This window comes from Rhinolophus ferrumequinum, chromosome 23, assembly GCF_004115265.2.
Source record: "Rhinolophus ferrumequinum isolate MPI-CBG mRhiFer1 chromosome 23, mRhiFer1_v1.p, whole genome shotgun sequence".
Lineage (NCBI taxonomy): Eukaryota > Metazoa > Chordata > Mammalia > Chiroptera > Rhinolophidae > Rhinolophus > Rhinolophus ferrumequinum.
The window spans coordinates 27,077,235-27,365,592 of record NC_046306.1 but is presented as its reverse complement, the minus strand read 5'-3'; the positions used below and the strand labels follow the sequence as shown (position 1 = coordinate 27,365,592).

General features: G+C 40.7%; 7 protein-coding genes across 20 annotated transcripts; 3 read left to right on the top strand and 4 right to left on the bottom strand.

Annotated features, from left to right (window-relative positions):
- The first annotated feature begins 17,087 nt into the window (after window positions 1-17,087).
- Window positions 17,088-57,434, top strand: FERMT1 (FERM domain containing kindlin 1). Of its 2 annotated transcripts, none has more exons than XM_033095438.1 (15): window positions 17,088-17,351; window positions 20,331-20,499; window positions 22,936-23,169; window positions 29,115-29,261; window positions 30,328-30,541; window positions 32,208-32,310; window positions 40,472-40,579; window positions 40,994-41,125; window positions 42,753-42,802; window positions 49,613-49,737; window positions 50,497-50,603; window positions 51,779-52,000; window positions 52,565-52,689; window positions 53,441-53,582; window positions 55,061-57,434. In XM_033095438.1, exons 2-15 carry the CDS (start codon window positions 20,352-20,354, stop codon window positions 55,232-55,234), a joined length of 2,031 nt encoding a protein of 676 aa, XP_032951329.1. In that variant the 5' UTR covers window positions 17,088-17,351; window positions 20,331-20,351; the 3' UTR covers window positions 55,235-57,434. The 2 variants fall into 2 exon arrangements, with proteins under 2 accessions (XP_032951329.1, XP_032951330.1); XM_033095439.1 differs by having other exon boundaries at window positions 20,334-20,499; window positions 55,061-55,234.
- Window positions 57,435-82,299: 24,865 nt separating this feature from the next.
- LRRN4 (leucine rich repeat neuronal 4) lies at window positions 82,300-92,704 on the top strand. The gene is made up of 5 exons (XM_033095052.1): window positions 82,300-82,385; window positions 83,430-84,087; window positions 85,232-85,436; window positions 90,066-90,203; window positions 91,213-92,704. The coding sequence occupies exons 2-5, from the start codon at window positions 83,439-83,441 to the stop codon at window positions 92,414-92,416; spliced, it is 2,196 nt and encodes a 731-aa protein (XP_032950943.1). The 5' UTR covers window positions 82,300-82,385; window positions 83,430-83,438; the 3' UTR covers window positions 92,417-92,704.
- Window positions 92,705-96,401: 3,697 nt separating this feature from the next.
- CRLS1 (cardiolipin synthase 1) lies at window positions 96,402-119,620 on the bottom strand. Its single transcript, XM_033095223.1, has 7 exons — window positions 119,304-119,620; window positions 116,556-116,693; window positions 111,444-111,573; window positions 101,888-101,973; window positions 100,974-101,042; window positions 99,299-99,390; window positions 96,402-97,387 (listed from the first exon to the last, which is right to left on the bottom strand). Exons 1-7 carry the CDS (start codon window positions 119,607-119,609, stop codon window positions 97,300-97,302), a joined length of 909 nt encoding a protein of 302 aa, XP_032951114.1. The 5' UTR covers window positions 119,610-119,620; the 3' UTR covers window positions 96,402-97,299.
- A 5,340-nt stretch (window positions 119,621-124,960) lies between these two features.
- On the bottom strand, window positions 124,961-160,772 carry MCM8 (minichromosome maintenance 8 homologous recombination repair factor). 2 transcript variants are annotated; one of them, XM_033095429.1, is made up of 20 exons: window positions 160,461-160,772; window positions 160,187-160,325; window positions 158,254-158,406; window positions 157,889-157,972; window positions 156,067-156,149; window positions 155,501-155,650; window positions 153,633-153,736; window positions 152,809-153,007; window positions 149,355-149,440; window positions 147,313-147,464; window positions 146,870-147,065; window positions 143,592-143,622; window positions 142,895-143,035; window positions 140,132-140,273; window positions 135,237-135,432; window positions 133,410-133,629; window positions 132,898-133,107; window positions 131,986-132,062; window positions 126,257-126,446; window positions 124,961-125,312 (listed from the first exon to the last, which is right to left on the bottom strand). In XM_033095429.1, the coding sequence occupies exons 3-20, from the start codon at window positions 158,399-158,401 to the stop codon at window positions 125,220-125,222; spliced, it is 2,502 nt and encodes an 833-aa protein (XP_032951320.1). In that variant the 5' UTR covers window positions 158,402-158,406; window positions 160,187-160,325; window positions 160,461-160,772; the 3' UTR covers window positions 124,961-125,219. The 2 variants fall into 2 exon arrangements, with proteins under 2 accessions (XP_032951320.1, XP_032951319.1); XM_033095428.1 differs by lacking the exon at window positions 160,187-160,325.
- Window positions 160,773-160,899: 127 nt separating this feature from the next.
- Window positions 160,900-173,891, top strand: TRMT6 (tRNA methyltransferase 6 non-catalytic subunit). 2 transcript variants are annotated; one of them, XM_033095570.1, is made up of 11 exons: window positions 160,930-161,204; window positions 164,639-164,766; window positions 167,043-167,152; window positions 167,705-167,796; window positions 167,924-168,007; window positions 168,275-168,399; window positions 169,126-169,484; window positions 169,876-169,961; window positions 170,594-170,696; window positions 170,799-170,885; window positions 172,229-173,126. In XM_033095570.1, the coding sequence occupies exons 1-11, from the start codon at window positions 161,077-161,079 to the stop codon at window positions 172,418-172,420; spliced, it is 1,494 nt and encodes a 497-aa protein (XP_032951461.1). In that variant the 5' UTR covers window positions 160,930-161,076; the 3' UTR covers window positions 172,421-173,126. The 2 variants fall into 2 exon arrangements, with proteins under 2 accessions (XP_032951462.1, XP_032951461.1); XM_033095571.1 differs by lacking the exon at window positions 167,043-167,152 and having other exon boundaries at window positions 160,900-161,204; window positions 172,229-173,891.
- Window positions 173,892-182,663: 8,772 nt separating this feature from the next.
- On the bottom strand, window positions 182,664-196,565 carry CHGB (chromogranin B). The gene is made up of 5 exons (XM_033094892.1): window positions 196,244-196,565; window positions 191,913-191,959; window positions 191,332-191,425; window positions 186,072-187,792; window positions 182,664-185,207 (listed from the first exon to the last, which is right to left on the bottom strand). Exons 1-5 carry the CDS (start codon window positions 196,290-196,292, stop codon window positions 185,124-185,126), a joined length of 1,995 nt encoding a protein of 664 aa, XP_032950783.1. The 5' UTR covers window positions 196,293-196,565; the 3' UTR covers window positions 182,664-185,123.
- Window positions 196,566-225,003: 28,438 nt separating this feature from the next.
- SHLD1 (shieldin complex subunit 1) lies at window positions 225,004-286,862 on the bottom strand. 11 transcript variants are annotated; one of them, XM_033095265.1, is made up of 4 exons: window positions 286,557-286,862; window positions 284,369-284,550; window positions 246,662-246,710; window positions 227,622-227,764 (listed from the first exon to the last, which is right to left on the bottom strand). In XM_033095265.1, exons 1-4 carry the CDS (start codon window positions 286,685-286,687, stop codon window positions 227,755-227,757), a joined length of 372 nt encoding a protein of 123 aa, XP_032951156.1. In that variant the 5' UTR covers window positions 286,688-286,862; the 3' UTR covers window positions 227,622-227,754. The 11 variants fall into 11 exon arrangements, 9 of the variants coding, with proteins under 9 accessions (XP_032951153.1, XP_032951154.1, XP_032951156.1 ...); XR_004421837.1 differs by lacking the exon at window positions 246,662-246,710 and adding an exon at window positions 278,859-278,986 and having other exon boundaries at window positions 227,668-227,764; XR_004421836.1 differs by lacking the exons at window positions 227,622-227,764; window positions 246,662-246,710 and adding exons at window positions 277,078-278,424; window positions 278,859-278,986.
- Window positions 286,863-288,358: the final 1,496 nt, after the last annotated feature.

The following is a 288,358-nucleotide window of genomic DNA, read 5'->3' as shown; positions in this document are numbered from 1 at the left end:
TTTCTGTAAACCTGTCTGCTTGCTGGTTACAGGGGAACTTGAACTTCCACTCAATGTCATGTTCTTTCACCTGGTCTTTCATAGCATGACTTTTGAAATGTGATCTCTGACTACAGTCCTTTTGATAAGGGTATTCATACATGGTACTCAGCTTCTCGAATCCCCTAATGGTGGCAGCCTGGTTCGCATGGCAACAGGGTTAAACCAAATATTAAATTAATCTAATACATTTCTAAATACAAAAAAAAAAAAGTCTCCTTACTCATAAAAAATAAGATCTGAAAATATATAAGCTTTATTGAAAGCTTTCTCAAGACAGCTTGATAAAACTATATATACTCCTCCACTTGTAAAACAAATTAAGCATTAAGATCACGTTTGTCTGATAAAAAATCTTTTGTTTGTCTCTTTATGTGCACTTTATTAAGTTTATTATGTTATTGTGAGAAAGTAGGTTCTTTCTGTAATTAATTTATTTTCAAGGAAGACTTCATGTAATTAAAATCTCATCTTTTTTGAAGTATATTAGGCTTAAACATAAAACCTCTGCATTTTATCTCGCTTTTTACTTCTAAGCTGCTTAAAGTGGTTTAGAATGGTGCAACTGTGATCTCTGCAGCTATTGTAGCTTGCAGTATATTATATTTTATAGACCTTCTTAATAGGCCAAAGTTGTCTCCCAGGGTTTTGCAAATTTATGTCAGAAGTTTAAAACTAAAAATCCATTTGTGTTTGAGACTCCTCCCTGCCATATCATCAATCCACTGAGGCTGTATTTGTCAGGATAAGCTAAGGGCTGTAACAAATAACCCCTAAATATCAGGGCCTTACCACAATATAAGTTTATTTCTCCTTTATGCAAATTCTAAAACAAGTGTTTCCTATCATTAAGTATCTCTCCTCCAAGCAATGATTCAGGGACAGAGGATAGGAGGTCAGCCACTTCCATCACGGCCAGCTTCAACTTCTAGCCTCTAAAAGTTCCTCAGGTTTTATCTCCAGTCCAGCCAGCCCTCTAAGCGGGAAAAAGAACATGGTGATACATGGGAGGTTTTACAGGCCTGGGAGTAGCACACAGCACTTCTATTCAACTTCCATTGATTAAAAATCAGTCACATGAACAACCCAACTGCAAGGGACGCTGGGAATTATAGTCCAGCCACATGCTCAGGAGAGGAGAAGAAAAGTTCAGGACACAGCTATGCTGTCACTACCACATTAACATGTATTTCCACTTCATTCACTCTTTACTCATTTGTGTACGATTCTATTACAATCTTCCTTTTTGGCTTCTTATAAATTATCATTCTAAATGCCTCTGTAGTGGATTACATAGTGTTCCCCAAGAATTTGTGTTCATCCAGAACCTCAGCTAAATACGACCTTACTTGCAATAGGGTGTCTGTAGATATAATTAGTAAGGATCTCAGACGAAATCATATGGATTTAAGGTGGTCCCTAAATCCAATAACTAGTGTCCTCATCAGAAGAGGAAAGGGCAAAGAGATGCAGGGGAATAAAAGCCATGTGGCTATGGAAGCAGAGACTGGAGTTATGCTACCACTAGCCAAAGAACTCCTGGCTACTCACCCCCTCACACAGAGCTGCTTGCCTTTTCCAAAGCTCCCAGGCGGCTTCATACTGCCACGCCACTGATCACACTGCCCCTCTTCCTGGACACCTTCTTCCCATTTCTTGGGCCCTTCCCTTACTGAACCCCTCCCCCGCCATTCTTCAAGATTTGTTTTATGTCACTTCAGCAGGAGGTCTTAGAATCATTCGCAGGCACTTATGGGGACCCTGTACTTACCATGTTGTATAGGAAGTATCTTTTTCTGGGTCAGATTACCTCACAAAACCCTGAATTCAATACCAATAGCAATAGCTGTCCTCTATTAGCTAATGTGCCAAATATTATCCAAAGTGTTTTGCATATATGAATTCGTTTAATATTACAACATTCCTATGATGTATCATCATTCCCATTTTACAGATAAGGAAACTGAGGTGAAGAAGTAATTTGACTAGGGATCCTCAGCTAGTTAAGTGACGCAGGCAAGATTCCAATCCAAATCCATCTCCAGAGTTTTTGTTCTCTCATCCACACCTACTTGATTTTGCTGCCAGAGACACATAGAAAAACCTACTCTAAAAGTGTCCTGCTCAGAGAAAAAAAAAGGCATTAGGTGAAAACTAAAGAAATCTAAAATAAGTGTAGACTTTAGTTAATAATAGTGTATCAATATTAGTTTATTAGTTGTGACAAATGTACCTTAGTAATGTAAAATGTTAGCAATAGGGGAAACTGGTTGCAGGGTGCATGAGATCTCTGTACAATCTTGGCAACTTCTGTAATTCTAAAATTCCAAAATAAAAAGTTTATTTTAAAAAAACATACTATCCCAGGCCAAGATGGTCATGACAGAATTTCTACAAGGAAGGACTTCATTTTTTGGCTGAAGACTTCAACTACAAATTTGATTAAATTAAGGCTTTAATGAATTAGATAAATTAAATTAAACTGAGATTTTCTATATATACTCTTCTTGTCAGTCATTTACACTCCATCCAAATGTTCTTGGCGTCAGCTCTTCGTATGGATTTGTTCATGAGAATTTTTTAAAGGAACAAAGAGACAGAGAAATAGTATGGTAGTTTAGAATATGTCCAAAGATTATTTGATAATCTGTGGAGCACAATTCCTCTCCACTTCTAGGAATAGAATATGATTGATGTGATGGTGTGACTTCAGAGACTAGGTCATAAAAAGCATGTGGCTTTTTCTTTCTCTTAGATCACCTGTCATGCAGGGTGTCAGGCAGGGTCTCTGGTCCCACTCCCCACATAAGAACAAAGGACAGGGTGAGGCCAAAAAGGAACACTCACGGAGCCATAGATAGGGGAGTCATACCACTATAGTTTCACTGGAGGCTGGGTTGGAGATACAGGAAGAAGGAGCCACACGATCTGCAACCTGCCATCCGCTTTTCTGCCAACCAACCAACCCCTCTTGCTAGCTGCAATCTGCCGTGCTAACTGCAATCCGCACTTGCTAGCTCAGCCACAATCTTCTTGCTAGCCCCCATTTGCTGCTAGCGTAGCCACAGCAGTTATATTAGTGACCATTGGCTCACTGGTCACAGCTGACGGCCAACTAGCCACAGCTGATGGCCATCCAATCACAGTTGATGGCCATTTACTACCCAAGTGAGCACCTTTCCATGTGAGGCCGAGAGCCTGGAAACTGCCCTCCTGGCTCTGACCCCACATCACCCATCCTCACAGAAGCCAGCCACCACACTGTGAGAACACTCAAGCAGCCCTGGAAGAGGTCCTGTGGCAAGAAACCGAGTTGTCCAGCCAACAGCAATGTGAATGCACCATCTTAGAAGCAGATCCCCTGTGGGGACAGAGCCAGGAGTGCAGTTTCCAGGCTCTCGGCCTCATGTGAAAAGGTGCTGGCTCAGGCAGTAAATGGCCATCAACTGTGATTGGATGGCCATCAGCTGTGGCTAGTTGGCTGTCAGCTGTAGCCAGTGAGCCACTGGCCACTAATACAACTACCTTGGCTAAACTAGCAGAAAATGGGGGCTAGCAAGAAGATGGTGGCTGAGCTAGCAAGTGCGGATTGCAGTTAGCAGGGCAGGTTGCAGATTGTGTGGATCCTGCTTCCTCTGTCTCCGGACCAGCTGCCAGCAAGAATATAGTAGTATGACTCCCTTATCTATGGCTCTGTGAGTGTTCCTTTTTGGCCTCACCATGTCCTGCGTTCTTATGTGGGGAGCAGGAACAGAGACCCCACATGGCACCCTGCATGACACCCCCAGACTAGCCTGACTATAGACTCATGAGAGATGCACAGCCTAAACCACACAGCTAGGTCAAACCCAAATTCCTGACCCACAGAAACTATAAGATAATAAATGTTCACTGATTAAACTGCTAAAGTTTGGGTAATTTCTTATCAGTAACAGACAACTCCTTAATTCACCACAACCACCCACCTGCACACAGATGGAACTGTCCATAACTGATAATTAGTATAGATACAAGGGCTCCTAATATTTTTTTGTGCCACAGACCTGTCAGTGTATTACTTTCCTATGGCTGCTGCAACAAATCACCACAAAGTTAGTGGCTTAAAACAACACAAATTTATTCTCTTACAGTTCTGGAGGCCAGAAGGTCGAATGAATCTTATGGGTCTAAGACCAAGGTGTCAGCAGGGTTGTTTCCTTCTGCAGCCTCTGAGAGGGTCTGTTTCTTGACTTTTCCAGTTTCTAAAGGTTTTCCACATTCCTCAGCTTGTAGACTTCACCCATCTTCAAAGCAACAAGCACATCACACCAACCTCTTTCGGTTATCACTTCTCCCACTCTCACTCTGACGCCAACTCTCCTGCCTCCCTCTTTCGCTTATGAAGACTCTTGTGATTAGATTGGGGCCACCTGGATTCTCCAAAATCTCCCCATTTTAAACTCAGCAGATTAGCCACCTGAGTTCTATCTGCATCCTTAATTGCCCCTTTGCCATGTAACATAACATTTCACAGGTTCTGGGGATCACGACGTGGACATCTTTAGGAAGCCATTATTCTACCTACCATGGCCATTCTGGTGAAAGCTACCGACCTTCTCTCAGGATAATGCTTTTAAATGCATTAAATACTATGCCTATGACTGCAAAAGAAACTAATTACACTGAAAAAAATTATCAATACTTTTTTTAAAAATATGATGTAGTAATATCTGTGCTTCTCTTTCGATACATTATAAGCTCCAAGAATGAATTTAGTCATGACCTTAATTTCAAAGTGGAGACACGTGTATATTTCAAAATGATCTTCCATAACGTGATATAAGAAATTGCGATTTCTATGGGTGACATAGTCCCAGGTATTTCTACTTCTGTGGTTTGTTGCCTATAGTTACAATCAAAGAAAGTTTTACTTTTCTGTTAGAGGTTAGTGATTTTTTTTTTCCCTTTTCAAGTTCACCCTGAATTTGGCTTCAGATCTAGTAAAGAACCCTGGTAGAATCAAGGCATTTACTTAATTTTTAAAAAGCAAATAGGATTGTAGTAAGTTAAAGTAGAAGGACACTACCCCTCTCAAATCCCTAGAAACTTACCCTTTTCAATTAAATTACAATTTTATTAAGCACCTGCTACACACAGGAAGTTTCATCTACCCAATATGAGCAAGGAAAACAATAAAAGTAATGGGAGTCAGTGACAACAGGGAAATAAAGCAAGGATTCTGATAGTTTACAGAGGACAATCTTCCCTCTTACTTGAAAAGGGACATATTTAAGTTATAAATCTAATGAAATCAAACCAAAGTGGGGAAAGGGTGGGATATAGGATTGGCAAACATGACAACAGTGACATCTAGTGAGAATCCTACGGTAAAGCAGCTCAAGTACCTACCAGGAAATGCTGCAGATAGAAGCAAGTACGAAGAGCCACGTTCCTTAAACATTTTTGAGCACCTATTATAGATTAATATCTCATTAGGCCCAGCAGGCAGCTCACTCGTGTTATTTTCCCTCCCCTGGTTCCACCCCACACCATAACGGCCTCATGTGTACACACCCCAGCCAAGTCCCAGATGAAGAATAGGTAAAGGAAATGAATTGGGCTACTTCTATCTTTCTAAAATAGACTGACTGGAGATTCAGTGCAAAAGTAAAAAGTCATGCAGGTAGGAGATCACCAAATCTAGGCAAGGGATGTTGTCCATTGGGTGTAGGGAGGGAAACACGTGCACTGCAGTACCTTATGATATTGGAGACCTGGGGATTGTTTCCTTCAATCCTTCACAAACTACTTCCCTGTTCTCTCCCACTCCTTTTCCTTCCTCCACCACCCCCAAAGTGCCTTAGAGGTAGTGCAAGCAAGGTCCATAAGAGGAGAAGGAAGGGGAAGAAATACGAGGGACAGTGTCTGGAGGAAAGTGAGATCCCGTGGCCACCCCTCAGACCTAAAGGTGCACAAACTTGTCGCGAATCCACTCTGCAAAGGAAGGGCTGTTCTCTGTCCTGAGGGCCTACACCTCAGGTCAGGTGGGAAATCCACTGAAACCTGGATGGTCAGATTCCAGCGATTGGAGAAGAGGCCCATGCAGGCCCCAGAAACATGCGTGGGACCATTTGTGTAGGGAATTCCTAAGTCTCAGGTATCCAAAGTCAGGTGTAGAAGTATGGTGACTCCATGTGGGTATCCCTCTTAGCCCCATGGACTCCCCGCCAGTGGGATGGAGCTGGCCAGAAGAGTGCCATGGTCATGACTGCAGCAACTGTTTAAACATTCCTGGACCACACTTGGAGCAGCAGAGATATAGCAGAGAATTTTTGTCTGCTCGGCACCCTTATTTTTTTATTTTTTATTTTTTTGGAGAACACTTTCCACTTCCCTTCCATAGGAATCCTCCTCCATCCATGTGATTCACCTGAGGCTGGTTCCACCCTCCCAAGAGTGGGCAAGTGCCATGGGGCACATGCCCTTGGCGAGGCTGGTGGAAAGCCTTCCCAGAACATTGTCAGAACTATTTAGCATTTCCAATGGTGCAGTCAGAATGAGCACGGTGAAGGTCATCCTTTTCACCATGTTGAGTCAGCCTGAAAATGACGTCATCGCAGAGGAAAACAGAGCCACGAGACGGTGAGACAGAGGCAGGGCTCTGGTGAAACCCCAGATCCAGCCATGCCTCTAGACATCTCACTTATGACCAATAAACTCCTTTTCTCCCTGAGCTAGTTTGAGATGGGTCTCTTCACTTTCAGTGAACGTTCTTCCTGATGTTATTCTTGATGTTAATGTAAGATACAGACAACAGATGATTCCCAAGTGGCGACGTTATTTCAAAGCTCCTATTTCAAAGATTCACCTCTCCCAGGAGCCTTTCTCAGCCCCTCTGATAAGCCTCCTGCATTGAAGCCCACCGCTCTCGCTCCCTGGGTCTCTCATTTGAACTTTCACTTACAGCAACATTTACGACACCTTCTATAAAGCATTTTCCAATTGCAAAGACCCAATAAGGACAGATTAGATCTCCTGCCAGCACAAGGGGAGGAGGAAAGGAGGCATGGGAGAGGGAATGATGAAAAATATCTTTGACAGAGTATTCATTTTGAATTTGTTGACAAAACTTGTGCTTGATGAAAAGCAACAGTTCCACGCCCTGCTCCTTGCCATCCAGCGTCCTACTCTCCAGAAGCAACCATTTCTAATTCTTTCAGCCCTTTCTTCTGGGTGTTAAATCCATCTCTATACTGTCAAGCCTCGTGACTTGCAGATTCCTGTTTGTGAATTTGCCTACTAGCTAAAATTTATTTGTAAATCCAAAATCCACACTCATGGCACTTTTGCGGTGGGCACAGCAAAGAGTTTGAGTCACCTCTAACGTGCTCATGGCCAGCTCACGAGGTGGAACAACATGGCCTTCTCATACGGAGATGACCAGAGGATAGAAGCCAATGGGCAGTGCAGTGTACAACAAGCTTTAGCTCTGGAGTCCGATGGATGGGAGTCTGAATCCCAACTCTGGCACCTATTCATGGGGTGGCCCCAGGTCAGTCACTTAACACTTCTGAACCTCAGAAAAATTTTAACAATAGAATCTACCAAGATGTGCTGTTTTTAGATTTAAGATTATAATCTATGTGAGATATGTATGTGTATGTGTACATATTTTCCTTAGGAGAAATGGTTCAGTGTTCACTAATTCAGTGTTCATGGCAACTTTACGGAACATAACTCCCATAAAAAATGAGAATCAACTATATGTAATATGTCTTTACTGCTAATTCTTAATTTAGCAATCTTAGACATCATCTAAGGACGTCCAGCTATAATAGATGAGTATTCAGTTATCTGACACAACTTCCATCTCCCAATATAGGGATATCTAGATCCGTTTTTATTTTAGTTCTTGTCTTGGTTATTTGTGTTACTTCAAGTAGTGTACTGACACCTTGAATACTTGTTTGTCAACCATATCTTTTGGCATTATGTATTGTAATATGAGTCTCTTAGCACCCCTAACATTTGCCTTCATCTTTTCCCCCTTTCTTTCACCCCAGCTTCTGTCACTATACCTTTATTTTTGCATTGTTGAAGTTAACTAAAGGGTTTTTTTCTCCAACCAATTCGCTGATTCTCTGACACCAACTGGATGTCCTTTAATTCAATTCAGTACTGACCCTAACAACCTAGACAGCATCAGTGTCAGACCCCACAGGTTTAAGAGCTCAGTCCCATAAGACTGCCCTCACTTCATATGCCAGTTGCAAGAATTAGGTCCCCAGGTTACCCAAACTTCTATCCTACTTGGTTATAAAGTCAGGAGTTCCCAAAACCACCACCTTCCTCAAGGCCCAATAATTTTCTCAACTCAAGAAAATTCTACACTTAACTATATCACTTAATTATAAAGGATACATATAAACAGGCAAATGATGAGGTACGTAGGGTTAGGTTCAGAATGGTCCCAAGTACAGGAGCCTTTGTCTCCATGGAGATGGGGTATGTCATCCTCCTGGCATATGCATGTGTTCACCAAGTCAGAAGGTCTCCAAAACCCATTGTTTAAGGGTTTTCATGGAGGTTTCATTACGTAGGCATGATTGTGGCAGTTAGTGACTAACTCAGTCTCCAGCCTCTCTGACCTCCCTGGAGAATAGGGGGTGGTGCTAAAAGTTCCAAGATTTTAATCAAGGCCCAGCCTTTCTGGCAACCAGCCCCCATCCTGAAGCTATCTAGGGGCCCTCCAAGAGTCACCGCATTAGAACAAAAGACGTTCTTGTCACCCTAATACTTAGAAAATTCCAAAGGTATTAGGAGCTCTGTGTCAGGAACCAGACCAAATATTATACCATGTTCACAATGTTTGAATTCTGTATGACTAATTCATAACCATAATTAGTCTTATTTTCTTTGTTTACAGATTAATTTTTGAAAGTGAAAAAGCTATTTATTTTTTTTTCCGCCATTTGTTTGCCAGAATTTTCTGACTTTATTTTTCCTTTCATTATTTTCCTTTACCATATCCCAAATCTCTTTCCAAACTTCTCATAACATTAGATATTCTATGAGGTCTCCTTTTGCCAGGACCCTCAATTTTTTCTGTTTACTTTTCTGGACTGGATCTACTGTTTCCTGCATCACAGTTTTTCCTCTTTCTTGATTCACTGTCTTGTTTTGTAGAGTTCATCTTAGAGAATATTTCTAAGACAGAATCTGTGAGAATTAAATTTCTGAGTCCTATCATGTCTGAAAATATCTTGATTGATAGTCTGGCTGGGTATGAAATGTTGATTTTGGTTTCCTTTGTAGTAACCTGTTTGTTCTTATTAAAAGCTCTTGCAAGCTGGCCCTGTGGTTCAGGCGGTTAGAGCTCCATGCTCCTAATTCCGAAGGCTGTGGGTTCGATTCCCACATGGGCCAGTGGGCTCTCAACCACAGGGTTGCAGGTTCAATTCCTCGAGACCCGCAAGGGATGGTGGGCTCTGTCCCCTGCAACTAAGATTGAACACGATACCTTGAGCTGAGCTGCCTCCCGGATGGCTCAGTTAGTTGGAGCGCGGGCTCTCAACCACAAGGTTGCCAGTTCAATTCCTCAACTCCCGCAAGGGATGGTGGGCTGTGCCCCCTGCAACTAGCAACGGCAACTGGACCTGGAGCTGAGCTGCGCCCTCCACAACTAAGACTGAAAGGACAACAACTTGAAGCTGAATGGCACCCTCCACAACAAAGATTGAAAGGACAACAACTTTATTTGGAAAAAAGTCCTGGAAGTACACACTGTTCCCCAGTAAAGTCCTGTTCCCCTTCCCCAATAAAATCTTTAAAAAAAAAAAGCAAGCTCTTGGGTTTGTTATTTTTCTATAGTGTCTTATATTTCACACTGCTGTACTTCAGTGTGGCTATTTCTTATTCATTTGATGGATATATTGTAGATTCTTTAAACTGAAGTATCATGTTCCTCATCTCTGGGTGGTTTTCTCATATTATTCTGTGATAATTTATTCTGTTTTTGCTCTTCCCTTGTATTGCTCCTCTAGGTTTCTTATCTTTTTACTCATTTTTTTCTGTTAAATTTTGTCATGTCAATTGTATCTCAATTAAACTGGAAAAAGTTACATTAAAATTTTCTTTTAATTTTGTCTCTCTCTCATAGTGGAGGATTTCTTCAAATATTTGATAATGTTTGAGAATGAGAAGGCTTTTTTCAAATCTGTTTGGGAGCCCAGTGTCCAAGGTTTCACTGGTAAGCTTTGCTTTAGTGTAATTGGGAGTTGGCCTTTGGTTTAAAGGCCAACTCCTACCTTTCCAAAGGAGACATTTAACTTCTATAGAGTAGAGCCCTCTGGATTTTAGCCATCTCGGTGGAGATCTGGCAGCCACACACTCACCCTAAATGTGATAGTCAGGGGACTGACTGTAGAGACTATTCATTCCCTTGTTTTTGACAACATGCCTCGCTTCCACTGTCTGTCTTACTGGCATTTCCAAGTCCTGAGTTTCTCTGAGAATATTCTGGGAAGCCTTAGTTACATCCCCATTTTCACATACTCCTAAACTGAATTTCACTGCCCTGCTTCATTACTGACTACTCCTTGTTCAATTTTCCATCTTCTAGGAAATTCTTGAAATCTCTTATTGGCTGGTAGCCGTTCTCCTGTGACCTTTGTCATTGTATGTTTATACCCTTTTGTTCCAAACTATTATTTTATCATGGACTCAAGAGGGAGAAGAGATAAATATGAGTAGTTAGTCAACCATCTTTAACCAAAAATCAATAGACTATGTTAGATCTAGAAAAATAAATAAATATGACCATTTGCTCACACTCAGCATTCTGGATTTTTCAAAATCATACCCACTGTGACAATAATAATAGTGTTTATTGAATTTCTATTACTAGAAAGAAGTAGAGAAATCATCATAATGTTTCTCAGCACCCTATACCTGCATAGGGGTTTGGAAAAAACTCACTGTGACAAGTTCCCTATTCCTACTAACCTGGGTATAGACAGTCACATATTTCTCTGTGGTGCAGTCTGAGAAAGTTAATAAATTTCTATAGCTAACCTAAGTGACAATTTTTCCCTTCTTTGACCCCTTACCTGTGAGCTAGAAAGGAGGAGAGGTGAGCACAATCCTACCTCCCCCGGGGTGAAATGCAACATCCTGCGAGTCTCCAATTCCTCCTCTTTCCAAGAGAACACCCCCACTCTTTTTTATGTATTTATTACTCTAGCATTTATTGAACATTTACTTGGTTTCAGGCTCTTTGCTCAGCACTTTACAAATGTTGTCTCATTTCACAGACATTTGACTCCCACTTTCCAGAAGCAGAAACTGAGGCTCACAGAACCAAACTGAAACATGCCCAAGCCCTCTGACCTATTGGCAGCAGTAACAGCAGGTGAACACAGACTCATCAGTCTCCAAAACTTGAAACACCATGTTATAAAGTCACTGCCAGTGGTTAGAATACTGGACCTGGTGCCCAAACCCCTCCCCCATTTGAAAACTCTGGGTTACAAGAACAATAATCTGTACATGGTCTTCCCTCTGTTTGCTCGCTGGAAGGTCAGGACTCACTGCAGAACCCCCAACGCTCCTTACCTTATGGTGAGTTGCTTCAGGGTCAAGAAATCCTCCTGTCCCCACCCCTCCTCTCCTCTTCTTCTTCCTCCTGCTCACCTTTATTTTAAATAACTTTAGACTTTCATAAACGTCGCAGAAATAGTACACAGAGAAACTTCACCCATCTTCCTCTTGTTAACAGTATACATAGCCACAATACGATTATGAAAAACAGGAGATTATTCTTGCTACAATACTATTAACTAACCTATTGACCTATTCAAATTTCACAGGCCTTTTCACTGATATCCTTCCTCTGTTCCAGGATTTAACCCAGGATCTCACATGGCATTTAGTTGTCATGTCTCTTTAGTCTCGTCTGATCTGAGACGGTTCCTTAGTTTTTCTATCTCCCATGACCTTCACACTTTCGAAGACTAATAGAGATTTATTTTGTAGACTGTCCTCCAGCTCGGGTTTTTCTGACATTTTCTCATGATTAAATTGAGGTTATACACTTTTGGACAAGAACACAATGAGGTGATGCTATGCCTTCTCAGTGCATCACATCCGTATATGTATGAGGTCAATATGCATTATTTACAGATGATGTTCATTTTGAGCACTTAATTAAGGTGATATTTGCCATTTTTCTCCATTCTAATGTTACTATCTTTCCCTGTATAATTGACACATATTTTGCAGGAAGATGCTATGAGACTACAAATATCCTGTTCCTTATCATATTTTTACTGACTAATTCCAAAATCCGTCAACGATTCTTGCCTACAATTAAATAGAAATTCCAAGTATTTCCTGTCTCCACATCTCACTCACTTCCAAATTAAAGTTGTGCCTGAGTGCATCTGAGTGACTGAGTCTAGGACAAAGGCCTATGCCCTAGCTGCAAGGGAGCTTGGGAACTCGAGTTTTGATTTCTAGAGGGGGATAATAACATAAGGATCTCTACAAATACAAAGAGGACTTTCCAAGGATGATAGGCAGCCATGAATATGACTGATGTCTGCTACAATCACCAAGGTATTTTAAAGTAAAAACAGAAAAATACAGAACAATAGGTATAGACTACTATCACCTGCATAAAAAACAAAATAGTTGGTCTATACCGAGGTCTGACAATTAAGTTCGCAAACTCATCCTAGAAACAGTGTTACATACCTCATTGGTGAATATCACTACAGTCAACTTCGAAGTGCTCCCCTTGGGAAGCTATGCACCGATGCCAGCGCCTAGTCCACCCTTCAAAGCAATTCTGGAACTCTTTTACTGAAATGGCCATCAGAACTGTCGTCATATTACCCTTGATATCTTGAATGTCATCAAAATGTCTTCCTTTCAATATTTCCTTTATCTTTGGGGAAAGAAAGAAGTCATTGGGGGTCAGATCAGTAAGTAGGGAGGGTGTTCCAATATAGTTATGTGTTTACTGGCTAAAAACTCCCTCACAGACAGTGCCATGTGAGCTGGTGCGTTGTCCTGATACGGGAGCCATGAATTGTTGGCAAAAAATTCAGGTCATCTAACTTTTTCACGCAGCCTTTTGAGCACTTCCAAATAGTAAACTCGGTTAACTGTTTGTCCAGTTGGTACAAATTCGTAATGAATAATCCCTCTGATATCAAAAAAGGTTAGCAACAGCGTTGCAACAAGTTTGCGAATTTGTCAGACCATGTAAGCATAAACTATCTCCAGAAGTTTCCAGAGAAAACTGGTAACAGTTTTCTCCAGGCAGGACAACTTTATAATCAGGAGAGGTAGAAGACTTAACTATCAGTGTATATCCTTAATCAAGTATAATCCTTTGTACCCTTCGATTGAGATAGATGCAAAGGAAGGAAGGATGCAAAAGAGAAGGAGGGGGGAGGAGGGAGAGACAGAAAAGGAGGGAGACACCATCTTTCTTGCTCCTCTCATGCTCAACAGTGACTCCAGTTCTGTGGCCTCTAGCAAGGCCTTCCTATTCTTCTTCGCTCTTCCTCACCCTTCTTCATCTACTGCTGCTGCATACATCAGGACACACCCTCTCCACCCTTGCAAGGAGAAAATTATAGAACTTGCCTGGGCATAGAAAGTGCTCGTTATCCATCCAGCTGGAAAGGAGGGTGTAGCTATAATAAGCACATTCTGTTTCATTGCACTTAGCAGAACATGTTCTCCATAAACACAAATGTTGCCATTTCTTAGTTGCCAGACTTTTAGCATGTTTATAAGCTGAATATGCAATAAAGAAACTTACATTGGATAACACAATTTTGTCAAATAAAACTATCAATCAAGAAAAAACTCCACCTCTTTTCTCCTCCCAGCAGCTTTCTCATTCTCTCTCAATCAATACAGAATTATTTTTTTAATCTTGAGAGCTCAGCCAGTGGAAGTGGGAAGGTTCTAGAGGAAGAAAGTCACTTGTGTTTAATAAGTTAAAGTCACCAGGACTTTCGAAGGCCCTCTACTTCTCTTGTTTCCCCGAAAATAAGACCTAGCCAGACTATCAGCTCTAATGCGTCTTTTGGAGCAAAAATTAACATAAGACCCGGTATTATATTAATATTATATTATACCTGGTCTTATATTAAAATAAGACCGGTCTTATATTAATTTTTGCTCCAAAAGACGCATTAGAGCTGATGGTCCGGTTAGGTCTTATTTTCAGGGAAACACGGTATTTCCCTTTTCTGTTCCATGAATACAAACATGGCCCCATCTCTTATCTAGCACAATCTACTCATATCTCATGTGATAATACAGACATAATTAACTTATCTTTTGAAGATACTAATTATCGTGTCAGTTTTTCAGTATATAAATATTTGATAATAGTTATTGTTGCAGTAGTTGCACCTTGAGCATGTAAAATTTGAGGTCAGGAAATATAGCTCCTCTTTATTCTCCATTCCTAATGAAGCGTAATAATTATCTGCTAACCAAAAAATACCTTAAAACAGTTTTTTGGAGACTACAGGTTATTATTATAGGCAACTATCAAGCTCTCAGTCAATGCTTCAAATTCCATCTCAAAAAAATCACCTTCTTTCTGAAGGCTTTTCTCATACTCCCCACAACTTCACATACCTGGCAGAAGTAGACAGCCTCTTCTGAATTCCTTTGCATCAAAGTCACAACCTGAAGCTACAACCTGTGTTGAGTTAATCTGAGTATATTCAGCACCTATGACAGTGTCTAGTTCAGTTATACGTACAGTAGCTAAATGAATAAGTAAGCTAATTCATTGCTTGATTAATATGCGTAGATTAATTAAGTAACGGACTCCAAGTATTGATTCTCCTTGTTTTTTAAGAGGGAAAAAGGGTGAGTATTGCTTGTTTATGTAGGTATGAAATTTTGAAGTCCAGAATACATTTTTTAATCTATTTCTAAACCAGGACTTTAGGGAGGGATGGGTTGGACCTGTGTCACAAGAATGATACCCAGGTAGTAAGCAAAACAAACAAACAAAAAACCCTAGGACACAGTATGGATGAAATTCAAAAATGTAATGTTGAACAAAAGAAACCAGATACGAAATAGTACATATAGTCCAATTGCATTTATATAAGGCACAAAGATCAGCAAAACCCTTCCAGGGAGTTAGAAGTCTGAATAGTGGTTACTCTTAATGGGGGGTGGTAGTAACTGGAAGGGAAAGTAGGAGACTCCTGGGGACTGATAATGTCCTATTCCTTGATGTAGACACTCATTATACAGATGTGCCCAGTATGTGAAAATTCATCAACTGTATATTCATGATTTGTGCTCTTGCACATAAATATAAGTATGTTATATTCCAATTAAAAGCTTAAAAATAACCTAGGCCAAGCAAAAGGTTAAAACCAGCTAAATACTTTAGTACAGTCCAGACAGTTTCAACTAAAATGAGAAACCAATTTGGTGTAGATGAAGCCATCGGTACTTTAAGATCACACGCAAGACTTTGAAAATAGTGTATGTTCTAACCAGCCCTGAGCAGTAACCAGAAACCCAGCCTTTAGACACTCTCTGCACAAGATAAGAGCATGTTTGTTCAGTCGGTGTTGGGCAAGTAGGGGAAGTAGGACCATATGACAGTTCCCATAGTTGATAAACTTTACCAAATTAGGAAATTGAGTTTCAGGATTTTAATTATTTTGTTTTAATTATAAAATTCCATTATTTCCTTACAGTTGTTCAACTGACCTTTAAAAATACTTTCAAACCCATAATAATGACTGAATATGGTAATGTTCAAACAAAAAAACAAAGGTTCCTATTCTAAATTTCATAACATTTTAAATTTGTATTTAAGTTATTGCAACCTTTATGAACTTGATGTAAATCGCTAAAGTCTGTATTATACTGCATGAAATTCTTCCGCGGGCTGAATGAAATTCTGCCATGGAGTGGTGGTGGGTATTCCATCCCTCTACCCATTTAACAAATGAAGAAACTATAATTTCCATGTCTGTTCTATAACCGGTGTGTCCTCTGAGCTCAGCTCAAGGCCTGGTGCATAATAAACACTCAACAAATATGTGTAATATGAAGAAAGGAGGCGTGGAGTGGTTGTGTAAATTGCCCAAAGTCACCCACCCTTCCGGTTTTCTTTGGAAGTGAATCCAACAGCAAGGCGACCTATGGGGCTAGGTGGTGATTCTGGAGTGAGCCACCCCAGACTTCCGCATGGGGCGTGCCCTTGGGTTGCCCCGGGGTCTTCCACCGTGCATACTTAGGGAGCCTCACCCTCCTCAGGGGTTTACCTCACCCTCTTACTCTGTGAACCGCTTTTGTTTCTCTCACCAGGCGATCACAGATCCTCCAGGCTCTTTAAAGGGAAGGCGGTCGTTCTAGCCTGGAGCGGGGAGTCTCCGGGCCTGGACGCACCCCGCGTATAAGTGACGGGTGTACCTGGAGGGCAGGGAAAGTAGCAGGACTTCAATCACTTAGGCTCTTCCCCAATGGGCCTGGGAAGCCGGAAAACTGGAGGCGGTCTAAGGGTCTGGAGGTGGAGGGGGAAAGGGGACACAGGAGGGGGGAGGGGGTGCTGAGAGTTTTGGAGGGTTGGAGGGGCAGTGCTTGCGTCCCAGCCCCCTACCCCAGTCTGGCTGCCTAGTCGCCCTTCAAGCGGGGGCTACTGGTGGAAGAAGCTGAATAATACTGAATGTCAACTATAATTTAACATATACTCACAGAATGTGGAGTACAGCGTAAGCGATATAGAGTCAATAGAATTGTAACAGCTATATAGGATGTCAGAGGGGCAGTAGGTGGGGGAGGGGTTATCACTATGTGAGGGGTGTAAATGTCGATTGCATGGTTTTGTACACCTGAAACTAATAAAAATATATATATAAATAAATAAATGCTTTGTGAAATTTAAAAAAAAAAAAAAAAAAAAACAGCCTCCTCTCCCGGGAATGAGACCCAGCAGGCCCGAGGCTCGGCGTGCCCTCGCCTGTGGGGCCGCCGCTGGACTCCGCCTCTGTCTCGGCAGCGCAGGGCGGGCTGTGCGCTTGGTTCACCTGGTCGGGCTGGGGGCGGGCGCCAGGTCTCGGCGGGAGGTCCCGAGTCAGCCTCTCCTGGGCGTCGGCGGGTAGCCCTTGCCAGCGCTTGCCAGCCGCAGCCCAGAGGAGTCGCCGCTGCTGCCACCGTGCGCCCCCAGCGATCGCCCCCGGCTCGGCCGGAGTAACCTCTGCCCCGGTCTCTAGGCCCGCAGCCCTCCACGTGCGGGTCTGCTAAGCCGCACACCACCGGCTCCAGGAAAGGAGGTGGGTGCTAAGGGGCTAGGGCTGGGGGGGGGGGGGGGGAAGCCCGGCGGGGAAGGGAGGCTGTGGTGGGCACCGCTGATTCCGGAGACCCCTGCCCGCTAACTTTCTGCAGCCCCTTGCACTTAAATGGCTGTTGGATTTTTAAAAAAATAATGTCCTCGGCGTGTCACCACTTTCTCCGACCCTGCACATCTCGCCGCGCAAAATAAACTGGCAAGCCATGGGGTGCTGCCTTCATGGGGGTAAAGGGCAGATTTCCACCCCCCACCCCCCCCCACCGTACTCCCAGTGTGCCCCCGGACCCTTCAAAGCTGGCAAAAGACAGGCCTTCAGACACGCGCACTCTCAGATCCAACAGGGGAAGCATCTGAGGCTATTTTCCCCATCCATCCATACATCCATCTGTCTGTCTGTCTCTTCCTGTCTTCCTACCTACCTAAGTCCCTTCCTTCCTTTCTTCCTTTCTTTGTTTCTGCCTGCCTGCCTCTCGGTCTTGCTGTCTGACTTTCTTTCTTGCCTTTTCACAAAGGACAGGAGGAAGTGGGCAGCTGGGCTTCACCCAGGGAAGGCAGGTGTGCTGGTGCTCTTTGCTTCTTGTTCTGGTCTCTAAGATGAGCTTTCCGGGTTGAAGTTTGCTGCTCTGCTCAGCAAGTAACAGCTTGCTGCGGATGAGAAGTTCACTCAAAAATGAAGGCACAGAAAGATAGGACAGGAATGTGGGGAAACCAGATTGTCTAATTTTAGCCTGGATTTGGTAGTAAGGGAATCACCATCTGTTACCTAAATGAGAAGTGATTGCCTGTGTTAGGAAAAGAAACGACCTTATGCCTGATTGCTCATGAAACCACCTTAAAAGACAGATTATGTTATGTACAAAATATTTTAAATAACTAAACCTCAAATCATAGCATTTTAAAAACTGTAAAGATCTTACAGTCAAACAGTTCAATGTCATGTTATGAGTTTGACTTTGAAGGTAGTATATTTATTGTCTCCTCACTGGGAAAGATTATGTTAGTAGAAATGCTTAGTGAAGGCTGCTCAAAGTTTAGCTCATGTGGTTTGAAGTTTTCTTTCATATTGGCATTGCAACATTATAAATGATGTGTTCCAGTGTGGTGGTTGAGAGTTCAGAGTTAAAAAGACCTGGATTTCTGTCTGTGCTCTACCATCTAACTTGCTGTGTGACTTCCAATAATTTGCCTAGCCTCTCTGAGCCTGAGTTTCCTCATGTCTAAATGGGATTGCTGAGAGGATGGAGCTAACACAAGGATAGTAGTTAACACAGAATACATCACCTGGTAAGTACATAATAAATGATAGCTGAGGCCGATGATGACAGTGAGGCAAGCAGTTAGGTCCAATATAATCCACTGTCGGTACCTGAGGTCTCCAGGTGCGCCTATGTGCATTGCAAGGTACAAGCGTTACTTCACTGGGGTCGTTCTGGTCATAAAAACATAAGGAGCTACTTCGGAACTGATTTGCAGTGTTTATCTATTTTGTGTATTTTGAGATTCTCCGAGGCTTACTTACTTACATGTAAACAGTTTCAAATGAACCCGATACTGGTGGTTTAATTATGTTTATTATTAAAAATAGTGTCCCTCAGATGTCACCCTATAATGTCCCCTGGCTTAATCTTGATTTGGGTAGTTGGAAGGAAAGAACTGAGCCCTGGAGCTAATTTTTTACTCAAAAGTGTGAGCCACAGACCAGCATCACCTGAAGCTTGTTATGATCGCAGTGTCTCCACCAGCTCCACTGAGACCTGCTGATAAAACCTGCATGTTACTCAGGTCTGCAGGGACCGTGTGTGCACTTTGTTAGATCAGCCCTTTCTTAGGAATCTGTGTGCACGGATGTTTCTTAAAAATAGATCTGAACGCGTAAATATAGCTTTCTCATAAGCTATCTTTACCTAGTGACGTGAAAAAGATTTGTTATCACTTAAATGACTGATTTGTATTTCAAATCTTAAAACAGTTAGGAGAGGGTAGTGTCATTTGCTTTCTGTTTGAAAGTAAGAGAGCTGACATTGTAAGTTCTGCCAGTTTTGGATTCGTGCTCTATTACGCCCCTGAAACATTCCCATTTTGATACTGCTTAGCTTCTTTCATTTTAGTTCCTCCAAGGAGGGAAAAACTATGGGTTCGAAGTCCTCACCCGTCTGTACTTTGAAAAGTGGGCTTTGTAGATCTGACACTCCTGTTTTAAATCTTTTGCCAAAGGTGTGTCTCAAAACTTAATTGATCCACTTATCAACTTTTATATGATATAAAATAATAACTCAAGTAAATCAAATACATGACAATAATTATTAATGACCTGTATCTTTATATGCATTTAAGGTAAAACTACATATTATGTAACTGAAATAGAAACTATTTTGCTATATTTTCATTTTTGAATTTTCATACCAGATGTCATTTAAACTTATAGAAGGAATATAATAATACATATATATGTTAGAGGAAGATTTTAATGACGTCCTTTTTTAAAATCAACATTATCAAAGTATAATTTGCATACAATAAAATGCATCCATGTACATTTAAAACCTGTTTGTTTTAGTTATGCAAATTACACTTCAATAAAGTTGTTTTTTTAACAGATATCATGAAGGATTGCCATGATTTGTTGCCTATTGCTAGAATAGTTCAGAGAAGGTCAAGAAAAGTCATTAGAGAAGGAAAATGAAGATGGATGCATTGGGCTGACACAGAAAATAAATAGCCAAGTCTTGGGGGAGTGGTAAGATAAAATACATAAATTTAGAAAGCTTGAGACCATTTCCATTAGACGTTTTGTCTTTAAGATGCTGCATTTAATATCTAGAGTACTGGGAACCCCACAGATTTTTTTCAAGAAGAGGCTACAATTAAAATTTTTTTAAAAAAATAAGTTTTGCTCTGCAGTTTTTCTGGCAAGCTCCAGTTTCCTTCTCATATTTGGATCTATGTCTGCCTTTTTATGCAGCAGACACCTGCATTTGCCACAATGCTCTCATCCAGTGACTTTGCATCTGCTTCTTGGGATCTCATGGTCCGAGTTGACCATCTAAATGAAGAGCAGAAAGAAGTCCAACTGAGTGTGTCTGGAGACCTGCATATTGGGGGAGTAATGCTCAAGTTGGTAGAACACATCAGTAAGTTACTATTTCTTTATGGTTTCTCTATATTTGGAACCCTCTGTTTCGTCACCATGCAATGGCTGATCTAGGTTTTCTGATCATCCTTCTTGTAATGGCCCAGAGAGCAAAGCCCCTCCCCACAGGAGGAAGAGAATCAGAGGGCCCTGTAGTGGCCTCAAACTGAACCTGACCACCCTTGTAAAAACTTGAGTCTGTGGTGACAAACCAAAGCTCCTCAGGAGGTAGAATGCCATATTTCCATAAGTATGGGGCCCATTCCACTGATGACACTTAGGGTGACCTGAGACTATTTCTAGGGCGTTAGACTACTGTGTCGACTCTCTGTTAATACTTGACTGCTCAGTGATAAAGTCAGCTCGGTGCTGATATGTCGTTTAACACTTATCCACTGTTTGCCACTCTCCCTGTTGAACAAAAGAAAGAGAAGCCTTCAAGGTCAGAATCTTCCCATCAAAAGTCAACATGATCAACCTAGAGTTTAATAATGTTCTATTTTCTTTGTATTTTTTTTAATCTTCTAAGGCCATGGATGTTGCCTTCTCATTTACACTATGGGATAAAGCTTTTTTTGAAACAAGTCTTCATTGAAGTATAATATACATAACAGAAAAGTATACTTATCGTTAAGTGTACAATTCATGGAATTTTCAAAGTCACGTACCACCACCCAGATCAAGAAATAGAACAGTACCTGTCCCCCCACCCAAATCCTCCATCTGACCCCTCCTAGTCGCTGTTCCACCAAGGGTAACCACTGTCCTGAATTCTATCACCATAGGAATAATTTTACTTGTTTTGGAACTGTATAAAAGTGGAATTATACAAGATATGCTCTTATCTGCTTTCTTTCACTCAACATATGTCTGTGAAATTTATCCACATTGTTACATATAGTTTTGGTTCATTTATTCTCATTGCTGTATAATATTCCATTGTATGATTATGCCACAGTTTATCCATTTACCTGTTGATGGACATGTGAGTTGTTTCCATTTGGGGGCTGTCACAGGTAAGGCTTGTATAGTACATGTCTTTTGATGAGTATACATAGGCATATGTACATAGGCGATTCCTCGGAGAGGAATTGATAAATAATAGGACTTTCAAAAATAGTTATAGCATTTATACTTCTACTAACAGCATTGCAAGAAAGGATTTTAATTTAAAAAGAGAGGGAAAAAAGATAAACCATTTTTTTAAGGAAATAAAAATACTGGTAGCTCTTAATTTAGCAAAATAAAAGATTGTTGACTCCAACATTGACAAAGGGAACAGATTCACCTTTCGTGCCAACATTGAAAGAGGGGGAAGTTTCCACGTTGATGAGAAAACATTCAGCTCTAATTTCAGTATACACACTTGGGAAACTGGGAATATGGCAGCACTGATAAAAGAGTTGGATGTTACCGAGAAGAGTGAAATGTCCGCTTTATAGTATTTCTACGAGGTCTGACAATTAAGTTTGCAAATTCATCCTAGAAAAAGTGCTACATACCTCATTGCCGAATATCACTATGATCACCTTCGAAGTACTCCCCTTGGGAAGTTATGTACCGACACCAGCACCTAGTCCACCCTTCAAAGCAATTTTGGAACTCTTTTTCTGGAATGGCCATCAGAGCTGTCATTGTATTACCCTTGATGTCCTGAATGTCATCAAAATGTCTTCCTTTCAATATCTCCTTTACCTTCGGGTAAACAAAAAAGTCATCGGGGGCCAGATCAGGTGAGTAGGGAGGGTGTTCCAATACAGTTATTTGTTTACTGGCTAAAAACTCCCTCACAGACAGTGCCGTGTGAGCTGGTGCATTGTCGTGATGCAAGTGCCATGAATTGTTGGCGAAAAGTTCAGGTCGTCTCACTTTTTCACACAGCCTTTTGAGCACTTCCAAATAGTAAACTCGGTTAACTGTTTGTCCAGTTGGTACAAATTCATAATGAATAATCCCTCTGATATCAAAAAAGGTTAGCAACATCATTGCAACAAGTTCGCGAACTTAATTATCAGACCTTGTATGTGGACTCTGATTGGGGGCAGCTAGTGACATTCCCATGTGACCCAGTGATGTAAGGATACATTTCTAATAGAGAAATAATCTTGATTAAACAAAGCCAAATGCTCCTGGCCTTCCATAAAGTACTGTGTCACTAACGGATTTAAGCATGAGAACTTTCACATTTTATCAGGAACACAATCAGTATGTTTCTGTTTCTTCCACAGAATTTAAATATCAATGATGGTAACGTTCAGTCTGTTTTTCACCTGCCCCACCTTAGAGACTTTGAAGAGAAGCCAAGGATTGTTGCGCCTTGGGTTGTAAAAGAAGATAGAGAGCTGAAGAACAGTTGTTTGTTTCAGTTTCTGCACACAAAGGAATTGACTGGGGTGCTCCCTCTCATTTTACTCCATTGTGTTTTCCATTTTTGCAGATATAGCCCGAGACTGGTCAGACTTTGCCCTTTGGTGGGAACAAAAGCATTGCTGGCTTCTGAAAACACACTGGACTCTGGACAAATGTGGAGTCCAGGCAGATGCAAAGCTTCTCTTCACTCCTCAGCATAAAATGCTCCGCCTCCGCCTACCAAACATGAAGACAGTGAGATTGCGTGTCAGCTTCTCAGCTGTGGTTTTTAAAGCTGTCAGTGATATCTGCAAAACCTTGAGTGAGTACCCTGCTGGATCCTTAGCAAAGGAGGGCAGGAAAATGATTTGTGCTTTCTAAAGCCTACCTTGAGTGGTTTTACATAATACTGCCCTTATTACACTTTTCAAGCCCAGTTATGGGGACTTGAGCCATTTAAGTGGAATTAAACCAAATGGAATATTATTGAAATAAATCAGAATCATTTCCACAAAGCTTAAAACTATTTCAAAAGAAATATGTAAACAGAAGAGACAAACCCATTATGACTTCCTCAAAAAAATTCATTTCTCTAAGCCATAGTAAAATCATCATTATATTTAAGACAAACAAAAAGGAGTTCCTTTAAACCATTATGTGTCTTTATTGTTTTTGAGATAATGGTGTCGCAATGTCCTAACTGCTTCACTAACACTTGGCTCCAGTATATAGCGCTGTCCATTAGAATCCTTTGTGGAGTTTATTTTACGCAAAAGTACACTGAATTATGGACTGAAAACTAATTCTTATGGGATGGTGTTCTATGAGTTTAACAGCCGTTAGGGACAACTGCCCAAACCTGGGACTTCCATAAGAGGAGCAAACCCTGTGTTGTGAAGGTATTCTTACTTTATATTTCTGAAAGTGTTTAGGTCTAATCTTTGATTCCAAAGCTAAGATACAGCATTTTGACACAGTATATTATATATACATATGGGGGTGCCAAACAATGTATGCATATGACTTGTATTCGTTTTTTATTATTGGTATATATTGAGTATTACAATTTTAATACAGTTTTTCCTTTCTTAAAATATATATACAGTTTTTTGGCCATATACACATATATGTATATGTACATATATATATCTGTATATTTTGATCTGTCTCCCCATTGAACTATAAACTGATCACTCATTCCTTCAGCAAATATATATTGATTAGACAAGCATTGTAGTGAATGCTAGGGATATGTTAGTGATAAAAATAGCCCACAACCCCTCCCCTCTTGGAGCTTACATTCTAGCATACAGAGACAGAAAATAAATAATAAATGTAAAAAATAAGACGTTAAAAGGAGATAGTAGAAAAGACAACCAAGATGGCACAATAGGTAAAGGCTGTGTTTACCTTCTCTCACAACCACATCAAAATTACAACTAATCTACAAAACAACCATTATTGAAAATCACCTAATCAAGCTGAACTGAAGCCCTACAACTAAGGACGTGCAGAAGAAGCCACCTCTACACTGGTAGGAGAGGCAGCGATACTGAACCGGCTGGTCCCACACCTGCGTGTGACTATTAAAGATCAGGAGGGATATTTCAGCTGTGGGGGTACCCCCCATCCTCAGAGGAGCAAGACACCCCAGCCCCATCCCAGCCCAGGATTCCAGTGCCAGGGAGGGAAGTCCCCATAATTTCTGGCTGTGAAAACCAGCGGACATTGTGACTAAGTGAGACTGAGTGAGGCTGCACTCCCAGGTGCTTCTCCTAAAGGGACTACCCATGGACTACCCACCAACGGAATCACTTGCTCTGAACTCCAGCGCTGGGGCAGCAGCTGGAAAGGCGGCAGGAACATATGGTGGGGAATTGAGTTATCTAGCTTGGGACCGGGGCTGGAGAGGCAGCTTTCTCCTGGACAGTGGAGGTGGTAGAGGCCATTGTTTCTTTGTTGAGCTCTCCCCATTCCCCACATGCGAACGCAGGCAGCCGTCATACCTGTCTCTGCCCTATGTTCGCCACACCCTGGTGATTTGAGACCTGGCCCCACCCAACTTTCTGGCACACGCAGGCTGCTTTCAGTGGCTTTGTCGTGCAGACCGCCTGCTTTGGCTCAAGCTACAGTCTTTCCTAGGGTCTCTCAAACGTTTGCGGAACCCAGACAAGCAGCATCTGTCTTGAGCATATCCTGTACCTCTGGCTGAATAGCCCTAAGTGCGGCACTAGCAGCAGCCAGCCTTGGTTCACAGCTTGGCCTCTCAAGGTGCTTCCAAGCACAGCACAGGCAGCAGCCATCTGCAGATTTCTTTGTGGCTCCTGCCAGGTGGCCCCGGGTGAGGGAAGGGCTGTGGTTTAACTTGACCTACAGAGGATCCCCTCCAAGGTGGTCCTGGGGCTGGCGCCCCCGGTGGCCAGCTTCAAAACAAGCTGGAGCTTCACCCAGCCAACTCCAAGTACAACACACCCACAGGTAGATTGGGCAGGCACCAGAGTCCTGCTGAGGCTTATCCCGCTCTGTAGGATCAGGCCCTGCACAACAACTCTTCCACTGTAGTCAAGGCCAGTCCTCACAACCAATGAGCCCAAGGGTCAGGCCCTCACATTGATGTGCAGTTATCAACCAAGGCTCAACTACAAGAGGAGGGCACATACAACCCACACGAGGGATACACCTGGAGTGCATGGCTCAGGTGACCAGAAAGACTGTGCCACTAAACCCCACAGCACACCTACTACATAAGGCCACTCTACTAAGACTAGAAGACGTAGCAGCCCTACCTCATACATAGAAACGAACACAGGGAGGCAGCCAAAATGGGGAGACAAAGAAACATGTCCCAAATAAAAGAACAACAAAGCTCCAGAAAAAGAACTAAGTGAAACAGAGATAAGCAATCTATCAGACACAGAGCTCCAAACACTGGTTAGAAGGATGCTCACTGATATCAGCGAGAATTTCAACAGAGAGATAGGAAGCATGAAAATGGAGATGGAAACCATGAAAAAGAACCAGTCAGAATAAAAAGATAAAATAACAGAAACGAAGAATATATTACAGGGAATCAAAGGTAGATTAGATGAAGCAGAGGGTCCAACCAGCGATGTAGACGATAAGATAGCAGAGAACACCCAACCAGAACAGTAAAAAGAAAAAAGAATCCAAAAAATTGAGGAGAGTTCAAGGGGCCTCCGGGACAATATCAAGCATACCAATATTTGCATTATAGGGGTACCAGAAGGGGAAGAGAAAGAGCAAGGAATTGAAAACCTATTTGAAGAAATAATGACAGAAAACTTTCCTAACCTGGTGAAGGAAATAGACGTACAAACCCTGGAAACACAGAGAGTCCCAAACAAGATAAACCCAAAGAGGCCAACACCAAGACACATCACGATTAAAATGCCAAAAGTTAAAGACAAAGAGAGAATCTTAAAAGCAGCAAGAGAAAAGCAGTTAGTTACCTACAAGGGAGCCCCCATAAGACTGGCAGCTGATTTCTCAGCAGAAACTTTGCAGGCAAGAAGGGAGTGGCAGGAAATATTCCAAGAGATGAAAAGCAAGGACATACAACCAAGATTGCTCTACCCAGCAAAGCTGTCATTTAGAATTGAAGGACAGAAAAGGAGCTTCCCAGATAAGAAAAAAAGTGAAGGAGTTCATCACCACCAAACCAATATTACAAGGCATCTTAGAGCGACTTCTTTAAGATGGGAGGGAGACTAAGGACGGGTGAAAGGGGAAGGGATTTAGAAGTACAAATTGGTTGTTACACAGCAGTCATGGGGATGTAGGGTATAGCATAAGGAATATAGTCAATAATATTGTAATAACAGGTATGGTGCCAGATAGGTACTAGATCTATGAGGGTGATAGAAGGGAATAGGGTTGGGGGCAGGGTGAAAAAGGTGAAGGCATTAAGAAATACAAATTGGCAGTTAATACAGTATGGGGAATATAATCAACAATATTATAAAGATCATGTAAGGTGCCAGATGGGCACTGGACTTATCAGGCGGATCACGTCATAGACTGTGTAGATGCCTGACCGATGTGCTATACACCTGAAGCTGAAGTAGAATGATACTGAATGTCAACTATAACTATATAGGTATGTATAGTCACAGGATGTGGAGTACAACATAGGGAAGATAGTCAATGGTACTGTAACAGCTGTATAAGATGTCAGAGGGGTAGTAGCTTAGGGGGTGGGTTATCACTTTATGAGGGGTTTATTATTAATATATTACATTGCTTTATACACGTGAAACTAATTTTTAAAAAACTGGGGGAGTGGAGAGGGGAAGGAGATAGTAGGAAAAAAAGAGGAAAGTGTAACAGTGTACCTAGGCTTGGAAATGCCAGTGGTGGACATTGGAGGCTGGTATGGGATTAAATAGGGTGAAGACAGAAACCGTTTCCTGAGTATGCCCAGCACGATGCATGCCTGGCACACTTTAGCTGTTCAGTAACTGTTGAGTGACAAATGAACGGGAACTTCCATTATAAAATATAAGTTCCATAGTGACTCTGATGCTTGCTGAGTATATGATAAGCACTAGGACATTTCAATAATATTCTAATGAAGATTTAAAAACAAAAGAAATGATTAAATAACACATACCGGAAGTGGACCGGAAGCACACATCAGAGCTGGGACCAAAAACTTGAGGTTTTGAAATAAACAGGAGCCATCAGATGTTCTTCTGTGTTCTAGATTATATCTTCATGGCAGTTCTAAAAGGCTCAACCTGGTATTTCTAATAACCACTTGTATATCTGATCCACTGAAGCTAAATCAAATTTAGCAATCTGATGGTTTTGCCCTCAAGGAAAAGGAAAGACAAATCTTGGGCTTGGAGATAATAGGTTTTTGTTGTTGTAGTTGTTTTCTTTTGTTTCTAATGCTTCCAATGGACATTTTAATTCATCTCCAAGTTTTGTGTATAAATTTTGCATTTGGAATGGTCACAGGTGCGTGTTGCAACCTGATAATCAGACATCCTTGGTTACCGAGGAGAGGATCAAGCTCAAAGGCCAGTCCGTCTCAAGCACCAAACAGAGTCTGCACTGAGAAGTGGGAGGACCTATGGTATCAGTGCATTTACCTCCAGGAAATCTGCCCAAAGACTCCAACATCCACATTCCTTGGCTGTTAACTGGGATCACAGCAGCTCATTGTGGTGAATGGTTATCAGGAGTTCTGTTGGCAATAATAAATATATTTGATTACTGGAGAGAAATGGGGCTTATCTTCTTAGTTTGAGTTTTCCAGAAGCAGACCTGAGATAAGGATTCAAGTACAAATATGTATTTACTTGTGAGGTGATAGCAGGGAACACTGGTTGAGGGTGAGGATGTGAGTCTAGGAAGAGAAGGCCACCAGTAAGAGAGTGTCACCAATCAGGTCACACTGGGAACCTCTGGGGGCCAGTGTAGACATACCTCAGAGCTGTCTCATCACAGGGGTGAGAGAGCTGGTTTGTTCATATACCCTTCTCGTCAGTCATTGAGGGCCGCTCTTGGGGAGTGTTAATTCTCTGAACTTGTGTGGTCTCTTGCATCTGTATCCGGGCAGTGTAAACTCTGGCGTCCAGAGCAAGCCCTCGGACTGAGAGATGTATATCCTCGCTGCCACTGGAAGTCAAATGAAATGATGAGGACCAAGAAAAGATAGGCAGGGTGCCAGTAATGTCTGGATGAAATTAGCTACTGGGCATCATGTAAGAAAAAGGCTCTCAGGACCTGTGGTCCATAAAGAAAAAAGGTGAGGTCCTTGGTTGTTGTTTAAAAAATTAAAAAAAAAGAAAAGAGAGGGAGGGAGAGAGGGAGGAAGAAAAGGAGGAAAGCTAGAAGGGAGGGAAGAAAAAAAGGAGGGAGGGAAAAATTGATTGTAAATAGATGACACAAGAACAGTAAAATGCTGGTAGTGGTTGAGGCTGGGTCATGAGCCCGTGAAGAGGCCATTATATTATTCCCTTTACTTCGGATATGTTGGAAATATTTTCACAATGAATTAAAAACCAAGCTAGAAATTTTACTAGACTGAATCTCCCTCCAGTAGTTGAACCACATACACCCTATTTGAGGAGTCTCTGTTCCCCTTCTGTTTCTTCAAACAGCAGTGCAATTTAGTTCCATTTACTTCTCAGGAATCTCTGGAGAAATGGTTTCAAACGCCCAGTGTGACATTGAGTCTTAGAAGGAATTTTTTTTTTTTTACTTTTTGATTTTCTTTTCTTTTTTCTATTTATTTATTAGATATTAGAAGATCAGAAGAACTTTCCTTGTTAAAGCCTTCTGATGACTATTTTAAAAAGAAGAAGAAGAAAGACAAAAATAACAAGGAGCCTGTAACTGAAGATATTTTAAACCTGGAGAGTTCTCCAACAACTTCAGGCCCACCAGGTAACATTCGTGACAGGCGTTCTGTATTTTTAATTCATTCATAAGTCAAAGAATGTCCTAAATTCTTAAATATCAAGGACTCTCCTTTCCTCTGGTCTGCCTTTCCTCTTCTTCCCTCCCATCTCCTCTCTCCCGGGACAAAGAAGGAGGACTACAATTGCAGGACTCCTGTGAGAAGAAAGGATATCCAACTGATTTTACAACTAACAGAATTTCCAAAATCCAGTTAGTTCTAAACTCCAACGGATTTTAGAACTAACAGAATTTTTTTGACGAGGTCTGTATATAGCTCATTGTTTTAATTGTATGTATCATTATGTTGCTGATGAATTTAAAAAAACCTTAGTACAACTGGCCATGAACTTGAGGGGGAAAAAAGGTTATTTGAATCACTCAAATATACTTCTGTTTTCCTAAGTCTATTTTCATGTGCCTCTTTTCTGAATTCAATTTGAAGTTTGCATTGGGCATGTTAACAGAGAACAGGTAGAACTTTTAGAAAGGCATTGTACTTTTCTTTTTATATAAAAATAAATACATTTCTAGGTAGCTTGCAACATTTGAGGGTTTCCTCACACGTTCCAGTGCAAAGAATAACGGATTATTTGTACTTGTCTTATGCAAATTAAAGCCAGGTGATTTATAAACCACCAATCAGCTGGATTCTTAATATTGGCAAGTACTGCTATTGTTTAAAGGATTAGCCCAGAATATATTATGTACATGCATTCTGTGAGATCTCCAGTTCTCTAATAGTGCCAAAACGTACTGCTCACATAGAAGAATTTTGAATTGAGAAGGAGATAAGCCCCAACATTTGTCGGGTTGATATGGGAAGCTTTGACAACCGATGAGTTCCCAAGCTTTCAGGAGCTCAATACTCAGGCAAGAGCTTTCCCTGTGTATAACTTCACTCCCCACCAGTCGTGATTCATCTGATTATTTTCAATGGTACAAATATTTAAATTCAAAACCACTGTAAGATCAGCAGTGTTGGTACTTATGTTTCTGAAGACTCCTGACCCCCGTATCCCATGTCAGAGTACGTGTTCCCCTTGCTTTGCAGTAGGTCCCGGCTTATACAGTAAGACCATGATGCCCATGTATGACCCTGTCAACGGAACGCCAGCGTCATCCACCATGACTTGGTTCAGTGACAGCCCTTTGACTGAACAAAACTGCAGCATCCTGGCCTTCAGCCAGCCCCCCCAGTCCGCAGAGGCGCTGGCTGATATGTACCAGTGTCGGTCTCTGGTCGATAAAGCCAAGCTCAACGCAGGGTAAGGACGTGGCTCTGTTTTGCTTCTCTGTGAACTGATGTTGACATAGTAATAGAGATTCTGTGGAAAAGGTGGAGGGGAATGCTGCATCTTTAAGGTAGCATGCCTGGGGATCTTACACTATAGGTCAAAGTCCGTACTGATTTTAGCAACAAAAGGGGAAAATGCAACCTTTGGTCATGTCAATACATTTAAAGTGTGACACCATTTATGTGTTTGGGTAACTCAATGGTTTACCACATGTAGCTACTAATTCTTTGCCCCTACAGGTGTAGAAAGTGTGTTATATGTGATGTACGGCAGTTGATAAGTGGGTTGGACCCCATGGGTCGTCAGGGAGACAAGGTGGCCCACCTGTCCCACACTGTCTAGTAGAACAGCACTTCTCTCTTTAGGCTTCCTAATGAGCAAGTCCAACTTTGCTTCAAGGGCGCTCAGAAAATACACTCAGACTTTTTCTCAAACCACCAGGTCTTTTCACTCCCCATTGTTCACCAAATAAAGTCAAATTTGTTAACAGGATTCCACTCCCTCCGACATCTGGCCCCAGGAGATCTCTCTCTGTCGTACTGTGCTCTCAGGTACCCCAACCCCCATGGTGCTCACTGACTCTTTTTGTCACTTCTTCACCTCCAGATTTAGCTCTGTTCCAGGACTCTTCTCCTTTTTTCTTCCTCTTCTGGTCAGTCCCTCCTTGTCCTTTAAGGCCTAGCCACATACTCTCCTTCTCAGATGTCACCACTGAAAAGCAGTCACGTCCCTGCAGTTCTGTTCTAATACTTTTCTTGCTCCAATGTCACCTTGTTCCTTTATTATGATGCCTGGTCTCTCCCACTGGACTGCCAAGTCCTTTAGGATGGAGAATGCATCTTGGGGGTTAATATCATAGAAGTTCCAGCCATTTTCATCCAGTGGTACTGGATGACATTCATCCCTACCTAGTTTTGTTGTTAACCCTTAATCTCTACCCTTCCACCCCTCACCATTACCGTTTTTATTTTCAACTCTGGAACTATACTATCTAGTGCTAGAGCCACTAGCTCCATGTGGATATTTACATCTAAATTTGAATTTCATTAAAATTAAAATATGGCACTAGCCACATTTAAAATTTCAGTAGCCACATGTGGCCAGTGGCTACTCTATTGGACAGGGCCATATAGAACATTGCTGTCATTACAGAAAGTTCTAGACAACAAGATGGAGTCAGCTTTGGGTCGAACCACCCAGTGTAGAGGAAAGGCTGTGCGGGCAGTCAGCAAGTGTAGGTTCTCATTCCAGCTCCACCACGAAACACGTGCCCGTAAACATATCACTGATGTCACTGAGACTCAGTTTCATCATCAGTAAAACTGAGAAACTAAAAACTGCCCTGGCTCCTTCACTGGCTTACTTTAAAGTGTCAATGGAAAAAAAAAAAAAAAGTATGTAGATAAAAATCACTGGGAAAGCTATAAGATAAAATGCACGTATAAGCTATTATCAAGTCCTCTCCCTTACTGCTTTTTGGTTATAATAACTTACGCGGACTTGGTTCAAGGAGATGTGTGTATGTGTATAATATAAATATAAATGTATTATATGTCACATATGTAATATAAACATATATCATAATACATATGTATGAAATTAATTGACTTTTAAAACTCGTCCTGTTGTTTTCTAGTTGGCTAGATTCCTCGCGTTCCCTTATGGAACAAGGCATCCAGGAGGATGAGCAGCTGCTGTTACGATTTAAATACTACACTTTCTTTGACTTGAATCCCAAAGTAAGATGCTCTTTCTCTATTCTCACTCTCTCGCTCTCTTTTAATGTGAATGCATTGAAGTGTAATATTGAGTCATGTGGGAATCAAAGTCAGGATTTATTTGTGTAATTTTCTGTTTAGCCCTGCAGGGTTAGACCAATAAATGTATACTGGTCTCTGGATTTTCATCTCCTGGGTTCTTGCGAGCATGGTCAGCTTCCCCTGAGTGAGCGGGACTGGCCAGGAGTCTTCATACCCAGTTTGGGGCACACTGCCCATCTCCGTTCACGGGAATGAAGGAACGTGCAGAGAGCAGCTCATGGAGCTGGAGTCCTTAGTGCTTAGGAAGGAAGATGCTGTGAGGACCCAGGTTGAGGGCAGGTTTTCATGAATAAGCCAGGACCCCATGATGGCACACACCAGAATCCCCGCTGTGTGCTGCAAGTTTTTGGTGATTTTAAAAAAAAAAAGATGGGTTGGGGGATGGGAGATGAGGGTAAGGGGGATCAAAATATATGGTGATGGAAGGAGAACTGACTCTGGGTGGTGAACACACAATGTAATTTATAGATGATGTGATACAGAATTGTACACCTGAAATCTATATAATTTTACTAACAATTGTCACCCCAATAAATTAAAAATAAATAAATAAATAAATAAATAAAATAAAAAGAATGATTTTAGACTGAAAAAAAAAAAAAGACGGGATCATCTATTAAAACAAAGACCCAGCGGATCGCCAACTCCCATTGTAAGCGCACATCTCCCACCTGAAGTTTCCTGGGACAGCGGAGTGATGAAATCCATCCTCTGAATGTTGGCCTCTCCCTTGCCCTTATTCAGCCTTCGGTAGAGTTGTGAGTCAGTAGTTAAATGGCCAAATGTAGAAAATATAAACTGAGTCACCAGTTCTCTGAGTGCACTGGATGAGTTCATTGTTCTGATCCACTATGTGCTTGTTGCTGCTCGTTTCCATTTAAGGCTCCGCACTTGTTTGAGGTCCTGGCTGCCGGCCACCTACTCTGTGCAGACCCTTTTCTCACCCACAGCAGTGTTACTGCCTCTTGTGTTTTCTCCTGGGTCCTGATTTTAAGTGTGGTCTTCAAAGGTCCATCTCAGCTCCCACTTCTTCCCTAACAGTCGTTGTCTTGAAAATAAGCCTTCCTCCCTGTCATTTCTTTGGAGCTCCTGCTCAGTCTTTCGTTTAGATCCAACTTAATGCCCATGGGCCTAACTTGTGCCTGGTGTGCATAACTTCCAGTGAATCACAGCAAAAAAGCAAATTTGGGCTCTTTGATAAAAACTTCAGGAGAAATTGCTGTACTGCTTCTTTTAAATAATTGTTGTTGTTGTTTTTTAAGAACACTGTGAATTATATAACTGTCCAGGTTTTCCTTGTTTGCATTGCCTGCTAGAACCAAATTTATACATTTTCTGCAATTTCATTTTTCTTAAGTCTCATTCCTGCCTCAACTTTATTCTTTCTTTACTTAATTCTTAGTCAATTTAAGCTATCTTGTTGTATGCTATCTATTCTAATAAACTACCTTAATTTTTTTTCTGATAATGCGTAAGTAAAACATACTCATGGATTTTCTAATTGCTAAGTAGTTATTTGGCCCAATGTTAACTATCCAAACTGCTTATTTATTCATTTATTTATTGAGCAAATACTATGTGCCAAGAATTAAGCTAGCAGCTGAGAACCGCAAATTGCTGGATGTTAGAATAAGGTTTCAAATTAATGAAAAAAAAACACATGGGATTACAAAATGAAACAGTTATATTAAACTTTGGTAACCAAAATCTTTTTCAAAATGAAAATTGTCTGCCTGGCAAAAAAAAAAAAAAAAAAAAAAAAAAAAAAAAAACAAGCAAAAACCATAAACAAAGTGAAAAAGTCCTTATAACACATACTACAAACAAAAGGCTAATTTCTCCTACTACATAAAGAGCTCCTACAAATCAATAATAAAAAGACCAACAACCCAGTAGACTAATGAGCAAAGGATATGAACACATAGTTAACAGAAAAGAAATTACAGTGGCTCTTAGCTTTGTGTTGGCAAAGATCAAAAAGTTTCAGACACTATCGTAGCAAGTGTGTGGAAAAGCAGGTTCTCTCATAGATGGCTTGTAGGTCAAAGTACAAATTAATCTAACCTCTGTGGAAGGCAACTTGGCAATATCTATCAAAATTACAATTCTACATAGCTCTGAGCCAGGAAAACTACCCTTTGGTATTTATACCACAGATATACTCACATATGTGAACTGATATGTCTGTACACAAGAACACTTATTACTACATTATTTGTTTTAGGAAAAGATTGGAAACCACCTAAACATCCATCCGTAGGGAACTAGTTAAATACATTATGGTACACCCATATAGTGGTGTTAAGAAGAATAAATCTGCTTCCTTTTGATGTAGAATATAGTCAAAGTATATTATTGACTAAAAAAAGATCAAAGTACAAAAAAATCCATAGAGAAACTACCATTTGTGGGGAACAAAGAAAGGAGTCTTTTTATTGTAGGATACTAACATTTTGTCCCTTCAGAATTCATTCAAAATAAATTCCTTCATTATATAATCTTTTGTCCCATTTAAATGCAGTCAAAATGTGAATTTAAAAATTTTATAACTCCAATATTTCATAGTATTTTTTAAATGTTCAGTGTAGAAAAGGCACATCAATTTTAATAAGAGAACACTGAAACCTGCTACCCAGCGAATAGGGAGTCTTAAGTGATTAGATTTAAATAATAGCCCCTTGAGAGCATGAAAACTATGGAAGGGAGACCTTGCTATTTGGTGGGTGGAAGGGCTGGAGGGGTTGACTGAATTGACGAGATGGAGAAAAACAGGAATTCAAGGAGTGGGGGTGGTAGAAGCCATGTGCTTCTAGGGTGGGGTTTCTATTTTCACTTAGCCAGAAGACAAAGGAAATCTAGGACCAAAAAGAGGGCAGTGGCAGCCAATTTTCACCAAGAGAAAAGTTTGCTTCTAAGTCACTGAAACCACTGCAAAGTTCTCTGAGAGAAAAAGACCTATTAGGTTGCCTGTTAATGACTGACCTGTGGAAGGAAGACCCAGGACCTCGTAATGTCACTGGGCCTCAGTGGGAATGTGAACAAGTCTCCAAAGAGGAAATCTAGAGTTCTACTGGATGCAACAGAGAAATCCAGAGTTCCTTATGCACCAGGGCTTATCCTGAATGTGGTTATGACATCTTGTTCTAGATCCTGTCCTCCTAATGTCAGTGTACAAATGTAGGTAACGTTTGTTTAACCAGTGTTCTTTCAAAGAACGGTTTTATTTGCCTGGCGGTGGAGGGAATTAAGTATGTTTAGGTGTGGGAGTTTTTATGTTTAAGTCATTAGTGACTGCATTTGAGAGAAAAGTTTTATTTGATGACTTAAGTTACTCTCACTAAAACCCCTGCAGCATTAGGATATAGCACTGTATCTGATTGGCAGAGAGAGAGAGGCAGATGGATAGATGGATTGATGCATGGGTGGATAAATGGATGAGTGTGTGGTTGGATGCATAGATGATAGATAGAGATAGATAGATAGATAGATAGATAGATGGATAGATAGATATAGATAGATTAGATAGATGGTAGAACAGTTAGCCCAATTCAAATTTCAGCAGCTACACATAACATTTAGATTTTGTCTTTCAACTGAGTTAAAGCAAGGGTTGGTTTTATTTGGTGGGGTGGGGGGTGTTGGTGTGCATTGTGTGTGTGGTTTTTTTAGTTGTCATGTCTTTTGATTGCAGTATAATTTACATGACAAATTCACCCACTGTAAGTGCACAAAATAATGATTTGTAGTAAATTTATATTGTTGTGCAACCAGCACCACAATCCAGTGTTAAAACACTGGATTTTCCTCATACCCATTGTGGTCATACCCACTGGTCTACTTTCTGACTCAAGTTGTGCTTTTTCTAGAAATTTCATATAGATGGAATCATACAGTGTGTAATTTTTTGTGTCTAAATTCTTTTACTTGGCATAATGTTTCTGAGGTTCATCTGTGTTGTTGCGTGTATCAATATTGCATTCCTTTGTACTGCTGAGTGGTGTCCCACTGTGGATGGACCACATTTTGTTTGTCTATTCGCGAGATGAGAGACGTTGGTTTGTTTCCAATCGGGCTATTATGAATAATGCTGCTGCTGTGAATGTTTTGATGTGTTTGTGTGTGTTGTGTTTTGATGTGTTTGGGGAGGATTCTGGGGTTAACTCCTGAGGTGTTCCATGACACCTGGCAACACTCACGAAACAAAGACAGACTTTCTTAAGATTCTTATTATTCTAGCCTCCTGGATACCACACACTTGGATTTGCATTGTCTCCCTGTCCCAGCAGCTGTAGAAATGCTGAGAATGAGCATGTCTGTCCAACAGGTCCCGTTACCCACTTACCTGATAGCAACACTGTTTTCTGGTTTGGGCTTACTTCAGATTTTTCATTCCCTGTCACATTTTTTCTTAGTATGCATAAGGTTCGTGCAAAAGGAAAAAAATAAACCAATGCTAATCAACCTATGATAAATCTTTGGGAACTCTATCTTTCTATTCCTCCTCCATGTTTTCTTCAACATTTTTATTTTTTTAAGGATATAATAAAATGTACACTCAGTGTCAAAAAAAAGAAAGAAAGAAAAAGGAAAGAAAACCAAACATAGGAGTTATTGTTTAAAGATACAGAGTTTCATTTTTGCAAGATGAAAAGAGTTCTGTAGAATGCCACTGAACGGCACACTTTAAAATGGTTAACATGGTCAATTTTATATGTATTTTACCACAATTTTTAAAAATGTTTTAATCAAATATACAAAGAAAGTATTTAGAGTAAAAATGGAAAATAGTCCTTTACCGTGACCTTTCTGCCAAGAGGCAGCCAAAGTTAACAGCTTAATGAGTAACAATACTTGCAGACTTTTTCACAGTTGTAAAATTTTTTAACAGATTTTCAGGATCTTTTTCCCCCTACATAAACAGGATCATGTGTTTGCCTTGTTGCTTACGTCTTTGTACTTCACAATATACGCATATGTCTGACTCGCTTTTTTTTTTTTAACCACTACAAAATAATCAAAGGAAAGGCTAAACCGTAGTTCATCATGACCCTGGGTTCCTTGCAATTTTTGCTCTTTCATAAAATGTGGTGCACATTCTTATACCAGTATCTTTGATGAGTGCTTGCATTTTTTTAGAATAGTAACCGTAGATGTGCAAAAGACAAAAAGACATGAAAAGATACCACCCAATTGTCTCCATGCAAACCTCATATGTGAAAGTACCAATTGCACCACATCCATACCAACACCAGACATTATCAGTTCTCACTATGTGGGTAAATCTGATAGGAAAATAGGAACTCTGTCAGCTTTTTCTTTAACCTGAAGTCTCTGGTTGTTAGTGGGGTTGAGCATCTTTTCCAATGTTTATATGGCCATTTTGGTTTCTTCTGTGAGTTGCCTATTTCTATATTTGCCCCATTTTCGACTGAATTATTTATATTTTTCATATTGATTTATAGGAGCACTTTGTGGGTGTTGCCTTCTATATTTATTGCAAATATTCTCTTCCACCTTGTGTTTGGTCTTATAAAAGTACAGTCTTCTTTAGGCCATTTTTTACCATTAAAAATGTTTAACTTTCAATTGTTAAGTCAGTCTGATGCATCATTGTCATGCAGGGTGTCAGGCGGGGTCTCTGGTCCCGCTCCCCATATAAGAACTCAGGACATAGTGAGGCCAAAAAGGAACACCCACAGAGCCATAGATAGGGGAGTCATACCACTATAGTCTCACTGGCAGCTGGGTTGGAAACACAGGAAGCAGGAGCCACACGATCCGCAATCTGCCGTGCTAACTGCAATCTGCCTCTGCAATCCTCAATCCACTCTCCGCCCTCCGCCCTGCTAACTGCAATCCGCTCTTGCTCGCTCAGCCACCATCTTCTTGCTAGCCCCCATTTGCTGCTAGCGTAGCCACGGCAGTTATATTAGTGGCCAATGGCTCACTGGTTACAGCTGACGGCCAACTAGCCACAGCTGATGGCCATCCGATCACAGTTGATGCCCGTTTACTACCTGAGTGAGCACCTTTCCACGTGAGGGCGAGAGCCTGGAAACTGCACTCCTGGCTCTGTCCCCACAATCATAATTTTTAGGCTTCCTGTCTTGCTTAGAAAAGCTTTCATATTCAAAGATTACAAAAAGTTTTCTCTCATGTTTCCTTCCAATACTTTTGGTTGCTGTGTTTAGATTTTCTATGACAGTTTCTTGAGATATAATTCATATACCATACATTTTATCCATTTAATATGTACAAGTGAATGGTTTTTAGTATATTCACAGACTTGTGCAACTATCACCACCGTCTATTTTCAGAACGTTTTCATTATCCTAATAAGAAACCCATTAGGATTCACTCCTGATTTACCTCTAATACCACCCCCCAACGCTAGGCAACCATCAGTCTACTTTCTGTCTGTATGGACTTGCCTATCCTGGACACTTCATATAAATTGAGTTATACAATATGTAGTACTCTGTGACTAGTTTCTTTCACTTCGCATAATATTTTCAATATCCATCTATATTGTAGCATGCATCAGTATTTCATTTCTTTTTATTGCCAAATAATATTCCATTTTATGTATCCATTCATCGGTTGATGGACATTTAGATTGTGTCCACTTTTTAGCTATTATGAATAATGCTGGTGTGAACATTCAGGCACAAGTTTGGGGGTTTTTTTCTTTTGTTGTAAAATATGCACAACAGCGGGCTGGCTGGATGGCTCAGTTGGTTAGAGCGCGAGCTCTGGACAACAGAGTCACCGGTTCGATTCCCACATGGGCCAGTAAGCTGCGCCCTCCACAACTAGATTGAAGGACAATGACTTGGAGCTGGTGGGCCCTGGAGAAACTCACTGTTCCCCAATAAAAAAAAAAAATTAAAAAATAAATAAATAAATAAATAAAATAAAATAAAATATGCACAACATAACATCTGCCATTTTAACTATTCTTAGGTTCACAATTCAATGGCAATCAGTCATTCACAATATTATGCAACTATCACTGCTATCCATTTCCAGAACTTTTTCATCATCCTATACAGAAACTCTGTACCCATTAAACAATAACTCCCCATTTAAACCCCTTCCCCAGCCACTGTTAACCTCTATTCTACTTCCTGTCTCTATGAATTTGCCTATTCTAGGTACTTCTTATAAGTACAATATTTGTCCTTTTGTGTTTGGCTTATTTCACTTCATATAATGTCTTCAAGGTTCATATATGTTGTAGCACATATCAGAATTTCATTCCTTTTTTATGGCTGAATAATATTCTATTGTATGTGAACACTGTATTTTGTTCATTCATCTGTTGGTGGTCATTTGGGTTGTTTCTACCTTTTGGCTATTGTGAATAATACTGCTATGAACATTGGTGTACAGTATCGATTTGAATCCCTCTTTTCCATATTTTTCAGTATATACTTACAAGTGGAATTGCTGGATCATATTCTTTTGTTTAACTTTTTGAGGAACTGCCAAATTGTTTTTCCATAGAGGCTGCATTATTTTACATTTCTCCACATCCTCACCAACATTTGTTATTATCTGTCTTTAGAGTAGAGCCATTGTAGTAAATGTGAAGTGGTATCTCACTGTGGTTTTGTATATTTAGATCCTTTAATCTACCTGTAATTTATATTTTTGGGATGATGTAAGATTGTCTTTTGATTTTGGATTTTTGTTTTCCAAATAGTTAGGCATTTTTAACACTGTTTACAGTGTTGAATTCTTTCTTCTCCTACTGATATTCCATTTCTTTTTTCTATTAAGTTTATATACATATGAGTAGGTCTACTTCTAGATACTGCATTATTGACATTTTGTCTATCACTATATCAATCTAAGACGGGTAAGTCTTAGAAAACTTAGAAAAACTCTGGAAAATATTTCGAGAAAGTTCTAAATTTAGAAGTAACAAGAGCTGAGGTGGTAGAAAGGTAGAGAGGTGTTTTCTTCCGTTACCTTAACTGAAGTTTATTGTATCTGATTAACAAGGAAAGGGGGTCATTCTGGAATTTTTGTATTATAGAATATAAATACACACATGTACACCCGTTTCTTTCTCTAGTACGATGCTGTCCGAATAAACCAGCTCTATGAACAAGCCAGGTGGGCCATTGTCTTAGAAGAAATTGACTGCACAGAGGAAGAAATGTTGATCTTTGCAGCACTGCAGGTATTAGAACTTCTGTACCTATTCTCTAGAAAGAGACAAAGGAAGTTTGTTCTGCTTCAAGTTTCATTTTCTTCCTACTGTTTTTTTTTCTTTGAAGAAAGCACTGGAAATAAGGGGAGCAAATTCAAATTTCAAATGCTCCTCATAACCCACACACGTGTACATCTTATGTAAAGCATTCGTCTTGCAACTCTTATCTCTTCCCCACTACAAGCTCAACAACTGATGGAGAAAAACCGAATTTGAAGATGACTCACCCTAAATGATTCAGATTAAAATGTCATTTCCCTACATAGGAGGGAGCTCTCCTTCCAGGAGATGTTTGGTATTACAGGGAAGTTGCCGCCAAAGAAAAGAACAGCTAATGGATTCATTTGTGCTTATAACATTTCTAAAACCTCTATTTCTTTGTAGTATCACATTAGCAAACTGTCGTCGTCAGCTGAAACACAGGATTTTACAAATGAGTCTGAGGTCGATGAAGTAGAAGCAGCACTTTCTAATTTGGAAGTGACCCTAGAAGGTGGAAAAACAGACAACACGTTGGTATGAACTTTTCTGATAACTTAGAATTGTGGTTTTATTCTGATTGACAAATGTATAGATGAACTTTTTATTATTAGAAATAAGAGAATATTTTGTCTGATTTTGAGAAAAGAAAACATGCTTGTCATTTGACAAGCTTAAACGTAGCAAGAATTGACGAGCTTTTCTCAGGTCAGCTCTGTAAGCTACTATAAGATATTTTCATTATTACTAATGACTATACTTCTGTATCCTATTTCTTCTTCTGGATAAGTTGGCCTAGTGTGTGGGAAAGATTGATGAGGGCTCCACTTCACTAGCATGGAACGTGGAATTGGTCCCTGAAGTCTAGAAAAAAACCCTCAGTTTATTGCTAGCTGTGAGAATAGAGAAAATGCTCTGCAGGTAACAAAGCCTTATTATCTATTTACCTAGTATGCATTTCCACTGGGCCAGGTTGACAGAAGTGACCGTGTTTTTCTTGAAACATTATAAAAATTTCCTGAACCCTTTTGACTTGAGGAAATAAACATCCCCCCCCGCACCCCAATAAAACATAAAGAAATAATACTGGTTTCTCATCTCTTGCTCCTTATGAAATGTGACTAAATGTCAGCTTTATCATTGGAATGTCCCTCCTCTTTGACTTGTTTTGGGGTGCCACTCTTTTGTTTGACGTAACTTACTCATGGGAGTAATTATTAGTTTAATCACACTGAATGAGAGAAGTGGATCCATTGTAATTGGGTAAAAAGAGTAATAGATAAAAATGAGTCACTATATTCTTATGTATTTAATACGTGTTCTCTTGTGATTAAATTCCTTAAAATAGGAAATTGGCATCATGCGAAAACAAATACCTCAAACAAACCAAATGCCAAGATTCTATAGAGATTCAGAGCCCTTTCTCACATTTATAGGACGTGCAACTCCCTTGAAATTGGAGTTCTCTTTTGTCTATTTCCATTGCTAAATACATACAACAGGACAGTGTACCTTCTTAGAACAGACGAAAAATTTCCCCCTCCCTCCCGCAATATTTTTTATGCCAAGCCTTTGTGATATCAAACAATAGGCTTTTCAGTTTGAAAATACGCACCAACCTACACTGCAGAATGAACTTTGAACCAGGTTCCTTTTAAACTCTTACTGAGAGTTTAATCAGTGAACCAGATGTACCTAGAGTTACTCTGAGGTACAAGTTGTAAAATAATTTTGTTCGTGCATAAAAGTATTATTTCTAACCCATGTTTAACTTGAATGGTAGGTACAGGGAGTGCTTGGTCAAATTTTTAATCTCTTTCTCATTTGTGTGATATAAGATACATATAGAAAAGTGAGGGGGGAAGCAAAAATGTACAGCTTAACAAATCAGTGTTAATTTATCACCCAAGTCACCACCGAAATCCAGAAACAAAACTTTGCCAGCCACCACAGAAGCCCTGCACATGCCCCAGCCCACTCCCAACCCTCCCCCACCCCATCCCCAATCCCAAAAGGAACTGCGTTTTTTTATTTTATGTAATTGTAATTCAAATTTACATAGCGACATGTGGCGAGTGGACACAGTATTTGGACAGTACAGGTATAGAGTATCAGCACTACCCGTCTAATTACTGCTTGTGAAATATTATCTGTTTTTCCTTAGGAGGACATTACTGATATCCCTACACTTGCAGATAATCTCAAATTATTTAGGTAAGTCACCCTTAAAGGGAAAAGGGATTACTTTTAACAAAGCCTTGTCGGTAGAGTCCAGGAGTTTAAATTAAACATTCATTGGGAAGATTCATGGTTCAAAGATGAGAGCACGAGCGTTAACATCAGACAGAAAATGGGTCCAATCTTAGCTCCACAACACATAGTAGCAGCGTGACCTTGGGCATTGTCCTTACATTTCTGAGCCTCAGTTCCCTGATCTATAAAATGGGCATATACATACCTCCTCTTGGGTTTGTTGGGAGGATTAAATGAAATAATGCGGATGAAGCATTGAGCATGGTGCCTGGCTTATTGTACACGCTCCATAACTGGTGGAGTAAACATGGCCGGTGTCAGCAAGAATGAACATGTATGCCAGTCTAGAGTGTTCCAGTCCACCTGGGAGGCACAGGACTCTAACGCCATTCCAAGGCTCTTTTCACGGTTTAAAAATCAATGGTCACTAGATCTTGGATCCTGAGCATACAGAGAGATAACTATCTTCCTTTTCTTAGTAAAGTATTTCTGATCAACTCCCTAGACACCTCAGGTCAATCTGAAACTGTTAAAAAGGCAGAGTTTTTTTTAATTTCATGGGATAAAAAGGATTGTCACATTTGTGATGGTGCCAAGGTGTGCTAGGATAAAAGGAATAAGGTCCCTTTGAGGTTCTGTCAGTTACTTATCACTTTATGGTTTGTTGACTTAACAAACCAACACTTTGCTGGGTAAGTGGCTTAAAAAGAAACACAGGTTGCTTTTGATAACACATGATGCAAAGCAAGACTTGGAAAGAATGAACAATTAGTCAGGTATAAATGAGAAACAGGAGTCCAAAGGTAACAATATTTGTCACTGGGTTTCTACAGGTTTGTTTTTTTAATGTGATCTTAGGATACGGTCTCAAACAACAGGGTCATTAATTTAATTTCTGTGGCATAAATAGTTGTAACCACGCATATTGCTATAATCAGAGCCACAGAAGAGAACTTGAATCCACAAATACATCTTCATAAATTATTCATAATTGTTCTACAGAGAAAGTAGGTTGCCATATTCTCCGTATAGAGCAAATCTCGCTATTTACAAACCAAATGGTGACAGTTCCCTTTTGATGAAGGAGATGATATTCTGGAGTTAAGCACCACATCCAGTCACTTAAGTGGGGTTGGTATGTTCAGATTCACAAAATCGTCCTCATATTTGGCCAGTGGACATTTTATTCACCAAAGTTCTCAAGACGCTAAATTTAAATACATAATATAATTCATGGAAGAAAGAAGTGAAGGAGGAAGGGAAGGAGGGGGGAAGCGAAGAAAAAAGGAGAAGGGAAGGAAGGAAGGTATTGGGGAGTGGAGCTCTGTTCCTAGTGCGGGTGTGACTTTGAACAGGCCCTTCATGTCCCTAGGCCTCCTTTCCTTTTCAGTAAAAGAGCGTTGAACTAACCATTTGACTTTTAATGCTTTTTTCTTTAACAGTAAAGCATTTTATGTCTAAAAAAACTCATTTTTTTTTAATTAAAGTTTATTGAGGTGACAATGGTTAGTAAAGTTACATAGGTTTCAGGTGTAGAATTCTGTAATACATCATCTGTATCTTACATTGTGTGCTCACCACCCAGAGTCAGTTCTCCTTCCATCACCATATGTTTGATCCCGTTTATCCTCATCTACCACCCCCCACCCGCTTAACCCTCTGGTAACCACTAAACTATTGTGTGTGTCTCTGAGATTTTGTTTCTTTGTCTTGTTCCTTTGTTGCTTTCAGTTTTATATCCCACATATCAGTGAAATTGAATGGTTTTTGATTTTTTTCTGTCTGACTTATTTCACTTAGCATAATAATCTCAAGATCCATCAAATGTTGTCGCAAATGGCACTATTTCATTTTTCTTATGGCATAAGAAACTTATGGCATAAGTACTTAAGTATGTATGGCATAAGTACTCCATTACATATTTTTAAAAATCTATTGAACATATGATATAAATAGTGGACTTCAGTTTCCAACAACTTGGCATCTGATCTTATGCAAATCGCCATCTTGCCATAAATCCACATGAATGCTGGATAAAAGAAAAATAATTATAGAAAAGATGATAAAATCCTAAGCTTCTTTGTTCTTCAGAGCAGTTGCTTTTCTGGGCCTGCCCACTCTCACACCATCTCGAGAGTATACTGTCCTTTTTCCTTGCTTTTAATAAATCCACTGCTGCTTGCTTGGCCAAAAAAAGAAAAAAGAATGGTAACTACAAAACTGATCTTGAAGGTAGACTGGAGAATCCCAACTTGCAGGAAATAAAGAGGGAACCTAGTTCTCCAAATGAAGCCTCAGCTGCATAGAGGGAGTTGGGCCATGGACATAGATTCTCAAGGCTTGGGGCTGGGATTTTTATCCCCGTGCAGGGATCAAAAATGAAGCTTTAAGGTGGGTATACTTCATGTAAAGCAGTGACCCGGGACTGAAGTCCCTGCCTAACAGGGCTACCTTCTCTGTTTAACAGGGAGTAGAAAAACTACTCATCTGCCAAAGAAAGCAGTAAGGAAGGTCATCCTAGCATTAGGGTTCTGTGTGGAAAATGAAAAGTCTCTCTTGAGACGTCAGAGCCAAGGTCTCTGCCACATACAGATGTAGATCTAAATTTAAAGTATTGTATAATAAAAGGATCCTGAAAAAATAAAATAGAAGCTGACCCAAGGCCACAAACTCTGTGAAGCTTTAGCAAATAAATTGCAAAAATTCTTGGAGGGAAATATCCATAATCTAGCATACCTGGGCCTTCGACAGAAAACAATAACCCCCTAAAAAAAAAGCTCCCAGTAAAAATGACTAACCATTTGAGTTAATGAACCACCATAAAGGAAAAACAGCAGACCCAACCAACAAGAGGATTAGCAGTTTCAGTAATTTTAAGCAGTAGAACAATCTGAAGAAACCATAAAATGAGTATGTTTAGAATCATTAAGTAATTTAAAAGGTAAAAATTATAATGAAAGAGGCCATACTGAAAAGGAACCAAATAGAAATTCTAGAAATGAAAAATATAGGTGTAGAAATTAAAAATTGAATGGGTGCATTAAACATCAAGTTTAAAAACACAGTTGAAGAGAGAACTCAGACAGGTAGAAATGGAAAATATGGTATAAATAAAATGAGAATGCATTTTATTCTCATTTATTCAACATAATGAGAGTTCCGGAAGAAAATATAGGGGAGAAGCAAGCATTTAAAAGAGATGCTTGATAATTTTCTATAGTATTGAAGACAAAAATCCTTAAATTCAGGAATCACAAATCCCAACAAAGTAAATCAGTAAAATTGTACATCTTGATACAGCCAACCATTGATAAGAGAAAGTCTTTAAAATAAGAGGGAAAAGACGGATTTCTTAAAAAGGAAGAACAGTTAGGTGGGCAGCAGACTTCTTGTTGGCTGGGAAATGCCTTGAAAGTGCTAAGAGAAGAAACAGTCAAATCTAGAATTTTATGCCCAACTAATTTTGCGGACCCCTAAATATAAACCAGGCATGCTACAATCCTATTAGTAAATTATATATGTAATAAAAACAATGATTTATCCCCCAACTGTAAGGTATAACCACTGTTGGAGAGACTGCTTTGAAATAAATAAAATGGCTCCATACAGGGTTTTAGAGAGAGGCTACACACAAACTGTACTCATCATATCCTAAGCCAAGTTCCTACAGGCAAGTAGGAAAGTTACTGTAGCATACAAGTTTCATTCGGATGTACACAATGTGCCAAAGGAGATTATGAGTGAGATTCATTTTGTAAATATAAAAATTAAAACAGTAGAATCTTTATAATACTTTTAAAGAAATGGAGAGGGACCATCAAAACATTTGATCCCACATTAAGACTCACTGATTATCACATGGAAAAGTACCTGAAATACAGTTTTTGGGTTTTTTTGTGTTGTTTTTGTCCAAAAAATAAGTGTCCCAAATGTATGACCTTTCTGTGATGACACGTAGCCATGAGTAGTAAGATTCTAGATGCTTTAAAGAGAATAAACACACTTAATCTTAAAGACAGAATTTTGAAAGTTATTTGGAAATGTTTCCATTATCACAGTGTTGCCAGTAATGACACTGCCTATCAAAACAATGTCATCTACACATCTTTCAAACTTGGAAACAGAATTTTTCTGTGTTAAATCCCATCCGAATTAAGAGTTATGGTGTGTTTTAAGCCCATTTATTAAAACTATGAAAATGCAACATATTCTGGTTAATATGCATGAGCGACTGGCATCAGGGAAGATGGAAATCAGTACTTTGTTTCAACAAAAACCTTCACAAACAGGTAGATGGCACTAGAATATGAACGTTGTGATTTAGTAAGCACGACCAACAGTGTACTTCCTCAACAGGGATTTATGTAACGGAGAAATAACCGCCCTTGTTAAAACAAAAGGAACTTTCCATAGCCATTCATTTTTAATGTATATGTTTCTGTAGGTTCTATACTGTCTATATTACAATATGGTACAAATATTACAAATATTACAAATTAAAAATTGTATATATGTTAAAGGATAGGTACTCAGAATATTTTCAAGATGGGGTGTGCCCACCTTTAGTTTGGAGATTACTTATCTAGACTAGTGTTCTCAACCTCAGGGGAACCGCCGGAGGAAAGCTGACTTAAAAATGCAGTGGTCTGGGCCCTAATCTGGACCTACAGAATCTGAATCTCTGGGACTGGAGCCATGCTTCGATATTTCTAACAAGTTCCTTTCCAGTTCTGAAGAACACCAGAGTTTGAGAACCATTCCTCTAGAAAATACAGGCCAGCTCCTCAGCAGGACATTCCGTCCCACCCTGGACCCAACCTACCTGCTGTTCTTATCTACATCATCTCTCACACACGGAAAGTCTTTAGCCACAGAAACTACCCGTCTCCCCGATTTCCATTGGTCAGCACAGTGCTCAGCCTGAGGCTGGTGTTCAAGAAATGTTGGACCCAGCTCTTCACAAGGCACCTCTGCATTTTGCATGTGCAGTTGCCACCTGCTGAAAGTTTTTCCCCTTTTCCTCCAAATTCTTATTCATCCTTCATTCTATGTTTAAATGTTGTGTCCTCTGTAATTCACCACTCCCCGCACCCTTGTTATATAACTTGACATGTTCTATTATATTTATTTTGCACATTTCCCTCTTTAAACTATGAGCTCCGTGAGGATTCAAGACATTGTCTCATTCTTATGTACATTATACAGTAAACCAGCCACCTTCTTTACTCTCTACCTCTCTCTACCTTGCCCTGCTCCAGCCTCTGGAACAAGGAATAGGAGAAATAACTGTTACCTTTGGGGACGGATAGACACAGTCTGGAAGATGAACCAAACTGGAAAAAGATAATAAATGGAATTTGAGATCTTGCGATACTTTCAAAGTCCAGTTAAAATGGAGAAGCAGGGTTTTAGTCTTCGTTCTGAATAGAAATATTTAGATGCCTGGGACTAAATTGATACCTTACTGTCTTTTGGTTATAGGCTAAGCTATATTTTGAAAAGACTGTTAATTTTGGAGAATCTGATTCTTAGACAAACAGTCTTTTAAATATATTCCTTAGAATTGTATTAACTATAATTCTCAACATGATAAATACTATTTTAATGCAGTGGTTTTTCTAAATCCTGGAAGCATTAACTTTGTATAGTGTTTTTCAATTTTATTTTCTAATTTTTCTATAATATGCTCTGGTAATACACTGTTTTTTAAATGAACATTTCCTTATCCTTGCATTAAGCACAATACATTTTTAGCTAAGGAAAGTCTAGTACTGATGTGTTAAAAGACTAGCCCCAAATTATATGAGTGGTGTTAGCACCAAGCTTCCTCTCTTTCTCCTGTTCTTGAATGCAGAAATCTAAAGCTAAATCTTAGCTAAAAATATGTTGTCCTCTACATGAGGTACCCTGATCCACTCCAAGGCCAGGATTGCTTTTCTCTGTCCATCTGGACCCCCTTTCCTACTCCCTAGCTCTCTCACACATTTTCTATTTTCAGTAACCCAATTGAGTCCTGCCATTGGCACCGCCAACCTTGTGTAGCCCAACGTACAAAGTTTTCTGGCCTCAACAGATAACACCATTGGAGATCTTCCCACAAAATATTTTTAATAACCGTGGAATCTATATAAAATAGCTGTAGATTTGGGTGATTTCCATGGCTCACTGGGAATTCCCTGGTGGTTTCTCTGAAGGGTCAAGAGGAAACTACAGAAAAGGTTGTTCACTTTTCTTTCTGATTTTTATGTCTGATAACTTGAAAGTTGTGCTCTCCATATGGACAGCTTTTTCAGACCTAAGTAGTGTGTGGAAATTTCAGATGTCACCAGATCTGTGGGTGTTTCTCACATACATAATAATAATTCATTGAGCACTTCAGTTGTGCCCGGAACTACGATAATCACTTTATATAGATTACCTCTTTCCACCCTCATAAAAGCCCTGTGAATTGGAGGCTGTTACTCTCCCTGTCACACAGAGAGAGTGCACATGACCCAGGCAGTTGAAATGTCTCTCCCAGGGTCACACATTTAAGCAGTAGCAGCACCCGAATATGGCCCTAAGTTGGTCTAACTCCTGAGCTTTTGCATTAACTTCTACATCTCATAGCAAGACCCCATTTCTAGTTTTTATAAATGAGTTGGCAATTTGCAAATTGTTTTTAAAAATAAAGCATATGTTTGGAAATGCATTCTTGATCTGCTTAAAATTTGCAAAGTGTCTTACATTTCTGGATGATTGTTTAAATGCTCACTGTGCTTTACTTTGCAGGCCCAAGAAGCTAATATTAAAAGCGTTCAAGCAATATTGGTTCGTCTTTAAAGACACATCTATAGCCTACTTTAAAAATCGGGAACTTGAACAAGGAGAACCAATAGAAAAACTAAATCTTAGAGGTAAGTGGGTTTTACATCTCGCTGTGGCTTGTCATGACCCAGCAAACAGATGAAAGCCAAGACTCCTAGCCGCTGAAGCAAGGCTGACTTCCAGTGTCACTGTTCAGAATCGCCGCCTGCCTGCAGCTCTGCTTCCCCGTGGTGCATAGACCTGGAACATGGTTTAGTCAATGTGGTTATTCCCAATCTGCTGTCTCTTCTTTTCCAGTGTGTCCAAGTCCATGAATTGATGGTAACTGGCAGCATAAGTATAGTACATGAGGCATTGTAACATCCTGAAAAGCTTTCTGCTTTCCAGAACAGTTACGTTTAATTCAGCATTGCTTTACTACCTATTCTAATTTCTGAAAGTGACTGTGAGTGTACTGGTAACTCTGTTAGTTGAAATATTTTAAGAATCAGTACACTCAATCCCCTTATCATTGTGGCAATCAGAATTTCCTGTGCTTTGATTTATTTTACAGTTCATATTCATAATTGTTCTTATGGGTTAGAATAGCCAAATCAACCTTCAGAATGAATTCAGTTGATGATATATTTAGAAAAAATCATGAAAGAAAACATTTTTCTCTATCCATGTTAGTTCATAAGTCTTAGTTAGTTATCTTTCAGTTAATGTTATCAGATTGCTCCTGCATTTTTTAGAAGAGAACCAAATCTGAGGTGTGTATGTTCAACATCTTTATTTTAGATGTACACCTGATATTTATATAACAGGTTCTTCAGGACTCAGTTGTATCCCTGCCTTTTATTATTCAGGCTGCGAAGTTGTGCCAGATGTGAATGTAGCTGGAAGAAAATTTGGAATCAAGTTACTAATACCTGTTGCTGATGGTATGAATGAAGTGTATTTGAGATGTGACCACGTAAGTAAAACCACAAAAATGTTCGGTCACATCACCTTTAGTAAGCCCAAGGACAAACCAGCTGAAGCATTTTCTCAGTTTACAGCACTATTGTATCAGCAAGCTATTGCTTTGTAACAAACAACCACATAAATCACACTAACATATACCAATAGACATTTGTTTCTGAAACATCAGCAGGTAGGCTGGGGGTTGGATGACCCAGCTGGTGTCAGCTGGGCAGGCCTGCTTCAAGCCAGAGGTGTAGCTAGGCTTGGCTTCGCACTGCAGGTTGAGCTCATTGTATTTATCCTGGGTCCCAGGCTGCTTGGGGAGGCTCTTCTCATGATGGAAACGCAAGAGGGCAGCTGGAAACATGTGAGTCCGCTTAACACTTGGGCTTGCAATTGGTACACTGTTATTTCCACCCATACTCCATTGGCCAAAGGCCAAAGTGAGTCTAGCTGGGCTCAAAGTCAAAAGGTGAAAACTACACTCTGGCACTGGTGGGAGGGAATATAAAAATGACATGGCACTAGGTATGGATACCAGAAGAGTGAAGACTGAGGCCAGTAATTCAGTGTATCACACTTACTGTTCTGAAGAATTCCACTTCTCAGTTGCATCCCCTCAGCTTCTGGAACCACTCCTCTTCAGTACCTGAGGTAAAAAATGAGCACAGACATTAAAGAACAACAGAAGCCACCACTAACTGGTTCAGGACCCATCGATGGACCTGATTCCTACTATGGGATTAGAATGTTTACTAACGATAAGCCAGAGTAGAAATAATATGCAAAATCAGTTCATGACTTTTTCCCCTCCTTTTCTTCTGTCAGACAGATCAGACAGGATATGAAAATGGAAATATCTGTATGAAGGAAGTCTCTCTGGCAGTTTGGGTTTTCACCTGCCTTTGCTCCATGGCACATGTCCTTGGTTCATCTTTAAATTCATGGAATTTATTAAGGTTGATATTCCTATTCTCTAGTCCTTCATCATCTAGAAACTAAACACAGGACTCAAAAATTATTGTTGGGTGTTAAATTAGGTGATTTATAGCCACTCAGAACATGCATATTTCCATGCTTAGAAGGTGACAGTTTTGTGTTGTAGAGATGAAAGGCCAAGTCCCGTTCCCTGCTGGGGGGCTTTGCACTTGAACTTGCTTCTCAGCCCTCTCGTGTTTGCTGCAGGAGAATCAGTATGCCCAATGGATGGCTGCCTGCATCTTGGCATCAAAGGGCAAAACCATGGCAGACAGCTCCTACCAGCCAGAGGTCCTCAACATCCTTTCATTTCTGAGGATGAAAAACCGGAACTCAACTTCTCCAGTGGCTTCCAGTCTTGAAAACACAGACATGAACCCAGAACATTTTGTGTCACCTCGTTGTGCAAAAAAACACAAGTCCAAACAGGTACTATTAATCTTGTTGGGGTGATTGTTTACAGTGAATTCTGTATTTTCTGAAATAAAATGAGGAATTAAAATGATTGAGACGATCATCATGAAAAATCAGTTGATGGGGAAATTTGACTACAGACTGGGTATTAGATGATATTAAGAAACTATTGCTAATTATCATGGAGGTAACTGTCCTGCTACCTGAACATGACAATATGCCCTCATATAATTTCATTAAAAATAAAATGCTGTAGTCCCTACAAATTAAATTATGCTTCCATAAGCATAGGTTAAAAGTTAAACAGATGCACTGATTCAACCACACCCACTGTCTGTGGACACTCCAAGGACACCAGAAGAGGGCCCGAGAACTCTCCATCTGCATGAAACTTAGCTTGTGTGTGGTCTGATCTTGTTTCTTCTTCTCCCCAGTGATTTGCATGTCTGAAAGGGAGAGGGAGACAATATGAGAAGGAATTGTCTTTGTAGAGCTGCAGTTGGATCTTGTATTCATTGGGGATTTAGAGTTAATGGGATAATTGCTAAGAAGAGTTTGATGTCTCCTGTTTCTGTTTAGCTAACAGCCCGGATTCTGGAAGCCCACCAGAACGTGGCCCAGATGTCCCTGGTGGAAGCCAAGCTGCGGTTCATTCAGGCATGGCAGTCTCTACCTGAATTCGGCGTCACCTATTACCTTGTCAGGTGATAACAATGTTTACTTGCCTCTCTCACTTTCCATTTCATTTTAAGTAGCTTGCTTGGAACCCAGTTTATTCTCACTTAGTCTAGAATGTAGAACTGTTTTTATTTTAAAATTACTGCCCTTTCACAAATGGCCCAAAACTTTGGGCTGTTCATAAAGATCTTCCATACCTCTGTTCAAAGTGCCAATACCCTTGAATCCTAGCTAATGGTGGAGAAGGAAATTTTAAAAGGAAATTTGGTTCTTTTAGGATAACAACATTTGCAAAAACAGAGAGAGAAATCACGTATTGATTTTATGAAATCTGCGACCATGTTTCATGTCAGCCTCCCCCCACAGAATAAGCTCCATGAAGTCAGGAATTTTCTATGCATTTAGGTCACTACTGTATTCCCAGTACCTAGAAGGGTGCCTGGAGTACACAGTTGGTGCTGATTTTGAATTAATTGACTTGCCCGCCTCTTATTTTGCTTTCCCCTGATGTCAATTTCACTGAAAGGATGTCTGCAGCATAGCCTTAATTCTCTCCATTAGTCATATTCTCCGTATCATGGTAATAATGCCCTTCTGTAGAAAGTTAATCCCTTCATTGTCCATTCTTTGGAAATGATTTAGAAATGTTGGTTTTATCGCTTCTCGGCCTTTTGGCTAAAGTCAAGTGTAGAAATGTTGGTATTATCCTTAAGAAATGATATGTGAATGAACATATTACAGGAAGCAGTTGTTTCTTTTAATTTTTTTTTTTTCCAGATTTAAAGGAAGCAAGAAAGATGACATTCTGGGAGTTTCATACAATAGGTTGATTAGAATTGATGCAGCCACCGGAATTCCAATTACAACGTGGAGATTCGCAAATATGAAACAGTGGAATGTAAATTGGGAAATCCGTCAGGTAAAATGAACGTTTGGGATATATTCAGTGTTGAGGCTGGAAATGTGTGTTCCCTCAAAATTGCGGATTATTCTGATTTAAAAAGCTGTTCTTATATTTAGAACTCTGCAACCACAAGCATGTGGTAATTGCTAAAATAATCACACGCAATTCTGGGCAGTTTCCTAACAAGTACAGACCAAAAATGCTTTTGCATTAACCCCACAAGTTGGCTTAGTCACCATACGGCTTTTCCATGCAGACTTTAAAATTGCTGAGCAGTTTGATTAATTTCCTTTGAGTCAGCATAGGGTTATATAAGACTTAGGCTGATAATTACTTGGCAGAAACTACCTCAGATGTAACTGCCACCCAAAATAAATCAACCTAAAAAGAGGCCTCATCTGAATTACTGCCAAAAGGTCTCACTGGTTGAAAACGCAGAGGCTCCACTGCCCACCTGGAGAGCATCCGTTCCAGTCCCCAGAGCAAACAAACCGCTAGAGAAACAAGTACAAGGCACTGGGATAACTGAGAAAGCTTGGCCTCTTGGGCTGACGAATCTTCAGACTCGCATCATCTGCCCCTGGACCCTGAGAACTAAGTCCATCATCTGCATCCTGAGAACTAAGTCCAGGCCAAGGCTACGTCCCGGGAAACTCTAGGTGAAATTAGAGGCACCTTAGTGCCCTGCTGCTTTAAAACATTCTGAACTGGCTGGTATACAAATTCTCTCCCCTCCTTTCCTCATTTTTCCACTAGAAAACCATCAATATAAAGGCATGGTAAGAGACTCACTTTTTCTTAAGAACCATGGATGCCGGTCAGCAGGGCTGTTAACCGTCTGGGCACTCATTTGTAGAATGAAGCTCTGAAATGAGACGACCTCTAAGACTGGCTCTAAAACCTTGTTGCATATACGATCCCCTGGGAAGTTTTAAAATACCACTGCCCAGGCCACTCCCAAGACCAATTAAAGCCGAATTTCTAAGGCAGTAGCTGGGCATTAGTAATTTTTAAATGTCCACAGGTGATTGCAATGGACAGCCGAGGTTGAGAACCCGTGATGTTTCAGTTTCTTCTAGTGCTTTATGACTTTCAGATGGAAAGGGGTGAGGGGCAGTGGGTGTAGGAAATTTCAGGGTGGGCCTTTCATTCTCCATGTAAAAGTCTGTCAAGTACCCTGCTCTTTGACACAGAGAGTGCTTAGAAACTTCTACATCTAAACTAGACCGAAAATATCTATGTGTGTTGGGAGTTAGAATATGTTTTGCCAGGTGTGCAGGAAAGTTGACACCACAAGAGGGCGCAAACAGAGCAAAGACACGTTTTCTGTAAGCTTCTCATGGAGGTGGTGGGTTTTCGTGGGGTTTTGTAGGGAAATCCATCCGTCCACCACCTCAGCAACCCTCAGCTCCGGGGCCCTCTCCAGTAAGGCAGCTTCCTTCTCATCTTTCCTAATCAGAAGTTAAGCTTATTATATGTGCCTTCTCTTCCAGGTGGCAATAGAGTTCGACCAGAACGTCTCCATTGCGTTCACCTGCCTGAGTGCAGATTGCAAGGTCGTGCATGAATACATTGGTGGCTACATTTTTTTGTCCACCCGCGCCAAGGACCAGAATGAAACGCTCGATGAGGACCTGTTCCACAAGTTGACTGGCGGTCAGGAGTGAAGCAAAGCAGACTTGCTTGGGCCTACACTCTGAGGGCAAGCCGAAGGTGGTCTTCCCCAGACAGTGGCATCTGTGGTTTGCACAGTGCGTAGGTTCCAGCCTGACAGACAACCAGCAGCCACCCAGATCCTCACCTCATTTCAAACACACTGGCTTGCACACCCCTTTCTTTACGTTGCCCTATGCAGTGGAAGAGGCCCCGGTTGCCTTTTTTGTCAAATGGGAGAGCAGGAGAAAGGAGAACCTGCAAGTGTATGGCTAGAAATTTTCCCTGTGCTTATCGGCCCCATTGCTATGCCAGCGTAGAAAACAGAAACTTCAAAAGCACACGTAGGGAGCACAAATCTTATTCCAAAAACTCAGGGATGAAAAGAAGTAGGTCGTTCCTTAACAGAAGTGCTTTTAGCTTCCATCTTGTGAAAATGGCAGAGGGAGTCCACGCAAACACTTTTTCCCTGGAGGTCAAGGTCGAGAGGTGGAGAGGGTAGAGATGGGGTTACCCCTACCCTAGGGATAAGGGGTCAAAGCAGTTGCCCTCACTGTCATCAGTCCACGGTGACTTCTGCCAAAGTAACCATTGACATATTTGGTCTTGGACATTGATCCTCGAAGGTTACTGCTACCACCCACAAGTCCCATTTCATTCCTGGAGATCCCTAAGCTACTTTTAAGTCCTTGATGACATGGGTGACACAGGTACAGAGAACCTGTATATTCCTCAACTCAGCTCCATGTCTTTACTGCTTCTACTCAGGGTTGGAGCTCAAGAAGACATGCCTAATTCTCTCTGTTCATGAAAACCACCTCCCACATCCAGGCTTCCAGTGAGGTCCCCATCCCAACTGGTCAGAAAGAGCAGAGCAGGACACAGGCCAGGCCCATTCTCAAAGACCACCACGTTCAAGGGCTTATGGCTTCCATCTGTGGGGCCTTTGGCTGGTTCTTGGGGGCAGAGAAGACTTGCTCTGATCACTCATCAGTGGTCTCCCGGATTTGGTGTCTGCTATATAACTCCTGGCCTTTCCCCTTAAAGGGCTTGGCTTTTGTAAATCAAAAGTTGATCATAGACTTCTTTTCTCTCTGGCTCACGCCGTGCACGTAGGCCAATTAACAGCTGCCTCCGTTGTCATTTTCTGTTTGGGTTTGTCAGCATTGTGAGGAGTCGGTTTTGAGAAGGTGAAAAGCTATATCAAGGGAAGAGGGAAATATCAGCTAATGTATTTTTTTTTTCATAAATGTTCTGTCACACAAAGGATTTGGGTTACCAGGGTAAGGCAGAGACTTTGTTTCCATTTTGAAGTTCTTTATTATGCAAACTTCAGGGGGCCTGGCTGGAGCTCAGATGCCAGAAAATATCAGCTAGCTATTGATTTATTTCCCAACAAAAGCTTTTGAGAAGGAGAGATCTCCAGAATTCCTGTAAGCAGCGTTGAAACAGCCTTAGATAGGAACCCCCGGGCTCTGAGCCAGAAACTGTCACTGGAAATTCCTCTTTCAGCCTCTCCTTAGAGGTGAATGTTAATAAAGACTCCCCAGGCACCAGTTGAGCTTCCGAGGCGTAGCTTTAAAGCTCAGAGATGGCTTAGGCACTTGGAAAATCTGGTTCATGTCATAAAGAACATAGTTTAAAAATGTTTTATGTAGAATCTAGTGCTGAGCGTACTGTGTTAAAGTTGGGGTTGGTCAAACTTGGTGTTGGTCACTTCTGTAGAGTCCTGGGCTCTATTATTTTAGAATCTAGTCAGGTCTTTAAGAATATGTTGGGCTCTACATTAAAATAATGCCCCTTGATGTCACATTGCACCTGTCTGCTTGCAGGTGCAACTCTGTATAATATAATTTACCAAAGCTAGACTTGTAGTACAACCCTCTTCCTTAGCTTTTCAGGGTTGTCTGACATTTCCATGAAAACGCTCAAAGGAATTGACTGGTTTTAACTAAACTCTCAGGGAACATTTATCCCACGACTACACAGCCACATCCCAAAGGAACAAACAAGTGTGACAAGTAAACCTTAAATGCTGCTATTCCAAAGAGCAACTTCAGGACATTTTTTTTTTAACTTTGGGTGCAAGAAGTCATCTGACTACTTATGAGGTAATTTTAAACTAATGTGTGCCTTTTGACTCCATTTGCTTTCTTATCTACACTAGATTGGTAAATCTGCCTTTTTTATTATTTTTATATGACTTTTAATTAAATGGCTTATATGGATTTGAGTATGGTCTACTTGTACTCTCCAGTCTGCTGTCTCTAAAAAAGTGAATATTTTCTCCATTATGAAAAAGGAGTGCAAGTTTCAGATTTAATGTGTTTTTCCTCACAATTCCAAGATTTGAGCTCGTTCTCCCCAGTGAGATTGACTTAGAAACCTGGTGGTTTCAATTCTTTTCTCATTGACTGTCACCAGATTTCCTGACATGTCATGAGCTCTTTTGTTCCAGGTCTGCCTTTTGGAAGAAGCACCAGAAAGCAAGAAAATATCCAGAGGCAGAAGAGCATCAGAGAGTCTCTGATTTGATACTCAAATGTCAAGGGCATTTCTTTGATTTAGTGATAGATGGTACAACATACTGGTGGTGCTGTCCAGTTTATAGATAGCCCTTAATGCAATTCTAACATCAACCTGTAGGGGGCAGGAATGGTTTACCTTCTTATTTCACAAAGGAGAAAACAGGCTCAGACCGTCAAGTAACTTGCCCAAGGTCATACCACCAGTAAGCAATGGGACCAGGATTCAAAGCAAGGTTTGTCTTAACTTCAAAGACCCCCTAAGCTTAAACCAGAAACCCCACCGTTCCATTTCCAGCCCTGCTCAGCCTCGAAATGCCTGCCCCCAGCCCCTGCCCCAGTTGAGTTCAGTGTTCCCATGTCGCTCACACTGATAGAAGATGAGGGATGTTATGGGATTGGCTGCCCCAAAGTTAGCTGTGGGAGGTGCAAGTGGATCAGAAACGTCTGGAAGCCAGAGAAATGAGTTGTCTAGCTAGTGTGGTATTTATGATTCTGGGAAAGTTTCATTTTCAGTCCCAAGGTCAAAAAAGTAAGCAAATGAGTCTTTCATTTGAAAACTCATCTTTGAGTTATAGGCACTAGAAGCCAAAACATCTTGCAATAGTTTTTTTCTGAAATCACTAAAAAGGATTTTTTTTTAATTGCAAGACTTTTTTTTCACTTCAGTACATTTAACATCTCTTACTCATTTTCATTATTGTCCCACACAGACATGTGATTTTCCTGCCTCCTCCCCTTCCCTCTCTACCACCCCAGAATCTCTCAGGGAGGGCAGGAGTAGGAGGGAGCATACTTCTTTGCTATTTTTCCTCTTTTTCCCTTTTATGTCTCCAAGGGCTAGTATCTCCAAGGGCTATTGAGTCCTGGAAATCATGGGTGGAAAAACTGAAGGTCAGCACCTGGCCCTTTCTTGTGTTAAAGTTTCTCCATCCCTTTTCTCAACTCACTGAAGTTATGTGGAAATACTGAGTGCTATAAAAAGAATAAAAACATCAGCCTTCTCCCGTTATCCGTCCTCACAAATGGCCCTGAACTCCTGCTGTCGTTGGGATGATAGGTTCTCAGGCTTCTTTAGAGAGGAGCCCTTCTTGCTGAATGAAGGATTCTAATAAATGAAGCCACGCTTGAGCCCAGAGTTCCACGGAAGCCGCTTTCAATAACATCAGATTAGATGATTTAGAAAAAGCCTCCGGGAGTCTCCCCACATTTGCCCCCATATCCCATGATGCATCAAGACTAGGTTACCTCAGGAAAGCCCCTTTAAATTAAAATACACATAAACAGCGTGGCAATTAGAGGTTTCTCTTTAAATTCATGAGCGCTCCCAATGGATGACTGCAGAAAAGGTTCTTTTGACTAAGCAGATTTACTTCTTCTGACTCGCTGTGTGACTCTGGAAACTCAGAATTCCCCTGTGTTCCTCAGTTTCTTCAGTTGTTGCAGAGGAAGAGTCCAATAGTCACTTCCTCTCAGAGGACCTCTGAATGATGAATGTCTGAAAATATAGCAAGATATGATTTCTTTGGCCAGTGAAAACTGAGAGGTGAGGATTTCAGCTGTTCCCTGAGATCCCTGGGACACAAAAGTGTGTCCTGGCGAGGAGGCGGAGCCATTCAACAGGAGCCCAGGGTCTTGCAAGAGGGGAGGGTTCAAAGCCCTCAGCCTGTGTGGTTTGACTCAGAGGCCTGGGTGGCCCCAAACCAGGCCCATGACAGCAAGGCAAGTAAGGTAACAAAAAAAAATAAAGCGCTTTTTTCCAGAAATTATATACACATTTGAGAAAAGAGGGGGTTACAACAGGGCCTGGGGCCAGGGCTCAACACGTAGGCACAAGTGTTGGTGACGGGGTGGCTGGTTTCAGCCTAGTATCTGGTTCGGACTGGTTTGAGCACGATGTCTGTTAGGAGAGATCAAAGACACACTTGCAGGCAATACTATGGAAGGTCAGGGAGCCTGCGAAAGTGGGGTTTTCTGGGAACTGAGTAGGGTTGGGGATAGAGGTCTCATGAGGTGCATACAAAGGGGCCTGGATTTCTGTGCTACCACTTATGTTCCTAAAATGTTCCCAAAGAACTAATATTGGCAGCCAGGCTACCCCATAGGACCCAATGTTTCTTTTAAAATGTAGCAGAACCAGTGTTTCTTTCTAACCATTACAAAACCCACACACCAGCTTCAAAATGGAAATACCCTCATTGCTTTTAAGAGTTGGGTACTGAGCATCAAACCCACATAGACTGCAGTTTGAGGCTTTGGGACTCAAATTGTTGTCCTTGGACCAGCAGCATTTGTCAGAAATGCAGAATCTCACAGGACCGGGACTAGGGTAAGGCAAGCGAGGCACCCAGGGCACAACATTTAAGAAGACCCTCACCATACAGGCCATGTAATGCCACTCTAGGCACCTCCTTGCCTCATCCTAGTCCCAGCCCCAAGGCCCACCCAGACCTTCTGAACCGGACTCTGCATTTTAACAAGAGCTGTGTACACAGTAAAGTTTGAGAAGCTCTGGCCTAAGACATGGGGCATGGATTTGGCAGGAAGGATGTCAGGCGCTGAAGGAACTGTCAAGGAAGAGCGTAAATGCCATACACTCTGCAAGTACATTGGGTTGACTAGTGTCTCCCAAAACTTCATGTCCACCCAGAACCTGTGAACGTTACCTTATTTGGAAATAGGGTCTTCACAAATGTAATCAAGTTAAGATGCGTTCATACTGTTAGGGTGGGCTCTAAATCTAATGACTGGTGTCCTTATAAGAAGAGGAGGAGAGACACACAGACACATGGAGAAAGAAGGCCACATGATGACGGAGGCAGAGATCAGAGTGATGCAGCTGCAAACCAGGGAATTCTAAGACGGGGCAAGGAGGATTCTTCTCAAGAGCCTTCAGAGAGATCACCATCCTGCTGGTACTCTGATTTCAGACTTCTGGATTCCAGACCTGCAAGGGAATAAATTGCTGTTGGAAACCACCAGGCTTAGTGGTAATTTCTTAGGGAAGTTCTAGGAAAATAATGCAGCCAGAATTGTCACATCTTTAAAAATGGGATGCTGCCTTCCCCACCATGTCACGGGACTATGGGAAAGAATATGTGAGAGAATAACACAAAGATGCTTTAAAAACTATAAAATGCAATGAGAACATTTGTAACGAGAACATTGTCAATTATAAAAGTATTTTATGCAGTTGTCTTCAAAGAAATGTGACAGTTTGTGTGATAGATGGATTGTTGTTCAGCAAATACTTGCTCCCTCCCACTGTGGGTAGTGTATACTTCCTGCCCCATTGATGTACTTAGCCATGTGACTGCCTTTGGCCAATGGGATGTTAGTGGATATGGTGTGAGCAGAGGCCTCCAATGTGCTAGTACAATTTGGCTGGCCTCTTGCACTCCTGCCATCCACTGTGAGAACAGGTCCCAGGTAATCACCTAGGCACAGAATGAGACACATGCAGCAGATCTGAACCTGATCCACAGCCTGTGGCCAAACCTAGCTAGATCAGCTGACCCATAGACTATTAGTATGAGAATAAATTCTTGCTATTATAAACCACTGGGTTTGAGGGTAGTTTGATAAGTAGCATTATTGTGGAATAGCTCACTGATGCAGGATGAAGTATCACACAAAGTAGAAAAGGAAATCTTTCCACACTACAACTAACTAAAAACATACACTGTTGCCAATTTGAAGTGTCTTTCTCGTCTTTATACCATCTTGTATCCTAGTTTTTTTGTTTGTGTTTTAATATGATATCTATTAAGCCATTCCAGATTCATGGAAATTAATTAATTTGTGAAATATTCATGAATTAATCCATGAAAAAAAAATAGCTATTTGAATGCTGGCAGAATGCAAAGTAGGGGACTATGATCCCGCTCTAAGGCAGCCCAAATCTTCTGATGTAGAATATGATGCTTCTTCTTTTAGGACAATTTTTTTCTTTCTTTTTCTTTTTCCCACCTTCATCTACTTCCCCCACACACACACACACTCCCGCCCATCACCTTTGGCAACCACCAATCTGTTCTCTGTTCCAATGAATTTGGTTTTTTTAGATTCCACATATAAATGAAATCTTACAGAATTTGTCTTTATCTGTCTGACTTATTGCACTTAGCATAATGCCTTCAAGGTCCATCCATGTTGTCCCAAAAGGCAGGATTTCCCTCCTTCTCCTGGCTGAATAATATACCATTGTGTACATTTGCCACCTTCTCTTTACCCATTTATCCACTGATGGACTCAGGTTGCTTGCATGCCTTGGCTACTGTAAATAATGCTATAATGAACATGGGGGGTGCATATATCTCTTCAAGATAGTGATTTCATTTCCTTCAGATAAATACCCAGAAGTGGAATTGCTGAATCATATGGTAGCTCTATTTTTCATTTTTTGAGGAGCTAGCGTACTGTTTTCCATAGTGGCTGCACCAATATGCATCCCCATTTTAAGATATTTTCTTGCTTGCTTTTCTGATCCTATCCAGGAAATTCTCTTACAGATTCTGAATTTGATCATGTTTCACCATAGCCAAAAAGCATTGGCCTGGTCAAAAAGGAAATTAGAACAACAGCAGAGGAATATCTGAGTCCCAGTTTGTGAGTGCGTTTCTCCTCATCTGTAAAACAAGGGTTTGGATTGTGTGGTTTCTTGTAACCTTTTGTACTCCAGTATTCTTTGATTATGGTCCATTTTCCCCCACAATCAGGTTGAGATATATCCTCCATTCTGATGTAATAATCCAGGGTCTTTGCCCCATGCCTGTGCTTTTTTCCCCAAATCTGGCATTTCTTTGTCAATACAGGCCCATTATCTGAGTCAGACCACATAATTATGTAACTCAAATTTCAGGATGGGTTGACAGGCTGCCATGGCAGTGAAATATGCCCCAGAGGCAAAAGGGATACCAAGAGGGTAAATGGTTATGCCAACCAATGTTAGAGCAAGTGAAATCAGGCTTCTGCCTCCCCAAAGAGCAGTCTCAACAATAATAGATCTAGTGTTACATGGCTAAAAGAATTAGAAGGCTGACATGTATTAAGGGCTATCACTTGTGTTCCCCATGAGTTATTTCAATTCAACCTCTGTGTGAGGTAGGTCTTATCAGCTTCATTGCACAAACTAGGAAATGTACAGTGGTGTGCTGATTAATGTTCAATAACCCTATGGGTGGGAGGGAGCCCTGATTTGCCAATTTCCCTGGTGTAAAGACCCCCACCACAGCCAACATGACATCATTGAACACAGAGTTGGAAAGAGATTCAAACACTCAGCTCTCTGACAGGGACAAGCCAGCTCCGGCACACACTGTAACTATGTACGCAGAAACTTGTCAAGGTCACACAGCTAGAATGTGGGAAACAAGGATTTGAACTCAGACCATCTGACTTAGTGCTCTTTAGCACTACTCTTGATATTCCCATGTGAATGGCAAGGCCTCTTAAGACAAAAGCCCTAGGTTGTCTTTATTTGTGATAATACCCCTGAGGTGATTTTTCCCAGAACATATTTGGGTACAGACTACCAAAACTCCAGAGACATTTTTTCCCTCTAATTATATTATACTATGTTGCAAATGCCAAAAGAGTGGAAATTTCTACTAAAAAAAAATATTCAGATCCCAACTGCTGGCCCACTTGTCCAATAATGACATTTGATTGCAAATCAGAGTCAGAGGTAGGGTTCAGGAGAGGAGGAAAGAATTCTGTCTTCTTCCCAACAAACACTAGACCTTGACCGGAGACAACCCCATCCACCCCTCTCCCCATGACTGGTTAGCCCAGGTCTTGCCATTGCTTATAAGTGATTAATGTCAATTCCACCAGAGAGAGGTGACTTTTCCTCAGGGACTGAGCTCTGTTTTTAGACATTGAGTGAAATGTTCTTATTCTGACCTTTTCCTCCCTTTATAAATGGTTCTTTGAATAAGGTAGACATCAGGGAAGCCAATGAGCAGCCAAACAGTTGGCAAGAAGCTGTTGAATAATTCATTGCTTATAACCTAAGCAAAACTCACTCTAGGATCAGGGGCTGCAAATGCAAGTGCACTCAGGGATGGATGATGTACATGAGCTTAGTCAGTCGGACATGAGAGCACACAGATTTGTGAGGTATGCCTTACCCACTATTCCTATGTCTTAAACATATGTAAATATATATCAAATATATCTGAGAACTTAATGTAGCCTATGGGCCTATAGTTGTCAAGCTATGCTAGGGTTCAGCCAATTGTAATTCAAGCATACTCATGTATATATTATATATTATGTATATTTTTCTATTATATAATCTATATAATTTATATAATATAAATATATGTAATTTATATCACATTGTATAATTTATATAATTTAAATGTTATATACATACGTATATATATGTTAGAATTGCTTAGCTACAAGGGACAGAAAATCAAAAATAATAGGTTTTTCTCTCTTCCACCCAAAACTCATAAGACATGTCAGGGACCCACATCCTTTTATCTTTTCACTCTGCCTTGCACAGCTTCTACACACAAAGTCAACTCACAGTCTAACGTGGCTGGTTTAGCTCCAGGCATTATGTCACATGACTTCACTTAGCTACAAGGGAGGTTGAAATATTTGGTCTTTATTGAAAGTAGCCATGGGCTCAATTGAAAATCTGCATTCTTTTAGTGATAAAGGTGAGAATAAATATTGGGAAACAAGTAGCTCTCTCTGCCATAAGCACCTGTTATGTGCCAGGCACTATGTCAGCTGCTAAGGACAATATAATATATTGAAAGAGTTTATAACCTCGCAAGAGACAGATGTCTGCACAAATAACTATAACGTTATATAATAAGTATCATTCTTGAGATATAAAAAGAGACAACTGAGAACAAAAAGGAGGGAATAATTGCTTTTGCTAGAATCAGAAGCAAATTAGGAAGGATTTCCCAAAGGATGGGACATTTAGGCTTGGCCTTCAAAGATGAGTAAGAGATTGCCAAGTTGGGAGAAGGGCAAGTATGAAGTTAATCTTGGCAGAGGGGCCATCAGTAGAGAGCCAGTAAATGTTCTTATCCATGAAGTGCCATGATTACACTTGCATTTTAAAAATATAAGACTGACAGCTGGTGGAGGATAAATGGAGGGAGGCCACACTGGAAGTTGGAGGGTCCATTAAGATTCAGCTGTGACAGCCAAGTTAAAACTTGGGGACTGGAACTTAGCCAGTGGAAAGAGAGGTAGAGCAATTTGAGAGCTGCCTCAGAAATAAAATCATCAGACTTTGTGATTGTGGCCAATACTATAATATTATTTACCTACCAAAATCATTTCCCTTCCTCCTTGCTGACAGAATTTGATTTTGACCCCAGTGATGGATCTTTACTGATCTACACAAATCATGACAATCCTATTCCCCAACATCCCAGCTTCCTTTGCAGGTAAAGGTGGCCATGTGACACAGCTCTGACCAATGAGGCCTAAGGTGACGTATGCCATGAAGATTTATGGGAAAGCTTTTTCTATCCTGACAAAAAGGATATTCAGCTTCACCTTCATCCTTCCCCATTCTTCCTGCCTAGATGTGGATGCAATACCTGAAGGTACGGTAGCCATCCTGCAACAAGAAAACAACAAGCATAAGGATAAAGGATAGACACTAAAAATATGGAGCCTAAAAATGGAAAAAGTCTGTGTCATCATGGAGTAGCTGAAGGGAAATCAATATCTGCCTAACTCTGGACTTTTTGTTATGTAAGAAAAATAAACAAATTGGGGGGGGATCCAAGATGGCAGAGTAAATAAACGCTGTGCTTGCCTCCTCCTGTGGCCACATTAAACTTACAACGAAATGATAGAACAATCAATCTGGAGAATCATCTGAAGTCTACCTGAACAGAAGTCCTATAACTAAGGACATAAAGAAGAAGACATGTCAAGACTGAGAGGAGGCACAGAGACATGAAACAAGCTGGCCCCGATCCTGCGTGTGGTGGATGAGAATCAGGAGGGATATCTCAGCCCCAGAGGTCCCCTCCCTTTGGGGAGTGAGGGACCCCAGCCCTACACTGTGCTTCCCAGCCCAGTGTACCAGTGCCAGAAAGGGGAACCCCCCAAAACATCTGGCTGCGAAAAACAGTGGGGATTCTGACCATCTGGATGAGACAGAAGGCTGCAAGAAACACAAACATACCCTTAAAGGGCCAACACACAGACTCAGTCATTCACAGACACTCACCCTAAGATCTGTCAGAGGGACGGTGATTCGGGAGGTATCAAAGACGTACTGGGAGAGACTAAGTTGTATGGCTGCAGGATGAGGACTGGAGGGAAAATTGCCATTTTCCCTGTGTAGAATCCTTCTCCCGTGCAGCAGGAAGGCAGGCACCATCTTTCCTAGTTTGAGCCCTCCCCCACACAGTCAAATCTGAAACTGCATTGGCCTGGTGAGCTCCACTCACTCCACCCTGGTGACTCCCTAGGACCCCACCTCACCCAACTTGTGCATCGCCAGGGGCAATTTCATGGTCAGCAGCCAGCCTGGCATGTGCTGCATTCTTTCTTGAACAACTTTCAGGGGTCTGTGGGCAGTGGCTGACCTTAATGTGCTCTGAGATTTTTTTCTGAGTAGATCCAGGTTCAGCACTGGTACCAGACCAGAATCTACATGAATCTGGTGAACAACACTTGTCCCACCCTGGTGACTTCCTGAGACTTTGCCTTACTCAACTTCCATACCACACAAGACTCTATCAGTGCCTGAGCCATACAGGAGCCAGCAGGCAGCAGCAGGACTTGGAGTGCACTGGGCTTTTTGTGGAGCTACCCCAGGCCTGGTACTAGTGGCAGCTGTCCTCTGTTCGCAGTGTAGCCTCCCCATGCATCTCCAGATCCACCACAGGCAGGGACCAACTGCAGATTGCTTTGTAGTTCCTACCAGGCAGTCCCTGGCCAGTCACAGGCAGTGGCCGACTTGGGCATGAGTCAAGAAGAAACAGAAAATTTGAATAGACCAATTACTACTAATGAATTGAATCGGTAACCAAAAAACTCCCAAAACAAACAAAAGTCCTGGACTGGATGACTTTATAGGTGAATTTTACCGAACAGTCAAAGAAGAATTAACACCTATCCTTCTCAAACTATTCCCAAAAATTCAAGAGAAGAAAAAGCTCTCAACCTCATTTTACGAGGCCACTATTAGCCTAATTTCAAAATCAGATAAAGACATTACAGAAAAAGAAAATTATAGGCTGATATCCCTTATTAACATAGATGCAAAAATCCTCAACAAAATATTAGCAAACTGAATTCACCAATACATTATAAAGATCATACATGATCAAGTGGGATTTATTCCTGGGATGCAAAGTTGGTTCAATATCCTCAAATCAATTAATGTGATACACCACATAAACAAAATGAAAAATAAAAATCATATGATCATATCAATTTTTTCAATGCAGAAAAAGCATTTGGCAAAATTCAGCATCCATTTATTGTAAAAACTCTCAGCAAAGTGGGAATACAGGGAATATACCTCAACATAATAAAGGCTATATAAGACAAACCCACAGCTAACATCATATTCAATGTGGAATAGCTAAAAACATTCTTCTTAAGATCAAGAACAAGACAAGAATGCCCACTTTTTCAACATAGTATTGAAAGTCCTAGCCACAGCAATCAGAGAAGAAAAAGAAATAAAAGGCCTCCAAATTGGAAAGGAAGAAGTAAAACTGTCATTATTTACAGATGACATGATACTATATAAAAAGAACCCTAAATATTCCACCAAAGAAAAAACTATTAGAAATGGTAAATGAATTCAGTAAAGTAACAGGACACAAAATTAATATTCACAAATCAGTTGCATTTTTATATGTCTGAAAGAGAAATTAAGAAAACAACACCACTTATAATTGCATCAAAAAATAAATAAAATACCTAGGAATAAATATGAGCAAGGAGATAAAAGACTCATACGAAGAAAACTATAAGAAACTGAAGACAGAAACTGAAGAAGATACAAATAAAAGGAGACTTATACCATGCTCATGGATGGAAAGAATTAACACTGTTAAAATATCCATACTACCCAAAGGAATCTATAGATTCAATGCAATCCTTATCAAAATACCAATGGAATTTTTCACAGAACTAGAACTAACTATTCTAAAATTTATATGGAATAACAAAAAAAAAAAAACAAATCACCACAGCAATCTTGAGAAAGAAAAACAAAATTGAAGGTATCACGCTACCTGATATCAAACTATACTACAAGGCTATAGTAATCAAAACAGCATGGTGCTGGCATAAAAATAGACACATAGATCAATGGAACAGAATTGAGAACCCAGAAATAAAGCCATACCTTATGGCCATTTAATCTATGACAAAGGAGGCAAGAATATACAGTGGGGTAAAAACAGTCTATTCAATAAATGATGTTGGCAAAACTGGACAGATACATGCAAAAAATGAAACTGGATCACATTCTTACATCATATACAAGAATAAACTCAAAATGTATTAAAGACTTAAATGTAAGAACTGAAACCATAAAAATCCTAGCAAGATACATAGGCAGTAAACTTTCTGACATTGCTCTTAGTAATGTTCTTTCTGACCAATCTCCTTGGGCAAGGAAAACAAACAAAATAAATGGGACCACATCAAATTAAAATGGTTTTGCACAGCAAAGAAAACCACCAACAAAATAAAAAGACAGCCTACTGAATGGGAGAAGATATTCACCAATGATACAAATGATAAAGGGTTAGTATCCAAAATTTATAAAGAACTCATAAACTCAACACCAAAAAACCAAACAATCCAATTTTTAAAAATGGGCAGAGAACCTGAATAAACATTTCTTCAAAGAAAACATACAGATGGCCAATGGACATTTCAAAAGATGCTCAATGTCTCTAATTATCAGAGAAATGCAAATTAAAACCACAATGAGATTCCACCTCACTCCTGTCAGAATGGCATTAATAAATAAACAAACAACAAGTGTTGGCAAGAATGCGGAAATAAGGGAACCCTCATGTACTGTTGGTGGGATTGAAAATCGGTGCAACCACTATGGAAAATGGTTGGAAGTTCCTCAAAAAATTAAAAATAGAACTACCTTATGACCTAACATTTCCATTTCTGGGTATTTATCAGAAGAAATTCAAAACACTAACTTGAAAAGATATATGCACCCCTATGTTCATTACAGCACTATTTACAATAGCCAGGAGATGGAAGCAACCAAAATGCTCAATAGACAACTGGATAAAGAAATTGTAGTACATTTATACAATGGAGTATTATTCTGCAATAATGAAATCTTACCACTTGAGATAACATGGCTGGACCTAGAGGATATTATGTTAAGTGACATAAGTCAGACTGAGAAAGATAAATATCATATGATCTTACTGATATGTGGATCTAAAGAACAAAATAAATGAACAAACAAAATGAAAAAAGGAAAAAAATTGTTTAAGCTACTATTAGGTGAATTTTCCATAACTTGCAGCTGAAAATATTCCTATTTGATTGTGGTAAACAGTAAACAAGTGAATTTGTAGAGTAATGGAGCAGAGGATCAAGCTTGACCTACAGTTTCTAGCTTGGCTAGTTGGGTGGGTGGAAGCCCAACTGGTAAATAAATAGAAAGGATACCGGAAAGAGAGAAGATCAGTGGGCATAGATGGTAAATCTGTTTGGGGTGACTAAGATCTCAATCACTACTTACATGATGCAATTCTATGAAGTATGTGTGGACCTTGGCAATGTTGTTGCTCAAAACATTCTGAGAATTCCCCTTTGAATTCTTAGCAAAGCCTGATTCATTTGGGATATCCTTATTGCTGATGGATCTTCATGACTTTCATGGGGATTCAATTTTTGAAAATATCCACTCTGGGTGGTGAACACACAATGTGATTTATAGATGATGTAATACAGAATTGTACACTTTAAATCTATGTAACTTATTAACAATCGTCACCCCAATAAACTTTAATTTTAAAAAAAGAAAAAAAAAGGAAATATGCAAGACTAAATAAGGTGACTTATGAGATTGTGATAAATAAAATATTTTGATGAATGATTTAATAAATAAAAGTAACCCTGATGATTGGTTTGTGTGTGTGAATCCTAAACTCCTCCTGAAAGCAATTCCAGAACAAGAATTACAAACGTATTTTAATCAGGGAAAGCATCATTTGCAAAAGGGCACCACCTACCAAGTAACTTTGCTCAATATCAACTCTTGCCAGATAATTTTTTTAAAATCACTCTGAGGAGTTGGTGATCCAAATATCCTCTCAAATAAAATATACAGGTATTTTCCATGTTCTCAATACTCCTGAAAAAAGAAAATTGTCTCAGAGTTCTCATCTTGGGTCTTTCACAGACTTACTTTATGAAATCAATCCCAGTTCCTCCAGCAATAAACTGGAAATATAACATCTAAAAGGAGCATGATGAACAAAAATTGGTCAGCAACTTCCTAGAATTTGGAATAGCTCTCACAGGTTTCACAAATACTTGGCATAATTAATAATCACCAATAAAGTGATTTGTTATTAATATATTATTAAGGATTAGTAATCATGTACTGACAATCTATATTATTTTCAGTAATGATAGAAAGTCATCACTGTTAAAATCCGCTTTTCAAAAAAAAAACTTAACATTCCAATTCTCTAAAATCACTATGTTTACCTTCTTTTCTTCTCAAGCTCCCTCAACACCTACCCTCAGCTGATGAGCGCACCGTACATTATTGAGCCGAGCAATCTTATCACGTGGGAAGAGCATCATCTTTTCCTCTGTATCTGTCTTCACAATGTCTTTCTTTCCTCCTGTCCCAGTGAGGGAAGTGCCCAGTCTCCAGCCTTCTCAGCCTTCCCCTTGTGACCTCCAAAGGACTTTATTCCTGCAGTTTGCTCTTCTGTCTTCTGCATCATTCTCACCTCTCCCCATTTCTTGGTGCATTTCCGTCCAGCCCGCAAACATGTTTTCTATCTGTGAGGTTTTTAAAACAGGGCTGCAAATTACTTGACTGTCTTCCCATCAGGAGGTGGGGTGTCTGCCCCCTCCCCTTAGATCTGGGTGGGCCTGTGGCTGGACTGACTAATAGAGAACAACAAAAGTGATACTACATGATTTCTAAATGTAGGTCATGAAAAGCCATGTTGCTTCTTTCTTGTTCACGGACACTCCCTCTTGGAACCCTGAGGCTACCATACAAGAAATTCAACTACCCTGAGGCCACCATGCCAGAGACACTACAAGTAGGCAATCCTGTTGACAGTCCCAGGAGAGCCCAGCCTTCTAGCCATGCCCACTAAGGTACCAAAGCTATGAGCGAAGCCATCATGAACCCTCAAAACCAGCCCATTCGATAGCTGCAAATGATCAGTGACCCCAATCAATGTTGTGTGGAGCAAAAGAATCATCCAGCCAAGCTCTAATCAAATTCCTGACCCACAAAAATCATGAAATAGAATAAAAGGACTTTTGCTTTAAGCCTCTAAGTTTTGGATTCCATGTTAGGCAGCCACAGACAACTACAACTTTATTAAAAAGGTTTTAAACTTTATCTTGCCCCATTTTCCCACTCCTTTTCATAGTAAAACTGTACTGATGTAGGATTATTTTCTTTGTGCCGGGATTGTCTTGTGAAACCGAAGAAAGGAAGCATGGACCAAGGAGGTGAGGAGTTGTAAAAGAGGATAGTTTATTAAAAGTAAAGAGTAAAGAATCGCAGCTCTCAGAACGAGAGAGGGTCCCGAACGGGTTGCCCAGTGACTGAGGCAAAAGTTCTTACCTTGATACCTTTCCTCGCCTGCTTGGGGAAGGAGGCTGGTGCCTTCTAATGGAATTCGTCTTTCAGGTTTGTCCTGTTTGCCCATCCTGAAGGGATTAACGAAGCCATCCTTATCTATCAGATCTGCTTATTTGTCTGGACAAAAGGGATTTAAGAGATAATTTATTAACCTCAAGGTGCAGTCTCATATCTTTGTCCTGAAGTGAAGGAGACATTCCAGAACGTGGAGTTTCAGAATACGGCCGCCTTTTGTTTGTTCCACCAAGGACATTCCTGTCTACCTAACGACATGCTAACTAACCAGTCTCAAAACTTCTCCAAAAAGTTAAGAAGACAAATGCACACTTTCTCATATCCTTAACTCACTCCTCTCTGGTTTTGTTACGGATACCAGGACTGGAAAGAACCCAAGTGGCACTCAGAGAGTTAGGAAGGTCAGCTTCATTACGCCGGCGGGCTCAGCGGGATCCTTCCCAAAATACTGAGCCCCTAGCAAGGTTTTGAGCAGGTTTTTATGGGTTGGGGACTTCCTTGAGTTGGAGAAGGGGTAGGTGTCGTCTGGTAATTGGCTCCGGGTGTGGCTTGGAGGGGGTTATGCGGAAGTGGGCTGGGACTTAGGCGGGGGACCTCTCTCTCCTCTCGGGCCACCATTTTAGGTCAGATTTTTGTGGCAGGGAACCATTTTAGGTCAGTTTCTCCATCAGTTTTTGTCCCTAACCCCCACTAAATCCCCTCTTGTCCAGGTCATAAATGTCCTCCATTTTTCAGTCTCTCAAAACCTGCTTGGCTGTGCCTTCCTTAATGAAACACGTCTCTCTCAACTTCTCAACTTTCATGATTCCAAACTTTCCTGAGTTTTCTCCCACCTCCTTGGCTGTTCCTTCTTAGCCTGCTAGGCCGATGCCTCCTTTTCTGTTCCATCTTCAAATGTTGGCTTAGTTCTTTTCTCTTCTCTCTCTACATACGTCTTCTAAGTGTCCTCTGTTAGGCACGGCTAGAGGAATGAGTCGGGGGAGAACAAAATTGGTCTATTAGAATTTATTTGGCATGTTTGAGCTGTGGGAGGTCAGGCTAGAAAAGACCATAACCTCTCTGAGCAAAGAGGGATATGGAGTTTTATAGGAGGGGGCAAACGAGGCTGTGGGGACAGAGCCCCAGAGAGCAGTTTCCAGGCTCTCGGCCTCACGTGGAAAGGTGCTGGCTCAGGTAGTAGATGGCCGTCAGCTGTGGCTGGTTGGCCGTCAGCTGTAACCATTGAGCCATTGGCCACTAATATAACTGCCACGGCTACGGAGGGAAGTAGAGGAGAGAGGAGGAGACTGAAGGAGACTGAAGGAGAGTGGAGGAGAGTCGGTCGGTTGGCTGCAAAGCGGACAGCAGGTCGCACGTCGTGTAAACCCAGCCTCCAGTGAGACCATAGTGGTATGACTTCCCTACCTATGGCTCCGTGGGTGTTCCTTTTTGGCCTCACCATGTCCTGCGTTCTTGTGTGGGGAGCGGGACCAGAGACCCTGCCTGACACCCCGCATGACAGAGGCTGTTCCCCCTTCAATGCTTCAGGAGGTTTTTGTTGACAAAGGGTTTCAGGGCATGACCAGGCCCTCCAGCTTCACACCTGGCCCTAGGTCGCCGTCCGGAAACCCAGGCCTGCTGATCACAGGCCCCTAGAAGATAAAACAAGACAGGATCAAGACAAGATGGCTTTTAAGATACGGATTCTGCTCCTGACCTAAATATGGCTTAACCAGTCTATTGGCTTTAAGCATCATCTATGTGTTGATTTGTCCAAATGTAACTCTCCAGCTCTGACTTCTCCCCAGAATTCCAAAGTTAGATGTCCAGTTATTTCCTCAACATCTCCTTGTCTACCAGACAAGGTAGAGATGTCTAGGTCTACGAGACATCTCAAACTTAATATGGCCAAAGTAGAGCCTGTGATTTTCCTACCTCAAATTCATTGCTTTCTTAGACTTGTCTAACCCAGTAAACAGCATCTCAATCCATCCAGACCTCAGACCAAAGAGCCTAGGGATCATCCCTGAGACCTTCTTTTCTCTCATCCCTTGTGTATTAGTTTCCAATGGCTGCTGTCACAAACTTGGTGGCTCAGATAATGGACAATATTATTCAGCCTTAAAAAGGAATGAAGTTTTGATATATGCTGTAACATGATAGACCTTGAAAACATTATGCTTAGTGAAATAAGACAGACAGAGAAGGATGAATCTTGTACGATTCCACTCATAAGGAGTACCTAGCGTAGACAAATACAGATAGAAAGTGTAACAGAGGTGTGGACGGAAAAGGGGTTACATGTGAAACCTGACAAGGTCAGGAGACTGAAAATAACCACATAGAATAGTGTGAACATAAAAATTCCTAACTAAGGTGGGCCATGGCAGGAAGTCATCCCTGGCCTGTAGTTTCCTTGATGAAGCGAGTATATTGGTTGTCTTTTTGCATCTGAGATAACATTCCCTTAGAATGTAAGAGTAATCCCTTTCCAGAGCCCCCAGGAGGCACAAACACCAGAAGAGGAAACTGTAAAATTCCTCATTGTTACCTTGTTCACTATGTGCTGTAAAATGCTAATAACTATCCTGTAACTCACCAATGTAAAAGAAGTGTGTGTCTCTCCATTTCGCTTTTTATTCAACCCCAGAGATTTCCCCACTTTGCTTTCGCCCAGCCCCTTAATTTACAACCAATGGATTTCATGTAACTCCCTCCTTTAATTCTAATGTATGAAATAAGTTGCACAATGGCCATTTTCTGGAGCATTTTCCCAACCCATTGAGACTTTGTTTCCCGGCAATTGTCATCAGTTTGGCTCAAATAAACTCTTATAAGCTTTCTTTTAGGCTGGATGTTTTTTCATGGACAGGTTACCAGGAATTGAGAGTGGGGCTGGGAGAGGGAGTTAGCATTTAATGGGTACAGAGTTTTTATTGCAGATGATGAAAATATTTTAGGCATAACAGTGGTGGTGGTTACACAATATTATGCATATATTTAATGCCTCTGTATTGACTTGTACACTTAATGAGTGGTTAAAATGATAAATATCCTGTTATGTACATTTTATCACAATAAAAATAACAACATAAACATTTGTTCTCTTAACAGTTTTGAGGTGAAAATTTTGAAATCAGTTTCACCGAGCGAAAATCTAAGTGTCAGCAGAGCCCTATTCCATCCAGAGAGTTTGGGGACATCCATTTCCTTGCCTTTTCCAGCTTCTAAAGCTGCATTCCTTGCATTCCTCCTCCCCGTTCTCTATCTTCAAAGCCAGCAGTGTAGCCTCTTCTTTCAGTCTCCACGTGACCTTCTCCTCTCTAGTAAAATCTGGCTCTTATAAAGACATTTGTGATTACACTCAGGCCTCATCTGGATAATCCAGGATAAACTCCCCATCTCAAAATCTTTACCTTAATCACATCTGCAAAATTCCTTTTGCTCAATAAAGTGACATTTACAGGTTCCAGGGATTGAGACATGGATATGTTTGGGGGCCATTATTCAGCCTACCATACCTTATTTACAATCCATTACCAAATCCTGTGGATTCCGCTTTAAAATATATTTCAAAGGTATATATTTGTCTCTATTTTTATTGTCGTCACTCTCGAGCCAGCAGTATCATTTCCCCCTTGGGCACTTTCAATGCCCTCCTAATTCAACTCCCTAGCTTTGCTCTTGCCTACAATTGACATAGAAACAAGAGTGGCCTTTTAATGCATAAAGCAGGCCCCTACCACTTAGTCAGATGAGCGATCCTGCCTACCTCTCCACTCACCCACTACCCTCCAGCCACAGACATCTGCTTTCTGTGACTCAAACACAGCAGGCTCCTTCCTCCTCCAGTTCTTTGCACATGCTATTCCCTGGAACATTATTCCCAAGGATGACGGCTCTATAGCATTCTTGGGTCCCAGTTTTTGGGTCTCCCGGTATTATATTATGTTGTATTATATTATATTATATCCAGTCTTATATTATATTATATAAGACCCGGTCTTATATTATAGTAAAATAAGACCGGGTCTTATATTAATTTTTGCTCCAAAAGACACATTAGAGCTGATTGTCTGGCTAGGTCCTATTTTCGGGGAAACACGGTAGGACAGTGGCTAGTGCAGAGCAGATGTTCAATGAATGAATGAATGAACGAACAAACAAATGAACTTGACACCATAATCAAGGCCTGTATCAATCCAAATAGACAAGGCTATGCTGCCATAACCAGCAATCTAAAACCACAAAGTTTGTTTCTCGCACTATATATCCATGTGCTTAGCCTCAGGGCACTCTGGTCTTCCGAGACCCAGGCTGGTGGAGCAGCCACCATCCCAAATAGTGTCAGTTGCAAGAGGAGAAGAGAGAGCCTTGGACAGTCTCACACCAGCAATTAAATTACAGCAATGTAATTAATCAATTACGACTCATTGGCCAGAACAAAACATGAAAGCATGGCCCCACTCAACCACAACGGGCCAAGAAGTACAACCTTAAAGTGGCCAGAAGGAAGAACCCCTGAACTGTGTGGCAAATAGCATTTATGACTACCACGGGGTCTTTTACACGATGACCCAAAACCTTTCTAATCTCTTCTCCCTACATTCCTCCTCCCTGGCCCCTGCTATCCTCCTGCCCTACTGAGCTGTGCGTTCCCTCAACACTCCACACCTCATCCTACCTCCATTCCTGTGCACATACTGGGCCCTCTGACTGGGATGCTTTTCCGAGATAACGAGCTTTCTGACCAGTAATTCATTCTGCCTGGTTTTGAACTTTGTATCAATAGAACTGTACAGTGTGTACTCTTGTGCCAGGCTTTGTTGTTCAACACAGTGTCCATGAGATCCACCTGTGTTGCTGAGCATGACATAGGTCCTTCTTTTTGTGGCTTTGTAGTTGCCCATTGCATGACTAAACCATAATTTATGTATCAATTTTCCTACTTGTAGTCTTTGGGGTTGTTTCCAAGGTGGGGCTTTGATGAATACATTTGCTATAAACATTCATTGGGCGGATATATGCACTCATTTCTCTTGAGTGCAATTGCTGAGTCATTAAGTAGATCTATGCTTAGCATTTACAGACACTGCCAAACAGTTTTGCAAACGAGTTGTACCATCTGATATTCCCATCAGCACGAAGCGTTCTAATTGCTCCACATCCGTCCCCAAATTTGGTTCTATCAGTCTTTTTCATGTTGGCCCTTCTGATAAGTGCACAGTAGTCTCTCATTGTGCTTTAAATTTGCATTTCCATGGTGAGTGATGAAGTGAAGCACATGCTCATCGGCTTATTGGATAGAATGCATTTCTTCATCCCACAAAATATTACTGAACATCCACAGCGCATGTGCAAGTTGCTGTAGCCATGGGAAAAAAATAGCATCCCAGCTCCACGAGATTCCAAATCATTGCTTTGTTTGTGCAACTCAAATACTTTTGCTTTTGGTAGATCTTTCTTTTTTTTAACATATTAAAAACCTAAATAAATATACAGCAAACCGTGACTATTCTTCTGTGGGAAATCCCAAATAAGAAAATATAACTGATCAGAAACAGGAAAAGCAGAAGTCCCAGTTAACAGACACTCATCCAGCAACTATTTCTTAAGCATGCAGCATGAGCCGGTATGGCCAGACACTGGGATACATACAGCAGGGAACAAACTGGATACATCCCTGGGCCTGACAGAGCTCGAAGATCAGCCCTTTGTGACATGATAGTGAGCTCCCACCGTTTGTGATGGTTTTGTCTTCTGCCCCTCCTAGACTGGGAACTGCTTGAGGGCAAGGTCCAGGTCTTGTTCATCTCTGAGTCCCCATTTTCTATATGGAACACCTGGGGCAGGCACTGGCATGTTCTCAGGACATGGGTGCTGAATTACGAAGCCTGAACCAATTCATTGACTTTACAAATGAAAAATGCAAGACAGTCAGAAGCTTAAGAATATAGACATTGTACCCAATAAAATAGTAGCAGTGTTTGGATGCGAACCCAGTATCCTGTCCCACTTTAAGGAGCTTTTACACTTGTGCTGCCTCTGACAGTGGTAAATTCCAGAATGTGCTTTATAAAAATGGCCTATGTACAGTTTTGTCCCATTTCCTACAGCCACGAGCAAACTAAAGTGGCAGATTAAAGTCTGACCTCTCCTTTCCCATTGAATCTTTTCCATTACAGATTTTAAAAGGATCTCAAGTGGTATTGTTTAAAATTCTAAACATTTTACAAATCCTCGTGCTGAAATCTTACTGCCATTGAGTGATGCCTCAATAGGAAAATAAACTCAAGTCTCAACGACTGTTTTATTCCCTCAAGATCATTTCCTCACAGGCAGGTCAGCCACGTCAGCGGAGAGCACTCAGATATCTTGGTCCCTACCACCCGAAAGCCTTTTTTCTGCATACCATTCTGTGAGGGCTGGCTGCCCGGAGACTTGACAACCTGGTACCATATCCTCCCACAATCACCCTCCTCTTCTCCCAGCTTATCTCTGGTGTCAGAGAAGAATGCAGCCTTCAAGTTTGTACATTCCAACTCCAGCACTTGGGAGAAGAGCCCTCTGTATAGCCAGCTGCTGTCTGAAGGGCAGGGCAGGGGCAGCTGGCTGAGCAGTCACCTGTCACTGGGTCAGCTCCCTCACTCCACTCCAGGCTGCCAGAGTTGTGAACAGAGCTGGACAGGATGCCCTTGGAAATGTCCAATTCTGGGTCTCTGGGGCAGCCACTATTATTATTTATTATTGGAGTTCTATTATTTATTTCTGGAGTTCTGGGAATGGGATCAAAACAGCAGGGGTCAGAACCCCTAAAAGCTCTGTCCAGTGACCTGACATTCATTAGCTGTGTTTACTTAGTCATACCTGTGGGCAAAAGCCCACAGTGCTAATGCCAGGGCAGGTGAGAGACCTGGTCAGCGGTGTAAATAAGCCTAGAGCCCAGAATAGAACAGTGAAAATTAGGTCGCCCTTCTTCTCATTGGATAATTGGGACTCACCTGTGTGACCTCAGACAAGCCAATTGCCCTCTGTGGGGCTCAGTTTTCTCCCTCTAAAACGGAAAGAGAGGGGTGAAACCAGGCAAGTTCTAAAGTCACTTCTAAGGCCAAGGATCTACGACTCTAATTTTGATCTAAATCAAGAAAAGAAGTGCAGCCAAGTATATAAGTACTGGCTCTTTTTTTTTTCTTTTTTTCTTTTTTTTCCCTGTGGGCTAGGGTTTTACTAACACTCTAATCTTGTGATCTTCTTCCACAAGATTTCCCCACCACCATCAAAGACCCATGAGAGTGTGGGGAATCTCAATTAGAAACTTCTTTGTGACTCAATTCTCTCCTCGCACCTCCACCAGCCACACACCATGTCCCAGTTCACCCTCACCTGAGGCCTTCTCAAGGCTGGGATGCTGCTGGACCTCGGCGGCAAATCTCACTTGAATTTAATGTTTACTCTCTCGAATCCTGCCTCATCCACTCCAGGGCACCATGGAGGACATTCTGACTCACCATGTACTCTTCCCATTCATTTGTTGAATATTTGTCTCAAGTGCCAGACTCCAGCCTGGGCACCTGGGCTACCGAGAAGAATGACATGGCCCAGTTCTCAGGAAGTTTAGTCCTAAGTTACGTAGGGAGCCATGTTAATCCACCTGATGGCTGTCGGCCCAAGTCACCTGGGAGAGAACACCAAGGGAGGGCCCCCTTGGGAGAAATCGTGAAGGGTGCTGCAGCAGATGCTATCAGTGTCCACCCTCTTAGCCCTCCCTGGAGTTGTTTGATGCATGCTCAGCTCAAGCCAGGTGTGCCAAGGAGTTAAAGCCACAGGAAAAACCCTCAAGCCAATGAGAAGCAGAAGCTGGTAGGTAATACCCCCCTTCCTCGCCACTTGATGAAACAATCCGAAGCGCTCTGCGGTTTCTCAGAGGGTCCCAGCGAGTGACCTCCTCAGTCACACACCTGCAGTGCCTTCCCTTCCCTGTCTCACTTCCTTACTCCCTCTCCATGCTTCTTGGGATCACCCTCCAAATAAACTACCTGCACCCGAGTCCTTATCCCAGGGTCAACTTTTGAGGGAACCCACAGTAGGTATGGAAGAGTGAACCGAAACGGAGAGTAAAGTGGTCAAGGCGCAAAGCACTCAGGCAGAGGGAGCACTTTGGGTAACACAATGATGGACAGGACATGGCATGGCATTTGGCACAGTGTGGCATTTGGAGAACACATACTTTCTGGTCCCAGGACTTTGTCGTGGGATCTTAGCATCTTTGTCTGGGGGTGGGGGTCGGGGACAGACACTTCAGTCATCTTTTCCTGACCTCCCAGAGGTGCTGGAAGAGGAGAAGGGGCTAGAGAAGATGGCCGGGGCCTTCCCGAGAGCTGCCCAGTGGCTCTGCCCAGGCATCTGATTCAGTCCTGGGCCCTCAGGAGCCCAAGGAGTCAGCTCTGCTTCCTCTGAGAATGAACTGCTCAACCATGAAAGGAAATTTCCCAACTCTGCTGGCTTCTCGTATGATGTAGGTCTATCTAAGTATTTGGAAAAGGTTTTCTTGTGTTTATTGGGAATATTACAGGTGCCAAATGCTGAGGCTTATGGAAGGCAATATAAAAGCAGTGGTTAAGCCTGACAGATTAACTAGTCGTGTGCTCAGAGCCTAGTCAGCCTCTGTGAGCCAGTTTCCTTATCTGTAGCATGAGAATAATAAGCAGAACCTGGTGAGGATTCAATATGATAATGCATTAGGCTCTGACTGTAGTAAGTGCTCAATTTAAAAAGGGGGTAGTGGTGACAAGCAGAATACACCCACTGGGGCAAGGCCAACGTGCCACCTGGGTGAGACTGGTAAGCAAACTCTGCCACCAGATTCCACAGCTCAAAAGCCCACCTGGGCAGCCCCCAGGGTGTATCTGCTTGGGTTGGGTATCACCAGAGCCAGAGCAACAGAGCAGTTCAGAGGGCCAAGCTCGGACGTCAGGTCAGCCGGTCCAGGCCAGGCCCTTGCCGCCATTGGTGAAGTAGCCAACAAGCAGCAGGGACAAGAAGTTGGCTCAAGGGCCTGGGGCTCTGGGCAAACACAGGGCGATGACGCCAGGGAGCTCCAAAACCAGAGCCTCCCCAGATCCCTTGCCCCACGGGTGTACAGAGGAGACCCCAACATTACTCCTCTTTTATAGCCCTCCATGGGGGGCCAACTTCCTTCCTCCTCGGGGTCTCTGTTCACACAGGTGCGTTTCAGTGGATTCAGCTCCCTCTCATCTGGGCAGCCCTGCCTGAACCCCCCAAGCCCCTGCTGGCCTCAGGTAGTCAGTCCATTGCCTCTAAGGTAGAGACGGCTGTTTTAACTCTGAGAGAAGCTGATGTTTTCATTGACCTACTGGGTGCTCTTTGTGCCTGGTAAACCAAGCAAAGGCAGAGGTAAGGGCCTCACTGGAGGCTGCCCCCTGGCTGACACATGGGTCCTCTCACCTTCACATCTTTCCCTGGACTTCTCCCTCCCATTTGGCCTTCTGTGTTGTCCATGGCGCAGCATTTCTACCTCTGGGGCTCCCTGGGTGGTGACTGCACTGTCTCAGAACAGGCTTCTCCCCGCCCCCACCTGGGGCCAATGGAGGAACACTTCTGAGCAGCAAGGCCGTGGCTGGCACTGAGGCTGAAAGGATATTTTTGAAGCTTTGAGTGGAGAAGGCCTAAAAGGAGCTCCCCAAAGAAGTGCAATTATCCAATTAACCTAACATGCCAGTTCCAAGGTGTCCTGGAGTTCCTCAGCGTTGCTCAGATAAGGACTGACAGGAGGAAAGATGGTGTAGTTCTGGCCTCAGGGTCTGTGTACAGAACACTGGGGATGATTCACCCCTGGCCTGGGGGTGAGGGAGAGGGTGTAGATCAAAGGTCCTCAGACAAAATGACCGGTCTTGGAACTCAGGGGGCGAAAGGCAGTGTCTGCTCTAAACAAACCTGCTCTAAACAAAGCTCATTTAGCGTTGTCACCACAGCTTCAGGGAGACCTCGGGCTCTCGGTGAACAGGATCAATAACTGCAGCCGTGATGCGGGAATGTTCTTTCTGCATTTCCGCCCTCTTTATTTATTCCCCCCACTTATGAGAGACAAACATCCACACTATCACTGAACTGGGTCCCAGAGAAACCAAAGCAAACCTTCTTGGGAAGCCTGGGATCTAGTTTGAGCCTGCCCTTGCTCCCAGACTCCTCTGAAGAACTCCTCTCCAGCCACTTTTTCCTGTAAATCTCTGCAGGCCTTCCTGTGGACTGGGTTACCTTTCTCCTTTGGGGCACAGGGCTTCCTCCTTATTCCGGCTCACCATTCAGCCTCCAAGCATCCTAGGAAACGGGAACCACCTGGCAGGAGGATCAGATTCCTGGGAGGTGACACTGCCACCTCTGCCCCGCTGCGCCCATTAGCCCTCAGCCCTCACTTTGGCCCTGGAGAGCTGACTCCCTCCATTTCTCAGGCCTGGAAAGGCGGAGTAAGGTGAAGATCGGGGAGGGCTAGGAGGAGGTGCCAGGCCTGCAAAGGGGCAGGTCCAGGCCCCGAGTGGGAGGAGGAGACAGGCAGTGAGGGTGTGGGCTAAAGACCACAATGTGAGGAAGAAAGGGCTGCAGGGACTGGGGCATCTCAGGCCCTCTCTGTGGGTGGGGCCGGGGGGCAGGGGCATCTGGGAAACAGGCCTCCCTCCGGAGTTCAGAGTTGAGCTGCTGTCTAAGTCACTGGCTCCTGAAATCTATAAGACAAGACTGAAGATTGAAGATTGAACAGGTATCCAGAGGTGCCATATTCCAAAAGCTCAGCTTCCGGTGAGTATGACTTATTGCTATACACATGGATTCCTGGCCTCAGTTTCCTGGATCTTCCTCACTGCCTTGACCCCCTACTAGCAAGAAGGAGGCCTGAGTGATTGCCCAGAGACCTAGTGGACAGCAGAGATAGCTGGGACAGAAATACACACCTACAGAATTGGGGGAATATCAAGGAGTGACCTCATGGCCAGGGCCTGATTGGAAGTAGATTTGCAGCTCCCAAAACAGCCCACAGCTGCCTGATCTACCTCTACCTGACCTCTCAGCTGCCCTGTACAATCCTGGGTACTCCAGAAGCTCCATAGCTAGCAGCCCTCAGCTATTCCTCCTGGGCACAGCTGACCTCAGGACCCCTAGCTTTTGTTGGGACCAAGAAATGCTTGACTTCAGCTTCCCAAACCTCACAGCTGTCTGGGGGCTCCTTTCTTCCCTAAAGACAACCCTGAGTGCCCTCCCAAGAAAGAGACCCTAGAACTTACTTTAAAATGTGACCTGCAAACCAGGAGTCACCTGCAACTGGGGCAACTGAGTTTTCACTGGGATTGACAAAATCTTCCTCAAATCCCATCTTTATGTGCCAGCAGATCTGCTTTCCTAGCGAAGCCATTCACTGTCTGCACACCTGGGGAGAGTTTATAGGAATAATGGACATGTTGTCTTCTTCCCTCAGGAAGCTCATGGGATGGGGACAAGTTAAACGGAGGGGGTTCCTGGGGTACAGGCCCAGGCAGGACACACGAGGGAGGCCTTCCACAAGAGGTCCCCTGTGGATTAATAGTCACATAATTAAAAGGAATTAGAGGGCACAGCATCACTGGGAGAAGGAAAAGCAGGAGGTGCCACCGTGTATGTCGGGGAAGCGATAGGGTAAAGCAGGCGGGGACAGTCTCTGCACACCCAGTAAGGCTGGGGAGCATCCCCTGCCCTTCAGGGAACACCCAAGGCTTGTCCTCCTCCTCAGAGCTCGGGGTAGAGGTACATTTGCCCTTCTTAGGTGGATTCCGCTGGATTTAATGGTCTGTCACATTATTCTCTCCCCAGCCACGCGCCATGTGGTGGGCCCTGCGGTGGCTGCTGCTGCTGCTGCCTACGGCTGCGCTGAGCCCCAGCCCAGCAGGGACACCCCACGAGAGGACCCCTCTTTTCCGGCTTACTCAGCAGGGTCCCTGGGGGAGCGGAGCCAACAACGCCACGCGCTCCCCCTGCGAGGGGCTCTTCGCCGCGGGGGCTACGACCTTGACCCTGGCGAACCGCAGCCTGGAGCGCCTGCCGGGCTGCCTGCCCCGCGCGCTGCGCAGCCTGGACTGCAGCTACAACGAGCTGCGCGCCCTGAGCGCGCCCGAGCTCGGCCACCTGCCGCACCTGCAGGCGCTGACGCTGCGCCACAACCGCATTGCCGCACTGCGCTGGGGCCCCGCTGCGCCCGCGGGGCTACACACGCTGGACCTCAGTTACAACCGGCTGACCGCCCTGCCGCTGTGTGTGGGGCCCGCGCCGGGCAGCCTCCGTGCGCTGCACCTCGCGGGGAACCCCCTGCAGGCGCTGCCGCCGGGGGCCTTCGCTTGCTTCCCAGCGCTGCGCCTGCTCAACCTGTCCTGCACCGCGCTGGGCCGCGGCGCCCAGGACATCGCTGGCGCCGCCTTCGCGCCCCTGGCCACGCTCGAGGTCCTGGACCTCAGCGGCACGTTCCTCACGCGGGGTGAGTCCCGGGCGCCCCGGGTTTCCAGAGGCGGGCTGGGCATGCGCTCCTGGGGTGGGGCTATGAACTTCCTCGTGGGGTGGTGACCCAGGTGCCAAGCTCAGAGTGCCGCTCAGATAAATAACCCCACCGAGATTTCCTGAGCCAAGCCGTGCCAGTTCGAAGCGCCCTACGGGGCTTAACTCCTTGAGTTCCAAGAGGTGAGAACAGACAGGTGACTAGTCCGAGGTCTCACAGTTTTTAAGTGGTGCCTCCAAATCCAAATCCAAGCACTCTGGGTCCAGAGCCCAAACCTTTCACCACGTGGTTCTACTAGCACCGCTGGTAAATGCTCATAGAATGGGGAAGGGAATGCATGGTTTTCCCAGGGGCTGATTGACAAATGAACTCAGCACCAAACAGGCTGTTTACTCCAAGCAACTGCTGTTCTAAGGATGAATTCGTTGGCTCTTCTACTTGATTGGCTAAAACTGTGTCTGTAAATGTTGACTCCTTCAAATAAGACACAGGAGGCAGGTGAGAATACCGGTTCACTTGTACTTGGTATGTTCTGATTCTGGTTCACACGGTTGGTTTTATTATTTTTAAAAAACACTTCATGTGTCTAAAATCACCCGTTCCGCCATAGACCAAGAAAGAAAAGGGTGAGAACTGGAAACGGAGGAGAAGGGACACATTCTCCACGTATTAGGAGAGCCACACAATTAGGTTTCTGGACCTCCTCTAGCCTTATTCCTCCTTTCCTCCCTTCCTGACCGCCTTCAAAAATTTCCCCACTCATGGCTGCCATCAGAGTGAAGTTTGAGGTGTTTCTGTGTGGAGAGGGTGGGCCAGCAGCAGACTTGGAGACAGTGCCTGGGGTTCGAGCCCTGGCTCTGTCCTTTCCCAGCTGTGTGGCCTTGGGTCAACCTTTCTCCTTTCTGGCCTCAGCTGCCTCAGGCTAAAAGGAAGGACTGGTCATCTCTGAGGGCTCTTCTGGCTGAAATGACCTGTGCTTCTGAGATTCCCAAGCTGCCAGCTGTGCCCATGCTCAGCAATGACCTTTGCGACTCCCCTTGTCACTCTTGGTGTTCCCTTCATATCGTGCCAGCGTCTTGGGTCTGTGCCTTCCTGGGTAGTGGGCAGTTGTCCCTGTGTGTTTCAGTTCAGTCAGGGTGGATCAGAGACCTGCCAAAGCTCACCTCCCTCTATCTGAGGAAGATGCCCAGGCTGCGGAGCCTGGAGGGGGACATTTTCAAGACGACCCCTGACCTGCAGCATCTGGATTGTCAAGATTCCCCAGCACTTACCTCTGTCCAGACACACATCTTTCAAGACACTCCTCACCTACAGCTCCTTCTGCTCCAGAAGTAAGTGTTTCTGAATCACATGACTGTATTTTGCCCGTTACACTATGTTGAATAGGTATAACTATTTTATAGAATACACCAGATCTTAATTTTCCTCCCATGGCTCCTTTAAATCCTCTCTGAGCTTTCATTCTTCCTCATCCTTTGGGTGATGTCTTGGGCAGGTCCCAGATAGTCCACTCCGCCTACAAACCAGGCAACTCAGTCCTGTCCAGGGTAATATTGAAACTCCAAAGCCTCATGAATGTAAGGTTTCCTTTAAGCCCAGGATGAGACAGCTGCAGTGAGAAGAGGGGATGAGGCCATTAGGTTCTTCCTCTATTTCTCCATCCACCTGCTTCCCCACGCAGGAAGTCAGCCCTTTCCAGGGTTTGAGCAGGTCTAGGGAAGAAAGGTGGGAGGGTAGGAAGGTCTTATTTACAGTCGGGATACAGGGTTGGTGCCCTCTGGCTCAGTGATATTTATAGTGTCACTATATCCACCCTCCTTCCCTGACTTCTAACAGGAAGGACAGCAACCTTTTGAAGAGGATCCCAAGCTACCTCCTTTCCTGGGGCCCACATCTGGGTCGTGGGAAACAGGCACCTGTGCCCCACCACCATCTCTCTCCATGTAGCCACTTCTCTCTTTTCTCTGCTGGCTCCAGCCCCAACCAGAGTCCTTCACTTCAGACCTTGAAGGAAAGGGAGATGGAACACGCAGTGCGCTTCGCTCAGTGTCTGGCACATGGTGGTTGTGGTGAAAGCGATGGTAACATGGCAGTGATGGTGGTGGTGGTAGTGATGGTGATGGTGATGATGGTGATGATGTTGGTAATGTGGTGAACTGGTGATAGCGATGGGAATGGTGATGATGATGGTGGTGGTGATGTTGAGGAGAGTGATATCATTTGTGGCTCAGACTCCTGTTTTGAGCTTTAAACTGATGCAACATTGTGTGTAAGGCAGCAGGTGTGGAGCCAAATCGCCTCGGCTCAAATCCTGAGTTCACCACTTACTAGGTATGTGAGTTGGGGCAAGTTATTTAACACCTCTATGACTCAGTTTTCTCATCTGTGAAATGGGAATAATGACCAAATTCTCCCCATTGAATTGCTGGGAGAGGACATGCTTTGATATGTGCCTTCAAAACACCTGGCACAGAACAAGAGGTTTGTATTGTTCTTATTACTGGGCATTTGCACTGGATGTCTCATGTTTTTCAGTATCCAGCAGGCAGTTAGATACATGAGCCTGGAGCTTATCACAAGGCCTGAGAGTCCTCAGCACACAAATGGTGGAGGAAGCATCAGGTGATAATGCTGATGGTGACAGTGGTGGCGGTAGTAGGAACAATGGTGATGTCGATGGTGAAGATGGTTTTGGTGATGATGGTGGTGGTGAGGACAACAGCATGGCCCCTGCTTCCAGGGGCCTCACAGTTCAGTGTAGGCAGCAGACATCAGGCAATTGTCTTTATACACTGTGATCCGTGACAGAGGCACACACCACGTCCTGTGTTATAAGACAAGTGGAGTTAGTGATCAACTCCATCACACTGAAGAACATAATTGATCCATATCTTTAAAGGTGAGTCCAAACTCGCCAGGTGAATGCCAGAGGAGAAAGGCAACCCAGACCCAGCATAAGCAAGCATCCCTGGTTCAGAAGTGGTGACCACCTCCTCTTATCCCTGCCCTTCTCAATTCACTGCAATCTGACCACCCACTTCAGCTCCATGATTGAATGGAACCAGTGGCATTTCAGCTGCTAAGTCCAGTGGCCGCTTCTCTGTCTGTGGAGCGTCTTGTTGATTCTTTCCACCCTATTGACGCTTTCCAACTCCTTGGCCTCAGGACACTGCCCTGGTGTTTCTCCAGCCTTCCTGTGTAGGCCTCTTAAGGTCCTTGGCTATTTCCACTTCTCCTAACATTGTTGCATGTCATTTCTCACCCTACATGCTGACTTCAGCACTGTCCCCACCCCCATGCCTGATATCTCCTCTGTCATCTCTGTGCTGAGTACGCTCAGTTAAGTATCTCCAGCCCAGGCCTTTTGATAAGCTCCAGGCTATGTATCTAACTGGATGTTGAAAGACCTATGAGACATTCAGTGCAAATACCCAATAATAATAATAATGGTAATGATAATAATACGAACCTCTTGTTCTGTGCCAGACATTGATTGTCCTAGGTATATATCAATGCATTTCCTCTGCCAACAATCCAACGTAGGACAATGTGGTCATTATCCTCATTTCACAGATGAGGAAACTGAGCACAGAAGCATTAAGTAACCTGCTGCAATTCACAGAGCTAGTAAGTGGTGAACTCAGGACTTGAGCCCAGGCAATTTGATCCCACATCTGATAACCTTAAACAACACTGCAGGAGTCTGAAGCTCAAAAGAGTAGTCTGAGCCAGAGATATAAATTTGAGAGTATAGAGATTAAACACCACCATAGAGTTTAGAGCAGAGAGTTAGAGAGAAGAGGGCCCATGACTGAGCCTTAAAGAACCCCAAGTTTTAAAATCAGGAAGAGGAAGAACCAAGAAAAGAGAGCAAGAAGGTACCACTAGTGAGGCAGGAGAAAAATTAAGAGGGTGTGGTGCCCTGGAGGCCAAGAGAAGAAAGTGTTTGAGGAAGGAGGGAGTGGTTGGCAGACCTGAATGGCACTGGGAGGCCTAGTCAGCTTAAGACAGAAGAGTAAGCATAGGATTTGGCAAAATATGGGGAGTTGGTGACATTCATTCTCCATGGAGCCAGACAGGAGTGGGTTCAAGAGTTAGTACAAGTGTAGGCGACTCTTAAGTTTTGCTTCCCCGTCACCAGATGCGGCCTGGTCTCCACTCCCAACAGCCCACCCTTCAGGGCAGCTTTAGGTCAAGTTCTCATCATTTCCTACCCCATTGACCAAGGGCCCTGTAATTGGCGACTCTGCCTTCAGGGAACCACCCCTTAGTGCAAGGAATCTGAAACACTTCTGTGCCAGACTTCTTGGGCAGTCTGGTGCAGCCTATGAGCCTTTCTCAGAATAATGTTTTTATATTCATAAAATAAAGTACATAGGATTACAAAGAGACCCATTATACTTACAAAAGTATTTCTAAATATATGTTTTATAAATATATGTGTAGGTGGTGTACTTCTTTCTTTAACATCTTAAATAACAAAATCCAGGTCTAACAACTTCCATAATTTTGATGATTATAAATGACAGGAAACTACTGTAAAGTGATATGCAAATATCTGTCATTTCTACTGAAGAGTCACCCATGGTTTGTTGCCTTCATTCATCATTGAAGTAAATGGTAAATTTCAGTTAGAGGTTCGTGACAGTGAGGATGTTATATCCTCCAGGCAAGTTCACCGACTCTGTCTCTGCAGACTCGGGTTAAGCACCCTTGAATCCAGTCACTACATTCAGCCAAGAGGTCTATCTAAATTATAATCTGACTGAGTCTCCTGCCCAATGAAAACCTTTCAGTGCTTTTCATGGCCTGAAGGAGACGATTTAATTCCTTGGCTGGCGTATCCTAGGCCCCACACTGCCCCACCTGTGACCCAGCTCAGGGAAAGGAGCCACTTCTTTCTGGGTGCCTCTGAAGTTCATTAAATTCCAGTTCCTTGCTGGACCCATTCTCTCTGCCCCCTCAGCTTGACATGCTCCTGGCTCTGCTTAGCTCACCCACTCCCCTCCCCTGGGAAGCTATCTGTGGTAAATAGTGGGTGACGTTCCTGGCACCCAGCACCCACTGGAGAGGGGATAGGAGACTTCCTGACTTCAATCCGGCATGCCCAAAGCCCTCCACAGTCCCCTCTGACAACACTAGATGCAGGACGGAGAGGCCCTCATAATATTTCAGCAAAGAAAAGAGATTATTTGGGAGAGCAAATGGAAACTTCTTTCACATTAGGGCTCTGTCAGATCAGACTCAGAGAACCCCCAAATGTGGATATGCATCTGGGCGTGAGCCAGGTTCTCCTTTGTCTCCTGGGAGATGAGAGACACAAGGAGAAAGGCCCCTGCAAACCCACTAAATGCTTCACATATGTGAGGCCATCCTAAATTTTCTGGCCCCAGCTGAGCTGGTTCAGAGCTCAAGAACCACTGAACCAACCTGCAGAATCAGGAGAAAAAAATAAATATTTATTGTTTTAAGCGACTAAGTTTGGGGGAAACTCTCTACTCAGCAAGAGCTAACGGATACACTTCAGTGAGGCGTCTTCCATGGGACTGGTGTTGAGGGCCATTAGCTATAGTCCAACCGCAGTAGTGTACATTCAAGAGTAGTCTCATTAATTAAGAATTCCTGCCATTTCTCGGGACTGGCCTGTAATAACAATATCTTACTTTTGTGTAGAGATTTACATTTATAAACACTTCCATTCTCACAGACTCTTTTTGATATAACCAGCGGTCAGGGGAGTATTGTCTCCATTTGATGTAAGGGGTAACATTGACTGAGTCGGGTTGGTATCTCGAATTTACAGATGACAAAAAAGGAAGTCCAAGGTCATTAAGGGTTTTGCCCAAAGTAATATCTAACCCCTAGCAGAATGGTTTCCCCATGACGCCACCAGGACTCTCAGGGAATAGTTCTGACCTGATTGTAAAACGCCGACTCAACTGGTTTTCTGTGTATTTCAGCTGCAACTTGAGCTCCTTCCCTCCTTGGATCCTGCATTCCTCCCAGGTCCTATCCATCAGCCTCTTTGGCAACCCCCTCACTTGCAGCTGTGAGTTATCCTGGCTCCTCATGGATGAGAAGAGGATTGCCCTCAGCAGGTAACACATTTACAAAGCAGGTGGCTGAGGGGGGGACGGTCAGCCCCACCCCCAGAGCTGAAGTTCTCACAGCTCATGTCTTCCTCACCTAACCATGCTAGGCAGGTGGGTAGTGTTGGGCAGGGTAGCCATCCCTCATGTTGTCACATTCAGGGACTCAGGTGATGGAGGCTACGCCTGCCTTCCAGTCAGCCAAAGGGGCTGACGGCATGGAGGAGCAGACATGGGAAGTTTAAATGGACCAGGCCCAGTGGTGGTGCTGATCACTGTCGGGGTGCTTTTCTCACCTCCCACCCAAGCCTGGATATCAAGTGGGGCTTAGTCTGCCCCCTTTCCCCTTCATGTTAACTCCAAAGACAAGCACCCAGGCCCTTTGCAATGAAGGGTCTCTCTTTGTCTTAATGAAGAGGTTGAGAGTGCAGTCTCTTCATATCATTTACTGCTGTTCATTTTGGCTGCATTACTTAACCTCTCGGGGCCTCTACCTCCTCATCTGTAAAATGGTGATAATAGTGCCTACCTTATAAGGTAGTGCAAATTAAATTAGTTGATATAGTAAGATGCCAACAATAGTCCCTAGCATGTGGCAATCACTCAGAAAACATTAGCTAGTGTGAGTACTGTCACCAGCACTCATGGCCAGGAAGCAGACAGGTGAGCACAAAATAGCAGACTGCACTTAGAGAATCTGGACTGCTCTTCACGGTGCTCCCCCCTGGGTTTAGGCTTTGCCATTTGCCAGCCCTGCTGTCTTGGGCAGTTAGCTCCTCTTTCTGCACTCCCGTTTCCTCCTCTGCTCAATGAGAGTGATGACAGGACCCGTGACCCTCCTCCACTGGTTGCCCTGAAGGTCAGTGAGGGGATGCGTGTCTATAATGTGTACCATGTGGTACCTGGCAGATGTGTCGATAAGGTTTTAGCAGAGGAGTGTCTGCACTGAGGGGGCAAAGCTCAGCACAAGAGCAATCCAGATGCCAAACACCTTCTAACTGGCTGGCCTCCCCTCTAGGGCAGCAGACACTGTGTGTGCACCAGCTGCAGGATCCCAAGGCGCCTTCTCAGCCCCTCTCCTGCTCTCCCAGCTGCCCAGTGTGTGCCATTCCGGCCAAAGCACCACCCTCCTTGATTCCAACTCAGCCCCCTCTGTCCGCTCCACCTACGCACCCTCCACTCGGCGGAGCACAGCCCCCTCCACTCGAGCTGTGGAAGATCAACAGAGTGTCACCAAAGCCCTCTCCTACCCTATGGGTCTCCACACAGCAACTGCATGGCCGCACAGCCCTGTCGGGGAGAGGGTAGCTGCCTCCTCTACAGCAGGTTCCAGCAACTCCGGTAATCTGCCCAGGGCTGCAAGCACAGGCCGGACAGAGCTCAGAGAACATGCTGCCTGGCTTGTCCTTGACCCTAATATCTCATCTGCCTTCACCCCATGGACCAGCAAACACCTTGGTCTCTTGCCTGCCTCCCGGAACCCAGTGAGCCCTCCCCAGCTCGACTGGAGGACACAGGCCACCTCGCAGGCTCCCCAGCCAAGTCCTTCCGAGGCCGAAATTCCAATCTTGCTGTTGGACGACTCCAGTGAGGAGGAGGGGGAGAAGGAGGAGCAGGGCGCGCCTCCCCAGGATGGTCCCTGTGATTACCACCCGTGTAAGCACCTCCAGACCCCGTGCGCAGACCTGCAGAAGCGCTTGCGGTGCCGGTGCCCAGGCCTCAGCCGGGAAGACGCCATCCCAGAGCCTCCCAAGCTGCAGGGGGTGTTTGAGACCACCGACACGTCCGCGCTTGTCCGCTGGTGCGCCCCCAACTCGGTGGTGCGCAGCTACCAGATCCACTACTCTGCGGAGGGCCAGCCGGGAAACCAGTCGGTGGTGGGCGACATCTATGCCACCGCCCGGCAGCACCCTCTGTATGGGCTCTTGCCGGGCACCACCTACCACGTGTGCGTCCTGGCGGCCAACAGGGCAGGCCTGAGCCTGCCTCGGGCCTCGGGCCTGCGGGGGCCGTGCGCGACCTTCACCACCAAGCCCAGCTTCGTGCTCATCTTCGCGGGTCTGTGCGCCGCCAGCGGCCTTCTGCTCGTCAGCACCCTGCTGCTGTCTGCGTGTCTCTGCAGGCGGGGCCGGACTCCACGCCAGCAGCGCTGCGACACCCACCTCGTGGCCTACAAGAATCCAGCCTTTGACTACCCGCTGAAGCTCCAGACCTTTAATTAGTCCAGCGTCCCCTGCAAACGAACCTGAGCTGAGGAACTGACTGCCTGTGTGCAGAAAAGATACAGAGGGTCAAACAACCCATCATCTCTGACCATCTGTAATTCCTGTGAAGCCTGGCACTCCTCAGCACACGAGGAATTTGCCAAACTGAGTTTCTCAGTCTAAGGAACTTCCCTTCCTTCTTCTTCACTGTGTGTTTCCAGAAACGTGGTGGTCCACACCAGACCACTCCCATTGGGACTGGGCATTCTTGTGTGTTATTTGGTTTTGTGTTTGGGTTTTTGTTTGTTTTTTTTTGTGGGTTTTTTTTTTTGTTTGTTTTTTAGCAATCAAGCCCCTCAGTGTCCAGTAGAATAGAACTGTGTGTGGAAGGAAGTAAGAAGAGAGAAAACAAATTCTGTAATCTGGCCTCATACTATATTGGAAGCGACATCCTCAAGTCATTTTAAGGAAGTTCCCTCACTGGTCAAACTCTGGCAAGGCACGTGTTATTCAAGGAATCAACTACAGTGGATTCTTACTCTGAGAACAGGGGGTGAGGGAGAACAGCACTGGTTCTGTTTCCTAAGGCCTTCTGGGTTCTTAGTTGTATTCTAGGTATGGCAATAAATAAATAGATAAATAAATAAAGTGCTTCTAGCTTTCTAGTTAAAACTTCAGTCTTCTGGGAACATTTATGAAATCAGGAAAAGCTGTTCTATTTAAAGTCCATTTTTATTGCATTTCACCTAAGTGGACAAAGGAACTGTGAACTTTTTTTTGGGGGGAAGCATAATGAGCTCAATTTTAGGAACTTATTTTTCAGAGAGAAATGAGCAAAAGAGAACGTCAAAGCTCTGGCTAGAGGCCAAAGCATTTCTTTGCTCCCAATTGCATTAAACAATGCCTTCATGATTTGTGTCTGAGTGTGGGATGTGCCTTTTTCACTTTTATACAAACTTAGGGGAAAAATGATTTTGTAAAATTACAATGGGAGTTATAGTTCTAGATTTTTTTTTTCACCAAATGGTCCATTCACTCCTCTGTATTTCCCATTACTCCTTGCAGAGCCACATGACTGTGTTGACCAATGAAATTGAAGAATGATGCATGTCATTTCCAGGCTGAAGCAGTACAAGCCTATGTGCAATTCTCCAGTCTGTTTTCCTCTTTTGTGGCAACTGAAGAGGCTACATAGTCTAAGAAATGCAGCCATAGGTGATGGCACTTGTCTGTCTGCACTCTTAAAAATCTATAGGAAGTACACACCTCCCCTGCAATCCCACACAATCACCGTATTAGGATGCAGCATAAGCAAAAATAAAAAGAATTCTGGGGGTTAACTTTTTAGTGCAATATAACAATGCCTATGCTGGTAAATACAGTGTGAGACAGTTTAAGACAATGCCTTTATTATGCATCTTGTTTTGAGACTAATGTTTTCTGTTATCATGACACCGCATTATTTCTCATTCAGAAAATAGTTCTTCTGTAGAAAGAACATCATTCTAAAGGTAATCTGAAACAAATCAAGCTCCAGGGAATTTTACTGATTTAATTACTTCATTTTAGAGACCTTGAGATTTTAATTTTCTACATTAGCATTTCTTAGTTTCCTGTGGCTACCATAACAAATTACCATAAACTAGGTGCCTTGTAATAGAAATTTATTCTGTTACTGTTCAGGCCAGAAATCCGCAATCAAGGTTATCAGCAGGGTTGGTTCCCTCTGGAGACTCTGAGGGAGAATTGTTCCAGGCCTCTCTCCTAGCTTCTGGTGGTTGCTGGCAATGTCACTCTATTCTATGCCTCTATTGTCTCGTGACAGTCTCTATGTGTCCAAATTTCCCTTTTTTCTATTATTTCCCCCCAGCTTTGAGGTATGTGACATGTAACACTACGTTTGAAGTACAGTGTGATGATTCGACACACGTATATATTGGGAAATGACTACAGGAGGATTAGTGAACACATCCATCACCTGTTACCTTTATCCGTGTGTGTGATGAGAACTTCTAAGATCTCTCTTAGCAACTGTCAAGTATACAACACAGCATTGTTAACTATAGTCATCATGCTGTCTGCTAGGGATCATTAGATTCCCCAGAACTTATTCATCTTATAAGTGGACGTTTGTACCCTTTGAACGCCTTCACCAATTCCCCCCCCCCCCGACCTGTTTCTATAAATTGGTGGTTGTGTTTTAATACCACACACGAGATCACAGAGAATCTGTCTCTGACTTACTTAGCCTAACGCCATCAAGTTCCGTGTTGTTGGAAAAGGCAGGATTTTCTTTCGATGGGTGAATAATATTCCATTGTATATACATATACCACATTTTCTTTATCTATTCATCCATTCAGACACTTAGGTTGTTTTCGTATCTTGCCTATTGTAAGTAATGCTGTCATGAACATGAGGGTACAGATACCTCTTTGAGATACTGATTTCATTTCCTTCAGAAAAATACCTACAAGTCAGGTTTCCCTCTTCTTGTTAGGACCTTAGGCATTGGGTTAAGGCCACCAAATTCAGTATGATCTCATCCTACCTAACTTGAGTACATCTGCAAAGACCCTATTTCCAAATAAGGTCACATTTACATGTACCAGGCAGGGGTTTGAACATGAACATGTTTTTGGGAGACACAGTTAAACCCAAAACAGCATTTTTACTGTAAATTAATTTTTAAAAAACCAAGTTTGATTCTCCTATCTTTGTTTCCAAACTGTGCTGCAACACAAAAACCCTGCTGCAGAAACAGCATATTTAAGTTTGACCCAAATAACTGTACTATATATATTTAGAGAGTAAAGTTTTGAAAAACCTCCCCCAAATTCTAGGGTGTATCATCAGATTCATCACATATGTAACCAGGAGAAATGGAATAAGTGATTTAAAAGATATCTACCAGCAACGATTAAAAACTGCAAAGTAAAAAAACCTTGCACAACAAAATCCGAAAAGGTGATTCATTAGCACAGTCTTCAGACGTAATTATCCCAATGCCTTTTTAAGGACACTATCAAGACTGAGTCTGTTATGTGAAGGCACCAAAATGAATTTCTGCCGTGCTTTCAGTCTGTATGCATGAATATACACTCAAACATGCCTAATATAATTCCAATGTTCTGTAAACTCAGAATTTACGTTTTATAATAAGTCAGTGTCCACAAACCTGAGGAAACTTAGATCATTTTTCTAAGGGTTGAGGCGGCCAAAGTATATTAACTAGAGCCAGGTAAGACCTTAATTCTAAAGAGACTGAGTCCAACTCATAAGTCACTCCACCAGCATCAACACTGAACTATAAACATAATGAAGCACAAAATCCGAATCTTTCCCATAACTATTTCATTTCAAGTTGCTTTTTGAATACTATTTTTGTGGGCTCACTTTGCTAGTGCTGAGATGTGCTCAGTGTGTCTCTTGGAGGGTCTAGACTTTTACCTTCAGCCTCACTGCTTCTCAGGTGACTAGACAGGAGGTTCCGGAAGCCCTTCTCTTCCAGAACTCTCACCACCCTCCATCTGGTTCAGTGGCAGTGTCCCTACCTGCAGACTTCAGTGTTTTCCAAGCCAAGGGTGGCTCAGCTGCTAGTCTGGGAACAAGGAAGCCAGGACCAGCAGGCCAGCAGAAGGGCACACTGATCAAAACATACCGCCAAGTGGCAGGAATTTTGCTTGTAACTTCCCATCTTAACATGGCAACAGGCTGTGTGTAGACCTGGGACAATGGGCAGCAATAGGCCTCCACTGATAAGAGGAAGCAACCAGTACCAGCCCGGTCTTCCTTTTCCTTCTCCCTGCACCTCCCATTCTCCTAAACACGCCAGCGCAGTGAGAATAAGGGCTAGTAAGTCAGATGGTCACAAACCAATTATTTTTCCAATGTAAGTGCAAGTGATGTACCTGAATGGACTTTATGAATCAGAAAAGTTACCAAAAAAAGAGGACCATACTGTTATACAAACAATCCAAAATGAAGGTACACTTTTTTCCCGTTTTTTTTCTTTATTTCTTTAACATCTTAACAAAAGAATATTCCCCAAAGTTTAAAAAAATCTTTGAAAAATATACAGTTTCATATTATTTACAGTAACATATAAGTACAGGTTCCAATATTATACAAACATTGCTTTGTTAGAAATACAGTGGGAAGGCATGATATAATTCACACCTCCTGGATGGTGCAGGCTCATGGATATGTTTTCATAGTCCAACTACCTCTGTTACTTGTTATCATGATACATAAAACTATTAGGCACCTGAGAGGTTGGAAGACTACTGAATATGAACTTCAATATATTCTATTTTGATCTTATTATTTGCAAAACCTAGGGCATTTATCATTTCTTTACAAGTTTATTTCATTCACAACTAAGCTACTTTTATTGTCATTATCCTAAAATGATCAAATATTAACCATATGAACTGTTAATATATACATCGATCAAATTAACCATACAACTGTAGCCAAGTTGTACAGGATATATATTTAAAACCAGGAAACTCCCTAGTGCTTTGTGAGCAATCTAAATTCTATTAAACAGAAGTGACAATTCTCCAGTTTCCATGCTCTGGTCTATTAAAAAAAAAAAAATTAAAAAGTGACTGACAGTAATTGGAATAATTGGTTCCTCATAAGCTAATTAAGAAACCTAAGATAAAAAGTAATTCTAAATGATAGTTTTATTTGCATTTAAAAATACACTGGAAATTCTGCATGTGCTCATGATCAAACTTATTTTCAATGCACACTGCTTAAATTTTGATGACCTGGTTTGTTCTGACAAGCCCTTTTACAAGCTGAACACCAAAACAGGGAAACTCCTGTAGATCTCCACTGGCCCTGATGCCGGGGATGTACACTGTTTCCTTGCTCACGATGACGGATGACCTTCATCTGCCTTTTATCACCTGAATGGTTTTCCGGCCATAATGGTAGTAACTGTACGCTGACGCAGCTGTGGTGAAAGCTGTGAAACACCTTTAAGGGAAGGAAAGAAAATTTAGTTGTCAAGTCTAAAACTCAGTCACTGTGACTCATAAAGAATACATTTAAACGAGTTCCTTAAAAAGTAAAAAAGGCTGTGGCGTAAATTTTTTTTTTTTAACTGCAAGAATTTACACTGTGGAATTATAACAGCTATACATGATGTCAGAGGCGTAAGAGACGGGGGAGGCAAGGGTTATCACTTTGTGAGGGGTGTAAATGTCTATTACATTGTCTTGTATACCTGAAACTAATTTTAAAAAAAGAATATAAATACACCACTTTTAAAACTTCATTTGAATTACTAATGTCAAACCCTGTAGTTAATGAGCCTGAAAAAATACTAGCAACTGTCATTTTTACCCAGACATTACTCTGTCTTATATTCTCATTGCACTTTCACAACCTCATCTTCTAGAGGAAACGGAGCCCCAGAGAACTTGCTCAGGGCCACAGAACCTTGTGTGAGCCTGGCTTGGCTTCAACTCCAGCACCATGCACCCTTTTCCACTGCTCCATGCTGCTTAGACTTTACTATTAGCATTAGACTCTATTTCCTGAAATTCTGAGTCATTTAAAATAAGTTTCCCCTTTCTTTATTGATTTTTCCTTAAGGGAATCACCAGACTAACCAGATTCGCTGTGACATGACATCAGTGATGCTCAGAGCTCGCTGAATGCTCGCAGCTCCCTGGCTACACTTCAGCACACCGCCACGTCTGCCTCCACCAGGTGAGGTGCAGGCCCATCAGGACTCTACTTTCATTTGATCCTAAGGTGGTTCGTGCCAGTTTAATGTCGTAAATTCACACATAAACCAATGAAACATACGAGTAGGAAAAGTTGCTATTTCTGAGGTCTAGTTTGGAGACTCTGGAAAAACTTGACAACAAGGCCAGTTGCTAAAAACTACTGTCAAAATAAGCAGGCAATATGACTGTTAAAATACTGGAGAAAATGGTAAAAAAACAAAACAAAGCAAAACAAAGAAACAACCTAGAAAGTTTCTATACTCAAGATTGCTTTGTAAATGTCTTAAATTCTTATATCACTTTAAAAGAGGCAGAAAATGAAAATCTGAGAGGTTGTATTATGGATGTACTTTATTCAAGGAAAAAAAGCTCTCCTTGATGTACCTATATTCAAAGAAAGGGTGTTGGTCCTATATCAGAAGATGTAGGATGAACCAGAATAAATGTACACTTACATATATTTTAGAAAATGTTTAATTTGTGTATGATTTTTTAAAGCTTCTTTAGCTTCATTGACTGCTTAACCAACCATTTTCTTGCTAAGACTGCATCAAGCACGAAGGCTTTAAGTACGGAGTTAAAAGCATACTAAAATACAGTGCTTCAATACCAGTGTGACACACTGGATTCTGGGAATTTGCATGTGACACATTTTAAAGGCTATAAATAAGACAGTAAAATAAAATTCAAATTCCTCTCTCCAAGTTCCCCTCCCATTGTACCCCTTTCACTAGCCTGGCTGCACCTTCCGCTGCCCACCTCCTACACTTCTGACTTTGTTCAGGGTCTGTCCTTCAACCGAATGACCTCTCCTCAGTCTCTCCCTGTAGAAAATTCACCTAGACCTCAGGGCTCAAATGCTACTTCCTCCCTGAAACTTTTCCTCTTCTTCCTAACTAGAACTCTTTCCTTCCTCCAAAACCCAACACACTATCTGTTCTTCTCATCCGTTGTAACTTGTTTGAAAGCTCCTATAACTTCTACATCCCATACTTGACAGTAAGCTTAAGAATGGCATCAAACATAAAATATACCCCAGAGCTTTACCCAGTTGGTGCTCAATAAAACACTGTTAAGAACAAAATAATTCTAGGGCTGCCACAGTAAAACAGTTTGTTGACATTCTCGCAGAGTGATTCTAAATTTAGCTTACCACAGTATTTGAAGATAGATGCTGTCAGCATAATTGAAAACCGGAGCTGCCAAAGAAGCTGCCACCAAGATTAACTGGACTGCTGTGTTTACCTACAGAAAAGGAGTCATAAATGAACAGTGCCAACCAGATCGTGTTTTCAGCTCACGAGACTAAAAGGCATCGTCCACCACAGTGTAACATGACGGACCCTCGGCATGCCTGATGTTCTAATATCCCTGCCAAAGAAGCTGGCACTCACACCAAACAGTGAACTTCACTAAGTGGCCCATCTGTCTGCACAGTTGCTCTTTACAGTGAGAATGGCAACTGTCAGAAAATACCACTACCTTGAATTTCCATACCAATTCAATAATGTTGCAATGTTTTTTGCCTTTTTTTCAGTTGCCCATTAAAACAGTTCTGTCTGTGAATATGCAAATAACTAAGGTTAACAGGTAAGGAGTTAAATGACTTGCTTGTAGTCATACCAAGTTACAGATCCAAATCTAGAACCCAGATTTTCCAGAACCCCATTGAATGCTTTCACTTGCCTACCTGTCAAACCTCTGAGGTTAGAAAACTGAAATACATTCAGCTCTATGAGAAAGGCTCTCTGAAGGAAATGAGTAGGTTCCCCGACTCTAAAAGACAGCACAGAGGACAAGAGGAAGAAAACAGAACCAGAAAGACACTGGAGACTCCCTCTACTCATCAGGAGAAGTGTTGTGGGGAAGTGTGTGAAGTATGAATCAGTGGGTAATGTGCCCAGAGAAGCACATATGTTCTATCCCACCATTCTGCAACCAAAGTACAAGGATTCCACTTAGTTTTAAAAAGAAATAATAAAAATTATATGGAGAACTTCTTGCAAGACCAAGGGTTTGAGGCATTTGTCCCTGCACCTTTTAACCCACTTTCATTGTAGTGCTACACTCAAATTGCTGCACTTGATACAATTGTGAAGTTGAATCCAAAAAACAAAACAAACAAAATAACCCAACCCCATAAATGTAGGTAAAAGTCCATGCCAGGAAATCTGTGGTATAAAAGTCATCACCCCTCTGTCCCAAAGATGATCAGCGTCCCTAACCTGTTAAACCTCTGCCACAGTGGATGGTGCAGAAGAATGATTAGAGCAAACTTTTCAAGGCTACACAGTTGAAAAACCAGTGTGCCTTAAGAAGCTCTATGTGCCAAGACTGGCATAGAGTGCTTGCCCTACAGAGGTCTCGGAAAACAGGATGGACAACTAAGAGCAGCAATTATTTATTAGTAAATAAAACTTTCTCCTACCCTTTGCATGTAACAATCAATCTTGAAAATGAAAGGACCTTATTTATTATATGGTGTTTTCACCAAAAGGAGGGGTGTAGTGAAACCATAATGGCACCTTCATAATCTGTCGTGTTTTAATCAAAATGCAATTACTTCCCATTCCTTCCTCCTTCCCTAAATGGTGGCCCTATCACCTCATTCAAAGACTTCCATTCTCAGACCACCAACACAAAACACAATGCATATATTAAAGATCCAAAAGCTTGCAGGACAGAAGAACTGGGTTAATGATCCACTCTATCCCCTACAGTCAGTGCATTTAAATTTGTCTCCTTTTCAGCTGCTCCATACTGAGGTTTACATTCATTGTAATAAAAATTCACAGGGAATAACTTAAAGGACGTTGTGTATCTCTTACCTTGCTTATGAAAGTGGGCTTTAACCTAGCAGTGGCATAGCAAGGATTGAAATACTTAGAAAGTGTTCGCTGGCAGAGGACAAAAGAGAGAAAGTTTATTCAATTTATTGTTCAATTTTAAAACAAACATTTTCTTATTATATGTAGGTGACAGTTACTGAGTGCTTACCACATGCCTGGTTCTATGTTAGATAAGCCCTTTATCTGCACCTTCTTTTATTATCCTAAATGAGCAGTATCTATATTCTTTACAAATCATACACGGGTTACTGAAAATCAGTTTTTTTAATTTATAAATTTCTCAATTCCTACAAAATTCCAACACAACATCATAATATCTGCCTTACTACATCTTTTTACAAAATAAACTCAATAAATCTCCCTTATCACTATGTTTTTTAGACTAAAAACCAAAATAAATACAATACTGATATTTTCACCAGCTTGGAAACCAAAAGATGAGGTTATTATGCTATGCATATGTGCTCAAATATTTGTAGAACAAATATACAATCCATTCCATGTTCATAAAACTTTGATTTTTTTTAAAAACCAGTTTATCTAGATAATTCACAGTAGAGTCTAAATTAGATAGCATGGGAGGTGTGGTTATGCAAAAGCTCTTAACAGAGCTTGTTGCTGGGGTGGGGCTAGCTGGTCTGGGTTTTATGTGCTATCAATTGAAAAGATTTTGACTAAAAACAAAAATATACTTTTAAAAAACTCATTATTTATGTGTTAACTGAACAACTACCATAGCAAGATGATAAAGTGTGTTTTTAAAAATTCTTGGTAAATGGATCAAAAAATTGCCACAAATTATTCCCACAAAGTGAAACTCAGCATATAAGTGCTCCTTTTTTGCCTTAGGTAATACCTAATAGTTAAAGAATATTTTTTGGTAACAAACTCACCGGTGTTGGAAGAGTTCGATATCTGACATAAAAAACAGCAGCAATCAACATGACATCTCTTGAAATTATCATATAAGTAAGTGGAACTGAAAATGAAATATAAAATCATTTTGATTGGGATTTTTAAAATTACTAAGACATTACACACACCATGAAGCCTCATTCAGCCTTACCATAACTGGTATTTCTTATAAGTAAAAATTCTGTAATAAACACCGATTGACGGTTTACGGTCCTTACAGTGAACCACTGACTTTTTATATTCTTTAACCGGCCCTCAAAACAAGTGAAGGACAGACAATGGCTTTTAAAATCTATCTCTGCCTTTTAGAATGTTCATCTTCTGGCCTCGTTTTTGTTTTCCTTTCTCTTGTACCCGTTTTTAAGCTGCAGTGTGTCAGCTCTGCTCAGTCCCACTATCTCCTTTGTTATTTCTCAGCTTTGTGAGTTTGGAAGAAAGATAAATACGCTCGCTCATCGCAATTACATGGAATGAGATGGTAAAGAAGTTGGAAAGGATGTTGGGACTCAAACCATTCTGGTGTCTCAGGACCTTTGCTTGCTTCTGCATTCTAGACTATTTTATGAATAATAAAATTTGCTATATGTACCACTTTTGGAGTAATAAAATATTTGTATTCTTGTCTGGCCAGGTCCTAGCCAGGCAATTGCTATTTTTTTCTCCAGCCCCATTCATTCAACGAATTCTAATTAAACATGAATTCAACTTATCAATAGTTTTCACATCATTTTTAAGACTCCACAGCATGACCCCAGGGCCAGCAGAAGGATATTTTAGATGGATACCCAAAGAATCCCTATTTACTCCTCTGTTGGCTGGGAGGGCAAGGACCTGTTTCACTTTACACCCTTCTGTGCTAAAGAAAGTTTTAACCATGAACATGTATCATTTTTATAAGAAAAAAAATTTTTTTAAAAAGGGAAAAAACTCCTAAAGCTAAAACTCAGTTCAAAATATTTTAATTACTAAAATAAAAGGATCATGCACATCCCTTCCATAATACCCTGTTTTCCCAAAAATAAGACCTAGCCAAACAATCAGCTCTAATGCGTCTTTTGGAGCAAAAATTAACATAAGACCCAGTCAAATATAATATAATATTATATAATATAATATAATACGATACAATACCTGGTCTTATATAAGACCAGGTATAATAACATAGTATAGTATAATATAATATAGAATAGAATAGAATAGAATAGAATAGAATAGAATAGAATAGAATAGAATAGAACAGAACAGAACAGAATAGAATACCGGGTCTTATATTAATTTTTGCTCCAAAAGACGGATTAAAGCTGATTGTCCAGCTAGGCCTTATTTTCGGGGAAACACTATACTTTCAAACAGCTCTTTTGTGAATTACTTTTAAGGCTATAATCTCTAGTTTGACATTCTACTGATTCTGCAACTTGAGAAAAATCTCACTAATTATAGACCTAAAATTTAAATCTCTGCTGATCACAGCCATGATGTGTTGATCCTTGCCCTAGTCCTGGATGACAAGACTATTCCAAAGAGAAAATGCAAAATGCTAATCCACTCAAGTCTTGGCATCTGGAACACACAGAAGACACAGCCATATGAGCCAAATAACAAAAGAAGCCAGCCACCCATGATTTTTAAACGCATTTTTGTGCCTGTAAAACAAACTATTCTATAGCAATTACTAGCTGGTAAAATCTAACAACAATCAGATTTTAAAATGCAGCAAACTCATGAAAATTATATATAGTAAATCTCCTAACCGTAACTTTAGAAGAAAATAAATGCCTGTTAATGTATTTCATCACCACCAGAAAAAAAAGAATATGGCTTCATCCTAAATAAGAGGTTTCTGCACAAGAGGAAATGAGACGATTCAATCCACTGCAAAGACTTGGATTCTAGTTCTAACTATTTACTACCAAAATTACCATTTATTGAGCCTCTGGCATTGTTTTAAGCATTTCGTACATACAAATCATTCAATCTACATTATCAACTCCATGATATAGGGACCATCATTATCCTCATTTGTCCCCAATATGGAAAACAAGCCTCAGGCAGATTATATAACCTGACCAAGGTCACCAACCAGTAAGGAGTACAGCCAGGTATGGAACTTAGGTCTATGGAATTCACAGCCTATGCTCAGGACAGTACACTAGGCTCCAATCCAGCAGTGTGACTAGCAATTAGCATCTCCAGACTCAGTTTACCATCTCTAACAGTTTGGTGGTGGAAAGGGCAGTTAACAAAATCAAAGATTCCCCAAACTGACCTCCCATCATAGAATCACCTGGTTAGAGCTTCATTACAGCATAGATTAAAGCTCCCCGGGGGACTGGATGCACACCAGGCTGGAACCCTGCGGCACCAGGTGGTCTCTAAGGCCTCTGCCACTGACTGTACATATACAGGCTCTTGCTTTGCTTCTCTGGGCACTTTTATCCAATTCCCTGGCTGTCGGATCTTCTAAGTGCTCCTGCTTTCTCCCCCAGCCTTCCCTTCCCTTTGCTTCTAGGGCTACAGGCGCTCTCATTTTGCCTATCAGAGTACCATAGTATGTTAGTGCGGGCAGGAGGGTATAAAATCTGCAAGGGATTGCTCCAAGGTCTTCCTCCCGACTTGCTAACTCTGTCTGAAATATAGTTAATGTCTGCGACAAGGTACATCTTGGGCAAATTTTATTGGTATTAAAGGGAAATAATAACATCAACTCACCTTCATATCTTAGAAGTGGTCATTATCAATATCACAGGCTATTGCATTGAAAATAATAAATTTTACAGATTCTAGAAATTGATTTAAACCAGCAATAAGAATTTGCTATATTATAAACCAGGAAAATACGATATGGTAAATGTGACAAAACCAATGCACATAAGCAAGTAAAAATTAACTTGGACTGACATCCTACACGCTGTTATAAACGTAACAAATCAAAGAATTTTTCCCCTTTCTCTCCCCCTTCCAGAGAAAAAGCAAGAAAAAAAACCCAGAATTTATTATCCTAGCTGAGGAAGAAAGCAAACGTCTTACTCTTGAAAAAGCAAGACTATTCTAATCAAGGTGCATGAACTTTTAAAAAAAAGCAATGTGAAAGTAAGAATATGAGATTGTACACATGCCTGCCTCTCTCCCCCGCCCTCTCAAACCCGCCTAAAATGACAGTAAAGGGATGAAAGAATACAGAGTCACAGAGAGAATGAGTAGAGGAGACCAATTTCAAAGTTTTCATTAAGGTTATCAGTATAACTACCTTAACGGAGTGGGAAGAGCTGAAACTTAAGTCCTTCACACAGGACTGCTCACGAGAAGCAGGCCGTCTCACACCAGAGATCCAGAAAGTCCACAAGACAGTACTTGGATCCCTGGCCCCAGAGCCCTCCCTCGTATCATTCTGGTAGGTCTCTGTGGTTCCCTGCAGCTCGGAGTGGTTATCAGGTTGGGGGAAAATCCCCAAAGAGTACTATTTCATGATACATGAAAATCATATGAAATTCAATTTCTAGCATCCATAAGCGAAGTTTTAGTGGAATACTGCCACACTCATTCACTTATGTATTTTTTATGGCTGTTTTCACACCACAATACTAGAGTTAAATAGTTGTAACAAAGACCACATGGCCCACAAAGCCTTAAATATCTACTATTTGGTTCCTTATAGAAAAAGTCTGCCAACTCTTTTTCAGCCCTATGTATTGTTAATCTCTGTCCACAGGGCTCACTGGGATACAGTGGGATTAAGTGAAGGTCAATACACTGAACACTGAGGCACCTCAAGTCTCCTCCCACAGTTTAGCTCCCAAAACATTGCTCTTATCTACAGAATAGACCTAAAAGTTCTGAGAATTCAGAGCCATGCCTGGTTCTTGCCTGTTCACTCTAGAGGGAAGCACACCACCCAACAAATTCCACCAATGCCCAGAGAGAGCTCTATTAATCTTTAATGCCTCACTAAAATATAAGCAAGCAGCCAAGGATCACCAGACATTTCAGTAAAGTCTCCATCATAAGGGAGAGATCAAAACCGAAAAAAAAAAATGGAATGTGAAATAAACAGATACAACAGAGGTTAAAAAAAAAAAACTCTTAAAAATATAAATACATACAGTCATGCACCACCTAACGATAGGGCTACATTCTGAAAACTGTGTCATTAGGCGATACCGTTGTGCAAACATCACAGAGTGGACTTACACAAACCTAGATGGTATAGCCCACTACACACCGAGGCTGTATGCTATAGCCTATTGCTCTTAGGCTACAAGCTTCTACAGCATGATACTGTGCAAAACAACACAAGATTAAACCAAACACCAGAGAAAATGATGCCATCGAGATGTGGCAAACACAAGATGGATGAGGTTGCTGCCAGAGTCACACAGTATACTTTTTTACAGCAAACTTTTCTTTTTAATAAGCAGAAAGAGTGTACTCTAAAATAACAATAAAAAGTATAGAATAGTAAATACGTAAATCAGGAACACAGCCGTTTATTATCAAGTATTATACACTGTACATAACTGCATGTGCTGTGCTTTTATATGACTGGCAGGTCTGTTTACACCAGCATCGCCACAAACACATGAGTAGTGTGTTGCCCGATGACATTACGATGGCTTCGTTATCACCAGGCAATAGCAATTTTTCAGCTCCATCATAATCTTATGGGACCACGTAATACATGCAGTGCAATGCGGACAAACATTGTTACGTGGCGCGTGACTGTATAAACAGATAGGATAGATAGGTCGGTAGAAAATATCCTCACTGACAATACTCAGATATAATTTTTTTAAATATATGATTTTTTTAGAAAAACACAGAACTAGGAGCTCTTGGAAATTAAAAATGATAGCAATAAAAATGTGAATAGAAGAGGTAAATGACTAAGTTGAGGAAATCTCCTAGAAAGAGGACAAGGAGTTAAAAATACATAAAATAGGAGAGAAAAAGAAAATCAATCCATGAAGTTCAATTCTGATTAAGAATTCCAGAAAGAAGAGAACCAAGAAAACGAAGGGTAGAAAATTATTAAAGACATAATATAATACAACTTTCAGAATTGGAGCATGAGTTTTCAGACGGAAGGGGCTTACTTAGTACCCAGTACAATGAAAGACACACCAAACTCAGGTAGGATCTAGAGCATATACTATTGTAAAATTTCAGAACTACAAGGATAATGAAAAGATCCTGGGGTTCATTCAGCTTCCATTAATATCTGACTACATAATTCAGAACAATCGTCCTACTAAGACAACTAAAAAAGAACATTTAAAAAAAAAAAAGCTTGAAAGCAAAAAGCTTACAAGATGCTAAGAAAGCTTCAGGCTAATACCTATTAAAGAGTGATAACTCAGAAAAATAAGCCTAGACACTCAAAGCCATTATCCCTACACCTAGGAAGTACACACACACACACACACACACAACTCTGAATGGAATCTGTGATAGTTTCATGGGGTCTGGAAGGCAGTAGTCAGAGCCCAGAGCCTTCAAGGTTGGGCTCGGATAAACCATCTTCTAGCTTTGAGATGAGATCTGAATGACTATTCACTCCCACAGGGTTGGGAGAGGAGGTGGTACTAAGTAAACGAGGCCTCACAAGAATGTCTCATAATCTGACGGTCTAGGTGGTCCCGTCACTTAGCATTCCTAAGTACCTAGGCAGAAATGAACAAAAAAATCTTCTCTGCAGAGTGATGCCATTATCCTAGACATCAAAATATTCTTCCAAATTATTTTTCAAATATTAATACAATGTATAAACAGTCAAAAATAACCAAAAACATAAGATACCATAAACTTAATACAAATGACAAATGAAAGAGACCCTCAAAAGATGAGATTTTAGAATTGTATGTCTATAAGAGAACTAAAGTTACTATGTTGAAAGGGGTATTAAAAAAAAGACTTCAGCTGGAAACTGAAAACTATAAAAGATGATTTAGTGAGTTTGAAGAAAATAGAATCCACAGATTTAAAAAAAGCCCAAGTCTCAAGCAAGATAAATAAATAGAAATTCATACTCAGAAATATTACTGTGGCAAGCCAAAGACAAAGGAAATTTTAAAAGCAATCAAAGTAAAAAAATTTCCTTCAAAAAAGACATGGATTAACAGTGTTATTGCCAATAATGGATATAAAAAGACAAATGAATAATATGCTAAATGTGCTGAAAGAAAATAACTACCAGCCCAGAATTGTATACGCAGCAAAAATATCCTTCAAGAATACAGGCAAAATCAGATTGAAAGACAAATACACCACTACATGGTATCACTTATAAGTGGAATCTAAATTAAAAACTTGAACTTATAGAAACAGTAAAACTGTGGCTGCCAGAGACTGGAGGGTGGGAGAAACAGGGAAAGGGTGGAAAAGGGTACAAACTTTCAGTTCTAAGATGAGGTCTGAGGATCTAATATGGTGATGATAATGGAAAAAAATGAAATAAACATAGCCGAGAGTCAAAAACAGAGATGGGAGGCTATTAGGGAAGTGTGGCCCATACACACCTTGTGCCTCAGTTGTCCGAGCTACTAATTAAGTTGCTATACCTGTTGCTAAACTCAGCTCAAAGCCAAGCTATAAACATCACGGAATAACTGCTACATGGACAAACATGGACTTGACTTCTTTCTTTCCAGTTTTTGCCTCCCTTATTTGCATATTAGAACTAACCAATCTCTGTTAACCTAAGCAGAATCCTTCATTTGCATAAAGAAACTACATTTTGTGGTGTTGCCTTTATAAACCCTACCTTTCTTTGCTCTTTTTAGAGTGCAATTTGGGTTGCTAACTGAATCTTTGTCTTTTAGATTCAAATCCTTTAAGACCTCAAATAAACTTTTAATTTGTTTTTCTGGGCACTGGAAGGGCCTTACAATGAATTCCATTTGGAACTCTTTCTCAACTTAGGTTATTGTTGTTATACTTATCTCTTAAACCCACATGATATTGTTTAAAAAATCAGTGTTTGTTAAGATTTATCTTTATATTTACTTTTTTTTTTTTTTGGTTTATATTGTTTGATGTATTTCAGACCTTCCATCGTTAATTATTTTTCTTTTGCTTAAAGTATATCTTTAGAAATTCTTTTAATGCAAGACTACTGGTGGTACATTCCTGTTTTTGTATCTCTGAAAATATTTTGATTTTTCCTTCATTTTTCTACAAACATAATATATCTGCCGTATTTAGGTCTTTTAAAAATGTCAAACAAAATTAATTTTCTCTAGAGAGGTAATAAATAATTTTTTCTTAGATTTATTCTTAGGTACTTGGTAGTTCTTGATGCTTTTATAAATGGTAGCTTTTTTGTATTTCATTTTGTAATAACTGCTTATTGATAGATGAAAAGCAGTTCTATTTCTAATGTTGATTTTTATATCTGGTAAAACTCGCTAAAGTCTTATTCTAATATAAACATAAAGTCTCTTGGATTTCCTGTATCCTCAATTATGTATTGTGTATTAACAATGACAGTGTATTCTTTTCCAGTCCTTTTACCTCCCTTACCGTATTGCACAGTACAATGTTGAATAGGAGTGGTGTCTGTGTCTTAATTCCCAATCTCGAAAGGAATGTATTACACACATATGACATTTCTTGTAGGGTTTCCCCCCCCCTTTTTTCTGCCTCCCTCCCCCACTCCAGTTCAAGCCGTTGTTTCTCAGTCTAGTTGTGTAGGACTAGACTGTTTGTAGACCAGAAAACTCAATATTGTAAAGATATCAATTCTTCCAGAAAGATCTATAAATTCAATACAATCCCAATTAAAATTCCCAAAGAATTTTCTGGGGAACTTGAAAAGCTGATTCTAAAATTTACACATAAATGGAAAAGGTAAGAATACCAAAGGTGGAAGGACTTGCTCTATCAGATATCAATACTTTTAGCAAAGTAATAATAATTAAAAACGGTACTGGTGCAAGGATAGAAAATCAATAGGGGAAAACCTAGACAATCCAGAAATGAACCCATGTATGTATACATGGACTCTGAAGTAAGTCTGGAGAAAGTATACACTTTTCAATAAAAAGTGCTGGAATAATTGGGTACCTACAGAAGCAGTTCAATAATTGTTTAAGAGAGATAATGTTTTAATAAAACATCAACCATACAGAACAGGGTCTTCAAAAGTCAGCGTGAAAATCACCTGCAATTGAAAATTATGCCCAGTTCAGACCTCAGTCAAGTATGGAGAGTAGAACAACAAACATTTTAAATGTCTCCAGAAGAAAGACATGTTAGAGCTGTTAAGAATTTGGCTGCCACACTGCATCTTTGCACAGGAAACAACTGATGGTTGCCCTCTGCCAAAAGAAGTGCCTTAACAAGGAAGCCAGGGCAGCCTGGAAAAATAGATTCAACACAGAAGAGAAAAGATGGACATTTCCAGAATGACAGTGAAGGAAAGTCTTAGCTTGGAAAACAACCTACACTGATAATTTAGGCAAAGCTCACAGCAACATTATCCATAATACCCAAACCTGGAAACAATGGTCTGTTTAACAGGGAAGTACCTGGCTAATCTTTGTAAAATGATACAAAAAAAATACAAAGTAACTGAAAAATGGGAGGCACAAAATACACAAGATCATTTGAATTTCCAATGTCAACAGAATGCTCCTTAGATTCTTTTTTACTACAAATTATTAATGTTAACTAGAATGAGACTACTCCTGCCCCTTCCACACCCCCAATCATACACATGCAACAATTCTGACTTTCAAAAAAGCACACAAATATAAACATAAATCCAATTCATTTCTTAATTTGGTATGGGAATTTAAATGCCTAAAGGCAGAAGAGAAAAAGAATGTCTATGTTGAGGAGACTGTACTACACTGAAACACCATCACATTTCTTCCTATCGAATGTCAATAATACATGCTATTGAAAAACCCTACGACAGCTTCTTTGTTCTCAGAGTCTATTTTTAACACTTGGAACAAAACCAGTTTAATCTGAAGGAGGGTGAAAAACTAAGAAATACAGCTGAAGAAGAAAAATGAATAACCAGGAAAGTACATGCAAAATACAAAGCAAAAGATCATAACACTTTGTTAGAAAGAGTATTCATATAATGTACAAACTATATGCATGATTTGAAATTGCATAATAGTGTCTAAGTAATAATACTGTGAAATTTTAGACATCTGGGTTTCAGGGCTCTCATTTATGATTAAATTGTACTTAGGAGAACATTAAATTGCTTTCAAAAAGCTAGGTACTAAAAACATGTAAGTTTCAGAACATTCTAGACTCATATGAATTGGCACAGTGAAATTGCAATTATAAACAATCTTACTAAGAAAACAACAGATTCTACTAGTATAACAAAGATATACATGCGAAAGTAAAACAAATAGCTTGACAAGCCAAACAGTTCAATAGTTTAAAATTAGGCAAACAGTTTAAAGTTGAAAAATATATTTTTGGAACAAAAATTATTTGTCTATAAAGAGAAATCCTCAGCTGACTAACATCATTCTTCCCGGTGCTATTAAAAAGCACACATGACGGCGTTCTTACCTGGAATAAGATCTGCACAGGTCAAGCTAACATATAAGATACTGATAAGTATTTTATCAGCAAGTGGATCAAGAGCACTTCCCAAAGCTGATTTTTGACTGGCCCAGTTTCGAGCAATAAATCCATCCAACTGAAAATAGAAGTTTTTTTTAAAAATAAATGTCATAATAGGTACAGAGCAGATATCTTGAAGAGACACAGAATAACAACTATACTTTCAGAAAATGTAAATAAAACCTCTTCTGTTTCTTACCAGCAAACCTTCTCATTCTTTCACTGGTATACATTTAGCTTTTAAATTACCAACTGGTCTGAAAATAATTTCACTTTTCTACAGTATTTTTCTTTTTCAAGGGCTTCTGGTATTTCTCAATGTTTTCACAATGCCCCTTTGTGGGATGAACCCAGACACAGATATAAAAACCCAAATAAAACTCATAGAAGGCATGACTGACAGAGCATGGACTAGGAGGCCCCTTTCTTGAGCCTTGGGCTGAATTTTCACTGCAGTCCAAACTGCTGCTTCCCTTAAAAGGACGACCCCTTAACTGTGAGACTCTTTCACTCCTACATACTTTTATGTAATATGATGACTCCCCAAGTTTTAACTGTTATTATTTTCAACTTCTTTTTTTGTTGTTGTTTAGTGCCACTGCTAATTCCACATCTGGCTGCATTTGCATGACCTGTATTGAAATAAAAAACTCAACCCTCTACTTAACATTTTGGTATGAAAATCACTTAATCACTATTCTTGCAAACAAATTATATTTAATTCTTGCAAACAAATTATATTTAATTTGTTTTATAGGAGAATAGAGAAATAGGGTCAAGGAAGAAGGGAAGTTTTAAAGATACATACAGAGTGTGCCCAAAAAATGTATACACATTTTAAGGAAAACTATTAAAATTATAAGACTCGGATAAATACCGATAACAAAAGATGAATTATAACAAAAGATTAAATTATATTTAATTTGTTTGCAAGAATAAGGTCATACATGGTTGCCAGTGGGCCAAATGGGGCTTGCAGGCTGGTTTTGTATGACCCCGCCCAGAGCTTTTAAAAATATAAATTAGTTGCCAACATTTGAATATTCAAAATCTTACTACAAAAAAAATCCAGATCTCTAGGCCTATTTTGGCACCACAAAATGGACTGAAACCAAGAATCACCTATCCCCATTAAACAAGACAGATATTTTCAGGTTTTCCAAGTTCCTACCTGGCTTTTATTAATTATATTTTACTTTAAGCTTCAAACAAATGTTTAATTCTGTCATCCTATTTCCAAGGGAAAAGATCAAATTAACTTAGATATAATTTAACAGGCACATCTCATAGGAGAAATAAGTCCTCCATATCTCAAGTAATTCCAAGGAGTCAGAGGAGACAGCAGTAGCACAGGACAACGGTTAAGAATTTGCTCTTTGCTGCAGAACATAACTTTCCTGGCTCTCCCACTTACTGTGTGACCTTGGGCAGATTATTTGGCCTCTCTAAGCCTCAGTTTCCTCATCTGCAAAACAGAGATGGTATTACCTACCTCAAAGGGTTGGCTGTCTTCAGCATATAATGTGATTAATACTTGGTCAGCACTCAACACTTAGTAAATCCTCCAAAAAAGCAGTTACTAGCTATTACTACAACAGAAAAAACTATTTTATTTTTAAGTAAACTCGATGTAACACTGTCTAGCAGAAAGTGCCTAGAACTAGAAGTTAGGGCCTTGGAAGACCCAGCTTTCAGTTGTTCTTGATCTCAGGGAACTTAGCCTCCCATTTTTTCATGGTCATCACTCTCTCATCCTCACTGTTCCTCTATCTACATTAGATTCCCAAGTCATCATCACTGCTCTGCAAACACCTATAAGACCCTACTCTACTCTCTTTCAACTCTGCTTAAACACAAGTATCCATATATTCCTGCCAGGTCTGCACCCAAGCAGCTGATCAAGAAAAACACATAAATGGGCTGGATTGATTTCACTTCAAATTCATGACCACAAATCTCCTGTGGACACTCAACGGTGTCTGGCAACCCTACACCTGCTGTGTTTACCTTCTCTTTTCATCCTGCCTGCTCTTCCCTCAAACTGACTCCATCCCTCCCAAAGCCTCTCACTCTAGCTCATGACCATGTCTACAATTTCCTTGAAAAGTAAAAACAGATTGTGAGCCCCTCATATTCCCACCTGCAGTCCACCACCTATCGGCAGCCATCCGTTCTCTCTGCCGTCCCTGAGCCCAGGCCTCTTACCTTCTGAGTTCCCCCTATCCTTCCCCACGCCCTCTGCATCATCAATCTCTTCCTTTCCACCCGCTCTTTTAATTAATTAATTAACAACAAAATTTCCCCCAGTATATACACACGGAGTGCCAAAAAAATGTATACAAGTAGACACTTTGGTCAACGTTGCTCAAGCAGTAGTTCGCCGTAATCAGAAGTGTCTGGACGCTGATGGTCACCACCTTGAGCACTTCTTGTAATTGCAGAAGTCAAACATGACTTGTATTCATCTTTTGTTATCGGTATTTATCCGAGTCTTATAATTTTAATAGTTTTCCTTAAAATGTGTATACATTTTTTGGGCACACTCTGTATGTATCTTTAAAACTTCCCTTCTTCCTTGACCCTATTTCTCTATTCTCCTATAAAACAAAACTTCCTCAAAGCAATATCTATTGTCATTACCACCTCACATTTGCTCACCAACCCACTCTGACTGTCCCTACCATCTAGAGGTCCTAAAAGTCACCAATGAATTCTTCATTTTTAGCTTACTTGTCATTAATACCAACACAAACTGAAGCACTTTTTTTTCACTTAACTTCTGTGACACCTTACTGCCTAATTTTCTTCCTTTCTCACCAGCCATTCCCAGCTTCTTGTCCTTTACTGGTTCCTTCCCCACTGCTCATTGTTCATTTCTCTGATCCCTTCGCTTTTATCACAGCCTAGATGACTTCGCCAGACTTAACCATCTAAGTATATGCTGATAACTCTCAAATCTATCTCTAACCATGACTTCTTCCAACTCCAAACTACTATCTGTATTCATCTCCTAGTTGATACCTCTATGTGGACGTGAATAATCATAGTTCTTGGCATTTTTCCACATACCCTGTCCTACCCTAAGTGTGGCTAATCACAGAAAATGTTAACCTCCAGGTACCTGCTTGTTGAAAAGAATAAAAGTAACAGCCTACCAGTCATACTTGTCTTTTTTCTCACCCCTTATCCAAATTCATCAACATATTAATTCTATCTTCAAAATAGATCTCAAACCCATTCACTTCTCTCCAACTCCAAACTATCCCCTCCCACCCTAAGATTACTGTGAGCCTCCTACCCAGCTTCTCTGCTTCCCTTTCACCTGCCAATAACCCATGTCCCACACACAACATAAATTAGACCTTGTCATTCCGCTGCTTAAACCTTCCTTGAGTCCAGTCATCTGCTATTCCAGAGGTATCAAAACCTCCATGAAATAAATGTGAAATACGCCAGTTAGCTTAGGTTTCCACACTCACTGCCTTATATATTTAGAAAAATGTAAACGAGGCCTCTGCCATTCAATGAATATTGCAATCTCATGTGGAAGCTAAAAAAAAACAACAACAAAAATTGCGAATGAAAATAAAATCAAATCCAGTAACGGAAAAAGATCTTGTCTGTTACAAAAACCAAAAATTCCATGATCCGTATAATATCCTTGGACAGACTTGGAGACTATGCTAATGAGTGCAGGGCTTCAAACTTCAGAAATAACAGCAGGTGAAAGAGATTGTGAGAATGGGGAGATGTTGTGACACACAGGAGCTAAACTCTGGAAAAATAGAGGTGGCAGCTATTTTGAGAGACTATTTTGATGCATATTTGGAAATGCCATATAACAATGCAAAAGCCCTCCCTATTTATCCTGAAAAATCTTCAGCTAATTCCATACTGCTCACCAGTACTACTGGGCAGGTGGAATTTTGTTTCTATGAACCTCAAAGAGAACAGCTGATGTTACAAAGAAAGATGCTATACAACTTTTATTAACAGAAAATTAGTTTTGCTTTATTCTCACTTATTAATTAAAAGCAAAGCTTTTCAAACATAAGTCAGTTTGAAGAGGACCAAATCATTACTGCCTGTCTGGGTGCTCACATGGTAGACGTCTAGACCAGCCATGTACATTTTATTTTATCTATTTCTACATGCTGACTTTGCCCTAATTTAAAATTTTTCCTCTAACTTTTCTCCACTTCCCTCAACTGTATTTTTATAGGACGTGTAGTTTTATGAGCCATTTCAAATTCCTTATGAAACAAGGTAGGTGATAAACACAAATAATGTCATATATGATGATGGCCGTCAGTTCACGAAAGCCAATTTAACACATAATGTAGCCTTCTGTTATAAAATTATTTTCCAAGTTCTAATTTGAGATAGCCCAAATAATGCCCCCCCCCCAAGTGACACAGTAGCATCAAGGAGCTCATCTCTCTTTTGTCCATCTGCTGGGGGAGTAGAAGAAAGAAGGAGGCCTAATGCCCACCCAGGGCAGGGTCTTCTGCTGGGTGGTCAGCAGGGTGTGAAACAGGCATCAAGGGTCAAATCCGTGGGGTGCCTATGGCCTCCCACCAGCATAAACCTGAGCAGAGCTCCGGGCTCTATAAGCTCCCTGATTGCAACAACTGGCCCACTGGTCCCCTCTCCATCAGTAAAACCAACTGTTGTTGAAGATCTGAGTATTCCTAGCACAATAAATAGAAAAATGGTCTCATAGCATCTCTCCTTTATTTCTATCCCTAACACAAGTACTTGGTTCTTTGAGACTTTCTAAGGGTTTTTCTTTGATGAAGAAGTTAAAAACCAAAGTAAAAAGCTCCCTCTCCTATGCCTTCCTACAACCTCTACTATTACCTTCCTTAGATCATATAAAGAATTAGAGTCCCACAGAGATGCTAAAGACAAGTTCTTGCATAAAATACCAGGTGAAATTAATCTTGAGGATTTCCTTCTAAAGAAAAGCCAACTAAGGCTGTGCTATTTCATTCAGTGCAGTAAAAACCCTGGGATTTCAAAGGAGAGCAAACCAGAGGGAGTACCTTTACAACTTACCAAATCAGTTAATCCAGCTAAAGCAAAAACTCCTAGCGCAATATTAAAATCTTCTTCAATAATCAAATAGCCCAAAACTGGGGCCAAGCCAATTCTTGTCATTGACAACATATTTGGGATTGTCCATGGGTTTTCATACTGAAACACAAAGACAACAAAATCTAAATTAAATACTACAAATTCATATTTAAATAACCATATACATTAGACAAATACTTTATCAACTTAAGGGTTAGAAGATGTATAAACTTTAAATTTAGTACTTTAAATTGAGTTTTCAAATCTATTCTGTTCTTTTTACAGATATCATTCTAAAACTGTCAAGTAACACAGACGACGAAGATGTATCATGTACCCAAACGTAGACTAAAGTGTCTACTACATACAGGTTTTCTTCCTAAAGAGAGAAGGAACAAACATGTATTATGTACTATATAAATCAAGTCTTTATTAGATTTCATTAGAATTCAAAACTTAAAACACTGCTTTTAAAAATTAAACTTCAAGATCTTATACTTCAAGTAAATAGTCTAAAAAGTCAGAAAAAAGCCACATTATTAACCCCAAGCATTTTGGCTTAAAAATGTTTATTGCAAATAACCTCCCTCACTCCTCTACGTATACCCATCAAAAGAATACTAAATGCTATACACAGTGAGTGGAAATACAAATGAAGAGAAAAAAAACATTCAATTCCATAACATCGCTACTAAATTGGCGAACTGCTGCAAGAAAACGGTACTAGGAACAGGGATTGAGATCCTTAGGAAATCGAGAAATTTTGTAAATCTGTTCAAAATAGCCATGGAAATGTTAAGATGTCAAACTAGAAACCAAGAGAGCTTTCACAGCTCCCCTGTGGGAGGCTTTATGATTCCTTGAAACTTCATTTGGAGCCAAGCTGTTTGAAGTTGGCACTAACAAAAGGGCTTCTTGGCAGCTTCTCTGAAGAACATGACTTCCTTGCCAAACATAATCTGTTTCATGAGAGGTTATTTCAACTTTTTAAAAAGCCTCAGTCTAGCAGAGCTAAGACACCCTGCACAACGGGGTGCAGAAATAATACAAGAAAATGTCTTTACCTAAAGCCTGGATTGTTCTCCACTAAGGGAAAGGTGCCAATTCCACCCCATAGGACTCTCTCCTCACAAGACTAACCCTGGTTAACCTCTTTCTTAACGGTAACCAATTTGCCTGAACACAACAATCCTTTAAGAAAAGACAGTTCCCTAAAGATACTAAGTTTGTGTTTTTAAACAGAACCCGGCAAGAAATGTCCACCCCAGCTTGGAGGGATGGTGGGGTTACTGGGGTCAGGTGGCAAAATACAGTCATTGAAAGCTACAGAAAAACTTGAGATTCTCCAGGAAATAATCACCAAACAAGAAGCAACACAAACCTCTACTCAGGGACCTTTTAGTGAAAGTAGACCACATTACATAATTAAATAGAAACATTCTTGGAACATACTCCAAATTCAAGTTCAAAAGTCAGAGTTTCAGAGTCCAGAGAAAAAAGTAAGTATGTTGACCATACTGTGGTATAGAATTAAGTCAAATACTGATTCAATGTTACAGCAACTCATGGGGGGGAGGGAGGGGGAGAGAAAGTTCCTGATTGAGAAAAAGGAGCAACAAAGCAACAGGTCAGAATAAAGAGGCCCAACATTAATCTCGGAGCTATCCATGGGGCAAAATTAAAGACAAAGTTGCAAACAGCCATTTGGTGAATAAACCAGACTGAATGTTGCTGGGACAGTGGAAGGGGTTCCTTTTAAACTCCATACAAACTATTTCGGTTTAAATAGTGCCTCCCTAAGTTCTAATCATTAAACTTGTTAAGTTTCTAAATTCAAAATAAGAGAGCTACTCTCAGATTACCCAACCAGATAACCTGTGGCATACTCGACCAACTACTGTCGTTCTGGGAAGGACTTCGGCCAGCATGTGGCAACCTCAAAGCAGCCAGAATTCAAACCCTGACATGCTTTAGCAATTTGTGGAGTTGCCAGGATGTGGCCACCTCAACCCATGCTACACAACAGATGAAAGCAGCCCAGGAGCCCACTGAAGACATAACAATGAAGATGTATGTAATAATTGCATGAATCTTGCTAACATGACATCAAAAGCCCTCCCACACTCATGCTCTGCTGTCTCCTACTTGGGCAGTAGCTCAACAGGTACGTGGACAAATATTTCCCTCCGTTACCTCGAGATTTTATTCTTTTCCTGCAGTTAGAAGTTACAGGATATTTTAATTACGATTTAAATTATTTAATTATCCTTCATCTTATAATACGTAAGGTTGCCAGAGGTCAAGAAAAAGTTAACCAAACCTGCACAAGCAAACAAAAAGTACCGTATGCCTTTCTGATGAGTCACAGACTTGCCCTAAACATCGGGGATTCCCTTCAGAAAATTAAAAATAGGCTTTTAATAAGACAAGTGAAGGCTATTTTTACCAATGCAACATCCAGAGGCCGGTTCAGCAACTGGCACGTATAGAAGGGGGGAGGGGATTCTAACTTGACCGCCGAGGCTGACGGGGGACCCTGCTGGTACCTCTCAAATTCATCCCAAACGAAAAACCTGCCCGTAACTTCGCTCCAGGAAACGGTTTAAAAGTTCTGAAAAAGCAGCGCCGGAACCCGGCGGGCCAGCGCTGGGAATTCGCGTCCCGGTCTGACCCCGCAGGGCCCGCGACTCCGACCTAGGGACGCGGTTGCCCCTCCTCTTCGGTACGTACCAGGCTGGCGGCGCTCGCCGGACCCCATCGGCCGCCCCGCGCCTCCGCGGCGGCGCCCCCTCCGACCGTGGGCCCGGGGGCCGCCTTCTCCGAGCCTGAGCAGTGGCCCCGCGGGAATGCCCCGGGCCACCGCAGGCCGAGCGCGGCCGGGCGCAGCCACCAGCGCTCCGCCAGGCAGCGCAGGCAGCCGGGCGCGGACGGCAGCAGGGCCCGGAGCGCGCTCCCCTTGGCCGGCCGCGCCCCCGGCGCCCATGCGGCGCCGCGTAGGGCCCCCCAGGAGCCGCGCGCCACGCGCGAAGCCAGCATGGCCCTGCGGCCGCGCGGAGGGGGCGCAGCGGCGAGAGCTCAGCACCCTGGGGTACCGACGAGCCGCTTCTCCCTCGAGTGTCCAAAGCCTCGGAGGACCTCGGTCATCTCCATACTTGTTTTCAAACCCCAGCAAGCTCTTATACAGGTGGCTTGGAGCCGCCAAGGGCGGACGGACGCCTTCGCGACGCTTTTGCGACACCGCCGTTCCCAGCACCCCCGGCGGCAGCGGGACGCGCGTGCAGTTCAACCCCAGAGATTTTGGGTAGCAGCTCGTGTGTGTTGCTAGCGTCCCTCCGCCCGCTGGCGGAACCAAGGTCCGCGGGGAGGGGAGGAGAGGAGAGGATCCGCCTGGGCGGGACGGCCACGTGATCCACTCGGCGGGGAGAGGACTGGAGCCTCTTCAGGCCCCAGCCTAAAACTCACCCAAACCCGGGTCCTGCAGAAGGGATCCCTCCGAAGTGTGCGCGGCGCTCTGGGGGCCCTCGTAGGACATTTAAATATTAGTAAAATGATCCAGAAGAACTAATTAGTGCTAACTCCCTGCTCATTTTCCTCTTTTGAGTGTTGCATATGCCAAAAATACGGGTTTTAGAAAATGTCAGTAATAGCAGTTACTAATTGTTTATCTGAAAAGCGCGTTCACTATAGCCAGGCTGTATATATGGTGCATCATCCCATTTAATCCTCCCAACAACTCTTAGATAGCTTCCATTATTACCTTTACTTTTTTACAGATAAGGAAACCTAGGCTTAGAGAGGTTAAGAAACTTGCTTATTAGAGGAATATCCAAAATAAATTTAATTAACTGGTTAATATACATTAGTTACTAACTTAATAATTATGCATTATACTTATTGATTTATTAATATTAATATTGCAATGTTGCAGAACTGTTTTCTTAGGAGTTCTGTGCCAAATTGAATTTGAATGGCTCTTGCTGCTGAAGGGTAGCAGAGTTTGCCACCCCCAAATGTACTTTGGGATGTTATTTTACGCTGGTTAATTTTAAGAAACAGCAGGCATTGGGAGAAGCTCTGAAAACCAAGTAGGAGTTTTCTTCATGTAAAGACATTTACAACTATAATGGAAATCCTTGTTTCTAAGAGTGTTTTCCTCACTGTACCGGCCTGGCTTCCCTATCAATGGAGAAAACATGGGTATCCTGCTTGCTTATCTTCCTGTCAGCATGATGTCATCAATGTATGGACCAGAATGGCATCTGTGGGATGGTGAGATGGTGGAAGTTTTTGTATACTTGTGACACCGAATCAGAGTTGTCACATACCCAAGACAAGGCACTGAAGGAATACTGTTCTCCTTGGCAGGTGAAAGCAAACTGCTTCCAGTGTTCTTTCGTTATTGGGATAGAGAAAATAACATTGCCAAATTTATACCTGCATACCAAGTTCTCGGGGCTATATTGATTTGCTCTAATAGAGAGACTGCATTTGGAACTGCAGCTGCAATCAGTAATTTAAAATATTCCGTTATTTTTTCTAAGACATCTTCTATAGCAAAGTGAATTAAATAGTGCACTCCTTCATCTTCCAGAAGACTTGGTGGCAGTAATTTCTGTGATTCCGCCAGGAATGCAGAATTTCCTTTGGTTTACTATTTTGGCCCTCCTATCATACTACAGTATCTATTTTCTCCTTTGAACAATGATAAATTAGTAAATTGCTTCTTCTCTCACATCACTTTATTTTGATTGATACGATCTATGTATGTGTTAACTTTAAAGCTTTTAATTCCATTAATAGATTGTTATCAGCTTTAAATACCTTTAACCATCCAACCCAGCCTTTAAAGACAAAGACATCATCATATTTACACTATTATCTACCTTCTCCCACCTTTAAAAATCAGGACTTAATATTTACATTTTCTCCTATGGCAGTAATCCCATTTGTTTAAGTTTTGGTCTTAGAATTAAACATTCAACCATTCTCCAAGAATGGTTCATATTTTCTGAGTTCTTGTATATTATTAATAGGTCGTGTTTATTGGTTTTATACACAACCAGTACCATCTGAACTCTCAATAAGAACATACGGGAAAGTCTGGTTTTATTGGTCCTGTCTCCCTAAAGTAAAACCCAGAAAATTCCCTAGCATTCTATGAAAGGAGTATATAAACTGGCTTTCTTCAATCAAGATGTTTCTGGATGACTTCTGAGTTCAGAATTTTAAGGAGGCCCCATGAAGAATTTTCTGTTGCTCTTTTGGTGTGAGTGGGACATTTTCCCACCTTTCTGCGTGGGCAGTGGATTGTTTCCCAGGGTTCCTGTACAGAAGCGGCATCGGTGGGGCCTGGGGACAGCATTTTCCTGTGGTGCCCTGTGTGCTGGTGGGGTGGTAGTGGCTTCCTCTTCAGGGCAGCTCTAAGGTATGATTTTAGCAATTGCTCCTCAAAGTTTATCCCCTGGTTCACCAGCCGTCCAACAATTAAGAGCTAACCAAAATTCTTTTAAAAAATTCCTTTTCCTGATTCATCAAGTCAATCAATTTCTATTTTGCAACCAAGAGCCTGCAAACTACACAGCTCATGGGCCAAATGTGACCCACTACCTATTATTAAATGGTTTTTAAAAACTAATATTTATTATCTTTGATGTGAAAATTTTATGAAATTCAAAATTCAGTGTCCATAAAGTTATTGGAACACAGCCATGCTCATTTATGTATTATCTATGGCTGCTTTAGTGCTACAATGCTAGAGTATATGTGACAGAGGCCAAATGACCCAGAAAGCCTAAAATTTTTCCTGTCTGGACCTTTACAGAAAAAGTTTGTTGACTCCTTTTTTGCAACTAAGAGACCTGACTGAAACATCTGGGTATGAAATTCTTTCTGAAAAAATTTTGTAGGCATTGCCCCTTGTTTTACTAAAGAATATTGCTTTGATGGAATTTGAGGACAGCCAGATATTTTTTCTCCTTCAAATTGGCTCATCTGTGTGGCTTCTCATTTAACATATCTTTTACTTCTTCTACTCCAGCAAGGTTCAGAGAAGCTACTGCTGCCAACCTGTATGCCATATTCACACTGTTGCAAACATAGGATGTTTGTTGCTCCAAAAGGTGTGCAAAGTATACTTTGAGAAATACACTTTCTTGGTTCCATCTAAAATCTTCAGCCACCGGCATCATCTCTGCTTCCTCCCTCATGCAAAACTGCCTGGTTCATCTAAATAGCTTTTGGCAGCTCTTCCTAATCTGTTGGGGTTTGTGGTTTGTTTCCTGCTTCACAAACGATGGACCATCTATTTCTGTATCTATTTCCTTATTGTTTTTGAACAACTTCACTGGAGAAAAGGGGGAGAATTTCTCTATCTTGTTACTAGAAACTCTTTTTTATTCTCTGCCACTCTGTCCTCATTTATAAGTGGTATAATCACCAATTTTACTTGTATCTACCTCACAGGTATATGTGGCCAAAACCTATTCTACCTGCTAGAGCAACATCAGTGAATAAACGGAAACTTTGTCTTTATGAAACTGGACAAGAGATGGTAGCTTGGGCCAAAATAGTGGAACTGGAATAAAAAGTGATCAGATTCCAGATATTTTGAAGATACGAGGTCGGACAATTAAGTTCACCAACTCATCCTAGAAAAAGTGCTACATACCTCATTGCTGAACATCACTACATTCACCTTCGAAGTACTCCCTTGGGAAGTGATGCTCCAACGCCAGCACCTGGTCCACCCTTCAAAGCAATTTTGGAAGTGTTTTTCTGGAATGGCCATCAGAGCTGTCATCATATTACCCTTGATGTCCAGAATGTCATCAAAATGTCTTCCCTTCAATATTTCCTTTATCTTTGGGTAGAGAAAGAAGTCACTGGGGGCCATATCAGGTTGAGTAGGGAGGGTGTTCCAACACAGTTATTTGTTTACTGGCTAAAACTCCCTCACAGACACTGCTGTATGAGCTGATTGCATTGTCGTGATGCAAGAGCCATGAACTGTTGGAGAAAAGTTCAGGTTGTCTAACTTTTTCACACAGCCTTTTCAGCACTTCCAAATAATAAACTTGGTTAACTGTTTGTCCAGTTAGTACACAAATTCATAATGAATAATCCCTCTGATATCAAAAAAGATTAGCAACATCATTGCAACAAGTTCATAAACTTAAATGTTAGACCTTGTAGTGTCAAGATTTGTTTTGATAGACTGATATGGGGATAAAAGAAAGAGGTCAAGATTAACTCCAACATTTTTGGCATGAGAAACCAGCATGATAGTTATTAAACACAAAAATTTAGAATACCATTGGGAAAAAGGGAGATCCAAATAGCTTCTCAAGAGGAAAAAAAGGTCGCATACCAAAAATAAACATCAAAATGGCTTTAAATTTTTAAACAGCAACACTGAAAACTATAGCACTATCTAAAATTATGAGTGAAAATAATTTCCAAACTAAAATTCTATGTCCAAAGTATCAATTCAGGGGTGAGGGTAGAATTTGCCTTATGAACACTTTCTCAGGAAGCTATTTAGAAAATGGGTTCCACCAAAACAAAAAAGAACACATAGGAGCCAAGAAATGGGAGAGAAAATGGGAAATTCCAAGATGACAGCTGTTGGTTCAGACTGGAAAAGGCCAGAGAATTCCAGGAGAGAGGTTTCCAAGAAGTTAAAATAGCTTATTTGATTTGTTTCTATGTTCTGAGAGGAAACTTAGATTTGCAGTGGCACCTTAGGGTCAATAGTGGCAGATACATAGAAAATTAAGTTTGAAAAATAAATTATTAATCTGGAGAAAACAAAAAAGTTATACAAGAAAGGAAATGAATAATATTCAAGCTATAATACTGTAGATGGCTAAATACAGATTTAACTAAAAATTGTGATAATACAAGTAAACTGGAAAGAAATGGGGAAGTATATATATACATATGTAAAAGGGTTTAAGAAAAAAACATTCTTCTGTAATAAGGTAAGACTGAAAACTTTAGAATTAGCAGTACTAGCATGTTTCAGAAAAATGGAGGCAAATAGAAAGACCATTGAAATTGAGCAGAAAATTAGGGAATATGGAAGTGTGGATGTATAGGTATTAATAGAAACCTTGCACAGCTATTTATTTAAAGTAGGTACATGTTTACCTTTAGTAATAACAAATAATACACCTGAAACCTTTTTCAGTAGCTATGATGTTAAGCTAAATACGTCAATATAAGATTATTTCCAAATGTTTCTAGAATTGAAAGTTGGTTTCAATTTATTTCTGAATTGATACTGGAATCGCTCAATTTTTTGTGTCAGAACTATTTAAAATGTAACTTTGTGAATGCTTCCCCAGATGGACATTTGGTATGCATAAATATGAAATACAAGAATAAAAGACAGGTCAAAAACAAAACTGTAATTTATAATTACATCATTTAGATGAAAAATATAAACAATTTATTTTTAACCTGTAGAAGAAGTTATAAAAACTAACAAATGACTCTATCACTTTTTAAATTAGTTCAATATTATTCCTATTATATTATTTTTGGGATGTCATTTTTCAGAGAACAGTATTTTTTCTGCATATTCTTCATTCTTGAGATTGCTTTAACCTTCTAGTAAACCCAGGAGGTCCTAGCTTGGTAGTCCTTTCACACAGTTTGAAGCTGGTAAACCTTTGGGCCTTTCTTCAAGAGGTAGCCTTGCTCATTTAGTGATCCAATAAAATTTTCAAAATCAGCAACCTGGAAGAAAAACATGAAAAAAGTAGCCCACTTTTATAAGTAATGTGTATAATTATGATTTTAAAAATTAATCTCTTAAACAGTAATATACAATTGTCAAGTTTCTTGGGCATATAAAAATCATTTGGACTTACAGAAAAAAACTGCCTACATATGTGAGCTTTTGGATTCTGTAATGCTAACCTAATCAAAAATAAAAACTCCAGTATGCAAAGAATCTTTTTTATTTGTTTTAACCTTAGTTCTAAACAAAAATTAGACTACCTTTTGAAATTAAGTTGACAGTTTTCCATATACACTGTTTTACACGATGGAAAAGGGGAAGGGGATTAAGAAGTACAAACTTCCAGTTATAAAATAAGTCATGGGGATGTGATGTACAGCACAGGGAATAGACTCAATCATGTAATAACTATGTAAGGTACAGATGGTTACTAGACTTAACTGTGTTGATCACTTTGTAAGGTATATAAATGTTGAATGAATATTGCATAGCTGAAGCTAATATAATATTGTCAACTATAATTTAAAATAAATTTAAAAAATAAAGTCCTATTACATCCATTCTCACTAAAACTTTTCAGTAGGTAGAGTAGATGAAAGAGTTCATTTAATAAATGAAAACACAGATTCAAAGACATTAAGGTGACTTGCCCACAAGGGACTGTCAGAAAAACATGAAAATGTTTCCCTGTAACTATCAAGATGCTGAAAAACCTTTTGAAAAGAGGTAGGTAAATATAAAAATTATTTTTTAAAAGCTCTGTGCAGCTAATTTCAAAACTTAAATAAAGAAAACAAGCTTGTATTTTTAAATACTCCAAAACTGCCGATTCCATTCTTTTAATCCAAATCTTTTGATATTTAAAAGTTCTATTATACATTAATAAAGACCTGCTGACATTATTATAAAAAAGATTTGTTAAGTATCTGGCTTATCATACCTGAATGTTTAGCTCTTTGGCAATCTGCCGAAGTTGATGAAATTGAAATAAATTATCGCAAGTTCTTTCAGCAATATTGTTGAGAGCAGAAATAAATCTTTTTGCTGCTGATCTGTTGCTCATTCCAGAACCGTGCTGGGATCGCTCAAAATCCAGGTTCCCAAATTCATCAGAGTAAGTTCCCAGCATGCTTAACGGGAGAGGAAGAAAAACAGTTACCCAATGTGGCACACCTGTAGAAATTTTTATCCCAGGCCACCAGATTATAAGAAAAATGGGGAAGGAGCCATGAGGCCTCACATAGCAAAGATTTAAATATGTATTTACTGCATGGTCATTATGAAATTCCCTATAGCATGGAAGGATACAAATATTTTGGACACAGGTACCATTTTTAAGAAACTTCTAAATTTGAAAGGAGAAATGCATAAAAATATAAAGTTGATAGATTATAATATGAATACCCAGAACACTTTTTTTTTTGATACATAAAAAAAATTCTAAACATACTAAATTTAGACTTTCCTGGGTAAAGATACATTCCCAGGTCCCAATGCGGCATCTGGCAAATAAAATGTGTTTAAAATACTCTGAGAATGAACTAGAAGGGTTTGCTGACTTGCGGTAATGATTGTTACATATTAAAAGATATACATATTACCTCCAGTTCTCTGCTGCTGCTTATTTTCACAATATCAAGGAAAGAAACATGTACTTGACAATACATTTTAGCCAGAAGTCTGAAAACCCCAGTTAGATACAATTAGCCATCCTCTAATAAAGCCCTATTGCTGATTCCTTGCCTGAATTCTCTGCCTTTTTGATGGGACAGATACACACTCGCAGACAGGCTCATAGGCCAAGATGTTATTTAATCAGGAGTTAATCAAATATAATTGGTCACCTGCTAAGCAGTGGGCTTATGATGGTGAACAAAACAGGTACAATCCTTGCCCTTGAGGAGCTCATAGTAATGAGTTTAAAGGGTACGAAAAACAGCTTCATTTTGTTCCTAAATAGATGGGAGCCTACATAAAAGAGAATGAACTGTGCAAGTAGGAATTGTCATTCAAGTAAGACTCTAATAAATGATTATAAGAGATGAGTTTGTGTTTCCCCCTGAAAGATAATATAATCTTAAGGCTTTCATGATTAACTACTCTACCATGTAATTGACCATAAGCTTATTTCTCAGACAGTTGTCAAAAATGCTTTAGGCTACTACATTAATTATAGTAGCTAATATTTACCTTAATTATGTTTATTTACCATATGCCATCCCATTTAGTCCTCCCAGCAATTCTATGACTTAGGGGCAATTCTTATTTCCATTTTACAGATGAACAAATAAAGTCTAGTAAGGTTAAGTGACTTGCCAAAGGTTACACAGCTGAGTGGCCTATTTGGGATTTGAATCTTCAGATTTGAAGAAAGATATGTAAAATATTTGAGCTACTTTCCTGAAATAGAAAAGATTCACAATGACCTCACATTTGACAATGGCTCTGTTCTCTTCTGCGTCATATATATATATATATATATATATATATACACACACACACACACACACATATATATGTATATGTATATATATGTATATGTATATATGTACATATATATGTATATGTATGTATATGCATATATATGTATATACATACATATATATATATTTTTTTAGTATATTTTCAATTATAAGAGAAAGCTTATGTGAACTACTGCCAATAAACATTTCATTTTTATAGCTATGTGCTCTGATAACTGATGAACTATATATCACAGTTTAGATGTTTCTTATTTAGGTTTCTGCTTCCCAGTTAAAATGTAATTTTACAGGTTCAAAACTACATTAAGGACAAACATTCAAAAGCTGAAGATTCTGAACATTCAAGAGTTCCGAAACTCTGAAATGGAAGAGTTAATGAATGAAAGATGATTACTAAGGTCAACTTTACCATCAATGCAGTATAGTTACTGAGGGCCTGTTGTGCACCAGGCATGATTCTGGGCCCTGGGAATACACTGGTAAATGTGACAGATAAGTCTCCTGCTCTCGTAGAGTGTAGACTATGGACAGGAAGCAGGTTGAGTATAACAAAACAGATAATTCGCAATCTAGTCTCAGTATTTTAACTGGGTCTTAATCTCTACCGTGGATATTATGCCAGGTAATTCCAATCATTTGGAATCAAACTATTTTATCTGAATATTTTTATAAAAGCCAGTAGAAAACATTCAATTTAGGAAAACAAACTGGTAATCTCCATTTCAAGACAACTCAAGGAAAGAAACTGGCAATCTCTTGTGATGTGGGTGGTGTTTACACTTAATAGTGAGACCTTTTTTTCAGGAGCCTAGAAGTAAACTGACAGCCTGAAACTAACTCAAATTTACCAGCAAGGCTACTGACATGATTATTCAGACATGCAGAACCAATCATAAATGAGCAGTATAGCATTTTTATTAAAAAAGTAATTAAGGCATAATTTACCTTGCTTAAGTGTAATGTTCAGATATGAGAATTAATACATGGTGTCCACAGACCAATGGATTTATTGAGGAGAAATACCAAATGACTGCTTCAGGCAAAGTCTGGGGTCTGAGGTCTAGGGAAACTGAGTAAGGGTAAAGCCTCAAGAGAATGTTACAGGTGAGAGAAGGTGATTGGTTTGACAGCCAACATTCTATGAAGCAGACATACATACATGACATTTTCAATCGAACCAGACACCAAAAGACCCAAAGGGCAAGAGAAATCATTAAAAAGAAAACCAAGAGTAGAAATCTTAGCCCCAACCCCAAAGGTGGACAGTTTAAGCACAGGATGCAAAGAAAAAAAGGCACATTCTAGATTGTAAGCAAAGAGGAAACTTCTTGTTATTAAATAAGAAGTTGTTTTTGTTGGTTCTTGTTTTTAATTAGGAAAACAAGTTTGAATCCAAATTTTTTGGCATTTCGGTTAGGTTCAGTGACTTACTTTTCTAGTGAAAAAAGGATGACTGTTAGGGCAGTTTCTGGTTTCTTACTGGTCTGGTCTCCTACTAGAAGTCAGGAAGGCAACTGGTATTTGTGGCCATTCCTTTATTTCATATGTTAGCACACTGAGCCCCTGGCAGCATGTTGTATGAGAAAGTCTAGTAATTCCTAGACTATCTGGTTGCTTATAAATTGTAACTGGAGGGTCTCCAACACAATGAAATCAACTGGAGAGGGAAGGAAGCCAGCTTCGTAAAATTTTCACCTATAAGACCCCTCAAACCCTAGTACTGAATCACATAAAAAACTGATGGTTCAATACTATGTGATGATAAACCAGTAGGATATTTAGACACAGAAGGCAGTACCTGTTTCCCTGAAAATAAGACCTAGCCAGACCATCAGCTCTATTGAGTCTTTTGGAGCAAAAATTAATATAAGACCTGGTATATTATGTTATATATATTGTATTGTATTGTATTTTTGTATTGTACCCGGTCTTATAGTAAAACAAGCCCGGGTCTTACTAATTTTTGCTCTAAAAGACGCATTAGAGCTGATGGTCCAGCTAGGTCTTATTTTTGGGGAAACACTACAGTATGTTAGGAATTGGTTGAAAGGGTTGATAGTCTCATTAATTGTGAATGATTTTACTCATTGTAAGGCAGTTCTTTGGCACCAGCAATAAAAAGAGCAGTCAATTCTAGAGTCTTTAAAGCTTTCAAAGACTGCAAGTGTAACCTCACTGTTGCTGACAAATTCTGACTCATTGAATTAAAGAGAAAGGCTCCCCTTCATCCACAGGCTGCCTATAAAAGCAACAAATTCGAGATTAACGCTTCGACCTTCAGGAGGTAGCACGGGTGCCCTTCTACCTATACAGCATGCTTCTAGAGGCAGCAGTGGTCTCCAAGACAGGTCAGTACCAGCTGTGAATGAAGAGACAACCAAGTAAAGGCTCTCCCTACGAGGAAAGGGGGAAAAAGATCTGCAGCTTAGAGCTATTAGAAAAGTTAGATGGAGAACACTGAAGACGAGACCCAAGATTCTTCAAAAAGGTTAATAAGTTTGGAAACTTCTGGTCTGTGATGTGAGATCTGCCAGTTTGTGAAGGCTGCAGTGTGTAATACGAGCCAGAGAAGGGGGGATCTGCTCAGTCTCACCTTAATATCATCGAGGCTAGCACTACTGGTAATACAGTGTTCTGAGTGTCCACTAATGTGCCAGAACCATACTTGTGACTTTATATAGCATCACTGCATGATACCTCAGAGCACAATTCTTTGTTGTGCGTTTCACACAAAAGGAGACTGAGTAGCACAGTGTAACTTGCTCTCAGTGGGAACACCAGATCAGACACTAAAGCCTGTGCTCCTCCAATGATGCTGTACCACTTTTACTCAGAGCCAAAGAGTAACAACTAGGCAAAGTCACCTAGTTCTGACTCCAAGCAAGCCCCATAATAGGAGCTCTTAGGAAAAAAAAAAATTTACTTTTGAATGGAAATTACTTAACAAAATAATTTCACCTTTAATACATTTTTTGGCCTTGGAAAAGTAGATTCCTAACAGATTTGTATTTTAATTGCTGTGAGAGCATATTAAAAAGAGCTCATTTCTAAATTGTGATACATCCACACAATGGGATACTATGCAGTTGTAAAAAAATAAAAGCTCTTTAGGCACTGATATGGAATGGTCTCCAAAATGCACTTTAATGGACAAAAGCAAGGTATAGAATGTGTATGGTATGCTACCATTTCTTTATAAAAGGGGGAAAAGAATACACAGATACAGAGTTCTGATGGGTATTCATATCTGGTCACAAAAAGATATTTGTTGCCACTGGGGCAATAGGAGGAAGAACAAGGTAGCTAGCAAACAGAGTAGGAGGGAACTTTTTCCACTGTACACTTTTTGAACTTTGGAATTTTGAAGCATATGAATGTGTGAACCAATTTTGAAAATTTTAATTGAAAGAAAAACCTACCTAACAATCAGCTTTCACTTAAAAGAAAAAATCTATTTCTAAGGTAGACATATACGTTAAAATTAATTTTTTTTTCTTTTCTACCTTCTAGGAATCTACCAAATGATCTACCAAATGATATAAAATACAAAGGACAGTTTAGCAATATTTGTCAAAGTCCTAATGTGTTTATTTACCCAGGGACCCAGAAATAACCATTTCTGAGAATTTCCCATTTCTGAGAATTACCCACATATGAAGTATCTTACAGAGATTACTCATTGTAACATTTTTTGTAATGGCAAAAGAATGGAAAATATTCATGTATCTAGCAATGGTGACTGGTTAAACTATGGTGTATCTAAACAATAGAATATTATGTAGCTGTAAAAAAAGGACGAAGTTTCTGTGTCCTTCCAGGGAAAGATCTCTGGATATACCGTTAAAAAAAAAAAGGTACAGAACAATGTAAGTCATATGCTAGCTACAAAAAAGTAATGAGTATTTGGTGAAGAGGAAGAGTGGATGGTAAACAGGATGGGAGCAAGCCTTCTCAAAATATGTATTTCTGAAATAATTTTAGAACTATGTGAATGTATTGCCGCAAAAAAAATTCATGTAAAGACTATTTACATGGAAATATAAACCAAGAAAGTACAGTTTGTTCAGAGGAAGATGTGATTCCAATGGGAAAAATAAAAACAATTTCGTTTGTCCTAATTAAATCTATACTTGGGACAGAACGATCACTGGTATTTCATTTAAAACACTGAAATTTTTAATCTTACCTATATTTCATAATTTCAACTATATCCTCAGCGTCTTCCTTGATTGCTTGCTCTCTCAATTCCAACCTTGCTCGTGCCTTTGAAAGAAAACAACCATTTTCAGATAACAAGATTATAAATATATTTATTTTTGTTTGAGCGGGTATAATATGTCTAAGCTTCTTTCATTTATTCATTTTAAACAAAAACTTACTTTTGGGAAAAGATATTGTAATGTGAAAGTTGGAATTTTAAAAAGTGATTTGAAACCTTTAATATGGATTAAAATCTACTTTTATCTACTAACATTCTCTCTGAGTGTTTATTTCAGAAGATTTGATTATGAAATGTACTCGGTTTTTCCTTGCCTTTTACTTTCAGGAAGTCATGCCTAACCAATCTGTTAAAACAACAAAGAGGAGATTATCAGATTTTAGAAGCAAAAAGCCCAAATGCTGACCCAGCTAATTTTAACTGCAAGAATTCTCTTAGCATTCCATTGCTGTGAATAGATGTTAAAAAAAATCGGCACTACTATCCTGATGGAGCTGTCGTGCATCAAATCAAATACTCAAGGTATTTGACACATTCCATGTTCCCATATACTCAACTTTGAATTCCAACATCCTTAGTTAACCTAACTACTCTTCACACTACAGGAGTTTCCTAAGTGTCATTTAAAAAACAAAAACAAACAAACAAAAAAATAGTTGCTTGGCAATTAACTGCTCCTATGCCTAGAAAGAAATGACTATATTTCAATACTTCGACTGATATGTTGAAGAGATGAACAAACCTTTTTAAAAAACTTAATCTAGTTCTAATGTCTCCCAATAAAAAGAAAAACCAAATCAATCATGCAGAAAACGGAGAGAAATCATATTAGTCCTTTGGCCCCCTTCTTAAGCCAAAAAAGCAAGAACTTAAACAAACCTCCGTTAGGCGAATCAGAGATTCCAGCTGTCGAGTAGTGATTGGTGAGCTGTTTAACCGAGTGCTCTGTTTCCGGAGCTCAAGGTAAAAATTTTGAAGAATTTGAGCAGCTTCTGTGGAAAGCCTTGGATAAACATATTGACGAGCGTAACCAATGTACTTTCTCAATAGCTGGTGGGGAATTGGATCTATTGTTTCTCCAGGAACCACCTAACACATGATAAAAAGGCCCAAGATTACAAAGATAACCAGCAAATGAAATCTTTCTGCTAAAATAACTTGCTTAGATAAATATAAAATTCAAAGACTCTCAAGATAAACCAAACATGCTATAGGTCTAGCACTTGGTCTAGCTGACTTAGGTTACTTCAAATGGGGTTTACATAAATCCTCGTATTTATTATAACATAAAAGGTTTGGTATGAAAGTTTATATACTACTGCTGTACAATAAACACACTCAACTGACATTAAAACAGAAGCGAACTGAATGATTAAGGAGAAAAAACATACCTTCAGTCTTTCTGATAACGGTTTATCAGAAACCACTTCAAGTATGGAAGTATTTGAATCTTGACTATTCATACGAGCTACAGTGGCGCTGCTAACAGTTCTCTGCTTCCCAGCTCTTATCGCAATGACGTGTTCAGAAAGTAAATGGTCGTGATCCTCATTTGGGGTGTCTACTAGGATAAAGACCAAATCAAATCTGGAAAGCAGGGCACTCCCCATTCTAAAGAGGCATGAGAGAAAGAAGAAACAATGACTGGAATCAAAACAAACTGAAAACCTAGCACACCACTGACTTGCTTGTTTATTACTCACATTCTATGTAGAATTTAAAAAAGGTTTTAGATTAAAGAAACAAGCAATAGCTTTTGGATTCAACATGCCCACCAACTCCAGAGACAACAGGCCATATGCTCTTCAATATGTTCACAGCTTTATACCCTTGTAGGCTGAGGACATGGCCCTTTCTACCACCAAAACCAGTGAGTTATTCTCTATGTTCCATATCACTACCTATGATTTAGGATCATTGAATTTTTAAGTTAGAATGCTATATGATACATCAGCAATTATCCAGTTAGAGTATTTCTTAATCTTATTATCTGCTACCTCACATTGAGTCACTCAAAACATTTATGCCCATTTAAAAGCAAAAAGCCCGTTTTATTTCTTAAAGGGCCATCTAATTACTCACTATATTAAAAATGCTCTACTCTAATCATCATCTCTAAACCCACCAATCAGATAACTCCATCTTTTTGAGACAAGAAAACTGAAATCCAAAGTGAAGGATTTGACCAATGTCCCAAAGCATGTTTGTGGTACCACTAAAAACCAGAATCCATATTCCTGGATCCTTGTTTAATAGGTTCAATAGGATCCTTAGGATCTTCCCAATATACGTAGCACTTTGTCTAATTTTTACTAAGAAAAACTAATAGATTTACTTTTTTAATGGTGGTGATACAGAAATACCCAGAATCTCAAAGTACAATTGGGTATCTTAGTATGTATCATTTCTATATTAGAGGTATATATTATTAAATATTAGGAAATTAACTTTTTTTCCCTACTAGAATTTAAGGTTCCAATTTTTTCATTTTTGTCATTTTCTCCCTTTTGAGTCACTTGAGTCTATTTTCCCCCTCCCATACATTTTGTCTAACCTGTACAGAACAAATCACAAGAGAAAGCATACATACATACAGATATAAACATTGTTTTGGGCGAAAAGTGGGATCATTCTACATATATAAGTATGTGTAATGTGCTCTTTGCACTTAACAGTAAAGAACAGACCTGTTTCCCTATCAGTATTGACAAAGTTCCTTTCATTCTCGTAACTGTTACTTTCCACTGTATAGTCTTACTATATAGTTTAACCACTTCCCTTTCGATGAACATTTTAAGTTGTTTCCAATCTTTGGCAGTGATAAACAATGCTATAATACCCACCTGGTAAACATATCTTTGTGCACTTGTGTGACTATTTCTGTGAGTACAATTCCCAAAAGATTTGGCAGGAACAAACAGAATATAAATTTACTATAGTGATAAAAATGCCAAGTTTCCTTCAAAATGTTAAATGGTGTGAGAACCCATTTCCCCATCCCTTTGCCAATAATGATTATTAACATTTCAAAGGTTTGCCAATCTGGAGCATATCAATGGTATTTTACTGTTTTAATTTGTAGTGTTTGAATACATTTTTTTACATTTATTGGAAACTTGTAATGTCTGTGAATTATCCATTATATCTTCAGTTATCTTTTTCTTACTGATTTATAGGGATTCAACATATTAAAGACATAAATATTTGAAGAGACTTACTTTAAATTCTCAGAAACTGTTTTGGCTTTATTGTAGTGTCCTCCAACTGGATTTGCAGCAGCAACAATGGAAGTTCTCGCAGGGAGACTACAAACCATGCCAGCCTTAGCAAGACTAATACTTTGCTGTTCCATGGCTTCTAACAAGGCTTGATGTTGATTTCCCATCTTATCAAACTCATCAATTCCACAGATACCTACAACCACAGTAAAATAATACGGATAAAAACTTTTCCTTTGGTCAAGTTCTAAACCTTTTCAGAATGGATATTCCACAATAAAAATTTATTTCCATTTGATTCCAGCAGTTAAAACTATAAAATGTCATACAGTGGAGAATTTCTGATTGTTTTATTGCAAGTAAAACACTTGTCTTACTTAACGAATTTTTATGTAATATTTGCTCATTCGGCATTTTCAATAGGGAAGGTCCTATGTTGTGAGGGTTACAAAAAGGAAGGAGATATGAGAGTGACCTTCAAAAAGCTTAAAGGCTTAAATTCAAACAGGCGAGATAAGATACATACACATTCAACAACTCTAAGAGATACACAATTATGTAAAATGAGTTTTTCTGTGGTTGCAGGGAGATTAAAAGAGGAAAGTTAATCTGGAAAGGTTTCAAGAAAAAGGTGCGATTTGAGCCAGGTCTTTTGGGTACACTACGGCAGCACGACTTGGAAAGAAAAGCATGGGCTCTAAAGTCAGAAGACTCGGGTGCAGTTCTCAGCAATACCAGGTACTGAGTGTACAATTACAGGGAAATCAATCTCTTTAAACATAATGTAAAGATCTACCACTGACTGAAGGCATTTTATGTGCCAGGTGTATTACGTCTAATCTACAAGTTACTGGAGACCCTCTACCATTCCCTTGTAATATTTTTCCTCCCTTCCTCCCCATACTATGAGCAGTTAGGTGGTCATCTCCAAAGGGCTTTGCTACGGTTAAGCCCTTATCAACTCTCTGACCAAATAAGGCATGCCAGCTCCGAGGTCAGTCCATGTCTCTCTAGAATTGATAGTATGACCAGAAATTCTCAAGATTACTACCGTTTCCCTGAAAATAAGACCTCGCTGGACAATCAGCTCTAATAAGTCTTTTGGAGCAAAAATTAATATAAGACCTGGAATAACATTGTATCTGGTATTATATTTATTATATATTATATATATTATACCCAGCCTTATATTACATAAGACCCAGTCTTATAGTAAAATAAGTAAAATAAGACTTATAGGTCTTATAGTAAAATAAGACTGGGTCTGATACTAATTTTTGCTCCAGAAGGCGCATTAGTGATGATTGTCCGGCTAGGTCTTATTTTCGGGGAAACACGGTAGTACAGTTCCTTAGAGGTGAGGACAGCGTAGGAACAAAGGCAAGCTACTTCTTTGACTGCCACTTTTTAAAGTTTGAAAACAGGAGTTGACAAACTTTTTCTCTGTAAAGGGGCAGACATATATATTTTATGTTTTGTAGGCTACATGGAGTCTGTCACATATTCTTGGTGATTTTCTTCTTGTTGTTTACAATCATTTAAAAATAAACCATTTTTAGCTTGTGGACTGTACTAAAACAGAGTGAAGGCTGGGTTGACCTGTGGACTTAAAGTTCACTGACCCCTGGTTTTGACAGCATAAAGTTTAAACTTTAAAAATTTTAAACTCTTTCTCTTATCTTTGGAGACAATGGGTAAATCTTGCTGCTTTTTTAAAAACTATTTTTTAATCATTTCCTCAGATATTGAAGAAGGGAAATATTATAAAATAGCTTTATTTCTCCTTTTCCCTGTGAGTCTTCAGTAAAGACTGTAGCAGGACTCTATTTGTTTCTAGAATCTGAGCTCTGCTGGCTAACATCCCTTCGTATTTTACCAGTGCTACATGTGCCGGCATAGTGTTCGGCTTATCTACCTACATTTGGGAAAGAAGGCAGTAGGCCCTGACCATTCTGCGTCTTAAATCCCATTACCCATCCGTATAGCTAAACTCCACATCACTGTCAACTTCTAATCAACGGAAAGTCTGACAGTTGAACAACAAATATCCTCTTCTTACTGATTATTTTCTTTATCTGGTAACTTAGTAAAACCACTGTCACTTCTAATGAGCTATATGATAACCAGATAAATGTTTGCTCAATTGCTTCATCCAGCAAATATTCACTGCATACCTTCCACGTACCAGTACTGTGTTCTAGGAATGGGGGACACAGCACTGAAAAAACAAAATGCTCTGCTCTTATGAAGCTTAGATTCTACTGGGTGTAAGGAGGCAGACTAAAAAAAGGAAACCATATGTAATATATTAGAGGGTAATAAGTGCTACGGGAAGAAAAGGTAGAGGAGGATAAGGAGAATAGGGTCTGCCGGTAGGAACGCGGGTTACAATTCAAAATATGGGGATTGAGGAAGGCCTTGCTGGGGTCGGGACACTTGAGCAAAAATTTGGGGGAGGAAAAGGAACAAGCCTTATAGATCTATCTGGTGTAAGAACAGTCCAGGCAAAGGGAACAGCAAGTACAAAGGCCCTGATGAAGGACCGGGAAGTGATTAGACGGCTGGTGCTGGTCAAGCTGTGTAGCTGGGGAAGAGAAATACGAAGGAAGCAGAAGGCAAAGAGGGGACGAAAGGCTCAATGTGAATGGCGCTGGGCCACTAACAAGGCCCAGGCTTTCCCTGAATGAGACAGGGAGCTACTGGACAGTTTTGAACAGAAGGATAAAGTGACCTAAGTTGTAATGGGATGGTTTTTAAAACAGTAGGAAGGGCAAGGGTAGTCACAGGCATGCCAAGTAGGAGATCACAATACTAATCCATGCGAGAAGTGATGGTATCTTGGTTCTGGGTAGTACCGTGTTTCCCCGAAAATAAGACCTAGCCAGACTATCAGCTCTAATGCGTCTTTTGGAGCAAAAACTAATATCATACCCAGTCTTATTTTACTATAATATAAGACCAGGTATGGTATGGTATGATATATGATATGATATGATATATGGTATCAGGTCTTACATTAATTTTTGCTCCAAAAGACACCTAGAGCTGACTGTCCAGCTATGTCTTATTTTCGGGGAAACACAGTAGCAGTGGAAAAGAGGTTGGGTGCTAGATATATAATTGACCCTTGAACAACGTGGGGGTTGGGGCGCAGGGCCCCTGTGCAGTCAAAAATCTGCATATAACTTTGACCCCCCCAAAATTTAACTAATAGCCTACTGTTGACTGGAAACCTAAACAATAAACAGCTGATTAACACATATTTTGTATGTTATATGTGTTATGTATGACATTTTTACAATACAGTTAGAGAAAATAAAATATTAAGAAAATTATAAGGAAAATACATTTACAGTACTGTATTTACTGAAAAAAATCCTCATATAAGTGGACCCAAGCAGTTCAGACCATGCTGTTCAAGGGTCAACTGTATTTGGAAGGTAGAGCTAACAAGATTCACTGACGGATGTGGGGAAGATTCGCTGACAGATTGGATGTGGGGTATGAGAAAAAGTCAAGGATGACTCCACATTTTCGTATTTGAGTAAATACAGGGATGAAATTTACTGAGATGGGAGAAAGACTGTAAGAATAGGTTTGAAGTGGAAGATCAGAATTTTGGTTTCGAACATGTTAAGATTGACAAAGTTATAGAGATACTGCAAAGGCAGTAAGAAATGTGTGCCTGAGTTCAGGGGAGAAGAAATATAAATTTGGAAATTTTCAGCATATAGGTGTAAGTAAAGCCATGAGACTAGATAAGTTCACCATGAAGGTGAATACAGACCAAGAAGAAAAATGATACAAAAACTAAGCACTCTGAGGTGCCAACCAGTTAAGAGGCTGGAGAGATGAAGAACAAGTCAAGACTGAGAAAGTGAATGAAGCAGGAAGAAAACTAGAAGAGCGTAGTATCCTGGAGACGGAGGGGGCAGTGATCAGCTGTGTCAAACATGACTGACAGGTCCAGGATTTAGAAATGTGGCGGTCACTGGCAGACTGGAGGGAATGAATGACCTTTATTGGACTGGAATCTGGGTACTGCCTGACACATGCATAGGAACATGTTTTTCCAATAGTGTTAAAGCATCACAAAGAGAAAGTTCGGTAGCAAAGCCCAAAGGAGATTCCGTCTTGCTAAGCCCTCCAACTGGATTTTTTATGAACTGTCAGTCAAATCCTGAAAAAAACCCCGATAAGATGGGTTAAAATATTGCAAAACTTCTACAGTAATAGCTCTAAGCTCTTAATGTAAGTCCTCTGAGAGCAAAGATTAACATTCACCTTCTTTTTAGTTCCAAGGCATCTAGAACCATTCTGAGCTAAGTAACAGTAATGTATTCAACAAGCATATACTGTGCACCTATGTACTAGGTGATAGGAATAAGGCAGCCAACAAGCCACCCAATCTCACCCCACACAGAACTTACTACAAAGCTTTTTTTTTTTTTTTTTTTTTTAGTTTCAGGTGCACAAAACAAAGTAGTACTTAGACGTTTATCATTTATATCCCTCACACCGTGTCAACCCCCTTCCCCGCATATAAAGCTTTAAAACAAGTCACAAATGTGATGGGTGGTATGAAATGGGAAGTGTGGAGAGCTATACTATTTGACCTATTTAATTTTTACATACAATTGTATCTGCTGCAAGATTCTGAACATGAACGACATTTAAGTACCAGTTTCAATTCTGCAGTATAAATAAAAGTGCCAGTACTATACTTCTTATTATTTTTTCTGTCACTCATACTTAACTCATTGGTTGGGAAAGTGCTGTCCAAGTGCCTCTTGAACTGAATATAAAGAAATTAACTGAAAAGGAAAGCTTTTTTAAAAAAAAGAAAAAAGAAAAAAAAAGCTCCAGAATTATTATTATTCACTTTGATCTCTTACCTTGATCACCAAGTACCAGGGCACCAGCTTCCAAAGCAAAACCTCCAGAGGAACTATCTTTCGAAAGAGTTACAGTCAAACCAGAGGTGGTTGTGGTATTACCACAAACATACACACCGCGTGGAGCGACGTTGCATACTGCCTGGGAAAACAAAAAGTTTCAGCGAATCAGCGAAAGGAAAAGGGGAATAACAGCTAATAGGAACTGCTCACAAATGTTAGCTATATGCCATGTATTCTTCTAAGAGCTTTAGCATACAGTCTTCAGCAGCAAAGTAAGAGGAAGGTATTATTACTTCCCTGTGTACTGATACAGGAAACCAACGTCTACAGAGAGTAACTCACACAGCCATGAAGGTGTGAAGTCAGGATTCAATCAAACCCAGGCGGCCTGACTGATGTCTGTGGGCATGTGATACTCTACACAATTCCATTTTATGCTTCATTTTCAAGTTCAAATAGCAAAAATGTGAGTACCAATTTTAAGCTGAGAGGCTCCACTGCTTCTTTAAACATCAAATAATAAAAAGGCTCAATAATGCTTGCCCCTGAGTAAAAAATCTATGATAGATTGGAACAGTTGTCAAATAGCACAACAGTGAAACGTATGAACCTCCAGTCAGGCCGACCTGGTTTAGTCCTTGCTCTACTGACTATGTGCCAGCTGTGCTGCTCTTGGACCTCTCTAAGCCTCAGCTTCCTTGTATCTTATCACATATTGTCCTGAGGAATAAGTGAGATCATGTGTGTAAGGCACTTACCCCGGTAGCCGGCACACAATATGTGCCCAGCGCAAGGCCGCTGGACAAGGCCGTGCACTACACAACTCCAGGAGATGGCGCTCACGCTGTGACCTACGAGTATGTCAGAGTGACCTGGGCTTGTGCAGTGCCCCGGCCAACGCACCCTACGGTGCCGAGCTTATAAACAGTAGCTACAATTATTTTTGTTACTTGTAATTCCTTATTTGTTAGTCTAAGAGTATGATGGTTTACTACATGGTCAGAGGAAAGGGGGGTTAAAAATATAAAGTAAATGACTTATAACTGTTAGTGTTAGCCTAATTTTTAAAAATCCTGGCTTCGTGGTCTAGCAGTCTTACATGCGATACCCTCAACTATTATTCACAACATTTAATTTCCACTAATATTACATCTTCCATTTTTAAAGTAAGCCAAGGGTTTTAAAGGTATTATTTTGGGTCTAAAAAACATGAAAAACTGCCAATGTCATTTCTTGGTATTAAAATATTTGCAATGCCCTTAATGTATTTTGGAACCATTACTTGCCAAGATGTATTGTGCAAATAAAAGAGTAAGAGAGAAAAATGAAGTTTTATATGCTGTAAGCAAAATGTAAAAATTAAACGATTTGTACAGATAATAGACACTGTGGAGGTTAATCCAGGCTTCAACCTATAATATACTAATTCAAAAATCACATACAAAATGCTACAAAAAGATAGAAAAGAAAGCTATACCAATTTAAACCCCCACATGTACTTTTCGTGTGCATATTCTGGCTAGCTATCCTGTTTTCATTTTTATCAACTTTGTTTCACCTGCAACTGGGTACTCTGTGCCAGGCTTGTGGCAAGGGCTCAGAACAGAATGCTTTTTTTGCGTGTGTTTTTTCTAAATAGGTCCAGTTAGTCAAAAGGAACAAAATACGGAAACAGATGAAACGTCAGATTAGGAATTAAAATGATGACTGGCTTTAACACTCAACCACAGGAATACTGTGGTTGAGTGTTAAACCAGTCATCATTTTACGAGAAGGACAGTGTTAAACCAGTCATCATTTTACGAGACTCTTAACGAGAAGGACAGTGGGTTTACAGAGACCAAAGCAGTTCTCAGTCCTGGCTGCACATCACAATCACCTGTGGAGGGTTATACACGCACAGATAGTAGGACTCTATCCCAGAGACTCTTAATTCATTTGGCCTGCGGTAGGCCTCAGTATTCTCAAAGCACTCCAATGGTGCAAGACTGCCCGACCCTCAGAGGAAGATTCAGTAGTCATAGGACTATAACATACCAAAGAGCCAGGGATCCCCTGGCCTAGTCACATTTTTCCACATGAAGGTAGAGGATAAGGAGGGGGGCGTGGGCATTCTTAGAAAGGACATTAAGGTTGGCTTACCAGGTTTCACTCCAAGGAAACCACAAGCATTCTAACAAGCAGCACCTGTAGGACCATCATAAGCCCTTGAGGGGAGACTCACTAGACTCTGCTCGGCACAGACAGAAACTTCTTGGGGACCAACAATGAACTGGTCACAGAAGCTGCCTTCCTTTGGACTCAGAAGCAGTGAGATATCAACAGATTTCTTAGCTTTATCAGATTCTTCTTCAAGCCCCAAACAATGTTTACCAAGTTGTGTGAAGAAAGAATGGGTGATCCTGCTTTGCTTTCTTGAACTATTCTGTGCATAGGTGAGGTCACAACAATAAAGACTAGCAAAGCAATAGACTAGCAAAGCAAATGGGGGTTAGGGAAATAAATGGCTGATGTTCCACAATATTGACATTTCCACAGATCGGCATGCCTGTGCAGCCTGCATGACAGAAGACTAGCTCAATTTGAAAAGATGCTCAGGTACAGGTTTTATATTCCTCACACAGACCCAATCACTTATACCACCAGGCAAACTAGATCCTGTGGAACACACACACACTACATGCTTTAAACCAATTCATTTGTGAATTATTCATGCGTTTTACAAGCAAAAGGTAAAATATTAAATGATTGATTTCCTACCTGTAGCATCTGACTCTTTCCCAAGCCTGGATCTCCAACAACAAGGACATGAGGGTCTCCTCGAATTGGAATTCTGTTTTTGTCATCTGCATATTTATGGCTTCCTCCAAAGAGTGCTAACACCAAACCTGCTTTAACAAGCTCAAGTGTGAAGGAGTGGGGGGGTAGAGTGAGAAAAATATAAAGATGCCTAGCAAAAGGGGTGCTCCTCCTTTTAGTTTATGACATTTACTTCTTTAAGAAATTTTTTTAAGCATGACTGAACTTAACTTTTTTCGTAAGAAAAGTTAAGTCTAATAATATGAACTACTATAATGTAAATGATTAAAAAGCAAAAACTAGAAGTACATAAAATCAGAGCAGTACATATCTTAAAAGTCTCTGAGTGAACACCTACCTTGCAAAGCATGAATCCATTCCACAAAACTGAGAAATATTTGTTAGTTTCTGCTTTAATGTTTACAGTGTCCAGAGTCAGTTGAAAGGAAGCCCATTCCTATTACTAATTAGTAAGCAACTTTTTCTTACAAGAGGCTATAGTTTGCCTGTCACAGCATTCGTTTATGGAGAATAATGATTCATATTAAAATATGAATAATGAATAACTGGCCAACAGAAATTAGCTTTTTTTATAAAGTCTAATCTTATTTTTGCCAACTTTATATATTTTTGAGTAAAAATTAAATAAAATACTTACTTCATGGCCAAAAATGACAGGGCAAAGCGAGCTGAAAAACAGAATACAGCTTATAAATTCTAACTTACACTTCATTAACCTACTAGAAGATCTACTTTACAGTTAACTTGCTTTATTTTAACTTGCTTTATTTTGCATCAAAAAGACAAAAAATAAAAAATTTACATCCCCTCAAATAACTCAAGAAGTTTCATTCTAACAGTAAATTTCTCAAAATTCTTGGTAAATTATAAAAGGAAGAATGCTTAAAAACTGCCAATGTAAAGGAAACAGGATACTTATAAAATCTTTTAAAGTAACCAAATATACAGTTGATCTTTTACATTACTAGCCTTTAAAACGGATCGCAATCATGGTCTTCCACTTTCGCATACAGAATTATATTGTATTTTATGTGAATAGATATCTTTAGACTTGTGCAGCCGAGTCACTGAAAGAAGGAGACTAAAAGGTGAACTGCATACATATTTTAAGGTGGGATAAAATTTCATTTTTCAGTTCAATCCAAAGATTCAGAATAAATAAGACCATATATGAATATAAAGTAGTTACATTCATCAATTGTGCAAACAAGGAACACAAAAAATAGGGTGGAAGAGATATACTAAAGAGTAACCTGTGAGTCATTATCCCATTTAATATATGTAATCGCAGATGTTGGTGTCCTGTCATATCCTCTTTGCACTCCCTGTCCAGCATGTTCCTGCATAACCACTGCTGGCTTCCTACCTGGCTTTCTATGGCCGCAGACAGGCTAGAACTGCTGAGTTATCTAGAGCTCCCAAGAGCAGCTCCAAATCTAGGCCCTTGGACGGATAAATACTGAGTTCTGCAGTCTAGTCTCCCAGAGCCTCAGGAGGATTAAGCCCCGGATGTTAGTAGTAACCTGTCCATTATGGCACCTTATACTCACTGACTGCTATCCTTTCCCTGTCTCACTTTCCCATTCCCCTACCAGTATATCTGGGTAAACTAGATATATTCCTTCATTGCTTCTGAAGGAATCTAAACTAAAACATATCCTTCTAACTGTCCTCTCCATTCTCCTTTCAAGGTCCTCCATTTGTTAATCTGGCAAGAGTCAACAAACCTTTTCTTAAAGGGCCAGAAAGTATTTTGGGTTCTATTGTCTTGGTCACAACTACTCAATTGGTCCAAAATCAACAGTCAACAATATGTAAATAAATGGGTGGTGCTGTGCTCTAATGGAACTTTATTTACAAAAATAAGCACTCTGCCCAGTTTGCCAACCGCTGCAAGATTAACAAGTTAGAGGACCATAAAAAAATTCTAGTTTTGATGTTGAAATCACAAACTTAGAACAAAAAGGTAAAAGCAAACTGTAGGAAGAAAACCCTAGTTTTTCATACTAGCTTATCTTTTATAAATAACACAAAGGAAGGACCACTACAAATACTCATTTTTATTAATAACGGAGGAGAGGAACCAATCAAAGGTATTTTGGTCCTCAACCAGGTAGCTCCTGGGCCCCTGCTACTGACCACACACAACACCCTCACTTCTCTGCAGATCAAACCCCCACCTGGGCTCAGCACCCTCTCTCCCATGGCAATCTATTCAGAAGTCTCTGAGAGTTTAAGGACTAAACCCCTGAGGAACTCTATACTTTTCATAGTCCGCTAATTAACATATTAAAAGCAGAAAAAAACAGGTGTACAAGCCTGAAGGAGAAAGCATGACAACACCAATTTTTCTCATACAATGCATTTCAAAACCTCAGTTCTTTACCTCTCGTAGGTATGTCTATTATTCAGTCTCATTTTCCTCTATTTCTTCAAAATTATCTAAAAAATTGTCAAAAAAGTATCAAAATAACAGCACACTGTTCATTGTTAGGTATATTATGGAATCTCATTTAATCTTCAGAACCACCTTCTGAGACAAGTATTAGATGATAAAAATGAAGGAGAAATCAAACAACATGCCCCAGACCACACAAAGTAACTGGCTGAAGCAGGATTCTAACTTAGGTTTATTTCCAAAACAGAGCTCTTAACTACTAAAACAAAAATGCCTCTACTTTGTTTCTTCTCTACTTCATGGCCATAACAAGGGAAAAAAAAAGAATATTAAAAAATACTTATTGAATGTTAAGTGAGTTCTCCATGGGTCTCTTTCTTGCTTTTTCAAAGTGAAAAAAATAATCCCTTACGTACTACTAATTGAAATGACTTTGGAGTTCATTGTCCCATTAGTCTCTTGTGAGATAGTAAATTTTCCCTACTGTTTAAACTAGACGTCAGAAAACTTTTCTGTAAAGGACTAGACAGTAAGTGTCTATGAGCCATTTATTCTGTCGCAACGTGAGTTCTCTCATGAATGAGTGTGGCTGTGTTCCAATAAAAGTTTATTTATGGACAGCAAAACTTACATTTCATATAATTTGTGTGTCACGAAGTATTCTCCTTTTGATTTTTTTTCAGCCATTAAAAAATGTAAAAACCATTCTTAGCTCATGGGCCAAACAAAAATGGGCCGTTAGCTAGACTTGGCCTGTGAACCGTAGTTTGCAACTGTGGACTAAAAGGGGCCACATACTAAACCTGACAAGCTCAGGGGAGACCTGCATGGTGGGCCTTACAAACTCAGAGACCACAAGTAACCACATAGGATGGTCTGAACATAAAAACTCCTAAAAGCAGGTCATAGTGGATAGCCACATCCGAGGCCTGTAGGTTCCTTGACAATGATCAATCTTTACCTTAGGTGAGCCTGTCTATTATAGTCTTTTTGCATCTTTGAAATGTCAGAGTAATCCCTTTTCCAGACCCCTCAGGGAACAACGATGCACTACAGCAAGAGACCACAGAACCCCTCATTGTTATCTTGTTCCCAGAATACCACCTCTATGCCCGGTAAATGTTAATTGTTAACTATCCTGTACCCAACAAAGAAGTATGCATCTCTCCATTTTACTTTTTATTCGATCTCAGAGATTTCCCTGCTTTGCTTTCTCCCACCCCTTAACCTCCCACAGCAACGAATTTCACGTAACCCTCATTACATTTCCTCCTTTTAGTCTAATGTACAAAATAAGCTGCAAAACTGCCGTTCTCTGGAGCTTTTTCTCAATCCATGGAGATTGTGTTTCCCAGCAATTGTCATCAGTTTGGCTCGAATAAACTCATAAAAATTCTCTACAGGTTTGGACATTTCTTACATTGACACAACCATTTTGACTAGTTTTTTGTTACTTCTAGCCCAAAGTACCCCAATATGCACACAAATAATAAAACCTCAGATAATGTCATACATACTTGACAATAAGTTTGAACAGGTTTTCTTCGGCTTGAATCTCTTGGATGGCATAAAGGTCTTTAAGTGAGAACTCCATCAATGTTCCATGCTTACACCCATCCTCAGAAGCCTTTGTTTTCTGTCCTTTGCTATTGCTAATAGAATTTGCTTCAATGTACAAAAGGAACATGCATTTGTCATTCTTATTTCGAGAACCTGTCGATTTCAAAGTGTGAAATATAACAATTGGTATTTTCATTTTCCTACCAAGATTCAAACAGAATGTAAAAGAACGGCACAGTGAGCTACAAATAAACCTTTATTTCACAGGAAAAGTTTCACCTATGTAATAAACAAGGAACCCCGTAAATTAATGGAGATTCAGAAGTATCTTAAGAGAAAAGACAAATGCTGATGCTGACAAATTATTGTGGGACAATCAAAACGAGGAGTTATACCATACCTTCCTCGGCATTTGAGACTTTGACAACTCCAGTAATAGTCACGGTGTCTCCCGGAACACAGCTATCCACAAGATCGTGAACAAGCTCACACTCTATTGTTCGTGGAATCCGACCTGCTTCCCGCTGATCATCAGACATCAGCTCCTGGATTCTAAAAAGGTAAACAATTTTGGGTCAGTACACATATGGACTTTGGGTTATTTCTTCTACATATTAATTATTTAGGGTCCACATAGTGCTGAGCTAGATAAAGGGCTGTTTAAAAAAACAAAGTTCAATGGTGTATCTAAAATTACTTCAGCAGTTTCCAGTTAAGGATGGCAGGATGAGTGCGTGCATTTGTCTACCCACCCTCCAAAATGTCCACCAAAATTAGTCACTAAAAGAGTGAACTTTTGGGTTGTGCAGAGGAATCAACAAACAAAGGATACTATACTGAAATTTTAGAAATCAGCAAATGGGAAAGTATTGATAGATAAAATGAAATGATGTTCACAAAATACACAGGAAGTTATAAGGGTATAAGAAATGTGGATGCCAAAGTTCACTATCCCTAAGTTTGATTTCCTAATACCAGGAGTTGTTCAAATCCAATTAAAATATGTAAGCCTATTTTCTTTATGCTATTTTTACCTAAAAACAAAGAGGTTTTGTTCAAATAATCAAATTACCCAGAATCTTCTATGCACATATATCCTATTGTGACACTTATATAGCACCGTCGAGGCCCTCATCACACCCTTCAGTAGTTAAAAGCCCTGCCGACGTGGGAGGGAAACCAGGGTTCCCTACTCACTGCGAACACGATCATGTTCAAGAATCTTAAGCATTTCCTCTTTCATAAAATACAGTGTAAATATCTCAGCACAGGGAAGTTAATTATCACATATGTTGGTCTTGGCTTTTACAGGACAGAAGGGGGTTAAGCTAGGACAGGGCTTGGTAACAACCTATCTCACTTTCCCCCTACCTTCTTAGTTTTTTAAGACTATTTCAGCCAGGTTTCCTGGAGAGCATTCTGACTTCAAAACTACCCATTATTGGAATGGCCGGATGGCTCAGTTGTTAGAGTGCGAGCTCTGAAAAACAGGGTTGCCTGTTCGATTCCCACATGGGCCGGTGAGCTGTGCCCTCCACAACTAAATTGAGGACAATGAGCTGCTGCTGAGCTGCAGGAGGGGCAGCCGGATGGCTCAGTTGGTTAGAGTGCGAGCTCTCAACAACAAGGCTGCCGGTTCAATTCCCACATAGGATGGTGGACTGCGCCCCCTGCAACTAAAAATTGAAACCGGCAACTGGACTTGGAGTTGAGTTGCACCCTCCACAACTAGATTGAAGAACAACTACTTGGAGCTGATGGGCCCTGGAGAAACAAACTGTCCCCCAATGTTCCCCAATAAAATTAAAAAAAAAAAAGTAATTGCGGTTTAAAAGGTTAAAAATAACTGCAAAAACTGCAATTACCAATTACTTTAAAAAAAAAAAACACCCACCCATTATTTTATATTTAGGATGAGTTGTGGGACTACCACCAGAAAAATGGAATAAATTGTTGCATTAAAAATACATACACACAAACAAAATATGACCCGTGGAAAAAAGTTTATTTTTTACAAAAATATCTATAGTAAAATGCTTCATGGATAATGAGAACATGAAATGAAACACACCCATTTCTAAGAAATTCTTTATTTTAAACTTTCAAAATGATATTATTTCGATCACAGTTCACTATGGAATGAATTATACAGCTTTGCTTAGTCTACATCCAGTTCAATGAGTTACATAAATGAGAAATAAAATGAACTATTTATTAGTAGCAAAAGGACATAATACTTGCAAATCAAATCCTTTCTGGAGTCTGATAGGAAACCAATTTCAAAGACAATTATTTCAACCCATAAACTCCTAATCAAATCTTTTATTATATACTTTATTGCTGTCTACAAATAATCACAGTATAATACAGGAAAATCAAAGACTTACTTGGCAGTAGGACAGACCTAAAACCTGCCTTTTATTAAGTAATCTGACTGCTTACTTGATTGACTGCCAGTCCATTGTCACTGTGAGAGGAGAGCTACGCAGAGCAGTAAATGACTTCCCTCGACATGTAGGCACAGGACACTGCAACAAGATTAATTCACATTCAGATTCTGATAAACTACTATCACACCTCGAGCTAAAAAGCATCATTTAATATTATTTTAAAAATTGTTCTCAGTATGGTATTTAAGTAAAATGCAGTAAGAACTACAATGATTTTCTATTTCCTTCTACACTGATTCTGTCATGAGCTATTAAGGCACTTTTTCCGCCGGTCCCTCTTGATAACCGCACTTCCTTTCTGCTGTGGGGGTTCCTCCCTTGCCTCTCACAATAAGCACTATTTCTTCCTTTGTGCCCATGCTGTCTCCTATCCTTGCATGCCCCCTCGCATCCAGTCCCACATACCCAGCCTCAATCCTTCCCTTTTCAAAAGCCTTTCCTGGTTCTTCTATAATCACCAGCTCTCCCATCTAGCCTCCTTTTGCACTGTTTGTATACGATAATATTTATAATATTGTCATACACAGGCAGTCCTCAACATATAAGTAAGTTGTGTTCAAGTTTTCATGCGTCACTTGTTTGCTGACTGCACCTTAAGATGCATTTATAAATTCAGAGAGTATGGCAGACTGTCTTTTCCAAATACGGTTGCAACAGTATCTCCCCATGAGCCTTTCTACAATCTTGCCACTCCCCCATCAAGAAATGGAATCTAATTTTCCCTTCTTACAATCTGGACAGGCTTGTGACTCATTTTGCAACCAACAGGCAATGACAGAAGTGATGCCACCTGACTTCTGAGGCTAGCTCAAAAGAGGCAAAGCCATTTCTGCCTGTCGGCTGGACTTCTGTCTCCTGAAGCTAACAGCAGCCGAGTGGACTGAGTGTCCTGAGCTGCCCATACTGTGTGAAAGAAGCCAAAACCAACCCACACAAAGACCACATGGAGGAGAGATGCCCTGCTGGCCCCCAGCTGAATCCAGCCCACCTTGTTCTTCCTGTAAGAGAAAAAAGCCTTAGGAATTTCAATTTGAGTAAAAATGTAATAAATGTTAACCTTATTAAAGCCCGAGGATGATAAAGGCAACTCTGGAAAAGAATAGCTATGGTAAGTCTAACTAGCTTATCAAAAGTTTTAATAAGAGCAATGTAAACATGTATAGAGAGCTGGCACAAGAACAGTGAAATGAAACAGAATCATGTGTGTACAGAAGCACAGTGTACTATGGAAGAAGCATTATACATCAGTAGGAACAGAGGACTTCATTAATAAATGGTGACAACTGGCTTTTCACCTAAAAGGATAAAATTAGATCCTTAGTTTTTGCCATTGACAAAATTAAATTCAAGCTGGATCAAAGATCTAAATACAAAAAACAAGGCTTAAAAGTTAGGAGAAAAGGTAAGAAATATGTGTATGACTTTTGAGTGAAGAAGGCCTTCTTAACCACAGCATAAAACATAAAAGTCATAAAGGAAAAGATGATCAATTTGACCATGTCAAAATGTAAACCTATAAAACAAAAAACGCACCACAAAGTTTTAAAAAACAAACCCAAAACTGCGAAAAAAAACATCTATAATGGATATAATCAATGATAAGTATGCAGAACTCATAAAGAACTCCTATTAATAGTACAGTAGTTCCCCCCTTATCTGTGGTTTTGCTTTCCGCAGTTTTTGTTATCTGTGGATAACCACGAGCTAACCGCTGTCTGAAAATATTAAGTGGAAAATTCCAGAAATAAACAATTCATAACTTTTAAACTGCATGCTGTTCTGAGTAGTGTGATGAAATCTCATGCTGTCCCACTCTGTCCTGCCCAGGACATGAATCATCCCTTTGTCCAGCGTCTCCACACTGTACACGTTCCGCACCTGTGAGTCACTTAGGAATTGTCTGGGTTATCAGATCAACTGTCATGGTATCACAGTGCTGTGTTCAAGGAACCCTTATCTTACCTAATCATGGTCTCAAAGTGCAAGAGTAGTGATGCTGGCAATTTGGGTCTGTCAGAGAGAAGCCATAAAGTGCTTCCATTAAGTGAAAAGGTATGCATGTAGAACAAAAACGGAATATGTGTGTGTGTGTGTGTGTGTGTGTGTGTGTGTGTATACACGTATATGTATATACATACATATATATATATATATATATGTATGTATATACATATTTAAGTACTATTTGCAGTTTCAGGCATCCACTGGGGGTCGTGGAATGTATCCCCTTCAGATAAGGAGGTACTACTCTAGAAAGAGAAAAATAAACAGAAGGTATAAATAGAAAATTCAATAAAGAAGAAAATTGAATGGCCAATAAAGATGTGAAAAGACACTCAACCATAACAAAAATCATAGAAATTCGTATTAAAAATGAAGTACCATTTTACACCCATCAGACTGGCAAAATTAAAAAGCCTAACAACACCAGGTGTCAATGAAAATATGGGAAAATAACAATTGCTTAACACTACCCGGAGGGGTGTAAGTTAGGACTGACACTCGAAAATAATTTGGCGGTATCTAGTAAAGTTAAAAATAAGCATATCCTACAACTGAGAAATTCCTCTGCTAAGGAGATATGTACAAGAATATTCTCTGCAGCATCACCTGTAATTGTTAAAAACTGGAAACACAAATGTTCACCAGAAGAATGGATAATTAGTGGCTATTCATTTGATGGAATACTCCACAATAATAAAAATGAAAGAATTAGATGTGTGCCAAGACAGGAAGAACTCAAAAATAACCACACGGAATAAAAAAGTTGCACAATGTTACTTTCAGTATATCATTTATGTAAATACACACAAGAAAACAAACCCTAGATCTATAGTCAAGTATGAATGCAGGCTTGAGGAATCCATACCAATTTCACAATAGTGGCTGCCCCAGGGATGGACAAAGTGAATGGAACTGGGGAGGGGAGCAAAGAGACTTCAACTCTTAACTACTTTTGTTTAAAAATTAAGCTAAAATCACAAAATATTAGTATTTGCCAACTTGTAATGGTGGGTGTACAGATGTTAGTTACATTATACTCTGTACTTTTCTATGGTTTTAAAAATGTTAAAGAAAAAAAAGACCACTTTCAAACACCACAATAAAGAAAACTTGATGTGTGCACCTATTAAGTCAAAATAGAAAAATATGAATGGAAAGGATACACATTAACTTCAGGATAATGACTATTTCTGGGAATGGTACAAGCAAGGGGTTAAAAAAAGACACTGATTTTATCAGTGATGCTTTATATCTTTAAAAATATATCTGGAGCTGGCAAAATGTAAATTCTGAGTGGTGGGTAAAGGAACATTTATTTTCATATTTTAAAGACTAAAAATAAAAATAAGCTGTGTTCAGAAACTTCAGGAAATGTTTTCTGTAAATTAATTTGCCTTCTCTACCAAGATAAATAAAGAGGTAGTTCAAGAACATGCGATCACCTTTGTGGGAAGATTATATTTTCCATCTGGAAGAGAAAAACTCTGAACTTCTCCACATGCAGCACAAAGAAAAGCCATCTTGGTGCAAAGAGGCTTTATGTTACTGACGCGAACCACTGTCCCTCTCAGAGCAACGTATTTTCCATAGTAATTTGCTCGGACATTCTTGAGCTGTGTCAAGGGCTCATAGTTGTATACCCTAAAAACAAAAACAGCAACATATTTATCTATGATTTACAATGGACAGAAAATTGAGGTTGTCTGTATTTTCATAAGTTCCTTTTAGGAGAAACCATGCAATTCTCCAACCATAGCTTCCCTATATACATATCAGAAAATTCACAAATATTAAATCATTCTTAAAAATAAAACATGCTAAACCTTCCCTTTTCTTCTTGTCCCACTGATTGTTTTCTAGTGAAAAAAGAAAAAAAATACAATAAAGATGAATTAAAGAGAAACAAAGTTCCATTAGTACTGTGTCGAGTAGCAACCTAACAATTTTAACAAAATATAATCATCACTTAGTGTATTACATGGATCATTAAATTTAAACAGTGGGGTCTTGATAAGTACACATCCAAAATCAATGTTTACAAAACACAACAGGCTGAGAAATCAAGTTATTTGGGCAGAAGAGGTTTATTTCTATCATGATTTTTTTGAAGAACTCTCAGTGGGTTCACTTGGGTGTGATGACCAATGAGGTAGTAAGGAACTCATATGCGTTTTACTGATTTCTTTGGCTTTATAAAATGAGGTTCTCATTGTTAAACAGTCTTCAATGCCCAATTCTAAATAATTAATACCAGCAAATTCCTCACCTTGCATGAATGTGTGGCACATTTACCATTGTTTTCCCATCTCTAGACAATCCTTCTTGGGCTTGTAATTCAGCTGCATGCCTTTCAAGGTCCTTAGTTAATACCTAAACAGGACATTTACTCAAGAGTTGGAAAACAAAATACCATCTTAAAACAGAACTCTTTTATAAAAAGAGAATATGAAGTTTATGAATATAAACAGTTCAGAATAGGACATTAACAGAACTCTAATAGCCCCTTAAAACTCTGATATTCAATTATGACTACTTATTTTATAGTGGATTATGATTTTCCTGGGATTTTGTTGTCCCTGGACTGGAAAACTCCAGCATCCCTGTCTGCTAAACTTAGTATTAAAAGTCCTTATGGTAGCCCCCAAAGCTATTACCTCCTGGATGGGTCTGATGATAAAGTATTCTGTACATCTCCCAACTCACTGATCAATTAAGACAGAGAAAATAAGGATGCCTTTTGAAATACATAATACCCACTCCCTTGGCATCTGACATTAAATAAATATTTAATATCTACTTGCATATAAAGCAGTATGCTGACAATCTAAGAGAAAAAATGAAATGCACATACACAGCTATACTTGTCATAAGTACCATAAAGATTTACAGGTGAAATACCATGCGAGTTTTGAAAAGGGGTCATGAGAAAGCTTTCACAGAGAGATAATTAAGTTAGGCCTCAAAAATTTGGATATGCAAGGCAAAGGGCATTCTATGCCGAATGCACAGCATGTGTGAGAGGCAGAAGTATTCAGAAAATCCTGGAGAGAGCTCAGTTTAGCTGGATGGTAGTGAATGAAGGACAGCTGTGGGGAGAGGAAGCTGAACCAGATCGTGGAAGGCCTTCAATGTCACGTAAGGATTTGGATTTCTTTGGTAGAAGTCAACACAGTTTCTAAGGACAAATCTTGTTTTACCATGTATGGCAACAGTTTAGGAAAGATAACAAAGGCTTAAGACAGAGGCAGTAAGGATGGAAAAGAGGTAGATTTAAGAGACATTTTAGAAATAGAAATGAAAGGATGTAGTGACTTGAATACTGAGAAATAATGAGCAAGAAGAGTTGGAAGACAACAGGCAAGGTTCCCAGTCTTGGGTTACTAGTCATATACACATCTTTATAATGAACTGTTCCTTTGCCTGGATACGCTTACCTCCCGTGCTCCATGTCCAGTCCTCGGTACTCCTTTTAAAACCCATCATAAACCACATCACCTCTATAAAATCTTCCTATGAGCTTTCCCCACTGATTGTACACCATGTTCCTCCCCAACAGCTCAGGATCTTATCTTTACATCTGAATGCACCCAGCACTTTCTCTGTGTTTATCCTGAGATTTACTTCCCTTTGCCTTGAAGCATTTATGTGTTTGCCAGCCTAAAAAAATGCTTTTACATATGTTGTGCCATCAGACCCTGAAAAAACTCAGGCAGAGAAAAACTCAGCACGCATTATTATTTTCAATTTACATACAGTGATGCTCAGAGAGATTAAGAGACTTGCGTCATGCCAGAGAACCTTTTTGTTCCAAGTCCAAGTTCATAACTGATAACACCACTATGCCTTGTCTTATCTTCCCTATGAGATTATACAGCTCCTTGAAAACAAGGTTTAATTTCCACATAATCTTTAATAAAATTAAACTAATTATTCAAATAAATTAGAAGTAACCATTGTATTTTAAGTAAGCTGTTGTATATAGAATGAATGGTATCTTTCAAGGCAGGATTGCAACCTTTCGGTTTTAGCCATAGTATCTGTTTGTTAAAAACTAAGTATCTTTTAGAGAAGGTACTGTTAAGGTAAAATCTTCCTTTAAAATTTTGACAAAAGTCTCACAAAATAATTATTTACCTGATGTATCGCCAGACCCATGCAAGCCAAGGTTTTCTCAGGTGTATCCCTTAATTCATTTGCTATATTTGGTATCAATTTAGCGATTTCATCGTCTTTTGTCAATTCTTTAAAATCCACCAAAATACTTCCCTTTCTTTCTATTTCATCCTACAAAATATTAAAATATGAAAATAATAATTGCTTTTCAGAGTTGATTATAACTGAGCATTCAACTACATACTTTGCGAGAGCATATATTTATATGGTGATAAATACTGTAAGTTTTGGTGCCAAGCATGGTTCTATTATTTTAAATATACTAACTTATTATTTATGCCTCTTAACAACCCTTGTGGTAGACATTAATACCATTATTCTCAACTGATAGATGAGAAAACCGAGGCACAGAGAAGGTAAGTAATTCAACAAAGTCCACATTGCAGGTAAGTGGCAGCGGTGGGAGCTGGACCACGGTAGTCTGCCTCCAGAGCCTGTGATCACAACCACTAGCACCTCAAATACATTGTTCAATAAGATGATACAAAAAAGTGAACTAGTAGCTTTTTGTTGTATGGGAATCTTACCTTATCATACAAATCAATACGCCTTGTGAAAAAAATTTCAAATGCTTCAATCTTCTCAATAAAAGGAGAGCTATCGCTGTAAACTAATCAAACAAATATGGCATTAGAACTAATAACCACACATAATTTTCATGAGACAGAGGAAACACTATAAACATAGATGATTTTCCCAATTGCTTTGCATTCTGATTACATTTAGATAAGAAGTGGTATTGCATGTATACTTAAGATTCTAAAACAAGTTTAGGTTTACGTCATCTGAAATGCAGACAGGAAGTGTCTCTCTCTAAAAGCGCCAATGTCTGTGTCAGATGGGTACTAGACTTATTGGGGTGATCACTTCGTAAGTTACATAAATATCTAATCACTATTTTGTACACCTGAAACTAATACAATATTGTATGTCAATGGTAAGTGAAAAAAATTTTAAAATTATAAAATACAAAAATAAATGAATAAAAGTACCAATATCTGGGAATCTTTGTATTGAAATTTTGACACCTAAAAGGACCAATCAGTTCAAATAGCTTACATAATAAAGCCAAAGCTAGACACAGGAACTAAACTCTTATTCTTAAAAAACAGTCTTTACAAAGTAAATTCTACTAGTCCAAAATGCCACTTGTCAAAATCCCTTGCTGTGATCAGGGGAGAGACAGTCTACCACTTGACTCTGGTCCTAAAGCTGTAAGCTATCTTTTACACTCTAAAGTTCTATACCATTTTTGAATCAGTCTTCTACACAGAAACAGTACAATGAAGTAGTCTGAAACGTATCTGTGTATATAACAGAAAACAGACTCTCAATATAAAAAACATCCAAAAAGCACTTTATTCATTCACAAAATGAATACTGAGTGCCTGTTATGGGGCAAGATCCTTGCCCTTAAGCATTCCACAGTCTAGTGGGAAAAAAACACTTTATCTATCTATCAGTCATCTATCTCATATCTCATGAGACATAACAAGCCTACAGATACTGTAAGAGCACAGCAAAGACAATTCTCCAAACCTATAGAGGCAGATGTATGACGTTAGTTGTTGTTCTGGATTATAAAAGGGAGATTCCTTAACTGTGTTTCTACACAAACCTGTGTTGGTTATTATCTCTCTATTCCAAGCCTACCTTTTTATTTTCTGCTCTGTGATCCTATGACCAAGATCTGCACACTGCATTTCCCAGACTCAATTTAGGTTCTGCCAATTGGAGGCACCTTAAAGACTGGTAGGTGGCAGGAAAGAAGAAAGGAATTTATTCTTGTTTCCAGTTCTTTTCAGCATCTCTTTAGCTGCAGAGGACAACTACAGTTCCAGCTGCCAGTTCTGAGCACCAACATTGCTTTCCTCCTACCAGAGTTAGGAGCTTAATTTGCTTTAGTAGTCCAAATACAGCTTTACAGCACGCCCTTCAGGGGTCAAAGCAAGAGGTATGCTGTGGCCCACTCCTTTGAATTCCTAGGTTCTGGTAACCTCATAACTTTTCAGTTTTGTTCCCTCAGTCATAAGAATGGTTGCCGCTTTTTGAAGTTACTACTATCTGGGGGCTTACCTCAATGTTCCCTTTTTGCTCTTTTAGTTTTCCATCTATATATCCAAATCCCTGTATTAAATCCCCTTTTTGAAATACCTACTGTGGTTTCTGTTCTCCTGACTGATACAAAACCTAAACACAATGGTCTTAAAACATAAACATGATTTAACTGTTTTGGTGAACTAATATTAAAGAGGGTATGTATCAGTAAGCAAATGAATATGAGATGTAGCACCCAAAGACAAGTTAAGAAATGATAATTTATGGTTCTTTGTGCATTTTTTATTCTACCTTCGGAAAGATAAAGCTTCCAGCCTTTGTATGGTATGAATGGATCCAATGTTGATTGTAGTAGCAAAGACTGTGGGGTTTGTTCTGAAAACAAAACAAAATACTAGGTTAGTAGAAATGGAGCAAACATTTTCTCCCTTATTTGCTTCCCCTTCCAACAATAAGAACTTGACATATTAATAGAGTATCTAAACTATAGGCTTCGGTAAGAAGTTTGGATATCAACATTCAAATACTACTTTAAAGGGTTACATCAATAAAAGATAGACTGAAATTTAAGTTAAACTGCTTTGTATGTATGCCAGGCACGAACAGATTCCTTCATGAAGGAAAAAAAAACTTGAATGATCATTGACCTCCCCTACCAGAAGTATGCTTTCCCGTGGTTTTACTCAGGTCAAGTCTGTGTCCTCTTTCTCTCCATTTTTCTGAGAAGCTCCCACCACCTCTTCCTCTTTTCCATCTTTGAAATCTTCCTCGTCCAAATCCTCTACCTCTATATTCCCCATTCATGTCTTCTAAAAGATAGAAATTAGGAAAGTCTTCATCAAAACTATAGGGGAAACAGTGCTCCTAAAAATGTATTAACATAGTAAGTAAGTGAAAATTAACATATTCTAGTTTGAGACAGGCTTGCAACATTGCACACCATGGTATAAGCCCATTTGTTTTCTAATCTGCAGTTATTCTTCCAAACTCCATCTCTTTTTAAGGTATACCACAAATCTTTAAAGTATACTGGATGCTCATGAGATAAAAATAAGAAGAGGTACTGTACCTGTTTTCAAGGAGCTCCCACAATAGAAATGAAAACAAAACAGGCAATTAACTCTGAGATAACTTGTTTGTAGTGTTTTTAGACTTACAGGGCAGCACTGGCTGAACATAATTCTGATCTGTGAGACGTTAGGAATACATCATTGTAGCTCTTTCTATATAGTCAATCCTGCAGTGTCTTACTCACTTTTATCACGGATACCAGGGCATTCTTACATAGGCATCTAAGGTGGACCTTTCTGGGGAAGCACAGGAGTGGGACAGGGTACATACATACACGTTTCAACCTTTCAACCAGAGTTCAGAACTGTCTTATAAAGACAGTGGAAGCAAGATCAATTCTAGGTCAGTATTGACTAGATGGTTTTTTTGTAATTTTTAGATAAATTTGTTGAACTACAATACTTTTTTGGAAAGCATATCCATATCTGTTAATGTGTTGTAATTGCAATCTTTTTTGCTAATTATCCTTTCACATTGTCTCTATTTTGTTATATATCCAAGATACTTTTATTAAATTCAAACCCATAAAGAGTTAGTTCCTGGCTGAGTATCAATAAATTGAACTACAAGTGACCTTTAAAAATTGATTTTAAAATGACGCATATAGGTGGGGCACAGGGCAGTTTTAGGGGAGTGAAACCATTCTGTATGATTCCGTAATGGTGGATATATGACTTGTCAAAACTCATGGAACTATACAACACAAAGAGTGAACCCTTTGTAAACTATGGACTTCGGGCTAATAACAACATATTGAATTTGGTCCATCGACTGCAACAAATGTATCACACTAATGCAAGATGCTAATAGGGGGATCTGGAGGTGGGGGAAATAAAAAGAAAATGTATGGGAACTCTGTGTACTTTGTGCAATTTTTCAGTAAACCTAAAATTGTTCTTAAGAAAGTCTATTTTCAAAAATAGGCCCTATCCTAAAGAAAATAAGAATATATCCCTATATTGTAGTGCAATTCATTATAAGAGAATGTATTCAAATGTTTGTTTAAAGGGATTTAAGTAATAAACAAGTTAATAACTAAAAAAGTTCACGACATTAAGGCAAGCCAGGACTTTGATAATCACCTAAAATAACTAAAGAATTCTTGATTTCCCCTTCCTCAGGCTTCCTCCCTCCCTCTCTTCCTTCCTTCCTTTCTCCCTCTCTTCCTTTATCCACATATTCAAAAATATTTATTGATCACTTGTTATGCGCCAAAGAGTATTCTAAGCACAAAGAACCAAAAAGCAGTGACCAAAACAGACAAAAAATGCACGCTCTCAAAAAGTGTTCATTCCAGAAAACAAAACAAAAAATGTAAAGTAAAATATACAATATGTTAGAGGAGGGTAAATGCTATAGAGAAAAGTAAAGCATGAAAGGGAAATGGAGAGACTGCTTTTCCGTAGGCTGGTCAGAGAAGGCCTGGAGGCAAAGGTGACATTTGAAGGGATTTAAAGTAATAAGTTAATAACCATAGAAGTTCACGATATTAGGGCAAGCCAGCACTTTGATAATCACCTACACCACATCACACGTTAAGAAACTAATGCCCAGAGAAGCTGATCAAGGTCAAAGTTGTTTGGTGGCAGTACTAATTTCAAAACTCCGTCTTCACACTCGCAAGCTGAAGCGCTCCTTCCACAACGCTCCGTGCCATCTTCCTCAAACGAGATAATAGGGTGAGAAGAGCTAGTAAAAAATCCAACCCAAATGCAAGAAGCAGGACTGGAGAATGAGCAAAGGCGCCGCCGGTAGGCCTGCTGTGCTTCGTTAAACACCCTACTTCACTTACGTCTCCTCAGGCTAAGTTCTTACTGGCAAAGGATTGCAGTCCCAAAGCTTTCCTAGTTCACGCCCGGCTGGCTCTCCCTTCAGCCCGGGGAAAACACGGGACAGAGAGGAGCCTCCGAGGCCCGAGATCCTCAGGTGACCCCTGTCCAAGTCCCACGTTTCTCTTCAGCTGAAGCTCTCTGACGTCGCCGCGCACGGCCAAGTCTAATCTGCTCGAGCGGCTCGGGGACCTCAATTCATCCATCCAGGCCCCTAAGACTCCCGGGAAAGTGTAATGCCTCAAGCTGAAGCCCAGTTTTCTTCCAAGTTCTTTTTTGGCGCTGCTGTGACGCAACTTCCGGCCATGCAACAGGAGAAGGGAGGGGCGGGACGGAGTACAGCCAATCAAGGAGTTCGACCAGACGGAAACTGTAAGGCTCCTGGGGGCCGTTCAGAGGGTCGGACCGGAAAGCGGAAGTGGCGCTCAGCACGTGGGGGCGGTGCCGAACGGAGGGTTCTCAGTCCTCTTGGTTTGTGGGAAGTGAGGCTGGCAGCATCAGCGGTGGAGGACGAGGAGCAGGGAGCAGGGAGCAGGAAGCTGGGAAGACGCTGCAAAGCTCGGAGACCCGCTGAGCGTCATGGAGGGCTCAGGGGAGCAGCCGGGCCCACAGCCACCGAATCCCGGGGACCACCGCATCCGCGACGGCGACTTCGTGGTGCTGAAACGGGAAGATGTGTTCAAAGCAGTGCAAGTCCAGCGGAGAAAGTAAGTCAGGTCGCTGGCTTTAGGGATCCCCCGCCCCTTTCTTCTAGATAACACCGTCCCTGCCGGTCTCCCCACAGAATCCTCCCACCAGGGTCCCATTCTTGGCTCTCTGGATCCCCAGCCTCCTCTCAGATCTTCCCACAAAGGCCTCTCCCCACAGGATCCCATTCTCGGCCCTCCTGTCTTTCTACAGAGTCCTCCTTCCATGGTCTCATACCTGGCCCTCTGCCTCCAGCTGCCCTCTCAGCCTTTCCCCAGAGCCCCTTTCCCATTCTTGGCCCTCGGTTGCCCGGGTGCCCACCTCCCCACCCCCCGTCCTGGAGTTCTTCCCCTAGGTCCTTGAGATCTCTCCTGTTTTCTCACGGAACCCACACTTCACCCTCTGATCTCATCCTTACCTCTCAGAGTCGCTCCCCCCAACCCCCAACCCGTCTTTCTCCCTAATCCCTCAGCCGGGATCAATCCCACAAAAAATGACACCTCTCCAACCATGTCTGGTCTTCTGGGTTCTTCTCTCTACCCAAATGGAGCTACCTGTCTGCACAGAATAACGTTAGGAAACGATTTCCCATAGAATGTGGGATCGCCCTAGAGTTCCCTCATTTCACCCCAGGGGATGCGAAGTTTGGAAAAGTTAAATTGCTCAAAGCAGTTTGCTCAAGGTCTCAGAACTTGAAATTAGGTTTGGTTTGTGAACCTGCTGATTAGTCATCGCTCTGATTTAGTATTAAAGAAGTGGAAATTTTGAACTTTCTGGCAGGGATGGTGAGGTTGCTAAGTCCTAATTGTTTGTTTATTAATGGTGAAAATGTATTGCGATGTTTTGGTTAATTATCTGAAAAGTACAACCAAGCTTTTTTTTTGAATTGGGTTATTATAGTACTTTTGACAAAAAGTAAGTTATTTGAATGCAGTCTCAGGAGAACAGCTTTCTGCAGACCGTAAGGCCAGGTATTGCGAGACTTGGGATTTCTCATAAGTGCTCACATCAGATGAATTATTTTACTTTTTGTGAATCATATTGTGAACTAGTATTTAAAGCGAAACAGGTGTCATTAGAAAATAGTCTAGTAACAGTCCCCAAAGCGCCAAACTGATGACAACTAAGCTTTTTTGCACTAGCACCAATCTGCTAAAGAAAAACAGTAGAAGGGGGAACGGATTTCTTTTAGTCCAGAAATGTAATATGTGCACAGGCTTTTAAGCATTTTAAAATTTCAATACTTATTTTGGTGGTTGAAATCAGAGAAATTTTATAACTTTCCCACATCACTACTATATTTTGTATTCTTGAAACCAATACTTTTTACTTTTCAGCATTTCTGGTTAGAAATGTGTGCCTGCATCCAAGTACGTAAGTTCTGGAAAATGCCAATAATAATTATTTAAACTTTTTCATTGAAGTATAACTGCAGCACAATTCTTAGGTTAAAAGTTCAATGAATGATCTCCAAGTTTTACAATTGTATAATGAACAGTCATTATACAGGTGAAACTTTGGTTTTTTTTCTTTCTTTCCTTTCTCAAACTGTCTTGTTAAGTCGCCCAATTTTGAGTTTGGTTGTTTGAGTGTACTTCTTACTAATACGCTCTTCTAGACAAGAGCTTTTTCATTACCAAGGAAATAGTCAGCAACATCTCTGTTTATAAAAAGTACTCTTTAGACTGTTTTTTTGTGTGTTTTTTTTTTCAATTTGGAAATGCTTTTTGTCACTTTTTCTTGGCAGAAGCCACAGAATTGATTTCCATTTTATTTAGAAAATGGCTTTCTGAGCTCAGCTAAATCCTAGGCCAGACTCTCTCTTCACTCTTCCCTCAGGACTGCACTCATCTGGTTGGGCAGAAGCTATCTGGCTTTAGGAGAAGGAGACTGCAAATCCCACTCTTTCCCAGTGAAGATATGGCTCCATATCCCTCTGACTGGGCCCCGCTTTCCTGACGAGGGTTGTGACCTCCTGTTGGGCTGATCACTTTGGGTGACACACCCTCCTTTGCACATCAGACCAGCTGCCAGAGGGGTGAACCCAACCTAGCTCAGACCCAGGATTTCATTAGCTCTGGGGGTGCTCAAAGAATGAGGAAGGGGGTGGTGGTGGGGGAGGTGCACATCCGGGCTGACCTGACCTCCTGACCTGAGTTTCAACTTCTCTGCCAGGGTTTATGTCAGCAAATGTTTTGAGTGTCTGTTATGTGTTTAGTAACTGAGGACCCAGCCAAGAAGAAAATTGGCTTGTCTGGGTCACTTATCATCTCGCAGACATTCATTCAGATGGTTCAAGTGAGGAGATTTAGTGAAGATGTGACACATACACGTACAGAGGGGTGGCAAGGTTCAGTAAACCAGTAGAGACTTGTGATGCACCCAGGGTCTAACTACGGTGGAAAGCCTTTGGGAGGAGACGCTGCGTGTTGTGTCTGTGCATTCTGTCATGCTCAGCCCCCAGGGGCACAGATAAAGGAGAGAAGGTGTGGGTTGGGGCACAAAGGAAATCCCAGGATTCAGGTTTCTGTTGACATGGACCATGTCCTGAAGCCAGGCAGGGCTTCCTGAAATTCACTGGTCTTTGCTGGGTAGACGGTGGGATGTAGTGGAAAGAACCAGAAAGAACCAGGCTTGGGGTTAGGCACACTTGCATTTGAATCCCATCTCCCACTTTGTGACTTAGTCGTGGACAAGACCCTTTTTCCTGAGCCTTAGCTTGCTCATCTGGAAAGGGTTATGTCCCAAGATTAGTGTGGGAATTAAATTAAAAAGCGTGAAGCGTCCAGCACGTACTGCCTAACCCCTAATCAAGATGTTAGCTTTCTTCTTTGGAAAGGGAAGGTTTGTGTTTTTCTGGGATTTCCCTTTTTAAATTGTAATAAAATAAAAACCTGGGTAATAGGAAAAATGAAAATTGCCTGGTCCTCAGGAGAACACTGCCAGTGTTAGGCACCATTTCCAAATGTGTAGGTTGTCAATAATGTTTATTTGTACATGTAATTTGCTTTTACTAGACAATTTTCAAAGAAAATGGCCAGTTAGGCCAGGGAATTTGTTCCCCAATGATTGTTCAGTTTTGAGGTTTTCTTGTGTAAGTTGCAAGGGTTGTCACAGAGTGTGTCCATTAGCCTGACAATCTTGGCAAGTCTTTATGCTGTTCCGTGAGTTTGGACATCCTGTCAGACAGTGCAAATTGGAGTCAGACCAATGCCTCAGAAGAGGAATGTCTTCTGTTCTTGTTTCTCATTCCAAATTCAGTGTTTTTGTGGCTTCTCTATTAATTTTATGTTTTTGCCCCAACCCGATTCTCTCTAGTGCATTTGTCAGTTCATGTTCGGAGATAATACTGCTGATCATCCTTTGTGGAGCCCAGTTTTGAAATAAATTAGAGTGAATGTATCTTTCCTAGACTAAATACAACTCAGCTCATTGATTGCATTTTCTTCCCCAGAAAAGTAACTTTTGAAAAACAGTGGTTCTATCTGGATAACGTCATTGGCCATAGTTATGGAACCACATTTGAGGTGACCAGTGGAGGAAGTCTTCAGCCGAAGAAGAAGAAGGAAGAGCCTACTTCAGGTACACTATTTTGGATGTATGAGATAGATGGCTCTTGAGTTGGCTAGTCAGAAACCTGTCAGCCCCACTTAATTCTAAAGTGCTAGCCCAGACTATTCCTAAAGAAATCTGAACTCATAATCTAAGAACTAGTTTGGTAGAATGAAGCAAGGTCTGCCTTTGGCTTTGAGATACCGGAATTCTGGCTCCAGCCCATCATTAACTGGCTCTCTGACCTTGGGCCGTAAGTCCTTGCCACTTCAGTGTAAGAGCAGGTGCAGAGCACTTGCAGTGCCCAAAAGTTAAGTAACAGCTGAGAGGTAGTTAGCATATAGGGTAGAGGCTACGAGGTCTGGCTCTGAATTCAGCTGACTAGGGTTTAAGTTTTAGCTTCATTACTTGCCTGTAACCTTGGGCAAGTTATTTGGTTTCTCTAAATCTTATATCCTCCTCTGTAAAATGGAGCCATAAACAAATTTCATGTCTACGCTATAGCAAGTGTTCAGTCATATGACACATAGGAAGTAACAGTGCCTTGCCTGTAGTAAGGCCCCATAATTTTAGCCATCGTTATTAACTGAAATTAAATACTTAAGTATTTGTTAAAATAAATGTACTTAAAATATTGTATTAATAAAATAAAAATATGTAAATAATTATTTTAAAAATACGATTAAAGTTGTAGTTCAAACCAGTTAATTAAATACTTTTAAATTAACATCTATATTTTAAACACCAAATCTGTTCCAGGCTTGATTAAGCACTGCGATTATAGCAGTTCAGGAGGTAGCTTATCTCATAAAATTCATTTAGCAGTGGGGAAACACCAAAAATAATCACATAGACAAGCAAACAGCATAATTTCAGATGGTAACATGTGCTTTGAAGATGACAAAGCAGGGAGGTGTACTGGATGTTAATTTGATGAGGTGAGACTTGGTGGAGACGATGAGCTCAGCCCTGAGTGATGGAAGGCTCTAGCCACTGAGCTCTGTCATAAGAACATTCCAGGCAGAAGGAGCAGCAAGTGCCAACGCCCTGCAGTGAGACGGTGCTTGGGATGTTTAAGGAACAGGAAGGAGGGCACTGTGGCTGAGTACAGGGGTCAAGAATGAGGCCAGACCTGCTGGAGCTGCCCAGACACCTTGAGCACCGAGGACAGAGCCCAGTACCCTCCAGGTACTGGAGCCTGGTCGGGGTGCTCGAACAGCAGAATGGACGCTTCTGAGGGCCTGCCTCCCGTGGCAAGACGAGGAGGGCCATGTCCTGCTCTGTGGCTTGGTTGCACGCTGGGCATTGGTCCTCTCCCAGCACTTTCGGTGTTTGAGCACAGAATAGGGAAGATTCTGCTCTGTTGCTGCGGCAGTGCCTGTGGCTACTGTAGAGATGGGAGGGACAGCTGTGTCACGTGGGGCTGGGCATTGACTGGTCACGACGTTTACATGCGATTGTCCATTAAACTTTCGTCGGTTGCAACTCACTATTGCGAGTTAGCCTGATGTAACTGGAGCAAGGTTTACTTTGCTGAATGTAGTTGGTATTCTAATGTGCAAGTGCATTTTGTACACATTGTGCACATGCACCTCTAGGTTTTAGCAGTAATTCACTTCTGTACCCAAACGTGGACATGTACGGGCTCCCAGTAAGTGTCTGCTAGGTCATATGCTGTAGCGAGCAGGCCCTGTGGACTCTGTGGCTGTCTGGTGCCTGCATGATGTACGTTTGATATCTCCATTGTCAAATATTCATTTAAGTGCTTCCAGGAAAAACAATTCATGTAATCCAGGCTCTAAATTTTATTTAATATTTAAGGAGTGTGTTTAACACTTGAAAACAAAAATCAGCTTGTTTTGTATATAAGAGGTGTTTTTTTCTTTTTTAATGCTAATAAATGAAGCACTGCTCATGGGGGGAAAAAAAGGAAGAAATGAGGCCAGAAAAAGGAGCCGGGGGGGCCAGATCATATACAAACTTGTAGGTTGGTTATCTTTGGAATGTATTCTAGTTACAAGAAGTTGCAGTGTGGTTTTGGTGCATTGGAATAAATGAGCCAATTTGCATTTTAAAGAGAGAACTCTGGTGTCCAGGTGGATTGTAAGGGGGCAAGAGTGGGACCAGGAAGATGAGTTCGAGTCTTCGAGTAGTTGTGGCCAGAAAGGATAGTGGGCTGGGGGGAGCAGGGAACTGGAAGGCCAAATTTGAGTGGCTGATGGGCTGACTGTGGCATGAACTTAAAAGAAGAAAGATTTTAAAATAATATCAGATCATAAATGTCATAAAGCAATTTCCTTCCTTAGAGACCAAAGAAGCGGGCACTGATAATCGAAATATAGTTGATGATGGGAAATCTCAGAAACTTACTCAAGATGACATAAAAGCTTTAAAGGACAAGGGCATTAAAGGAGAGGTAATATTCAAAGGATATTGTGTTCTGTTTTTGTTTGGTATTTAGGGAATTGCTTGGTTTTTAAAGCAGACTTGACGTAAGGTAAATTGTAAAAATGCTGTGTACTCCTGTTAGACATAGAGCTTGAAATGTACATGCAATTCAGTAGATCAAAAATTTCATTTCTTATATGCAGGGATATAAGTGAATAACATTAATAATATTGACAGCAAAGGACAATTTAATAACTTAGTGCATCTCAGAGCTTAACTTTGTTTTTCTCAGTAATGTTTTCAGCCAGGGTCTTCAAGAATGAGAGGTTCCTTTACCTCTCTTCTTTCTGTATTGTATGCCTCTGTTCTTTTACTTTGGTTTAAATGGAGCTATAAAGCACTTGCATCTTAATACAAATTCTAGATAGAGTAAAAAAATACAAAGTTTACCCACTTGGACTTCTGTGGAAAAGGGACTGGAGAATCAGACCTTTGAATACATTTTGGGGTAAGAAACCTTGAAGTGATCTGTTCTGTGAAAACAAAGTTTCAGGAAATCTGCTTGCTCCTTTTCTTATAGGAAATAGTTCAGCAGTTGATTGAAAATAGTACAACATTCCGAGACAAGACAGAATTTGCTCAAGATAAATATATAAAAAAGAAGAAAAAGAAGTAAGTAGTTTTTGTTGGGAAAGGATGGAAACATTAAGTCTTTTTGTAGATTTGTAAAATATGTTATTAAAAATAAAATATTTTTAAACTTTTTAAAAAATTGATGTTCCATTTTTTCTTCCCTCAGATACGAAGCCATCGTTACTGTTGTGAAACCATCCACCCGCATCCTTTCAATTATGTATTATGCCAGAGAACCTGGAAAAATTAAGTACGCTTTGTTTCCTTTCCAAAGTATAATTGGGGGTAAATACAGCTTTAAGAAAGTCATGATTTTAAGTGAAATGAAAAAACTTGCTCACGTACATAAAGTATCCTCCTACCACATAAATTGTAAGCCCTTTTTACTATTGCCTCCAAAGCAGTCAATAATCTTACCAACATAAATTTTTATGAAACAAACAAAACTTGAAAAATGACGATTAAAATAACAGGTTTTGCCTAATTAAAAGTGAATGAATCGTTCTTTTTTCCTTAGCCACATGAGATACGATACACTAGCCCAGATGTTGACATTGGGAAATATTCGTGCTGGCAATAAAATGATTGTAATGGAAACATGTGCAGGCCTGGTGCTGGGTGCAATGATGGAACGAATGGGAGGTAAGATTTGACATTTTCAAGTTCCTGAAAACCCCACCACGATTAGAGTAGAGGGGTCTAGAAAATTCAAACTCATGAAAAGTGAGGTTGAATTACTCTGAGGTTAATGAAATGACTTGGGCTGGCCACAGATGCAGTCCCCAGGACCTTCCTGCACAGCCCACGTCTGCCAGCCTGTGATGCATTGGCATCCCCGGATGACAGTTGTCTTTTCTAGCTTCACTACATATAAGTGGGGATAGTTCTGAAGCCTGTGGCTGGCTAGGACCTCCAAGACAGTGATTTCAGTAAACTCATGGATAGCTGGTGCTCATTTTACTGGCCTGAATTGAGTGGGAAGAGTACAACACAGCCTGATTTGCCTGCCCATTCTCTGACCCTGTAGAAGAACTTTTCACTGCCCTTTATCAGGACTGGACGGGGGCGGGGGGAGCTAAGCGCTGGTCACCAATCATGCAACATCCACATTTGCATGATCCCAGGGTTTTACTGTAGAGTCAAATGGGGATTAGCTTCTTTAAGACTTCCTGTTTCTCTGTTTTGGAATTACATTACATCCATTGGGAATATTCATAGACTCCAAACTGACCCCCAGAGAAGCTGTATCACTCTTCAAACTGCACAGCGTAGAGAGACCTTCAGTCTTCTTACTATGGAGGACCCTGAGTGTTGGCATAGTCTTGAGTCACCTTCATTGGGAGATGTTTGTTTCTTTTCTCTGTTCAGGTTTTGGCTCCATTATTCAGCTGTACCCTGGAGGTGGACCAGTTCGGGCAGCAACAACCTGTTTTGGATTTCCCAAATCTTTCCTCAGTAGTCTTTATGAATTCCCCCTCAACAAAGTGGACAGTCTTCTAAATGGAACATTTTCTGCCGAGATGTTATCTTCAGAGCCAAAAGACAGTGCTTCGGTTGAAGAAAGGAATGGCACACTGGAGGAAAAACAGACTTCAGAACAAGAGAATGAAAACAGCATGGCAGAGGCCCCAGGGAGCAATCACCCCAAAGAACAAGAAACAATGGAAATTGTCTCTCAAGATCAAGAATATAAGGAGGCTAAAGAGAGAAGAAGCAAAAAGGATTATGTAAGAATGTTAAAGAGTCCCCACTGCCTTCATAATGTTCCCCTCAGGACCTTAGTTATTTAAGCACTGAGATTTGGCTTTGGAACATCAGTTCCCCAGAATAATAAATATCAAACCAGATGGAGAAAGAGTGTGTGTGTGGGTGCACACACATGTGATACTCTCTTTGGGATGAAGCTTAAGGATACAGAAGCATTGCATATAGGTACCTTAATGATGGCTTTATAACATACGGGCTTTCCCGTGTGTTTTCAACTTCCTTATAAATGACCTCCTTCTGTTGCTTTAGTCTAAGCTGATAAATATTGTTGAAATGTTTTGATAGACCAGGGTTCCCATAAGCCTGACTGAATGACCTCAGTATGTTGGTTTCTTATTTTTCTTCTTGAAGATTCAGGAAAAGCAGAGGAGACAAGAAGAGCAAAGGAGAAGACATTTAGAGGCTGCTGCTCTGCTGAGTGAGAGAAACGCGGATGGGTGCGTTGATGATACTGCAGGAGACATCTTGGTACTCGTGGGCTCTGCTTCAAACAGATGAGCGTTCTCTGCTTGTCTGCTTTGATAATGGTGGGAGCAGAGATGATGATTCTGTCTTGGGGTTTTAAGGAAAGGAGACTGCGTCTGGCGGAGGTGGGAAATTGTGCTGGTTTCAGAGTTTTAAAAGAACTTTGAAATTTCTCCAATGATGGTGCATCAGACCTGCAGGGCTGTATAGTCCTGCTTGGTGTAGGTGGGGGCGGCATTCAGCTTGACGTGATAACTGGCTACTGGCGAGGGCTAAGGAAATCTGACAAGGAGAAAGATTCAGATACCCACAAAGCCAGCATCACAATGTTGGGATTTGTTTCCATGTGATTTTTTTTTTTTTTAAATCAAGAATGTGAATCGCTACTTACAGTTGCCAGGCACCATGAGAGCTTATAATCCAATGTGCGTTTCCTAGAAAGTCATAGCTCAGGATTTTATTGTTTGGAATTTCTGGAATGTTGTATTTAAAGCTCTTCCTTTTGTGAGTGCAAATAAATACATGATCATTTTAAATACATTTTAAAACCTATGCTCCATTTTGGGGGCATAGAGAAATAACATGTCCCACATTCTTCTTGCAGTTTAATTGTAGCAAGTCGTTTTCATCCCACGCCACTGCTGTTGACTTTGCTGGACTTCGTGGCCCCTTCAAGGCCGTTTGTGGTCTACTGTCAGTATAAAGAGGTAATAGTGAAACGAATGGATGGGAATTTTTGCATCCAAATGTTGATTCTCATATTGTGGCCCTAGAAGTAATTCTTAACAGAATTCTTTTTATACCCTCAGCCTCTGTTGGAATGCTACACAAAACTGCGGGAAAGAGGAGGGGTCATCAACCTCAGGGTATCTGAAACCTGGCTCAGAAATTACCAGGTATGTGTTCTTACAGCCAGACTCAGGAGCTGTTCTCCTGGGTGGCTGGCTCCTTGCAGGAGTGCCAGAATGTGTTACAAACAGACATCCCTGTTTGTGTCCACAAAGATGAAACAAACGGTCTCCCACCTGCAACTCAGAAAGTGCCCTGACCTTTCCTGACCCCTTACTCTCATGTCAGGATCTATTACTCTTTAACTCCAGTCCAGAGACATTTAAAATGCAAACAATTATGCTTGTATTTACCCAAGGGCTCAAAATCCCTGTGGAGGGAATCATAGCCAAATTCCCAAGCCAAGAGAAGGACTCTTTCCTCTCTGCTGGGATGTCTTTGCAGCAAGTTTTCAGGACGAATTGGTGTGTTCCATGTCAGTTCAGGTCCTCTGGAAAGCATATGTCAAGATGGAATTAGAAGTGTAAGAGATTTATCAGGGCAAATGCATTTGAAAGATAAGGGAGGAGGGAGCAGGATTACCTAGGCAGGGAGAGCCTTCAGACCATGAGGCAGGTCTGCTGCCTATGAAAGGAAAAGAAGGAAGGGGAATGGGGGGAAGGCCTGCAGTGCTGCTCTGAGGACGTCTCGGCCAGGATGATGGGGAACCCCAGAGCAAAGGTTGCCCATTAAAGGAGCCCTGTGTTGGGCAGAAATGGTACAGTCCTGGTTGCTATGCTCAGTTCCAACATGGAGCAGCCGATGGCCGCCGTGGGAGTGAACACTACAGTGGATCCCAAAGGAGCAGCTACCAGAGCCTTTCTGCTGCTTGAACTCCTTGCCACCAGTTTCCTCTTAACAAGATCTAAGGGAGCACCTCCATGGTTGCCACAGGCCCTGCCCTGCTGCTTGGACATCTTATTAATCCAGGGTACTCTATAGCCCTGGACGACCCTGCCTTTCATGGCGGTCATCTTATTTAGCTATGGTAACAGGAAAGAAGCAGTCTTGTCAGTCAATAGGACAGTAGGAAAGGGAGGCTCTGGGTGTATGTCCCGTAGTTCCCTCTCCGTGGACCCACGCTCCACTGTTTGCCATGAAGCATTCTGGAGCCAAGAGGAAGAAAGCTATGTACAGGCCCAGAGCACTACACAAACCATTTGCCCCTTTGCCACAGAAACTTGCTTCAGATTTAAGAGAAACAGCTTCAGTTTCATTTTTCAAAAGAAAATCACTTAAACCAATTTCTATACTCTGAACTATCGTGTGAAGGAAGGAACTTAGAAATTGGTTCATTTCAATCTTCAAGAGAATCTGTGTCATTGAGATTCTGATTTCTAGTGTGTATATTGTTAGCATATACTTTACCTGCTTAGGAAAACATGAGTGTCTGTCTTTCTGTTTTGATTAGGTTTTGCCAGATCGAAGTCATCCCAAACTACTGATGAGCGGAGGTGGGGGGTACCTTCTGTCAGGCTTCACCGTTACCATGGACAACCTTAAAGAAGACCCCAGCCTCAACTCCAACTCGAGCACTTTAGAATTACATAAGACTGAAGAGCCAGCAGCCAAAAAACGGAAATGCCCCGAGTCTGACTCTTAACCTTTCAAAGTTGCTTTGATTTTTGCTCTCAGGCATTACACAGTTAGTAATTAAACTTTAAATGTCATTACTAACTGTTTTTCCATATCCTAAGAATAAGATTGTGTCTATACACCTGTTCTTGGGAAAGACAAGTAAGCCTTTGTTCACCTCTGACCAGATGGGTTTGGTCTGTCAAAACCTTGAGCCAAAATAGCCAAGCCTGGAGTATGCAGTGGACTGATATATGGCCAATTCTGTTTATTTTACAAAAATCCTTTAAGTACTTTTAGTACTCTGTGCAAAATATCTTGAGAATTTAGACATCCTGAAAATATATTTATACCAGACTTTGTTTCTATGTTAAGCTAAGTGGAATGACACCATATAGCTAAAACTTGGTGGGTACTACAAGGAAGGAATTTGTGGAAGAAATTTCCTCTGTTCTTTCCACTCTCTTCAACCTAAGCAATACAGATGTGTGAGATTTACAGTACCAAAAATGTCTGCTCTGTACCCTGCAGTGGAATAAACTTTTTTAAAATGCTAGATTTTATTATTTTAATAGCTCACAGCCTAGGAAAGTTTTGAATATTTATTTTACCTCTTTTGTCGATAGAAAGGTATAGTAGGGTACTTTTTTGCATTAATTGACCGATCCCCTCCATCTTTGTTCCAAGTAATGGGACTAGAATTTTTTGTGTACTATCCAGTTAAAAGAAACAAAAGGTTTTTTCCCTCCCTAGAGACTTACGGAGATAGGTAGATATATATACACATATATGTGTACAGTAAGTCCTCACTTAATGTTATCATTAAGGTTCTGTGACTTTAAGCAAAATGACATAGCAAAACCAATTTTACCATAGGCTAGTTCATGTAAACAAGAGTTAAATTCCTATGGCATCTCGTCAACATTATGACAAAACGACATTAAACAAAATGGTTTCATTCGAGGATCTGCTCTAATGGATGTTGGTATATACACACGCACGTATGTATATATATATTTATACACACACATGCACATGGAGACAGAATGCACTATCTCCATGAACTATGATAAAGTTCAGTGCAGAGCTTAGGCCTGTTCTCATTGCATTAGTGTCACTCCTTGTCAAATGTATTTTAAAGTGCCTTTTTTTGGTGATTATTAATGCTGGTTTGTTGAACTCTGGCATGATTAGGTGGTTAGCCTTTCTAAGCACTGAAAAAATAAAATTCTTTGGTCATTTGCTGCAGCCAAGAGAAGTGTTTAGAGGGAGCCAAGGCTCTCGTCCGTTTGAGTCAGTCTTGCTCACTAAACACGCTCATCATGTGTGTTGTCACATTGTTACAGAATAGATGCAGATCATCCAGCAAGGAGCGTCTCAGAAAAAAAGAAATCGCTTTTTCCTAATAGCATGTGCTATTCTGATAATGGCCAGTGTGATTACCAACAAGTACAGTTTTGATTACTTTTTCTTAATTGCTTTTAGAGAATAAAAGTGTTTCCTACTATGATCCGTCTGGCTGACATTTATAATGCCATCAGTGACGCCACATTCACTGGCTTTCAGTTGATTGTGACACATGGTCTGTGTCAGAAAACATGCCTTGATTGACACCTCACTGAACATGTCCTTGCAAACAGTTGTCACCCACAAACAACCAGTCATATTTGGTCAAAGGAGCACGTTACAGACTGGATTCAGTGGTGGCCAGTCTTCACGGTCACTTATTAGAAGCACCTCCTACTTGTGACTCAACCAATGTCCAAGTCCTATCTCACTCCATTCAGTCTGGGGGTCTGCACTACTGAGGCCGTGTGTGCCCATGTTGCTGTCGCTGACTCGTGGACTCATATCACATACCAGCAGCAAAAACCAACCTTAAAAAAGTTATTTTTCTCTCATACATATAACTTACTTCATCTTTGAGCACTAAGGCTTTAGTGTGCACCAGGATCCCCTGGAGAGGTTACTAAGCACAGATTGTTGGGCCCCCACCCCAAAGTTTCCGACTCGGTCTGGAATGGGGCATTTCTGACAAGTTCCCAGGTGATGCTGGCACTTCTGGCCCAGGAACCACTCCTTGAGAAACACTGCTGTTTGTACCCACATCCTGAGTGCAGCTAGTAAATACACAATGTGCCCTGTTCGTAAAGTGGACGTCCACCTTTGGAGCAGGTGAATGGATAATTCTGACTTCTGGACATCCAGCCACCAGGATAGTTATGTGAGATAGCACTTTCATGAGTGCCAATCAAAAAGTAAAGACAATCACTTCGTAAAGTCCATATTATTTCTCCACTGGATTAGGATATTGGAAATACATAGATGTGCCAATTAGAGGATTTTTTATCTTAGAGGTTCACTAAAATTGGATGAAGCAAGTCTTATTTTGTTTTTGGTTTTATTGAGTTATAATTGGCATAACGTTGTGTAAGTTTAAGGTGTAAGTCAACATATGTTCATTTGGTACACTTCTGTATTTCAAAATGATCACCACCACAGCATTGGCTAAGACCTCGATCCCATCACAATTCCCATTTCTTTTTTGTGGTGAGAACATTTAAGATTTACTCTCTTAGTAACTTTCAAATAAATATAGCAGTAGTGTTAACTATAGTTACCATGCTGTACGTTAGATCCCCTGAACTTACACATCTCATAACTGGAAGTTTCCAACATCTCCGTTCCCCTTCCCCCACACCACTCCCACCCCAGCCCCTGGCAACCACAATATTGTAACATGACATGTATTTGTCTTTCTCTCTGGCTCATTTCACTTAGCATAATGTGCCTTCAGGGTCCATCCCTGTTGTCACAAATGGCAGGATTTCCTTTTCTCATAGCTGAATAATATTCCATTGTATATTTATATCACACCTTTATCCATCCATCAATGGATACCTTAGTTGTTTCTATATTTTGGCTACTGTGAATAACGCTGCTGTGAACATGGAAGTGCAGATATCTCTGAGATGCTGATTTCATTTCCTTCAGATAGACGAAGGTCTGACAAATAAGTTTGCGAACTCATCCTAGAAAAAGTGCTACATACCTCATTGCTGAATATCACTACAGTCACCTTTGAAGTACTCCCCTTGGGAAGCTATGCACTGATGCCAGTGCCTAGCCCACCCTTCAAAGCAATTTTGGAATTCTTTCTCTGAAATGGCGATCAGAGCAGTCATCATACCATGTTTCCTGAAAAATAAGACCTAGCCGGACCATCAGCTCTAATGTGTCTTTTGGAGCAAAAATTAATGTAAGACCTGGTCTTAGTTTAATATAAGACTGGGTCCGAAATATAATATACTATAATATAATTAATATAATGTAATATACTGGTCTTGTATTAATTTTTGCTCCAAAAGACACATTAGAGCTGATGGTCCGGCTAGGTCTTATTTTCGGGGAAATACGGTATTACCCTTATATCCTGAATGTCATCAAAATGTCTTCCTTTCAATATTTCCTTTATCTGGGTAAAAAAGAAGTCACTGGGAGCCAGATCAGGTGAGTAGGGAGGATGTTCCAATACAGTTATTTGTTTACTGGCTAAAAACTCCCTCACAGACAGTGCTGTGTGAGCTGGTGCATTGCCGTGGTGTAAGAACCATGAATTGTTGGTGAAAAGTTCAGGTCGTCTAACTTTTCCACGCAGCCTTTTTAGCACTTTCAAATAGTAAACTTGGATAACTGTTGGTAGAAATTCATAACAAATAATCCCTCTGATATCAAAAAGGTTAGCAACATCGTTTTGACTCTTGATTTGGGCCAATGGAAAATTTTTTGGTCATGGAGAATTGGCTGACTTCCCTTGTCAGCTTTGTTTCGGGGTTGTATTGGTACACCCGTTTCATCACCAGTGATAACATGGCCCAAAACATCGTCTTGCATCTCCAAAAGGTCTTGGCAAACGTTGACTCTCCTTTGCTTTTGTTCGTCGGTGAACTCCTCCGGGACCATTTTTGCACCCACTTTTCTGATCCCATGATTTTCAGTTAAGATTTTCCTGCTTCTCTATCGATGTCTACTTGGTCTGCTATGCTTCTCACAGTCAACCAATGATTTTGACGTACAATTCAATGAATTTTTGTAATGTTTTCATCAGTTCTGCTCGTTACTGGCTGCCTTGACCTCTCTTCATCAGTGATGCGTTCTCTCCCCTCAGAAAAATGTTTAATCTATTTGTACACTGTTTTCTTCATGGCATTATCCCCATTAACTTGGACTAGCATGTCCCTGACTTCACTTGCACTCTTGCCAAGTTTAATAAGAAATTTAATGTTTGTTCATTGCTCTAATTCAAGTTCAGACATTCTCATGATGGCACACAAAAACACACAACAACAATAATGAACACCACTCAGCAAGACACCACCACAGGTCAACACGAACACAGCTGTGAAACACTGATACACCAAGGTTATGAAACCTTACCGAGCTGTTTGTACAGTGCTGCCAGAGTAAGCACGCAGTGGCAAGTTCATGAACTTAATTGTCAAACTTCTTATATCCACATACAAAAGCTCTACATTTTTATGCTCCTCCCTACCTTTTATGTTTTTGATGTCACAATTTACATCTTTTTATGTTGTGTATATATTAACAAATTATTGTAGTTACAGTTATTTTTAATACTTTTGTCTTAACCTTTATACTAGAATTATAAATTATTTACTTACCATCATTGCAATATGAGATATTCTGAATTGAACTATATATTTACCTTTATCAGATAGTTTTATACTTTCATTTTCTTTTTTTCAGGACCTGGTCTTAGGCCCTAGTTCTTTTTAATTTTATTTGTTATATTAGTTTCAGGTTTACAAAACAACATAATGATTAGACATTTACATCCCTCACAAAGTGATAATCGCCCCCAAGTCTACTACCCGTCTGACATTGTATAAAGCAGTTATAATAAAGCTGTTGTAATAAAGCTGTTGACTATCTTTCCTATGTTTTCATGTTACTAATTAGTTGATTAGTAGCTTTCATTTCAGCTTGAAGAACAGCCTTTAACATTTGTAAGGCTGGTCTAGTAGTGATGAATCTAAAGCTTTGTTTGTATGGAAAACTCTCCTTCAATTCTGAAAAACAACTTGCCAAGTAGAGTATTCCTGGTTGGCAGCTTTTTGCTTTCAGCACTTTGAATATATCATCCCTCTTCTTTCTGTCTTGCAAAATTTCTGCTGAAAAATCCCCTAGTAGTCATATGGGTGTTCTCTTGTAGTTAACAAGTTGCTTTTTTTCTTGCCGCTTTTAAGAGTATCTCCATGTTTTTAACTCTTAACAATTTAATTATAATGTGTCTTGGTATTTGTTCATCTTATTTGGTACTCTCTGGGTTCCTTGGATCTGGAAGTCTGTTTCTTCTCCAGGATAGGGAAGTTTTCAACCATTATTGCCTTGAATAAGCTTTCTGCCCCTTTCTCTCTCTTCTCCTTCGTGGACCCCTATAATATGTATATTGGTTCACTTGATGGTGTCTCATTAGTCCTTTAGGCTATCTTCACTCTTTTTCATTCTTTTTGCTTTTTGCTTTCTCTGATTGGATCAACTTCAATGCCCTATTTTTGAGCTTGCTGATCCTTTCTCGGTTTGATCTACTCTGCTGTTGAACTTTTCATTCAGTTATTGTATTATTTAGCTCTATGATTTCTGTTTGATACTGTAGGTTTTATATTTCTGTTAAAACTCTCACTTTGTTCATGCGTTGCTTTCCTGACTTTGGTGAGCACTTTTAGGACTATTATTTTGAACTCTGTATCAGGCAAATCACTTTTCTTTGTTTTAATAAGATCTGTTTCTGGAGATTTATCATGTTCTTTTGTTTGTAACATATTCCTTTGTTTCGTCATTTTCCTTCATTCTGTATGTTGGTTCCTGAAAATTAGGTGTTTTGTGAGTCCATCCCTCAAATGGGAGTCTTAAAAGTTGGGGTGCTATCTGTGTGGTCCAAATGCTTTGCTTCTCAGGGAGAAGCTGGGAGTTGGGGGTTCCCTCTCAACTGTTTGGCACGGTGCCTGGGGTGTTTATGCCAAGAGTGTGTCTCAGCCTTTCCTACCCACTTCAATATGGGCATTTTCTATTCATCTGATGTGTAGGGGTCAGTTTCTGGATTTCTCTAAGAAATGTATAACTGTACACTTGGTGCGACCATGGGAGGAGGGAAGTTTAGGAAGTCCCACCCCCCATGTCGCTATCTTGGTTCCCTTTCTCATATGAGGCAAATCTTAATGCACAATCATTCATATATTGGTTGTATATGGAAAAGCCAAAAAAATATTCTTTTTTAATATGTACAAAATTTTGAAAAAGATGAGGGTGTTTGCATTTTGTTTTAAAACATTGGTTGTAAATATTGCAAGAGCAACACTAAATACTAAAAAGCATTTCCTAAAAACCTGATCATTAAGATTCATGTTGCTCCATGTGTTCCTGATTTTGGAATGTACATGTACTGCAGTGCAGTGCTAGAAAGAACCTGAGCATATCTAATATCTTTACTTGAAATATAATGTTGCCTCTAGGTTAGTATTAATTTTCAGAGAATAAATTACAGATTTTTTTATAAATTTACCTATGTAGCAGATCAGATGGAAAGAAATGTGAGTCCCTGAATAGCTACTTAAAGAGCAACTGGTAAGCTGTTAATTATCCCCCCCACCATTAACATTTATTAGGCACTCGCTGCACTGCTCTTTGACCCTTTATAAGAAAGGGCAAAAATCTTTGAAGCATAGGAAATTAATATCATATAACCCCTCTTTTTTTTTTTTTTCCCTCTTTTACAGGTCCATTAAAATCTGGGCTTTTGGCATTTAGCTGAGCTATGAAAACAAGACTGGAAAGATCTTGACATTTCAATTTCACATTGATGGGAAGGTAACAAGGCACTAAAGAAATTTTATTTCAAAATGTGAGTGGGCTCAATCTATTTTAGTGTTATTGTTCTAAACCAACAAACTTTAGAAAGTAGAGAAATTAATCAGAGGGTGGAGGAAAGGAGAGCAGAAGTCCCTTTGTATTTTGGGAGCACTTTCGACAAATGAGTGGATAAAGTGGTCTCTCACAATTCTTTCCCATCATCTGTGGGTGACACAAAGTAGCTATAGCCATATGGTGACAGACTCAAGGAAGAGAGAAAGCGTAATAAGAAAGAATATGATTGATTTAAATCAGGGGTGAGCAAACTACAGCCCATGGACTCAATCTGGCTCATTCTCAGTTTTTTGTACAGCCTGCATGCTAAAAATAGTTTTTACATTTTTAAATGGTTGTGGGGGGGGAAGCAAAAGAAGAATAGTTTTGTGACATGTGAAAATTACATGACATGCAAATTGCAGTGCCCATAAATGAAGTTTTATTGCAACACAGCCATGCTAATTTGTCTTGTATTTGTCCATGGCTGCTTTCAATCTACAGCAAGAGTTGAATAGTTGTGACAGAGACCATATGGCCCTTCAAGCCTAAAATATGTGCTATCTGGCACTTTAAGAAAAAGTGTGCTGACCATGCATTTAAATGAAGCACTGAGAAGGATTGTGGAGTGAATGGAATAGGAGAGCAGCACTTAGGAGCTGCCTCAGCGGGAAGCTTCCTTGAAGCCAGCAGCAATGAAAGATGTAATGTGAAATTCAGAGTTCCTTCTCGGTCCTCTAGACCTGCTGGCAGCGTCAGAAACAGTTGAACTCTCTCCTTGTGAAAGTTTTCTTCACCAAGCTTCTAGGACATCACTCTCCTGATTTCCCTCCTATCTTCTGGCCTTTATTCCTACATCCCTGTTGCTGGTTCCTCTTCATCTCCAAGATGACTGTTTAGAAAAACACTGGCATGACCCAGGGCTCAGCAATTGCACCTCTTCCCTTTTTTGTCTACACTTGCTCCCTAGATGTAGGGTGTTTGAGGGATTTGGGAAATGATTAAAGATATGACCATGAGGTGGCAGTAGCACACACACGCTTTATTGTGTAAAAGTTGACACTCTGACAGGTTTGGAAGGGGTGGGGGGATGTCCGTCACAGCAGGAATCTGTCCAGAAGCTACAGCAATGAAACGGGGGTGGAGGGGGGGTGGGGTTGCTACTTCGAACGGGTCGGGGGCAAGGGAACTCCCAGGGAGAAGGGAATCGGACAGATGCCTTTTGGGTCTGGGGGAGGTCACTCAGCAGTGTGGCAGGGAGTAGCTGGATCTGATAGCCCTGAGGGGGTGAAAGTCTTATAACTTATAGGGCTTGGGATCTGGTGGCCACAAGACTTTATCTGATCAATGGCCAGCAAGTGCTGGGTGTGGTTTGGCAGAAGTATGTGAAGCAGGTGGGCACCAAATGTCTAAACATTCGCTTGTTTGGGAGATGTTTAAAATAAATGGATGTGTAAAATTTGTGGGTGGCACCGGCAGGCTTTTGAGCTAACAGTTCTCATCGTACAGTGAAGAAATAACCAACCTTGAGGCCAAAGCACAGAAGCCATCTTTGGCTCATTTACATCACACGAGGTGATCTCGCCCAGTTTGAAGGCTTTACATACCATCTCTATGATGAAGACTCCCACATCATGTCCTTAGCACAGACCTTTCCTTGAGCTCCAGGCCCATATACCCAACTCACCACTTCCACTTGGTGTCTAGTCACATCTCAAACTTAATATAGCCCGACCTGAGATCCCCACATTTCCCCATCCCAAGGCGGTGCCTCCTGCAGTCTTCCCCACTGTTCGTCCCAGTTGCTCAGACCTAAAACCTTGTTATGGTCCTTGACGCCTCTTTTGCTCACCAAATCCATCACCACTGCCTATCGTGTCTCTCTAAAATAGATCCAGAGTGCGACTACTTCTCCCCACCCCAGGGCCACCACCTCGGTCCGAGTCATCACAATGACCTGCCGGGATGTTTGCAGTGGCCTCTTTCCTGGCTTCTGCATTCCTGCCCTCACTTCCCCTACAGCGTTCTCTCAACCCATCAGCCTAATCACATCAGTCCTCTTCTGAGAAGTCTCCAATGGCAAAAGAAAACTCCCTAACCAGGACCTCGAAAGCCCTGTGTCATCTGGCCCCTGCCACCTCTCTGACCTCACGTCCTACGACTGTCCCCCACGCTGGCCTCCTTGCTCTTCTTCAAATGTGCCAACCACATTCCTGTCTCAGGGCCTTTGCACCTGCTGTTCCCTCTGCCTCTGTCCTTCCCCCGGGGGGCCACATGGCTCATACCCTCACTTCCTTAGGTCTTCACTTTCTCAGTGAGGCCTGTTATGTGTCCAAGTGTATAGTTTCTGAGCTACAGAATAGTAATTATTGCAGTTAGTGAATTATTTTAGCTCCTGGGATCTCCCAATTATACTGTACGTTAAATGGTATGTTGCGTATTTTAATTATGTGATGATAGAACAATTTCTCACCTCCTGTCCCATCACCTGATAAAATGAGAGACCATGATAATTGCAATACTCAAAGAAGAAAACTCTCTAAAATAACTGTAGGTGACAGTATGTGCAGTTCTAGAGCCAGAAGTCCCAAATCAAGGTGTCAGCTGGCCCATTCTCCCCCTGACGGTTCTAGGGGAGAATTTTTCCCTGCTTCTGGTGACCCCCAGCATTTCTTGGCTGATGGCAGCATATCTCCAATCTCTGCCACCGTCTTCACATGGCTGTCTTCCCTCTGTGTCCACGTCTTCACAGGGCCTTCTTCGCTGTGTATGTCTGTATCCAAATTTCCGTCTTCTTATAAGGACACTGGTCATATTGGATGTGGGCCAACCCTAATGACCTCGGCATAACTCGTTTGCATCTACAAAGACCCTATTTCCAAATAGGGTCATATTCACGGGTGCCAGGGGTCAGGACTTCAACATGTCATTTTGGGGCACACATTTCAATCTACAACACCCATTATAAGCCTTTCAGGACTACTCGATGTTTTTGCCATCAAGATGTATTATTTTTATTAAAAGAGGGAAAAACCGTGGCCCCAGGTAGGCCTTGACTTCTTGAAGAAATTGTGACATTCCCAGACACCCTAACTGCACTCTGCTGAGCACCACGGGTCACATGGGATTCCCTTGGATGTCTCCTGCATCCTTGAAAGGTCATCCATGCCTGCACATTCGCTTGCCCTGAAGTGTTTGCAAACTAAAATGAAAGGATGTGCCAGAGTGCGGGGCATCAAAAGGCAGTGGGCCAGGAGGAAGCTGTGTGAACCATGTCCAAGCTTGTGCTCCATCTGCCAGCAGCTTCTCCTCAGGAGCAATGCCCGCTGTGTGTGTGTGTGTGTGTGTGTGTGAGAGAGAGAGAGACTTGCCAGGCTGGCATTTGGTGCACTGCAGCGTCTTGCCTTTCATCCAGTAAGTAAACCCCTATTCATCTTGGGCCCCTTGAATTCTCTTTATTTAGGAAATGATTTGTTTTTTGTTACTGGACTGCAACAGAGAAAAAGGAGAGACACATTATGTTGTGTCCTGCAACGTGTTGAGCATTTTGTAGTTTCTTGCATCAAGATGTAGTAACACAAGGGGTTACAACTGTGATCTATTACAACTGTAGTTGTATTATTTGCCATATTCAGCCTGGCTTTGAATGGTTTCTTAGGTTGGGGTCCCCCAGAAGCCAACCCCAAAATAAGATGTTAAGGACAAGCAGTTTATTTGAGAGGTGGTCCCTGGAAACACCAGTAGAGTCACCAGTAGAAAGTGGGACAGGGAGTTAAAGACAGCCTATAAAAGGTGCATTACCAAGCATGTCACCTGGTCATGCTCAATGCTCTGGGGAGTTCTGGGAGACACAGCGTATGTGGCTCAGAGTTATTCTACCTGAGGGGTGTGGGAGCTGGCCTGTCCTGTAATGGGTTGAATTTTGCCCTCAGAAAAAGATATGCTGAAGTTCCAACCCCTAGTACAGCAGCAATGGGACTTATTGGGGAATGGGATTGATCGATGCAGGTTAATTAGTTAAGATGAGGTCGTACTGGACTGGGTGGGCCCTTAATCCAGTATGACTGGTGTCCTTATAAAAAGAACATCATGTGAACAGACAGAGACTCACAGGAAAAGGATGGCCATGCGGAGATGGAGGCAGAGATTGGGATTATGCTGCCACAAGCTGAGGAATGCCTGGGGCCACCAGAAGCTGGAAGAGGCAAGGAAGGTCTTCCTCTACAGGCTTAGAGGGAGCATAGCCCTACCAACACCTTGATTTTGGATTTCTGGCCTCCAGAACTGTGAGAGAGTAAATTTCTGTTGTTTTAAGCCACCAATTTGTGGTACTTCATTATGGAAAAACAGTACAATATTTTTATACCAAATCTATCCACCATGAGCACTGCCCCAGGAGCCATGACACCCCCCGGCACTTCTCACACACGTATCTTTGCAAACATCCCAGCATGATCTGATGGCCAGGAAAAAAAGACCCCAGGCAGAGAGATAATAAGCAGCCTTCTAGAAAAGCATGTGCCCAGATTTAGAACAACTGGCTGTCAAATTCATAGCAATGATTGGCTTGCTCCCCATATGATAAAGCTGAAACTCTCCTGGAAAAGTAAGTCACTGAAAGTAAATCTGAAAAGAATCTGGTTAAGTTAGCACAGGCAATTCTTGACTTTGTCAAGGGGAAGAGAACCAGGCCTTCCTGGATGAATAAAAGCCATACGCGATACTCAGACTTATTTTTGCCGCCTCCTAGAGAACAACAGCTCATTACCTGAACTGTCAAAACAGTAGAAATCAACCAAGTAGAAGCCACCATTGATGAGGAATGAAAAGACAGGTCAGAGGAGAGAGAAGGGGAAGCTGTCCAACTGTCTTTCTCTAAGAAGCTGCGAGCATAATAACGTCAGCAGCCAGCATTTCTTGCACCATTGCCACCTGCCAAGCCCGTCCTCCGAGTCTTTTGCATAAACTCCTATCATCCTCATAACAACCCAGTGAGACAGACAGCCTTATTTTACTGATGAACCTGAGCTCCAGAGAGGGAAAGAAGCTTGTGCAAAGTCACACAGCTACTTGGTCCCAGAGTCACAGCCTTGTCTCCTTACACAGTAAAGGTCAGGCAGGCCCTGAGGGTCCAGGCATCTGTCTGGACCAGCCCAGATGTTGTGATTCCAAGTCCAGCGTTCTTCCCATTATCCAGGCTTTCTCCTCGGCCCTGAAAAGTGACCCTTGGCCAGCTACTCTCCAGATAACAGTATTTCAAAAGTAATATCTTAGGCTCATTTTTTGAAACAGATTCTTTAAGCCTATTTAATCTTTCTCCAGGCTAGAGGAAAAGATGTCTTTTCCTGAGCTCTTTCTTTTTATATCCTTCAAAGGTTGGCTTTTTTTTTTTTCTATTCTGCATCCAAAGATGAGTAAATCCTAGTGCAGTCTTTTAGAATTTAAAGAACAGATTTGAAAATCACTCTCCTCTCTCTTAGCCCAAAGGAAGCTGAGGACATGAAGCTGTTGGCTTCAGGTAAATCTTTTATTATTTAAATGGAAACAGACATATTTTTTTCAAGGATGGTAGCAGTCATCGTCACAAGCATGGTAATGGGTCGATTTTGCGAGAAAGAATATGCTACAAGTCATGCTATTCTTATTTTCAATAGCATTCTGGCAAAAATGAAAGACATTTCCAATTGTGTTAAGCACTAAATTCTACTTTCTGCCTTTCGGTAAATAAATGATGCTTTTCAGTGAAGTGTTGGAAAATGGACAACGTGAGGGCTGCTTCTTAAAATGGCCCTTGGCGCCAACGACCATCAGCCCCTTTGGTTACCACTGAACTTCTCAGCTATTTTCTGTAGTTCCAAATCCATTGCAGCCAGGTTTTCAAGTTCTTTTTCCTAGAAAACACAGAAAAATGGAAGTAAGGGGTCCCAGATCTATTTATTTTGTTATGATGTAAAGCAGTGTGAACAGAAAGGAGAATTTTTGATGCGTATGAGGCTATCTGAGATACCCTGTATCAGTGGCTCTCAAATGTAGTCCCCTGGCCAGCAGCACCACTGGGGAGCTTGTCAGAAATGCAGATTCTCAGGTGCCAACCGAGACCTACTGAATCATAAACTCTGAGGGTTGGGAATCCCTCGTGAGGTTGATGCCTGTTCAAGTTTCAGAAGCACTGACCTACATAATAATCAATATTAGGAAAAAACATTGAAACAGGCAGGTACACCTCTGGTAATGTTACCTTTCCCAGGTGCAAATTTCTGGTTGTTAGAGGCCACGAGCTGACACAGATAGAACAAAGCAACTAATTTCTCTATCATCTGTTCTTTCCTATCCTGGGAAATAGTGATGCAAAGTCAAATAAGGGAAGACACCAGAACAGTGGTTGTCAACCTTGGCTGGACACTGAAACCACCTGGGAGTTTTAAAAAATCCTGATGCCCAGACATCACCCAGTACCAAACAGACAGAATCTCTGGGGGTGGGTCCCAGACATGAGCAATTTATAAGCCCTCCAGCTGATCCCAATGTGCAGCCAAGACTGAGAAACACTGCAGTAGGAGGAGGTGGGCAGGGATGTGGACAATGGCTAGAAGGTAGTGGAAATCAAACCCAGAAGTTGTCTCCACTCTGTTACTAGGGGTACATCATCATGGTGATTCATTCCCACCAATTTTTCCCCATTAAGATCAGATAGTCTTGAACATATGCACATTAACCATCTTAAGTTAATTTTAAACAAAACCCCCACACTGTACCTCCTCCTCTGTCAGAACTCCTCGGCCAGCCCTGTCCTTTTCATTTTCGGCCACGTGGTGTGGGCTCATCTGCTCCTCAGCGTCATAGAAATCTGGAAATTCGGCGGCCTTCTTCCGGTAGTGAAGGAGCTGGTCCAGTTCGGCCACTCTGTCATACTGCCTTTTCAGATCCAGTTTGGGGGCGAAGTTTCTCTTCTCATATCCCCAATTCACATCCTTCTCAAAGGGCTTTTTCTCCCACCAGTCATAGTTGTATTCTGGGAAGAAATTCTTCTCATTCAAGGTCAAGCCATTTTCCACTTCACCCTCAAGAAAGTTGTTATCCATGTTGTCTTTCCTCTCCAAATGGCTGCCCTTCCACTGGGAAGGGTCATAGTATGGGTTGAGCAGCTCCCCTAATCTCTTCCTCTTTTCAGTGGTGTGATAGGGAGCATATTGCTTGCCTTGAAGCCTACCTTCCTCCCTGTTCCCTTTAGTGTCTTGCAGGACCTCCTGCTGCTGCCACTTCCCTTGGGCTCCTTCCTCACCCATTTCCTCACCATAGTTGAGGTCATTTCTGCCCTGCTCTTTCCACTCGCCTTGTGGATGCCTCCTTCCCTTGTCCATCTGGTTTTCTTGAACACGGTAGAGTCCTTCATCCAAGAATCGTTTCTCTTCTTTGTCTGGAGTGGAATAGGCACCAAGCTCTGGCTCTGGTCCCCACTCAGGGCCCTTCTCTTCCTCACTTTCTTCACTATATCGATGTGGCATATTGTCAAGCTCTGAGTTGGGGCGATATCTCTTGTCCTTCTTCACTAGGCTGTCATCAGTAGGAGGCCTTGGAGCCCTGTATTCCTCACTTCCTCTGCCCCCATATTGTCTCCCCTCCAGGTTCTTGGGGGCCCAGACCCCTGGGTAACTCCTCACTTCTCCATATTCGGATTCTTCCTCTGAAGCCCTGTAGTGGGTTGGATGATGGTCCCTCCTGTCCCCTAAGCTGGTTATGTCCAAGTCTGACTCAGATTCCTCACTGGGGTGTCCCCTTTCCTCAGAGGGAGGATTCCTTTCTTGATAGGACCTATCGGGCCTACTCGGCCTGTGGTGATGTCTTGGTCTCAAGAGTCGTTTGTCCACCTCAAGGCTGGCATCTTCCTCACTTTCCTCAGGTTCTTCCAGGCTCCTGAGTTGGCTTTTAGACTCTTGGGGGTGTTTCTCCTGATTCCTTGTCTCTTCTCCACTCTCCTGGCTACTCCTCTCCCGGCTGTGTGTCTTCTCCTCAGGCAGCCTGGCAGAGGGTGTATTGTATCTGGACACTATCTCCTCTTTTTTCTTAGCCATAGCCTGGTTTATTTTGTTGAGAAACGTGTTTTGTGTCTCTCCTGGCTCTTCCAGGTGTTGCTCTTCACTGCCACCTTCCCCATGCTCCCTTTTCTGATATTTCTCTCCTTCCTCGTCTTCTCTGTCCTCTTCCTCGCTCTTCTCAGAATGGTGTGTCTTTGCTTCTTGACTGTCAGAGGCATAGAGGGTCCCTTGGGGCTCACCTGCTCCCTCCTGGCTGTGCCCACCTCCCTGTTTGTTGGCCACTGATGGGTCTTGGGTGTCCGCCTCCCCTGCGACTCCTGCGTCTTCCCTACTGGAAGGCCTGTGGGCTTCTGAGGTATCAGCTGGGTCTCTTAACAATCTTACTTCAAACCTTGTGTTTTCATTTTCATTTTTCTCTTCATATTTAACCTCCTTTCTACCTATAATAAAAAATTTAAAAGAGTAAGTATAACGTTAGAATTGCCTGTGGTTCAACAAACAACAGCATCAGTGATCACTACAAATCCTAAAGGCTCTGAACATCACCTGGATAATTTTTTAAGTTAATAAAAGATATACTCAGGTCCCTTTAAAAGCAAATGGTATGAAGGCTCCTTGGCTGTGTTTCAATCTAACAATAAACTCTCTGTATTTTTATTTTTTCATAACACCCAACCAGCATCTCTCATTGGTACTACCAATGATCAAATTGAAATCCAAGCATAGATTTAGGAAATATTAGAATTTAGAACCAGAGGAAACCTTCAATTTGTCTAATTCAACCTTGTCTTTTTGCAGACTGAGACCTTGAGACTCAAGGAGGTGTAATTCGGGACTATACTTTCTATATTTGCTCTCAGAAGAAATTAAAAAGTTATCATTTTGTAAGTAGCTCTACCTAGAGTCCAGCTTAATAAAGTTAGCCAAAATGGGAAATATCAGGATTCAAAGGAGGATTGAAAATGTTTTAATGAAAAACCAGTGGTGGTGCCTGCAGCATTGAGGCTTGCGGGGCTGGCCAGTTTATCAGCCTTTTATTATCCAATCAACTGTGTATACTCAACCTAGAATTAAGTGACAATATATTAGGTTGATGCAAAAGTAATGGAAGTTTTTGCAATTATTTTTAACCTTTTAAACTGCAATTACTTTTGCAGTAATAACCTAATAACTTAGTGTTTGGTGATAAGAAAGGTGTATATTTCTTCCCTGAGAAAACTATACACCTGTGGAAAGACCTGCTCTTCCTTTACTTGGGTCCCACCTGCCCAACATGTTCTCAAATGTTGAGGATGAAGATCAGGATACTGAGTTTTCTTTGTATTTCATGAGTCAACAGTGGATGGTATAACTGATATTTTAATTGAATTCTGTCCTCTCTCATCGCTTCCAAATATCGACAGCTCCTTTACTAAATCCTTCTTAACTCAAGGACATCTCGTGAAAGGAGATATGCAGTTAACACTCTATGAGTTGTTAGCTGGGAGGTTTGGATTTCAACTTACGTCACTGGGTTCAGATAAAATGCCTGAAGCCAAGGCCGCTGACAGCTCTGGGTCTACACCTGTGCTGTGCACTGTGGAAGCCACCAGCCCTTTGTGGCTACTGAGCACTTGAAACGTGTTGGTCCAAACTGAGAGGTGCTATAAGTGTAAGATAGCCACCCGACTTCGAAGACTTCAAGTAAAAATTTAAAAAAGAATACAAAATATCTCAAATTTTCATATTGATTATATGTTGAAAGGATAATATTTTAAATGTTAAAATATATATCATACATATATTGGATGTACACGAATTGTCTATTGATAGAATACATTAGATAAAATTAAATATATTATTAAAATGAATTTCACCTGTCTTTTTAACTTTTTAATGTGGCTACTAGAAAATTTGAAATTACATCTGTGGTTCACATTATACTTCTATTAAACAGCTCTGATAGAAATAGAAAAAACTGGTCTGTTTTGCAAAGAATGTGCAAAAAATAGTGGAATTCTGTACTTCTCTGCTTAAAGCCCAGCGTGGCATGCTAATATTCTTGTTTTACGAGACAATTGAAGTGTCCCTGATCTTTCACACCCAGACACCTGAAGGCTGGTCCCTCACTAGCACCTTTGCCTTTTGAGAGCCAGTGGTGGTGCCTGCAGCACTGAGGCTTGCGGGGCTGACCAGGTAGGCACAGGTAAGCAGGGAGGCTTTGGTTAGATACTGACGTCATTCTGAGAGTCAGCTGTAATCGTGCTACGGATCAGACAGGATCTCAGCTTCCCCGGGCAGAGGCTGTGTGGCTCCATTCCTACTGCCTGCTGGTCAGGACCAGAAGTATTTTCATTTTTTTCCCCCAGTTAAACATGTGCTGCCTGTAGCAGCTTGTGCTTGAGGCTTAGCACTTTCTCCTAAATTTAGCTTTAAGACCCAGCAGGTGAGATCAGAGAAAGGCTGTGATTAGCAGCACACGGTCATCTGTAAGACTAAGGTGTAATGCTCACTCTTACTTTGAAGCGAAAGGGGAAAACCATCCCTATCATGTTGGTTTTCAGAGTTTTGTATCTGTTAACAAATTGGACTACACATTCACTAAGGTCTCTTTAAGCCACAAACCAATATTTCTTTCCTACTCCCCAAATGCCCGTTTGCTCAATAAGTGTATGCTGGCTCTAGAGACATGCTGGAGAGAGTGGAAATGGAGATGGAGAGGGAATAGGTGTGGGGAATTCATCCATTCATTTGGCTGAAAGCTCCACCCATCTTTGGATCAACTTAAGACACATCAGCATGGGAGAGAAAACTCGAATCGAATAGGACAGAAGTCACAAACTGGTAGCCCAGAAGTAAGTTCTGTTTGGCCTGAATACCATTTTTAGTAAATTTGAATTCAGAGGCAATACTTAGGTACCAGGAGATGTGCTTAAAATAATTTAAAAATCCCAATTTTAACTTCTTTGGAAAAAAATCCCAAGATCTGGTTACAGAGTCTGTATTTCTCCAAATAGATTTGGAGCTGAGAAATATCTGCTCTCTCTTAGAAAGGGGCCTATATGCTCCAGATTGGGAGTCCTCTCCTGTCCTGCCTTACTCCCTTTTATTTTATTATCATAACTTTTATTTTATTTTATTTTTTATAACTTTTTTTTATTAGTTTCAGGTACACAAAACAATGTAATAGTTAGACATTTATCATTTATACCCCTCACACAGTGACAATCCCTCTCCCCCATCCACTACCCCTCTGACATCGCACACAGCCATTACATTTCCACTGTCTCTATTCCTAATGCTGCACTCCGCTCTGTCTTACTTCTTTATGTTACCTGTTCGGCTGGCCCAGGCTGGTGTTTGAGTCCACAACCCCAGAGGAGCTTTTAAATCCTCCTGACCTCAGCATTTTATGGTCTATGGATGTAATGTTTCCAGGGTCCTTGATAGACATGAGTCATTTGATTTTTTTACCTGTTTCCCTGGAGCTCTCTCAACAGACATCAAAAGACCCCAGGGCACAATTAGTGCTGTGCAGAGGTCAGAATCTTATGTCCTCAGCTGAAGGGCTAAGAATCTGATCTTGGTAGGCAAGCAGAGCCCTGCACTTGACAGCTCTTTCTAGCAATCATGGTTCTTTGATGACCTAGTATCACAGAACCCAAACTTTTGCACCCATCTGGTAAACAAAGAAAAGAGAACAGAAGTAGCAGGGTTGGTTTGCCCTAAGGATTGTGTAGAGACTGACTCTGCTCTCACTCATTCCCGGTAATGGCTGGAAAAGGCAGTTGGGAAGAAATTCGCTAAGAGGTATGTATGTAGGATGGAAGTGGTAGAGAAGCTTCCTTCCACTGTCCATGGGGCCCTACAGATACTAGTCTAGTCTATACTCCCCCCACTGCATTATGCCCCCAGTTTATTTGGAAGTAAAGTGGAAGGTGAAGTAGAGGAACAAGGACCACTCAAGGGACAAACATCTCCTACAGTGCAGGAAACTTACTCTTGCTCAGGGGGTGGTAGCAGTCAGTGGCGACAGGTGGAAAACTGAACTTCGACAGGGCAGTTGTGATGGCCGCGAAGATGCAGCGAATCACCTGGGGGGAAAACCAAAAGTAGGTTGGCAAAAGCTGATGTCACTGGGATGACAGACTACTCAACCCAGGGCTGCTGTCCAGAGATGCTTGGCTATGTGATCTGTACTGATGCAGAATCCTTGGGGCAGGAATGTAGAGTTACAGGACCATAATGAAACCTTCCAGGCCTCTCCTGGGCAGTGCAAGAAGGCACTGGGCTAAGATCACCCCAAGAAGAGAATAAACACCCATTTCTCAACATGTTGGTAGGAAAATGGTGTGATGATACAGTTATCCTCAGAGACACTAAACATCCAGGAAGGAGGTGAGACTGAGGGCAGGAGGGGCATCCCTTGCCTATTCCCTCAGGGGTGAAAACCTGGCTTTGTAAGACTATGTTGTTTTGTTGTTATTGTTTGTTTGTTTTTGTTTTTATTTTGTTTGGTTTGGTATAATAAGGAGTGGGAGAATGCATTGCAGTCTAGATTCTAGACTCATTTCAACCTACCATTCTGTCATTGTAATTCCTGATATCCAATGGCATAGAACTGACAGCTATGAAAGAGAAAAAGAATGGAAAATTAGTTGCGTTGATTTTGGAAGTTGTATGACCTCAAACTCACAAAATCATCCTCCATCCCCCACACACATTACTTGGAGAACGGTGCAGAGTCCGAGTTGAGCAGAGTGGAGATAGCTGGGGATGATTTTTCCAGGAGCCGTAACTGTCTCCGTTTCATACACACACACACACACACACACACACACACACACACACACACACACACACAGCTGTTTTCCCTAAACATGATTTGGAAAAATATGCTATCTTATACTTAGTCTAAATCAAATCCAAACCACAGACAAGGGGATATTTTGGGCTACCGGTAATGTTCTGTTTCTTGATCTGGAATCTGATCACACAGGTATGCTCAAAGCATGAAAAATTATACTTATGATCTGTGCAGTTTTCTCTTTGTATATTATGCTTCAGTAAAAAGTTTGAAACACACCTAGTTTAAATGAATCCAGGGTGCCTTCTTCAACTATTCTGCCCACCCAAAATGTGTAAAGATCTGTGATTCCCTCTGCCTATTCCTGTCCTCAAGAAAACGTTCTCCCCAAAACTCACTGCCTTTACAAAAACATGGTTGGGACTATCTTATGTAATTAATTGCCTCATCTTTTCACTTTGAGGCCTTTACCTGAACAAGCTTGCTTATGCATCTGTATCAATCAGTGCTGTATCATCCCCCACGTTGTCTGCAGCCATGTAAAGAACATGGGAGGTGTCTAATTCTATTAGTAGATCACCAAGTACATAATATCATATGCAAATAGGCACTTAACAATTATTTATGGGGATATTTTAGTTTGACAACTATTTATGAGGATATTTTTAAAAGGATAATTTTTAATTTATTTAAATTAAATTTCATGAGACTCAACTTATTTTAAACCCGCAATCGAAGTGTGTTTGTCTTCTTAGGAAATGCTTCAGTTGATTTTAATTTTTCAGTGCCTTCTTTTATTCTTTCAAAGTTGCTTTGATCCTTCTACCTTTTACTTTGACTTTGTTCTGTCTAAGTCTTTTCCATTGGAGAAGCTCAAAGCATTTATGTACACATAGGCCCCTCTCTACAGTTCTCCTGGTACTTCCTGGAGGAGAAACTGCTATTATGGCAGAAAAAGCTCATTGCAGAAAATTTTTCCAGGTCCCTGAAACAGGAGTAAAGCTAGCTGGAGCAAGGGCAAAACTCTTAAACATCGGAGATGGAAGCTACTCAAATACAGTTTATTTATAACCAGCAACCTGACCTTTCCTCCCAAAATGTTTGCTCCCCAAGCCTCTTTAATTACGCCCCCTCCAATCAATTACATATCATAGGGCTCCACCTAGAAATAAAACACCTATTCCATTGACTCACCTTTCCGAATTTTCCTTTTCAAAGCCTGGGATCTGCTTCAATTGTTTTAAGAGGCCCAAAGTAATCCAGCATGTTAAAATCATTTGTAAAATGTTTAAGAAATTGCCAACAAGGTACAAAGACTCCCATGTTCTTCCTGAAATCTAGTTCAGACAAGATCCAGATGGTTCTTTAGCATCCATGGTCCAATATACTGGACCATTATTGTATCCCCCAAATTCTCACTTTGGCACTTACTCTTTCCACCTGGACTCTGTAAAATTCTCTGGAAAGAAATGAGAGAATTCCTCCTCTAATAAACTAGAAGTTGCCTTTTTAAAATCTAGCTTTACTAAACCTTTGGCATTGCAGTTTCTTGCTAAAACTTTCCTCTTTTATTTCCCCCACAAATGTGAAATAGGTGTTTTTATTAAGTGCTGATGTTGCCAAAGTATTAACAGTCATTAGATTTGGGGGGAGAGAAATATTTTTCTTTTATTACTCTAAACAATTTGTAGCTCGTGTTTATTACAGAACAGTCTTGTTTCTCTGATTGAGGCTCTTCAGACATCTTTTGATGGAAAGGAGCATGAGAGTCTCCTTGCGAAAGTGTATTACGCATCTTGGTGAGACATCTAAGTGCTAATGTAGTTCCTCCAATAGGATCTGTGACAACAAAGTAATAACTAAGACATATCGATTGCCCTAAAGCAGTTTACCTTATTTTTGTATAAAGTAAGATTCAGGGGGCACAAAAGGAAACCCAATGATTATGTTAAAATGAAGTAGAGAGATGGTAGAAAAATTTTCAAATAATATTGTGGGATAAATCTGAGAATAATGTCTGAAATATTAATATCTCTCATAAGACTATCAAGGTTTGATCCCAGATTGAAAACACATTTATAAAATAACAAGTTAAGCAAGCCCTTCTGAATGCAGAACCCACCTTTCTGGTATAATATGGCTATCATGTAGCTACTTCACTCGTATTAATTTTTAGAGTGCACAGTAGCTACAGTAGAAAGGTGTGGATCTCCCTCCAGAAGCAATAAGGATAAGAAATGAACCATATGGTTTCCTGAGGTCCACCCCCTCCAGCCCTGTGATTTTGCTAAATAACAAACTCTGCTTGAAGGTTACCATGTCTCATTTCCAGGTCCTGGGGAGAGGTGGGAATAAAAAATGACTGCTAACAAATATGGGGTTTCTTTCTGGGGTGTTAAAAATGTTCTGAAATTTGATAGTGGCCACACAGTCTGTGAATATACTAGAAATCACTACATTATGCACTTGAAAAGGGTGGATTTTATGGTGTGTGAATTATAGCTCAACGGAAAAAAATTTTAAAGCGTATAATGTCTCCATGTTAGCTCATATTAAAATATGAACCCTTCTTAAAATATTCTCTTACATAAGAGAGCCATAAGTGTTTTACCACTATAGTTAAGTAAGTTTCACAAATGTCACTGTTTTGTATTCTAGCACAATATATAGCATAGTTTTAGCCTCTTAAGCAATTCCTTTCTGAAGATATTTTTCACCAGAAAGACTCTAAATTATTTGTTTGGTTTTCTTGAACTAAATTGAGGACATTTATAGGTGATTTGTAAGAATGACAAACATTATAGGAAATTCCTAATGTGTGTAGCTTACAATAAAATAAATTACCACTGGCTTTCCTTTTGTCTCTTCACATTTTAGATCCAGTAATTGCTGTCAATGAAAGCTTCATATTCATGGATGGCATTACCTCAGTTCTAGTTAGGACTTTCTATCTCAAATTTAAAAAAAATTCTATGAGGTCATTAAAACAGCTGGGGAAAACCTCCAGTTTAATCTGGTGATGACATATTTACTTCTCAGTGGTCTCAAACTCATAGTGACTTTACTTCAACACACACACACACACACACATACACACACACACACACACTTTATTTTCAAATCCCCAGAAATCATTTCTTTGAGATTCAGAATAGTTTGAAAGATTAATCCCACATTCTTCCTCACATAAAGAGACACTGTCAAATATCTACTACTTGAAATTTCATCCTGTTATATGTCAATTATGCCTCAATAAAAAAAGATAAAAAAAATCATTTTCCCAAATTGACTAAAATAATTTTGTTTTCATTACTCCAAGGACATTTTGTAGTTATTTTATACTCTATTCTTTTTCTGGACTACAAAACTCAAAATATCTACTGCAGTTTCCATTCATAACTTAAAAATGCATTAATTTGAATGTGAAATTACCTCTCTCCCGAAACGCAAATACAAAATACAGAAAACTGATACATTAAACTTGTACACACATATACCTGAACACACATACACATATATATTATTATGTTAAGAGAAAAATAGGATCTCTTATATATAGGAGACTTACTTTTGTGTCATCATGTTTATATAATAATAATAATAATAATAATAATAACAAAGCTAAATATGCAGGTGCCAACTGATATCATATTACATGCACTCCTGTCTCTCCTTGGTTATCTGGCTGTAAAAAAGCCAAACAAATACTTAAATACAGATACAGAATAAGACTATACAAGCTCCTCTCTAGACGGGTGGGTAAAAAGAGCACGACAATTTAGAAGTGAGCGCAAAACGTGAGGTTTCCTTGGAGGCTTTGGCACGTTTTCTCCCTATCCACAGGAAAACTCAGATTTGAAAAGACTGAAACTCTACTGGTCGGGCTAAGAAGCCCTCTGGCTTTTTCCAAGTCAGACGGTGGGGCGGGGAGTTGAAGGGAAACACCGGGGGAAGAGAAGAAATTAAGAACCTACATTAAGAGGGAGAAACCTTCTATTTAACCCTCCCTCTTGCCCAATATCTTCCAGCTAACATGCCGGGAGCGCCGGGGAAGATGGAGACTGGCGCTGTCCGCGGTGCTGAACGGCCCGCCGCGCCCACTCACCCGCCACCATCGTGGCTCCGAGGAGGCCGAGAAGCACTGCCGGATGCATGGCCCGGCTCGCCTGAATCTGCGCGCAGAAGAGGATAGTGGCAGAACCAGTGGAGCGAGATGAGGACAGCAGGCGAGATGAAGATGCTCCGGGGAAGCGGCCGTGTGTCTTAGTGCCCACGGTGTGGCGCGGTTGGCGCAGGCCCCCCGCTCTTTTAAAGGGCAAGTCCCGGCCGCACGGCCCGGAGGGGCGGGCACTCAGCAGGCGGCGCCCCCTCGCTCAGCCCTGACGTCACCAGGCAGCACTGGGGGTGGTGGCGCAAGTATGCTGCAGTTTGTGCCAGTCCAGTCGCCTGGGTGCTCTGGGTCTGGAGCGGGGGTGGGGAGTAAGGCGGCGGAAGGAATGGAAGGGTGAAGAGAGGTAGTGCCAATCTGATCCCGGGAGAGGCGGGAGGTCCCGCTTAGGCTGCCCGAGCTTTGACTGCCTCATCGCCACCTCACACACTTACAAGTCTAAAAACGTGTTGGAAGCTGTGTATGTCGTGCGGTTCTATTGAGAGTGTGTCCATCCATGCGTCAGTCTGTTTTGTATCTCCACTACCCAGCGGATGATAGGACTCTTGCTAAATCGAGAGGACTAAACGGTGGCGGAAATGGAAAAGGCTTGATGGCTTTAAAAACAAGGTGTAACTGGAAAATACGGAACCTGCTGATTTTCAAACTTTTGGTCTTATACCTACCTATTATTCATTTATCTATCTATCTATCTATCTATCTATCTATCTATCTATCAATCATTTAGCTACCTATCTACTGTTCTACTATTCATAACTCCCTCCCAACAATAACATATACACTTGGTAAAAATTTTAAAAATCTCAGATGCGACAGAAGGGTCGCACTATAAATGTCTCCCTTCCACCTCTATCTCCCCAAGTTCCCCAATTCTCCTCTGCAGAGTCAACATGACTTAATTAATTTCTGTTGGTAGGCTTAAGTTATTTTAGAACATAAACAGCTGCAACTTATTCTGAATGGCTGCGCAGTATTACATTGATTGCGTATGCTATAATTTATTTATCCAGGCCCCTTTCTGATGGGCATTTATTTAGGTTGCTACCCTTTGGCATCTTATTATTCCTTTATAACAGAGCCATAGTCTCAGGGGTGGGGAATGGAATAACCTGCTTGTAGGAACTAGTACATCCCACAATCCCTGTGAATCCCCTTTGCTTTAAAATTGAAGTAGAGGAGACTATTTTGTTATTATGTGTGAGAGGAAGATGAAAACATCTTCCAGGATAATTTTGATGTGGGTTTTCTCAGTCTAATGAGGAATCAGGAAAGCAGCAGGAAAGTGCCCTGCACCAAAGAGAAACAATTTAGAATCTTCTCTGACAACACAGGCTTTGGGAAATAGAGTGAGCCTTCCTTTGGGGTCTCTTTCAGGGAAGGCAGATGTCTGCATGCGCTGCTAAAAGGAGGTTTCAGTGTCCTTTTCCAGAAAATCAATGAGGCTCAAATTCTTTTTGCATGTGCTGAGTGAATGGCTGCATCTTCCTGAAAAGGCTGGGAATCATTTCACCAAGGCCACAGCCAGAGAATATTTAAAAGAAGAATCTTTAAAAGGATATTAGCAAAATTTGAACAAGATCTGTAAATTACATAATGATTATGTGTCAATGTTAATTTTCTGATTTTGAGAATTCTACTGGGATTTTGTAAGAGAATGTCCGTGTTTTTAGGAAATACATGTTAAAGTGTCTAAAAGTAAAAGGGTATCATGTGTACAACTTACTCTCAAATGTCTTAGAAAAATATAAAGATAGAGAAAGGAAAAGAGAATACCAAGGCAAGCAAGGCAACGTGATAACATTTGGGAAATTGAGGGTGAAAGGTGTATGGAAGTTTTTAATACTATTTATGCATTTTTCCAAAATCTGATATTATTTTAAAGCAAACTGAAAAGAATGTTCTTGGCACAAAAGAGTCTGTAAAGCAGTGGGTACAGAAAACAAAGGTGTTGCGTGAGAGCCCTCCCCTTGGTATTGATTTGGAAGAAGTTCTTCCTCTACTGTTGAGATATATAAGGGTTCCAACTGCTCTTTTAAATGCACTGATTGGTAATAGTACTTGCAAATCACTATATTCCAGGAGCATCTGCATTCCACTTTTATAGCAATTTCCTTCTCTTCTTGCTCCCTTGAAAGGCACATGGTTAAAAATGTTAATGTCATCTTGTAGCTTCTCAAACTAGGCTTGGGCAGAATTTATTAATCATTAGGAAAAGTCTTTTCATTATTGTCAGTTGGCCCACAGCCAGTTCCTATACCAGACTTACCTTTCTTTCAGTCATTATTTCATAAATAATATGAGACAGGGACAAAGACGCTTTTTTTAAAAAAAAAACATATCACAACCTAATTGCCCTGGGACTTTTTTTTATTGAAATAACTGTCATTTTCCACCTGCTCTACTGTGGCACTGTGAAAAAAATCTAGAGGCTACATGTGCAAGGGCATGTTTTGGGGCTCTTCTAGAATATTGATGCATTCCATTTCATTGGTCTATTTGTTTATCCTTGGAGCAATACCACACTTTCTCTATCACCATAGATTTTAAAAAATGATTTTTATTGAAAATATAGCTAACATAAAATATTGTTAGTTTCAGGGGTACACCATCGTTATTCAACATTTATATATCTAAAGTGATCACCATGATAAGTCCAAAAGCCATCTGACACTACTATGCTATCACAACATTATTGACTATATTTCCTGTGTCATATATTACATCCCCATGACTTACTTGTTTTATACCTAGACATTCAGTATTATTTTATATTAATTTCAGGTGTACAGCACAGTGGTGAGACATTTATATAATTTAACAAATGATTCCCTTGACTAGTCTAGTACCCACCTGGCACTATACATAGTTATTGCCATATCATTGACTATATTTCTTATGCCTTACTTTACATCCCCATTACTATTTTATAACTACCAATTTGTACTTCTTAATTGCTTCACCTTTTTCACACTGCCCCCCAAACCCTCCCATCTAGCACCCTAACAATTCTAGTACCCATCTGGCACCATACATAGTGATTACAATATTATTGAGTATATTCCTTATGCTATATTCAACATCCGCATAACAACTTTGTAGTGCTTCTTAATCTCTTCCCCTTTGTTTACCCATACCTCAATCCCCCTCCCAATTGGGAACCATCAAAATGTTCTCTGCATCTATGAGTTTGTTACTGTTTTGTTTGTTTATTTTGTTCTTTAGATTCTACGTATAAGCGAAATCACAGTGCATCTGTCTTTCTCTGTCTTACACTCCACTCAGCACAATACCTTCCAGGTCCATCCGTGATGCCGCAAGTGGCAAGAACCCATTCCCTTCCATGGCTAAGCAATATTTCACTGTATATATGTACCACCTCCTCTGTATCCATTCTTCCACTGACAGACACCCAGGCTGCCTCCACACCTTGGCCATTATAAACAATGCTGCAATGAACATATGGATGTACATGTCCCCTTGAAGTAGTGTTTTGGGTTTCTTCAGATAAATATTCAGAAGTGGGATTATTGGGTCCTTCTTTGTCTCTTGTTATAGTCTTTGCTTTAAAGTCTATTTCGTCTGGTATAAGTTTGCTACCCCAGCTTTTTTATTTGTTTGTTCTGTGTTCATTTCCATTTTCATTAAATATCTTTTTCCATCCCTTTATTTTCTATCTGTGTGTGTCTTTCAAACTGAAGTGAGTCTCTTGTAGACCGCATATGTAGGGTTTTGTTTTCTGATTCATTCGGCCCTCCTCTGTCTTTTGATTGGAGCATTTAATCAATTTACATTGAAAGTAATCGTTGGTAGATATGTAGTTATTGCCATTTTATTATTCATATTTTTTCTTCTTTTCTCCCATCTTAAAGAAGTCCCTCTAACATTCCTTGAAATACTGGGTTGGTGGTGATGAACTCCTTTAGCTTTATCTTGTTTGGGAAGCTTTTTATCTGTCCTTTGATTATAAATTATAGCCTTGCTGGGTAGAGTAGTTTTGGTTGTAGGCCCTTGCTTTTCATCACGATTGAATATTTTGTGCCAATCCCTCCAGGCCTGCAAAGTTTCTGTTGGGAAATCAGCTGACGACCTTATGGGATCTCCCTTATAAGCTACCAGTTGCCTTTCTCTTGCTGCTTTTAGGATTCTCTCTTTGTCTTTTATCTTTGGCATTTTAATTATAGTAATTATAATGTGTCTTGATGTGGGCCTGTTTGGGTTCATCTTGTTTGGGACTCTCTGTGCTTCCTGGACTTGTGTGTCTATTTTCTTCACTGGATTAGGAAAGTTTTCAGTCATTATTTTTTCAAATAGGTTCTCAATCCCTTGCTTTCTCTCTTCTCTTTCTGGTACCCCTATGATGTGAATGTTGTTAGGCTTGATGTTGTCTCAGAGGTCTCTTAAACTATCCTCATTGTTTTTGGATTTTTTTTTTTTCTTTTTTCTCTTTTCACTTGGTGTTTTCTGCTACCTTGTTTTCCAAATCACTGATTTGATCCTCTGCTTCATCTAATCTGCTAGTGATTCCTTCTAGTGCATTCTTCATTCCAATTATTTTATTCTTCACTTCTGACTGGTTCTTTTTTATGGGTTCTATGTCCTTTATTACGCTTGCTATCGCTTTGTTGAAATTCTCACTAAGTTTCTTGAGCATCCTTATAACAATTGTTTAGAACTCTGTTTCTGGTAGGTTGCTTGCCTCCATTTTGTTTAGTTCTATTTCTGAAGTTTTCTCCTATTCTTTCATTTGAGACATATTTCTTTGTTTCCTCATTTTGGCCTTATGTACATTGTCTGACAATTAAGTTCGTGAACTTGTTGCAGTGATGTTGCCAAACTTTTTTGATATCAGAGGGATTATTCATTATGAATTTGTACCAACTGAACAAATAATTGACCAAGTTTACTATTTGGAAGAGCTGAAAAAGCTGCATGAAAAAGTTAGACAACCTGAACTTTTTGCCAACAATTCATGACTCTTGCATCACAACAATGCACCAGCTCACACAGCACTGTCTGTGAGGGAGGTTTTAGCCAGTAAACAAATAACTGTATTGGAACACCCTCCCTACTCACCTAACCTGGCCCCCAGTAACTTCTTTCTTTAGCTGAAGATGACAGAAATACTGAAAGGAAGACATTTTGATGACATTCAGGACATCAAGGGTAATATGATGACAGCTCTGATGATCATTCCAGAAAAAGAGTTCCAAAATTGCTTTGAAGCGTGGACTAGGTACTGGCATTGGTGCATAGCTTCCAAGGGAGTACTTCGAAGGTGACTGTAGTGATATTCAGCAATGAGGTATGTAGCACTTTTTCTAGGATGAGTTCTCAAACTTAATTGTCACACCTTCTAGTAGATGCCCTGTGGGACCCTGGCACAGTCTCCCTGGTCACCTGAACCAGGTACTCCAAGGAGGTCACTTGTGTGGGTTGTGTGTTACCGCCTGTTATAGTTGAGCCTTGATTGCTGTTGGACTGTCAGTAGGTGGGGTTGACCCTCAAGCTGATTGGCTGTGTGGTTTGGGCACATCCACAGCTGATGGGCTGCTGTGTGGGGGGCTTACCCCACTGAGTGGAATTCACCCTAGTGGACTCTGGTGCTTGTTGAGACCACTCTTTGTGTGTGTCACTTGTGGGGAAAAGTGGGCAGTGCTCTGCTGTGATTTGAAGCCAACCTCTAAGTATGTTGGTTCTGGGGCCTCTTGGGAGGTGCTCTGGTGCAGACCCAGGTCACCCACTGCCTGTGACTGGCTGGGGACTACCTGGTAGGAGCTACAAAGTGATCCGCAGTTGTTCACTGCCTGTGCTAAATCTGTAGGTGCATGGGAGAGGCCATGCTATGAACTGAGGATGTCCGTCACAGTACAAGGCCTGGAGTAGCTCTGCAAAAAGTCAGGACACCCTGAGGCCTGCTGCCACCTGCCAGCTCCCTTAAGGTTCAGCCCCTGATAAAGCCTTGTGCGGTATGTAAATTTGGTGAGGCACGGTCTCAGGGAGTCACTAGAGTGGTCACCAGGTTAATGTAGATTCTGGGTTGGTGCCAGTGCTCAGCCTGGAGCTACTCAGCAAAAGTCTCAGAGCACACTGAGGCCAGTCGTCGCCCACCTGTGGCCCATGGACTTTGATAGTTTTCCAAGAAAGAATGTAATACAGGCGAGGCTGGTTTCTGTCAGAGAAAGTACATCTGGTGTTGGGGGAGTTGGGTATGGCAGGTTCCCCGTGAGTCAGCAGGGTTGAGCAGTGGAGCTCACCAGACCAATCAGATTCTGAGTTGGCTGTGTGTGGGTAGGCTCAGCACAGGAAAGATGGTGCCCGCCTGCTGGCTGCATGAGTGGAGGCCCCTTCACAGAGAAAATTGAGACTGTCCTCCAGCCCTCACTCTGGAGCCACATTCCTCAGTCTGCCCTTCATATGCCTCTGACGCCCCGTGTCACCATCCCTCCACCAGAGCCCAGGATGAGTGACTGCGAGTGAGTAAGTCTGTGTGCAGGCCCCTTAAAATGATGTCTGGGTTTCCCCCAGCCTTCCATCCCACCCACACAGTCAGAATCCCCACTGTTTTTCACAGCCAGGTATTGTGAAGGCTTCTCTTCCTGGCACTAGTACTCCAGGCTGGGGAGCCTGGTGTGGGCTGGGGTCCCTCGCTCCTCCAGAGGGAAACTCCAGGGCTGAGATATCCCTCCAGCTGCCACATGGAGGTTTGGGGCTGCATTGCCACCCCTCCTACCAGTCTTGACGTGGCTTCTTCTTTATATCCTTAGTTATAAAACTCCTGTTCAGCTAATCTTCAGATTGATTGTTCTATAATTTAATTGTAATTTTAATGTGTTCATAGAAGGAAGTAGGCACAGTGTTTATCCATCCGCCATCTTGGATCTCTCACCTATCACCATAGCTTTTTAATTAATCTTTTTTTTTTTTTAAAGATTTTACTGGGGAAGGGGAACAGGACTTTATTGGGGAACAGTGTGTACTTCCAGGACATTTTTTCCAAGTCAAGTTGTTGTCCTTTCAATCTTATTTGTGGAGGGTGCCGTTCAGCTTCAAGTTGTTGTTCTTTCAATCTTAGTTGTGGAGGGCGCAGCTCAGCTCCAGGTCCAGTTGCCGTTGCTAGTAGCAGGGGGCGCAGCCCATCATCCCTTGCAGGAGTTGAATCTGCAACCTTGTGGTTGAGAGGACGAGCTCCAACCAACTGAGCCATCCAGGAGCTCAGCGACAGTTCAGCTCAAGGTGCCATGTTCAATCTTAGTTGTAGGGGCCGCTGCCCACCATCCCTTGCGGGACTCGAGTAATCAAACTGGCAACCTTGTGGTTGAGAGCCCACTGGCCCATGTGGGAATCGAACTGGCAGCCTTCGGAGTTAGGAGCACAGAGCTCCAACCGCCTGAGCCACTGGGCCGGCCCCTAATTAATCTTGATATCTGGTGGAAAATGTCTTCCCATCTTGTTTTTCTTCAGGAGGGTACTAGTCATTTTTGGCCCTTTGCATTGTCATATAAATTTTAAAATCAGTTTTCAATTTCCATGTAGAAAAAGTGTTAGGATTTTGATAGAAATTGCTTAAATACATAGATTAATTTGGGAACAGATGATATCTTTACAATATTGGGCAGACTTGGATTTTTTGATTGCTGATAATTTTCTGGATATAATCTGCTCTCAAGTACTACAAAATACTATTACCATAGGAAAATACAAAAACCCACAGGGAAGAACATGTCTCAGGAATGCTCTCAAAGAAGAATTAAGGAAGAAAACATATCTCCTTCAGGAATCAGGTTTAGATTAAACCACAGTTTTTGTTTATGGCTCCTGGAACAGGTTATCTATCAGGGTCCAGTCAGTAAAATGAAATTACTAGAAGGAATTTAACACAAGAAATAATACACAGGGGTTACAAAAACTGAAAGAGCAGATAGGGGGAGATGAGGAAACCCAGAGATTATTAACTGCAGGCAGCCACTACACCCCTGGGAAATGGAGGGATAGGGAAAGGATATGTTCTCACTGGAGCCCAGAAACATGGGCCACTTCTGTAGTGGGAACTTCTGTAGGCTAAGAAAGTGGTATTTGGGCCATAGTACAAGGGCTATCTGGTGGAAGCTGAAACCACAGAAGAGAAGTAGTGACTGCTAGAGATGTATGCCCTCCTCCCAAGAAGAGAGAGGGGAAAAATACCCTGGCTTCTGCTTTCTTTCAGTGCCAGTGCCTCTTCAGTGGCTGAACATAACTGGGAATGACTGACAGGGGAAGCCTGGGGAATAAAGTTTGCAAGGGCCAGTCTCTCCAGAGATACAGAACAGAGGAAGGAATCAGAAAGTAAATAAGCAGATGAATGGCATATAGATCGAAACCACCTAGCAGTACAGGTACTGAATTTAGATTTTCTCTCAAACATTATTAATTCATTTTATTTGCATGTATAAATGCTTACAATGTGTCAAATACTTTGATAGATGCATATTGTTTTTGGCGACAGCAAATTACATGGTCAATCTCAACATTGAGGGCAAAAAGACATACACTCCACCTACTCTAGCAGAGCTCACTAGCCAGCCAGAGAGTAAAAGTGGGAGAGGTGTAGAGTGGATTCTGAGTCTACAGAGGAGGGTGAGAGAGCATGGCATGCCAGAAAAATGTCACTACCATGGAAACTACTGCCCTGCAAATGTTCATGTACAGGATTGTCTGTGTTTGTAGCCAGTATGACATTTATCTCTTGTGACTGACTTTAAGGTATTTTCCTAATAAAGAGCACCATGTAAACAAGTAGTTTTCCTTAGGTAGTTTGGTACTAGAATACATTTAGTACCTGGTTTCTTATGTCAGACAGATTCCTAATACCCTTTGACATAATTAAAAAATCACAAACCCAGTTTTCATCTTAGAAAATAGAAACTATTTTTTTAATCCACTAAATTGTAGGTAATGTAACTCCATATAACTTGCATGTAGGTACATATTCATAAAAATTAACATTTCTTAAAAGAAGTCAAGAGATAGAGCTGCAACCATTCAGGTGTGACAAAGCAGAAACTGTTCCTCTTTAATTTGGAGTTTGCAGAAAATTCATGCATTAGATGAACAGATTCATATATTTGTTCGTGTACTAGAGAGAAAGCAAGAAATGGATATTGAGAACTAGGTGCAGTAACTACGGTTGTGTCTGATGAGTTAATAACATCACCACGCTCTTGGCAAATTTATTCTAGTTAGCAACACATAGCATAGTAAAGATCTAGAATGGATGCAGAGTGCTTCCTGGTCTCTCATATGTTCTTCTCCCACCTCTCCCAACACACACACACACACACACACACACACACACGCTGCAGCAAATGCTACTGTATTTCAATTTTTGGAATTTTTAACACCAAGCCAGAATGGTGGTCATGACCTTGAAATCACAGCACCGTTAGGCAAACATGGCTGAAACTAGACATCAGAAGCACTTTTGAGGTCTCCCTGCTGTGTTTGGCCTGCTGAGTTCCCCTGGCCTTTCTCCCTGCACTCATCCTCAGAATTCATGAAATGTAAGCTGGTCCTTACATCCTTACATCTGCGGTCCTTCCCACTTCACAGCACACTGGCTTGATTTCCAGTCACCAAGACCTGCATTTCTTTGCCTGATTGCTTTCTCTAGTCACCAGGGCCAACAGTGCTATGCAAATGGCGGGCTAGAAGTGCTGAGAAAGTAAAGCCCCTGGGATCAGCCCTCACTCAGAGACTGACAAGCATTGGTGTGGAAATATCCCAGATTCCGAGATCCTTTTGAGGTGTGTGTTCCACATAGGCTCTGAGAGTTTCCCAGTGGGACTGAGCTTTAGTTACCCACAGTGGAAAGTCTCTTGATAGCAAGCTCTATATGGCTGCCTTTCCTTCCCTGTCTTGATTCTCCACTCCCTGTTACTGTTTCCTGGAATTGTCTCAAAAATAAATAACTTGCAGTTAAATTTTTGTCTCAGGATTTATTTCTGGGGGAAATTGAACTATGAAATGTATCGTCACAAACCTCTAATAGGCTGTTAAATAGAAATTTTATTATGTCTAATTTTTGGCTGAGGCCTCAGAGCTAGAGAACATGGCTTTAAGTACCCACATATTCCAAAGATCTTGTCTTCGCCGGTCTCTACGAGACTTACTAACACGGGGCTAACTGGCATGGTGGCTCTCACTCATAACGTCCGTGTAAGGTAAAATAGAAATGCAAAGGGGATTAGTCAGAGAAATAATTTATTTGAAGGGAGTTTGTAGGGAGCTCTATAATGTTTCATGATACTTTTTCCTAAGTGACAAGTGATGGGCCCCAAGAGAACAGCCCATAAAAAGTAGGGTTGTCTGCAGGAAGGAAGACTGGCATCTCATTTCCTGGCTGGATGCTTGCTGAGCTGCAGAATCCGAGAGACTCCTTACAGTGCTACTAGAGGAGAGTGGGAAGGAGACCACACAGCAATTTAATTTGTATCTCCACGAGTTTGAGAATTAAGTGAAGAAGATGGAGGTCAGTGAGAGGTCAATTGGAACAGCCTGCAATGCAAGTTGGGCAGAGAGGACAATGGCTGGACTATCTGCATATCCAGAGTTTTCCCTGGACCACGTGGACTCCATGGAATTTTACTGGTCTCAAGTCACCCCAAATGGTCCCTTCTTGATGGAGCAAGGGGACCCGTGGGATGTACTGATGATGTAGCTGAGAGTCGTTGTGAGAGGTCAGAGCGAGAGCATCCCCTTTGTTAGGGATTGATGGAATGAGAATTTGCCATGGAGGACTCTGAAGAATTGACAAAAGTCCCCTGTGAATGGGCAACCCAGCATCTCTGGTGTTCCACAACAGACAGCATATAATATCCAAGAGAGAACTACAAAGGACACTGGCAGTGGTGATCTCTGATCCCTCCTCTGTCTTCTCTGATCCTTGACCTTGTTCCAAACTAGATGGAGCTGGGGTGGAGTAGGGTGCGAGAGGGGAGGATGGAAGAAAAGAAACTCGGAAACAAAATAATGGGCCACATTTTCTCTCTTCTGCGTGACTTTTTTAGAGTCAGGCAGCAGCTGGGAGCCAGAGCTTTGAATTGGGTGAAAAATAAAAGTTTGAACTGTTGTAATGATCCAGAGCGAATGAAAAGCTATTATTTCTACCTGAGATTCACTTCAAGGATCAGGGAAATTTGATAACATGCTTGAAGGCAGCTGTGAGAGAAGTCTGAAACTGTTTCCTGTGTGTACTTTCCAAGTTCAGCGTGTTCAAAATGGTATATGTGTAATATAGGACTGAAAAATGCTTACACAGTGTTTGCACATGAGTGCTGCAATATAAGAGGGAAGGCTCTGATTGGAACAGAAGTCATGAGGAATCAAAAGGCAAAAGCTGGTGGGTTCAGAGTGAAGGAGGAAAATCACAGACCCAAACATAGGACTAATGCAAAAGATTGAAGAAACTTTGAGGTTCCTCTAAGCCCCGAAGCAGGACAGAACCTGGGGGTAACTGTTCAGGAATTTGAATGGGGTACCTGGTGGAGGCACACAAGTGGCATGGTCCTTCCCTTCTCCAGCACGTGTGCCAAGCAGAGGGTAGCAGAGATGTCAGGAACTGCATCTGTCCTGTTCTCCACCTCTTCACAACTTCTCTCCCATTTCTCATGCCTTGGTGCCCATAGCCTCTTTCTCCTCTTCCCCTGAAAACATGTTCTCTTGATGGCACTCCTCATAGACACTTTTGAAATTTGGTCTCATTCCAAAATATGTATTTCAATTTTTGGAATTTTTAACACCAAGCCAGAAATGGTGGTCATGACCTTGAAATCACAGCACCGTTAGGCAAACATGGCTGAAACTAGACATCAGAAACAGTTTTGAGGTCTCCCTGCTGTGTTTGGCCTGCTGAATTCCCCTGGCCTTTCTCCCTGCACTCATCCTCAGGATTCATGAAATGTAAGCTGGTACTGCCGCTGTGATTCTGAGAGATCTGGCAGACTTAATAAGCCCTCTTTGCTCTGCGAGGAGGCATTCTTCTTCTGGTGCTGAATTTTGAATTATTTATGCTGAATATTAGAACATAACAACTTCCAGGCAGACCTCTCCTCAACAAAAAAATGTATTCTGTAGATGTAAACTCCAGGAAAAATCCATGTAGGCTAATTTTAGTTTTATACCTATGAATATTTTATTTCCCAATAATTCACAACGGTCCTCAAGGAGCCATTATCATAAGTAAATATGCATAATGTGAAACCTCCCAAGATGTAATTGCCCATATTTTTGATGTGAGTAACAAAAGTATATATGGAGAGTGGGCCAATTCTCATCAGTTTTATTAAAGGATTGCTCTCTATCCCTGTCTTCTTCTCCTCTAGCTGCCTTTCCTTTCTTTTGCATTCACTCACAAAGCTGAGAAAAGAGCACCAAATAATTCTGCCACATAAACATGGGACTGCCTGAAACTGTAAGTTACCAGGATTTGGTACTTTCTCCCCAGAAGTACAGTGGGGGCAGAATTCCTAGCTAACTTAGGAAAGGAGAAAGTACCTTTGCCGGGATACGAGTGGTATCCCAAGTCCTGCAGACCAAAGCAGAAGCCTAAAGGTTCATCAGACCAGAGCCTACTTGCATATAGGGCAGCTTCTAGCTTAGAGGTGGATGAGGAAGTAAAGGGCATCCAAAATACCCCACTGGATCTAGAGCCCAGGGAGAGATTGTAAAAAGGTCAGAGCAACACGGGGGACGGGAGTTGGTTTTGTCACAGAATGAACCTGAATTCCCCTCATTCCTGAATTTACCCAGGGACCCAGTGAAATGGATAGATGGCATTCTCTAAAAGCTAGAGCAATTGTTTGTTTGCACAGTAATTCAGTGTTTCATTGTGACACTGTGGACACTGTTTTGACAGTGGGGATGCAGAGGAAGAAAGAAAACAAGCAGAGTATATAAGAGGCAGAGTGTCCTATAGACACATGCATACCCTCCGCTCTAGGTAAACCCACACAAGGGTATTGTTGGATGCTGCTACTTGCTGAGTCGAGGGAAAAGGGCACACAGAAGGTCATGGAAGCCTCAGAGCAGGCATTGCGATGCCAAATCAGTCGGTGGCCCCCAATCCTCTCCTTTTCATAATCTCTTTTCCATTTCCCCTGGTCCCTCCAGATGAAAGGGAGATACCAAGAGAACTTTGGGAGGTGAGGAGGAAATCACTCAGGAACCATGCTCTGTCTCCTTGACACTCTGCTCTAAAGTGAGCATCCAAATGAAGCATCCAGCTTCCATCATCTGCCTGCCCTTCCAGTAACTGGTTAACATCTCACCACACTAGATCTAAAAGCAAAGAGGTAATTTGCATACAACGTGCTGTTGCCAAGTGCTAATGAATGCGGGGAGGCTCCAAACCAATATTACCCCTGGAGCCATTTCAGAACAACTTGCCCCTAAAGACATCCAAGAGGAGAGAGTCCACGAGTGGGATTTCAGGCACAATACAGAGGTTCCTCCGGGACCCCCTTCAGTTAAGAACCGTCTCAGGATCCCTCAGCTCATAACCTGTGGCTGATGGCCCCCTCAGTGGACCGACTCTGCTCTCGCTTCCCATGGAAACAGTAGTTCCCATGAGAACCTCCTTGGGGTGGGGGTGGGGCTGCTGAAGTAGACATTTCTGTGAGCACTGCAAAGTGGGTGGTGTTGGGAAGATCTTCCAGAACTCCTGGGAGGAGGGTGCAGGTCTTTTTTATCTCTGTATCCTAACAGCATCTGTCCCAACCTCAGTGGGTTAAGGAGGTGTTGATCTCTCATTGTCACTGACCGTTTCTGTCGCTCTCATCTGTCCACAACCAACACACTTAACCCTGTGTCTCTGGGCTCAACCTTGCCTGAGTCTGATGTCCTCCCTGAGCCTCTGTTAGGAGAGATGCACAGAGTTCATCATCAGACCACAGTTCTAGGTGGTCTGGCCCAATATGGAGTCTGTCTTCTTATAATTAGACTTGTTTCTTCATCTATGGTCTGACCTCAGCCACCTCTCCTGTAGCCCATGACTGTATAATGTATGGTTAAGAGTTTGGGACTCATCTCAGTAAATAGTGTCTCCATACTTTCAGGTGCTCAGCCACGAACCTGGGAGTCATCCTTAATGCCTCTATTCTCTCACATCCAATAGATAATCTTTTAGGAAATCCTAAAGACTCAAACTTTACTCAGGCCATGTCACTCCTCTGTTCAAAATGTTCCAGTGGCTCCCACGTCACTCACAAACCCAGAATCCTTACACTGGCCACCAGCCCTTTATGACTTGGCTCCCTTTATCTCTCTCACTTCTCCCACACTCCTTCTCTTTCACTCTGTTCCAGCCACACTGGCCACTGTGCTGTTCCTAAAACATACCGAGCATCCTTCTGCCTCAGGTCCTTTGCACTTACCGTGTCCTCTAACAGGGATAGAGATCCACATGCTCACTCTTTTCCTCCTTCAGAGCTTTGCTTCAATGCTACTTTTAAAAAAATATTATAATTGACATACAGTATTCTATTACTTTCAGGTGTACAATATAGTGATTCAATACTTATATACCTTACAAAGTGACCACCACAATAAGTCGAGTAACCATTTGTCACTCTTCATAGTTATTATGATATTTTGGACTCTGTTCCCTATGCTGTACATTATGCGTGTCAGTGAGGTCTTCCCAGACCTTCTCCCTCCCCCTTTGCCAGCATTCCCTATCCTTTCTCCTGCTTTATTGTTCTCCAAAGCACTTAACATATGTGTTTTACTTATTTATTTGCTGCCTACCTCTCCCACTAGAGTGCAAGCTCCATGAGGGCAGGGATTTGTGCCTGTTTCATTGTGTTCTATTGCTGGGACCTAGCATGGCGCCTGGCACATAGTGGCTGCTCAGTGCGTGTTGTCGCATGAATGAGTGATGCACAACCAGATATGGAAACCATTATTAGGCAGGGCATTCAACCAACCAACAGGGGTGGGTGGTCTGCTTTTGTGGACATTAAAACAACGACATTGTGTAGTTTGGGGAAGGGTATACTGTATGCCTACTGTGAACATGGCACTATGGAAGACTAAACATATATGGGCCCTGACCCCTTCCCCCAATTCAATTTGACGACTGAACACCTGCTGGGTCTGACATTGTGTGAGTTGCTTGGATTCAAGGATAATTAGAAAACGCACAATAACTGCACTCAAAGAGCATATCAGGAATTCCAGGCACAAATAAATAATTATAATACAAGATTCTAAGTGGTTCCTTAGAGGAAAATACAAAGCAGGGCCTATATAGAGTGCCAAAGTTGGCATGGGGGCCCTCAAGGCTTCCACTGGAGCTGACTTTGAGCTGCCCCTGGAGTAAACACATATCAGAGAAGCTTATTATTTCATAGGATGGTGACTAACATTAAAGACAAAACAGCAGTTACGAAGGCACTGTGCCACTCGTGCTGGAGCTGGCTTGTACCAGTTCGTGAGAGCTGATTGCTAAAGTTTCAGGAATTTCAAGAGTTTGTTGACATCATATTGATAGCTTGAACTCAGGCCTGGTGGGAGTATTTACAGCACAGAAACCAGCCATCGGTATCCCCTGCTTTTTGAAAGTTCATGTTAGGCCACTTTGCTTTTATGAAAGACCTACGTTAGCACCAATTGTCGATAACCAAAGAAGTCCGAAGAGGAGTTTTGCTTTTACGAAAACAGACAAGAAGCAGAATAGAATTTGGTGTTTGTTTTGCAGAGGTTTGTAACAGAGTCCACGCACACGTTGAATAGTGAGAGTGGCCCCGCCAAGCTCCTTCCTCGGGAACCACACTCAGCATCTCAGCATCAAGGCGCAAACTTTGACCTGCGTCTGGGAGCGTCTGTGCTTTATCCCCATTCATTTTGTGCATCTGTTAGCAAGATGTGTCCTAACATATAAGAGAAGCCTAAGAGAGCTTGTAAGGGTATTATGCTTAGCATAAAACTGGTCTTAATTAAACGTGTTTTGGTATGATTGGTAGGTTATTTTTTGAGTCTGGGAACACTCCAAATTTTTTCCACATCAATTAATGGTAATTGTTTGCTTTGCACCATATATATATATATATATATATATATATATATATATATATATATATCTCCCTTTGCACACCTACCCAAGAAAGTTGGTTGCTAAATACTCACGACAGACATGAGGCACAGGACAGACATGATCCCATGGTTCATATTACTGGATGGTCCTGGTGGCTGTCACGGTCAGGGACAATACACCCAGGTGGGGGAACGAGCTAGGTCTTCACGTTGGGTGAGATATGGACATGCCAAAGTAAATGGTAAATGTACTGGGTGAACTATTGCCCTCCCCTAAATTCACGTCCACGTGAAACCTCAGAATGTAACCTTGTTTTAGGAATATAGTCTTTGTCGCTGTAATTACTTAAGGTAAGGTCATACTGGATTAGGGTGGGCCATGAATCCAATGACTCATATCTTTATAAGAGAAAGGAGGGGGAGATTTGGATACAGAGACAGTGGAGACCCAGGGAAGAAGGCCATGTGAAGACGGACACAGAAATTGGAGTGGTACAGCTACAAGCCAAGCAACACCAAGAATTGCTGTCAACCACCAGGAACTAGGAAGAAGCAAGAGAGGATTCTTCCCTACAGGATTCAGAGGGAACGTGGCCCTACTGACAACTTGATTTTGAACTTCTAGCTCCAGAACTGTGAGAGAATAAATGTCTGTTGTTTTAAGCCACCAAGGTTATAGTAATTTGTTACCACAGCCCTAGAACACTAATACAGAGTTGCATGAATAAGGACAATGAGGTGGGGATGTGTAAGGGATGTCTGAGGGAGAGGGAAAAGAGAAACTGTTGTCATTTGTTGATGGCCTTAAATGTCTCCTCAGTCCCTATGATGTGCTTGCAGTGTCATAAACATCATTTCTGTTAATCCTGAAGACAATCCTATGAGGTAGGGTTTATTATTGGTTCATTAATCTCATTTTAAGATAAGAACACCAGAGTTCAGAGAAGTTAAGTGATTTTCTCAAGGTCACACAGCAATTAATGACAGAACTGAGATTTACAATAAGCTTGGTTTAACGCTCACTCTCCTTCCCCTGTGACACTCTACCTCTCTGATGTTCACTCCCAGGTGGGCAAGAACCACCTCAAAGGTCTCAAATGATGGAGATTGTGATAAGATATTAAAATCATCAATATCTACGTCAAGGAAGCAGGGCAAGGAGATTTTAGGACCCAAGTAGAGTTCAATAGCTTTTGCATTGTAAAAATCAACTTGAACTGGAAAGATTCAGACGTCATTAAGGAATGGAATTTCAAATAATCATAGACATACTTAGAAAAATGCAATAAGGGAACTGAGACCCTGCATATGGAGGGAAAAATCACAATCATGTTCAGAAGAGATCGAGCAGCCAATGTTTATGTTGGTTAAAATCATTTTGCTTTTTCCCAAATGCTGCCTTTTATTTGGCATCACGATCTGAAGTTAAAGGAATAAAGATCTAATTACTAGAACAGCAGGCAATAGTCACACAATATTCTACACATTTGTGCACATAAGACAAGCTTTGACTTAAAAATAAAGATTCTACCAGAATTATAAGAGAAGAACCACATCAAACAATTGTGGTTATGCTGCAACTGTATTTTGAATATGTTTAATTGATAAAAAGCCGATGATTTTTCTCCCGAGTAGACTCATGTAAAAATGTTTTGGGTTATAGAATATTAGGATTGCATTTGAATTTGTACATTGATAAGGATAGTCAACCAATGTTTCTAATAAAAAGAAACATTGCTGATACGAGTGCAATAGTTGAATGGAGGGGTATAATTATAATGAATTCCTCATGTTACTTTGTTTGTAAAACCACAGCCTACATATAAAATATAATTTTCTCAGCTTACTAAATTTATTAAAAGTCTAATATTAAAATTGCTGCCATTTTGCCTACTTGTGTTTTTTTTATGTATATAAATTATTATTATTATTTTAAATTGCGGTTGGTTAGAATCTTTTAATCTGTGATTTTAATTCTTGGGGTCTGGAATTGGTTTCCATTAAGTCCATACCTCTTAGAAAGCTATGCCTGTATTTCACTGACTCTACAGTCTCACCTTTGGGGAAATACTAGCTTCAATCTTCTTTTGAGGTGTGATTGCACAGGCTGGGTTCACCTACCTCAAGCAGACTAGTCCCACTGATGCATCAATGCAGAGATCCCAAACTAGCTGAGCCTGGCCCTCAGGTGGGTTATGTTTGACTTGTACTATTTGGTTGTTTTAAACATTTGAATTTAAATGCCTTTAGATCACACTCAATCTCCACCAGTTTCATAGTCTTAACATCTAGCCCAGTTCCCACAATTTATCCCCGTGTGGCCTTTGGAAGCTTTTGCTGCTGGATCATTGGAAGGCATGCCTTGGACTATTTTTTCCCAAAGTTGCAGAAATGTTTCCATTGTCTTGATTATGCTTCTAATTTCCATGGAAGACATGTTTGTTCTTCACACCCCAGGTTGAAATAGCTCAATGGGATTGCTTTCCTCCTCATGCCTAAATTCAACCCAGAGAGAAGTGGGGTTTTGCTGGTGGGACTGTATTTCTTTGCAGCTCAAGTGAAGTAGGGGAAAGGGCAGGTTTAGTGGGACAAGGTAGAAAGGGGTTTGGGGCAGTCAGAGGGCAAGGCCAGGGGAGAGAGGAAGCATCAGTGGAGGAGCTGCTGAGTAGTGTTTCTATGAGGGAATTCTGTCCCAGCATTTCTTGGATGATTTGTATACTTCCCAAATCTCACATTTTGAGAAAAATCAGTTGAGAAATTGAGAAAACAGGGAAACGTGTTACAATTCTCCTGTGAGAATTAAAAGTTAACCATCAACATAGAGACACTACTGATTTGAAAGGATTCATTGAGAGATCCACTGAAAGCAAGATCAAGAAATCCTAATACCGGAGCTGGGTTAGATTTGAATGTTAGATTATTCAAAATCTACTGAATAATGTTAGGTGGCATTTTAAAATGTTTGGGTAATTGCTATAGGCTTTAGTTCTTTATAAATATTACTAAACTGTATATTTCTTATTTATTTAAAATGTTTTAATAAATACATAATAATGAGTAAAGAATTTCTGATGTTTCACTTCCAAGTCCCAAAGGTTCATTTTTTGAGAATTTAGAAACATTACAATGAGGGAGGATATAAAAAGGTGAGTGAAAGTCTCTTTTGAAATTTTGCCTAGGGCCAATCTTGTTCCTGAAAGAAAAATAATGGTCTTCAACAGGCACAGGTTTCTATAGGGAAACAAAGTAATTTATTAAATGTCACAGCCTAAAGAAACCACAGGGATTTGCTGGGTTTTTTTGGCTTATCTCCCATGTTCTCCATTTTATCTAGAAGCATCATTGTACTTTTGTCATGGCTGACAAGTCAACTCATGAGCCTAAGGAAGTTTAAATGAACGTGGCTGTTTGATTGTAGAATCAGAGGTCTTTAACAATTCTGAGGCCCAAAGAGACTAGGGAAACTAGCAGTGTCTGTAACTACCCATGTTCCAACTGCGTGTGTTCCAGCCCAGACCAATTCAGATGGAACAAGAAGTGATCAAACCATACCACGTTCTCAAAGTGCAGTCGCTGCTCTATGAGAAGAAATTATTCTTTATTGCCATATTAGAGATAATTGTGTCTGTACCAGATGTCCTCTGGTTCTGGGAAGCTGGCAAGCAAAGACAGGGCATGAATGAAATTCATCAGGCACATGCTTAACTTCCTACTTCAATCCATGTGGTCTGAAGCAGGGACAAAGCCAGCAAAGAGATGGCATGTCTAAAACTTTAAGGAGTGTGATAAACAATGGTCAAACTCTCTTTCACTTATATTATTGTACGTGGCTAGAGGAGGGGAGAATTAAAATTAGATTTTAATTTTAGATTAAATGGCCCACTCATTCTGATGTAACAAACATTTTTGCATGTGGTCTGTGATATTGTTGATTTATAGTAAGATATATATTTTTGGTCTTTTGTTCCTGTTTCTGGCACAGAGCTCCTAAAATCCTTAGAATTTCCTGAATAAGAGTGATACAGGTGTCTTGATATTTACAACAAACGCTTTTCAACCACACCTGAGTTTATGTTAAAGGGGTGACGTTTGGAAAGCACCTAAGGATGGGGGCTGGTTGTCAGGGGAACCAGCCACGTGACTGGAGGGTTGGAACTTTCAGTTTCACCCCCTGACCCCCCAGGAAGGGAGAGGGGCTGAAGTTTGAATGGATGGCCAATGGCCAATTATTTAATCAATTGTGCCTAGTTAACAAAGCCTCCAAAAAACCCAAAAGGAAAGGTTTTGGAGAGCTTCCAGGCTGGTGAACCAGAATGCTTCCACGTGCCACTGTGATAGATCCCAAGTTTCATGAAGACAGAAGCTCCTTTGTTTGTTACCTTGCCCTATGTCGCTCTTCATCGGGCTGTTGATTCATATCCTTTAATATCCTTTGCAATAAACCAGTAATCTAGTGAGTAAACTGGTTTCCTGAGTTCTGTGAGCTACTCTAACACATTAATCAAACCCATGATGAGAATTGTGGAAACCTTTGATTTGTAGCCAGTCAGAAGCCACAGGTAACAACCTGGACTTGTGATTGGTTTCTGAAGTGGAGGGCGGTCTTGTGGGACTGAGCGCTCAACCTATGGAATTTGATCTCCAGATAGACAGTGTCGGAACTGAGTTGAATTGTAGGACACCAGTCGGTGTCCGAGAATTGCTTGGTGGTGTGGGAACCCCCCCACCACCCCACCACACACTGGAATTGGGTGATCAGAATCATTATGGCCAGAGGAGGGAAGAATTAACATTAAATTTTAAGTTTAAATTAAATGAACCCCTCATTCTGATGTAACAAGCATGCCCTGAGCGGCTAATTAGACATACAGTTAGACGTAGACGTCAAAGATGTGATCACACAGGTCGAGATGATGGAAATGTGGCTGCCAGTGTGTAGGGTAGATGTTGAGGAAAATTTGCCTTCATTGGTTGATACGAGCTTTTGTCTATTAGCTTTTGTCGTTTCTGCAGATGAGGTGATCTCTGTGCTATGATCAGGGGTTGAGTAAATTCCCCCTTTGGTCTCATGTTCCCGAGTAGGGGAGACATGAGATGAGGTTGCTTTTCTCTTTGTTCTCATTCTCCCGAGTAGGGGAGATGTGAGATGAGGCTACTGCTCTGTCTGTGCTGTGAGGTGATGGTGAGCTTAGGGTTAAAAAAAATTCTTGATCAGGGGTTGAGAGAATTCCCTCTTTGTTCTGTTTCACCCACATCAGCAGATGAAGTGAAGAATTAGCTAAGTTGTATCAGGATGATGTGACAGGCACATTGCCAGGCCTTGTGGCTTATCCGGAAGAATAGGCCCTTCGGCCGGATGGGCAGCATTCATATCAGTAACTGACTTCCAGCCACAAACCTGGTGAGGTCGGGCTGGTTCTCGGCCTCTCCAGTGTTGTTCACTACGGTTAGCCTTCTTGAGAACTTGTTAGCATCTAGAAAACTTGTATGCAGCTTGCAGCTTACAACATCAGAAGACGCCTTGACTTCTAACAATAACAACAACAACAAAGGCAACAGCAGCTGTGTTCTTGGGAACTAACAAGCAGCGGTGTGGTGTGGGAGACGCCTGCGTTTCTCTTAGCTGCAGATTTGGCAAGGTTTTGATTTATTATTTTTCCAGTGCTGTTCCCCACCCCGGTTTGGTGAGCTTTTGGCAACTACTATAATAGTTACTACCCTATAGAGCTTACTACTGCTTTTGGATACTCCTTACTGATGTTATTTGTGTATTTAGCCAAGTGATTTTTGATCAATAGTAAACATATGTTGGAATCTCTTAAACTTATATGTATGTGTACGCCTTTGACACGACATTGTTATCAATGTGTATAGTTTCGTTTTAACCACCTTTACTTTCTGACATTAGCATATTCTGTTAATTGTCTTTGTCTTTTGCTATTGCATGTTGCTAACTAAATTGATTAGCTATTAAATAAATTAATTAATTAACCCCATTCTAACGCGTGCGCCTCCCCTTTCTTTTCCCCCCGTTCGTCATTACACAGTGACAAAGATGACTATGCAAATGATGATGTCGATCTAAACACAGATGTAGGCAGAGTAAGTGTCGATATAGATGCAGATGTGCATGGCATAGCTGTAAACATAGAGGTAGAAGCTGCAGATTGGGATCTCTCAAACTCAGCACTATTGATATTTTGGGCCGGATACTTCTTTGTTGTCAGAGGCTGTCCTACATTGTCCTACATGCCAGGGGCACTCTCTCCCCCACCCCCAAGTTGTGACAATCAAAAATGTTTCTGAATATTCCTAATGTCCCTTGGGTGCAAAGTTGGCTCGGTTGGGAACCACTGATGTAGACCATGTAGATACTGACATAGACAGAAGCATAGGTGTAAATAATGCAGATGATGAACATGAAAAAGTAGCTGTAGATGATATGGATGTAAACATAGACGTAGGTAAAATATATGAAGTATGATCACAAAATACGGTGAATGTTTAAATAAAAAAATTATTACAGTAAAAGACACATTGCCATTAATCCCCCTCAAAATATCCCCCCTCACTTCGAACACACTTATCCCATCATTCTTGCCACTTTCTGAAGCAGTTCTGGAAGTCCTCTTTGGTGAGTGTCTTTAGTTGTGCTGTCGTGGCTGCCTCGATGTGCTGAATAGATTCAAAAGGTTTACCATTCTTGGTCATTTTGACTTTGGGGAAGAGCAAGGGATCACACGGTGCCAGATCTGGTGAATAAGGTGGATGAGGACACACTGTAATGTTTTTATGTGACATAAATTGCTGTAACAGAAGCGATATGTGACACAGAGCGTTGTCATGATGGAGGATGAAGACACTAAAGAAAGAGGACTTCCAGAACTGCTTCAGAAAATGGCAAGAACCATGGGATACGTGTGTTTGAAGCAAGGGGAGTATTTTGAGGGGGGTTAATGGCAATGTGTCTTTTACTGTAATACAATGTTTTAATTTAAACACTCACCGTATTGTTTGATTATACCTCATATGTAAATATAAATGTAGATGATAATGTAAGAGTAGTTACAAATGATATAACTCTAAACATAGATGTGGATGATATATTTGACAGACATAATGTAGATGGAGAAACGTGAATTTAGGATCTGGGTAGGAAAATAAGGTATTAATGATGCAGATGACATAGGTACAGGTGATGAAACAGATACCTAGATAGAGCAATATGGAAATACTTTTCCTAACGAGTATCTTTGAAGCTGAGGACCATGACTCTATATTCGTATCTCCCAGAGTAATTTGGAAGTATTCATTAACAATCTGTTGATTGTTTAATTAGTTCTACCACTTAAGAGCAAGTAAAGCTATCTTTTCATATTTCCAGTGTTTTCCATTAAGAAAAAAGATTATCTTCAGGGAACTTTGTGGTAACTTAAAACTCCAAGGTATAAATAAATGCATATGGGTAGATATTTAATACACTTAAAACATATCCTGTATGTATTTCCCAAACATTTTATTATGAACAATTTCAAACATGCAGAAAACATGATACAAATTTACAAATAAGACCAAATTTACAAATACCCACCACTTAGATTTTACCGTTAACATTTACTGTACTTCCTTATCTCTTGTCTATCCATCTATCCACCATCTATCCATTCATCACTCCCTCTTATTTGTTGATGCATTTCAAAGCCAGTCCTACATATGTTTTTCATTGATTCCCTGGGTGTTGTTGAACTTGCATGTGAAGTGTATGTGGCATGCTATGAGTTCTGTGCTCCCATTGGTCCGTAACAGATTGGAAATTAAATAAGGGTCCTTCACCACGGACAGCTTAAGAAGCAATGATTTTGCACACAAAAGGGGGGTGGAGGGTGATGAAAAAGAATGGCAGAAAGCTAAAGGTTGTTGAAGCTAGGTGATGAGCAGGCACATAGCACAATTCCCTCTATTTTTATAAAGTATGAAAATCTGCATCATTTGGTTTATTAAAAAGTTTTTTTTTAAAAAAAAAAACGCAGCGTGTTTAAATTTATTGGGGTGACAATTGTTAGTAAAATTACATAGATTTCAGGTGTGCAATTCTGTATCACATCATCCATAAATTACACTGTGTGTTTACCACCCAGAGTCAGTTCCCCTTCCATCACCATATATTTGATCCCCCTTACCCTCATCTCCCACCCCCTAACCCCCTTACCCTCTGGTAACCACTAAATTACGTTCCCCAGATTAATTTTCAAACCCCGTGGCCATCTTGTGGTTACTGATTGTTTTCTAATCCCCTCACCTTTCCCCTTACCCCCACCGCCCCCCCGCCCATCTAGCAACCCTCAGTTTTTCCTCTTTGTCTCCAAAACTGTTTCTGATTAGTTCATTCACTTATTCTAAGTATATAGTTATATCTAAGCATACAGTGAATATTTGATATATGTGTGTTTCAAATAAAATGATATAGAAATGACATGCAGAATACATCGTCCACATAGGGATTACATGTGATGGTTCAAGTGAAACTTTACAGAAGATGTCTTAGGTAACAAACAGAAAGTAATTTGCTGGATCATGAGCTTGGTGAGCTTTTATTATGTAATAAATCCTGATTATGTAATAAACTCCTGGAAGCCACAGATCCTGTGAGATACCACTTCTGTAGCTCCACAGCACTTTATCCAGGGTACTGCAGAGTAAATGGTGCTTAATAAACACCGGCTGATAGGCTAAACTCAAGAAATGAATTGTGATGAACAGTAGTTTAATTCTCCATGTAATAACGCCACATAGCTCAATCAAGTTGAAAAATCTGTTTCCTGAATCCGCCCTCATAGAGATTTGCACAGAATGTTTGAGCCTGAGGGGAACTTGGAGCTTTGCTAATGTCCTCATTTTGCAGACGGAAATGAGGCCTGGCGGAGTTATATGAGGCTCACTGAACACCCCACTTGTTAATGGCAGCGTTGTTGCCTCTGATGCCTACAAATGGACTCTTCCTTTTGCCATGATGTTTCTCAGAAGGTACAAACCACCTCCTCCCCCGCCGCCCCTTGCTCCTGGCTTAAAATGATATGGTTTCAGCTGTAACAAAGAGAAAGAAGTTGTCAAGCTGGCTTCACTAGGAGGCTAAACAGGAAGTATGACTACAGAACAAGTCCATGTGATGGTCAATATTTACCCAGGACTGTCGTATGCCTAGCTTGGGTCAGATGAGCTCTCTGGCCTTCAGGAACTTTCTGTCTATTGGGGAAAGGAATATGTACATATGTGAATAGTTAGAAGACGGTCCTGCTGTGTAGGAGTAAAGCATAAATGAGCTGCTGGGTAGAGCCGTGGGGGCTGGAGAAAGGATAGGATGTTTTGGAGACCACTGCGCTTAGATGTAAGGTTCGAGGACTGAAGAGAGGGCAGAACCCAAGGTAGACGAACATGGACCTGAGTTTGTACTTCATCCTGTTGGTATGAACGGGGTTGGGAGGTTTCTGTGGAGGATGGGATGGGATCCATTACTGACTGGATTTAGGAAGACCGATAACGGTAGCAACAGTGTCTGGGAGAGACTGACAGCCAGGAGAATCTTGAGGAGGACCTTTAGGAAATGAACGCTTGGAGCAGGTGCTGGCAGTGGGAAGAGAAAGAAAAGGCAGATGTAACAATAGTTTTCTCAGACCAATGTTTCTCCAAAAGCAATGAGAGAATAAGGCCAGCGGGTTGCAAACACGCAAACAGGCCTGACTCCGGTCCACACACTTCTTGGACTGTGTAAATCATTTCTCCCAAAGCGGCTGTCGTGTGGATCCCTTTCACATGTTCTTCCTCTGAATGTAAACTTGCTCATGTACTTTGAGTTCTCTAACAAATTGGGAAAGTGATTTTCCCCTGGAGAAAAAAGTAGAGTTTGAGGGAGCCAGTGACCTGAGATCATGGGAATAGAGAGAGGAAAAGATTATAAAAACACTTACCAATTGTGTCATCTGCAACTTTCACAGTCTTATTTTTTACATGTAGATCTTTAATCCATCTGGAGTCTATTTTTGTGTATAATGTGAGGTGGGGATCTCACCATTTGTTGAATATTTAGGTAATTCAACTTTTGTGAGTGTTTTGAAATGTTACCCTTAACACATACTGAATTCCATGAGTACCTTCTTATTCTCTTACTTAAAATCCAAAAATTATTTCTTATTGTCCTTAGAATAAAATTCAAATTCCTCTTCCTGGCTTAAAAGGCCCTAGCTTGCTTCTGAAATGCATCTACCAGTCTGCCCTCTGCATATTGTGCTTCAAACGTGGGGCTTTCTTCTGTCCAGACACTTCGAGCTCATTCCAGGCTAGGTGTCACACTAACTTTGCACATGCTTATTCTTTCCCTGGATGCTCCAGCCTTTGTGTAGCTTTTTTTGTGTGATTCCTGCCGCTCTCTGCTTGAATGCCACTTCTTTAATCTTTCTCAGACCACCAGTCTAAAGCACCCACCTCAGGCCCTACCACATCATTCTTTATCACCCCAGAGCATCTAGAATTCATTTTGTTATCAGAAGTGAGGGGAGGAATCTGGCTTTTTTTACTCTCCTCCCCTATTGTGGGGAGTGAATGACTCTGAGACCATTTGCTGAAACTCCACCTTTTCCTTATGCATTTGATTGCTGCCTTCATTTTATGCTCAATTTCCACATGCATTCACAACTATTTATGGACTGAACTCTTTTTCTTTGATTTGTCTACTTCTGTTTTATTGCTGCTTTAATTACCGTAGTGTTAAAATGTTTTCATATTTGATAAGGCGAGACCCTGCTCTTTAATTTGCTGGCTATTCATGCATGTTTTGCTTTTTAAAATAATTTGCACTATGGCTGCAGGGTAAAGAGAGGCAAAGGTAGGTGTGGGTTGACCTGATGGAAGTTTCTCTCAGTATTCCAGGAGACAGATGATGGGAGACGACAAAGTAGAAAAGATGACCTATCCCATTTTATTCCAAACTTCAGTCATTTTCCAGCGAACCACTTCTACAATTTTTGACATATTTATGTCACCCACCTGTACTATTATTAATTAAACATTTTCATTAATTCAATTCCCTTGTATATTTTAAATATTTATATTAAGCTTATTCTATGTAATATTTGTAAAGCATATATTAGATGTGGTAGTTATAGTTTTGTAACATTGTAACATACAAGTATTAAACTGAATAGGGAACAATAAAAATAAACATAGTCCATGTATTTTTGGACTATGTAAAATTATTTTGTGTACTACCAGCAGTCGGGGAATCACTGGTGTGAGCAAACCCTTCTCGTCAATTCTCCAGATGAAAATCTCTACTCGGGAGGGGGCTGCCCTGGCTGGCTGGTCATATCTGTGGCTTGAGCTGGATGCTCACTGCACAGGTCGGTTCAATTCGTGAAAATCATCACGATGTTCACTTATAAACACTCTTCTGCATAATTATTATAACCCAGTAAAAGTTTGAAAAGTAACCTTTAAAGTTTTAAGAGTATCACTGTATTGGTATGTGCTAATTACTGGTGATAAGATCTATTGCATATGCCCTTACACAGGTCGTGTGAAAAAATAGACTAATGAAGTGAATAATAGTTACACAAACTTAAAATACTGGTAGAAGTTCTCTTCTTTAGATTTTTTTATGTTCCTGCAAGCAAATCCATCCTCCCTAAGACCTCCGAAAGGGCCACAGGTGATATCGTAGGCCAGTCAGAGCCTCCATAGGATGATAATATGTCAGTGAAGTGATCTGTAGGGCAGAATTAGACAATAATGCCAAAGGCCAGAGCCTCAATATCCTTACCTCTTAGTCTTTATTAAAGGTGTTAAGGTCCGGAATTGTCCCCCTCAGACAGACAGAGAACCCGCACAATAATGCAAGTCACACAGCGAGGTTTATTTCCAGCCAGCTGGGGTCCGAGTCTCTGCCCGACGCAGCGGGTTTTAACAAGGACCTCAAACACTTAAAGCCAAGGGGTTATATAGCATTTTCAAGGCTTTCCATAGCTTCAGAGAGTACTAGATAAACTTACAGGACTTACATAGCTTCAAAGAGGATAAGATTTACTACAGGACAAGGAGACCAGGAGTATAAGATAAGCTACAGAACTTGCATAGCTATAAGGAGTATAAGATAAGCTACAGAACTTCTAGTCTCCATGCTGCAACTGCCCACATCCTGGAATTTTATAATTATGTTGTTTCAGGCTAGGGGCTGTTAACCTTGACCTAAAGATAGCAGTTCTCATGCTAACAGTCTCTTACAAAGGCAAACAGAGATAAATGGAAAATGTCATCCTGACCTCATGAAGATCAAATTAAAGCGCAAGATTGCAGGGAATCAAATATCATCTACTGACCTGTCACAAGCACTTACTCAGATACAAACAAGCACACACCACACTCTTTTTTTTTCCCCCGCAGGTGATCCTGGCTTTCAGACTTCTAAATTCTCTGCTTTCACAGTCTAACCTCTGGTTAAGCACCCACAGCACTGATATTAATAAAGTTTGCAAAATCACTGTTGCTAAAATCTCACTGCCAAATAGAAGCTGCTGCTTCTGACATGGAGATTCAAATAGCTTGTATCATTTGTCCTTTAAAACAGTATAAAATAGGGGTGACTGGTTAGCTCAGTTGGTTAGAGTATGGTGCTAATTACACCAGGGTTGCTGGTTCAATATCCATGTGGACCACTGTGAGCTGTGCCCTCCTTAAAAATAAACCACAAAAAACAGTATAAAATATCATAACCTATAATATAGTGAATTTCTTTAATATATTACTTAATATTGGTTATGATTACATTTATGGAATAAATGCTGTAAGTTTTTGAAGTTCTTTATAATATGAAATAAAAAGAATAAAAACAGTATGCAATAATCCAGTTCACTTCTCTTGGTAGCCATGGAAACTAATCTCCAATATTTCAGTTACAGCATAATACTAGGAACTACAGCATTCTTTAAGGGCATCTATTAATTTGTTTTGTGTTAAAAAACAATGAAACTAGTAACCTCAGAAAACAACCTGTAGATTTTCTATTATAAAGTCCCACAGTTTTCATGACTATTTGGGGGCCACTTGAATAGGAGAAGCCCATGGAGAAAGACAGCTTGTTACAGGAAAACCTGGAGGATTGCTTTCTCAAGTATCTTTCAGAGGCCTATTCATTTCCTATTTCCTACCAGTAAAGTCTCTCCTTCCACTCGTGCCTCTGCCTTTCGATGTGGAATTCTGTTTCTGACGTCTGATCTTCCTAGAACTGAAAGCCTTAGTATGCAATTCCTGACCTGTAAAAGGCTTCTCTCTCCATCCAAAAGTCCCCAAAGGACCTGCCTGAGAGGGCACACTCACTCTTAATATACCCGTCTAGGCTGATCTATTTCCATAATTCAATTTTCAATTTCCAGAAAGCTTAGGATGTCTTATGCCAATTAAATTATACCTAAAGTTTCTCCAAATCTAATTGCAGTGTTGCCAGCTTCTCTCGTTGTACTTCCCCAAACAAGTGATATAACCCTTTCTATGAATGTAATTTGGAGAGCTGTCGAGGTAGGAATTCCTGTGAGGCTTCCAATGACAGTTTCAGGCTCCTTGGTGCCAGGTGATGTCATTCTACCAACCAAGTCTCAAGCAGGGGCTTCAGAACACAGCTGCAGAACAGAGCATCTGCCAGTGCAAGCCTGGACTGGTGATTTATAGCCACAGGGAACATAGTCACTAATATTGTAATAACTATGTAGAGTGCCAGGTGGGTACTAGATTTATTGGGGGACCACTTCGTAAGGTATATAAATGTCTAATCACTACATTTTACTCCTGAAACTAATATAATATTGTATGTCAACTGAAAAATAAAAAAAAGAAATTATTCCCGGGTGAAGCCAGGATAGGAAAGGGATGAGGGGCCAAGTGCTCAAAGGGTGACAGAAGGTGCTGGCTGCAGGGAGGCAGAAAGCAAAAATAATGAGAGGAAGGAGGCCACTTGGGCAAAAGCTTCTTTTTTCTCCTCCACCACAAAGTAACAAGGCTGCGTGGCATCCGCCTAGCCTACCATAATCGAGCTTACGCATACTTTGGTGGGTGGAGCACATTTGTTTTCTCCTCACCTTTCACATTTGCAATCTGGTGGAGATGAAGAGACTTTTTTTTTTTTTTTAAATTGGTGAATTGTAGCTGTTATTTTAGATGGTTCAAATGTTCTTTCCACACCCACTTAATATTATAAAATAGGCAATTCTGGCTTTGGTGAGGCAAGGGTATGATTAAGATGGGATGCACTTTTTGGCACCGTATTTAAATCTTCGTATTATTCGGGGACATAAGTTCTCAATCACGTGGTTGCAGTTTTACAACTTGGTGTAATTCTTGTATTTGATTCAGCATAGGGCTTTGTTCCCTTTAAAAATTCACCTAATGGAAACTTGTTCTCTCAGGTCAAGTTTTCCTGGAAGTGGACTCTGAGTCACAAATTCAGGTACAAGAGATTTATTAAAGAAAGGCTCCCAAGGGACACCAGTAGGAGGACCGGGAAAGGGAGGGAGTCAGCAGAGTGGGTTATCCTGCGAAGTCCCAGACTCAGCCTAATTCAGAGAGGAGTTCTGGAACATAAATTGTGCCTCAGAGCATGTCTTTCCTTGAGACAAGGAAGCTGGGCTTTTGATTCCCAAACCCGTCAGTCATTGAGCTCAGGCCAAGAGGAATGGTGGGTAGGGTGGGAAGGAGCATGGCCTGGTGGCTATAAAGTTTCCGGACATTGATAGCTCTCTCTATGGGCCGAACTTGCTCTAGTACTTGGTCACAGTACTTGGCCTTTGACTGTAGAGCACTTAGCCGGGGGCTGGGCACACAGAACTGACAAGAGAGACCTAAGGGGGCACCAACAGTGACACCCACGGGGCTACCCTCCATACAGCCTGCTTTTACCACCAGGGACCTGTTATGGGTCTTTCATCATGTTCTGTTGCAAGAGGAAATGAATAACATCTTTGGAAAGCCCTGGGGTTAGTGTCTCGTTATCCAAAGACTCACTTCCTTCTTCTAGGGGGTAGAAGTGGGTGTCCCTGGAATGCTTCTGTAAGACTGAGCAGCCATCCCGGTTGAAGATGACCTGGGCCATTTGAAAAGTTCGAAGGGCATACTTCTGGCTCTCCTGGCCCTTCAGGTCATTGATTTTCTGAGACAGGCACTGGCAGACAGATGCGAAGAGTGGATTTCCAGAGGCTGGCTGTGGATGGCCAAAGAGTTCATAGAATTTATCCAGCAATTTCCGGAGTCCGTCATCCTCTGTCTTGGTCTCTGGTTGGCCTTTCACAGAAGGGTCGAGCCAGAAATTCTCAGAGGTACAGGAATCTCTTTGTGCAATATTTAGGTTACTGGTGTCTGCAAGACAAAACACATCCCAATACTCGAACACATATTGGAAAATACCAGAAAGTCAGCAAGAACAGATGATGTCTCTTTTCAATTCAACACACTTATTGGTCCTGGGTAACAGGCAATGTGTAGAATCAGATGATTTCAGAATTCATGCCCACCATCCTGGGGTTATTCCTCTTGTTTGCTCAAAACAAGAACATTTTATTTGCCTATTTCAGGGTTTCTTAACCTTGTATAGACGTTTCAGGGTGACTGTGAACTTGGATGAGGAAACAAATCATATCTTTAATTTCACTAACCTCTACCTGAAATTAAGCATTTCCTTCCATGATGAATATAGGCAATAAACCCATTAGCAGAGTACCTGTGACTTTTCACCAATAGATCACACCTATTTTCATATAATATTATGGTATGTTGAAGATATTTTGTAATATTATTTACTCCTATCACTATGCTATGGACTGAATTGTGTTCCTCCAAAATTCATATGTTCAAGCCCTAATCCCTAATGTGACTATTTGGAGATGGGGCTTTTAGGGGGTTATAGTTAAATGAGATCATAAGGGTGGGGCCCTAATCTGATAGGATTGGTGGCCTTATAAGAAGAGGAAGAGAGAGCTCTCTTTCTCCGTACACACACATCAAGGATAGGCCATATGAGGACAGAGAGAAGCCAGCTATCTGCGAGCCAGGACAAGAGACCTCACCAGAACCTGGCCATGTTGATAGCCTGATGTCTAACTTCCAGCCTCCAGAACTATGAGAAAATAAATTTCTCTTAAGCCACCAGTTTATGGTATTTTGTTATGGCAGCCCAAGTAAACTAAGACACGCTACTTTGAAATCACCATAGCTATTAGTCCTGACACAAGATCTTATTATTTAAGCATTAATTTAAGAAAACATATTCGTTATAATAGCACACATTTGTTCTTTAAGTATTTTAATAACTATATGTCAATTTTTTTCCCTTAGTAATGCTGTGTGTTTTACTTTATACATTTAAAAACTTTATTCTGAGAAAGGGCTGATGGGCTTCACCTAATTCCAAAGGGATCTATTGCACACAGTGAAGACGCCTAATGCAGACAATTCTGGGCATTTATACAGTTCAGACATTTCTTTTTCTACTCCCTACAATAATCCTAGAGAGTCTTTATCTCTAAATTGAAAGCACCACCTTTGTGTTATTTATTTAAACAAATAAACTAAGTGATTTAATAATAGACAATAATAAACCAGAATTCGAGCCAAATCCTAGTTCTTGATCTAACTTTCTGTACCTCTCTGGGGCACCACTAATTCTTAACACAGGAATCTCTTCGGTCTTATGAAACAAAGAAGTTTCCTATAATTGTGTTGTAGAAAAGATTTTACACAAATAATTAAGTTGTAACTTGCTGAATTCCTTATACAGCCACAAGTTTTATGCTTTAAACTTTTATACTTTAAATCAAAATAGTATATTTTCCTTTTTTTCACCCTGATATATAAGCTTTAATAAATTACTAGTTTTAATTCCACATACCCACTCCCCACCCCTGCTAACTCAATTACTAGTTATAATAAAAATATCTGTAGTTGTTAATGATGAAGAAAGTTGCATGATGGAGTGGGTGGAGTTTTAGAAAAGGAGCTGAGATTTGGGGTTTTGATTCTAGTTTTGCTAGTAGCTAGCTATGTCACCTTGAATGAGCCATACCACCTTTCTGAGCTTCAGCTTTCTCATCTATAAAACAAGACCTCTACTAAACAATGTCTCTTCTATGGTAACATGGGGAACAGAAAAGCATATAATCCAAAGCATTAGGGCATCCCAAAAGAATGTGGATACATGCTCTCTGAGACACACACAGACTCACACATGGACTAGTATTCGTTAATCCAATACAAAATTAGTCCTAACAGCAAAGCACTGTGCTAGGAAAGGACACGATGAGCCCCAGAACATCTTACTGTTCTAAAATGCTCAAAGAATGATGGGGGCATGTCAAGCGAGGGGGCGGGGGCACAGAGGCCAGTTCAAAAGGGATCCTGTGGCCAAATCTGGAACAACTTGAGCATCAAAATAAATAATGAGAGTAACATATTACAAACCACGAATCCATAAAATAATTGAAAGTTGGATGAGGAACAGGATATTTACAGTCTCAGAGCAATGACCCATACAATACTTATTAATTAAAGAATAATGTTATAGAGGAGAAGCCTGGCAAATATCACCTTAATCAAGTGATGTAGGTGAACAGCACCAGTTAATGGGACAAAACAAAATCATGTGCCACCTGACCAGATGCAACAGGAAGACCCAGCATCACTTCTCTGACAGTACTGACAAAACTGCATCATCTGAACCCAACTATGAGGAAGGGTCAGACAAAAGCACATGGAAGGGCATTCTACAAAATGACTAGCCTGTGCTCTTCAGAAGCGCCAACGTCATAAAAACAAAGGAAAGACTGAGCAACTGTTCCATACTGAAGGAGACTAAAGAGATATGACAACGAAAGGTAACACATGATTTTCAACTGGATCTCTTTGCTGTAAAGAACATTATTGGGACTACTTGAACGGGAGCTGAGGATTAGTTGGAAGTAATGTTATAACTGTTAACTTTCTGATTTTGATGGTTGCATTGGGATTAGGGAGGAGAATGTCCTTGTCTGTAGGAAAATCAGGGGTGGTGGGCATCAGATTGGCAACGAACTCTCAAATAATTAATGAAAACAACTTATTTGTATTGTATTTGCAAATTTTCTATGAGTTTGAGATTGTTTCAAGAAAAAAATTAAAACAAATCTCTGGAGGAAGAATCGTTAAAACTTCCTTTGATGGCCTACTTTAATAAAAACAAAACCAAAAAAAAACAAAACAAGAACAACAAGAAAAAACCTTAGCCCAGGGCTTGGAGACTATTATTTGCCTAACAAATGGTACTGCTGTTAGAGAGCTGAGAGGGGAAGGGAAGGGGACCTGAAATAGCAGGACGAGGTGTCCCTTCCCACTCCCTTCCCCACAGATGATCTGGTCCTGAGGTGGTAAGGCAGGAAGATGGGGGCTGAGAAGAGTCAATGGGAAGAGTGGAAGAGCGAAGAGAGATGCTTGGCAGTAATACTGGCTAAGGCGGAGAGGTCTTGAAACTGCCCACCCAAGGCAGCCATTTGTACAGAACACGCCAAGTACTATAGCATGTACTTATTAAGTATCTGGTCAATAACTTTGATATGAAGGGTTTTGAATTTCCATCTGAGTTTCATTTTTATATTTAATTTTTGAAATTCAGTATCCTAAATTCAGTGGCCAAAGAAACCCTAAAAAACTAGTGTGTCTCCTCTATTTTTCATGCAAATATCAAGCCAACTGCAACTCATCTTCAAAGAAACCCTCCTTGCCCTTTCCAGAAGAGCAATAACAATATGGGTTGAGTCATTCACTGCGTCAGTTCTTTGGCACATCGTCTCCAGTTCATTTCACTCTTTGAGTTCCTTTTAAAATTTGCTTTACTACCAACTACAAAGCCGTCTCTCTGAACACATGGTTGGTGTGGCCTTTTGGACATCACTGTTTCTTCACCAGCATGTAAAGCTAATTACTTCTCTTCCTGATGCATCTATGAAGGTCTCACAATCAAGTTCGCAAACTCATCCTTGAAAAAGTGCTACATACCTCACTGCTGAGTATCACTACAGTTACCTTCAAACTACTCCCCTTGGGAAGCTATGCACTGATGCCAGAGCTTAGTCCACCCTTCAAAGCAAATTTGGAACTCTTTTTCTGGAATGTCCATCAGAGCTGTTGTCGTATTACCCTTGATGTCCTGAACGTCATCAAAATGTCTTCCTTTCAATATTTCCTTTATCTCCGGGTAAAGAAAGAGGTCATTGGGGGCGAGATCAGGTGAGTGGGGAGGGTGTTCCGATACAGTTATTTGTTTACTGGCTAAAAACTCCCTCACAGACAGTGCCGTGTGAGCTGGTGCATTTTTGTGATGAAAGAACCATGAATTGTTGGTGAAAAGTTCAAGTAGTCTAACTTTTTCACGCAGCTTTTTCAGCACTTCCAAATAGTAAACTTGGTTAACTGTTTGTCCAGTTGGTACAAATGCATAATGAATAATCCCTCTGATATCAAAAAAAGTTGGCAACATCATTGCAATAGGTTCGTGAACTTAATCATCAGACCTCATACATGTGGACAAAAAGGATGAAACTTTGATAACTCGGCCAGTTCCTCTTAGTGGTGCATCCTCATAGCTATGTTCAAACCCCACCTTATTCTACCTGTTGATATAGCCCAGACTTGTAGGGCTCGCACTAGAGGACAGTAATGTCTACTTTAGGGAAACGGTTTTGCGTCAGTGATTGGAAAGTGCTACTTGCACTTAGTGAGCGGGGTCGAGGATGTAAATGTCCTACAATGTAGAGGATAGTCCCATACAACAAAGAATCATCCTTCCCCAACATGTCAGTAGTGCCCTTTTCCCCTGCAGGAACTCTGGCTCAAAGAATGGATTCTGGAAGAAGTAAATGCTGAATCCCACTGCATTTTGATATATTGATTTGTCTCAAGCTCCCCTTTGCAATTGATCCCTGTGCCATGCTTTTGTTGCTGGCATCCATTTGTACTATGCATTCCTTCCTTCTCAGACCTTGTTTTTTTTTCTCAGCAAGAGCCCCAGTCCCAGTCCCAATTCTGGCGTTATCTAAATTGGGTGGGACTTCCCTTTTTATTTCAATATGCTTTCTATCATTAATAAAAGTTCTTTAGGAATTGGCAAGAAGAAATGGAGGACAGAGCTTCCTGGTAATACTTTTGCATCATTGTTTCAAGGTCCCCTACCTCCCAGAGCATCTGTTTGTCAAATTTTCTTTTGACCAAAGAGAGAAAACATAGAGATGTTTGAGATTCTTATAAACCTAAAAATGCTTCTATTTCTGTAGGAGTAATAGATGGCAATAACCATCTAGAAATTACCATCCAGCCAATTAGCATGGAGCATTTGAGATTAATGGCTGTGTTCTGTGAGAGATGCTATTAGCCTTCAGAAACCCAGATATTTAATAGGGGTTTCTTCCAGAGAATCTTCATGGCACTTCTGTGGTTGATAAGTGCACAGCAGGATTCTATCCCTGTGAAACATTTTAGCTTCAACTTTAACAAGTTTCCTCTAAATGGATTTGATATTTAGAATTCTGTCTCCTTCGTGCATCAAAGTCAATCACTGCCCACTCTGCCTTATTTGTCCAGAATTTCTTTTACTAGCAACTGCTAATTGGGAGGAGCTGTGGTTTCAAGGCTGTGCAGAGCTGAAAGAAATCTAAGACTTAATAAAAAAGAATATGGAGAATTATCGGGATTTAAGGAAAGAAAGAATATGTGTCTTTCACAGTCTCCTTCTATGTTGCTCAGAGGGGAAGCTGCCCCTTTATCTGGGCAACGCAAGGCACACTCCTAAGTGTGGCCCTGTTACCTTGGTTTGTCTGTCGGAGGCTACCTGGGCCCCGTGTGGCTCTAAAAAGTCATGGACATGAGAAGGACATGGTGAATCGGGTGGATGGCATATCCTGGTCATCAACGGTCACTTACTAGCGCAGTTTGGATGCACTGACTCATCTTTATGCCAGCAGTCAGACCTCAGAGGCCTCATACGTTCTCTACATGGGTGACACTACCATTTTTAGTATATGAGGGGAGATGGCCCATGGATCTGGGGGCCCTGTTCTCCTAGTTTGCATCTTCCTGCTCCAGATCTCACTTTCTTTTCCTTCATACCTTCTTCTCCTCTCACGCCTGTCACCCACTCCTGTGGAGGAGAAAAGGAGTGAATAGGATCACTGATTCAACAAGGTTAAGCCCTATCTCCATCCCTACGGGCTGCGTGGAAGTCAGACTGGGGCGAACACCTCTGCATTGTTGCCTTGAAAAATCTGACCTCTTTCTGAACCTTGATTGCATCAAGAAAGCTACCTCTTCAGAACCTTTGCACTTGCTGTTCCTCTGCGTGGAACACGTTTTCCCCACATAGCTGCATGACGGGTTCCCTCCCCTCCTTCAGGCCTCTGCTCAGATATTACCTTCTCAGTGAGGCCTTCTATATCTGTCAGGATGGACTGGGTCATGCTACATAACCAGCAAGCCCCAAAGCTCAGGGGCATAAAACAACAAAGGTTTATTTCTCACTACTTCCAGCTCTGTGTTATGTTACAAGTAGATTTTCATCATCCCTGTCTCCTTACCCTGGAACCCAGGCCGGTGGGGCAGCCACTATGTCAGTATTGCTTAGCGACTGCAGCAGAGGGAAGAGAGCGTGGTGAAGTAGGCCGTGATGGGGAAAGCTCTGTCACTTCTGTTCGCGTATCATTGGCCAATGTTAAGTCATAGGACCACTCCTGATTTCAAAAGAATGAGGATGAAAAATTCTCCTGTAGGGAGCGGTAGAGAGTATTGGTGAACAATGATTCAGTCTACCATGACTGCCCTGAGCACACTATTTGAAATTGCATTTCCCTCACTTCCCTAGGCCCTGGCTGCCCCTCTCTCTCTTGTTTGTCCTACACTTCTGGGTAAACCTAACAGAATCTAATAATATATAGGATTTGTGTGTTTACTATCTATTTTCTCCTACTCAAGGATGTTTTGTCTCTCTTGTAATCTGTGCTGGCCTCAGGGCCTAAAACAGTGCCTAGCACGTGGTAGGTACATTTTTCAAATGGTGATATTTTATTTGATGAGTTTCATTTTCAAAGGCATAATAAATCTTTAATACGCAAAGATCTCCTTATTGTATGCTTAACAAATTCAGAACCCCCGTGCACTCAATACATTCGTGGAATGAATACATGAGTGAATGAAACCAAGGTTAATAAGTTTTGGAATGAGACATGTAAGCAACACAAGTACGAGTTAGCCAAATACCTATCTACTTCCAACACCCACACTACTCAGGGATATTTCCTCAAGACTGACAAAGTTTAAGGACACTTCAAAAAACTGTATAATAGTAAAAAGCAAGGAATTGCACACAGTATAATGAAAGGTGATCTGAGCAGCACATCCATCTAGATCTCTACTACCTAACACAGGGGTCACTGACCCCATGCAGGTATTGAGCACTTGAAATCAGGTTAGTCTGAATGCAGACGTAGGCATAAAATCACACCAGTATGAACGAATAATACATATCTCACTAATAATTTAAAAATATTGACTACAGATTGAAATAATAATATGTTGGATACATAAGGTTAAATAAAATATTTTATTAAAACCAATCGTTTCTTTTGTGCTTTTTAAATGTAGCTACTAGACCATTTAAAGTGACTCCTATGGCTTGCATTATATTTTTATTGGCTAGCAGCTGGTCTAGTCTTTATAGTTGAGATTTAAGAAAGCTTTGGCTCCACCGTTCTCTTCCTGAAGGTTCACATTGAAGCTCCTGGAGACCGGATGACATTGTGAAGGCAGCCAGGACGAAGATTTGCCGTACTACGATGCCCTACACTGGTTAGAGAAGCATAAGCTGTCCATACCCTGTTGGTCAGGGCTGCGCCGTCTTGCCTCTGTCAGCTACCCTGGGGGACCACTCCTACAAGGAAGCAAGGATGAGCATCCTAAAGTGGCCCAGTCGTTTCTACCTTCAGACTAAGTAATTATGAACCATCTAATACCCAAGCCACAGGGTTCAGCCCAGTGCTAGATGGCCACGGTTCAGGAGGCAAAAGCCGAGTAAAACTGGGATGGCAGGTAATACATGGACTGGGAAGATGGGTCATCGCCAGACAGTTGAAGTGGAGGGAAAAAGCTATACCCATAGGGGAAGGCCTGGAGGCAGGAATGCCTGTGAGTGTAGTGTGGGGAGGTCCAAGGGTCGGGAATTCTTATAAGAGAGGAGAGGCCTTAGGTTGTAGAGGACGTGAGTGCCTGCGGAGAAGCCAGGCAAGCCCTTCTGAAAACCTCCAGCTTTGGACATTCCCTACTGTAAATGTGCACTATTACTAGGGTGACCAGTACTCCCTCGGGTGACTGGGAGGTTTGCCCAGGACAACCCTGCTTTATGCCTGCTGTCTCAATTCATTATTAATAGCACGCTCTTCTACTCTTAAATGGATGCTGAGTCACAGGATTCATTATCATGAAAGATTACATATATAACCTGATGCTGGAAACGTGGGGCAAATGTACCTGGGTCAACCGTGAGAAGTTCCTGCCCCATATCCCTATGTCCTGGGGGGTTGAGTTTTGATACCAAAAAGAATCCCAATCTGTGGTTGAAATAATAAGGTGTCTACAGTCTTCTGTTTGCTTTGTTTTTTCCTGAACCTTCCATAGGTTTGTTTTACTGTCCTCCTCCTTTCCTTTCCCGTCTTTTATACATAAAAGTATTTCTTCTACCCCTTGCTGTCCGAGAACCTTTGGTTTCTGTTCTGCAAGTAAAGGGCCTTGATTCGCTCTATACCATCAGCCACTTGCTTTGATTCCTCTTTTTTTTATTTGCTCCCCCACAACCACCCCCACATAATAACACCAGCGTTGGAGTTCTAAGCCATCTTCCTTCCTAATACCATAAAATTAATGAACAAAAAAATCAATAAGTGTAAGCTTCCTGCTGTCTTATAGCAACCCTGCTGGTTTATACATTTCAGAATTTGCAACTGTTCCTTTAAAAGACAAAATCCACACACTTTCAAAGGGGAAAGGGGGCAGGGTGTGGATATCAAGATATTAATACTTCAAAAGGAGGGATGGTCTGAGTCAGGTGCTTTTGAAACCCCAGTCCCCGTCTGTACTTGTTTACCTCTAAAGCTAAAACTGGGTGAATCACCCCGAGGGGAGGTGGGGTATGCTGTCACTTTCATCCTAACGACAAATAGATGCGATGGGCAGAGCAAAGGGTCTTCTGAAAAGGCAACAGTTGAAAAATAAAATGAATGCTGGGGAAAAAAACAAAGATATGTGTGATTGGAGAATCATCCTAAAATTAGGTACCCAGGACAATTATATTAGGCATATCTCTAGTGTGCGATTTGTAAGCTATCTTACTTCTACCTTGGCATTTTATATTTTTCTTAAGAAATTAAAATGTGCTGAAATTTACAAGGAACTATAATATCCAAGTTCACATCACTCCCAATCAACAATCAACGTTGTCATATTTGCTTCAAGTCTTTTTTTCTTATTAAAGAATTAAACATTTCAATTAAAATTGACCATTTCTATATAGAAATTTATTCCTTCCAGCCATTTTCATACCTTCCAGACAGATGTATCCATAAGCAATACAGAGTGTTGCTTTGTGTGTGGTGGTCATTTTCATTTTAATTTCCATATACAAACTTTTGCTTTTTTCACTCAGTGATTTTTTTACTTCTAGCCACTGTTGATATGTATGAATCTACTTCACCGTATTCTAATGTAGGAACATACTGCATTATTTTTCATCCATTCTCTTGCTGATGGTATGTAGGTTGTGTCTAATTTTTCACTATCACAAACAAAGACTCAGTGAGCCCCCTGGTACATGCCTCCTTATATACTTGTGTGAGGCTTTCTCTGGACATACACCCAGAAGTGGAGTTGCTGAGTCAAAGGGAACGTGCATTTTCAATGTTACTAGATCCTGAGATATCACTACAAAGTAGCTGCAGCATTTACACTCCCATCAGCTGTGTCTGGGTTTTCCTGTTTCTCCGTGGCTTTGCCAAACACCGATACTGTCAGATGTTTCAAATGGTTATCTTCTTACCAAGGTTCTCATTTCCCTGACGACATATACAGCTGAGCTGCTTTTCATACACTTGTTGGCCATTTGGGTTTCCTGTGCTATGAACTGTCTACTCATATTCTTTACCATTTTTTTTTCTATTGGGTTTTGTATCTTTTCTCTCTTCTTTTTAATGGCACAAAATGAATTACAAAAAAAACAAAAAACCAATATCTTTTCTAACTTTTCTTCATTTCATCTCAGTCTGAAGAGGATTAAAAAGAACGGGAGAGTGAACAAAAGACTTCATCGGAAGCCTCAAGGTTTGTTTGGAGTGGCAAATCTTCTCAAGCAAAACAGCCCTCACAGTGTCAGTTTATCACTTCTAAAAAGTGATACTGTATTTCTACTCCATTTAGTAAAAAAGTCATGCACCAAGCTGGATCCAAGGGCAGGGAAAACATCCTGGTCCCATCCAGACTAGAAAATTGAGACCAAGGCTCCAGAATTACTTGATGAAGGGGTTGGCAAATAGAACCAGAAAAGGCTAATCTGCTCATTAATTTTCTTTAATAACATGATCTTCATCTGGCAATCACGAGCCGTAATTAGGACCAATGATAGCTTTGCATGTTGGGGATGAAGAGGTAGGCAGGGGAGTTCAGAGCCTCTCTACGCAATTCAGATAATGAAAATTTAGGAACCACAGGCTAGGATCCTGGAACTGCTTAACAGCTCTTTTCTTTACTATGACATTGAGGCTTAGCCTGAGGCTTGATTTAAATCAGCTTGGTTTTGCATTTTGTTTAGTAACAAGTTAAAGGATCAAAACCTGACCCCTTTACAGCTAGGAAAGCCATGGGGAAATTATCTGGTTCAACTCTCACGTTCTGGACCAGAACTTTACAGCTAGAGCTAGAACAAGAAGTAGGACCCCTGACCCCATCAATCCCTGATAAAGGTCGATGAGGCCAGGCTGTCAGACAAGGGAACCCAAGATACAATCCCCTTCAGTAGCTGTTTGGAATTAGGAGCTTCACTGTTAACACTTAGAGCAACCATTTAAAAGATTTTCCCCAAAATGGTTTTTTACCTTTCATTTTACATGGGAGGTCTCAGCAGATTTGTTTCATATCCTGGCCTAGATAGTAAGGAACACTTGTGAGCAGAAAGAAAAAGCAAATGATGGGGATCTAGGTTGCTATGGCAACATTGCTATTTTTGAATATGACTGTTTACTTCAGCAGAGTTAAGTTAAATGTGAGCAGCTAATTAAGGTGATGCTTGAATCTTTAACCTTAACCTTCACTATAAGAAAAAAGTAAGCACTTTAAAATGCTGCTTGTAGTGTTGCTGGACATAGATGTAGCAGGGAGATCATTCTCCTTTGCTGGGGAAGCAAAAACCTCAGCCCTCTTCCTTGACAAGCATTGGGGGCCTGCTCACAATCTGGCCACATCCACAAGTCAATATTTCGTCATGTTAAGATTTAAAGAGGAACAGAACAGAATTCCTATCAAAACAAAGCCCGTTCCAGGGTTGACATCAGCAGTAAGACTTTCTGAGACTGTAACAGACAAGGAAAGTCTGACGTTTTTCTACACACAGTAGAATTTTTGTTAGACGCTTATTTGTGTCAACAGATTTCACTCCACCTCAAATCGACATTACGTACATCGTAATGTAGGGTCTCGGCTCCCACTCCCCACACAAGAACGCAGGATATGGTGAGGCCAAAAAGGAACACCCACGGAGCCATCGATAGTGGAGTCATACCACTATATTCTCAATGGCGGCTGGTCGAGACACAAAAAGTCAGATCAACACGATCCGCAATCCACAGCCCGCTTGCTAACCACACTTACTAGCCGCAATCTGCACTTGCTAGCGTAGCCACGGCAGTTATATTAGTGGCTAATAGCTCACTGGTTACAGCTGACGGCCATTTACTACCCGAGCCAGCACCTTTCCACGTGAGGGCGAGCGCCTGGAAACTGCTCTCTGGGACTCCATCCCTACAACATCTATGAAATAACAGATTGAATTCTAAACCAATACACCAGAATGTAAATATATAGCTGAGTGCTCCCTCTTCAAAATAATCACTCCGGGGGCCAAGCTCTTATTTTTAAAATGCTGCCATTCCTGAGAGCATGTTGGAGCCTCTTTAGGAAGTGTCTTCCTGCCCTCTGGAAGCATTTTCTGGATGTCCTCATTGGTGGCAAATCTCCTTTTTGGAAATTGTCAAGATACATTAGGAGTGAAATCTGATAAATAATGTAGGTGATCAAGCAGGGTAACATGGCATGGGGTAAAAAGCAAGATTTGGAATATAAATGTCTAACCATTATGCTATACACCTGAAAGTGATATAATATGGACTTTCAACTGTAATTAAAAACATTGTGGGGACAGAGTCCCAGAGAGCAGTTTCCAGGCGCTCGGCCTCACGTGGAAAGGTGCTGGCTCGGGTAGTAGATGGCCGTCAGCCGTAGCTAATTGACCATCAGCTGTTACCAGTTAGCCAATTAGCCCCTGATATAACTGCCATGCCTGCACTGGTTGGGGAGTCAGTTGGTTGGCAGGCAGAGAAGTGGACAGCAGGTTGCGGGTCGTGTGACTCCAGCCTCCAGTGAGACTATAGTGGGATGATTCCCCTACCTCTGGCTCCGTGGGTGTTCCTTTTTGGCCTAGCCATATCCTTTGTTCTTATGTGGGGAGCGGGACAGGAGGCCCCGCAGGCCACCCCGCATGACAAATGGCGCAGTGAGCAGGGTCCCCGACACGATAAATGGCGCAGCGAGCAGGGTCCCCCCCACATGACAAACATTTTTTTTAATTTTTAAATAAATAAAATAAGTTAAATAAAAACAAGGTTTATCTCCAAAAGGAGATTGCATTTCTTGTTTCATAAGCTGGTTCTGAAAGCAGTTCTCACAAAGGATAGATCAGAAAGCTAAATGTTTTTGTCCTGACAGATGAGATGCTTGCCAGCATGGACTTTTTGCCGTTAAGACGGCTTGAGTTTGAGTCCTAGCTTGGCCACTTACTGGTTATTTGACCTTGGGCAAGTTACTTAACATCTCTGACTCTCCATGTCCTCACCTGTCAAATGGGGTTAATAACAGCTCTTACTTCACAGGACTGTTGTTAGAATTAAATGATTTATTAGCATTAAAGCCTAGCACATTGTCAGTGCTCAATAAATAAAGCTACTTAATAATGATTAGTATCACAGTGACAAGAGTAGTATCAACAGCAGAGTTGTTACATATAGGTATTAAGGTATTTGTCATTTAACATCTGGGATTTTTAGAAGTGAGTTGTAAATGCTCCAATATGTCTCCTATACAGTGACAGACGCATATCATAAGGAAAATCCAGATGAACAAGCATTTATTCCTCACTAGAAGGAGCATCACCTTTACCAAAAGCCACTGCCCCAACCTGGCATCAGAGTGGATGGGATGAATCATAGAGAACATTACCCATTTCACAGCAGTAGGATTATGACTACAGAGAGGTCCCAAGTGCACGCTCTGCAAAGCAAACATGATCCCAGCGTGGGTGGAAACAGCAGGAGCCTCAGTGTGTGGGAGTGTCAAACACAGAAGCCCAGGCTGGTAGAGCCCTCCAGCTGGCCCCCAGCACATCTCCCCAGGGAAGACCAGCACCAGCGTGTAGGTGGGACTGAAATGACTCAATCTCCAGGGAGCCTGATGGCGGTGGTGGTTTTGGAAGTTGATGGAAACTATAAATCAAGCAAAGACCTTCAAGGGAAAGTTTGGGTGAGTAAATATATTGAAGAAGGAGAAACAGGCTACATTAAAAAAAAAAAAATGGGGAAAGTAGGCAGAAAAGATCTAGGGTTCACCAAATGACTTCTGGCTGAGGCAGAATTGTACTGCTGAGTTAAATTTAAAAAGGTAAGATGAGACCAGGAAATAAAATGAGAATACTTATAGGAGATAATTTTCAATCTCCTTCCCTCTCCCCTTCTTCTCCCATTTATAGTTGGATCTGAAGAAGGGCAAAAATTTGCACCTTCTCTTCTGTAGCAAAAAACTTCAGAGAACATGGAAAACTCAGAGAAACTGGAAAAAAAATCCACAAACAAAATTTAAAATAGCATAATACAATTTATTCAGAAAAGGCCTCTAACCAGCAGAGAAGTGAAAGCTGGGGCTGACTGAATGACAGAAAATTTGGGACATGAAGGGTTTAGGATGCATTTGTGTTGAAAATGTTTCTAACATGGATTGTTAAGAGCTAGAAGTGGGTGAATTGTGGAATTGAATTTCCACTTTTACAAGGATCCTCTGGTAGGATGGCAGAGATAAGTTATATACTTTTGACAAAAGAAAATGGTGGATAAGAGACTATGAAAATTCTCCTTGTTTGCAAACATCTAAAAATGCTGGGTAAAATATTTAAAAAATCTTTTAAAATGCATGACTGAGCTGGAATAAAGTAAAGAAAGTCATTAAAGACCAAAAGTAAAATGAGAGTAGGTGTTCCAAGAGGTAAGTGAATCCCGAGCTGCTTTCTAGACCTAGGACATCAGCCTTAATGGTCACACAGGCTCAGTACATAAAGTCTAGGGTCACAGCAGGATGAGGTTCTTGAAAGGAGATCACTGCATAAAGCGGAGAGCCCTGAAGTTACTATACATGAACTAGATGAACTAGAAAAAAGAAATGCCTTGCAAAGAGTCACAGTGAGAAAACTTGTTTGTCTTGGCTTTGGCTCTGCAGTGAAGAGAAAGAAAAAAAAGAAAGAAAGAAAGAAACGTCTGTGCAGAGATTTAACCATGAGCCAAACCTCACATATGTTTGTGGCCTCAGTTGAGACTACTTTTGTGGTCTAAAAACCTCCAAGCCAGGGGTGGCTGGATGGTTCAGTTGGTTAGAGTGCGAGCTTTCAACAACAAGGTTGCTGGTTCAATTCCCACATGGGATGGTGGGCTGCGCCCCCTGCAAGATTGAAAATAGTGACTGGACTTGGAGCTGAGCTTCACCCTCCACAACTAGATTGAGGGACAATGACTTGGAGCTGATGGGCCCTGGAAAAACACACTGTCCCCCAATATTCCCCAATAAAAAATTCTTAAAAATAAAAAAATAAATAAGAATCATATTTTAATATGGTTCTAGATTGATGTGTCCTCTTATGTTTAGAAAACCCAAATCCTCTTTAGAGAAATGTACTCTTTAATCCAAACCTCAAAAGAAACCCTATAAAGTTCCATTGAACATGAAGTCACAATAAAAACAATGTTCACAAAATACACACTGAAACAACACATCTTTATTGAAGAGTAAACAAAAAGAGCTAGCACCAAAACGAGACTCACAGAAGCATTAAATATTGGAGTTAATGGACACGTATAAAACAAATGTGCTTAATATGTTTAAAAAAATAAAATAGAAAATAGAAAGATTAAGTATGAATAAGAGACTACAAAAAATGAACAGGTAAATTAGAAAAAGAAACAAAAAAACTAGAAAAATGAAAAATTATAATAATAGATGGGTAAAACAGAAGATTAGACAGCACTGGAAAGAGAATTAGAAAACAGAAATTATATTTAAAGATATTGCTCAGAATTTAGCACAGAGAGACAAAGAGATGTAGACAACAAAACAAAACAATTAAGAGATGTAAGAGATGTAAGTCAAAATGAGATGGTCTACATGCATCTAACTGGAATTTCCGAAAGAGTTAATCGAATAGGGGAAAGGCAGTGCACAATGAGTTCATGGGTAAGAACTTCCTAGAACTCATGAAAGCATGAGTTCTCAAATTTAGCAATCACAGTATTTTACAAGGAGGATAAATAAAAAGAACTCTATGGCTAGGCACAAGATATAACTGCAGACTATCAAAGGCAAAAATAAAAATCCTAAAACCACCCCCCCCAAAAAAATACAGATTACCTATAAATGAATGATGATAAAGTTGACTACTCATGTCTCAATAGCAGTAGTGCAAGCAAGTGGGCAATAGAATAATATCTTCAAAGTTCTTAGAGAAAATAACTGCCAACCTAGGGCCACTCAGGAAGTGATAAGGAAATTAAGACATGATAAACGTCATAGTCAGATTGCCCTCATATCCAAAGCTCATTCTTTAAGAATGCTTGAAATGGACAATATTCACCTAGGCTGTCTTATATAGAGATTTTGCCTGAAGGCAGAGGAATGACCTACAAAGAATTTTCATGTTTTCTATCCCTTTGATGACGTGAGTCTTTTTAATTTACTAATATGGTCCAGCTATCCTTGAATCAGTATTCTAATGTTAGACTTTGATCCCAAATCCCATGTGATCATCTTAAAAGTATAGTTCGTGTCCACCCTTCATGTTGCTTCTGAAAGTTTCATTCCATAATAAGTCAATTATGCAAAATCATTCAACATCAAAGATGTTCTAGTTGGTTTTATAAAAAATACAGATGCTGTTAATGTCTTACAGATGACATTTTCTTTCTCTGTAATCAACTATTTTTATTTACTTTTCACATAATTATAAACTTTATCTTCCTAACTCAGCTCATGCCCGCTGTTTAGTAGCTTCAGCATTGCAATACTAATTGTGCAGCCAATGGCCCACAGACCAAGAAATCTGCTCCAAATACTCTTTTTGGAAAAAAGAAAATGATTTTTACTCTTTCATGATATTCACTCTCTTTGAAGAGATCACACAAAAGAAGTATAGTTTAGTTTTCAGAAAGTAGTTAAAACTCTCTTTTGGCAAATAAACTATGCCACCTGAGGAAGATAAATAGAGTCGAAGACTATGACTCACAAAGTTATTACTGGTAACATTTACTACCTTATTGATATTTTGGAATTTTCTGTTATCTCAAGTCCTCCTTAAATTCATCACATTTCACATATAAATGAAACAGTTTTCTTGCAGAAACCTAGAAAGGAATACAAATTTTTAGGGGACTATAAAAAAGTAAAAAAGAGAAAGATGATTGAATTTTACTTGTTATTTCAGATGACTAAATTTTTCTGACTTCTGAGTGGCAAAACCTTAAAAGCATTTGAAACTTTAGCCCTAAAAGGAACCCCAAAAACTCATGCACACTGTAAATCTCTCTGTTTTTTTCTATGTCTTGATTTGGGTAGTGGTTAATCAAGTATATACATATATAAAAATCCACCCAGCTGTAATACATAAAATTTGGGTCCTTTACCATATGAAAATTGTATCTCAATTAAAAAAATATCTACATACACACACACACTTCCTATCTTCAATAAGTTGTGGATGTGGTATAGAAATTAAGTTTAAAAAAAAGATTCCAGATGGTTCTAATGTTCAGTTAAGTTGGTTAACACTACCCTAAGGCAGCTGGAACAAGTCTTGATTAGAATAGACATTCAGAAAATATTTGTTTCAATGAATGGATGAATGACTGAATTAATGAATCAATTAATGAACCAACAACTAATAAATATCTGTGTTATTCATGGTTGTAGGTATACCATTGAGTAAAGCCCAAAAAAGCCCTAAGAATATTTTTTATAAAGCATGCCAGATAATGTTTTAAGCACTTTAAATGCCTATTTTATTAACCCTCACAACAACTCCATGAGGTAAGTTGACTGTTCTTGGTCTTCAGTTGCAGCCAGCATAAATCACTGTGGTTACTTTAAGCAGAAAGAGAGGTATTAAGAAGTATAACATAGTTCACAGCATTGTTGGGAGAGCTGCAGAAACAGACTCTAGGCTGAGTTTTTAGGAAAAACTACTCAAATCGATAAGCAGACTTGCACAACCAAATGGGCTACTGGCTCTATCACAATTAGGAACCTAAAGAATTAGGAAGCTGCTGCTAGAGGTGCTGCTCCAAATTAACAGTTTCTGCTATCGTCTGGAAGCTGCCTGCTCAGAGGACATAAAGAGACATTTTTCTAAAGAGGACATACAGATGGCAAAGATATATGAAAAAATGCTCAACCTCATTAATCATTAGAGAAAAAGAAATAAAAACCACAATGAGATACCACCTCACTCCTGTCAGATGGGCTATCATAATAAATCAATTAAAAAGTGCTGGCGAGGATATAGAGAAAAGGGAACCTTTGTGCACTGTTGGTGGGATTGCAGATTGGTGCAGCCACTATGGAAATCAGTATGGAGGTATCTCAAAAACTGGACCCAGCAATTCCACTCTTAGGTATCTACCCAGAGAAATCCAAAATGCTAATTCAAAAAAATTTATGCACCCCTATGTTTATTGCAGCGCTATTCACAATAGCCAAGAGGAAAGGCCAAAAAGCTTGGGGAACAACCGAAATGCCCATCGGTAGACGACTGGATTAAGAAATTGTGGTACATTTATACAATGAAGTATTACTCGGCCATAAAGAAGAATGAAATCTTACCATTTGCAATGATATGGATGGACCTAGAGAACATTATGCTAAGTGAAATAAGTCAGACGGAGAAAGACAAATACTATATGATCTCACTTATATGTAGAATCTAAAGAATAGCATAAGTGAACAAACTAATCAGAAACAGTCTCAGAGACATAGGGAAAAACTGAGTGTTGCTAGATGGGAGGGGGTGGGGATGAGGGAGAGGTGAGGGGATTAGAAAGCACAAATTGGTAACCCCAAGATTGCCACGGGGATACGAAAGACAGTTTGGGGAATATAATCAGTAATGTTGTAAGATTTTGTAGGGTATCCAATGGACACTTGTCTCATTAGGGAAACCACTTCAGGGATGGTGTAATGCCTGACCACTGCACTGTACACCTGAAGCTAAAGCTGAATAATAATGAATGTCAAAATATATATATATATATAGTCACGGGATGTGCAGTACAGTGTAGGGAATAGAGTCAGTGGAACTGTAACAGCTATATACGATGTCAGAGGGGTAGTAGATTGGGGGGTATCACTTTGTGAGGGGTATAAATGTCTAATTATTACATTGTTTTGTACACCTGAAACTAATTAAAAAAAAAACAAAACACCACACACACAAAAAAGAAGCTGCCTGTTGAATCAGGAAGGTATCTATCACTATAGTTGCTAGTTCCAAAATCATGCTGCCTCTGCCATTATCCACACCAGCTAAAAATGAGCATACCATGCCCCATTTCTCTTCCAACAGAATCTGGGTCTGAATTCAAAGGTTTATGGGCGTGCATTTGATTAGCAGATCATACTTACATCCAGAACACTAGCTGCAAGAGATTCTGGAAATGGAAACTTCCACCCTCTGTAAGATAAGAAATAATGGTAGCAGGAGGTTGGAATAGGCATCGGGTGGGCTAATTGACAGACTGACAGATAATGAAACTGAGGCACAGAGATTAAGAAACTTGGTCAAAGACATACAGCTAGTAAGTGGCAGGGCCAGGATTCAAACTCAGGAAGAACGATCCAAAGACTCATAAGGCATATTAGAGAAAAATAATAATACGGTATACAGGCAAGCTCATGGGTGAGCGGTCTGCAGTCCCGACATAGAAATTTCTGTGCTCACAAAGAGCAGCTTACTGTACTCATTAACCCTGACTCATTAACCCTAACTACGAGAATTAAGTCTCATAGTGCCTCATCTTCAAAATTCAAAAATATATCATGAATTTACTTGACCATTTTATTTTTGGTTTAGAAAGTGTTCTCAAGTGTTTTGGGTGGTAGAAGGATTGAAAAAGATTCTATGATTAAATAGTCACTGAAGACATCCTTACCCAGACTTTGATAACCACCGTTCAGCTTCAGCTTCTCATGTTACTGCCATGGTACAAATTTAAAAAAATATTTAAAGGTATCCTCAAGTTATTTTAGGACTTTCTAATGGAATATCTTCCTGATTCCACTTTCATCAAAAAGTTTGGGAAACTGTGTTGGATGCAATAGAATGATGATTATTTAACCTCTGCTTGGAAAGCCGACCATTATATAACTCTTATGGACTGGAAACCTTGAAACTAAAGCTTGTATGTATCCTCTGTTATTTGAAACTGTATTTCCACACATTCTTAGTATAATTTGGACTGTCAGTTGGTCTGTCTATCTACCATCTATCTATCTATCTGTCTGTCTGTCTGTCTGTCTGTCTATCTACCTATCATCTCCATCCATCCATCAATCTACCCGTCTCTCTATAAGAATGACCCAGATAGCAAAATAAAAACATTAACTATATCCAAAGTAAATAGATCAATAAGTACAGACTAAGGTTGGAATGAGTGAGGAGGATCAGTTCCAAATCATAGGATAGAAATGTTGAAAATCCCCCACAGAGGAGAATGTGTCAGCTATTTTTCAAAGACTTTAATTTTGAACAGAGATCCTTCTGGGGGAAGGGGAAAGAGAAAATGTTTCACTTGACATGACAAGTTATGAATTGTAAATCTGCCAGTTTGGGAAGGATAAATATTTGCTGAAGATTAAGTAAACGGCAAAGGTACATCATTAAACATAAAGTAATTAAAAAACTCAATTTAGTATCACGTGCATCTGCTCCATTTTTAACGAGCATACAGTCTGAACAACCATTAGCCATCATCCAATCTATCTCCATGGTGTAGAAGGAAATGATAAATGTCTTCAGCATGACTTCCGACCAAGTGAGTCTGACTTAATTACTCCATGTGCAAGTGAAAATGGATTTGGTTAAAGAAATGAGCTTGTCAGCCAAGGACATCAGTCACACGCTGAACTAAATTTCATATTAATCAAATGTACATCAGACTTTATCAGTGACATGGGCACAGAAGAAGGGCTGCTTAAAACTTATATATTAATTCCCAACTTTTGTTTATCAAAGTGATATATGCTCATAGCTTTTAAAAGTCATCAGATGAGACTAAAAGGCTCACAATGAATAATGATTCCCTGCCTCTTCCATCCTCCTTCCCATTCCTGAGTCTACATGTCAATTTGCTGTTCCTTCTGATTTTAAAAATCTTGTATGTCTAATTAATATAACCACATGTGATAATTCATTAGTTTGAGACATTACATGTTGATATCCTTAGGCCTTAGGCACACACACGTACAGAGGCTTACCTTCCCCCATTCTCTAAATACAGTGATGTCGATTTTTTTATTAAATAAATAGTCAGTGTTTATATTGTTATAATTATATAAAGTTGATCACGGCTAAATGTACGAAGAATATGTTCCCTTTATTGTATGATATTACTGTTTTTGTGGTTAGTAGTTATGTCTGCTTGCTTTGCTTTGTAACTATCTTTAACTGTACCCACGCCCTCCAAGAGCCTCTCAGTATAGTTTTCCACATCTCAAAATGACCGGATAATCTCCATTCCCCAGCCCTCCTGGTCACTTCCATCTGAGAGCCCTCCACACTCTTGCTGCCGTCAACCTGGTTGCTCTCCAGGCCTGCTCCACAGCTGGTGACCTGGGTCTGCCCTCTGTTGCTCTCCTAAATTCCTTGTATTATTTCTGTGATTATTTCCTCTACCCCATTTGCTGCTTTGTTTTTTTGTAGATTTCATCTGCTACATCATTATCTCTATTTCTTTCAAGTTCTTTCATTTGTATTAGTCCTGGTCTCTGTATTTTGTGATATAGGATTTTCACAAATAGCTGGTGATCATCAGTTCATAATTTAAAGGTGAGGCATTAAAGAGCTAATTGGAAACTCTTGCCGTGGGTAGGGCTTATAGACTGGTGGACTTCATATAGAGTGACTGATATTCATTCAGTTTTTCCAGAGATGGCTCCTCTCATCTCTGAACTGGCCAGAGAGTGATGGATGAAGATGCTGTTTTAGACAGGAAGGTATAGAAAGTCCTCTTTGAGGAGACAGCATTTAACTGGAGCCCTAAATGCAGTGAGGAGGGAAGAAATGCAAATATCTGAGGCAGCCAGGTTCCAGACAAAGGAAAATGGCAAATGCAGAGTTCCTGAGTGTCTGACAGTTGAGCCACATGGTACAGTGACCACCAAACCATGACGGTATCTTAAAACTGAAAAACAATGCAGACAACTCCATAGATTATAATCAAATTTATTGTAGGATAAATACTTACAAAGGGTAGGACTGGAGCAGACAGGCACTCCAAGAGTCTAAGTCTGAGCAGTTAATCTCTGCCGTTTGGCAGGCGTTACAGTAAATGTTTTATAGTATAACTAAAGTACTAAGTGATTGACAAGACAGAGACAAAGGGTGCAGTACGTTCCAGGAACCATACACCCTGGTGGTCTTATGATGGATAATTGCTTACAACTGACACCAACACTTGGTTTGATATTTATCTTGGTTGCTGTGTCACTCTGGCCATTACTGACAGGAATCTCTATGGTTACATGGTGTAGCTTACCCATCAAAGGTAATCATTAACTGTACGGCTTTGGTATGCTTGCTGGGAATAGTTAGATTAGTCAGAGTTCATAGCATGAAAACTTAAACAGAAAAGAAATCAAGGGGGTACAAAGTTGGAGTCAGTCTTATTTACATCAACATCAGTACACTGAGATGGGAACAGATCTAGTGAGTGAGGACCAGCTAGCAGACCACTGTGGCTGCAGCAGAGTAAGCAAGAAGGAGACAGAGGAACAATGTAATTTACAGTTTATGGAAACAATTCTCACATAGACACTCAAAAGCCAAATACTAAAATATTTAGACATAGTTTATAAAAATGAATCTGAATCATTTCTACAGTACCTGACAGTGACAAAACAAAAATCACTTGACTTGCCTTTGGTTAATCAGGCAGGCTGACAGTTACGTGAAATTATGTATCCCTGTTCAACCTCATGAAGACCTGAAAAATAAAAAATCTGTACCTCATAAACATGTAGTCTAGAGACTCTCTGAATAAGATATAGATCTGTACACCTGAAAGTAATAAAAAAGATATAGATTTGTACGCACTTCTGAGCTAAATTAAAAAAAAAAAGCAGCTCATGTTATTGAGAAAAATCAAAAGCTTTTAAAAAAAACCTAGTTGCCAAGGCAACAAGAAAAAATCATACAGAAAATAGTTTCTGTCTACAGCACTATCACCTACAGAAGTTGTATTTAACCTTTATTCAGTCACTTCTGAAGATGGGGCAAGAATTGAGAGTCCACAGCACAGGGGCTTTGTCAGAGCTGGGCCGTGGGGCAACTCGCTAGGAAAGAACCCTTTAAGAGAGTGAAAAAAACCCTCTGACTCACGGGCTAAGGCATCAGAACCTTTTTTTTTTTTTCAACTTGGTTTTATTCTGCACCTTTCCCCGTATGACAGTTTTACAGACAACTTACATTTACGAGTTAGACACCAAGTGGTTACTACTACGAGATTAGAAGGTCAAATAACTTGCTGGAGGGTTTCCAAATCCTTCTCCTTAAATTTCTGTAATTTCAAAGAGTGATTCGGAGCTGACTTTAAACACCATCTGTGCTCCTCCACCAGCCACGCTGCCAAAAGGCATGTCATTTGCACACTGCCAAACCCGTTCTTGACTCTCCCCTTGCTGGCTTTCTCCACCTGGAGACTCCACTGCTCCTTGGGGACCCTGTGCCCATTTTCCTCCTTGGTGAGACCTCCTCAGTTTGCCAGGGAGAGCTGGCTGGCTGTCCCCTACCCCAGGCCTGCAGCCCTCATATTCGGTGTACGGTATTCAGCAGCATTTCCATCCTACTGAAAGTTGGTGTGTGGCTGTTTTCTTCTCTGACTGACTTCCTAGAGGCAGGGGCGCTGTCATCTATAGTGGGACACCAGTGCCTGGTACAATGCCGAGGTAACTGGTTTTAGTGAATGAGACACGATGAACTAATGTACTGCTCTAGCTTTTAATGCTAAAGGACAATCCCAAGTCACCATCAACACAACTGATGGGAAGAATCTGGAAAACTGGTGGTGGGTTGAGGGAGGCAACTCTGTGTGGTCCTATCTCAGGCCCTAGATGCCTGTGTGATGACTAAACTGCCCTCATTTTCCAAACTGTGTCCTGTAGATGGTAGCAGGTGTTCCATGAAATATAGCAACATGGTTAAGCAGAGGCCTAGAGATAATGTAAATGTCACATGGCCCCAACCACAGCAGAGCTGAACAAACAAAACAATGCACCCATTAAGGTATTTTAAAGGTCAAGAGAAAGTCTGTAAGTGTTACATGGGTGATTTTCCTTCTTACCAATGAATAATCTCATTTAAATGAATATCATTTAAATACTTCAGAAGTCTGAAGAGAAACTAGGGACAAGGCTCAAAGTCATCCTGAAGAAAAAAACTGAAAAACACCAGGAAAGAGGCATAGGAGTCTATTGTAGGACTATTTTAGGAGGAAAAGCAAGAGTACAAACACTGTGGTATGTGTACCAGGAAGTACAACAAATCTGCGGCTCCAGGTCATGACGAGGAAGACAGACACATCAGCCACACAGCAATGGCGTAGGGAAGGTTTCAGAAACACAAAGAACAGCACAGACTTGGATAACCGCCCAGAAATCTCTGCCTGGAGAAGCAAATCTTCAGTTAAAATTCTCAGGCAGAGAACTAGAAATAAAGGGATTTTTAAGGTTTAAAAGATGTTAATGTCTCCAAAAGATCTCATTCTGCTTTCAGGATGAGGTTCAGGAAAATAATATTAGTAAACAGAGTACTCCTATCCTGGAAGAACTCTTGGTTCTATCCTGGAAGTATGATGTATACACCAGCAAAACTAATTGAAAAAAATGTAAGCAGTGAATTAGAGAAGCTTGAGTTACATATCATGTTAAACTATTCGATAGCAAGGCATGAAAGCCCAGCTCATTTTCTAAGTTAACACCTTCACATACGGATAGTAAGGAAAACCCAGGCAGTAACACATATGGTTTCTATTCTCCACAAGAATCCTTTACAAATATGGATTAGTTTCTCTCCTAGACTCACTCTCATTAATCTTAACAAATAAAAAAAAAAAAAGGGACAGGGGAGAGGAGGACGGGGGCGTGAAAGCAATGGCATTACAGGAAAAGAAAAAATAGCAAAATAGTAAGAGTTTCTCTCTGAGTGGAAGGATTATGGGTGTTTCTCTTTTCCTTCTTTGTGCCTTTTCTTATTTCCCAATCTTCTACAATAAACCCACAAGAAAAATTTTAAAGTGAGGTGGAGAGAGAGAGAGAGAAAGAGAGAGAGACAGAGAGAGAGAGATATCAAAGGACTAGAGAAATCAAACAGAAACAATTTAAAGGAAGCAACACAACTATTGCCACTTCAAAGCAAATGCTTGTTCTGCCTCAGGCAGAGCATCTGTTCATTTCCTGTTTCTTCAAGGGCAATAGTCATTTGTCAAATATTTATTAAATGTCCACCAAATGCCTGACCCTGGATGGAGAAATGAAAGGTGGGGCTGTTGACCTTGATAACCTTGCAGTCAAGGAAGAACCAAAAGAATAAAACCCCTAGAGCATTATTAATTGCTAACCCACGTTCTTCTGACAATGGCTGTAAACAGAGCTTACAGACAGAGAACAGAGATCAGAGGTGCCAGAAGACGTTCACTGAACCGGGAAACGACAGCTGACCCCTAAGGGAAATGGAGATTTGGATGAGCTCCCAGGGTTCTTCACAAAACCATCACAGCTAAGTTGAGGTGTCTCTGTGGTTTCTTTTGGTAGATAACAGGATCTGCTTAAAGACAATGCAGTACCCGGGTGCCCTTTAACCTTTCATCAAAGTGTCACTGTTAACATCTTCCTTTTCTAATGAGTCTCACTGGAAAATTATTGCAATGCCCGGTTTTTAAATGGATATATTTTAAACTTTTTATTAAATTGTAATATACACATATGAAAGCCGCTAAATCATATCTCTGTCAATTTTCACAAAATGGAACATATTCAGTATCACCAGCACCCAGATCAAGAAACAAAACAGCACCAGAACTCCAGGAGCCCTTCTCGTGTCCTCTTCCAGTTATTACCCTTCCAAGGGTTACTGTCATTTTGACTTCTAACACTTAGATTGCTTTGCCATTTTTGTACTGAATACAAATGGAATTATACAGTAGGTACTCTTTGGTGTCTGGCTTCCTTGACTCATCCATTTTGTTATGTAGAGGAGTAGGTTGTTCATTTTCAATGATGTATGTAGAATTCCACTGTATGAATAGACAAATCAACCATTTATTTATCCATTCTCCTGCTAATGGGCATTTGGGCAGTTTCTAGTTATGGCTGTTACAATTAGTGATTGCTATGACTATCTCAGTGCATGTTTTTCCATGAAAATATGGATGCATTTCTCCTAGGTACGTACCTGGGAGTGGAACTGCTGGGTTGCAGGGTATACAAATGTTCAGCTTTTAGAGATACTACAAATAGGTATAATAGCTTATCTGAGAATTAGGATCCATTTCTGCTTTTGCCTGTTCCTAGCTGTAATGGTGGCATCCTGTATCACACCTGGCTCAAATCTGATCTTCTGTCACCAAGATTGAGAGCCCCCAAACCATTCTATCTACCTTAAAAATATTATCTTCTTAGGTATTGTCTATGCTTGGTGGCGTTTTTTTCCCCTAAAGAAGAGGCTATTGACCAGAAGGGCAGAAGAAATTATACTGTAGTTAAAGGCCAATTATATTATAAAAAACAAGCTGTCTAGTATAACACACTTATAATTACAATTATCTTCAAAATACATCAAATTATCCATATAAACCCAACCACTCACTGGTAAATTAATGAAAAATATGACAATGTCGAGCTTCTAATTGCCTCTATTGCGAAACCCCCAAACTTAAACTTTGGTTATCAGGCAGAAAAGAGGCAATTAGTTTGCAACAGATGCATCAGTAAAAACCTATTACAATTTCGGCCCAGAGTTAATATGCCCCATGTTTATGAAGTCCATCTGTCTAATTTTTTTCATGTTTTCACTTTAGACAATCCTACTCAATCCTTCCAAACTAATTGCTTTTTATCATTTTATTGTTCTTGTTAGGTATTTTTTTTTGGGGGGGGAATGGGGAGTCAGGATCTTTTTCTGATAACTTCAGTATATTAGCTTCATAGGACCCCTGTTATCTCAAGCCCCAACTTTAATTTCCTTTCCAGAACATTTTTTTCCAGAATATTAAACCTCAGAAAAAATGGCAGATGAAAAGATGACTGAGCAATGATAGGACTTAAATAAATTAAGGTTTCCAGGCTGTGTTGCTACTTCCTGTTTCCAAAAAGGAGAATCTTTTTCGAGGATATTAAACATCCTTTGTGACCTTTAAAAAGAACCCCTGAAGTCATTCATTCATAATAAAATCTGGTTAGACTATCATAATAGTGAATAATATAAAATGATGCCAATTTTCAATTATAAGACTTCATACTGCCTATTACACATTTTCAAAATTACGGAATAGGTTTGAAATGGTCCAAATAACAATCAAATATATTTTGCTTGGCAGCATCAGATGAAGAAGCTACAAATAAACACAACTGGGGCCCAGAAGTGGGAAATAGAATAATTTCAGAAAAATAATTACCCAAATATTATATTCCCTATGGAGACTGAAGGAAAGGGGAATTTGGTCTTGGTACAAGACCTGCTCCCTTACAAGTAGAAAGGGGGGCTGCTCTGATGATGGAAGCGTGGGGTTGTAAAGAAATGACCCCTTCAAGCAGTAAGGAACGACTTGAGGGGCACAGGAAAGAACATCATGGGCCCTTCCATCGCACCTAGAATTCCCACTCTGCTGGCCTCCTGAGGTTATGACGTATCATGTACTATTGTGCGCGATATATTTATTCATTCAAGAAATATTTCTGAAGGATCTGTTATGTGCCATGCACTGTTCCAAGGTCTGGAGACTCTGTGATGGACATCACTGATACACTCCCTGTTCTCATGGAGCTAAAGTTTAGAAGAGAAAGTAAAACAAGCAATAAATAACTGCATAGATAAATTCTAATAAGTGACACACAGGGTGCTCCCAGAGAATACGATAGCAAGTAAATCTGGATATGGGGAGGAGGAGCGTCAGGGAGTGACTTGGTTATGTACAACATGCAATATAGTTAATCAGTGTTACGTAAATATGCTGAATCCATTATTCATAACTAACAGCATCTTTAGCCGGGTAAGTGATATTTATTGCACCTTTTCATTAGTCATTTGAATACAACACATTTTTTTGGGGGGGGGCACTTGTTTTTATTTCAACCACAAAGGAATGCAGAGATGGATATAGTGTCGTCTGTCCTCAGAGTGGATGGTCTGGCCTACAGAGGAAGTGGTCCCATGAATAACCCTCCAGACCACAAATACGAAATGCAGCCTAACGAAGTACACGCACAGTCAGCTGCAAGGGAACCTAACTGCAGGCAGGGAAGACTGCAGAGAACAGGGTTTTGGGGCTGGATTGTATGAATATTAGCACTTCTCTCGGCTGAAAAGGAGGGAAAGGAACTCCTAGGAAAGGGAGTGGGCATGAAAAGTTGAAAAGAGGTCATGAAGTGTTTGATGAGCAGCCTGTACACTGGCTGAATGGCTGGGGAGGAGACCAGAGCAGTGGGTATGGGGGCAGAGACAGAGGGGGCCTGTGGGTGGAGAGATGGCTGTGGACCACACTACAAGGGGTGATGACTCAAGGCTGCATGGGGACTGCAGAGCAGGTACCACGGGGCACTGTGCAGACATTTTCCACCTACTCCTTGGGCTAGATCCACGGGGCTCCACCCTGCTCTGCACTGGGAGGCTGACTACATGGACTGCATGGGTGGGCACCCTAGCCCTCTGTCTTGGAGTTGGGAACCATGGAAACCCTGGCAGGAGATGCAAGGAGGGAGAAAGGTGAGGTTGGACTATTTACTTCTCTGGCTCCCTTCCTGGGTGGTTGCCATTAGCGGGCTGCATCCTTCCACAAGCTCATAGCTCCAATCGGGCAGCCCACTCAGCACAGCTGCTGTGAGCACATGCTCTCAGGGTTTCTATGCCCCGGTACTGTGCTTCCCCTTGTGGTTTCCTCACAGCTGCTCACACCCTTGTACATAATCTCTTTATTAAGCTTTCCACAAATTGCCTGGTTGGACGGTGTCATCTGTTCCCCACCAGGACCTGAACTAATCCAGTCAAGCAGCAAGGAAATCAGGGGGGCTGTGAATGCATCAGAGGCAAATGCAGAGGGGGAGATACCTATGGGAAAAGGAGAGAACTGGGGGCCGGAAGGTCGTGATGATGGTGAAGAGTAGGGTGGTGGGGAACGTGGAATGACAGACCAGCACAGACCACAGCACTTATGTGAAACCTACCATGTGCTAGGCACTATTCCACAGGCTTTAACATAACTCATTTCACTCTTACACTTTCCTTATGAGACATTCTATTTAATAGGTGAGGAAACTGAGGCACAGGGAGATCAAGTGATTTGCCCAAGGTCCCAAGCTACCGTAGTAAGTGGTAAAGCTCGGATTCAAATTCAAGGAAGCCCAGTGCCAGAGTTATATACTCAACCTCTGTGCTGGACTGACCCCTCTGGCAGGGGCAGAGAAGGGGCCTTCAGAATTCAAGATCTTGTCGGCGGCAAGGCACTGATAATGAGAACTCTTGGGAAAACCATTTGTATAGATTGCTGACTGAAGGCTACTTGAAGAAAATCTTGTTACCTTATACAAACTCTGCCTCACTGACAATATACAATTTTGTACAGGTATCAGAATGGCAGAAATCCTCAAAAAAAAAAAAAAAAGAAAGAAAGAAAGAAAGAAAAGAAAAAGAAAGAAAGAAAGAAAAAAGTAAAGAAAGAAAGAAATGATCATGTCCAAATAAATAAGTTGGTTCTGCTATAAAACCATCATTATGTTCCTAAGAAATGTCACATCATCAAAAGAAATCATATAGTTATTTCAATATGGGAAAAAGAGGATTGTGGTTACAGAGAATTGATAAAACTTGATAATTTTTCCTGTAGGACCTTAGACCATAGTTTAATTCTATTTTGTTACCATATAAAAATAATAAATGGCAGCACAGAAAAATAACCTGCAGCCAAGTTCATATCCAGTGATGGTAAAGAAAAGCCCCTGACGCCAGCTGGCCTCCATAGCAGCCGCTTCCTTCCTCCAGGCCCAGGGCTCCTTCCAATGGTGCTCACATCACAACCCCCAGTGGTCCAGAAAATGCAAACTGTGCTTCCCACATAGTCAGATGCATAACAACCAGTTCTCAGAATGAAAATGTATACTGTCAGGGAAACATTGATCAATAACCTTTGTTTAAGGTCTCTTGCAGCAGAGAAGATCGCGAAAACAACAGTGCTCTGAAAAATGAGGAGTGCTAGAGACATGGAACAAACAGCACAGCGCCTCCCGTTAGTTATTTTCAATGGCATCTCCCCCATCTTAACTCGGGCTGTCTCCCTTTGGCCAGGAAAGCCCTGCCAACGTGTTCCTATTAATGTCGGAAATAACTTCCACAGCAATCACTTTCTTTCCTTAAGGAGAAAGAGAGGAAGGGAAAATGCTCCCTCGTCAGACGCATGTATTTTTCATTGGCGCTGTGGGTTGCCAAGCGGGTCAGTCCAGCCGAGGTTATAATGAGGAATCCAATAAGGACCTCTTAGAAACCTGGGCTGGGGGTTGCAGCCACACGGTGGGCGTTGGATACTAGCTACCGGCGGTACTGACTGGCCTCTGCCTTTCTGTTCGTAGCCTCATGCTGGGTCCCTGGACAGTTAAAGATGGGATTATAGCACATGGCTTGTTTCTGCAGTTGTTCACTCGACATCAAAGACAGGTTGCTACGATTATATAATAGCACATTCTGCGTTTCCTGACAAGAAGGGATGGCCGTTGGATGACACTTACTAATCAGTGATGTCCCATACATTCATATTAACAGGAGCCAAGAAAAGCTGACACTATTGTGAATATTGTGACACTATTGTGAAATCCTTTCAGGTTCAAACTGCTAATTTGTTTTAGAAGAGTACAGCCTCTCTTTGGATATGCCACAGGAGAGAGTCCATAAAGTACTTTGGAAGGGACATGGTTTAGCTAAGTGTATTGACAATCTTTAAAACTTTGTATTTTCCTAGTGCCTCAACCTCCCCACAAACAGGCTATGAGCACCACTTCTAAGGAGAGAAAACAGTTGAGAGAATCTGATTTAGCAGCCAGGAAGGGGCAAAAAAGGGCAAATTTCTCAGGACTCAAGAGCAGGCAGAGAAAAACCACTAATCTTTTAACAATGCTTGAAAAACTAAAAATATTTGACCTGTTCACTCTCAATTTTCCTGGTGTAGTCTTCCTACTCAGTGAGAAAAATACTAATGTCCCAACAGGGAAAATAGGCTAAGGACATTTCCAAAGAATTCATAGGTAAAGAAACGGGAATGGCCAATACATAGGAAAAAAACACATTGCATTTCATCCAGAAAGGCAGAAAGCAGCATGGTGGTTGCCACGGGCTACGGGACGAGGGGAGTGGGGACTAAGTGTTTAAGGGGCACAGAGTTTCAGTTTGGGAAGATGAAAAAGTGCTGGAGATGGATAGTGAGTGACGGCTACATAACAATGTGAATGTACTTAATGCCACTAAACTGCATACTTTAAATGGGTTAAAATGATAAACTTTATGTGTGTTTTACCAAAAATAAATTATGTTTCATTGGCAAAGGAGTGCAAGTTAACACAATGAGCTGATACTAGGAACCCATGCTGCATCCTCCGTGAGGACACACAATGGGCATCAATACCTGTGGAATGAATAAATGTTACCAGTCTCGGGATCCACTTTGAAGAAAGTCAACTGCCATGTGTTGAGGACAGTCAGCAATCGTGTGGAAAGAGAGTCCCTTGTGGAGAAGAACTGAAGACTCCAGCTAAGAATCAACGAGTGAATCTCCGTGGCAGCAGATCTGCTAGCTCTAGTCAAGGCTTCAACTTGATGGCAACCTCCTGAGATTCTGAGCAAGAACCTCCAGCTAGGCCACTCCCAGATTTCTGACCCCCCAAAACTGTAAGACAATGAATCCTTGTTTTAAGTCACTGAGTTTTGGGTAATTGATGGTTATTTCCAACAGACATTTAAACTCCCTATCCCTCAGTATCCAGCATGCTGTAACAAAGTTTTTGCCAAACCATATTTTAAAGGTTAAAAAAATGTTGGTTATAGACTGCCACATAATGTTAAAGCCTCTTATTTAATATAGTTATAATTGATGGATCTATAATCTTTTATTTTTTCAGTCGATTAAACTCAGATAGTAAAAGGTTTTTTCAAAAGGACTATAAATTGCTGTCATAACATTCAATACCCAAGCAAATTGTATATTTCAAAGAAGAATTGGGAAACCCTTTATTTTATGGGGCTTCAGGGGAGCTGCCTTCCCAGCAGGTGCTCGCTGCACGATCTGCTGAAATCCTCCGTGTAGCTTGAAGCCAGTTCCAAAACTAGGTCAACTCATCAGGCTCTGAGGTAGGGCCTGGCTGGCTTTGTCATCTCTGACCTCTTTCTCCAGAGCACTGTAAATCAAAGGCCCAAGCTAAAGCTTAGATATCAAACCTGGAGATGAAAAGAAGACGAGACCAAAGGAGACACAAATAAAACCTTTCTTTCGTGAGACAGTATGGCAGCGGGCTAAGCTATCATCTAATATATCAGCCTGAAGTAACATTTTCCCTTCTTGATTTTATGAACTTTACCTGGCCTTTCACAACTATTCTTTTTCAAAACTTCCCCATGACAATCAACCTGAGTTTGCCTGGTAAAAATATCACTGTGGGAGAATGTCTTGTAATCTGAACATTTCAGAGGCCAGTTTCTTGGGTTTTCTATCACTGGATGGTAAATTCCAAGAGGGCAGAGATTGCATCTAGCTCATAGTTCACCCCAGGAGCTAGCACAGTGCCTGGTACATAGTAGGTACTCCCTGAATATTTGATGAACAAATGCATGGAATTTACTTTCCATCCCTGAAGGTCTATCAATTAATCAAAGGGTATCTGTTGAGTGTGTGTGGGTATAACATGGTGCAAGGAGCTGTAAGAGCCATGAAACTTAACATGGCATGTAGGTAGGTGAAGCACTTAAAAAGACTATCAAGTCCTCATCGTGTATCCATCGGAATCCAGTAGTTCTTCAGGCAGACACAAAGGTGTGAGTGTCTTAGCAAGTTACATGATGTTTTAAATATTCTATGTAGTTTCTACGGTGTCTGAAATCAATAAGCCTGCATTGAGTACTTACTATATATGAAGAAGGCAAAGCTGTTATAAAGGTGAGCATTACCATTAATAAGCAAATCTTGGGATTGGAAATAACAGAGAAGGGTAAGGGGTATAGATGATTTTTTTCCTTCTAATCTTCTGTATTTTCAAATTCTCCTTCAGTGAGTATGTATTGGTTTTAAAGTCAGAAAAAAAAAATAAATGGTACTCCTGAAGGGGTGGAATGAGGTGGGAAAAACATTAGGCAAGTCAACAAAAATGAGTCAGGAAGAGGTAACCCCTGATGGGAAACCATAATGAAAGAGCACAAGCTTTGGAGTCTGCAGATCTGGGTCAAATCTCAGCACTGCTGCATATTAGCTGTGTCTCTGGGCAGATGACTTTGCCTCTCTGAGCTTCAGTTTCCTGATCTGTAAAATAAGGATAATAGTGTGTTCTTTGATAGAGAATGAAGTTAAACGAGGTAACATACTGAAGGCTCTCAGCGCAGCGGTAAGGGTGGAGTAAATGGTGGCTATTATTTCAGTGTCATTATGGGTGACAGAGAGTGATGCCCAGTGCGACTCCTGGGGTTATTATAGTTGCCCCAAATTTCTCTCCTAATATACAGCTGCAGAGCTTTCCCCTACCCCATTCTTCTATCACTTTTGTTGCTGTCTTCTTTTTGGCTCCGTCGCTTTTGTCTCTGCCATTTGATAACCAGTAACATCCCCTGGTGTGCTTAGGTCTGCAGGTGGGATCTAGTTTAATGAGGCAAGAGCTAGATCATGTGATCCATGGTTCCTGCCATCCTACCAACTCAGTATGTGATTTCAGGCTTCTTACTCACTCTCGGCAACTCTGTGTCATCTAACCGATAAAATGGGGACAGGATCCCTGCCTTTACTTACTACAGAGAAATAGTGGGAGAAAAACATCTAAATAAACAAGTCTCTGGCAATGACAAGGTAAGTGGAACCAGACTCACCCTTCTGCTGTAAACAACTAGAAAACCAGACAAAATGTATGAAACAACTTTTTCAGACACTAGACACAGGTAGTATAGGACTTTGATCCCTGGGAGAAGGGAAACAAGCAAGATGTCTATGACTGCCAGCCCAGCTTTCTGCCTGGAGGTACTTTCTCGTCCACAGTGCAAGCAGGGGGGATCCAAGCCGAGGACAGCAGTCTCCTCACCAAGGAGACAGAGATTGGAGTTTGAGGTGCCTGGAATTTGTGAGGCAGAGGCCTGGAGAGGAGGGAGCTTCACAGAGAAAGAGCTCCAGGAATTGGCATGGGGCGGGGCGGGGGGGGGAACAGTTCTGTGCATTGTAGGATGCTTAGTGGTGTCCCTGGCCTCTGCCTCCTAGATGCCAATAGCATATCCACTGTTGTGACAACGAACAATGTCTCCAAACATTGCCAAATGTCCCCTGGGGGGCAAAATCACCCCTGGTTGAGAACCACTGGTGTAGAGTCAATACTTGAGTTCACCTACACAAATGAGGGAGGACAGAGGCAATTGTTGTAAGACACACGATAACAGTAAAAAGAAAAGTTGTCCTGGGCTGGAGCAGGCGCTGCCGAGGGCCAACTGCACTGGCTCATTCTTGGTGGCAGAGTGACAGTCCCCTCAGGACGGTGTAAGCTGGGCTGTGGCACTGGGGCCCACCTCATGCAATCAGACAGCTTTCCCTACATGGACACTGCTAATCACCTGACCATACGGATGTGCCCATAAAGGGAAACAAAGATTTAACCGTGTACTCAGAGCAAACGAATCTAATTCTAAGGATCCACGAGGAGAGCCATATCTGTTCATGGCCTCGAGATTTACTCTAAACAGTAATTATTCATTTCATGGAATTAAATTGGGTTGTCTACTTTGTGCAAACATGTACTTTCAGATCCTTTTCACTATTCAGTCATACATCTAGTTCTTTCGTGATTTTTAAAAATCTGTCATTTTAGCCACTAATGAACACAATTTTAGAAAGAAAAATCCACCCCCAACATTTCTCACCTCCTCTTAATGAGAAATTATTATTTTTAGTTCCACCTCTGGAAGTACATTCTAATGATGTCCGTGCCACAGTTCTGTATCTGTCACTATGGCAACTCATTAAAAATGCCACCCCCTTAAACTCCTTCATCGTGTATACATTTGATGTTCTAAAACAAATATTTTACCATGAATTAACCCTTAGAAAAAATTAAGATTAACCTAACTTAAACTGGCTTCTATAACATTTCCACCATCTGTAAATATGTTTCCTGTGCATTTTAAAGAAAATCTTTTGTTACTTGGTCATTAGGCTTTGTAATAAATAGTCCATAACACTAAAAATACAGTAATATAATTCTCAAGATCTGATTCAACTAATGAGAATAGTCACCAAATGCATCAGGTAAGACATGGATAAAGAGATCCACTACAAGACAGTTTGTGAGAGTAAAAAAGTGGCAACAACCTAAACATCCATCAACAAACATCATGTTAAATATATTATGGTCCAGCTGTACAATGGAATACTATGCAGCCATTAAAAATATGAGAGATCTACACATACTAACTTGGCAAGATGCCTTGATACAGCATTAAGTAAAAAGAGCAAGATAAAAAATGATATGTATGGTAAAATTCCATTTGTATTTCTAAAACAATAGATATATGTGCTGTTTCTGTGTGTGTGATGTGTATATGTATATGTGTGTATATGTATGCATGTGTATGTATAGCTGTATGTATGTATACCTTTATAATTGCATAGAAAAATGTCTGGTAAGATATACAAAAGTTATTTACAATGATTACCTCTATGGAGAAACATTAAGGAGACCCAGAGCTTCTACATTTTATTCTATACCCTTCTGTACTATTTATTTTATAGCTATTTTTTTTAAAGGAAAGGATGACTAACGCCTTTATTACAAGCATCATAACTATCATACATATACCAAAGTGGGAACCTCCCCCCAAAGACTAGTAGCAGTAAGTCTACAATTAAAACAAAGATATGTATTGGGTAACTCTACAGCTCATCATCTGAAACCACCAGTGACTTCTAGGGAGCATGAATCCTGAGACTTAACAAAGAAAGGCTAAATCCTCCAAAAGGAAATCTAAGGAGTGTCTCTTTTCCAACAATGTTAAAATAGTTCTAGGGTTTGGAACTTGCCAAATCAGGAACATTCCACAGAAATAGGACTCTGGTACTTATGAAACTGCTTTGAATAACTGGGATGGGTACTATTTTCAGAAATATTCTCAGAAGTTCGGAGTTTACACTGTATTTCTGGATTTTAATTTTTGTTTTTAAACCAGTGATGTCACTGTGCCAATTTTGAATCACAATGCAAGCACAATCAAATGTGGCCGAGAGCTGCCCTAGGCCCAGCACAGGAGACGGATACAAGGCAAAGGCCGGTCGAGGAGAAGCACTATTCTGCAGAGCTCCAGCTGAAAGCAGTGGGCGCTGTCCTGGCCCATGGCTGCTAGCCGACTGATGTCTAAGGCAGCATGTTCATGAACAAAATAAGAATTCAAGGCAGAAAATTGTAAGTAATGGTTACAAGACCACTCACTTACTCTCAGGTGCTAAAAGCAAGTCTTACAGTGGAAAGATACAATGCATGGCATTCTAGTGGAGACGGTGGTGACAGAAGGCTAGCAACTTTCACTGTCACCACTCTGCACCTTCCCCCCACCCCAGGTTGCTCAGTTCACATCCTCTGGGTGCACAGAAACAAAAACATGGAATGTAAATAAGGAATGCTGGTCTCGTCACGGATCAGCATATCATGGACAGGCAAGATGGCTAGGAAAGCCAAGTCTCCAGTCACTGTGCAGTGACATGGTGATGCTGAATGTATCTGTCCATGGCAGGAAGCAGACGCCGGTAACCTCACCAGCTCCTGGGACAACGCCACGGGTCTCTGTTCCATTTGGATCAAAATTCAGTTGTTTGGTTTCTTTTAGGCCTCAACCTAATTCCTTCAGAATTTGGAAAGGAGATTATCAAAACTGCATGCCTGACTGGTAAGAGTGGATATGGACACAAGGCATTTATAATTCGCTTCCTCACAGGAAAATGATCTGTGTTTCTTAAACATCACAAGGGATAAGATAGATGCTGGAAGAAAAAAAGACAAGCAAATGTTCTAATTTTCAACAGGGAGGAAAAAGATACAATCCATAAGTCTATAAATTATAAACCATCAAGCTTGATGCTTAAACAAGAGGTAAAAGTGTGGGGATGGAGACTGTCAGTTGTGACACCTGCTGTGTACAATTCCATTGGACAGGTATTATTATCCCCATAAAACAGATGAAAACACTAAGGCTCAGAGAAGTTCTTTAAGTCATCTAAGGACACCAAGTAAAAAGTGATAAAGCCCCTCAAGTCCCAATGGCTGTACTTTCTCCCCATTCAACAGACAAATGAAGGCCACCAGGCCCAGCCGTCAGCTCTACCACGTTTTGCCCAGTTCTATCTGCTCACAAATTTAGCAGAGTGTTCAACCATTTACATTCCTATTTTGCTATCTGCCTCAAATAATCTACTTTTTACCCTTTCTAAGAAATTGAAAAATATGCCACTTATATAAAGGCCTAATTCCTTAATTTAGAGAAACCAAAAGGGGGATCGGGGTACCTATTGATAAAGGAGAGTAAAAATAGAAACAATCCTATCACTGAAGCTTCATGACTATTGAAGCATGGGTTGAGCATTAAGGTACAGCTTTCCTCGGTCAAGACAATATTGTCTTCTGGAAGAAAAAAGGGGCTTTTTGGGTTAGTGTTGTAGGATTTCTGTTTTGCCCTCAGGTGATCACTGTGGAATATTGCCAGGGTTCCCGCTGCCTGGACTCCACCAAGATTTCCTGAGTACTTCAATAGGACATTCTTGAAGGCTCTAAGACATTTGCTCTTCACCTTATTTGACTGCAGATCCCAAAGTCTAGTTTCCTTCTGTTACCATATATTTGACCCCATTTGCCCTCCCCCACCCCCTTTCCCTTTTCCACTCTGATTTTTGTACCTATGAGTTTATTTACGTTTTGTTTTGTTAGTTCATTTGTTACTTTTTTGTTTTATATTCCACATATGAATGAAAGCATATTGTTTTTGCCCATTCCGCCTCACTTATTTCACTCAGCATAATACCCTCAGGATGTTCCCAGGCTGTCACAAATAGCAATATTTCATCTTTTTTTATGGCTGAGTACTTCCATAGGACATTCTTGAAGGCTCTGAGACATTTGATCTTCACCTTGTTTGACTCCAGATCCCTTTGAGAATCTGATAGAAAGAATGAAAGCTATGGGGAGTGATGGTGGGGGCGGAAATGGGCTTCAAATGGGGTGTGTGGTTTCAGGGGACCCTCCCCCCCAGAATCCTAGACACTGAAGGTTTTATTTCACCACCAACACACAGCCCGCTTTTCAGTAAACAAACTGTCAAGGAGTCTTTGAATGTACAGAATCTCTTGGGTTGTGTTTTTTTTCCCCCTACCCCTGCCTTCAAACACTTCAAGTTTTCCAAGTCGACAGGAAACATCTCATGCAAAATTGAACAAGATCCTGCTTCTGAATTCAAGTTCCTGTTTGATGTACCAGCATGCGTTTCCATGCCAATCACAAAAAGTAAAGTGGCACTGGTATACACACTTAGGTAACAGAAACGGCGGATGGACATCTGCCAGTGCAAATTCGGTGATGGAATTCCTGGGGTACATCTTGTGTTACGCCAGAATTGAAATGTTCTTGTACAGTCACAAATCCTTCTAAGACAAAGATCACAGGATGTGACAACTACTGAACAAACAAAACTGGCCTGCAGGTCGAAAGTCATGTAAAAAACATACAGGAGACTGAGTGGAAGCTAGATTATTTTTTTTCCTGCTCTATACTAATGTTTTGGGTTAATGTTATTGATGCAGCCATAGGCACAGGCAGCTTCCTCTTCGGAATGAGGAGGCGAGACAGTCTTCCAACCCCCAAAGAGCAAGCACATCACCACCTCCTCTCGTCATTCTTGCTTTATTCCTTTAAATGTTAAATTCAAGGTCAAAGTTTCTGGGTGGGGTCCCCTGAAACCACAAACCACATTTGAAGCCCATTTCCCCCACCCCCTCATCCCCCCGCGCCCCCGTAGCTTTTATTCTATTCTCAAAGGGATCTGGAGTCAAACAAGGTGAAGAGCAAATGTCTTAGAGCCTCAAGAATGTCCTATGGAAGTATTCAGCCATAAAAAAAGATGAAATATTGCTATTTGTGACAGCCTGGGTACATCCTGAGGGTATTATGCTGAGTGAAATAAGTGAGGCGGAATGGGCAAAAACAATATGATTTCATTCATATGTGGAATATGAAACAAAAAAGTAACAAATGAACTAACAAATCAAAACACAAATAAACTCATAGATACAAACATCAGAGTGGTGGCTACCAGAGGGAAAGGGGGTGGGGAGGGCAAATGGGTAAAGGGGGTCAAATATATGGTAACAGAAGGAAACTAGACTTCGGGTGGTGAGCACATAATAGAATATACAGACATTGAATTATAACGCTGTATACCTGAAATGTATATAATGTTATTAACCAGTGTTACCGCAATAAAAAAAAGAACCATCCCCAATGCCCCCAGCGCCCACCCCCCCAGAAAACCAATGTCCTATTGAAATACAATCCTCCTTGAGTTGAGTGTTGTGGCCTTATTCAGTGTATGCCAAGGACAAGAGTAAACCCAGGACAGCGAGGAGGGAAGGCCAGGGCTGGCAATCAGCCAGATGGGAGCCAGAGCAAAATGTAACCCATTTCACTTTGTCCTGGCACTGGTCCCAACCCTGTAGTGTATGTGACAGAGAATTCTATGAAGAAACCTTGAAAAGCATTGCTACATTACAAGGGTGCCGCTTGAAGAAACCCTTGGTTTAAGGGACAGTATTGTCTGTGGTGGTCACTGAGAGAGCACTGCCTAGTTCCACCATAGCTTTGGCTAAATAACCAAGTTGGGCCTCAGTTTTCTCAACTGTAAAATGGGGATTAAAACAGTATCTCTTTGATTATTCAAGGATTACCTGGGGTAAACACTCAGAAAACATCAGCTATCATGATTACTATTTGCAGGTGACTTTATGCTCCCCTTTGTAATCATTTCTGTGCGTGACTTTTGCAGTGAGCACTTCCTGAAGCTGATTTATTATGATCTTTGTAGTAATTCTTCCACTTAAAAATGTCTGGCCACATGTGTTTAAAGTATATTTTCAGCTTTGCTATCTAACTATTTCAGAACTTCTATCTTCAAAGGACCAAAGCATGTTTATCACCTCATTTTTCTTATATCCTATTTTGTGGAGTTATCACATAAATCCTACAATGATGTGCACATTTCTGAGCTCAACAGACATAATGACGAGGTGGGTTTTCCAATATCTGTTACTGATAACACTTACTGGCTAAAAATGTCTTGTACATGTATGATGCTTTGACTTCTTTCATAACTACTCTTTATTTTATGTGTTTCCTTATTTATTTATACACCTACCTTTCCATATCAAGGACTGAAGGTGGCTTTAATGACGCACAAAAATTGACAAGTTGGCATGAAATATAGAGCCAAAGAAGAAAGAAAACTAAAATCCCTGGGACTTGGAAAGAAAAAGATATAATTCCTATTTCACACACAGGGAAACCAGGGCACAGAGCTGGCAAATGACTTTCTGAAGCTATGTGGGTTAAAAGCTAGAAATAACCTGAGACTAGGCCAGCCCTAAAAATGATATCCTGGGACTCTGGAGTATTGGGTAGTTGACTTCAAACACACTAATGTCAAAGAGACCACCATCCAGGTCAGCAAAGCTGAGCAGAGACATGGAGACTCCTCCCCAGAGAGTTTTGAGCTTGGAGGGAGGTAATGCCGACAGCTACGGTGATAACCGATACCACAGATCAGTTATTCAGAGTGCCAGTCACCATTCTAAAAACATTCTAAACATCACCTCATTTACTACCACGGCATGTTATGGTATAGGTACTAGCATTGTTCAAATTTTTCAAATGAGGAAAATGAGGCCCAGAAAGATGAAGTAATTTGCCCAAAGTCATAGAGTGAATGCATGGCAGATTTGGACCCAGACAATCGGACTCTAGAGCCTGTTCCTAACCTCTAGTGTCTCCAGAGACCCAGGGCAGAGGACGCCAACAGGAAAGCTGGGCCTGGAAGACCAGGGACATCCTTTCACGCAGCTGAGAGGGTGAGAAGAGCAGGCATGGTGGGTGGGGCTAGGAAGTTGCAAGACAAAATAAGGACTCAGCTGAAAAACAAGGGAAGCCAGGATCTAAATCCCCAGGGCTTTTCTGTGGATGCTGGCAGCTTGCTGGGCAGGAGAAAGTCCTTAAAGTGACCTCACAAGGGGTCAGGGCACTGACTTGTTTCCAAAACCAACCTTAACTGTGAGGTAGGATAACAAGATGACGACGACGATGGTGATGATGATGATGATAATAAAAATTATTTTTAAAACAGTGCTTGCTTTTTCTCATGGTAATGTTAGAGGTTAGAGCCATCACGCAATTCAATGAGTATTTACAGAGCACACACTATGTAACCTGGCACTACACTAGGCACAATGATTTTGAACAGAGGACTTTATAGAGATGATTTTATAAATTTTCACAGCACATTAAATGTTTAAACATTAAAAAAATTGCTAAATTTTAAAATAGAGCATTACTGATTCTTCCATCTCTGGGATAGGTGGGCATCAATTTCCCAGGCTATCACGGTACTCTAATAAATCACTCTGTTTTGTGCACAGAGTCCCATCCTCCTTTTATCTTTAGAGGCTGCTTCCGCCTTCCTCAGTTCTTCCCTGTGCTCATTTCGAGCTGTGCTGACTTCCTTCCATCGGATGTCCTCTATCTGGGCCTTTGAGGGAGTCAGTAAAGCTATACCAAGGTATGACAATTAAGTTCGCAAACTCATACTAGAAAAAGTGCTACATACCTCATTGCTGAATATCCCTACAGTCACCTTCAAAGTGCTCCTCTTGGGAAGCTATGCACCAATGCCAGCACCTAGTCCACCCTTCAAAGCAATTTTGGAACTCTTTTTTGGAATGGCCATCAGCGCTGTCGTCGTATTGCCCTTGGTGTCCTGAATGTCATCAAAATGTCTTCCTTTCAATATTTCCTTTAACTTCGGGTAAACAAAGAAGTCACTGGGGGCCAGATCAGGTGAGTAGGGTGTGTGTTCCAATAGAGTTATTTGTTTACTGGCTTAAAACTCCCTCACAGGCAGTGCTGTGTGAGCTGGTGCATTGTCATGATGCAAGAGCCATGAATTATTGGCGAAAAGTTCAGGTCGTCAAACTTTTTTATGCAGCCTTTTCAGCACTTCCAAATAATAAACTTGGTTGACTGTTTGTTCAGTTGGTACAAATTCATAATGAATAATCCCTCTGATATCAAGAAAGGTTAGCACCATCATTGCAACAAGTTTGCAAACTTAATTGTCAGACCTCATATGACAAATATTTCTAATTCTCCCCTCTCCAGGCTACTGACAGGTTTGCACCTCCTGGCTCCTTTATGGAAATGGGGTCATGTAAATAGTTCTGGGCAATGAGTTGTGAGTTGAATTGATGTTTGGATGCTTGTCACTTCCAGGATGGGTCATTCAACTACTGATGCAAGACCCTCTGGAGTTCTCTTTTTCCCTCTACATGGCAATGGCAACATTTGAGATGGTCCCTAAGAGACTACGCATCCTGACAGCCCAAAATGAACATGGAGGATGAGTAAAAAACAAACTGTATAGCTTTGAATCACTTAGTTTTGGGGGTTGTTTGTTACCATAGTATAACTTAGCCTCTTCTCACTGACAGCCTTCAGTGAGACTCAAAATTTCTGGTCCATAGTGATCACGCCTTCTTCTTTTCCAGGAGATATGGAAACAGAGATAGAGATACAGGGATAGAAATGGAGATGGAAATAGGAAATAAACATATATATAAACACAGATATAATTTTTCTAGTCATTCCTCAGAGTTTTAGGTGGGAGGAAGAAGGTGGAACATGTGCCCTATCAGCCACCTTGCCAATCCATGTATATAAAATTATTTAAATATAAAAGTAAATAGAAATGGCAGCCTTAAGAACCCCTAGAGAAATCTTAAAATTTAAATCTGGAAATATAGGGATAAAAATTTTTTTAATGATAAAAGGCACAAATGATGTCTCAGAGTACAAAAAAGCAACGTGCTTTGTATGACCTAACAAGACATGCTGGGACGAACCTTTGCTCTAGGATTTCTCAACCTCGAAACTATTGGCATTTTGGGCCAGAATATTCTTTGTTGTGGGGAAGAGCTGTCCTGTGCATTGTAGAATGTTTAGCATCATCTCTGCCCTAAACCCACTACATGCCATAGCACTGTCCCCCTGCCCCAGATGTAACATCCAAAAATGCCTCTTGGCATTGCCAAATATCGTCTGAGGGACAAAGTTACCTTCAGTTGAGAACTGCTGCACTAGTTATAATCACAACTAGATTTAAACCTTCTCCTACAAAATTAGATAACTATTTTCTTTTACAAGCTTAGTCTCTTCCTGAAAGGAATTCAGTAAAGAAGTGAAAGTCCAAAAACAACCCCAGTGGCAGTACTCGTTTTAACAGCAGCAGTAGTAATGATACCTAGCGTTTATTAAGTGTAAGAAGCTCCAGGTGCCTCACTCAATCCTCATGACAGCCTAGGAGCAGACAAGATTATCATTCTCATTCTACAGATAAGAAAGCTGAGCAAAGCAAAGTGTAGCAACTTGCCCAAGGTCAGAAAGCTAGTAGGTATAGAAAAAAACATGCCCCCCAAAATGACAATGCTTCCTTTCACTATAATCAGAGAAATGCAAATTGAAACAAGAAATGATTTTTTTCTATCTATATCATTAGCAAAATCTTAAAAAATTATAATACGAGTGTTGATAAGAGTCTTGGAAAAAGTGTTTTTCATCCCTTTTCTGGACGACAAACTTGAATATGTACCAAATTACTGTATATAAATCTCTAATCACTCTTTTGTACACCTGAAACTGATGTAATATTGTACGTCAACCGTAACTGAAAAATACATTTTTAAAAAGTTAACAAAAAGAAAACATTTTCCATGAAACAAAAATTTTTTTTCATATGATAGAGCAATTTTTCTTATAGGAATTTAGCTTGAAAAATAATTTGTTACATTCAAGGGTTTAACCAGAAGGATGTTGGACACAGCCCTTTATAATAGCAAACATTAGAAACAATGAAAATTGATCAAAGAGAGGGAACTGTTTATTTGTATAACGATTTTTAAAGTTGTTTCAGAGAAAAATAAAACTATTACAAAAAAACATAAGGAACAGGAAAAAGATGATCTGGCAAGCATTTTAAAAGAAAAAAGGCCTTTATTTATTGATGCTTAACAGATTTTTTTTAATGGAAAGTTTTATTGAAATAATTAAAGATTCACATGCAGAGCTAAGAAATAATCGGACAGATTACGTGAAACTTTACCCACTTTCCCCCAATGTACTTCAAACTATAGTATATTGACACTTATACAATCCAACAATCTTATTTAGATTTCTCCAGTTTCACTGTACTCATTTGTGTCTATACAATGTTATCACATGTATAGTTTCACGCATCCAAGACCACAGTCAAGATACAGAATATTTCCATCACTACAGGATCTCTCACGTTGCCCTTTTATAACTATACCCACCTCCCTCCTGCCCACCCAAAACACACCCTGACATCTGCTAATCAGTTCTCCTATTTCTAAAAATTTTGTAATTTCAAAAATATTATAAGTGGAGACATACAGTATACAATCTTTTGGAATTGGCTTTTATCCCCCCATGCAGCATAATTCTCTGGAGATTCACCCAAGTGTTGCATGTATTGATAGTTCGTTCCTCTTTATTACTGAGTGGTATTCCATGGTACAAATGCACCATCATTTGTTGGAGGATATCGGGGCTGTTTAACTTTGGGGCTATTAGGAATAAACCTGCTGGGAACATTCAGGTACAGGTTTTTGCATGAATGGTAAGTTTTCCTTTCTCTCAGATAAATGCCCAGAGGTGTAATTGTGGGGTCATATGGAAGTTGTATGTTTAGTTTTATATGCAACTGCCAAACTGTTTTCCAGAGTGGCTGTGCCATTTTATATTCCCACCAGCATTGTATGAATGACCAAGTTTCTCTACGTCCTCACCAGCATTTAGTGTTGTCATTATTCTTTATTCTAGCATTCCGATAAGTATCATTATGGTTTTAATTTGTATTTCCCTGAGGCTAAAGATGTTGAACATTTTCTGAATATCCTTTTCAGAAGAAATGTCTTTTCATGTTTTTGACCATTTTCTAATTTGATTTATTTTATTGCAGAGGTTTAAAAATATTTTTATTAAAATATAGCTGCCATATATTATATTCATTTCAGGTGTACACCATAGTTAGTCAATATTTATATACTTAAAGAAGTGATCATCATGATAAGTCCAGCAACTGACACTGTACCATGCTATCAAAATATTATTCACTATATTTCCTATGCTGTATATTACACCCCCATGACTTATTTGTTTTATACCTGGAAATGTGAACCTCTTATTCCCCTTCACCTTTTCCCCCTTTTAAAAAATTTTCAATTACAGTTTATATTCAATTTTATTTTATATTAATTTCAGGTGTATAGCACAGTGCTTAGACATTTACATAATTTGAGAAGTGATTCCCCTCACTGGTCTAGTCCCCATCTGGAACTATACAGTTATTACAATATTATTGACTATATTCCCTACGCTGTACTTTTACATCTCCATGACTATTTTGTAACTACCAATTTGCACTTCTTAATCCCTTCACATTTTCCACCCTGACCCCCAAGCCCCTCCCATCTATCACCCCAATAAATCTAGTACCCATCTGACACCATATATAGCTATTACAATATTACTGACTATATTCCTTATGCTATATCCTACATCCCCACGACCACTGTGTAACAACGAATCTATACTTCTTAATCCCTTCCCCTTTTCCACCCACCCCGCAATCCCCTTCCCATCTGTCAACCATGAAAACGTTCTCTGTGTCTATGAGTTTGTTTCTGTTTTGTTTATTTTGTCTTTTAGATTCCGCATATGAATGAAATCACACTGCATCTGTCTTTCTCTGTCTGACATACTCCACTCAACACAATACCCTCCAGGTCCATCCATACAGCCACAGATGGCAAGAACCCATTCCCTTCCATGGCCAAGCAATATTCCATTATATATACCACCTACTCTTTTTCCATTCATCTATCAATGGACACCCAGGCTGCCTCCACTTCTTGGCCACTGTAAACAATGAATGCTGCAATGAATATATGGATGCACATGTCCCCTTGAAGTAGTATTTTGGGTTTCTTCAAATAAATACCCAGAAGTGGGATTACTGGGTCCTTCTTTGTCTCTTGTTATATAGCATTTGTTTTAAAGTCTATTTTGTCTGGTATAAGTATTGCTATCCCAGTGTTTTTTTGTCTGTTTCCATTTTCATGAAATATCCTTTTCCAATCCTTTACTTTTAGTCTGCGTGTGTCTTTTGATCGGAGGTGAGTCTCTTATTGGCAGCATATGTAAGGGTCTTGTTTTCTTATCCATTCAGTCCTCCTATCTTTTGACTGGAGCGTTTAATCCATTTACATTTAAAGTAATTGTTGATAGATATGTAGATGTAGTTATTGCTATTTCATTATTCTTGTTTTCTTTATTTATTTGTTTATATTTATTTATTGTCTTAAAGAAGTCCCTCTAAGATTCCTTGTTATATGGGTTTGGAAGTGATGCACTCCTTCAGTTTTTTCTTGTCTGGGAAGCTCTTTATCTGTCCTTCAATTTTAAATGACAGCTTTACTGGGTAGAGTAATCTTGGTTGGAGGTCCTTGCTTTTCATCACTTTAAATATTTCCTGCCAATTCCTTCTGGCCTGCAAAGTTTCTGTTGAGAAATTAGCTGACATTCTTATGGGAGCTCCCTTATAAGTTACTAGTTGCTTTTCTCTTGCTGCTTTTAGGATTCTCTCTCTGTCCTTAAACTTTGGCATTTTAATTATGGTGTGGGTCTCTTTGAGTTCATCTTGTTTGGGGCTCTCTGTGTTTCCTAGACAAATTTAAATCCTTTGGTCCTATCTTTGTTAAAAAAAAAAAAAAAGTACAAATTTTACTTGGAAAATGCTCTTAAGAAAACTGTATTCCTATCACATTTTATAGCAGTGTGAGTTTTTTTCTTACAAAATAATAAAATTGAGTGGCAAATTTAAATTAATTTAAAAAACAAACAAGCAAAATAAAAATAGTTTTATTTCTTCACAATACACTCAGTAAACATGCCCACAATTTTTTTTTTTACAAAGAACTCTTGGAAAATATTAGGGAATGTTAGGCACAATATAGATTAAAAGATCATATAGACATCATTCTTTACGTCTGCATTCTAACCTGCAATCAATCAAGCAAGTAAATTAAAAGGTGTCCTCAAGTTATAGAAAGCACGTGCAATAACTAGACATTGCTGGCCTTAAGACAAGTTAGCTTCTCAGATTTCAAAAGAGTAAAATAACCTCTAACAACTTTAAGTCTGATCCCCAGTAGGCACAAAACTGCAAAGAATGCATTATAATACAAAGGCTTAACACATCTGGTACATTTAAAAAAAAATTTTTTTTTTTGGTAGGGCCCAGGAATGTGTAAAAAGTAGTCACTAGAGGGCAGTAGACTCAAACACTAACCCATAGCAGGAGCGTGCCAGGCATATCTCAGGCTCTAGACCCAAGACACTGTTTACGTGTTACTGCCTAAAAACATAGGATATTATTTTAACCCATGTTCTCCCAAAATCTACTTCAAAAATGGCATTAGCCCATGGGTAACTTCCCCATCTTTTTATTTATACTGTGTGTACTATTCCCTAATATTTTCCAAGAGTTCTTTGTTTAAAAAAAAAAAAAAATTCTGGACATAACTACTGAACATATTGTGAAGAAATAGAACTAAATCTCTTTGTTTGTTTGTTTTTAAAATTGACTTAAATTTTCCACTCAATTTTATTATTTTGTAAGCAGAAAAAAAAACTCACAATGCTATAAAATGTATAGGAATACAGTTTTCTTAAGAGCATTGCTTTTAAGAAAACGTTTTTAGGGGTATCCTTACAGCCACTATTATACATGATAGTTACAGAAATATTTGCTGAATAAAGAAACAACTTAAATAGGAACATGCTTTCTTCATAATTGGGAAATGTAATGATAATTTTCTACTCTCAGTAGCATTATACCTCTTCATAGACGTTCATTTCTCTGATTTTTTTTTTTTAATCAAGGAAAAAAGCCAGGGGCTTTGCAGAGAGACCAGTATGGACTAGCCTGAAGACTTTCTAAATGAGAGTTGAGCAAATCTGCAGTGTTTGCGTAAGAGTATATACTATTCAACTTAGACACTTTTTCATCCTATAGTACACATAAGATCAATCACAGTGTAAGTGTAAATGTGATAATAAAGTTATAAACTGATAATCAAGGTACTACGATACTTTGTATCTATTTTTATAGATCTTATCAAGTTTCACTTATATGTGGTTTCATTTATTCATTCAATCAGCCTTTACTGAGCACCTACTGTGTGCCAGGCACTGCACCCTTATTCTCTACTCACATGTCAGGGTCTACGTCTAGAAGGCAGCAGCTGCAGACACTATGACTAGATGAGGCAGAGAACAAAACATGAACCCTGCCAGGCAAACAGGAGGGACCCAATAATAAATTAAAAAGGATTTACCCTTAAAAGTTATGTTTTAATAAGCTAGGTAACATCAAACACGTTAGCAAAACTCAGCTCTATCAAAAACATCAGGGAGTTTGCTGGTCTGCAAAAAGCAGCCACTCAGCAGACAAAAAGCAAGATTTACAATTTCAAAGGGCAAAGAGCAACGGATAAGAAGAGTTCCCGGCCAGATGAGAACATTTCTTCTAGATAGAAAAAGTTATCAAGGGTTTCATTCATTCCAGCAAACACAGTTAAAATTCTTGACTTGCGTTTTTCCCGTGGTTTTAACATAAGAAGTTGGTGTGAAATTGAGGGGATTAGAAAGCACAAATCGGTAACCACAAGATTGCCACGGGGATACGAAAGACAGTTTGGGGAATATAATCAATAATGTTGTAAAGATTTTGTAGGTTGTCAGATAGGCACTTGTCTTATTAGGAAGACCACTTCAGGGACAGTGTAGATGCCTGATCACTGCGCTGCACACCTGAGGCTGAAGCTGAATAACAATAAATGTCAACTATAATTTAATATATACATGGTCACAGGATGTGGAGTACAGCATAGGGAATAGAGTCAGTGGAACTGTAATGTAACAGCTATATACGATGTCAGAGGGGTAGTAGATTGGGGGAAGGGGATTATCACCTTGTGAGGGATGTAAATGTCTATTATATTGTTTTGTACACCTGAAACTAATTTAAAAAAAAGCAAAAAGAAGTTGGTGTGAGAAATTTAACTGAGAAGGCAATGCCCTCTCTCAGGTTAGTCTGCAGGTAGTTAGAGCTCATGCAGCAATGGAAAGCCGAGGTTGAAAGGGGAACTCAGTGGGCAGTGGACACACACTGGTCAAATGACCCAGAGTCCTGGGCGGCCCTGAAAAAGTCCTGATATCGGAAACATTCAGAGTTAGCAGAAAGAAGCTAGCAGAGACTGAAGGAAGTAACTGGAACTATTTAAGACTTAATACTTTACTACTCAGGACTCACTCATACCTGGATGTTTGTATTTTTTTAAAGTTCTCCTTTGAAGTCAGCCTGACCCAGATTTGAGTCTTAGCTTACCCACTAATTCTTTGGGTAACTATTAATATGTAACCTCTCTAAGGCTCTATTTCCTCATAGGTAACATGGAGATTATAATAGTCATTATTTATTGGGGGTAGATGTGAGAATCCGAAGGAACAGTGCATATAAAATGCATAGCGCAGTGCCTGGAATGGAAGTGGACAATAAATGATAAACTATTCATCTTCCTGTCTTCTCTCTTAATTGTGCACAGTCTTCTTTGTCCTACGAATATTTAACAGTGAATGATACTAGTGGTGGTATGTCTGACTATGTTAATCAAGCTGTTTTCTCATATTTGAAGAAGACACAGCTGAGTGACAAGTCGTGACTAAATGATCAGTGGGGGGAAGCCCTGGAGCAGAGCTATCGGGTCAGACCATGTGGGCACCACCTGAACTGAAAAGATAAATGCCAGTAGGTGTGGCTCTCAGCAGGAACACAGCCTGTTTTTCAACTCAATTGGGATTTCTTTTTAAAACTGTCACTGCAGGCAAAGTACACAGAAGTACACAAGTCTCCTCTCCCCTAGTCAATGCCCTTGAGACTCAAAAGTAAGGAGTGATGAGAGATGTCACAGACGGCAAATAGCATTCTTGAGCCTTTAAAAATAATTCTACTCTTAAACTATGATCATCTATAATGACTATTTACTGTTATCTACAGTCCAGAATAGAGAACTGTGGTTTTTTATTTTTTTAAAGGGATAGAAAAGGCACAGTTAGGAGTAGTCCGTACAGAGGGTCACTTAGGAAATGGGAACCGCCAAGTTATTCTGTGACCTGCGTGGTTTTCTTCATTATCTTGGGGTTCAACTTTCTCTTGTAGAAAATGAGATGACTAGGTGAGCTTGGTGGTTTTCAAACTCTTTTTGGCCGTGACATCCTTGTTTCCAATGAATGGTTATCTGAAAGCCCATAGGGTAAATAAGCTAATATGGATGAACAAGAGTGGGGAGTCCAGGATCCCCATAAGCTCACTACTTCCTCCCAATCCTGACCCTGCAGCTCCTAAAGGGCTTCCTGGGGCAGTCTGAAAACCACTGACCCAGAAGCTACGAGATTTGCTAACTTTGTGGGCCTTAGACATATATTCTTCTAGTTTATCCTTCACTACTTGAGCCACACAATTAGGACACATTGCTGCCTTCCAACAGTAGCAGATAAAGAGTTTAAAATCCCATTCTGGACCTGAAAATTAAGTCTAGGTGGCTGAATTTAGATAACTCAAGTCTGCATAATTCGATCCAGGATGTGGTAACAAATGAAGAGAGGCATTGCTACGCAGAATACTGTCACTTTCCAAATAAAACCTATCAACCTGACATGTGACAGGAAGTACCAGATTTTGTTGTATGATTTCTCAGAGAATCGATTCATCAGACTCCTCCTTCCCCTTCCTCAGGATCTTAGGTCCAGTTTAGAGGGTGCTGGGTCATTAGCTAATAGGTTGGATATCATTTAATGCACCTATAAAGAAAATATCTTTAAATTATTTACATGTCTAAAATATACCCTGACTTTTATTTAAAACAGCAATAACATACCCAGAATTACGTAAGTTCTATTTTGAGATTTTGGATTTAAGAGTTTAGAATTTCTTATGAAAATAAAATTTTCTAGAATTACAAATTGATACCATATGAATCATTGAAAGGAAAAAAAGATCTATTTATCTACTCATAAACATTACATTCCTTGGATGAAATACCTAAATACACAGGTTCTAAAACGGCCTTTGAAGATGAGAGTGTTGACAAATTATAAAAGAAAAATAAGAGGGCATTAAAGCACTGCTGCCTTTAAACTGATAGCAGTCTGTCAGCTCGGGCCTTCAATCATCAAAGACTTATTGTGTTTAACATTCAACTTGCTGTATACCTTCAACCAATTTCTTCAACAACTGATCCTAGAAGTTCCAGTTTGAGGAAAGGGCTGAGATTTTCCACCTCCATATTGTAACGTCTAAGCAGGAACTTCAGAGAAACTCTTTGTCCTGCATTAGAATGCATCTTGGGTGCTGTCCAGGACAAAGGTTTCAGAAGGCCCTGATAAGATATGCCACATGAGCTGCCCCCAAATTTATCACGCTCTAGTAATGCGCACAGGACTGGGCGCCTCCAGGAAACCTTTGTGACCTGACTTTCAAGAGGCTTAATCCAGGACCATTTGCCAGTTTGTTCGGCACTTCGATCATTTTACTCTATGCTTTCCTTGTGCCTAGGAACAAAAGAGAAAGAAAACAAGTATCTTAGAGGCAGGGAGTTCAAAATCCCAAATGTCCATCAACAAGAAAGCATTCAGGACTAAACGAAGGAATTAATTCAGGAGTCTCTGGAGTGGACTGGAGTTGACCAGGACGAAGGGAGCACACTGCACTTTGGGGGAAAATGCAGATCAGTGGATGCATTAAGGTCTGACTCAGCATAAACATGGGCCCAGCAGGAGAGGCAGGCCTTTATCAGACACCCACAGGGGCCTCTGTTCCGCTGACATGCACCTGTACAGCCTTGCCAGTTGTTAAAATATTGTAATACTGCTGAATTGGTTGTTAAATAGTTTGAATAAATACCCCAGACACCAGATAACAGTCCTGAAAACGAGGCACAAGAGCTTTGACGGGAATTGGCTGGAAAGTGGAAGCATACAATGAAATCTCAAAGACACTTAGAGGAATAGAATGGAAATGGTGTTTCAGGAAGACCTTTTTGGGGTGTGGGTCTCCTGCCTTATCTCACCAGGATAGGCAGAGGGAGGGCATTTTGTAATCCTGCACTTGGCTTAGGTGACAAGTTGTTTACTCCACTAGCACTTCATGAAGATTGGCTAGTGTCATTTCAGGACAGCTGAGCTCTGATTATTTAGACAAATATAGCCTGGCCTCACCTACCTTTGGGTACCCAGACTGAAATGACTAAGGCTTCTGAGCTTTTTCTAATACTCTCAGATCCTTATCAGCCCATTAGTTTCTTAGAAAGTACTCTTAAGTCCCATGTCCTTTGCCACTAATGTCCTCCTCCGGGGCATGAACAGTGATATGGCAGTGAGCAAGCAAGATAAGAGCAGAGAAGTGTCCATTAGGTTTAGCTCCTTGGGAAAGTCAAGAGAAGGCTCAGCTTAGTGGGTAGTGGGGGTGGAGGTCTTGGGCCCGGGAACGAGGAACAATTGTGAGATGAAGCTGAATGAAGGCATGTAGGCAACACCTTCAAAAAGCCTGGCTGGGAAGAGCAGGTCAGTGACAGGCCCACAGCCAGAGGCAACTACAAAGTACAATGAGGAATCCTTTACAAAAGTGAGGTTTAAACCTCGGCCCATGGCCTTATACCCTGGCTTCTGCAGTGGTCCCTGTTGCCACCATCAAATATATAGGGTGCCCGATGGCACTAGGTCTGTGAAGAAAATAAAGCTGGGGAAGGATACAAAGAAGGAACATCAGGAGGCGCTGGCTCTCACACACAGGAGGCGGGGTGGGCCTCCCTGAAGGATGAGCATCCAGGGCAGAGGGACACTCCTGGTGTGGCAGAGGCCCAGCCCAGGAAGGGCAGGGAGAACTATAGGCCATGAGATCAGAGCAGCAGCAGGCCCTGGGTCCAGAAGGCATGGATGCCAGGTAAGCACTTTCGCTTTCGCTCCGAGTCACACGAGGTTTTGTACCGAGGACTAACATAATCTGATTTATATTTTAAAAGGATCCTTCTGGTTGCTGTGCTGAGAAGAGATTGTAGGAGGATATGGGCAGGGGTGGAAAAAGCTAGTAAGGAGACTATAGAATGATCCAGAAGACAGATGATAGTGGCTTGGACCAGGGTGGTGGCAGTGGAAAAGGCAAAAGCTATTTAGATTCTAGATTTATTTTGAAGGTAAAGTTGACAGGATTTGCTGATGGACTGGATGTAAGGTTTAAGAGAAAGCGAGAAGTTGAGGATGACTCCTAAGTTTATGCCTAAGTGAAGAGAGGATGCAAGTGCTTTTTTAAGATGAGAAAGCTTCAAATAACAGGTGTGCATGTGTGTGTGAGGGGGAAGGGGCTGGGTAATGGGGCAGGAGTATTAAGAATGTGGCTTAGGATGTGCCAAATGTAAGAAGTCTAACAGAAATTGAAGTGATGATGTCAAGTACACAGATGGTCTAAGTGTCAAGCTGGAGAGAAAAATCTGGGCTTGAGCAGGGTTCTTAGGGCATTTAAGGTCCCCAGACTGGATAAGATCACTGAGGAAGTGGGTAATAATAGAGAAGAGATCTGAGAACTCAGCCCTGGGGCCCTCAAACATTAAAAGGCTGGAGAGGCAAGAAGAAATCAGCAAAGGAGACTTGGAACAAATATTGACAGCAAAGTAAGAGGGACAACCATGGTGGCTACCTCCCAGAAAGCCCAGTGAGGAAAGAATTCAAGAAGGAAAAGTCAACTATGCAAATGCTCCTGAAAGATCAAAAAGGATAAGGCTTGAGGACTGCCCACTGGATTTAAGAATGTGGAGGTCATCAGTGACCTTGACAAGAGTTACTTCCATGGAGTGATAGAAGCCAGGTTGGAGGATTTCAGGAGGAATTGGGAGGAGAGGAATTGGAGACAGCAGGTGTACATGACTCTTTTAAAGATTTTTCTATAGGAAAGAACAGAGAAACAAGACCGTAACTAGAGAACTTGGGGTCCAGAGGAGACATTTTTTTTTAAAGATGGGAGATATTACAGCATATTTTTATGATCATAAGAATGACCAGTAGAGGGGGGAACAGTGATGCAGGAGAGTGCCAGAGTGACAACCTTGAGTAGGTGAGGATCCAGTGAGGTGAGAAGACAGGATCCAGTGCAGAAGTGAAGGGATAAGACAGGGACGGGAGGGAAGGAAGCTGGTGGATGTGGAATGTGAGTGGGTGATCCTCTTCTGATTGCTTCTGTTTTCTTAATCAGGTCATCCACTGAGAGAAAGGCTGAAGAAGGAAGTAATGGAGGTTTGTAAAGAGAGGAGATGATATGAAACAGTCATCCAGGAGGGCAGGCGAGTGAACACGCCAGGAAAGTGGTGTGTGGTAGGTGGGCAGCACGAAGGGTCCACTTGAGGTGGGAGGTCATGAGTGTAAATGGAGCCTGGTCAGAGTGGTGGTGTGTCGAGTGGCCCAGATGCTGAACTCATGAAGAGTTGGATTTGCACTCTTCGTGGAGCTCACCGTGTGCCAGGCACTGTGCCTCACACACATTCATCCTCATGATGCCTCCGCACAATGAGGTAGGTGTGATTATCTCTATTTTACAAATGAGGAAACCAACACACAGAGAGGCCTAGTGACTTGTACAAGGTCAAACTACAGGAAGAAGCAGAACCAGAAGTCAAGCCAGACGGTCTCACCCAGCACCACCATGACCCATACCATGCAAAATGGTTGTCTTAGCAGTGTGCCTTCCTATGTTTAGACTTTTATAAGGATTTCCAAAAGAACATTTTTGCATGAAATGTCTCGACTTTCAACAAATACTCCAATATAAATATTTCAGCATGCTTCTCATTTTTAGAACTGTCAACCAAATGTAAAATAACAGTTGCTTTCCTATGGATTATTTACCCAACAGGCAATAAAAAAATAAAAGCTGAATCCACACTGAATTCTCTGGAAGAATAGAGCCATTGCCACGAAGTATTTCAACAGAGCAGCACTTCTAAAGTTCGGTTCACCCATTCACTAGTTCCAGGAAATGCTGCAATAACCAGAGATACTGAACAAAATCAGTTTTAGGGATAGAAAGTAATACAGAGGCATCAGGATTGGAGGGGGAAGAAGAAAGATTAAATGAACTAAGACTTTGAACCTAGAAAGAAAATAGATAAGGAAGGATCTGTTCTTGGTCAGAAAGTAAATTAAACAGGAGGCTCACTGATCCTGAACAGAATCGCAAGGGAGTTTACAAGCATTTTTTGCCCATAGAATTCTTGAAGACAATGACAGGTACATACTCTATTTATTGCCAACACTAAATTCATCATCAAGGCCTACATAACTCTAGTACCTGAGTTAAAAATATATATTTGGGTCTCTTAATAATAATGACAACAATAATAACAGCACAAAAATAATAATTGAGCACCAATGTATGGCAAACACCATGACAGGTACTTCATATTGTTCCTGGAATTAACCTAACTCCATGAGGCAAGCATTCCAATCGCCATTTTGTAGATGATTCTGGAGCTCAGAGGGGTTAAGAAACATGCCTTAAGTCACACAGCCAGTAAGTGGCAGAGCCTTGAATCCAGGTCTGTGGACCTCTAGAAATGCTCACTATGTCAAAGAATTATCACACAGCTTAAAAAAGAGAGTTTTTTGGTAATTTAGTCATGAAAACTTGTAGAAAAGTTGTTACCTAAGTCTAGAATATACTTCCAAGAGGAAAACTAAAGTCTTTAGTATTCAGGATACTAAAGACTTTATCTGTAACACATAACTAGCCCACATTGCTATCTTCTGAAGTTTTAAAAGAACAACTAACAAAAAACCAATTCTACTTTCTTTTCCCTGTTAAACCAAGTGCTCCCCTGCCTCTGAATGCATTTGGAGGGAGATCAGAAAGGGACTCAGACAAAAAAAAAACACACAAAAAATGTCTTTAGGAAACAGCTTCTTGTGGTGGTTATACCAGGGAAGCTGTCCTTTGAAGTCTCTCCCCACAGTTTTGTTTAGATAAGATGTTTTTCTGCCTGAGGCAATGAATCATTCCTCGGAGATCTGCTATTGGAAGAGCGAGAAACAAACTATCACATACCTGTATATGTTAAGGAGTGTGTGTGTTTGTGTGTATGTGTGTGTGTGTGTGTGTGTGTGTGTGTGTGTTAGTTTAGTTTAAACTCTGCTGCTTACCTGGATCCACATCAGAAGAGGAAGGAAGAGAAAAGGTTTCCACAGAACTAAAAGCCTCGCTGGGGGCCTCCTGGCTGGGTCTTTGCATCACGTAATCTCTTATATCACAAGATGATGGCAGGTCCAAAGCACTGCTTTCCTCTGCCTGGCTGCCTGGCGGGACTTCCTGAGTCGCCATAGTCCTGCCACAGAAAAAAATAAAACAATTCAATACAAAAGACATTGCATAAGAGGAGCCACCATTACAGCCAATCTTGGCTTGAAAGACTGAAGTCCCAACATCTTAAAGGCCAAACCACAGTAGAACCAGAACAAATTCCTTTCCCATTGTTAATGGTCTTCTTTGTCTTTACTTTAGAGCCAGGATTTGTTTACCATGTTTTCTTCATCATGAGAAACAAATACTCTCGTTACAAAAAGAAACCATTAATATTATAATTTCAGCTACAAAACAAGCTGAGTTTCTAATAAGGGTAAAATATTGTGCAGCACTATAATTCAAGGACGATAAGAATGTCTGATGAGAAGGAAAACTGTTCGCGAGGTATTCAATGGAAAAAGATTTCAAAACAATAGGCAGGATATGATCCAAATTTTATAAAATAAAATATTGTGTGTGTGTGTGAGAGAGACAGATAGAGAGAGAGAGACAGAGACAGAGACAGAGACAGAGAAATATATGGCTCTATAGCTAGAAAAACCAAATTTGGAAGGGTATATCCAAAATTAATTTCAGTGGTAATTAATTCAGTGGTTTAATTTCTGGGTAGTTTCCTCTGTGGCCTACTCAAACATGCATTCAGGCAATTATTTAACATGCCAGCCTGGTGCCAGGCCCTGGGGATACCAAAGTGAATGTGATAGAGCCTTCCTTCAAGTTGCTCATAGTTTGGGGTGATCCAAACACAGAGATATACCAGGTTAACACAATGGCAAAACAGAGCAAAACCCAGAAAGGGGCAGCAGGCTTTCTGGAGGAGGTTATCCCCAAGTATGGGGCAGGCTAGGCCATGGCCAGGGGACAGCGTGAACACCAGGAGAACAAGTCTGGGCAACCACAAGTGGCACGGGGTGTCAGGAGTTTAACCTTAGCGTCAAGGAATGGTCACACTCTGGGTAACTGGAGAGGGACAAACCCTGCAGTCTTGGCTGGGACCCTCTCCTTTTCCTGGCCATGTCTGGGAAGGACCAACTTTCAAGGCCTGGCTGCTCACATACTCTCTAGCTGAGCTCCGAAGACCGTGAAGCTGGCTTATTGAGTTTCATGTTTGGACATCTCTTGTTACAAATGAGGTGTTCCTGACCCGGTTCTATATCCACCCATAGGCTGGGTTCTTTAATGGGGGGCTCTTTCTGTAAAATAACTATGGGCCTGGGAGATCCTGGACCCTCTGCTACTCTCTGTTTCACAAGCTGTTGTCATCAATAAATCTTATAGACAACACCACGTGTCACGCATTCCATCGGCCACCATGCGCCATGCAGCGGACTTACACAGCCAGATCTGCAGATCCGACTACTGGGTAGCAGGTGGGTTTGCAGGACCTAAGCCCAGTGGCAGACAATCCCACAAGCAACGGGAAGTGGTTCACCTGCAGTGATTCCGGCAAAAGAGGAAGAGTATGTGAATGAGGGCAGGGCACTACCAGTCAAGAGCAGGGGCATTGTAAGGACATATTTAGGAAGGAAAATCAGAGTAGAATTTAATAACGGATAACGCAGCTCCAGAGGAGCTGAGAGGCAATGAGGAGTGGCAGCTTCGGTGCCTGGGCTGTATTATCCACTGAGTTAGAGAAGATGGAGAAGGAATGGGTTTGGGAGGAGGCCGGATTCCAAATTATAGAATACTATGCAGCTGTTAAAATGACATTCAGAACTTGAAAGATCTCAAAGCTGCATGTTTGAATGAAAAAAGCAATTTCAGAATAGCATGAACAGTATAATAACAAGAGTTGTTAACATTTATCGAGTGCTTGTTCTTAGCCAAGCATTGTGCTAAGAACTTCATCTGCAACAGCCCTGTGAAGCAGGTAATCCTATCATTACCCTTATTTATCGTCAGTCAGACCCAAACACAGAGAGAAGCAGGTAACTTGCCCAAGGAAACCCATCTAGAAAGCACCAAGCTAGGATGACCTGATCCAAGACCTCCCAACCTCCTACGTCTGCACAGTCTCTATGCTGTGACCTGATCAGGCAAAGCCAGGAGGTGGATGAAAACAAATCAACAGGGAGGCCTGGCAAGATCCTTCTTGTTTGAGGACACCCGGTCACATGCTGTTTTGAACATTCGGGTGGGCAGAGAGTGAGCCAAGACATCAGCTGATTGCTTCTGAAAGGAGTGGAGTGATCGGAGTTCCCAAAGAAGCAAGAACATCCTGTCTTTTCACATGCGCTATATTAGCCAACCAAGCCTGGAGTTTCAGCAAACACCTCTGCTGCAGGCATTGGTGGCTCCTCCTTCTCCCCTCATGTTACCAAACACTGCTCTGGAGGCTTCTGGAAGGGAACAAACAGGTCAATGAATGACATGGCATGCACTACAAAGGTACTTTGACACCAACCATCAACCCAAAGTGTCATTAGGGATATGAAACAAAAGGAATCCTTTTTGAAAACAAATAGCATATCGATGTGATAACTATCTTTTCTTTTAGAACCACTTATATTAAATGTCAAATACATTCCAAAGTAGGCATTTTAACAAAAAAAGGGAAAAAAAAAAGCCTACTGACAGGCAGAATCCTTTTTATTATAAAATAAGTATCCGAGCAGATAAAACACATTATTTGGGACTCAGTGAATTTGTACAGGAGAAAGCAAGTAATAGGGACAAACAAGACCCTTCTTATGGTTTGAAACCACCTACGCTGGCAAATGGAATACAATGATTATCTTTTGCTCCCAAATTTTTGATGTGTGGTTCAACTTCCTTCTCCAGAAGTGTATAGTTTCCTCTCTTTTAAGTGCTTTAATTACAAAATCTATTCTTTTCCAGTACTAGAGAGTAGAGGATACCTGGGATTATAGACACAAGTCTCTTCGTACATAAAAACCTGCTCACCATGAGAAGGCAGCCGTTCTTCCATTACTCTACAGATTCTTATGCAAGTCAACCAGGGTCCAAGTAAAAGTGGTTTAACGTTATTTACTTTTTTTCAATTAGGGTTCTTCTCTCCCAGTATTTTACATGAAATTTTTCAAGCACAAAGTGGAAAGAATTATCCAACGAACATCCATATAGCTACTGCCTAGATTTCACAATTAACATTTCACTATGGTTTTCCTTATTATGTAACTATCCATCTAACCAACTCTATTTGTCCATCAATTTATCTTTTTCTTACACATATTCCCACTTAAATTGCAATATAATAAAAGCTTCTGAGTTGGTGTGTGGTATAATCAATTTGCATTTTCAAACATTGTTAGCTGAGTGAAGCAGGGAACAAAGCTGGGAAGCTCTGCAGACATGTGCAGGGTCTCTGGAGTTGGAGAGACTCAGGGCTGAACCCCTGCTGTCACTTTTCAGCTGTGTCACCTAACCTAAGTGGCCAAGTCACTTAACCTGTTTCCTCATCTATAAAAATGGCTTGATGACTATGCTTGCTTACCTTATAGGGCTGTTGTAAGAATTATATTAAATTAATGCATGTAAAAACTTATTATAGTATGCGTGCTCTGATGCCTAGCTCCAATAAACGAAAAAATAATAATTAAAAAAAACAAATTACAGGCTTCTATCTTCCCAGCATACCTCCAGTCCATTTGCCCCTCTATTTCCCATCCAATAGCCATCTTGCTTCTTTCATCATTATTCAGTATCTTCTATGGCCCATAATCTGGTTAATACTCTAAACGTCCCTTCCCTGCCCATTCTGTCTTTTCATCAAACCCTTTTGGCAAAACCCCGCCCAGATGAACTCAACTATCTACCCAGTCTCTGTGTGCTGGTCATAAGAGTCACTAAATAGTATGGAACTGGCTTGC

Bases quoted from the DNA above. Each gene is read 5' to 3' on its own strand.
- FERMT1 (XM_033095438.1), top strand. From the start codon at position 20,352: ATGCTCTCATCCAGTGACTTTGCATCTGCTTCTTGGGATCTCATGGTC. The intron at 29,262-30,327 runs GTAACATTCGTG...CTTGCTTTGCAG, and splicing joins AACAACTTCAGGCCCACCAG to TAGGTCCCGGCTTATACAGT. The intron at 49,738-50,496 runs GTAAGTGGGTTT...TTTATTATTCAG, and splicing joins AGAAAAACTAAATCTTAGAG to GCTGCGAAGTTGTGCCAGAT.
- LRRN4 (XM_033095052.1), top strand. From the start codon at position 83,439: ATGTGGTGGGCCCTGCGGTGGCTGCTGCTGCTGCTGCCTACGGCTGCG. The intron at 84,088-85,231 runs GTGAGTCCCGGG...TGTGTGTTTCAG, and splicing joins CGGCACGTTCCTCACGCGGG to TTCAGTCAGGGTGGATCAGA. The intron at 90,204-91,212 runs GTAACACATTTA...CCTCCCCTCTAG, and splicing joins AAGAGGATTGCCCTCAGCAG to GGCAGCAGACACTGTGTGTG.
- CRLS1 (XM_033095223.1), bottom strand. From the start codon at position 119,609: ATGCTGGCTTCGCGCGTGGCGCGCGGCTCCTGGGGGGCCCTACGCGGC. The intron at 101,974-111,443 runs GTAAGAACGCCG...TTTCATTTTCAG, and splicing joins CTGTGCAGATCTTATTCCAG to TTCCACTTACTTATATGATA. The intron at 101,043-101,887 runs GTGAGTTTGTTA...GTCCTCTGCCAG, and splicing joins ATCGAACTCTTCCAACACCG to CGAACACTTTCTAAGTATTT.
- MCM8 (XM_033095429.1), bottom strand. From the start codon at position 158,401: ATGAATGGGGAATATAGAGGTAGAGGATTTGGACGAGGAAGATTTCAA. The intron at 140,274-142,894 runs GTAGGAAATCAA...TTGTTTTCCCAG, and splicing joins GAAAGAGTCAGATGCTACAG to GCAGTATGCAACGTCGCTCC. The intron at 133,630-135,236 runs GTAAGTCTCTTC...ATGCCTCTTTAG, and splicing joins ACAGTTTCTGAGAATTTAAA to AATGGGGAGTGCCCTGCTTT.
- TRMT6 (XM_033095570.1), top strand. From the start codon at position 161,077: ATGGAGGGCTCAGGGGAGCAGCCGGGCCCACAGCCACCGAATCCCGGG. The intron at 170,697-170,798 runs GTAATAGTGAAA...TTATACCCTCAG, and splicing joins TCTACTGTCAGTATAAAGAG to CCTCTGTTGGAATGCTACAC. The intron at 170,886-172,228 runs GTATGTGTTCTT...TGTTTTGATTAG, and splicing joins CCTGGCTCAGAAATTACCAG to GTTTTGCCAGATCGAAGTCA.
- CHGB (XM_033094892.1), bottom strand. From the start codon at position 196,292: ATGCATCCGGCAGTGCTTCTCGGCCTCCTCGGAGCCACGATGGTGGCG. The intron at 191,960-196,243 runs GTGAGTGGGCGC...TCTCTTTCATAG, and splicing joins CGGAGCCACGATGGTGGCGG to CTGTCAGTTCTATGCCATTG. The intron at 187,793-191,331 runs GTAAGTTTCCTG...TTTTTATTATAG, and splicing joins CTACCACCCCCTGAGCAAGA to GTAGAAAGGAGGTTAAATAT.
- SHLD1 (XM_033095262.1), bottom strand. From the start codon at position 286,687: ATGTCTTGGCTCACTCTCTGCCCACCCGAATGTTCAAAACAGCATGTG. The intron at 284,551-286,556 runs GTCACAGCATAG...TTTCTGTGGCAG, and splicing joins TCCTGGCTTTGCCTGATCAG to GACTATGGCGACTCAGGAAG. The intron at 227,765-284,368 runs GTAAGCAGCAGA...TTTGTCTTGCAG, and splicing joins CTCTTCTGATGTGGATCCAG to ACACCAGTAACCTAAATATT.